The 252,500-nt window shown below is 42.3% G+C and overlaps 7 protein-coding genes across 10 annotated transcripts in view; 5 read left to right on the top strand and 2 right to left on the bottom strand.

The window, feature by feature from the left end:
• The first annotated feature begins 41,622 nt into the window (after window positions 1-41,622).
• On the top strand, window positions 41,623-50,738 carry LOC121875281 (transcription initiation factor IIA subunit 2-like). Of its 2 annotated transcripts, XM_042379744.1 has the most exons (4): window positions 41,623-41,892; window positions 43,865-43,969; window positions 45,471-45,600; window positions 46,766-50,738. In XM_042379744.1, exons 1-4 carry the CDS (start codon window positions 41,821-41,823, stop codon window positions 46,783-46,785), a joined length of 327 nt encoding a protein of 108 aa, XP_042235678.1. In that variant the 5' UTR covers window positions 41,623-41,820; the 3' UTR covers window positions 46,786-50,738. The 2 variants fall into 2 exon arrangements, with proteins under 2 accessions (XP_042235678.1, XP_042235677.1); XM_042379743.1 differs by lacking the exon at window positions 46,766-50,738 and having other exon boundaries at window positions 45,471-46,157.
• Window positions 50,739-56,109: 5,371 nt separating this feature from the next.
• Window positions 56,110-64,036, top strand: LOC121875280 (partitioning defective 6 homolog beta-like). Its single transcript, XM_042379742.1, has 5 exons — window positions 56,110-56,313; window positions 58,951-59,176; window positions 59,478-59,593; window positions 59,934-60,200; window positions 60,962-64,036. The coding sequence occupies exons 1-5, from the start codon at window positions 56,248-56,250 to the stop codon at window positions 61,232-61,234; spliced, it is 948 nt and encodes a 315-aa protein (XP_042235676.1). The 5' UTR covers window positions 56,110-56,247; the 3' UTR covers window positions 61,235-64,036.
• A 5,068-nt stretch (window positions 64,037-69,104) lies between these two features.
• LOC121875279 (integrin alpha-PS1-like) lies at window positions 69,105-185,715 on the top strand. 3 transcript variants are annotated; one of them, XM_042379739.1, is made up of 19 exons: window positions 69,105-69,332; window positions 148,338-148,465; window positions 152,924-152,953; window positions 158,465-158,565; window positions 161,536-161,663; window positions 163,604-163,812; window positions 164,941-165,148; window positions 165,571-165,692; window positions 167,643-167,690; window positions 169,942-170,102; window positions 171,908-172,047; window positions 173,345-173,452; window positions 174,338-174,563; window positions 175,495-175,637; window positions 175,928-176,171; window positions 177,199-177,437; window positions 177,788-178,017; window positions 178,484-180,801; window positions 181,472-185,715. In XM_042379739.1, the coding sequence occupies exons 1-19, from the start codon at window positions 69,151-69,153 to the stop codon at window positions 181,901-181,903; spliced, it is 5,397 nt and encodes a 1,798-aa protein (XP_042235673.1). In that variant the 5' UTR covers window positions 69,105-69,150; the 3' UTR covers window positions 181,904-185,715. The 3 variants fall into 3 exon arrangements, with proteins under 3 accessions (XP_042235673.1, XP_042235674.1, XP_042235675.1); XM_042379740.1 differs by lacking the exon at window positions 152,924-152,953; XM_042379741.1 differs by lacking the exon at window positions 167,643-167,690.
• Window positions 185,716-189,121: 3,406 nt separating this feature from the next.
• On the bottom strand, window positions 189,122-191,385 carry LOC121875230 (monocarboxylate transporter 6-like). The gene is made up of 3 exons (XM_042379688.1): window positions 190,749-191,385; window positions 190,123-190,314; window positions 189,122-189,827 (listed from the first exon to the last, which is right to left on the bottom strand). The coding sequence occupies exons 1-3, from the start codon at window positions 191,371-191,373 to the stop codon at window positions 189,685-189,687; spliced, it is 960 nt and encodes a 319-aa protein (XP_042235622.1). The 5' UTR covers window positions 191,374-191,385; the 3' UTR covers window positions 189,122-189,684.
• A 618-nt stretch (window positions 191,386-192,003) lies between these two features.
• On the top strand, window positions 192,004-222,454 carry LOC121875229 (mucin-5AC-like). The gene is made up of 3 exons (XM_042379687.1): window positions 192,004-192,170; window positions 204,754-205,559; window positions 222,408-222,454. Exons 1-3 carry the CDS (start codon window positions 192,004-192,006, stop codon window positions 222,452-222,454), a joined length of 1,020 nt encoding a protein of 339 aa, XP_042235621.1.
• LOC121875228 lies at window positions 222,421-235,763 on the top strand. The gene is made up of 15 exons (XM_042379686.1): window positions 222,421-222,569; window positions 226,724-226,957; window positions 227,130-227,287; window positions 227,656-227,694; window positions 228,111-228,565; window positions 229,234-229,393; window positions 229,849-230,037; window positions 230,500-230,658; window positions 230,923-231,106; window positions 231,387-231,510; window positions 232,213-232,303; window positions 233,226-233,343; window positions 233,597-233,747; window positions 234,456-234,570; window positions 234,924-235,763. The coding sequence occupies exons 1-15, from the start codon at window positions 222,464-222,466 to the stop codon at window positions 235,095-235,097; spliced, it is 2,457 nt and encodes an 818-aa protein (XP_042235620.1). The 5' UTR covers window positions 222,421-222,463; the 3' UTR covers window positions 235,098-235,763.
• Window positions 235,764-246,076: 10,313 nt separating this feature from the next.
• LOC121875278 (nucleoside diphosphate kinase homolog 5-like) overlaps window positions 246,077-252,500 on the bottom strand; it is a 13,004-nt gene continuing 6,580 nt past the window's right edge. The window contains exons 3-6 of the mRNA XM_042379738.1: window positions 250,880-251,006; window positions 249,639-249,824; window positions 246,393-246,490; window positions 246,077-246,217 (exon numbers count right to left, since the gene is read on the bottom strand). Of these exons, the coding sequence (XP_042235672.1) occupies window positions 246,137-246,217; window positions 246,393-246,490; window positions 249,639-249,824; window positions 250,880-251,006 (492 nt within the window). The 3' untranslated portion in view covers window positions 246,077-246,136. The remainder of the gene's footprint in view (window positions 246,218-246,392; window positions 246,491-249,638; window positions 249,825-250,879; window positions 251,007-252,500) is intronic.

Here is a 252,500-nt window from a genome sequence, read left to right as displayed (position 1 = left end):
TAGGTTGCACTAGGGCTGGGTTTGGTTAAGTTATGTTCCGTTAGGGGTGGGCTAGGTTAGGTTAGTTTAGGTTAGGTAAAGTCAGGTCAGTTCAGTTTAGGTTAAGTCTTGTTAGATTAGGTTAAATTACATCAGATCAGGTTCCGGTTCAGAAGATTTAATAACAGTGAAACACGAACGTGAGCCAACACACACACACACACACACACACACACACACACACACACACACAGGTATATACAGGTGAGGTCACCTGTACTAAATACGCACCTGCCTCCAGAAGTCCGACACTTGTTCACTTACACCGGCATGAGAAACACGATAAAACAGGCAGGAGGAGGAGGAGAGGGGGAGGAGGAAGGGTAGGGGGAAGAAGAGAAGGTGAAGAAGAGGAGGGGGAGGTGGAGGCAGAGAAGGTAGGGCGGAGGAGGAGAGGGGGAGGAGGAAGGGTAGGGGGAAGAAGAGAAGATGGAAAAGAGGGAAGAAGAGAGTAGAGGAGTTGAAGGAGGATGTGGAGGAGGAGTTGAGAGCAAGAGAAGAAAAAGGGGAGAAGAGGAGGGAGAGTAAGAAGACGATAAGGAGAAGGAAGAAGAGGGAATGAGGAATGAGAAGGAGGTAGGAGGGTGGAGACACCGAACAAGAAAGACCTCATCATCAGACAAACAATAACAACAAATCCCAAACACCTTCACATAGTCTAATAAATTCCACAACCACAACCCCCCTCCTCCTCCCCCACCCCTTTACACCCTCCTCCCCACCCCTTTACCCCTCCTCCCCCCACCCCTTTACCCCCCCCTCCTCCCCACCTTTACACCTCCTCCCCTTGCCCCCTCCTCCCCACCCCTTACCCCCCTCCTCCCCCACCCCTTTACCCCCTCCCCCTCTATAACGAGACATGTAGTAAGTTTAAACCCAAGTCAAAATTAAAACGTATTTCAGCATGACGATATCTACACCACACACACACACACACACACACACACACACGGTATTCTCACTGACAGGTACAACAATATCCACAAGATGTATACATACGATATTCTGATAAGTATAAAAACACCTGGATACAAGTTCAGATACTGAGTAATATATTTCACCTGTCCGAAATCACAGGTAAAGTCGCCTGCACCTGTGTTTGTTTATATGCCTGAAGGTGAGGTGATGGTTTGTGTTGTTATCGAGGTCACGGTGTCCAAGTCCAACTATCTGGCTGGTTTAAGAGAGGTGGAAGTCCAATTCGAGGCACTCAGAGTTCCAAATCTATGTCTATGATCCAAGTCCAAACTCAAGTCTTATATAGCTTTCTACTGTAAGTTATAAGACCCGGTACGTGTACATGGAGTCATTATACTTTGATTCCACAACACCTCACTGCCCACACCCACCCATAACACCTCAACACCCACATACACCAACAACGCCCTACCCACCACACCCAATTACCCACCCACAACACCTAATTACCCACCCACCTTCCCACACTTCACTACCACCACCTACCCACCCACCCACCTACCCAGACCCCACACCCCCACCCATTACACCCCACCCACAGTCTGTAAAGTCTCAAGTCTTCTAACAATGTCTTGAACTGGGCCAGAATCACCAATCACTGGACAAAACTCGCCAATATTTCAACCGTGGCGAGTGGGGGTGGGGGAAGAGGGGGAGGTGGGGGAAGAGGGGGAGGAAAGTGAGGGTGAGGGGGAAGAGAAAGGATAGGGTGAGGGGGGGTCGGAGAGGGGAGAGCTTCGAAATATTGGGAACACTGGAGAATGAAAGGGCGTAGGAGGGGGTGAGGCCAGGGAGTGGGTAAGGGGAAGAAACAGGGGGTGGAGTGAGGAGGCAGAGGGGAGTGAGAGGTGGGGTGTTGTGTTAACGAGGACTTTTGTTTCCCGTGTATCCGTCCCAATTCGAGCGGAAAATGACGGGGGTTGAAGGTGTTAAGGTGTTAAGAAGAGAGCTCCACTGCCTGACCCTCTATTCAATAACATTTAGAACCAATAACTTTTGAATACATTATTAGAATCTACGCGTGTGAATATTACATAACAACACAATAAAAACCCGAGTCGATATTACATAAAAATACAGTAAGTCTCAAGTGTCAATATTACATAAGTTTATGGTTAAAAATCTCGGAAAATATTACACAATTTACAGTTACAATCAACGAATTTAGAATCTGTGTTTGTCGTGATACATAAATTATGATCAAACGAATAAAAAATAAAATAGTTTATCAATTTCCACAACTTTTCTTCTCTGACCAATTAATCGGTTCCAGTAATAATGGGTTCCAGTAATAATGGGTTCCAGTAATAATGGGTTCCAGTAATAATGGGTTCCAGTAATAATGGGTTCCAGTAATAATGGGTTCCAGTAATAATGGGTTCCAGTAATAATGGGTTCCAGTAATAATGGGTTCCAGTACCAATGGGTTCCATTCCTAATAAGCCACTAGTCCTATTGGCAAGGTTGGGTTAGGAGCCAATTGTATACACTATTTTCCTTCTTATACTTAAAATGAAAAAAAAAAGTCACAAAAAATCCTTATAGGTATTTTAATTAAATTTTCCTTATTTCATTTATTTCCCCTTCCCCAGACTTACCCGTCCCCAGCCACACGGGGAACTGAGCCTTAAGTACACCCTCTTTTGGGGGGGTTAATTATGATGGCAAGAATAACCCCCCAGCTTATTCCACCTGATGATTAAACACCCTAACGCTATCTAGAGGGGGTTGAGTTAGGTTGGGTTGGGTTGGGTTGGGTTGGGTTGGGTTGGGTTGGGTTGGGTTGGGTTGGGTTAGGTCAGCTTAGGTTATGGTATCTACTCATCAGGTAAAATAACCCTTGGGGTGTTAATCTTCAGGTGATCCCGACTCTCTGCATCGCCCACACCTGGAAGCTAACGAGCCGGGATTTTCACTACAACAATTTCCATCTGAACTAAATCAAACCTTTCTCTCTCTCTCTCTCTCTCTCTCCTCTGACCTTCTAACTAACTGATGACGGCCAGATATGATTATTTTTGTAGTGTTTGTGTGTGTGTGTGTGAGAGAGAGAGAGAGAGAGAGAGAGAGAGAGAGAGAGAGAGAGAAGCTCATTAGGAAGGAATCATGGGAGGGCAGCAAAGGGAAGAAAACCTTTCATCTATCTCCAATCTAAGATCAAATCTCCCCAGGGCGGGCCCCGGTGTAGGCATGACCCCCCGCGGTCTACATAATTATCAGTATTTTCATCCCCGGGATCACAACTGCCCGCACCACTGCCTTAGTCTCACCAGATGAGGAAATAACCCCACCCCACCTCCCGCCATGACAACCACAGCCCCCACCTCCTCCTCCTTGGCGCCCCACCACTCCCACCCCTCACCCCCACCTCCGCCTCTCTGGGTCCGTCTCTGGTAATTGTGGTCTGTGGGTCTAGCTTCACTATAAGACACTCTCGTTTGTCCCACTCTCTCTCTGTGGGGTGTGGGGGTGTGGGGGGTGTGTGGGGGTGTGAGGTGTGGGGTGTGGTGTGTGTGATGTGGGGGTGTGAGTGTGGAGTGGGGATGTGGTATTGAGTGGGGGGTGTGAGTGTGTGTGGGGGGTGTGAGTGTGTGTGGTGTGGGGTGTGGGTGTGGAGTGGGGATGTGGTGTGGGGTGGTGGGTGTGGGGTGTGGGGTGTGGTGTGTATAGGTTTGAGTGTGGTGTGGGAGTGTGGGATGGGAGAATGGTTTAGAACTTGCTGCATGCATTCAGGTATAGGTGCACGCACAGGGAGGGTCAGTTCATGCACTCAAGCAGTTTCAAGTGGTCGGGTTATAAACACACACACACACACACACACACACACACACACCTTCTGGCATATAGACCAACTGTTTAACAAATATAGTTTTCCTCCACAGACCTTTATAGGGAAGGAGTTGAGGCATACAACACATATTTATCTTGCGGTGATAAAACTGACCAATTGGGTTTTTGAGAACGTATCAAACTGGCTCACTTAAGTTACGACACAAAGGAGGATTCTCAAAAGTTCTCAAGTTAATATCTCTCTTTTAACTTTGAGAACGATTCAAGTTTTTTACGACATAAAGATGGATTCTCAGTCTTTCGTGTGTTTAAGAATACCTAAATAACCAGAGAGAGAGAGAGAGAGAGAGAGAACCATATCTAACTACCTAACATCTAACCAACAGCACAACAAATAAATAACCGGTAAAATGGTGTCAAAATAGCACTGTGACTCTACCTTCACCAATGTGTTTCTTATCCGAAGTTAAGGGACACAAAATTAACGTAAGATTATTTGAGAATTTTCAAACTCCCCGGGTCAGTCATTAGTGAGATTCCGTATGTATTCTCCTAATTAGTTCAGGTCGAGTCTTCATTATAAACTAAACACCTTTTTTCTTTTTTAGGGAGGCGGGGGAGAATTATTTTGAGGTTGCAGCTTAAATCAGCCAATTAAATACAGCTTATATCTCTATTACTGAGGACAATCTATCGTAGGACATTTTAAGACGTAAAGCTTTGAGACGCAGCTTAAGTGAAACAATTTTATACGTTCTCTTGTCTTCAACGTTGAGGACAATTAAACGTAATTTTTTTTTTTTTTTAATCGTAAGTCAGCCAGTTAGGTTAGGTGAGTTGCCATAATGTTACGAGAAAAGTGCAAGAATGGTACGACTGTTTGAGAATGAGTCGTAAGTTATGTCAGTCTGGTGTGGTTGGTTTCTATGTCTTGAGTTAGGAAGAGAGTGTGAGTGTTTGAGGATGTTAAGAGTGGGTGGGTGTCTTCACAGGGAGGGGTCGTCCATGGTCGGGTCGTACTAGGTAGAGGGGCTAGTTTATTGGGCACCCTCTTACATCCTGTGCAAGGTGAAGCGCAGAAGCGTTTACAGCGCCCAACAGGGAAGTATGCAAAGTTCATACTTGCCTTTATGACTCGTACATTAAGGGCGTAAAAGCCTGAAGGGTCATAGGTTTTGTCAAGTTACATAAAGTGAGAGAATGATGAGTGTGTGGGGGGAAAGTTCCCGGTACATTTCATCTGTTTATAGCAAAGTGTGGCAGGTCCCTAGTGCCAGGCCTGTCACTAGGAGGAGGGATATCTGGTCTGGGAGGGAAGAGGTGTTGGTAACAGCTGGGGACCTGTAGGAGGAGGTCATAGGGCAAGTGAGGATGTATCGCGGGGTCTTATAAAGAGTCGTATAAGGTGTGGCGGTACAAGACGGAGTCATACAAGACAGGGTCGTACATGACGGGGTCGTAGTGTCGTACCAGACGGAGGTCATACAAGACAGGGTCGTACATGACGGGGTCGTAGTGTCGTACCAGACGGAGGTCATACAAGACAGGGTCGTACAAGTGTGAGCCGTGTGGGATAGGAGAAAAGTTGGGTCAGGCAGCAATTTCCCGGCAAGAAAGACCATTGGACAGCGTCTCAAAAGAAGCATATGAAGAAATCAACTTCAAAGAGTTAGTTCAGTTGTGGGTAAATATACCTTAGCGATGTATACTCCGGCAGCTGCCTTTGTACACCTAAAAATATTAATATATATTTGCATGTATAAATACATATTACACCAGTTATATATATAACGTGTGTGTGTTATATGTGCAATAAGTGGCGACCGGTGGTGTAATGGTAAGCATCCTCGTCTCGCAAGTGAGAGTACCCGGGTTCGATCCCGGGCAGGGTGAAACTATGGGCAAATGGTGTAAAGAAACTACACTATCACTACATACCCTCACTCTACCAATGAGGGGAATAACACAAAAAGAAACACAGCAACAGGCCTCTCTTAATTGCTACAACCCGACCATACAGTAAATTAGCGGCACCACACGGGTCTAGACACTGTCTACAGCCGCCCAGTAATGATGTACAACTACCTGATTAATCGAGCGTGTTGTTATGGTTGCTCTTGATGTTGCTGCTATTATTATTACTATTATTATTTATTGTTTCTATTACTATTATTATTATTATTATTATTATTATTATTATTTTTTATTATTATTATTATTATTATTATTATTATTATTATTATTATTATTATTATTATTATTATTATTATTATTTTTTATCATCATAATCATCATCATCATCATTATTTCCGTCACCACCACAAGAACATAACATATCAGGTGGACAGGTGTATACCGATCCCCGAGACGGTGTGTGTAAGTTAAGCCACAGGTGTTATCAGGTGTTGTTAAAGATCACTGATGCCACCAGAGCTAAGGCCCCTTCAACAACTACAGCTGATAGGGCGATAACGACTGTCCGTATCACAACAATAATTACCTAAAAAATATATATAAAATAAAAAAAAATAAATAAATAAAAATAATACTTCCTCTCGCTAATTCACCCCTTTCATGCTCTCCTTCCCTCCCACTCCCTCCCTCACTCCCCTTCCTCAATCCCTCTTTCATGCACCCACTTACCTCCCTCACTCACTCATTCTAGCACCCCTTCACTAACTAACTCACTTTCTCCCTCACTCACTCACTAAAATCTCCCTTCCTCATCCACTCACGCACTGTATCAATCAACCCCTTCCATCCTCCCACCTTTTTCTCCCACCTCCCCACTCCCCTGCCTCCCACACTCACCTCCTCACTGATTACCAACACACAGACTGGGGAATGGCGACATTTTACCAGAACGATAGTGTTGAAATACATTGCTCAAAGCTGATGAAGGTGACAGCCGGGTAAAAGTGATATGTTGGTGATGGTGACAGGCTGGTGATGGTGATAGATTGGTGATGGTGACAGGTTGGTGATGGTGACAGATTGGTGATGGTGACAGGTTGGTGATGGTGATAGGTTGGTGATGGTGATAGATTGGTGATGGTGACAGGTTTACATTAAGAAGTCTGGTGTTTGAGTTCGTGAGAGGTGAGAGGTAACAAGGTTTGTGTCCCTCCTCCGACAGAAAAGAGAGAGAGAGAGAGAGATGATAAGGTTAGGGTTCCTCCGGCAGGCAATGCCTTTGTGAAAGTGGAGAGAGAAAGGCAGACAGACAGAGACAACATGGTTAGTCCTCCCTCAGCAGGTAGTGATTTTTGTGTGTGTGTGTGTGTGTGTGTGTGTGTGTGTGTGTGTGTGTGTGTGTGAGAAAGAGAGACCAAGCAGAAAATCAGAAAGCAACACAACAGGAGGGAATAATGATGATGATGACGACGACGATGATGAACATGATAATGATAATAATAATGATGATAACATGATAATGATAATAATGACAACGACTATGATAGTAAAAAAAAAGAAAAAATCAAATCAAATTCTTCGTGGACACAAGAAGGAACAAGTTGGTGTTTGAGTTTCCTGAGCGTCGATGTATTAACAAGGTGTTTTGTTCCTCCTTAGAGACCTCTGACTTGACTGAACGATCCACTCCCACATGTCAAAAATTTACGTTTATCATGGTGGAGGAGTGTTAGATGGCCGCCGCCCCTTGATGAAGACAAGACCACCACCCATGACTAACTGAACGATCACTTTGGAGATGTCAAAGATTTACGGTCACAGAGAAGTTGGGGGTAAATCATCTCACTTTACTTTGAGGGAGATTTTTGTGATGTATGATGTGGAGCGACGAGTTGTGAGTGTTTTTTGAGAGTAATGACCTGAACGATTGAATTTGAGAGTTTGGAGTGTGAGAGGGAGGAAAGAGAGAGAGAGAGAGAGAGAGAGAGAGAGAGAGAGAGAGAGAGAGAGAGAGAGAGAGAGAGAGAGAGGAGAGAGAGAGAGAGAGAGAGAGGAGAGAGAGGAGAGAGAGAGCACAGATGAGAACTAATGTTTGAAGTTAACATAGACACCATTAAAACAATTAACGATCGTGTGTCTTCAAGCAGTTTATATCAACAAGAGTTTTGTAAATCTTTCCTCAACGAGTAAAGAGTAATCGATAAGAGTCGAGAGTGTGAATGACAACAAAGAATTGGATCACTTGAAGATTACCTCCACACCCTAGCTTATTTCACTGATGATTAAACACCTCAACACTACCTGGTGGGGTTAGATTAGGAAAGGTTAGGTTGGTGGTGGGTTAGGTTAGGTTGGTGTTGGTTTAGGTTAGGTTAGTGATAGGATAGGTTAGGTTAGGTAGAGACTGATGTTAAGGTGAACTAATGTTCTGATGATCAAAATATTACTATAAGGAGAACACTTATTTCATCAGGTCAATGGTTGTGTTCGTGAAGCATCATATACGAAAAAGGTGATAACATCTCCCGTGTACAGTGACTGAACCAGAAAGTATGAGAGACCGAGTGACTGACTAAGTAAAAACCTCACCTAACCTAACCTAACCATAAAGAGTCAGAGAGAGACCGAGTAAGTAAAAACAACTGTGTGCTGGAAAACGTTCACTAACTAGGAGGCGAAAACGTTTGATAAATCACCACAAATGTTTTCACGTAAACTGTTCTTGAAGTCAAATAATAATGACTAGTGTTTTAAGGTGATGATGATTGAGGTCTCTGTATAAGAAGTGTAGAATCTCTCTCCCCTCTCTCTCTCTCTCTCTCTCTCTCTCTCTCTGGGGATAATAAAGTCAGATCGAGTGTGGAAGATATAGTACAGGTGTGTGTGTGTGTGTGTGTGTGTGTGTGTGTGTGTGTGTGTGTGTGAGTGTGTGTGTGTGTGTGTGTGTGTGTGTGTGTGTGTGTGTGTGTGTGTGTGTGTGTGTGTGTGTGAGTGTGTGTGTGTGTGTGTGGGTACGAGGCAGGTGAGGAAATATATAGGTAATTGGAAATGACTATACCTGTACTTTATATACCTGGCTTACATAAGTTAAGTCACCACCTGGGAATTACTACGATACGTCCATACCTGTACTGTAACACCAATTAAACCCAGTTACAGTCACTATCACACCTGTACTCCCTACCCTCACACGTATTTACAATCACATTCAAGAAAACATTTTAATATGAAACCCGACCCGACACATTACATAAATTCTCCTGGAAAACACCAATACAATACCTCCTCCATTATCAAGATTACCGACACCTCCTACCACACGTTATCAAATACACACAAACACAGGTAAACAAAATATACTTATTCACCTGGTGGGAACTGGGTCAAGGTAGGAAAAGTTCTCTCAGTGTGGAGTTCAGTTAGTAGCTCAAGGTTGGCGTTCATGGTGCTAGCTGACGCAGGTAATTATATAAGTGGTTTTTAAGTAATAGACTCATTGGAACGTTTTTACTCACTCACTCAAGAATAAGTCCGTACCCATCCGCACTCATCCATACACACACAGACATACACACACACACAAAATGTACTCGACTACCCATTCTCCCACCCACATCCCCATCCACACTCTAAGCTTACTCCCCCACCCACCCATTCAAGATCCACCCACAAATCCAAGCTCACTCCCCAACTCACCCACTCACCATCCACTTACGCCCACATCCACAAACCCAAGCTTAATCACTCACTGACCTACTCACCCAGCCACACCCACCCACTCACCCAGCCACATCCAACCATCCACCCACTCACCCGGCGGCGAACTAACGAACCGGGGGCAGAGTTCAACCACCCGTAAGGCTCCCCATGAGAAAGTTTGAGCTGACGTCACAAAGCACAGATGTGAAGGAACATTTCATACATGACGTCACTGTATAATGATATTCACTCACTCTTTGTACCTGAACGAGCACACCTGTCAGATTACCTGCTGGTTGGGTTAGGTTAGGTTAGGATTGGTTATAGTTAGGAAAGGTTATGGGAGGTTAAGTTAGGGTAGGGTAGGGAAAATTAAGGTTAGGTTCTGCCACTTGATCGTAGATTAAGTTAGATGAGGGTAAATTAAGTTAGGTCAGGTTAGATTAGATTAAGGTAGGTTAGGTTAGATTAAGGTAGATAAGGTTAGCCAAGGATTAGGTTAGGTTAAGGTAAAGATAAGGTGGGTGATTTTGTCTTGAGTTAAGTGAGGTGAGGCTATAATATTTTGGGTTAGGTTAGGTTAGGTTAGGTTAGGTTAGGTTAGGTTAGGTTAGGTTAGGTTGGGTTAGGTTAGGTTTACTCAAGTCATATAGATTGGACGAGATTATCTTATTTACATTAAGTTACTCAGTCATATGAATTAAGTTAACATGGGGCTAAGTTAGGTTTTAACACGACACACAAGTTACGTATATATTGTTAACTTACCATATACATAAACATACAAAATGAATATCTTGTATAATCTGATCAATAATTCTTCACACATCACAAGTCACAACATTCAGTGGATTACAGTCACAAATTAATTCTTTTCATATGCACTTGGATCCACTAAAAATTAAAACTCTTTTACCGAATAACATCCAAATTAATACCTTTTCATTTAACCAAGTTATACCTTATAATACAATAATAATTTTAAACAATTTTCAAACGCTCATTCGTAACTGGGTTTACCTCTAATATAAATAATTTAATATAAATAATTTAACCAAAACTAAAAACAATCAAATTTCTAAAATATTTTGATCCAATAAATTCCCCTCTATAAATCTATACCGCTAATATGATGTATCATATATCAAATTATATACATTGCTATACTGAATTCTATAGTTATATTTGTGTGTGTAATGCGGCCAGAATAATACATGGTGGTCAAAAAGTCCCTGTGCACCTGTTCTCTTGTTATACCTACATTGTTACAAGCAAAGACAGTGTAAATAATTATATTGTTAACTGTCTCAAGTGAACAGAGACTTTTCGATCACGATGTCGTTCATTTTCAGTACTTACCTCCCCGGGAACAGGTGACATGCAGGTACACACACACTTACCTGTGGAGATGAGAACAGGTGTTTAGTGGTATACAGGTGTAGTGTTCACAGGAGTTGTATTAACAGGTGTAGTGTTAACAGGTGTGTAGTGGTAACAAGTGTAGTATTAACAGGTGTAACATTCACAGGTTTAGTATTAACAGGTGTAGCATTAACAGGTGTAGCATTAACAGGTGTATTATTGACTCCACCGTTTAATACTATATTACTGAAACTTTTATAGTCACTGTACTTAATTATTACTATACCAGATTACATAAATTACTTCCCTATAATATATACATAACCATATAATTGTCACCACTACGAACATTAACTACCCCTTACAATATATCATAACTCCATATTGTATTCCCATAAACCATCGTTCAGATTTAAAGAATTAATCCATTACGAAAACAAGTGAAAAATAGTGGAACAGGTAGATCATCAAATGGATTCTAGGTGATAAGAAAAGACTCCATCACCTGAGGGTCGGACACTACACAGAGAGGTGAGACTAGACCATAAATGAGTCATAATATCCCTGACCACATAAACAACACGATCCATTCTGGGAACTCACGGTACCAGCTGGGAAGTTTTAATGTCACAAGAGACTCGGGGTCACTGGTGAAAACTCCTTTGTTGTTTAAATGAAAGGAAAGAATTTTTATCATCAATATTGACGATTCACTTTACTGATACAAGAGTTAAGAGTCAATGTTTGTGTGTGTGTGGGTGGGGGGATGTGGGGGGTAGGGGAAATGTGGGGGTAGGGGAATGTGGGGAAGGGGGAGAGGGGTAGGGGAGAAAGGAGGAGAATTATGATTATATGTTTCTTTGTAACCTTCACTAAGATATTCAATATACTAGTTCCTTCACTGTCTCCTCCCCCACCCCCCCGCCGCCTTCAGTCTCGTGCCTCGCTGAAGAAATGGACTAAGTTGTGATTTTTTTAAATATTTTATGATTGTTTTCTTGTTTTATACCTGGAGAATAATGGATTCACACACACACACACACACACACACACACACACACACACACACACACACACACACACACACACACACGTAATTGAAGCACCTAAAACTACAAGACTTACAGTAGTGAACGGTGCCTAATAACCCAGGTAGTTGAAGCTGTCAAGACCAATAACAGGAATACAATGTTTAGACAAAAATTAAATTAAAAAAAAATTCCACTCGCTAAAATTTCATAAACCAATTCAGTACATCACAGTCATACCATTTTCCAAACCTTTCTATTACTGCCTAAATTTTTGGCCTTTCATCAAACTAACAAAAAATATATAAAAAATATAAAAATCCTACTCGTGTACATCAATCAAATTACATTACTTTGCAAACTTTCCAGACATGTGAGATATTTTTATGATATATATATTTTTTTTTCACTTTAAAGATATTATATTACATGGACCTGATGTAGATTAAATTCATGTACCTAATTTGCATACTAGTTTGTATAGCATTTACATGACTTACTCCTCATTGTGTATATTGATAATTTCACACCGTTGAATAACCCATAACAACATCATTGCTCGTACCAAATTATTAAAACTTCATAAAAATTGCTATATTTATTTTAATATTAACAATGCTAAATAGTTAAATGACACTTATCATCAGCGTTATTAACATTACATAATAAACATTTCATAAAACACAATGATATCTGTTTTATTGTGTTTTTTGTGTGTTTTAATTTTACACGATAATGACGCTCCCGTTTATGTTGTTTACATAAAGAGAGTTAATTTATTTGTGTGTTTATTTACCGGGTGAGCAGTGAAGAGTGTGTAGGGTGTGTTATGTAGGGTGGCAGGTGCTGGGTGTGTTATGTAGGGTGGCAGGTGCGAGGTGTGTTATGTTAGGGTGGCAGGTGCTGGGTGTGTTATGTAGGGTGGCAGGTGCTGGGTGTGTTATGTAGGGTGGCAGGTGCTGGGTGTGTTATGTAGGGTGGCAGGTGCAGGGTGTGTTATGTAGGGTGGCAGGTGCTGTGGTGGTGTTAGGTGCTGGGTGTGTTAGGGGTGGCAGGTGCTGGGTGTGTTAGCAGGTTGGGGTGGCAGGTGCTGGGTGTGTTATGTGGGTGGTTAGTGTAGTGGGTGTGTTATGTTAGGGTGGCAGGTGCTGTAGGGTGTGTGTTATGTAGGGGTACAGGTGCTGGGTGTGTTATGTAGGGGTGGCAGGTGCTGGTGTGTGGCAGGTTGGGTGTAGGGTGGCAGGTGCTGGGTGTGTTATGTAGGGTGACAGGTGCTGGGTGTGTTATGTAGGGGTGGCAGGTGCTAGTGTGTGGGGTGGTGGGTGCTGGGAAGTGTGTGGGTGAGGTGCTGGGTGTGTGTATGGTGCAGGTGCTGGGGTGTGTGTAGGGTGGCAGGTGCTGGGTGTGTTATGTAGGGTGACAGGTGCTGGGGTGTGTTATGTTAGGGTGGCAGGTGCTGGGTGTGTTATGTAGGGTGGCAGGTGAGGGTGTGTTGCTGGGGTGGCAGAGTGCTGGGTGTGTTGTAGGGTGGCAGGTGAGGTGTGTTATGTAGGGTGGCAGGTGGGGTTGTAGGTGCTGGGTGGTTATGTGGCAGTGGCAGTGTAGGGTGACAGGAGGGTGTGTTAGTGTAGGTGGCAGGTGAGGGTGTGTTATGTTGGGTGGCAGGTGCTGGGTGTGTTATGTTAGGGTGGCAGGTGCTTGGGTGTGGGTGTGTTATGAGGGGTGACAGGTGAGGTGTGTTATGTTAGGGTGGCAGGTGCTGGTGTGTGTTATGTTAGGGTGCAGGTGCTGGGTGTGTTATGTGGGTGACAGGTGAGGTGTTTATGGGGTGTGCAGGTGCTGGGGTGTGTTATGTAGGGTGACAGGTGCTGGGGTGTAGGGTGACAGTGAGGGTACAGGGGTGACAGGTGCTGGGTGTGTATGTTAGGGTGGCAGTGCTGGGTGTGTTGTGTTAGTGACAGGTGCTGGGTGTGTTATGTAGGGTGGCAGGTGCTGGTGTAAGGTGTTAGGGTGGCAGGTGTGGGTGTGGTTAAGTGTAGGTGGCAGGTGAGGGTGTGTTATGTAGGGTGGCAGGTGCAAGTGTGTTAGTTAGTGGTGGCAGGTGTAGGTGCAGGGCAGGTGTGTTATGTAGGGTGGCAGGTGCTGGGTGTGTTAGTGGCAGGTGCTGGGTGTGTGGCAGGTGCTGGGTGTGTTATACAGTGGCAGGTGAGGGTGTGTGTGGTGGGGTGCGTGGGCTAGGTGAGGGGTGTGTTATATGTGTGCAGGTAGGTGGCAGGTGAGGGTGATAGTGAGTGAGGGTGATAGTGAGCGAGGGTGATAGTGAGTGAGGGTGATGGTTTAGTGTATGGGACAGTCTGAAGGAACAGTGACCAGGTATATGGGGTCAGTGAGAGATGGTTAAGTAACAATAATTAACTTTAAGCTAATTACCCTCAAGTCTAAAGGCGCGTTCAGACATAACGAACGAACGCGAACAAACACGAGCGAACAAGCAAAGGGAAATGTTCGTTCGTGGACAGCGGTTCAGAGACATAGGGATGTGTTGCACTGGTTGTCGGCACATCAGAGTGAGCTAGTGCTCGGCAGATTTGGACGTGGTGTAGCTGTTGGTCTGCGCTTGTGTTGTTGACGAGGTGCGTCCAGACCTAGCGAACGAATTGGAACAAGCGTTAGCGAAAAAGCAAAACGCGACTGTTCGTTCACACTAATTCGCTAGGTCTGGACGCCCCTAAAGACAACATAAAGAGCAAAATCATATAGAAGAGTTACACAGTTAACACATATGGCAGTTCAGAGTAGAGGTTATACAAACGACGTAAATATTCAGAGCCGGGAGTCACCACAGGGAAGAGTATTTACCGCGAGTCTGGCAGGAACATGAGACAATACCCTCACGACTACAACAATGGCTGATGTTATGTGGCCTGATATATAAACAGACAAAGACAGTAAATAAGATCCTGTAGAGAGAGTAGACCCCGGTAACGAGTCTCCAGGTGTGGGAGCCAAAGACATTTTCATATCAGGCAACACAGACTTCTTATTGGCTATGAACTTCCTGGATTTCAAGTGACCTAAGGCTCAGGGAAGAAGATAATTGGTCAACCGAAGTTAATTAGACAGATACGAGACGTTTATTGATCTGACTCAAACATTAACACCTAATAAATAACACTACAAACCTTTACAAATCTTACAAGAAATATATATATATATATATATATATATATATATATATATATATATATATATATATATATATATATATATATATATATATATATATATATATATATATATATATATATAACTTGGAAATAACAACATTTTGAGCTAAAACGAAATATGTTGTTACACTGGCGACACACAAGCACTGCAGTGTATAGATATATCTCAAGGTCCTATCACACACCCGAGAGCTTTACTGCAGCCTGCCGACACAAACGTCAATAGAATAAAAAAAAAAAGTAAATCCTACAGATCACATGAGAGTTAGACACCCCGGCTTATTTCTCCTGATGATTAATTAAATACGTTTATGATGTACCTGAGGGGTGTTAGGTTATGTTAGCCTTACGGAAATTTATCTAAAGGTGAAATAAGTTTGAATGCTAATCTTCATGTGATCCCCGCCGTCTACAACAACACAACCTAACAGAATTTTCAAGACGATGGCGTGAATATTTGTTTATATTACAACTACAACCTTGTCCCCGGTTGTTAAAATACAAACTCTCCCACAACTGAGGAAAATATTGTCATGTGTGTGTGTGTGTGTGTGTGTGTGTGTGTGTGTGTGTGTGTGTCAAGTCTCAGGCCAGGACTCACGAATGGCTCGACTTCCCTGGGTTAAAATGTCAAGGGTCCTAACTCCTAAATTGGGCAGGATGGCGAAATGCCCGGTATAGTGACCCGATATTAAGTGATTAACGTTAATGTTTGTTAGGTTAGGTTAAGACAGTAACTGTTATACTAAACGGACTATGGATACACCACGAGGTAACATAGCCTTGAAAAAATAAGAATAAATACGAACCGTGGGAAGCAGAGGGCAGGCAGGCAGGCAGTCCCTCTCTCAGTCTGGGGCGAGGGAAGGGGAGGTGACACAGCCTCCATGTGAGGAGTGAGCCTCTGCTATCTAGTAAAGATGGTCCGAGATTCTGTAGGAGAAACATGAATCAGTATAGTCTCGTTGATAAAGTCTTATTCTTAGGTAATATGTCAGTTGTAAACGTGATTATACTCCACGTGTCCTGATGGAGATGTGTGGGCATTGTGAATTCCCCTTCCCATCTCCCCTTCCCACGACCCTCCTCCCCTCCCACGACCCCACCCCTCCCACGACCCCCCCTCCCCTCCCACGACCCCCATCCCCTCCCACGACCCAAATATTAGTAATGATAATTTTGTTTTATAAAATATTCCCTATAACTCGGTCGTCCCTTTAACACCCATAAGACACTACCGCTCTGTCCAATATAATAATACGTGTTTAATTGACTCTCAACCATGGAACCATTTCATATGACTTTCAACCTCTCCCCATTATTCTCTCATAGCTTCCCCTGGCGTGTTGCAGGGACCAGGTATTGTAAACGTTAATATATCAAACGGTTATTGTACTGGTGGTTAAATTTATTAGGTTTCGTTAGGTTAGGTTAGGTTAAGTCTAGGTTAGGTTAGGTTAGGTTAAGTCTAGGTTAGGTTAGGTTAAGTCTAGGTTAGGTTAGGTTAGGTTAAGTTAGGTTATATTAAATTTAGGTTCAGTTAGATTACATTTAGGTTAGGTGTGTGTGTGTGTGTGTGTGAAGGTCCCCACATACATCTCCAACACACACAAACAGACAAAGAACCAAACAAACACACAGGTCCACGTCACACAACACCCTGACCTCATACCCTGGTGGCCGTTGTTTGCCGAGAATATTGACTAAAACCTTCCAGAAAAAAAATATATTTGTTGGCGGGGAATTTTTACTAAGACTTCATGTGGGAGAAATATAGGGTGTCCCGGAAGAATAACCCTCCCTTCATGCTCCCTGCTTCCTGTCTCCCTCCGTCCCTCCCTCCCTGCCTGCTGCCTGCCTTCTCTCCCTGCTTCCTGTCTCCCTCCCTCCCTCCCTGCCTGCTCCCTGCCTTCTCTCCCTGCTTGCCCTCCCTGCCTGCTCCCTGCCTTCTCTCCCTGCTTGCCTACTTCCTGTCTCCCTCCCTCCAACTCACAGTGTCTCAGAAAGAAAAGAGAGGGAAGCAGGGAGCAGAGAGGGAAGCAGGGAGCAGACAGGGAGCAGACAGGGGGGAAGGGAGCAGGCAGGGAGGGAGAGAGGCAGGGAGCAAACAGGGAGGGAAGGAAGGAGGGAGGAACATTTTTCTGGGACGTCCTATAAATATATTTTTGGCCTGACTATTGGCTTTACCGACCAGGTACCATTGTAGTCCACTGGATCACCGATGGCGTTCAGGAACCAATGGAAACAACTAAGGTACCAATGTTGTCCACGTATGAGAGACAGAGAGACCTGCCTAAACCACCAGCATCCGTCCATGGCTATACCTGCTTACTGTGTGTGTATATGTGTATGTATCTGTATGTGTGTGTGTGACTGTATATGTATGTATTTGTTCTACCTGGCTCTGTGTATGTGTGCATGTGTGTGTATTTGCCTGAGTGTGTGCACATCATATATCCTCGCCGCTGTTGTGAGAGCAAATACAACCTGAAACATTAAGCGCCATGTTGATACAGGAAGGAAAACAAAAGACTAACCATAATTATACTGTACAACGTGTTGGTCAAAATATGGCACCCCTCCCCTCACACCCTCCCCCATCACGCACCCCTCCCCTCACACCCTCCCCCATCACGCACCCCTCCCCCCCTCACGCACCCCTCACCCTCCCCCCATCACCCACCCTCCCCACACCCCGGCCCCATCACGCACCCTCCCCCCACCCTCCCCCCTCACGCACCCCCCTCACACCTCCATCACGCACCTCCCCACCCCTCACACCTCCCCCCACCCTCCCCCCCCACACCCACCCCTCCCTCACGCACTCCTGACTCTCACCCCCAACCCTCACTCACCCCACACCTCACCACCTCCCTTAACCTCACCCCACCCTCCTTAACCTCACCCTCACCTACCCCCTCCCTCACACCCCACAAATATTCCCCGTAGAGTGAGTGAGACTTGCGAGGGTTGCATGAGGAAAATGTTGAAATGTAGGAAGTTGAATGTTGAGAGGAAAAAATACTAAGAGAAGTAAGTATTATATATGTGTGACTTGCGGGTAAAACTGCCTCAGATATTACGAAGGCCATGTTTGTGTTAAGGAAATGTTGACTAAATTATTATGTATATTTTGGAGGGAAGACTAAGCTTGCTAAAACAATATAATTAAGCTGTTTGTGAAGAAGATATTGAGTGAAATATTATCCATGTATATTTTTTCAAGGAGAATATACTCCCTAAAACGCTTTGGTTACGCCGCTTGTGAAGATAATATGACCTCTAATTAATACATTGTTATGGCGGGGAAAATACTGAACTCAAGCTTCCACTATTTGGGATTAACTGTTGAGTGAGGTGGTATATAATTACGTATGTTGTTTTGACGGGGATTACCGACTCAAAAGTTACTGTACGTTGACTCGGTTTAGAAGGTAACATTGACTAAAACGTTTATTTACATGTTGATATGGCGGGAAATTTTGGCTACAACGTAATGACTTAACTGTTTGTGAATAATGTGTAAACATATGTGTTTTGGCAGGGGAAAATATAAGTGGCATGTATATTTACAATGTCTTGGCGGAGAAATGTAGACTCGAACGTTTATTAACGCTGTTTTGGCGGTAAAATATTACCTAAAACGTTTGTATTCTTTTTGGCGGTAAAATATTGCCTAAAACGTTTGTATTCTTTTTTGGCGGGAAAATATTACCTAAAATGTTTTTTACTCTGGTTTTGGTCGGGAAAATATTAACTGAAGACCTCACGAATACACTGAAAGGAAATCTCGACTCAATACCCCATTCATACATTCAACCCAACAGGAAAAAATAAATAAAACCCGACTCAAATATTACAGGTACATAATTATCCGGTGTTGAAGTATAAGAGGAATGAGTCTCACCAACTGCATAATACTCTACACCTGTAATACACTACACCTGTAATACACTACACCTGTAATACACTACACCTGTAATACTCTACACCTGTAATACTCTACACCTGTAATACCCTACACCTGTATTACTCAATACACCTAACACCTCTACCTGTATTTATACTGGTGAATGAAGTATCTGAATCTGAATATCATAGAGAACGCGGCGTTAAATTGCACGTCAGTCAACCTCTAGACAGGATCTGTGTCCCAATTCTGATTTTGTTGCTGCGGGAATGACGGGTTGGGAATTTGCATACAGAATTAATGGTCGGTTCTGAATGTGGCGAATTTCGTAAACAACAACTATTAGTATGCATACATGAATTCATTTATATGCGTTGCCCACTTTATAGCGAAAACACTCGCAGGCACACACAAAAACACGGATAAACACGTAGAAATCTTACAAACACATACACATAAACATTTACACACACACACACACAAACATTTACACATACATACACACACATTTACACACACACACAAACACACACACACACACACTGTATAATGAGCGTATGAGTGTCACGTTCAATTGGAATATTTGTGAAATAACGATAATTTATAATTCTTTTCAAAAATTCCAAATGGTGTATAGATGAACGATTATATAGAACCATCAGAATACAAACAACAAATGAATAATACCATTACTAACCTAACCAGCCAATTTGACCATAAGTTACACCAAAAACAAGACACTTATCCTTATTTTGCCATAACATCAATTGCGTTTTAGGGCTTAACCGCTCGATTACTGTACCATTATTTACCTACACAAACACCCATACATACATACACACATACATACTGTACATACATACATACATATATACATACCTACATAAATACATACATATATATATATATACATACATATACATACATAACTACTTACATACATATACATATATACACACATACATACATACATACACACACACTACAGCACCAGTATTCAACACACAAGTCATCCGAGCGACTGTTTAAAAGGTCGTATCACAGATCCAGCCATAACAATAATTAATGGTAGCATTTAATTAAAGAGACCAAGTGCTGGTACAGCTAGCGAGAGTAATGAAAGACTTCACACACACACACACACACACACACACACACACACACACACACACACACACGCACACACACACACAACTCGTGCCGTGGTAGTCACCTGTGTAGTGTTTGTGTGTCATCCCATTAAACTGGCCCACCACAACTGTAATGAATGCTACTATACTGTGGCCATCTATGTAACTAGAGTGAAACATAGACGAGAACCACTGCTGGAGATATGTGGTGTTAACAATATGTGAGATGAACCCCCCATTAGCACCACATATGTAACTAAGAGCTATGTGAGAGTGCTGCTGAGTGTGTACCAGCTCCTCTATAGGTAAGAAGCTGTACACTGTATTAAACTCTCCACCAGTATCTCCCACTTGTGTTATGATCTACCCTAGAAGCACTCAGTCATCAGGTAGCAACGCACAATAGTGTTAATAAGGTCATTATGTCACCTGTGAGAATCTCTTTAAGTACTTGTAAGGCTCTAATGAGGGTTTAGGTATACACATAAGACTGAACTATAATTATAAGACTGAACTATAATTATAAGACTGAACTATAATCATAAGACTGAAATATAATCATAAGACTGAACTATAATCATAAGACTGAAATATAATCATAAGACTGAACTATAATTATAAGACTGAACTATAATTATAAGACTGAACTATAATCATAAGACTGAACTATAATTATAAGACTGAACTATAATCATAAGACTGAACTATAATCATAAGACTGAACTATAATCATAAGACTGAACTATAATCATGTTAACAGTGAACAACACACACAATAAACATCATCAAGGTAGTGAGAGAATGAACACCACCAGCACCATAGTCACGTGGCTGGAGTCTTCTAGAGGTAATATTACAGGAAGTACAGTAATGGTACACACACACACGAACCAATATACACGGTGTATGAATATGACCACACTAATCACTCCTCATCAGCCAAATACATCATACCCAGCCCGTCACTTTGTATATATCCCAAGCAGTAGGTCAGCCAGCCAGCCAACCAATCAGCTAGGTAGACAACCAATCAATCACCCAACCAACCAAACACCCAATCAACCAACCAGCCAACCAATCAGCTAGGTAGACAACCAATCAATCACCCAACCAACCAAACACCCAATCAACCAACCAGCCAGCCAGTCAACGAACCAACCAGCCAACCAACCAGCCAATCAGCCAGCCAACCAGCCAACCAACCAACCAATCAGCCAGCTAGCCTCAGTCCCATACCAATATTTTAATAGGCTTTTCGGGTCCAATGCTCAACACAACACCTACGGCACAGGGAGAGAGAGAGAGAGGCTTGTGTTCACCACCGTCACAATAATCCCCACCATGATCGGTAAAGGACAGTTTCACCATCACCATTGTCACTATTACACTTTCACCGGGCCATGAACAGTAACTTGCTCACTATCTTTCTCTCTCTCTCTCACTTTCTCACTCTTTATCTGTCTGTCTGTCGGTCGATATCTCTCACAGCATTTCCAGTCAGTCAAAGTCAATCTACCTCCAACTGACCTTTGGTAACGACTAATAACGATGTTAGCAAAAAAATAGATAAACTAAACCTAATAATTCGCCAGAATATTAAAGTAATGTAAATAAGAACTTAGTATGACCTGAATAAATTTGTTTAACATGTTATTAAAAACGGGTGTAGTACCAGAATCTTGGGGGATAGTGAATGTGATACCGATTTTCAAGAAGGGAGACAGATCACTACGCTCTAACTGCTGTCCATTTAGTTGAACATCAATTGTAGGCAAATTACTGGAAGCAATAATTCAAAACTCAATTCGAAATCACCTCGTGAAACAAAAGTTGATCAATGATTCCCAATATGGCTTCACAAGTGGGCGTTCATGTCTGACAAATCTATTATCATTCTTTTCAACGGTTTTCGAATCAGTGGATGACGGACACACGATTATGGTGTGGTTCAGCAAAGTCTTCGACAGAGTCCCCCACAATAGACTAATACGTAAAGTGGAGGCTCATGGAATTGGAGGAGATATTCTAAAATGGATTAGTGCGAGTAAGCATTAATGGCACTAAATCCGGCTTGGGTAACGTCACTAGTGGAGTGCCCAAAGGCTCAGTACTTGGACCATTACTATTTATTACATACATAAACGACATAGATATAGGCGTAGATAGTAACATAAGTAAATTTGCTGAGGATACTAAAATGAGCCGTGTAAATAAATCTGACGAGGACTCCACGTAACTACAGGAAGGTCTAGAAAAATCACATGGTCTGAAAAATGGCAGATGAAATTTAATGTGGACATATGTAAAGTACTCAGTATAGGAGACGTAAACAGAGAAACCAGATATCATATGAACAGCGATGTTATAGAGAAATCCGACTGTGAAAAATATATAGGAGTAATAATAATAGGAATCTTAAACCAAGACAACAATGTGTATTTGCTCAAAACAAGGCTAACAAAGTACTTGGGTTCATACAAAGGAGTGTTAGTTACAAGACTAGCGAGGTCATCCTAAAACTATATCTTGCGCTTGTGAGACCTCACTTGGATTACGCAGTTTAGTTCTGGTCACCGTATTACAGAATGGATATAGAATCAATAGAAAGAATTCAGAGGAGAATGGCAAGACTAATCCTGGGCATTAGGAACCTTGAGTACAGAGACAGGTTAAAGCATCTTAATCTGCACTCCCTCAAGAGACGTAGAGCGAGGGGCTAAACAAAGGTGATATAACAAAGGTACTCAAACTCTCCCACCAGGAGCGAACTCGTAACAATGGTTTTAAATTTAAAAAAATTAGATTAAGGCGCGAGATAGGTAAACATTGGTTTGGAAATAGAGTAGTGGACGAGTGAAACAGGTTACCAAGTATCATCATTAACTCGAACACGCTGGATAGCTTCAAACATAGGTGGGATGGATATATGAGTGATAGGGGTTGGGTGTAAACAGGACTGCCCACTATGGGCCAATAGGCCCGCTGCAGTTTCCTCCATTCCTGTGTTCTATTGTTAACCTTACCTTGACCTAGTCAGACCCTGATCAGACCTTGACCAAACCTAAACTGTCACTAATCCTGACCTGAATTGAATTAATTTAACTTGACCCGGCATGACCTTAGTAAGTATCTTTAAAACAAAATAAAACAATAAAAAAATAAAAACACGTAACAATGAGTTTCAAGAAAATTACTGCCAGTCTAAAAAAAGTGAACAAGCACTAATGTCATAATAATAAATTGAACAATATAATGCAGTTATTTATGAGTATTATTACACCCAAACTCACTCGGTACAGCATTGAATTCATATATAAAATATTGCACTAATGACCTTGGCTAAGATTCAATTTAGTAATTTTTTGATTTAATTATTTCAGATGTAATTTGGACTAAAAGACTCACAACAAGTACCTGACCTGACTTAACGAGATAATTATAAACCAAACATAAGTTAAAACATTTCTCAGGGTAACTATAAACCACCAAACATAAGTTAAAACATTTCTCAGGGTAACTATAAACCTAACCTACCCACACCCCCGGGCACAGTTAACCCACAAGAGCTGGACACCAACGCTCAAGTCTTTTACTTTCTCATGAACAAAAGACGAAATCCTGAGCCGCCACCATTTAACACTCATTAAAAGGGTCGCCAGTGCACTCAACCTCACACAATGTCGTTCTTGCTTTCACCCCCTGCCACCACTATTACCACCAACCCTCCGCTACTACTACTACTACTACTACCACAATTACCACCACAACCTTCCCAACCAACAATTCTTACACCATTCTTACCATCACCTCCCCAACCACCACTACCATTACTATCATAGCCACGTCGACCACCACTGAGCGCGCTGTACGTGGTTTAATCTAAAAGGTAAACACAACAGACCGCTACTTAGGGTAATTGAAGGAGGGGGTCAATAATTATCACCCCCCCCCTCCCTCCCTCTCGGCTCCTGCTTTTCGCTGCTGTTATAATTAGCAGTGAGTAGAAAATAATGGTGATTTGACTGATAGATGAATTACGTGGCGCAGGTGAGGGCAAACAGGTGGGTGTAGGTGGTAAGGTGAGGTGTTAAAGGTGATAGTGTGAGAGGGTGGTGGTGTTGGGGGTTTTGGTACTTTGAAAAATAGTTTAATAAAAAATGTATATTAAATGTGTATTTCTTTCAGCAATATTAATATGATGTTCGGTGACCAATAATAGGGGTCACGCATCCCAACACTCCCGGGTCATCACAAGTTGCATGTACCATTTTGAAAGTCATGGGACCCATCCTGGCAGATACTGAGACGCTGTACATATACTTAACAGGGAAACAGAGAGAAGTGTGTGTGTGTGTGTGTGTGTGTGATGCAAGGTAAAGAACATCTCCTCGTACAGACAAACACGCACCCAACACACGGCCGGACAAGAACAACCCCCCCCCCCCTTCAACATTCGTGTCGAGACAATGAAAACCAAAAATACACCAAGAAACATAATTCTCCATCCAAGAAGGAAGAAAGAATGTGTGGGATAAATCAACACACCAAGGCAGTAATTCTCCCTCTAGACATTCAAATCATCTCCCCGCTACCCTAATTGTCTCATTCACATACCTGGGGAGACAGTGGGCGTAGAGATAAAGAGAGACAGGGGAGTCACGACATTCCTTTGAGACTGGAAACATTATTATCCTATAAATCTAAAAGGTAAATTCTGGCATTTTTATCCTCGCGTCTGATGGTCAGTGGTAAAGGGCGTTTCTTCTCCGTCACGTGAGTTACGGACATTGTATTTACTTCTCGACTTGTGCACGAAATGGTCGGGATTACGAGTTGTTTAGTGAGGTATTATTCGAAGGGGGGTGAGGGGTGGGAGTGAAGATGGGGTGGGTGAGGGGGCCAGAATTGGGGGGTGTGGTAGGGGTGAGGGGGTGGGGTGGGAGGTAGGGGGTGAAGGAAAGGGTGGGGGTGGGGTAGCAAGGCCTGGTTGGTATTCGTGGTCAAGATCCCCGCCACGCCACAATAAATTTCCCCGCCACGCCACAATAATTCCCACTATACAATAAGTCCCTAGAAGCACCATAATAGTCCCTGCCACGCCACAATAAAAACCTCACCATATACAATAAAATCCCCGCCACGCCACAATAAATTTCCTACACATACAATAAAGTCGGCACACCACAATAAAGTCCCTAGACGTACCATAATAATCCTCACCATGCCCTGTGTCCCTAGAAACGCCATAATAGTCCCCACCACGCCACAATAGTCATCGCCACACCACAATAAATTTCCCCACCACGCCACAATAAATTTCCGCACTACGCCACAATAAAGTCCCCACCACGCCACAATAAAGTTCCCACCACGCCACAATAAAGACCCCACCACGCCACAATAAAATCCCCACCACGCCACAATAAATTTTCCTAGCAGCGCCACAGCAAAGTTTCACACCGACGCACCATACAAAAAAAAAATTCACCCACCTCTCCACAACCAATCCCAAGAGGCCATAACTTTGTACAATATATAGGACCCCGATGCGCCACAACAGAGTTCAGGATGCCATAACTCGGTCAAGCTGCCATAACGCGATAGGATAATGACAAAAAAACGCGTATGACTGAAACACATTTGAGATCTTATGGTAATATATCTACATGGCAAGATTGGCTAAAATACATCACCATTTATCATAGTTATTATAATGCTTCAAGTTACTACAGTCATCTGTAAGTTCCAGGGACTATCATCATCCACCATATTGCTGGCTGGAACATTCACTCTTATTAATCACAGAAAACGGAACATTCATTCTTATTAATCACAGAAAACGGAACATTCACTCTTATTAATCACAGAAAACGGAACATTCATTCTTATTAATCATAGAAAACGGAACATTCACTCTTATTAATCACAGAAAACGGAACATTCATTCTTATTAATCATAGAAAACGGAACATTCATTCTTATTAATCACAGAAAACGGAACATTCATTCTTATTAATCATAGAAAACGGAACATTCACTCTTATTAATCACAGAAAACGGAACATTCACTCTTATTAATCACAGAAAACGGAACATTCACTCTTATTAATCACAGAAAACGGAACATTCACTCTTATTAATCACAGAAAACGGAACATTCACTCTTATAAATCAAAGAAAACGGAACATTCACTCTTATTAATCACAGAAAACGGAACATTCACTCTTATTAATCAAAGAAAACGGAACATTCACTCTTATTAATCACAGAAAACGGAACATTCACTCTTATTAATCACAGAAAACGGAACATTCACTCTTATTAATCACAGAAAACGGAACATTCACTCTTATAAATCACAGAAAACGGAACATTCACTCTTATTAATCACAGAAAACGGAACATTCACTCTTATTAATCACAGAAAACGGAACATTCACTCTTATTAATCACAGAAAACGGAACATTCACTCTTATTAATCACAGAAAACGGAACAATTCAGTCACTCTCGTTAATCAGAGAGAATTAAATGTAAATAAACACTAACCATTGACAGAAACGTTTACAAATCTCTTCTGGTCAGTGTAACAAAGACTCACACACTCTCACTCAAATTAAATAAATAATTGAGTATTTATTCCACAAACACCGACGAACAATTTAGCTATGAAACCTTTATTTTTATTCATTGTAGTGGCCGTGTTGGAGACAGTGTGGTGATAGTGGCCGTGTTGAAGACAGTGTGGTGATAGTGGCCGTGTTGGAGACAGTGTGGTGATAGTGGCCGTGTTGAAGACAGTGTGGTGATGGTGGCCGTGTTGAAGACAGTGTGGTGATAGTGGCCGTGTTGGAACAGTGTGGTGATAGTGGCCGTGTTGGAGACAGTGTGGTGATAGTGGCCGTGTTGAAGACAGTGTGGTGATAGTGGCCGTGTTGAAACAGTGTGGTGATAGTGGCCGTGTTGAAGACAGTGTGGTGTGTGGCCGTTGTTGGAGACAGTGTGATAGTGGCCGTGTTGGAACAGTGTGGTGATAGTGGTGTTGGAGACAGTGTGGTGATAGTGGCCGTGTTGGAACAGTGTGGTGATAGTGGCCGTGTTGGAACAGTGTGGTGATAGTGGCCGTGTTGGAGACAGTGTGGTGATAGTGGCCGTGTTGAAGACAGTGTGGTGATAGTGGCCGTGTTGAAGACAAGTGTGGTGATAGTGGCCGTGTTGAAGACAGTGTGGTGATAGTGGCCGTGTTGAAGACAGTGTGGTGATAGTGGCCGTGTTGGAGACAGTGTGGTGATAGTGGCCGTGTTGGAGATAGTGTGGTGATAGTGGCCGTGATTGAGACAGTGTGGTGATAGTGGCCGTGTTGAAGACAGTGGTGATAGTGGCGTGTTGAAGACAGTGTGGTGATAGTGGCCGTGTTGGAGACAGTGTGGTGATAGTGGCGTGTTGGAGACAGTGTGGTGATAGTGGCCGTGTTGAAGACAGTGTGGTGATAGTGGCCGTGTTGGAGACAGTGTGGTGATAGTGGCCGTGTTGAACAGTGTGGTGATAGTGGCCGTGTTGAACAGTGTGGTGATAGTGGCCGTGTTGAAGACAGTGTGGTGATAGTGGCCGTGTTGGAGATAGTGGTGATGTGGCCGTGTTGGAGATAGTGTGGTGATAGTGGCCGTGTTGAAGACAGTGTGGTGATAGTGGCCGTGTTGAAGACAGTGTGGTGATAGTGGCGTGTTGGAGACAGTGTGGTAATAGTGGCCGTGTTGGAACAGTGTGGTGATGAGTGGCCGTGTTGAAGACAGTGTGGTGATAGTGGCCGTGTGAAGACAGTGTGGTGTATGGTGGCCGTGTTGGAGACAGTGTGGTGATAGTGGCCGTGTTGAAGACAGTGTGGTGATAGTGGCCGTGTTGAAGACAGTGTGGTGATAGTGGCCGTGTTGAGACAGTGTGGTGATAGTGGCCGTGTTGAAGACAGTGTGGTGATAGTGGCCGTGTTGGAACAGTGTTGGTGATAGTGGCCGTGTTGAGACAGTGTGGTGATAGTGGCCGTGTTGAAGACAGTGTGGTGATAGTGGCGTGTTGAAGACAGTGTGGTGATAGTGGCCGTGTTGAAGACAGTGTGGTGATGGTGGCCGTGTTGTTGAAGACAGTGTGGTGATAGTGGCCGTGTTGAAGACAGTGTGGTGATAGTGGCCGTGTTGGAGACAGTGGTGATAGTGGCCGTGTTGAAGACAGTGTGGTGATAGTGGCCGTGTTGAAGACAGTGTGGTGATAGTGGCCGTGTTGGAACAGTGTGGTGATAGTGGCCGTGTTGAAGACAGTGTGGTGATAGTGGCCGTGTTGGAAGACAGTGTGGTGATAGTGGCGTGTTGGAGACAGTGTGGTGATAGTGGCCGTGTTGAAGACAGTGGTGATAGTGGCCGTGTTGAAGACAGTGTGGTGATAGTGGCCGTGTTGAAGACAGTGTGGTAGTGTGGCCGTGTGTTGAGACAGTGTGGTGATAGTGGCCGTGTTGAAGACAGTGTGGTGATAGTGGCCGTGTTGAAGATGGTGTGGTGATAGTGGCCGTGTTGAAGACGGTGTGGTGATAGTGGCCGTGTTGAAGACAGTGTGGTGATAGTGGCCGTGTTGAACAGTGTGGTGATAGTGGCCGTGTTGAAGACAGTGTGGTGATAGTGGCCGTGTTGAAGACAGTGTGGTGATAGTGGCCGTGTTGAGAGACAGTGTGGTGATAGTGGCCGTGTTGAAGACAGTGTGGTGATAGTGGCCTGTGTTGGAACAGTGTGTGATAGTGGCCGTGTTGAAGACAGTGTGGTGATAGTGGCCGTGTTAGACAGTGTGGTGATGGCCGTGTTGGAGACAGTGTGGTGATAGTGGCCGTGTTGAAGACAGTGTGATGAGTGGCCGTGTTGAGACAGTGTGGTGATAGTGGCCGTGTTGAGAGACAGTGTGGTGATAGTGGCCGTGTTGAAGACAGTGTGGTGATAGTGGCCGTGTTGAAGACAGTGTGGTGATAGTGGCCGTGTTGGGACAGTGTGGTGATAGTGGCCGTGTTAGAACAGTGTGGTGATAGTGGCCGTGTTGAAGACAGTGTGGTGATAGTGGCCGTGTTGAAGACAGTGTGGTGATAGTGGCCGTGTTGAAGACAGTGTGGTGATAGTGGCCGTGTTGAAGACAGTTTGGGGTAATGGATAATTATTGAGGGAAAATGTGGAAGTAAAAACACAATTAAAGGAATCTAACTTAATCTAATCAAACATTACCCTAACCTAACATTAACCTTCCCTACCCTAACCTAACATTAACCTACCCTATCCTAACCCAACATTAACCTACCCTATTCTAACCTAACACTAAGTAACATTAACCTACCCTATTCTAACCTAACACTAAGTCACATTAACCTACCCTATCCTAACATTAACCTTCCCTATCCTAACCCAACATTAACCTACCCTATCCTAACTTAACACTAACTAACATTAACCTACCCTAACCTAACCAAACACTAACCTAACCTAACACTAACTAACCTAAAATTAACCTACCCTAAAATTAACCTTCCCTATCATTAACCCTTTGGCTGCGGGAGGTTACCCTAAGCTGAATAAAATCATCTGGTGGGAATAAAAATAAACTGCTAAATGCGGAAATAGCAATTGTAGGGTTAACCTCGCCTAACCTAACACAACCAAACACTAACTTAACCTAACCCGACCTGGCATTTAACCTAACACAGCAGCTGGATTACTTAATATAACTTTTTGTATAAATTACCCCAGTTTATTCTTTTAACAAACTATAATTCTTCCTTACTTGCCCCAGCATAACACTGTGTTGCTCCGAATATAACACCAACACTTTATTCAGTCGTATCTCAAAGGTTAATATACACCTTGGAACACTTGGTCAGGTGCAGTCAGGTGTTTCCCGAAGGTCAGCTTAACACCTTCCAACTTTCAAGACTTGGGCTGTCACATGTACAGATCCCCCCCAAGGTTCTGGTCAAGGAAAAGAAAGAAGAAATGAAAGTATGAACACAGGAATTGGATAAATACATAAATGAATAAGCAGTGGGTGAGGTAGAGCGAACCACCTCACCTCACCTCTCTCACCACCACCACCACCACCATCACCCAGACAGCATCACACATAGACTGGACTGTGACGGCGGCACGGCGGCGTGAAATAGGAAGATCCAACATCCTCTGAGCCTGCCTGGCATCATTTGGCACTTGGTATGTACCTGTCTGTGTGTGTGTGTGTGTGTGTGTGTGTGTGTGTGTATGTGTGTGTGTGTGTGTGTGTGCGCTAGCCATCTGGGTGAGTGGTTTCAGAGCACCTAATACACGATGCAGATAGTGATGAATGCAAACACATCTATCCCCAGATCCCCCTCACTCTACCCCCTCCGCCATTATCCCCATCAATCCCCCCTCACAACACCCACCCCTCACACAACACCCCACAACACCTCACCCTCCACAACACCCCCACCCCCTCCATACCCCCACCCCTCCCAGCTTTTAGCAGAAAGCATTTTTTCGTCCGCCAAAGAGAGAAAAAAAAAACAGACATCAAAAAACTTATGAAAGAGATGAGGCCTTTAAAGTGAGTGAGTGACTGAGTGAGTGACTGAGTGAGTGACTGAGTGAGTGACTGAGTGAGTGACTGAGTGAGTGAGTGACTGAGTGAGTGACTGAGTGAGTGACTGAGTGAGTGACTGAGTGAGTGACTGAGTGAGTGAGTGACTGAGTGAGTGACTGAGTGAGTGACTGATTGACTGGGCAGGTGACTGGTGAGTGAGTGACTGAGTGAGTGACTGAGTGAGTGACTGAGTGAGTGACTGAGTGAGTGACTGAGTGAGTGAGTGACTGAGTGAGTGACTGAGTGAGTGACTGAGTGAGTGACTGAGTGAGTGACTGAGTGAGTGAGTGACTGAGTGAGTGACTGAGTGAGTGACTGAGTGAGTGACTGATTGACTGAGCGAGTGAGTGACTGAGTGAGTGAGTGAAAGGAAAGAGTCAGGAAGGTCTCTCTCTCTCTCTCTCTCTCTCTCTTTGTGCCAACACTGCAGTAGGTCATGAAGCCCTACAGGTCAAGAGGTCAACTTGCCTCTCGCTATTGATAACCAACCAGGGAGAAGTGAGAGGAGGGGAGAGAGAGGAAGTGAGAGAAGGAGGAGGGGAAGAAAGAGAGAGGAGAGAAATGAGAGGGATGGGGGGAAATGAGAGAGGATAGATGGAAGTGAAAGGAAGAGAGGGAACATAGTGGAGAGAGTATAGAGAGAGGGGAGAGAGGAAGTGAGAGAGGGGAGAGAGGAAGTGAGAGGAAGACAGAGAGTGTAGAAGAGAAGACAGGGAGCATAGAGAACACACACACACATGTCTCTCATGCCTTCTATTGATCTATCAGTACATCTGTCTACTCTCTCTCTCTCTCTCTCTCTCTCTTAGTTACAGCAACAGGTTATTAGGTAAAAGAGAGAGAGAGAGAGAGAGAGAGAGAGAGAGAGAGAGAGAGAGAGAGAGATCAAAGATAAGTCAGCCAGCTTCCCCTTCACCATAGAGATTCACAAGTGAGATAATTGGACAGTAGGGGGAGAGACAGACAGACAGCCAGACAGACAGACAGACACACAGTAGACACAGAAAGCAACAGACACACTGCAACAACAAATAGAGAATACAGAATCTCAAACAAACACAAACACAAACACAAACAAACTGAAACACAGACATACATATACAAGCAAATACACACAAACACTACACCCTACACCCTCCCCACACACACCCTACACCCTCCCCACACACACCCTACACCCTCCCCACACACACCTACACCTCCCCACACACACCTACCTCCCCTACACTACACCCTCCCCCACACACACCTACACCTCCCCACACACCCCTACACCCTCCCCACACACACCCCTACCCTCCCCACACACCCCTCCCCACACACACACCCTCCCCACCCCCACCCCACACACACACACACTATATTTACATTCAGTCGAGCACACATGATACAAATTAAACGAAATTCGAAACTAGTTCACACAAAACCCATCTGAAAGTCACTAGTTTATATTCCACAAGTTAACAGTGGCCTGGTGACCGTATGAAGTGTATAGAATAAGAGGAAATAAAAGATGGGCAAGGAAAGAAGGGATAATGGAAGAGAATACGAGAAGTGGGAGATAATTTAGCCGTATACTTAGGAATGAAAGGATAATTGAAGATAATTTAGCCGTATAATTAAGAATGAAAGGAATAAAATGTAACGTCTCATGCCATTTCTTTACCTGGATCCATAGTGTCTCATCTAAGTCTCATGAGATATGACTAACACCCAATATAACGCAACGTAACGTCACCTACCTTAACTTCACTTAACTAATCTAATCTCACTTAAACTAACCTATCCTAACCTAACCTCAATTAACTAACCTGGCTCAAGATAGAGTCAGACCACCCAGTTGTGAATGGCCAATTGAGTTTTAGCTGTATCCACAAGGCCAACGGGATCGACTTCTAAGACTGGGGCCCGTTTGGACTGAGCCCTTAGTCCTTATAGAGGGTCTATTATGACTGGGGTCCATTTAGACTTCACCCAAGTCCTGATGGGCCCATTTAGACTTCACCCAAGTCCTGATGGGCCCATTTAGACTTCACCCAAGTCCTGATGGGCCCATTTAGACTTCACCCAAGTCCTGATGGGTCCATTTAGACTTCATCCAAGTCCTGATGGGCCCATTTAGACTTCATCCAAGTCCTGATGGGCCCATTTAGACTTCATCCAAGTCCTGATGGGTCCATTTAGACTTCACCTAAGTCCTGATGGGCCCATTTAGACTTCACCCAAGTCTTGCTGGGACTATTTAGACTTCCCCCCAAGTCCTGCTCGGAGTCTAATAGGAGAGGAACCCATGTGACCAGTCGTCGGCATGTAAGACCCAAGCGTGTGTCAACAAAGGCCTGAAGCTCCGCCAGGCAAGGATCTCAGTGTGTTGGGTCCGTCAGAGGCAGGCACCGAGGGCGGAGGCAGGCACAGAGGGCGGAGGCAGGCACAGAGGGCGGGGTCAACAATACTTCCCCAGCAGCTATTGATACTCCTGCAGGCCATCACCAGAGCTCATTATTAACTCGCTGTTGCAATATGAAGATCAACACTTTATGAATGTTCGAGATGAGAGCACGACATACATCCATACACTGAAATACAAACACACAGAGCAGATTGGTAAATTACACCCCTATCACGTACACAAAACACCTGTGGAACTACCGGGCATAACATCCACCCAAACTCATTTCCTAAATATTCTCCCCCAATAACCGATGGAATTTTCTATTCAAACTCCATCACTTCACTCAACATACACGTAAAAAAAAAAAAATTGCGTCAAACATTTTCATTACGTTATTTTTTTTATCCCAGTTTTATTTTTTTTATTTAATTTTTGAATGTTCAACTGCAAACCGATGAACCAATCAGATTTCACGGTTCTTTCAAGCCGCAACGTGATTGGTTCGTTAGTCACGTTGCTCGAGGCTATTCCATAAGCTCGAATGTTAATAAAAAATAAATAAAAAATACAGGAAGGGAGAAGAAAATAGTCAGGTAAGTTTTCTCCACCACCCGTGGCATTACAAACCAACCAATCAAAATGAACTGGACAGCGGAACCTGGGCGGTGATTGGTTGAAATTGGCAACTAGGGCGAGAGGGAGTAAAGTTCCGAGGGTATTGATTGGACAGGTTTAAGGTTTCACTAAGGTGGAGCGAATATCCGGGAAATAGGGAGCTAGGAACCTGTTGAGATCCATGAGTACGATGACTTAACGCCCTTGAGTACAATGACTTGACCCCTTAAATACGATGACTTCATCCCTTGAGTACGATGACTTCATCCCTTGAGTACGATGACTTCATCCCTTGAGTAAGATGACTTAATCCCCTGAGTACAATTAATTGACCCCTTAAGTACGATGACCTGACCCCTTGAGTACGAAGACTTGACCCCTTGAGTACGGTGACGACCCCTTGAGTACGGTGACTTGACCCCTTGAGTACGAAGACTTGACCCCTTGAGTACGAAGACTTGACCCCTTGAGTACGGTGACGACCCCTTGAGTACGGTGACTTGACCCCTTGAGTACAAGATCACTAGATTACAAGATGTCATCGCTAGAGTAAGGTTAGGGTATAAGTACCTCTGGCAGTATGGCCCTTAAGCAGATGTGAACATATCTATAATGTAAAGTGTGTGGCCAGACATATGGCCACACACTCCAACACTTCGTTCCTAACCAAGACTATGTGAAGATAGATCCTTTTAGGGACAGGTCCAAGCACACTGTGTGAAACGGCACAGCACTTTGTCCCTGATGGCAAGATACCTGACATATTAAGAGTGTACACAGTTTTTTGAACTTAGTAGCTAAGAAATAAACACAATGTCCTTCATGCAGGTATGAATAACATAGTGTGCTATTAAACATACTGTCTCACACTGCAGTATGCCACTCACGCAGATCTGAATAAGTCAAGCTCTATGTACAGAACTAAACAAACAATGCCTTGAAAATACTTGGTAACAGTCAACATCGCCATATCCTGACCACTGGGGTCTGGTATACACTCCTTTGTGACCTCTACTCTGTAATAATTGTTGCGTTACCCTTCACTTAATGAGTATGGGGTGCACAATAAACTTGCCGCTGTGAGCACCCCCCCCCTCCCCCCCACAGTGTATGACGCGTGTACAGCTGCCAGTACACCAGGGTAGAAATTAACATCAAAATCCTCACAGTTTGACTTACAGGTAAACTCTATTGCCGAGGCCATCAGAAACAGACGAGACAGTACTATAGTTAATGATTGACAACGCATAGTTTAATCCTGTGTATGGTGTGTATACTGCACCTGACTTTCCCTCGATTAAGATTTATGATCTACAACACGAGACAGGGAGGTGGAACAGAACCCCGCGAGAGGTAAGAGTGTTGTGGTGGTCAAGTGTCAGGTGAGCAACATGTAGTGCTGGACTGTTCTGTTTCGGTCCACTGTCGACACATGTAACCTGAGTTGACTTGAACTACACTAAGCGATCTTTTTGCAAGTCGGATCACTGCTGAGCTCTGCAGGTGTGTGTATGATGTTCTGAAAATTTACATTTAAATGCGGTCAGCTTTACTGTGAAGTCTATTACTCATATATTAAGTTTTATACTCTAATGTTCTTGTGTTTTTTACTCTCTAATTTCTTATAACTTTCTATTGTTTGCAAACTTCAATTTTTAAATGTTATGTAAATTCACCTGAGTTCACTTTTGTCACTTAGAACTTGTGTGTTTTAACATTTAACAATTTTATTTGGACAAAATATGAAACTATGTACTGTACATTCTTCCTATTATTATCGTCAAAAACATTCAATAAATTAACTATGTATGTATGTATGTATGTATCACAAAGACGCCTAATGGCACTTACTATCAACTACCTCCTGATTACTACCAAGTTCCTTCATCCCCCTGCCCGTGAGTCCATCCCCCGCCCGTGTGAGTCCATCCCCTCCTGTGAGTCCCCCCCCCCCGTGTGAGTCCAGCCCCCGCCAGTGAGCACTTAATGGAGGTAATATCAGTCACTAACTTTGATCATTCATCCTGTTCGTCGAGCAGGAGACAAAAGTGATCATGGAGGAACAACTCTTTTTAATACTCCTAATATGGCTTCCAAGATCGATTTTTTTTCTTTACATTTCATCTTGTTTCTTTTTCTTTCGTTAGTCATAAAGGTTAATAATGTGAAATGGTCTCTTTGAAAATACATCAACTTAGACCATGTTAAATACTTTTTTAGACACAAACACCAAAATAATAGTTCTGGGAAGTTAAGAACACCCAGAGGTCTCATCCCCAAACACTTGAAACTGAGGCCACGATAAAAAAGGACTTCCAAGGATTTATCTGAAAGTCCTGGACACTTGGAGGACCCCCCTGTAGGACTCGTCTTAAATCTCCTGTTGCCTTAGGATTCACTTGAAGGATTCGCAATATTAGGACCATCACAAACATTTCCAGATAAAGATTCGCCAAAAACTATAAGACCATTTGAAATTAGTCCTTAAGAAAAGACTTGTTTAAAGACCGTAAAAAAACATTTCTGAACCAGCCACTTCACCTGAGATTCTCTGGATTAAGACCACATGGAATGCTTATTGGAGAAAAAGACTCGCCTGGAAACTAAGACCTTAAGACCATATACTAGAAACTAAGAACATATGCTGGAAACAAAGACCCTAAGACCACACACTGGAAACTAAGACCCTAAGAACACACGCTGGAAACGAAGACCCTAAGACCATACGTTGGAAACTAAGACCCTAAGAACACACGCTGAAACGAAGACCCAAAGACCATACGCTGGAAACTAAGACCCTAAGAACACACGCTGGAAACGAAGACCCTAAGACCATACGTTGGAAACTAAGACCTAAGAACACACGCTGAAACAAAGGAAGACCTAACTGAAACTAAGACCCTAAGAACACACGCTGGAAACAAAGACCCTAAGACCAATAACACTGGAAACAAAGACCCTAAGAACACACGCTGGAAACGAAGACCCTAAGACCATACGTTGGAAACTAAGACCCTAAGACCATACACAAGACACTAAGACCTTAACCACACACTACAAATTCATACACTAAGACCACACACTGAAAACTAAGACCTTAAGACCCTATATTGGACACTAAGATCTTAAGACCACACGTTGGAAACTGAGAACCTAAGACTACACAAAGGCAACTAAGTCTTTAACCAAGCGTCCATAGTGATCATTCCTTAACGAAGTACAAGTGCAATTTCAGGAGTCTAGGGCCGTCCCGAGCACTTGCCGACGAAGGAATGACTGGAGGAGACATATACTGTATATATATTAGTGCATCAAGGAGAGTCACAGAGAGGAGGAACACAGCAACACAAGATGTAGTTATATCCTCAACACAAAGAACACAACCAGGTACAGCACTCCTACATAACCAGGTACAACATTCCCACACAACCAGGTACAACACTCCCACACAACCAGGTACAACACTCCCACACAACCAGGTACAACACTCCCACACAACCAGCTACAACACTCCCACACAACCAGCTACAACACTCCCACACAACGAGAGGTACAACACCCCACACAACCAGCTACAAACACCCCACACAACCAGGTACAACACTCCCACACAACCAGGTACAACACCCCACACTACAACACTCCCACACAACCAGGGCATCCCCACACAACCAGGCACCCCACACAAGCAGGGTACAACACTCCCACACAACCAAGTACAACACTCCCTCACAACCAGGTACAACACTCCCACACAACCAGGTACAACACTCCCACACAACCAGGTACAACACTCCCACACAACCAGGTACAACACTCCCACACAACCAGGTACAACACTCCCTCACAACCAGGTACAACACTCCCTCACAACCAGGTACAACACTCCCACACAACCAGGTACAACACTCCCACACAACCAGGTACAACACTCCCACACAACCAGGTACAACACTCCCACACAACCAACATTATTACTAACAGATGCAGCCACTTTGAGCCTTAAATCATTCATAAAATAGTAATATTTTTTGATGTACGAGGAAGCATTTCCGCTACATATTAAAAGTTGTTAATACTACCAGACATGAGGCTGAGTTCAAAGAGAATAGTTTGATGTAGTGAAGCTTTGGAGCACAATTCTAACCTCCAGCTCATCATATTAATGAACATAAAAATCCCCATTTTTTTTCCACTGTTCTCTGTAATGGACTTTTGGTATAAAATTGGCGGAATTTAGCGAATTTATAAAGCAATTTTCAACACATTATGTGCACTACTTACCACATTACCACCTGCTGCACCACATCACCACCTGCTGCACCACATTACAAAGTGCTGCACCACATCACCACCTGCTGCACCACATTACAAAGTGCTGCACCACATCACCACCTGCTGCACCACATCACCACCTGCTGCACCACACCACCACTTGATGCACCACATTACCACCCTACTGCACCACATCACCACCTACTGCACCACATCACCACCTACTGCGCCATTACAGTGCTGCACCACATCACCACCTGCTGCACCACATCACCACCTACTGCACCACATCACCACCTGCTGCGCCACATCACCACCTGCTACACCACATCACCACCTGCTGCACCACATCACCACCTGCTTCACCACATCACCACCTGCTGCACCACATTATCACCGCTGCGCCACATCACCACCTACTGCGCCACATCACCACCTACTGCGCCACATCACCACCTGCTGCACCACATCACCACCTGCTGCACCACATCACCACCTGCTGCACCACATTACCACCTGCTGCACCACACCACCACCTGCTGCACCACACCACCACCTGCTGCACCACACCACCACCTGATGCACCACATCACCACCTGCTGCACCACACCACCACCTGCTGCACCACATCACCACCTGCTGCACCACATCACCACCTGCTGCACCACACCACCACCTGCTGCACCACACCACCACCTGCTGCACCACACCACCACCTGATGCACCACATCACCTGCTGCACCACATCACCACCTGCTGCACCACACCACCACCTGCTGCACCACATCACCACCTGCTGCACCACATCACCATGCTGCACCACATCACCACCTGCTGCACCACATCACTACCTGCTGCGCCACATTACCACCTGCTGCACCACACCACCACTTGATGCACCACATCACCACCTGCTGCACCACATCACCACCTGCTGCACCACACCACCACTTGATGCACCACATTACCACCTGCTGCACCACATCACCACATCACATCACCACCTGCTGCACCACACCACCACCTGCTGCACCACACCACCACCTGATGCACCACATCACCACCTGCTGCACCACACCACCACCTGCTGCACCACATCACCACCTGCTGCACCACATCACCACCTGCTGCACCACACCACCACCTGATGCACCACATCACCACCTGCTGCACCTGCTCACCACACACCATGCTGCACCACACCACCACCTGCTGCACCACATCACCACCTGCTGCACCACATCACCACCTGCTGCACCACATCACCACCTGCTGCACCACATCACCACCTGCTGCACCACACCACCACCTGCTGCACCACATCACCACCTGCTGCACCACATCACCACCTGCTGCACCACATCACTACCTGCTGCGCCACATTACCACCTGCTGCACCACATTACCACCTGCTGCACCACACCACCACTTGATGCACCACATTACCACCTGCTGCACCACATTACCACCTGCTGCACCACATCACCACCTGCTGCACCACATTACCACCTGCTGCACCACATCACCACCTGCTGGATATGAAGTTCTAGCGACCTTCGTCTACAAACAACTTCAGTAAACCTTAGCAAGTCACCCTTCAGGTTAAAGTAATAGTCAGCCCTGTAAAATAAATTTGTCGTTTTTTTTAATAGTCGATTTCAATGTTAGAAACCGAGATATACTCGTAAGTGAGGGGCGACTATGTTACTTTTCCTGTCCAGTTTAATGTCTATCTCACATAATTTTTAATCGCTGATAGAATAGTGTACTGTATTCGTAACATAATTACGCGCTTAAAGACATCCGTTGCTTAAAAGCAGTAATTACATTATAACAACAACTTTTACCCGATTTATTTATTTATAAAACCCCCTTACCAGCTTACAAGACGTTCAGACGGTTTTGTTCCCTTATTTACCAAATGGCCACCCACTAGAGGTGGCCTTGTCGAGGGAAGGGGGCCATATTAAACAGAAAGTATTTATCTTTATATCTGGTACCAATGAAAGCAACTTTGATGAAGTGGCATGATGTAATTTTACGTTTTTTTGTGGACGTGAGAATATGCTGGGACCTAGCAGGTAGGTTGTAAACAGGGCAGACGACAACAGCAGATTTGGGGGGAGGATTATTACGGTACCCCTGTGTACGAACCTGTCCTGCATTGCAGTGAACAGCGACATCAACCCACATGAATCTGACCTATATATACTGTTAATGTTTAAATAATGAATATGATCTAGAACAGGGGTATCAAACTCATTTGCCAAGGCGGGCCAGATTTAATATGAGTACACAGTATGTGGGCCAAGTAACATAATTATGAGCACTTCGCAATCACCTCTTAGGTGAGTAGTACGACAAAATAAGAAAGGTGGATTTAGTCTGCGCTCGTGTGGAACCCTTAAAAACAAACAAATGAAGTGTTTACTTCCCTTGATCAATCTTATTGTTTGCTACTATTACTTCCTGATAATTAGCACCTCTTGGTATGGACCAATACATCAAAGCTTGGCACTAACGACTGAGGTGTAGCAACCTTCAGTATTGAATTAAGGTGCGCATCAGTAAGTTGAGACCGAAGCCGAAACTTGTTCAAGTTCATCACAGAAAAGAGTTGTTCATAGACATATGTACAGTCACCCAATAAAGTCCTGTCGCGAACCATGAACCCCGAGATTCAGACTCGTGAACCCGAAGCAGTAGACACTGATACAATATTCTGTCCATAAATGCTTCGGATTCAAGAGTCTGAATCTCGGGGTTCATGGTTCGCGACAGGACTTTTTTGGGTGATTGTACTTGTTCCTCACGAATCACTCTAGTACTTGAATGACTGGCCAAGCGAGAGTCTGCCGCGTCAGTTTTCATGTCTAATACCTGTACTGTACGGAGTGTATACGTGAACAGTAGTCAGTCTCACAACTCGTATAGTGGCACACTTACAACCACAATTAACCATTAAAATTATCTCGTGGGCAATCTAAGAAAATCTAAAATCGATAAACTGTACTCCAAGCTTTGTCAATAAATTTGTTAAACTAAAAAACTAAAATGTCAGTTTGTGTTCTAACCTTTCCTGGCCACAGATCTTTTAATTTTCATTTAGCCTTTCATCGGCCAATATTTGCCCATCGGCTTAGATACATTTTAAATTAGTGTCACTATATTATTAAATATATTTTTTAAATATTTCTTACTGTCGTCGGTAATTCTAACATTGTGAAACTGTATAATATTGAATTAATAAATCTCCCAAACGGTGTGGGAGACGAGTACCAAGCAGCAAGCATAGTATATATACTTTACTTTTTTTACTTTTATCCTCTTCGCCACTGATCAGCTCGTTAGCCGCCCGGGCGATAGGTCACGTCTCTGTCACGCACTGTTGGCAACTACTGGGCGCTGCATCGGCTCCTGAATGTACCTGTACCCGCTCCAGTGATGATGTTAAAGATATAACATGAACAATGCCAGTAAACTGTTTTGTAGTTTTGAGTTAAACTCGATGTAAACTATAAATATATAATTTTTAAAATCCGTATACCAATTCTAATCGATTATGATACTTTTGGTTTGTTCATGTTGGTTGATAAAAATTAACTGGTCTCGTAGTACTGTTCGTGGAATTCCACTGAACAACAGCCATCTTGTTGCGGTATCAACAACAACACCAAATTTAGCCACACAATTGACCTTCCAGCTACCACCAGTACTATTATAGTAGCCTAGACACAGTGGCGTGTGTCGAGTCTCTTCAGTGTTCTAGGTAGCCTTGCACAGGGTTATTTTAAAACACATCTGCTCTACAGACACCTCCATCATGACGTACCAACTGTACCGTAACACCACGCTGGGCAACACACTCCAGGAGAGCCTCGACGAACTCATACAGGTCAGTCTGTTGGCTAAATGTACGAGTAAGATATCACGGTTATTAGTCTGGGTCCCAACCTTACCGCTAGTAGCACTATGTCCTATACCTAACGAATTCAGGAAAAGGTCACAAGAAAAAAAGGCACGGAAAACCTAACCTGACCTAACCTAACCTAACCTAACCTACGTGCAGTGCCATCATATACTGTATATATTGTGTTGTGTACAAGTCAAGTGACTTTATTTCCGTTCACCATACCTAAGGAGAGCCACGAATTACCCAAAAGTACCCAAATGTACCCAAAAGTATAGCAAATAAGGGTAAAATCTTAACGAATATCTGTTATACATACACAAAACATGTTTAATAATATTTTTAATGTAATTTTGTAAAAATAAATTGAAAGATGAAATAATAAACAGCGAAAAACTTTCAGTATTGGCGAACGCTAAATTCCAAAGAGTTCGTGAACAAGGGAGATAACTCAGATCCATCGTGATGCACTTCGCTAACCTAACCTAACCTAACGAAAAGTAAATCCTACGGCTATGTTAAATACCCCAAAGTAACAGAAACATTGGTAATTATATCTCCATTTTGGATAGGTGACTTTGGAATTTAGCATTTTTCGCTGTTTATTATTTCATTATTTTGACTACATTTCAATGAAAACATTGTTAATCAGGTTTTATTGATGTAAAACATATATTCGTTAAGATTTTACCCTGATTTAATATACTTTTGGGTACATTTGGGTACTTTTGGGTAATTCGTTGGACCGTACCTAAGTGCCAGGTCTTGGGTACATCTCACTAGTCAAGGATAACCTCTAGCTCCTTGGGGTGGTGCGGGTAATTTAGGTAAAGATTCGTTGGTATGCTGGGGGAGATGGCTAACACCAGAACTTAACCTAACTAAGGTAATCCTGGAGCAGATGACTAACACCAGAAGACGTTCGATTTCATTAATTTTTTTCCACATGTTCTGTGGATTGTGGATTATAGTAAGTAATAAAAATTATAATGACAATGCATAGAACCTAATAGAACTTGACCTAACCAACTAAAGAAAGTTACTTAACCTTTCCTAACTTCCTAGCTGGGGGATGGACCCACCGCTATATTAAACAGAAAGTACTTACTTGGATTTCTGGTACCAATAAAATCAAATTTCTTGAGGCAGCATGGTGAAATTTTTTTTTTTTGTTGACGTGAGAATATGCTCGGACTGAGTGTAACTAAACAAAGAGCAGAAGACAAAACGCGCCAATACAGCAAATTTTTCGGCTGAAAATTTATGGTAAATAAATAATTTTCTAGCATACAAAGCATCGAGTAGCATCATTTTAGGTCATACAAATTTTTTTTACCATGTTTTACCCCTCAATAGCCCTCATCACCCACTACAGGTGATTTATAGTTGTAGATAAAGAAAGAAAAAAAATAAAAGTAAATATCTGCCGAATCATTTATATTACTTACAATCATCCAAAAAACATTTGTAGAAAAATTGAACGAAATCGAACAATTCCTTCTGGTGTTAGCCATCTACTCAGTATTAACCTAACCTGACCTAACCAACGAAACCTAACCTAAGTTATCCGAGATCAACACAGAGTACTGTAGTTATTGTCCCTTAAAATATCAAGATATAAATATGATAGATTAAATAGAAAAGAACTGTAGTGACTTTTCCTGTGTCCGTCTGCCAGCCAATCTGCTGCCTCGCTACAAACTGACCCCAGGCCTCATTTGCAACATTCGAGTGCACAGACTATAGGAAGTGCTTGGGTGTTTTATCTTTAGATAAAATAAGCTGGGGGTCTAACCTTCAGATAATCATTGATTCCGTAACTGAGGTATGGTAGGCATAGAGTAAAATTACAGCACCTTACATTAATTCTTGAGCAGTGACAGTCGTAGAGTTACTCTCAAATATGATCTCTGTAGCTCCTGTGAATGATTTGTACTAACAAGTACTTTGTTTGCAGTTCCAGCAAATTTCACCAAACCTCGCTCTTCGTGTGCTCTTGCAGTTTGACCGTGCAATTAACACGGCTCTGGCAAATAAGGTCCGCACTCGCATCAATTTCAAGGTATGTTTCTAATCTGAATTTTAAGCATGATAGTTGACACATCCATAATTTTTACTAAATGTTTAGTTAGGTGATTTAGAGAGAATTAGAAGAGGTTGGTGATGAAAGGCTCCATGGCTTATACAGTATAGTACTGTAAATCATTAAACACACAGGACACACTTCAGTGACTCTTGAGTCATATTTGTTACTGTGTATTTTTGTTCTTGATTAAATACTAGTTTGTACAGTACTGTACAATAATGAATAAAAAACAATAGAATACTGTATTTTAACATAATTTGAGGTGTGTGTGTCGTATTCCCGGCAGCTTTGTTTACATATCAAACAGCTGATTGTAGAGGCAGTCGATGATGACATGCCATATTCTTTACAGAGTGCATTGGTTCTAATGCCTTCTTTGTGTTTCATAATAATTTGTGCACTGTATATTATCAATATGTTAACTAATTTTCAGAATGCCCAATAATTTTAATGTAAAAATGCAAAAATATTCAAGAGACCCAACAAACTCGATGTTCACTCCACTGTAAACAAAGTTAAACTGAGAAGCGTTGTTGGGTGATTCGATCAGCTGATGGGCGCACAAAAACTTTTCCCTGTACTGTCTATATTATCAATATGTTAACTAAATTTCAGAATGACCAATAATTTTAATAAAAAAATACAGAAATATTCAAGAGACCAACTTTCTTGATATTTACTCCACTGGAAACGAATGTAAACATAGAACTGATTACTGTATTGGCGGACTGGCTGATCAGCTGATGCGCACAACAAAACGTGTTTCTCGTAAGGCTTTCGTTAATCGAAGTTTTGTTCGTTAATCGAACTGAAAATCCTTATGGGAGCTAATTCATTAATTGGACCGTTCGTTAATCGAGGGACCACTGTACTGTACTTATTTATACTGTATACAGTATGTTATATTTACACAGTTTTTGGTCCCAAACTTCAATATTTAGGATTTACAGTATAGCATTGCACAGTATTTGACAGACTGCTGATAATTTGGAACATTAACAAATATTAATGGTTCTAACTGTTTTACCATGGCTATTTGATCCAGAATATTAAACCCAACCTAAAATTTTAGAACATTTGAAACCTCGGGGCTAAAATGGTCCTGTTTCCCTCTGAATTTTTTAGTGTCCCAAAAATCCAGTTAATTATTAACCCCTTGTGTACTGTGGTCTCCATGTTGAATAAAATTATCTGACATTAACCAAATAAAATGTTAAAAGTGGCATCCTATTGTGATAGCGTTAAGGGGTCCAACACATTATTACCTTTAAGTCAAATTTAAATTGTAATACTGAACCTGATATTAAAATTAATACAGAAAATTTTGATTTTTCACTTACAGTTTTCAACACTTAGTCAAATGGTTACTTTACTTCATATTTATTCCCTTTAACCAGTGAATTGTTTTACATTTTTCTTTTACAGTTTGTCTCTTTGTACTGTTTTCAAACAGACTTAAAGTGTTGGTGTCTTTCAGGCTAGCAAGTTGAACACTTACCGGTTCTGTGACAATGTATGGACTTTCCTGATGTCAGACGTGGAGTTTAAAGAAGTACAAGATTTTGCCCAAGTGGATAAGTTAAAGATTGTGGCCTGTGATGGACGAGGTAAGGCGGCGGATGCATGTTAATTTAGAACCATCAGGGTTCAAGTGTGTAGGGTTTTGTTTTTAAAAGCATACACAGTACAATACCCTGTTTCTTCAATTATAAAACGGAAATCAATGTATTACTATAGTAATACAGTACGGCATGCCCTGACAATTCGTGGATTTTTAATTTGTGGACCTCGAAAACTTGCGGATGACACCCTGGATGTACCCAAGAAAGTCTAAGGGTAGTTTTAAAGTTGCTGACATTTTCGTGGTTGGGACAGGGAGCCATTCGTTCTGGACAGTAATTTCTTTTACCTGCATTGTATATGTGTGTGTGCTTAGTTATTATAACAAAGCACGGAGATGACTTGAGGGTTGACTCACATTTCTTCTACATTTTGTTGTCTTGTTTCTGATTAGTTGTGAGAGGATTTTCCAATTATTATGTATTTGTACGTGTTTTGTGTGTACAGGGTATCTACACATACTGTATATACAATACAGGTAAAAGAAATAATTGGCCAAAGGAAAAACACATGGAGGAAATATACATTTCTTTGCACATTGATTAAAAATGTATCTCCCAGTCAGGAAATGTTATTCACGGCCATTTTGAGAACCCAACCCCCGCACATTTTAAAGGCATGCTGTTATATATTTATTATATATGTTGGCTTAGCATTTCATGTTCAATTTGTTTCAAATCTCATCTGGTTTCTTGTAAGTACAGGCATAAAATTATTACTGTACAGTACTGAGTATATTTCACTTAATATGTTTATTAATGGCTTATAATCATTGTGTACAATAACAATTTTCATAAAAACATGTTTTGTGGCATTTTAGGTAGCTTTGGGAAAGAATCTCCACTCTTGTACAGTAATTGGAAGTCTCTGGGAACATTTCCTTCAATTTACAAAAAGTCAAGTTCTTAAAGTTTTTGGGGTGACAGAACCTTTCATAAATTGGGGAATGCTTGTACTGCAGGGGGACAAAACAGTTCAACAAATGGATAATAATGATTAGGAGTTAGGAAAAGAAACTGTGACACCTCAGAATTTTTCTTGCCGACTGATGGGACTGTTTGTGTAAATCATGTAAATAACTTGATATTTATTCACAGAAAGGTGACCAGGGTTGTAAGCGAAAATTGGTAAACATAAAAGAATGAATTTCAGAGTTGGATGGCAAGAAGTAGAGAGGAAGATCAAGAAGGAGGTGGAATGGTGAGATGAAGGACAGCCAAGAAACAATGAGGTGTGTGAAAGGAGAGGAGGGGGATTTTGAGAGATGGGTGTGCTGCTGATGGGCAATGCTAAGTTGTGTTGAAGTAACTTGGGTAAACCAGATACTCACATATACTTTGGGGCCTTATTGTAGAAGGGGAATGTCACAGAAGAACACATCATTTATTCTGGTAAAAAGGAATGAGTGATGGTGCAAGAGTCTGTGATATACCCCTGGACTGTGTAGTGAATGGGGCACTCCAGATTTGTTTATTATACCATTATACTTACTTCAAAAACAGCTCAATTTTAACCCCACTGTGTACGATAGTCACCTCCGAGCCAAATAAAATCGTCTGGCATTAACCAAATATAATACTAAAAGTGGAGTCTCGCTAGTGAAGGGGTTAACCTCATATACACTACAGTACTGCAGCTGGTAAAGGTCTCACAAGATAAAACAAAAATAGAATACACTACATTGACAGATCCTGAGGCCATGGGTAATGATGTGGTCATGTGTTCACAGGTCCTGGTCCTGGAGGTGCCACTAATGACTAAGGCCACTCAAGGGAAAATCAAAAGGTCATTTAAAATAAATGCGTGAAGCAGAAACAGCATGCAAATATGTTGGCCATACATTTGTTTTTGTGTTGAAGTGAGAAGGAATATTAAGAACATAATTATTCGTAATATACAGTACGTCATAGAAACGTAATTACATACTGAAACAAATATGAAAAGCTAAACATAATTTTATGGCTCTGTTAATTGCATTACTTTTAGGGCTCTATTGGTGACATTATATTTGTGGTCTTATATAGCTTGTGATTATTTTATGGCCCTAGACAGCTAATAATCATTTTTGTGGTCCTGCATGGCCTATAATTATTTTAGTGGTCCAGAGCAGCTTATACTATTTTCAGGATGATATAACATAGAGTGTATAAATAAGTTAAGGCTCGCTTTAACTATTGAGTTCAGGATGTACACTACTCTATTAGTTTCTATTAGCTACATGCAGTATTTTGTACGGTTATCTTTTTAAATTTGTACTCACTCCAAATTGTGCTGTGTGTTCTTTTTCTGCATCTGATAAAACACTTCATTTAATGTGCCTTTAATGATAAGTTTCTGGCCATACAATAAACCCCCGATATAACGGACACCGTCTATAATGAGCCTCAGCTTTAACGAACCCATTGACCCATTCAGACTACCTGTAGTTTCATATACAGTATTATGAACTTGGGTCTGTTAAAGAAAATATAACAGACTCGGGGTCCATTATGGTAAAAAAAAAACTTACGGACTCAAATACTTGAATTGCCGAAAAATCCAAATTAACAAATTTTATAATATTTTGACATTACAGTATTTGATAATTTTAAAATGTTTGTATTTGATTATTCGTTTGTTTTCTGGTCAGTTTCTTGAGATTGTTCCAACTAATCAACGTACTCTGTTACTATGCCTTGGCTACCACATAAAATAATCTACTTGTAATTACACTATATCCTCGTTAATTCAACAAAAACAGGGTTCTGAGTCACTAGAATTACCCCCAAAAACCCAGTGTTTGAGAGATGGCAAGTGCTGGCAACATTCTTCGGGAGGAACAATCAACAGTGTACCACTATAAACAAGAGACTGGGTATGTACCACAGTGCAACAGCTCATCGGGGATTAAGTGGGATTTGGGGGAAAATTAATAATTTTTTGATTATGTTTTATTAACCAACCACCAAATGAACCCAAATAAAATGGGAATTATAGTGAAATTGCATGATGTCGTTATAAAGGGATCGCCAATGAGGTGAGGTCTAAACAGCATACCCTCCCTCCTCTGCCACCCCTCACCAGCCAGCAGTTACGCACCCTAACGTAGTTTTGTATCTTAATATACAGGTAATTCATATTTCATTCCTATACTGTAATTACAGGTAATTCATCTTAATCTATTTCATAATATATTCCTATAATAATAATAATATAGATTATTGCGTATTGCATGAGTTGACTCGATAAATACCTGTCGTGTTCTCTGATAATATTCCCTTTAGTACATTTTGTATAAAACAAAACATGTTGAACCACTGTGGAAAATGTATGATAATTTAACTCAGTAAATCTATCCATCTAAACTCATATTAGTAAGTTTACAGCATTAAAAGTACTGTACTGTACTGTACTGTATGTTTTTCCAAGATTTGACCTTCAGTTTGTGAGTATGACTACCTTACATTCCATGCACTGCTGTCGCCCTAACAGCCACACGTATCATTTTAATCTATTGAGTTTTTAACCTCACTATTTTATTGAGTTATTTGGTAGATATAAGAACTTTACTATAAAATAACTTAAATAGAATATTATAAAAAAAAATGTGGCAACTCTGCAGTGGGCGGCTGGCCAGCCACATGGACTGTGTGTGATTGGAGAAATTTACTTGGCTTATACATAAATATTTATGGCACTTGATGCAGCTACTGAATTTGGGTATTTTAAAACATACCAAATGTATCAAGTGCCATAAATATTTGTAAGCAGGGTGATTGTGCATACGCAACCCAGCCACACAGCTCATGAACTTAGCCAGGCAAGACCTCTGACAGACAGACATTTATTGAGATATATGCCTGAAGGTGTTATTATCGTTAGCTCGTTATATAAGCAACTGTGCTTAACTGTGCAAGTGAACCTTCCCTCTGTCACGGTAAAATGATCATAGTCACTTCGATCTATGTTGGTATATAACGACCGTGTCCATCATTATTACAGATCCAAATATATAACAAACTTTTGGCTTTAACGGACCAACCTTCTCCCCAATCAGTCTGTTACATCGGGGGTTTACTGTATTACGGTTGGTTAGAGAAATGGGATATTTATTAGGAATGCTGTAACTTTTGGTGAACCTTTTACATACAGGGTAAGAATATTGGTAGATGTTCGATTGAGTTAATGGGTCTAAGTAGACACTCGAATCATCTTGATGGAAGGTAGTTTAAGTCTTAGTAAATGTACAAGGTGACGAGATCATATTGATGGAAAAAATTCAGAGCCGGGTCATACCTACTGTAAGTGTATTGAGAACATAAACTAGTGATTGTAAGATCATCTGGTTAAAGGTTTGACCTGGGAACTATTATGTTGTTTGGATAAGATGTTGCTAACATCATTTATTACATGGTTTCTTGAGCAACTGGTTTTGATATATAAAAAATGTGTAATTTTTTTCAGCTTTTCCAGAATGGTGGTGATATTTGGCACAAATAATCATGTTTTGGCATATCAAGTATGTTAAAAGGTCACAGAAAAATCATTGTAACAATGGTTTGAGCTTAGTGGCCGACATTTGGAGGAAAACATATACAGTGTACTCAACTTGTATATATTATTAATCTTGAACAAGTATGAATGGTCATTTAAGAGAAAAACTGGATCAGCCAAGAGAGTGTTAAAACTGCCTTAAGGACCATATACTCATTGAATTCTAATGTGATTGTTGGAGTGATGCATTTACTGTATATTATGTTGAAGGGACTATGTATTAGTAACCTTAGTAGTACTTTCCATACTTGATGGATTTGAATAGGAAAAACTGACATACAAGTTTTCTCTCAACAGTGGTCTTGAATACTTGTATTTTTTAATGCATCCAAGAAAGTTCCTGTCCACTACAAATTAGATTGGAACAGTTACAAGTTATATATGGACATTAACCTAACCATCTCTAGGATAGGTTAGGTAGGAGCCCAGTTGACTAATTTCTGATTGGAATTATTGTCTGGTGGTAAGGAAACTGCTAGGTAATATTTGTCACATCATAGGAACCACTAAGAATTTCAACCATTGTTTTATATAATAAGTTGACTTGATGTATTTATTGTTTGATAAATGAAAGATCTTCAAGGAAGTCAAATCTTGTATTGTTAAACCTAAACAAATGAGGAGGAGAGGTAAGGGGTGTGTAATGGAGAAGAAGGGAGGGGGTGTGTATGAAGGAAAGGTGAGACTATCTTGTCTTACCTATCTACATTCAGTAAATTGACATCTACTATCTACCAGAGCCCTACATAAGGTCCTCTTGGGAGTCTTAGAATTAGGGAAGAACTCCTCACTGACAACTGAGCCAAGGAGTGGGAAGACAGGCTAAGAATAAGTGGGCACTTGAGCTAAAAAAACACTACTGGGAACTTAGGCTAGAAACAGGGCAATGTAAGGTAAAAGTGAGAACTTTGAAAATACTAAAACTAGTAACTTAAAACAAAATAAGAACTCCAAGAAAAAAAATAAGAGCTTTAATTAACAAATTAATAAAACTGGGAACTGCCTTATACTACAGATGGGCAAGGGGTGACCTAATTGAAGCGTATAAACATCTCAGAGGGCACTACTCAGTTGAGTGTCCATACCTGGAGCTAGCAGATGCCTGCCCCACAAGGGTCTCAGCTCATGGTTGAAGAAACCACAAGTCCAGAGTACTGTGAGGGTAAACTTTTTCAGAGAGAGAATTGTGAACTCTTGGAACAACCTGCCAGTGTGTTGTGGCGGCACCGAGTGTGAGCTGTTTCAAGACCAGACTTGACCAATACTGGAGCAGTGCATGCCCAGTACTTGGTAACAGACGTGACTGACCACCCAAGCAGCTAATGAGCCAATTAGTGGTGTAGAGGATAATAATAATAATAATAATAAAAAAACATACCGGTAGGTACCCAAGTTGGGAATTATTTTTTTACACAGTTGCAGGGGCGAAATCAGGAATATCGGGGGGGGGGGGTCCAAGAAGGTTTAGGTGGGGCAACATGGCGAGCATAGCGAGCCTACCCAGTGGGGGAGGAGCTATAAGTACCCCAGAAATTTTTTTGAAATCTGACAAATATCCTGGGCATTTTGAAGCCATGTGCACTTGATATTATTCAGACTTCAATAGTAATTACTTTTTACTATACAATAATGCCTGAGTACAATACTGCATTAAAGAGAAAGTATTAGGATTTTCTGTTGAAAAGGAGGGTCCGGACTCCCAGGACCCCCACCCCCCTGGATCCGCTCTTGATTTGACAGGTGGAACACGCCGCAGTTTTCTTTCCAAATGTATACAAACAGCCAACCAGCAGCAGAATACTCAGTCGGATCAGTGCAGTGGCGTATATGGGGGGGTACTCGGCCATGCCCCACCCCCCTTCTCACCACTACTCCTGTGACAGCAGTTAAGGTAAATTACCGAAAAAGGTCTGTTGCTATAACTTACATTAACCAAATACAGAGTTGATTTGTTGGTTTTTTATTTGTCTCATTACCTTAACCTTTGGTCAGAGAAAGCAGCAAATGTAAGAGAAATTCAGTTTGCAGTAACTGTCATGAGAGACAATCACATTCTTCAGGGAATCGAACAAGCCTTCAGCTCATTTACAATGTAAGGTAACCGAGAGTTGTCCTTCTGACTCGTAGTAGACTGAAAAAGCAGTGCCCCACAATATGGGTCGAGTCAAATCTTCAAGCATTGTATCCAGCCATTGTAAAAGCACTAAAAGACTTCTCCGCATCAAAGGACTCAACTTTGGTGGGAAAATCTCTAGCTTTCTTAAAGAGTATGACATCAGAATCTTTCCTTGTAAGTACAGTATGGAGGTTCTACCAGCTATTTTGAACGTTACGAGACCTTTATTTCAGAAATTGCAAGGTGTTGAGATGGAGCTGGTACAGCTTTATACAGTGTGAAGAACTGCATGGATGTGTTGCAAATGTACAGAAATGATGATACATTCAGAAGATTATTTGAGAATGCAAAACAAAACTGTGGGAGAGAAATTAAAGCGCCAAGAAGTGTAGGGCGACAACAGACTCGGTCTAATCCCCCAGTTGATGACGCATACCGGTACTCCTATTACAGGCGCACTGGATTTTTGCCTTTCATTGACACGGTTACGCCGCAACTGAAAGAGCGTTTCACTTGTAAGCAAAGTTCCTGGCAGAAGCTCTGCTATCTGATACCTTCTCTTTGTGTTCTCAGAAGTAAGTGAGGCAGTAGTGATTTACAGTAAGTTCCTTGATGGTAGTATGGAGGAGGTACAAACAGAATTTGCAAGATGGCAGAACACTTGCAAAAGACATGAATAAACCAAAAAACGGCTGTTGCCTCACTAAAAGTCTGCGGAGAATTTGGCACATACCAAAACATCCAAACTCTGATACATATTCTTGCAACACCTCCTGTGACAACTGCCTAAAGTATCTCAAGTCTTATCTGCATTCCACTATGTCACAATAAGGACTGAATGCATTAGCTTTACTATTTGTACACAAAGATATGGAGCTGAATTGCGATGGTCATTAGTGAATCTGGTTGTAATAACAGATTACTTGACTTTGGACTTCACAATTAAATAATCTGATACTATGTTCTCTCTCTCCAAAAGTAAGCTAGTTCACTCCACAAATAAGCTAGTAATGTTCTCTCTCTCTCTCCAAAAGTAAGCTAGTTCACTCCACAAATAAGCTAGTAATGTTCTCTCTCTCTCTCCAAAAGTAAGCTAGTTCACTCCACAAATAAGCTAGTAATGTTCTCTCTCTCTCTCCAAAAGTAAGCTAGTACACTCCACAAATAAGCTAGTAATGTTCTCTCTCTCTCTCCAAAAGTAAGCTAGTACACTCCACAAATAAGCTAGTAGTGTTCTCTCTCTCTCTCCAAAAGTAAGCTAGTACACTCCACAAATAAGCTAGTAGTGTTCTCTCTCTATCTATTAATTCCATTATCAAGGTTTTATTTATTTATTTTTTTTTTTTTTTTTACGGGGATTAGCCCACCTGGGCTGGTCACTCATCCACATCGGGGCCTGGGGGGCGAACATGTAGTAATAATAAAAATTATTATTATTATTCATAGTAAATAAAATTTATAATAAAAAATACAAAATTTGAAATAAAATAATAATGATAATAATAACAATTGTAATAATAAAAGAACCATAAAGAAATACGAAAGTGAAAAAGGGTCAAAAGTGAGAAACAGTATATGTACAGTATGTTGTGTTGTCAAAGTAAGAGAAACAATTGAGATCTGCAATTGTGTGTAAGTGAGGCAGAAAGTCAGATCAGCAACCTGGGACTTGGTCACATATGGCAGCAGAGTCTACCATTAGACAATGCATTATGCTTCCAAGATCTTCCCAGACGGTAGTACCTCCCTGTTTGGTAGCTGCCTACTACAGTATCTAGAAGAAAAAATTGTGTTTTCTTTTAAAATGTATGTATATTTTTTGCTAAGGAACTTTTGTGTTGTATGAATACAATTGCCTGTACACTGTAGGCTATAATTTGTGTTTTGTTTCCAAAACTGCAACTGCAAATCAAACCTACTGTATATCCGCCTATTTTACTGTTATGTTAATAAAACGTTTGCTAAAAAAAGTGAATGAAAAATAAAAAGGGTATCCTTTTACATAGCCTTATCTTGACATACTTGCTCGCCCCCCCCCCCCTATCCATGAACATATATGGCACTGGATCAGCGCCATCTACATTTAGTGTGACACTCCAAGGTAATTTACATGATATGCGGGAGTAATAGTTATTTCCTAAAGTGGCAGTGCCGACCACACAGGAAACTGTATATACTCCCAAGACCTACCTACATCATCTATACTCATGCTGTACTGTATAACTGCAGTTTATAAACATGCTTATCTAATTGTTATCTGTATGACAACTTTACTAAAAAAATAATATTATTATCAAAGTATAAATTAAACCACTTGAATAAATCTGAAATACAACATACCTACAGTGAGAAGAACATTGGGTGGGAATGACACCCGGCAGCCGTTCCCTCCAGCCTCCAGGTACGGGAGGTAAGAGTCTCCCTCCCGCCAAAATCCCTGTACGAATTGTACAATTAAAAAAAGTCCAACCTTGATCCTATATACAAATTTTAATAAAAAAATAGGGTAAATTAAATTATCTACTGATAAAAAAAATTAAATGAAGAAAAGTAGCATGAAAAAAAAATATATATATCACGAGAACTGTACTCCAAATTATTCAGCTTTGTCAAAAATAGTGCTGCCAACTTTACTGGCCAAACGTGGTTGCTAACATTTCTGATATAATTATGTGCTCAATTATACAAAAATATTCAAATTTAGTAACAAAACATTTCTATAGAAGAATAATAGAATGATTATCAAGTCAAAGTAAATTTTGTGTATACCTGCACTGTCAATGTACATTGTATATCTGTAACGCCACTATGCACATTGTAGGCTATAACTGTACTGTCTACGTACGATATAGGCTATACCTGCACTATTTATATGCACGATGATTCAATGTAAACTTAAATATAGATTTTACTGGATATATATCTATCAAATTTGAAGATGGGGAAGACTGTGTGAGGGAGACCAAGTACACTTCTTTTTTTTTCTTCTTTTTCTACCCGGGCACAGGTCACTGACCCACCTCGGGGACTGGGGGGCGAAAATGTAATAATAATAATAATAATAATAATAATAATAATAATAATAATAATAATAATAATAATAAAGAAATACAAAAATGATAAAAAAGATCAAGTGAGAAACAATAAATGTACTGTATGTTGTGTTGTCAATAGTAAGAGAAACAATTAAGACCTGCAATTGTGTGTAAATGAAGCAGAAAGTCAGATCACCAACCTGGGACTTGGTCACATATGGCAGCAGGGTCTACCATGGACAATACATTATGCTTCCAATATCTTCCCAGGCGGTAGTACCTCCCTGTCTGGTAGCTGCCTGCTACCTTTATCCTCTTCGCCACTTCTTATCGCCTGATATAATTGTGGAGAAAATAATATATTTTTATTAATAGGCCACAATATGTGTTGCACGTTTACTAATATTTCCTAATGTATAACTATGTTTGAAGCTCCCGCTCACTGTAAGTTCTCCGCCCGTTATCTTAACCCCAAAACTAATTTTCGAAATATAAATATTTTGTCCTATTTATCTATCAATATTTACCTAGTATGACTTCCATGATTATCTTAAAGTTATTTCGACATAATTTTATTAAATATATGTTGACTTACACACTTATCTGTGGATAAAACCAGCATTCGTCTCACAGCAATATTAGAATATCTCTTACTGTGTAATACAAATTAAAATATGGAGTTAAGGACAAATAACCTCTACAACAATGTTCTTTACTTCAAATGATATGTCTCCCAAATGTTAGTTTTGTTGAGAAGGAAAGGTAAGAATGACTTTGGAGCGAGACACAACAACAGGTGCTCGTGACGTCATTGTTCCTACTAGTGTTTGTGAAATCCAAAACAAGAGTCAACCAGCAGCCGAAAATGCGCTTTAAAATGTAAAAATCACCCAATTTACCCATAGTGGCGTTATTTTGACCAACTGGACAATACTACGAGTTAATTGAAGATGTCCAGGAGTTGTAAAGCGCAGACGAGAGCCACTCAGAGTACACTGATAGAAGTTAAGAGTAAGGTAAGTGGCAGCGACACTCTGACTCACCTCACCATAACTTATTACTTATGTTCACTATTTTTTTTTACTTGTTCTCCTCGCCTTTATTACCTATTAAAGAGTAAGGTGGGTGACGACGACACACTATATTCCGGCATTAATATTCTTTACCCCTACTCGTGTTCACATGGTTTATTTGACAAGTGTGTTTGTGTCACTTAACTTTGACACGTTCACGTAACTATTAATTTTATTTTTATGATCTTTACTTTGACTCCCCATAACTGCAGTATTTTATTTATATTGTCTTTCACTAATAACCACTTATTTTATTACCCGGGTGTCTGTCTGTTATCAGCAGGGTGTGGGGTGGACCAGGGGGGTGCCGTAGATAGGAGCCCATACATAAATTGGTATTTGCTCCGTAAAATGGTTATACAAGTTCATGTAACTTTAGCATTACACAGACAGTACAGGTATACAGTGAACACAGACAGTACAGGTATACAGTGAACACAGACAGTACAGGTATACAGTGAACACAGACAGTACAGGTATACAGTGAACACAGACAGTACAGGTATACAGTGAACACAGACAGTACAGGTATACAGTGAACACAGACAGTACAGGTATACAGTGAACACAGACAGTACAAGACAGTACAGGTATACAGTGAACACAGACAGTACAGGTATACAGTGAACACAGACAGTACAGGTATACAGTGAACACAGACAGTACAGGTATACAGTGAACACAGACAGTACAGGTATACAGTGAACACAGACAGTACAGGTATACAGTGAACACAGACAGTACAGGTATACAGTGAACACAGACAGTACAGGTATACAGTGAACACAGACAGTACAGGTATACAGTGAACACAGACAGTACAACTGTACAGTCAACACAGACAGTACAAGTAATAATAAATAAATAATGGTTGCCCCTCGTGTACGGGGATGGCCGGCCCAAGGGCCACCTAGGCGTGAATTTGTTTAAGGTGTAGAAGCTGTCGCCAACACAACAACCACACCCTGAGTTAACGAGCTGCACGACCCAGTGTTTAAGGTGTAGAAGCTGTCGCCAACACAACAACCACACCTTGAGTTAATGAGCTGCACGACCCAGTGTTTAAGGTGTAGAAGCTGTCGCCAACACAACAACCACACCCTGAGTTAATGAGCTGCATGACCCAGTGTTTAAGGTGTAGAAGCTGTCGCCAACACAACAACCACACCCTGAGTTAATGAGCTGCATGACCCAGTGTTTAAGGTGTAGAAGCTGTCGCCAACACAACAACCACACCCTGAGTTAACGAGCTGCATGACCCAGTGTTTAAGGTGTAGAAGCTGTCGCCAACACAACAACCACACCCTGAGTTAATGAGCTGCACGACCCAGTGTTTAAGGTGTAGAAGCTGTCGCCAACACAACAACCACACCTTGAGTTAATGAGCTGCACGACCCAGTGTTTAAGGTGTAGAAGCCGTCACCAACACAACAACCACACCCTGAGTTAATGAGCTGCACGACCCAGTGTTTAAGGTGTAGAAGCTGTCGCCAACACAACAACCACACCCTGAGTTAACGAGCTGCATGATCCAGTGTCAAGGAATAGTCCGAGAAGACCGGACAACTCATCAACTGCACTGGCTAACCTTTACCCCGGAACACCATCAGCAAATCGATTAACATCCAGGTTCCTAATTACTGCTGTGTAGACAGGCAAATGGCATAAAGAAACTTACCAATAGTTTCACCCTGCCCGGGGATCGAACCTGAGTCCCCTCACTTGCGAGGCGAGCATGCTGACCATTAAACCACAGGTCGCCATGACAAGTATACAGTGAACACAGCCGGTATACAGTGAACGGAGGTATGTGCAATCCTCAAAGAATCAAGACATGCTCAAGGGAAAAATGGAATGATTGGGATTACTGTATTTGTTTTTGATAAATTTAATAAAACTTTTATAATGCAACAAGGAACGAGGAATGCTTGTGGGTATAACCAGCAACTGTAGATTATTTTTGTATTGAAGACTACATCTTTCTTACTTCAATAAAATCCCAAACATGATGGAATGTCAACTTTGTCTTGAACACTTCCTTAATCAACATCCACTCTCAACATCCCACATACACCATTTTCACTGTTACACGACAACCATTTCATATACACGAGCACTCGGGGACTGTTACTTAATATGACTTATCAGAGATAAGATGAACCACCCTAACCTACATATCCTAGGATGGAAGTACATTATTTTTGGTTAGGTATACTGTACACATGTTCATATGGAAAGTGCGAAGAAGTGTTCGGTTGCTACCAGATCAAGCACTACAAATATTATTGGCTTTACATGGCAGATAAAAGCCCTTTATTTACAACAAGAAATACAAAAACTGCAAATACAGTAGTAAGTGCAGCAGTAAGTGAAGATCCCCCCGCCCTGCCCAAGCTTATTTCACTTGATATAATGAAATGCCCTAATGCTAACCTTACCTAATTTAACTCTCAAGGTAATGTTAGGATGTTTAATCATAGGTAAAATAAGCTGCAAGGGTGGGGATGAATATTGAGGTGTTTTGGTGATGTTGGGAATATACTGTTCCTCTGGTTTCTTATAAGAATTATTTTTGGACAGTTTGATGCAGAGTTCCGGCGCTTCAGTGTCGAGCGGGACAAGTATGAAAAGCTGGAGGACTTCCGTAGTTTAGTTGAGGAACTACACAGATTAGCCAACATAGCCTTTGTGTTGGCCTACACAGACCCTCGTGATGGTGACCTCCTTCCCATCACCAATGACGACAACTTCAGAAAGGCCCTCCAGTGTGCCCGTCCATTACTCAAGATCATCGTCCAACACAAGGGTGAGTGTGTTTTGGTGTTTCTGTTGCTATTATCAACATGAGGATAAACTGTGATACATTACTATACTGCAATGTTCTGCTTGTATAAATTTACTGGAAATTATATATAATTTATTTGTGTGTAATTTTTTTCTGTTGTGTGGTGTTATGTACAATTTGAGGTGGTGTAACACTTGCCAATTTGACTTTACCCAATTCTCCCATTTTTAAGCATTGTGATTTGTAGCGCAATAAATTTTAATTTTGTCTGTACAGTATTGTATATGTATGGATTAAGAATGTGGATATTTATCATTTGCAGGGAGCTTGGAACACTTACCAAATGGCTCCAACCATAGAATATCCAGCATTCTCTCACCATTTGTAACGCAGCACCGGAACAAGTTATCCATATCCTATCCTCAAGATTTCAGACAGGTATGTTTACCTCATTTGGGATAACCACAGCGGCTTTAAGTGTGTGTGGGTGTATTGCATTTACGTAAAAAAAAATTTAGTGGCTCTTCAAATTACATAAAATGTGAATTATTGTTTTACTGTATCTTGCAAATTGTTTTTGATAACTGGTAATGACTACTAATTACTGTATGGGTATCAGTTATTGCATCATATTGGTTTACAGTACCTGTATTGTGTAATAAGTGTACGACTGACCCACATCTCACTTCATGCGTTAGCCAGCAAAAGTTAATGAAAATTTTCATCACAAAATACCCTCTTGCATGTGCTTAGTTTTTAATTTGAATTATACAAACAGGTGGCGGCCATCATCGACGTGGATGTGGTGCCAGAGGTTTGTAGAAGAGTACGGCTACTGAAGCACGGGTCAGACAAGCCACTTGGGTTTTACATCCGTGATGGTACTAGTGTGAGAGTCACGCCCCATGGCCTGGAGAGAGTCCCAGGTATCTTTATATCCCGTCTGGTGCCTGGAGGGTTGGCCGAGAGCACCGGTCTCTTAGCAGTCAACGATGAGGTTCTGGAGGTGAACGGGATTGAAGTAAATGGTAAAACCCTAGACCAGGTTAGTGATAGTCTGTCTGTTTACTGTTTCTTATTTCTCTGGTTTGTGGGCTGAATCAGGGGAGACAGAAACCTCAAAAAAGGGAGGAAATAGTGAGGAATGAATTGTGCAAAAAGTGAGAAGTACAACAAAAGTGTACTGTAAAGTAAATGTGAATATATATTTGTAGAAATTTTATATTAAATGTGTAGTGAAGGCAAAGGTGATAGAGTATAAGTTGAAGGCGTTGACACTTTCTCCTGTGGGATAAATATATAACAGATAAAAATGACAGTAAGAATCATAGTTTTAGCGAATCTCTTTTGTTATATTTTACTCAATGACCTTCAGTTAATTTATTTACTGCTACAGTGTTTGGAAGTCTTGGGTTACTTAATTTTTGGATCGCATGAAGATGAGACCCCTGACCTTATTTCACCTCCTGGTATCTGTTAAGTTAGGTTAGTACTGTAGTCAATCTTAAGGTGGAATAAGCTGGGGGGATTAATCTTCCTGTAATTCGATTTTTTCTACCTCTGATAATCTCTACTGGGATTTAGGGACACAAACTCCAGAGAAGGAGGGAAAATGGTAAGGAATCAGTATTGTTGCAAGACAAGTACTGGTACAGAAAATGACAAATTACCAAGTAGAAATATTCTGCATTGAGTTGTTCACATTGTCACAACACTCTTAACCATTCCACTGTACATACTAAGTAAATCTTGGGGATTAGGTTAGGTTGGGACCCATTTGACTTGTAACCTCTTATTGTTATTCAGGTGACAGATATGATGGTGGCCAACAGCAGCAACTTGATCATTACGGTAAAACCCGCCAACCAAAGGACACAGTCACACACTCCTCGTCGAGGTTCCTTTTCACGCAATTCAGCCATGTCGTCTGGATCACAACAGTCACACCAGTCAGTCTCAGATGAGGACCGCTATGACCAGGATGAGATACGAGATCTTACCGCTGGCGACTCCCTCACTGACGCCCCACTTACACATGCCACGCAACCCTGTAAAGATGAAGGAGTCTTGCATCTTTAATTTAAATAAACTATATATATTTTTAGATTGATATGTAGATATTCTTCTAAAACTTTCAAATTATCTGTACAAAAATTTTTACTGAAAGTTGTTGATCATTACTGTATTGGAATTAAGATCGATTTGCTGTATAGATTTCGGGGAATTGCAGAGTGACACCTTAAAAAGAAATGTGAAATTCATAAATTTTTTTCACCATTGGAATGAACAAAGGCAACTTTTGTGCGGCCTTTGTTTTGTCATCATCAACGGCGATATGTTTCATCCCCAGCCCACCGTCACTGATTGTTTGTTTTATGAGAGAATAAGCTTCACATAATCCACAAGTATAAGTGCCTATAGATAATCTGTAATGTGTCTTTATTCCATTGCCTTATGGGTTAAGGTAACAATAAATTAGTTATAGTTTACTGTCCAGAAGAGATATTGCTGCAGGTTAAATGATCCTCAGACTAGGTGTTGTGGTATTATAACTGTGCCTTTATGTGCAAAATGTGAATATCAAAAGAGAAGTGACCACCTCCTACTTCACAATGCTGTACATACATTCTCATTGTTTACTCTCAAATTCAAAGTAATTCTCGTGTATAAAAGGTGAGAAGAAAGTCTCGTAATAAGTGAGTGTCGAACCATGGTAAGAGTATATGTCTAGTTGTCCAGATTTAGCAAGTTGCCAAGCATGTTAGGAACACTGGCAGTAGCTGGGGTGTTTCCTCCTGCCACATGCTGTAAAACCTGAGTATGTTAAATTTGGGAGTGAAAATATTGCTTTCTGAAGGGGTTCCAACTTATAGGTGAGATAAAACACAGGAAAATATTCTTGTCAGTCCTAAGAAGCTGAGAAAACTTGATCCATAAAAGGTTAGTTTGGTTGACACTGTACAGTATGCCAAAAGGAAATGCTGGTCATAAAAGTTGTGTCATTTACTGTTCAATAAATAATGTAATTGCTTATCATTAACATTGTTTATTAGTTTTAAAACTTCTTAGAATGTCCGTTTTTATATCTATATCACCTCAGTAATATTTGACTGACATTTACCTACAATTAATTTTATATTAAAATATTTTTCACTTATGGTTCACTAGTACTGTGTTCATGCTTTAACCACAGCTTTTAGATCAATTTTCTGGCAGATTTAAATTAAGTGGTGTTGTCAAATCCCAGAATATTCTGATGAAAATTGTCCCCCCCCGACTGATTTGTGGTCAAATCCACTCTTACTCAGGTACTTACTGTATATTTTGGGAGGAGTCACAGGGAAAGGCTTATGGACAACTTTTGACTATTCTTAGGTGTCCAGTAATGTACAATTTCACTCTTGCTTTGGTGGTAGTGTCCATTTTTTTTAGTTTGTTTTAGGATTGTATTACATTCCAAAATTCTTTCAACTTGCAGTTGTTGTTTTTAAGAAAATGTATAATCAATTCAGATTAGCTTTAACTTGCTGCTAAGATTTACTCCTTCTGTCAATTGTATATACACTTTTGTGCACATGGTACCTTTAATGAGGTAGAGGAGACGTCATTGTATGTCTTCCACATCTTGTAATATCTTTATTGTGTTGCTATGTTCACATATCTAATGGTTGTCACTCATCTTCCTTTTTTTTTATTAAGAGAAGTATTGGAACTATATGTGCACCCTGAAAGCCTCCAGCAGAAGGCTTCATGTGCATCCTGAAAACCTTCAGGAAAATGTTTCGTTTGTGCACCAACTGCTGTGTTGACCACTGCGGTGAATTCTTGTGCATATTTCAAACAATCATGTTCATACATATACTGTAGTACTTATCTTGAATTTTCAGTTTTATAGAATAGTACGGCCAGGATGGATGGAATCATTTTAAGGCAACTAAAGTATGGGAGGAGTCTCACATACCCTGAATCAGATGGTGTTTACATGCCCTACAGTGTACTGTACAGTATACCTGTACACTGCTGGGAGTGTATCTCACACACCCTTTGGTTTCCAGCTCAATAATGGCAGCTGCAACTGGCTTGGATAAAGGAACTTTGAATATTAATTAAAAGACTTTGAAAAATTTAGTGAATGGACCAGGATGAATGTTAAAGAAAGGGGGAAATTTATTCCAAGGTGTTATTGGACTTAAAAGATAAATGCCAAAGAAGCTGAGTTAGTGTTGTGAGTGAGAACATCAGGCCAGGGTTGGAAAGTTGCTATGCTGTGAGATGTTAATTTGAGTTGTTTGGGTAAGTGTGAGAATTTTTAGAACATCAAGAGTAAAGCTGTATTTCTACATTCCGTCCCTAATAAAGTGTATTATCGATGCAATATAGATATATTTTTCTCTCGATTGAACACGTTGATTTGTGGCGTTTAGTTAGCGGCCGGCAGCCTCAGGACTTGTATGCCCTTGATGGGGTCAGTTTGACTTCATTGTTATCTGGTGATTAGTGCTAGTATTGTTAACATTACTAAAGTTGTTGTAGATTATTATCAACTACCATAATGATCTGGTGCGTCATGTGGCGAGCATTCAGCGTGCATGATCAGTGTTGCCATCCATTTATAATGGAGGATTTTACTTCCATAGTGATAAATATATAAGTGAACCTATAAGCTACTCCTTGTTGATTGTACTTAAAAAACAATAATATTTAAGAAAAACTTGGAGTGCTGACAATAGTTCAGAAGCATTCCAAGAGACAAACAATATATTCAGTATATTTTAAAAGTATATTGTGTCATCAGCTCTTCCATACACAGGTATCTCTGTATTGTGATTATGTTGCTGATGTTTTTATTTTATTATTTTACAAAATACACTTCCTCATATACAATGAGTTTGCTTTTATCCTTCGTGAGTTCCAGTTTTGTTGATGCTATAATGTAATTGGATCATATGTTGATTAATATTAATACTACTTTGCTGTCACTTGGATTCGAGTATGACTCCTACAATGATATGAGTTATTTAGGATGTCACCTTCATTGGTGAGCTTTGAGGTGACTCAAGAAGCTGATATGGGACCAGCAGAGTCGTTCACAGATATTGCACATGTAGAAGGCTACATCTATTGCAGGAGGGGTGGTGGCAGTCTTCCCGGAGCTGGCGTTTGTCTGCCCTGGTATGCAGTCGGGTTAACTCAAAAGTATTGACACCTTCTTGTGTGGTGCTCCTCCAAGCATTACGATGTGGAGTAATCGACTCCCAGGTGAGGGGGTCAATTTGGCACTTTTCAGGTTTATCTTTCCTTGTACCTTTTCAGTTGCCCACCAGCATTACGATTACTATTCGTTAGGTGACTGTCCCCGTCACCACCCGTCCGTCGCCATAGGACTTTTGGGGGTATAGGGGTTTTGATGATGAGAAATATGATGAGCTGGATGATGGCTGCACGTGAGTTAATTTATGTGGTAAGGCAGGAGCGCAGACTGCAACCACACATCTTAGCCCTCTTCCTAATTCAGTGGTGCAAGTGTTGCAAAGACTGGGGAGAGGGAGAGTTGCAATGGGCTGCCGATAGCCCAGTTTGGTGGGTTTCGCCTTAGTAGCCTGTCCATCATGCATTGCCTTTGTCCGCCGGTGTAGTTGTTGGGTTCCCATGGTGGTTACCTCTTCTGCCTACACCCCGTTGGGGTCTTGTTGGGGATCTGTAAGCATGTCTGCCTGCTGCGGGGCTCCACCACAGATTTTTCGTTCGGGGTTTACTCCCGTAGTGTCTACCAAGGTTAATCCGTAAGGCAGTGGGCCAGTGGTTGGCAGGCGCCAGGACGTGTCCACATGCCAGTGGGCCTATGCGCGCCGTCCCTCTGGGGCCCATTGCTGCTTTGAGATCCCATGCTGGTCTAGCCTGGGCCCACGAGGCACCCAGTTACCTGTGTTACCACAAGGAGGCCAGCAGGAGTGTTGATGGTGAAGAGGCTGTTTACTGGCAGGGGAAGACTTATGCAAGTTGCGTCCCTGTTCGCCACGAGAGCTAGCCAGTGGCGGTAGCTGAAAGCGAGAGGAAGCAAGCAGTGCTTGCACCTTAACACTAACATAATGCTGTCACACTAGATGCATTACACCACACTACAAGCTGGTGGTGTTATGGTTATACTACTGGTACTGACTCACACCGGATACCAATCACATAATTCCCCTTCATAGATGATGTGAGCCAGGGACCAAATGGACAACAGATCCAGTATGACAACCACTCCACCACCGCACCCTATCATCAGACACCTATGAGTCAACCTCCACCATTGCTATTATAGAATATCCCATCAAGAAAGCGAATTATATTACCTGGGATCATTAGTCCAGCACGATAGCTATTACAGGTAAATTTGGGATCACATGAAAATTAACCACCCCAGCTTATAAACTAGGGTGTCTAATCATCAGGTGAAATAAGCTGGGGTGTCTAATCTTTAGGTGAAATAAGCTGGGGTGTCTAATCTTCAGGTGAAATAAGCTGGGGTGTCTAATCTTCAGGTGAAATAAGCTAGGGTGTCTAATCATCAGGTGAAATAAGCTGGGGTGTCTAATCTTCAGGTCATCCTATATCTGCGCCACAGTCAGACGTAGGCAATCCTTATAAATATCTTCACTACTTGACACAAATATTTACCTTCCTGAACCTTTCCCCTTCCGTGTTCTAGGCTAATATATGTGGATTAAGCTGGGGGTCTATTAAATGTATTAAGCTGGGTGTCTGGGGTCTATTGAATATTTTAAGCTGGGGGTCTGGGGTCCACTGAAACTATAAAGCTGGGGGTCTGGGGTCAAATGAAACTATTAAGCTGGGAGACTGGGTCCACTGAAACTATTAATCTGGGGTCTAGGGTCCACTGAAACTATTAAGCTGGGAGTCTGGGGTCCACTGAAACTAATAAGCTGTGAGTCGGGTCCACTGAAACTATAAAGCTGGGAGTCTGAGGTCCACTGAAACTATTAATCTGGGGTCTGGGGTCCACTGAAACTATTAAGCTGGGAGTCTGGGGTCCACTGAAACTAATAAGCTGTGAGTCGGGTCCACTGAAACTATAAAGCTGTGAGTCGGGTCCACTGAAACTATAAAGCTGGGAGTCTGAGGTCCATTGAAACTATTAAGCTGGGAGTCTGGGGTCGGTCAATATAAGCTAGTCGCAGTGTACAATAATAACAGCATACGACACGGTAACATAGCCAACAAGGTACAGTACACTCGCATAACTAATAAAGAAAAAAGTCATAATTAATTAACTAAAAACACATCTGCCTAATTATTTCACTAAAAAAGTACAACTACATAATTAATGAGCTAAAAAAAGGCTATTGTGTCGAATTAACACAAGGATGTTCGTCAAGTGCAGGAACCAGGCCAATCTACAGTAGAGTGCAGAAGGGCGGATAAAGTGTTCCAGAGTCGGAATGCGAAGGTGGCCAAGTCCAAGGCTTTCTACCGTTAAGCAAAATCGAAGTTAAAGACACGTGTGGGCGTATGAGACCTGAGACTTGAAGACAGTAGTTATACTGGACAAGACGGAGACGTTAAATATTTTTTTCCACCGTGATCACAAGAGAGGATGTAAACAAATTCTCTACGTTTGGGGGTAGACGGTTTGATACAGCGCTAACGCACATTGTGTTCTCAGAAGAGGGTATTTGAAACAAACTGTCAAAGCTATAGGTACATAAAAGCCCCGGCTCTGACAGCGTGCATCCCAGATTGTTAGATAGTTGTGTATCAAGCTTGCTGAGCCCCTTGAAATCCTGTTCTGCAGATGCATGGACGGGCAAAAGATCCCCAAGTGAACAATTGGAAAATGGCATATGTGAGTCGTGTAAGTAAACAAGATCACCACTCCACAAATAGTTATAGACCGATGAGCTTGACCATCAAAGTACTAGAGATGCCAAGATAGAACAGCTACTACGAAACAACCTTGTAAAGGACTGCCAACACGGTTTTATGTCGGGACGCTGGTGCTTGACGCAAATACTTCAGATAGCTGGATTGATGATACGTGCCTAGCGTGGATCATGACCGCAAGCAGTGTGTGGTGATTAATGGCAGCAAATCGTCATGTGTACCCGTTACATGAGGTGTACCATAAGCCAGAGTGCTGGGACCGTTGCTGCCACATAGTATACACTCCTCCAGACAAATGTTTGCGGACGACGCTAAGTTATTAATGGAAATTTAGAACCAAACGGACTGTGAAGCGCTACAGGAAGATCTCTGTCGGCTTCAGGAGTGGTCAAAGGAATGGCTGTGAAGGTTCATCGTCACGTAGTAGGATGCACCTAAGGAGGCGTAACACATGTCCCAACGGCACGAAGAAACATCATTAACTGAGACCAAATGTGTGTGTGTGTTCTCGGACCATTGTGAGGTGAATCAAGTGAATAAGATAATGGGTCACATACTCTAGTAACGCTCTTCAAAGGTGAGATGCGTTCCCGTCTGGAGTACTGTCGCCCCCAACTGGTCCCCGAAATGTGCCAGAGACTACCAATTGATTGAAAATGTCCAAAAGAAAACCACCAGATTGAAACTTGCACTCCCGCACCCCAGGTACCCAGAGAGATTAGAACGCCTAATATAAATCTATAGACACCTCAGAGAACAACACTCAGTCGAGTGGTCATACCTGGAACTAACAGACACCCGCCCACCTAGAGGTTACAGCCACAGGTTGAAGAGGCAATACGCTCAGAAAACTGTCAAGTCGAACTTTTTGAGGGAGAGAAAGTTGTGAACTCTTAAAATAATCTACCAGAGAGTATTGTGGCAGCACTGAGTGTGTGCTCATTCAAGACCAGACTTGACAAACACTGGCGCAGATACGGATACATTCTGGAGCCAGTACGTGCCCTCTATATACTTGCCAACAGTGCGTAACAGAGACGTGACCGATCGCCCAGGTGGCTAACAGGTCCATCAGTGGTGAAAAGGATAAAGTAAGATTACCATCTGCAGAAGCTTAACAAAAATAAACTCTTACGCGTGTTAGAATATTAAGATGGACGAAGGATGCTCCCTCATCTTATAAGTGAGGCAAGACTTATTATACAACCTGACTCTTGGAAGCGTCCCCGCGTCATAGGCTGCCTCAAGGTGGTCAAGGTGTTCCCAGAAGGCGTATGACTCCCCCGGATAAGCAAGATGAGATATACAAGTGGGTTTTTGGTAAACTCTTAATAAATTATCTAGGTTAATGTGCCATAGTTGTAACCATTTAAGTGTTATTCTACCTGTGTTGTACACCTCAATGACCATGTTAAGTGGTTGTTAAGGTAGGTAAGTTAAGGCATAGCCATTATGACGTCATTAGGTGGGGTTATTGTGCCTCTATACTTAAATCTGTGCTGGCAGTCATAAGCTGAACAAAGTTTCTGAATTTGTTAGACATTACTGTAACCACATGGTCATTAATGTCCATGTATTTTGTACCCGATTCGATACAGATACTAACATTTGTGATGAGAGTGACTGCACGGGATTACAGTACCCACACCACATTATATACCTGCATCTGTGCTTGTAGTGGCACAGTTTACCTAAGGATGCTGTCACCACACGAGCATTGAATACAGCGTTTGTACTTCATACTCGAATCTGTTCATGTCCTTATAGTGCATATCTGCTGCTGGGTTGGGACTGTAACCATCACTGTACCTTTGCTGTAAGTTTTGGTCCTCTGGTCTATTCTTAATCCAGCATCAGACCCCGCCTCTGATACAGCCGCCACACCTCACCTCCTCTCCTGACGGTTCTCACCTAATTCTCAACTTACACTCATGTTTCTCTATAAAGTTTCTGAATTCATTTGCTGTGGAATCTTGTAGTTCTGAGAAGTGAACGTGTGTGGGATAGCGTTCACTGGCAACTCATTTGCCCTCAGCTCAGCGCCTCCTCCTCACTCCTCAGTCCTTAGTTACTTTTGAGAGGTGAGGGGTGAGGGACACGCGCTCACCATGGCGGTCCCCGTGCGATTACTCTTATTATCACACTTTCTGTGTTTCCTGAATTTAGTGTTGGCGTTTAACCTGGAGCCAAGGATCCCCATTGTCAAGACGGGTGAGCCCACAACCCACTTCGGGTACACAGTAGCCCAACACCAGAGCATCTTGGACGGAGATTACCGCAGAACGTCTTGGTGAGTGTGTGTGTGAGTGGAGTACAAGTGTGAGAAAGAGAGAAAGTGCGTGCGTGTGTGAGTGTGTGTGTGTGTGTGTGTGTGTGTGTGAATTTTTTTTTAATTTGCCACGTACAGCAGCTAGTTTATTGTGCACCCCATACTCATCCCGTGACCGGTAGCGCAAAAGTATTACAGAGTAGAGTTCACAAAGGGTGTGTATAACAGACCCCCGTGGTCAGGATATTAAGAGTATTTCAAATACATTGTTTAGTTCTGTACAAAGAGGGTGGGTAACTTATTCACAACTGCGTGAGTACAGGCGTGTGAGGCCGCACACTTTGTTATTCACATTTGCGGAGAAGTATTCAAGCACATTGTGTGTCAGGTTCTATACACGGGAAATAATATAGCTACCGAGTGAAAAAAAGTTGATACGATTTTAATATGTCGGCTATCTAGCCATTAGAGATAAAGTGTGGCGCCATTTCACACATAGTGTGCTTGGAGCAGTCTAGGACGTAGTGTTGGAGTGTGTGGCCATATGTCTGGCCACACACTTCACATTTAGTTGAGGGATATACTGCCACAAGTGCTTATATCGAATGTAGGAAAAATGGCACAGGAGAAAAAAAAGGCATAATCATAAGACTAGCAAAAATGGAACATTAAGTTTTATTGACATGTTTTCGCAAAAATTTTATAACCTAATCTAACCTAACCTACCCTACCCTAATCTACCCTAACTTAACCTAACCTATGCACGCCGTAGCTCATTATCTCGTTTGTGATTCGTGAGCTCCAAGTGAAATTTGTTGTGCCATTTTTCCCCGTATGAAAATTATGCCATTTTTTACAGTGCCAATTTTTCCGAGTACCCTTGTATCCTAACCTCAGTCTACCGGTTACAGCATATTGTAATCTAGTGATCTTTGCTCCATATACCTACATGTTTCACTTGATACATCTCATCATGGTAAACAATGGACTGCACTTCTCTACTTGCCTTAAATTCATCAACAAGTTCTCTTTTGATTACAGTTTTAAGGGATCTTTTAGACAGACCCAGATTGTATTCAACAGTGTTAGACGCGAGTTTGGTGAGGGCATCAACTCTGTCATGTTCTGAGGCCTATGTGAGAGGGGATCAACAACAGTTTGATCTTGACAAGGTACCGTAGATCTTGACAAGGTACCGTAGATCTTGACAAGGTACCGTAGATCTTGACAAGGTACCGTAGATCTTGACAAGGTACCGTACGCATATTGTGTCTGGCTTCAGAGACCAGCGCGTGACAACTTAAGCTGAGGGTGTCAAGGGCAAGTAGTGAGGATAGGGAGTCAGTGATGATGAGACTCTCAGTGACAGTAGTTTCAGTAAATTTAATGGTGTGAGTATGGCAGCTAATTCATTTGTAGAGTGGACTACCGGTTGTTAATGAGAGAGAGAGAGAGAGAGAGAGAGAGAGAGAGAGAGAGAGAGAGAGAGAGAGAGAGAGAGTGTGTGTGTGTGTGTGTGTGTGTGTGTGTAATTGTACTTATAAACAGTTGTCAGTGAGGTACAATAATTCTACTTTATAAACAAACATCAAGACGTATAACTTTGCACAGTTAATGAGCAGATCATCACAGGAGCCACCCGGCCTTGCAACCATAACCACACATAAATTAGGTCAGGAAAGGGGGCGAGGTAATTCATGTCAAAATTACGTCATCGTTTCCGCTACAATTACGTCACCGTTCCCACCAAAATTACGTCATATATCCCGTCAAAATTACGTCATCGTTCCCACCAAAATTACATCATATATCCCGCCAAAATTACGTCACCGTTCCCGCCAAAATCACATCCTCATCATCATAATAAACAACAAGACGGGTCCTCCTCCTCAACCCTGACACCATTCACAAACAACTCTGCCTAAACTATGTTGACATCTTTACCATGTAGGTCAAACTCAACACAGTGCTATTAATAACGCTTAAGCTTAGTCTCAACACCATATTGTGATATTAAAACGCTAAGTTTACTCTGAACGCCATACTGTGATATTAAAACATTTAAGCTTAGTCTGAACGTTATACTATGATAATAAACGTTTAAGCTTACTCTGAACGCCATACTGTGATATTAAAACATTTAAGCTTACTCTGAATGTCATATTCTGATATTAAAACGCTTAAACTGAGTCTGAACGCAATACTGTGATATTAAAACATTTAAGCTTAGTCTGAATGTCATACTCTGATATTAAAACGTTTAAGCTGAGTCTGATCGCCATACTGTAATATCTCAACGTTTAAGCTTCATTTTGAACGCTGTACGGTTAAAGTTCCCAAATCGATACCTTAGCATTCTGGTGGTTAAGGTTAGGTTAGGTTAGGTAATTTTCAAGTGGTTAATATCCCAATGTCCAACACCATTAACCACATCGATACCGGAACATTATCCTCTGCTCTCTCTCTCTCTCTTTATCAGTTAATATTACACATTATTCATCTTTCTACGTTACATTGACCAACATTATAACTTTATCCTCTCTCTCTTTCTCTCTCTAACTTTATCCTCTCTCTCTCTAACTTTATCCTCTCTCTCTCTCTAAGTTTATCCTCTCTCTCTAACTTTACCCTCTCTCTGTCTCTCGTCCCCCCCTCTCTCTCTAACTTTACCCTCTCTCTCTCTCTCTCTCTCTCTCTCTCTCTCTCTCTCTAACTTTACCCCTCTCTCTCTCTCTCTCTCTCTCTCTCTCTCTCTCTCTCTCTCTCTCTCTCTCTCTCTAACTTTACCCTCTCTCTCTCTCTCTCTCTAACTTTACCCTCTCTCTTTCTCTCGTCCCCCTTCTCTCTCTCTCTCTAACTTTATCCTCTCTCTCTCTCTCTTACATCATAACTTTCTTTCTCTTTATCAATTCTTTCCTCTCACTATTCGTCTCTCTACTTTAAAGTGACCAACGGCAAGTAACGGAATCCTGGACAATAACGGGTAATAACAGAAACAGTAACGGCTGCGATTAATTAGTTAAGGCAATTAGCTGAGGGGAAAGGCGGTGGGTTGGGCTCCATGTTTCTTCCCCATCAGAGAACACAACTTAACCTAACCTGAGGAGGAGAAGGGAGGAGAAGGGGGAGAAGGAGGGGAGGAAGAGAAGATAGAGGAGAAGGAGAAGAGGAAGAGAAGATGGAGGAGGAGGAGAAGTTAGAAGAAGAGGGGGAGGATAATGAGAAGGAAAAGGTAGTGGAGGCGGAGGATCATAAGAGAAAGGGAGGAAGAGGTAGAGGAAGTAGAGGTATGTAAGCCACGTCCTCTCACCAGACCTTCCTCACAATCGTCATTTTCCAGTGTTCTTGTAGGAGGGGATGAGAGATGCTGACAAGACGTACCTCAAGCCATCAACAATGACCTCAATACAGCTGAGGTCGACCCCTGACATCAGTATCGCTGAGGTCGACTCAACTGCCAGCACTACATCAGCTGTGTCGGACCACAAGTTTACTGTCGCAAAAATTCGTTTCGATTTTTTTTTTTACTCATGTGAAGAGGGACGACTGTGTGTGTGTGTGTGTGTGTGTGTGTGTGTGTGTGTGTGTGTGTGTGTGTGTGTGTAATAAAAATAATAATTAACGGTATATTGAAAGAGCATGGCAGCCAAAATGCTGAAAATATAGTTACATAATGGGGGGATGGGTCTCTTGATTGACAAATTATATACAAGTAACATAAGTGATACAAATATGATATATAATGACTAGGTGGGGAGAAGGTCATACTACAGGGCATTTCAACATAGTGACAGTGCAAAAAGGTCAACCACACTGGTTGACTACAAGTTGTTGATAATTTTTACAATGGTTGGGACTGGGCTGTTCTTATAACGATCAGTACGCGCTAGTATGGGCTGGATGCGGTTGTGGTGTCGAACAGCAATTCTCGGGGAGGGATCTCAGGTGTGTGTGTGGAGAAGGCAGGTGTCTGGCAGGTGGAAACAGAAGGTGTCATCTGGCACCAGCTGGCGTGTACGGTATAGCAAAGATGACGGACCACTGAACACTCCTCCCAACCTTACTACACCCTTAACCACGCTAACCTGCCCCCTACCCACCCAAGGTAACGTTAATCTTCAGGTGATGTGTTGTGATGTGTTGCATATACACCTGTGGCACGTGACCCGATGTATATGAGTACCGGGTATATACATATGTTGAGAGGAATAATAAATGTTTACTGTGTGTAATCTCCAGTGTTTATGTGCCTTGATGTTTACTCTCGCTGCCAATGCCGGACTTTAACACGTCGTACGGCTGGCTAGATCAAAATACGAAGGCAGACGTCATCACCCAGAACCAACCATACGACCAAGCCGCCTCAGCCGTCGGCACGCTCAAACAGCCGCTTCTAATTTATGGATTACCATTAGTGTATGCAAATTTGTTCTTTAAGGCGTTTATAAAAAAAACAGATTTTTTTATTTGGTTGTTCTTTTACACTTGAGATCACCTGGAAATTCACTCCCTAGGTTTATGTCACCTGATCATTAACAGTAAACTACCCTAACCTAACCCTTCAAGTAGCGTTAAGGGCATTAATCGCCAGGTGAAATAAGGGTACTACTATAGCGTGCGGTCTACAAGATATTTAGGTTAGGTTAAATTAGGTGAGGTTAGGTAAGGTTAAGTTAGATAGCTAGAGTAGCACCGAAATAAGCATGTGGGGAGGGTGGCTATTCTTCAGGTGTCCCCAATATCGTCAAGACAGAGGCACAGTGAACCAGGATATTTACACGAGATGTCCACTAACACCCTGACCTTCAGCCTCTGATATAAAGATTTGCAGATAGTGGCAGAGGCTGTGTGTGTGTGTGTGTGTGTGTGTGTGTGTGTGTGTGTGTGTGTGTGTGTGTGTGTGTGTGTGTGTTAAGATAAGTGGCTAAGGCAGAGCTTTGTGTGTGCATGTTAAGTGCTGCAGCAGGGCTGTGTGTGTGTGTGTGTGTGTGTGTGTGTGCGCGCGCGCGTCTGTGTTAAGATAAGTGGTTAAGGCAGAGGCTGTGTGTACGTGTGTGTATGTAGTGAGAATGATGGCGACCTGTGATGTAATGGGTAGCATGCTCGCCTCGCAAGCGAGTGGACCCAGGTTCGATCCCCGGGCAAGGTGAAACTATGGGCAAGTTTCTTTACACCATTTGCCTCTGTCTACCCAGCAGTAATGGGGACTTGGATGTTAGTCGATTTGCGGATCGTGTTCCGGGGTAATGGTTAGCCAGTGCAGTTGGCGAGTTGTCCGGTCTATTCATTGACACTGGGTCATGCAGCTCGTTAACTTAGGTTCTGGAGCAATCGTCTTTAAAGGATGGCCCTAGTGTTATTTCAGACAGTTATCGAGTTTGAAGGATGAACATATTGTATTTCAGAGAGAACAATGAATTAACCCTTTGAGTACAATGAATTACTCCCTTGAGTACAATGAGTTAATTCCCTTGAGTACGATGACTTAATCCCTTTGAGTAAAATTAATTAACCCTTTGAGTACAATGACAACCCTTTGAATACGATGATTTAACCCCAATGAGGGTGATGACAGCCCCTCGAGTACGATGAAGTCAGGGCTGAACAAAGGGGACATTACAAAGGTACTCAAACTATCCAACCAGGAGGGAACTCGTAACAATGGTTTTAAATTAGACAAATTTAGATTTAGGCGCGAAATAGGTAAACATTGGATTGGAAATAGACTAGTGGATGAGTGGAACAAGTTACCAAACATCATCATTAACTCGAATACACTGGATAGCTTCAAACACAGGTTGGATGGATATGTGAGCAATAGGGGTTGGGTGTAAACGGGACTGCCCAGTATGGACCAATAGGCCAGCTGCAGTTTCCTCCATTCTTATGTTCTTATGACTTATTGCGATCTGCAGCCTTAACCTCCTTGAGTACAATGAGTTAACCCCCTCAATTGAGTACGATGACTTAACACACTGCAATACGTAGTACAAGTTGATTACAGTGACACGACTAATTGAACACAGCTGTGAGGTCTAGCGTGGAAGCTAAGACTTATTGAACGCTGCATTAGGACCTCAGCCATTGAAACACTAAAGCTAAGACTTATTGAACGCTGCATTAGGACCTCAGCCATTGAAACACTATAAGCTAAGACTTATTGAACGCTGCATTAGGACCTCAGCCATTGAAACACTAAAGCTAAGACTTATTGAACGCTGCATTAGGACCTCAGCCATTGAAACACTAAAGCTAAGACTTATTGAACGCTGCATTAGGACCTCAGCCATTGAAACACTAAAGCTAAGACTTATTGAACGCTGCATTAGGACCTCAGCCATTGAAACACTAAAGCTAAGACTTATTCAACGCTGCATTAGGACCTCAGCCATTGAAACACTAAAGCTAAGACTTATTCAACGCTGCATTAGGACCTCAGCCATTGAAACACTAAAGCTAAGACTTATTCAACGCTCACTTAAGACTCTGATCAACGAAACACCTAAAAAAAGAAACATAACAAAAAATAACTAAATGAATAAATCAATAAACAAATAAATAAACCAGAACAATAATGAACAGCAAGACTTACTGACACAGCTGATGTAAAATACTGGCAGTAAATGTCCCAGAAGAAATTATAATTGTAATAAGCAAAGTCAACATTACGTGCAGTAGACGGCCCAGACCTTACCAGATGGTCAGTGGTGGTGGCGGGTTGAGGTGGTGGGTTGAGGGCTTGTGGTGGTGGGTTGAGAAGTTGTGGTGGTGGGTTGAGAAGTTGTGGTGGCGGGTTGAGGGCTTGTGGTGGTGGGTTGAGGGCTTGTGGTGGTGGGTTGAGGGCTTGTGGTGGTGGGTTGAGAAGTTGTGGTGGTGGGTTGAAAAAGTTGTGGTGGTGGGTTGAAGTTGTGGTGGTGGGTTGAGGCTTGTGGTGTGAGATGGAGTTGAAGTTGTGGTGGTGGAGTTGAAAAGTTGTGGTGGTGGGTTGAAAAGTTGTGGTGGGTTGAGAAGTTGTGGTGGTGTGTTGAAGTTGTGGTGGTGGGTTGATGACTTGGTGGTGGGTTGAGGGTGTGGTGGTGGGTTGAAAAATTGTGGTGGGTTGAAGTTGTGGTGGGTTGAAGTTGTGGTGGTCTGTTGAAGTTGTGGTGGTGGGTTGATGACTTGTGGTGGTGGGTTGAAGTTGTGGTGTGTGTTGAGAAGTTGTGGTGGTGTTGAAGTTGTGGTGGTGCTGGTTGAAAAGTTGTGGTGGGTTGGTTGTGAGGTGGTGTGTTGAAGTTGTGGTGGTGGGTTGATGAAGCTTGTGGTGGTGGGTTGAGAAGTTGTGGTGGTGGGTTGAAAAGTTGTGGTGGGTTGAGAAGTTGTGGTGGTGGGTTGAGAAGTTGTGGTGGTGGGTTGAGAAGTTGTGGTGGCGGGTTGAGGGCTTGTGGTGGTGGGTTGAGGGCTTGTGGTGGTGGGTTGAGAAGTTGTGGTGGTGGGTTTATAGAGTTGTGTTGGTGGGTTGAGGACTTATTGTGGTGAGATAAGAACTGATTGTGGTAGAACAGAACCGATTGTGGTTGAACAGATGTCGGGTGTGGTGGTAGGAGAGGTGCCGGTGTGGTGGTAGAAGGAACAGCTGTGGGTGAGGCAGGAGGAGAGAGGTAGTGAAAGTACCCACGTGGGCGAGACACCCACACACACACACACACACACACACTCATACATGCACTGTTGCAACACACAATGGCACCTCTCCTATACGACCCCCGAAGCTAAGTGAAGCTACCTTGACCTGACCCTATGTTCCTCTTGACCTGACCCAATGTCCCTGGGGTCAATAATCTATCTGACACGTATTTATGACACTAGTATATGTCCCTGGGGTCAATAATCTACCTGACACTAATTTATGACACGAGTATATGTCCCTGGGGTCAATAATCTACCTGACACTAATTTATGACACGAGTATATGTCCCTGGGGTCAATAATCTACCTGACACTAATTTATGACACGAGTTTATGTCCCTGGGGTCAATAATCTATATGATGCTCAATTAGGACACCAACCCATATCCTAGAGGTCAGTACTGTACCTAACACTTATTTGAAACACTAAAATATGCCCCCGAGGACATTATTTTACCAGGCATGAGTTTGGGACATCGTGAGGAGTTATGCCATAGAGTCATATAGACAATAAGCTGTTTCTTGGGACACCGGTGTGATGTCCTTGGGTCAATCTTCTCCTACATGTGTCCAAATATTTAAGGACACCTCATTGTGGCATGTTCCAAGGGTTAATACAGTAATATTATTTAACATGAAGTGAAGATAGTAAAAGTAAAAGTAGAAAAGGTGAACGTGTGTGTGTGGGTAAAATGTCACCAGTATGAGTCGTTCATAGGTATGTGACTGACCTAATGTCCACAGATACATGACCCTCATAAAAGCTCCGTGTGTGTGAGTGTAAATATGGCGTCTTACAGGTGAAGGTGGGCTGGGTTGTATTATTATTATTATTATTATTATTATTATCATTATTATTATTATTATTATCGCTACTACTACTATTAACATAATATTATTTGTAATAGTAATAGCACTAGCCACTTCCCGTTAAACTTGGTAAAAACAGAACTCACTTTTACACTTCTCACAGTAGCATAAAGACCAACCACACCTGGCTGCACCACTCACTCATATATAAACAACATAACCACTTGGGTGTAGTTAAGAAGAATGGCTCCTATTGTACATGTGTGTTTGTGTGTAATGTGATGATAATAGATACAGGGAAGCGAGAGAGGGGGGAGGGAGGTCAGTGAGTGGGGAGGTCAGTGAGAGGGAGAGAAAGGTTTCCTACGATGATGGTGGGAGTCGTGATGGTGGTGGTGGAGGAGATAGGAGTGGTGGTGCTGGTGGTGGTGGAGGAGATAGGAGTGGTGGTGGTGGTGGTAGTGGACACAGGAGTGGTGGAGGAAGTAGGAGTGACAGGAGTGATGGTGGTAGTGGAGGTAGGAGGTGGGTGTGTGGGCAGAGTCAAGGTTGTGGTCGGTGTGGTGAACGTTCAGTTAGTGAGAGGACCTGGACACACACACACACACACACACACACACACACACACACATACATGGTGGTGTACCCGGCCTTGGTTCCGGGGGTGTCCTTCTGAAACTGTAGCTTATTTCACCTGAAGATTAACCCCCCTAGCTTATTTCACCTGAAGATTAACCCCCCTAGCTTATTTCACCTGAAGATTAACCCTCCTAGCTTATTTCACCTGAATATTAACCCTCCTAGCTTATTTCACCTGGAATATAACTTCCTAGCTTATTTCACCTGAATATTAACCTCCTAGCTTATTTCACCCGAAGATTAAACCCTAGCTTCACCTGAAGATTAACCCTCTAGCTTATTTTTCAATTGAAGATTAACCCCAGCTTATTTCACCTAAGATAACCTCCTATTGGTTTCAATACCTGAAGATTAACCTCCTAGCTTATTTCACCTGAAGATTAACCCTCCTAGCTTATTTTCCTCACCAGAATATTAACCTCCTAGCTTATTTCAATCGGGAAGATTAAACCCCTAGCTTATTTCACCTGAAGATTAACTCAATATTTTTCACCTGAATATTAACCTCCTAGCTTATTTTCCAACCGAAGATTAACCCTCCTAGCTTATTTCACCTGAATATTAACCTCCTAGCTTATTTCACCTGAAGATTAACCCTCCTAGCTTATTTCACCTGAATATTAACCCTCCTAGCTTATTTCACCTGAAGATTAAACCCCCTAGCTTATTTCACCTGGCGATTCGCTCGGTTATCTATATGAACTGGGGCCTACCAGGGTTGGGGGTCCAGGTTTAGATGACCCCTATCAGTCGTCACCGTGAAGAGAGACGATCAGAGACCCAGGTGAGAGAGGCTAGGGGTCGGAGGTCAGCTGTGGTGAGGTCAGGCCAGCGCGTGACCTGACTCACGCCGGGTGGGGGGAGGCGGTCAACACAATGGCTCAGATGAAATAATCGGTTGAAGTCTGTCTCTCTCTTACCTTCTCTCTCTCACACACTCTCTCTCTCTCTCTTTGACACATATGTATGCCTCCACACTCTCACACATACACACAGATACATACACAGTCTCCCTCACCACACATTCTCTCTCTCTTACACACATACACACATTCTCTCTCTCTTACACACAGTCTCTCTCTCTTACACACATACACACAGTCTCTCTCTCTTACACACATACACACAGTCTCTCTTACACACATACACACATTCTCTCTTACACGCATACACACATTCTCTCTCTCTTACACACATACACACATTCTCTCTCTCTACACACACATTCTCTCTCTCATCCCCATCACCCAAGACAGTGTTGATTTTCACAGCTGTTTGGGCTAACTAAACGAGGTGAGGAGGGTAGCTTTGACGTGTCCCTGTAGAGGTGTTTAGGGTGATGGTGCAACAGATGGTGGTGATAGTGTAGATGGTGTAGTGATGCAGGTGGTGGTGGTGGTGGTGTAGATGGTAGTGTGATAAAGGTAGTAGATGGTGTGATGCAGGTGGTGGTGGTGTAGATGGTGTAGTGATGCAGGTGGTGGTAGTGATGGTGTAGTGATGCAGGTGGTGGTAGTGATGGTGTAGTGATGCAGGTGGTGGTGGTGTAGATGGTAGTGTGAAAAAGGTAGTGCTGTAGATGGTGTAGTGATGCAGGTGTGGTAGTGGTGGTGTAGTGATGCAGGTGGTGGTGGTGTAGATGGTAGTGTGATAAAGGTAGTGCTGTAGATATTGTAGTGATGCAGGTGGTGGTGGTGTAAATGGTAGTGGTGCAGATGGTGGTGGTGTAATTCACGTAGTAAACAGGTGGGTTCCTTGCAAGAGTCACACCTGGCGTCATGGCTATATCTGACTGACACACACACACAGGTTCCTAGATCATTAATCATTATAATATACAGAATTCTTTTAATTATTTCTACCTCTTGTTGTTGATCTTATTGTTCTTTTCCTCCTTCCTGTCTTCTTCTCTCCTTCTCCTATCCTGTCTCCCTGAGTTATCTGTTCTCCCTCTCTCCTCCATCCTTCCTCTCGATCTCACTCCCACCCCACCCCCCCTCCTCTATACTTCCCATCAACCCCTTCCTCCTTCCCACCTTCCTTTTCCTGCCTCCCCTTTCTCTCTCTATCTCTCTCTTTTCCCTCTCTTCTCTCCTCCTCACTAACGTTCGTCCACCCAGCACACACATACACACACACACACACACACACACACACACACACACACACACACACACACACACACGGACACAACTTGTTTGCCGGCTGAATCTTTTTTCCGTTAGAATTTATGATGTTTGCTTACTGGCCTCCCTGTGTCCCCCTATCACCTCACACCACAGGACCCCCCCTCTCCCTCACACAGGACCCCCCTCTCTACCTCACACCCCCTCTCTCCTCACCCCAGGACCCCCCTCTCTACCTCACACCCCAGGACCCCCCTCTCTACCTCCACCCAGGACCCCTCTCTACCTCACACCCCAGGACACCCCTCCTCTCCTCCACACCCCAGGACCCCCCTCTCTACCACACCACAGGACCCCCCTCTCTACCCCACACCCCCTCTCTACCTCACCCAGGACCCCCTCTACCACCTCACACCCCAGGACCCCCTCTCTACCTCCCCACCCAGGACCCCCTCTCTACCCTCACACCCCTCTACCTCACACCCCAGGACCCCTCTCTACCTCCCCCAGGACACCCCTCTCTACCCTCACACACCCCAGGACCCCCCTCCTCTCACCTCTCCCCCCCTCTCTCTACATCACTGTGAGAAATATATAGCAATAATGGTATGTTGGAACCTGAAACCTAACGTGTTTATGTATGTAATAAGTTAACACAGTATTAGGTTAGGTTAGGGTTGGCTGATATGGTAGGTGGGTGGTGATGGTCGGTGGGTGGTGGTGATGTCAAAGTGGGTGGTGATGGTGAGTGATGATGGTGGTAGGTGGGTTGTGATGGTAGTAATGAGTGGTAGGTGGGTGATGATGGTGGGTGGGTGATGATGGTGGTAGGTGGTGGTGATGGTAAGTGAGGTAGGTGGTGGTGATGGTAAGTGATGGTAGGTGTGGTGATGGTAAGTGAGTGATGGTGTGGGTGGGTGGTGATGGTAAGTGATGGTGAGGTGGGTGGTGAGTGAAGTGAGTGATGGTGGTAGGTGGGTGGTGATGGTAGTGATGGTGGTAGGTGGGTGATGGTGGGTGGTGATGGTAAATGATGGTGGTAGGTGGGTGGTGATGGTAAGTGATGGTGGTAGGTGGGTGATGATGGTGGGTGGTGGGTGGTGATGGTAAGTGATGGTGGTAGGTGGGTGAAGGTGGTGCAGGTGGGTGGTAGGTGGTGCAGGTGGGTGGTAGGTGGTGCAGGTGGGTGGCAGGTGGTGTGGGCACAAGAAACGCCACACAGTTGACCCGCCTCAGGGGTTCAACCTTTAAGAGCCTTGTGAGTGGATGAGTCAGGTGTTTGTGACTCACCCAGTGCAGTAGCCGTCCCTCTCACTCACTGACTCAAGTGTCACCCGACTCAAACTGACTCAGGTTTCTTCCAGGTGCGATTGGACCAGATTTTTGGAGTCAGAAAGGCACGTAGTTAGAATCAGAATCTTGGAAGTGGAGTAGGGAGGGGGATTCGACATAGGAATCTTTGAGAATCAGAATCGTGTCGTAACTTAAGTATGAGTCAGTGGCATGAAATCGACGTAAGAATCTTTGAGAATCAGTATTGACGTCGTAAAGTGAGTCAGCCATGATTCTCACAGCCACACAAGTACCCGATGAAAAGTCTGTTGTAGGAACCCTTTTAAGACGCCAAGGCTCGCCCCGCCCCCTGATCTTGTTTATATAAATGACGTCACCCTCTCAGATTCTTCACAACACCTCTGGCCGCCTGTCAGCATAATGATCCGCCATGAGCACTCGGCCACAACCACAGCTACCCGAGCTTAGGATAGACAGATAGACATACAGATAGATATATAGATAGATACGTACCGTACTGATAGATAGGAATATAAATTGACCAAACAGAAAGACAGATAGATTTAGCCAGTTCCGATTGGTTCGAGTTTTACTTAGGTTGTTCTAATAGGCTCCAGTCCTAATGGTTCCCAGTCATAATTGGCCCTTCCTAACCTCAGCCATTACATTAGACACGGGATCCTCTTGGCCCACACACACACACACACACACACACACACACACCCTTGAAACGGAGGACCGTCTCGTGTGTGTGTGGTGAACTCTTCCAGTGAGGCTATGGCATTGTTGAGTTACGACTGCCCACGTCTTTACCCTCATACTTCCTCCACACACTTCCCTCCACCCTTCCCTCCACCCCCTTCCTCCCACCCTTCCTCACCCCACTTCTCCATCCACTTCCTCCACCACACTTCCTCCACCCCACACACTTCCCTCCACCACACACTTCCTCCAATCACTCTTGCCACCCAATCAATCACAATCAACCACCAGGAAACAAGTGTGTGTGTGTGTGTGTGTGTGTGTGTGTGTGGTGGCTGTGACCACGTGGCACATTCAGTATTTCCCCACTGCTTACCCCTCTCCCCCCTTTCTTCCTCTTCCCTCTCCCCTTCTTCCTCTTCCTTCCCCCTTCTTCCTCCATCCTTCTTCCTTCACATCCCACACTCTCTCTCTCTCTCTCTCTCTCTCTCTCTCTCTCTCTCTCTCTCTCTCTCTCTCTCTCTCTTTCCCCTCCTTTCCCTGTTCCCCATCCCACCAGTCCTTCCCCTCTCCTTTCTTTCCCTCTTCCATCCCATCCGCCCTCCTTCCCTTCAATCAGCTCTCACGATACAAGGAAAAGACTCTGATGGATAAATGGATAGACGGATGAATGGATGAGGCTGACGGATAGTGATGGCTGAACACACAAGATTAATGTCAGTATTGGTGGTTGTTGTGGTGGTGATGGTAGTGATCAATGGCAGATAGTTGTAGTCATAGTAACAATAATCCAGGTGTGTTTTATTCTTACTACTACTGCTATTACTATTACTACTATTATTATTATCAGTAGTAGTCAGGCCAGGTGTATTATTATCATTATCATCATTAGTGTCAGGTGTGTCAAAGTACCGGGGTGGTCATGAACCATCGTCCACAGGTGTGTCAATGGGCGTTGTTGTACTACATTACTTAGTCTCCCCTTCACTCTACACTCATCCACCGCACACTCATTCATCCAACACACACACACTCATCCACCCCACACTCATCCCACCCACACACTCATTCATCCAACACCACACTCATCCACCGCACACTCATTCACCCCACACACTCATTCATCCAACACACACACACTCATCCACCCCACACACTCATCCACCACACACTCATTCATCCAACACACACACACTCATCCACCCCCACTCCATCCACCCCACACACTCATCCACCCCACACTCATCCACCCACACTCATCCCTCCATACACTCATCCACCCCACACACTCATCCACCCCATACACTCATCCACCCCACACTCTATCCTCCATACACTCATCCACCCACTTATTATGATGATAGTGGTGTCAACGATACTTGTGGTGGTGGTAGTTAATCAGTAGGATGCTGGTGATTGGTAGTGGTGTCAACGTACTTGTGGTGGTAGTGGTGTCAATAAGGATGCTGGTAGTTGTTGGTAATGGGTATCAACGAGTACTTGTGGTGGTAGTGGTGTCAGTAAGGATGCTGGTAGTCGGTGGTAGTGGTGTCACAAGTACTGTGGTGGTAGTGGTGTCCAGTAGGATGCTTAGTCGGTGGTAGTGGTGTCAACGAGTACTTGTGGTGGTAGTGGTGTCAATGGATGCTGGTAGTCGGTGGTAGTGGTGTCAACAGTACTTGTGTGGTGGTGTGTCAATAGGATGCTGGTAGTCGGTGGTAGTGGTGTCAACGAGTACTTGTAGTGGTAGTGGTGTCAGTAAGGATGCTGGTAGTCGGTGGTAGTGGTGTCAACGAGTACTTGTGGTGGTAGTTGTGTCAGTAAGGATGCTGGTAGTCGGTGGTAGTGGTGTCAACGAGTACTTGTAGTGGTAGTGGTGTCAGTAAGGATGCTGGTAGTCGGTGGTAGTGGTGTCAACGAGTACTTGTGGTGGAAGTTGTGTCAGTAAGGATGCTGGTAGTCGGTGGTAGTGGTGTCAACGAGTACTTGTAGTGGTAGTGGTGTCAGTAAGGATGCTGGTAGTCGGTGGTAGTGGTGTCAACGAGTACTTGTGGTGGTAGTTGTGTCAGGACGCTGGTAGTTAAGTGGTTGGGGCAAAAAGTTTTCTCTTCACAATGTTACTTATGAACGGTGATTATAATGTTGTGTACATTACCCTCCTTCCTCCTCCTCCTACCTCCTTTTTCTTCCTTCTTCCTGCTCCCTCCATCATCCTATTTCACATCCTGCCCTCACCCTCCTTTCTTCCTCTTTATCCTCTCCCTTCCCTCCTTCTTCCTCCCTCTCCCCCTCCTTCATTCCGCCGATCTTTCACTAATGACCTTATCTCTCTTCCTCCCCTCCCTCTCTTCTTCCTCTTCATCCCCTCCCTCTCCTCTTCTCCCTCTTCCTCCCTCCTCCTCCACCACCCCCCCCCCTCCTCCTGATTTGGTGATAGGGCCTCCTTAGCGTCAGTAGTCTCCAGTCATTGTTATCTCTGGATGGTCACTACACCGTTTATCCTCCATTAGTCACCACCACCACTGTTACTATACTGCCATCACTACTACCACCACCACCACTGTTACTACTCTTCCCCACACCCACCCACCCTGTTACACTATACTGCCACCCTCCTACCCCACCCCCCCTGTGTTACTGCTGCCACCATCACCACTGTTACTACTCTGCCACCATCACCACTGTTACTGCTGCCACCACCACCACTGTTACTGCTGCCACCATCACCATTGTTACTATACTGCCACCACCACCACTGTTACTATACTGCCACCGCCACCACTGTTACTATACTGCCATCACCACCACTGTTACTGCTGCCACCACCACCACAACTGCTATTACTGCCATCACCACTACCATCACCCCTACTACAGAGTCCTCACAAACCTACACTGCACATAGTCCCCACACTGGCACTAAGCATCCTGTATAATAATAATAATGATAATAATAATAATAATAATAATAATAATAATAATAATAATAAAAATAATAAAATAATAATAATAATAATAATAATAATAATAATAATAATAATAATAATAAAAATAATAAAATAATAATAATAATAATAAAAAGATAATAATAATAATAATAACTAATGACAAACACACAGTTAAATAATAAATACCTGTCATAATAATAATAATAATAATTTTGTTCTTTATTACAGGTAAGTTGCAGAGGCGAGGTAAACTCAGGTAAGGGGAGGTGTGTGTGGTCACTCTCCTGGTTACCCTGTGGCAGATGTGACGCAAGTGTGTGTGTGTGTGTGTGTGTGTGTGTGTGTGTGTGTGTGTGTGTGTGGTAATGGCTATAGGGGTCGTGTAGGTACAGCTGTTTTCTTTCCTCTCTCCAGGTAGGGACATTTCCACAGTACACCCTGTCAACCCCCCCCCCTTTCTCTCTCTCTCTCTCCCCCCCCCTCTCTCTCTCTCTCTGACTTTTTATGGTAGAGAAAGAAAGGGATGAAAGGAGATTAGAGGAGGGAGGAAGTTAAAGTTGTGTCTTGGGTTATTGTATTTTTTGTGCTTTTTTTAAGAGCTGGTTTACTGGTTGGTTGACCGCTCTGTTGGCCCAGGCACTAGACACACACACTCACATACACATTCATACATACATACATACATACATACATACATACATACATACATACATACACACAAACAAACACACACATACATACGTTATCCCATACATGAGTGTTTTGAGGGTCATATTTCATATTCCGCCGACCCTACTGGCGGATGCTGGTCTAGGGAGGTTGTCTATTGCCTGGCCGTATAGATCAGGGGTGGTAATGGACTTGTTGAGGTTAGGTTAGGTAAGGTTTTCCTACTGTGTTTTCCAGCACAGTAGGAAAACACAGCCCAGACAACACCTTTGTTCGTTTAAAGGAAATTAGTGACAAGAAGTTTGAGCAGGAAGCTAGACGATTATTGGGTAAATCTGTACCTACCTGAGTCATAGATAGATAGATAGACTGACTGACTGACTGATAGATAGATAGATATATAGATAGATAGATAGATAGATTATTTCTTCATAAAATTGTCGTAAAGTTAACATTAATCCAACCCGGTTATAGACACAATAGGCACATGATGTATACTTGACAGATACAGACAGTGTACATAGACAGTGTAGGTACACAAACAATGTATCACCTCAAGGTTAGACAATCCAGTTTATTTCACCTGAAGATTAACCACCCTAACGCTACCTAGGGGTTAGATTAAGGTACAGGCGGCGGAAATGATAAGTACAGAGGGAGGGAAAAGGATTGGTGCAGAGAGTAACCTTAGAGGAGGAACGCCCTCTTCTAGTGCTCGTGCAATACGACACCGTACATCCTCAGAAACTCCTCATGCTAGGTTCATCACCTTCACCAAGGAGGAGGGAGGAGATGGATGAGATAAATCAGAGTAGGTGAGGGAGAGGGAGTGCGGGGAGGGAGGGAGGGAGGAGGTTAGTGAGGAGGGAGGTAGGCTCAGAGGTGGGTAAAGGCAGAGAGGGAGGGAAGATGGGAGATGGAGGAGGAGGTTTAGGGCCTGAGGTTAGGGAAAGAGGCGGGAGGAGGGTAGGGAGGTAGGGGGGGAGGAGGGGGGTAGGAGGTTGGTAGAGGATGGAGGAGACTCAGTGCTCACCTCAACTGGGTGTTAGGTGGTAGTGGTCGAGGTGGGTGGTGGTGGTGGTTGACGTGGGTGGTGATGGTTGAGGTGGGTGGTGATAGTCCAGGTGGGCGGTAATGGTCAAGGGTAGTGGTGGTTGACGTGGGCGGTGGTGAGAGAGAGAGAGAGAGCGTGGGAGTGAGTGTACGTATACGTGTTCACCTAAAACGGACTGAACACAACGCCCGCCCGCCCGCCCGCCCGCCCGCCCGCCCTGCCTCCTGAGATGACCCACTCACACCTGCTACCCTCCTCCTTCCTCCCTCCCTCCTCCTTCCTCCTCCCTCATCAGGACGGAGCCTCACCAAGGTGTCACGGTCACAAGGAACAGATTACACCCTCACAAGCGGATACATCAACCACAGGAGTCATTACAAGTTGTTGAAAGAGTTGAGGAATGCAGGAAGAGCAGGAGGGTACTATTGGGCGTCACCCCGATGGCCATCTTTGTTGATCAGCGAGGACTCCGCCCTCCTGCCTCCACTAGTTCTGGGGCCCCTCCCTCCTCCTACCTAGGGGCGTCTCCTCCCTCACCTAAGGGGCCGGCTTCTTCTTCTCCTCCTCCCAACTCACCTGTACAACCAGGAACTGACGACCACATATTATTTTGGGTCAATGTTGGGAGTCAAGTTCAGTGTCTCGCCACCTTAACTACTTGTGTGTGTGTGCAGATAATGGACCCCCACGTATGTAATTGACACATCTCATTCCATTTTCTACATCCATTATGCCTTTACCTGACGATGACGTGAAAACAACCTGAGTAAACAATAAAGATCCTGGAAAAGATTATAGTCTATCACAGCTTTCAGGAGGACACACCGTAGATGGAGTCAAACGGGTATTAAATTGTTGTGTTGAGAATTAGAAGATGTAAATAAACACTTAATTGAGTTCAAAATTATAAGTGTGGTGATAGTGGTGGTGTGGTGATGTGGTGGTAGTGGTGGTAGTGGTGGTGTGGTGGTGTGGTGGTACTATGGTGGTAGTGGTGGTACTATGGTGGTAGTGTGTACTATAATTGGTAGTGGTACTATGGTGGTAGTACTGTGGTGTGAAGTTAGGGATGTAGGTAGTGGTTGTGCAGAGGTGGTAATGGTGGCGCTGTGGTGTACTGTGGTGGTACTGCCTCCAGCGGGCGTCCTACCATCTTGGTCTTAAACCCCACCCCATCCTCCCACCCTCATACCATCTACCCCCAGAACTACAACTGCTACCCACCTACCACTACCCATACCACCCACCTACAATCACCACTACCACCCACAACTACCATTCTCACCCCACTACCCCAGGCTCATTTTCAGATGCTTAACACCACCATTCTCACCCGACCAATTAGGAGGTGATAAATTAACTTCCCAACCTTTAGTATTCTTGTTTCTGGACCAACTTTCGGCTGGGTGGTGATGGACGTGTTTAGAAAGAAAGTTAAGAAAGTTAGAGAAGCTATCTCTGATGGCCTGTGTGTGTGTGTGTGTGTGTGTTGTTGAAGTCACTACAATTGGCCTTACGTCGCCTCTTCATTAATCTTCAGCTCAGGTGATGAAAAAAATATTAATCAGGTGGAAGTGACACGGTGGTCAACCTGTCCTGTGAGTTGTCTCCTCCTTCCTTCCTCCTCTCTCTCTCTCTCTCTCTCTCTCTCTCTCTCTCTCTCTCTCTCTCTCTCTCTCTCTTCCTCCCATCCCTATTTCTCCCTTACCTTCCTTCCTCCTTCCTACCTCCTTCATCTTCTTCCCTCCCTCTCACCTTCTCTCCTTCCTCCATCTTTTCCCTTCCGCCCTCCTCACACTTTCTCTTTCCTCCCCTCTATCTCTCTCTCCCTCCCCTTACCCCCCACCTTCCTCCCTCCCCTTACCCCCCCCTACCTTCCTCCCTCCCCCCTTACCCCCCACCCCTCCTTATTACCTGAAAAAAAAAACAAGACAAAATACATTCCTGGTCAAGATATGGTTGTCCCCTAACTGTGTGACGGTGTGTTGTGTGACGGTGTGTTGTGTGACATTGTGTAGTGTGACGGTGTGTAGTGTGACGGTGTGTTGTGTGACGGTGTGTAGTGTGACGGTGTGTTGTGTGACGGTGTGTAGTGTGACGGTGTGTAGTGTGACGGTGTGTTGTGTGACGGTGTGTAGTGTGACGGTGTGTAGTGTGACGGTGTGTAGTGTGACGGTGTGTTGTGTGACAGTGTGTAGTGTGACGGTGTGTTGCGTGACGGCAATGGTGGTAAGCAACAACTTTGTAGTAAGTGCTGGAACTCTGGAAAGTTTCAAAAAGGAGGCTAGATAGATTCATGGATGATAGAGTGGTAGTAACTCTCGACAGGAGCTGCCATGCACAGGCCAACCGGCCAATTGCAGACTCCTTATTTTCTTATGTGTGTAATGTGACGGTGTGAGGTGTGACGGTGTGTTGTGTCGCGGTGTGTTGTGTGACGGTGTGTAGTGTGACGGTGTGTTTGTGTGACGTTGTTTTGTGTGACAGTGTATTTGTGTGACGGTGTGTTGTGTGACAGTGTGTTGTGTGACGGTGTGTTGTGTGACGTTGTTTGTCGGCTGTTTTGTGTGACGGTGTGTTGTGTGACAGTGTGTAGTGTGACGGTGTGTAGTGTGACGGTGTGTTGTGTGACGGTGTGTAGTGTGACGGTGTGTTGTGTGACGGTGTGTTGTGTGACGGTGTGTGTGACTGTGTATTATGCTGTGTTATGTGACGATGTATTATGCTGTGTTATGTGATGGTGTGTTACGGTGTGTTGTGTGTTGTGAGTGTATGATAGTCAATTGTGTGATGGTGCATTGTGTGTGTGTGACGGTGCATTGTATGTGACGTGTTACGGTGTTTACCTGTAATCTGCATGTAACAACATCCGGACTAACACCGTGTAAAACTCCCCCCGTCACTCTGCTTTCCTATATAACACTGAATCTACCTGCCAGTGTTATTATTATTATTATTATTATTATTATGATGATGATGATGATGATGATGATGATGATGATGATGATGATGATGATGATGATGTAGTAGTAGTAGTAGTAGTACAATTATTAGTATTGTTATTATTATTAGTACTACCGATTTTGTGATTACTACAACTCTTAAATATTTACCTAACAGTGTGTGTGTGTGTGTGTGTGTGTGTGTGTGTGTGTGTGTGTGTGTGGAGGTGAGAGTTAGGTGTCTTACAGGTAGAAGAACAATCATTTTGGGTTACCTGTGACAGTGGTAGGTGTAAGAGAGTGTTACTGACCAGGTGGGGGGGTGGGTGTGTCTCTACCTGGGAGAACAAGTGACCATTTACCTGGTAGGAGAGAGGTTGTACCAGACCGCCTTCTACCACGACCACCGCCTTCTACACGACCACACACGCCTTCACCACACGACCACACACGCCTTCTACCACGACCACACACGCCTCCTCACGACCACACACGCCTTCTACAACCACACACACGCCTTCTACCACACGACCACACACACGCCTCCGACCTCTTGCCTACCTGTAACACCATCCTCCCTCACCTCACCTGCTTGTTTTTTATTATATATCTACCTGTACCTCACTTGTATCTATAGACTCCTGAACACACACACACACACACACACACACACACACACACATCCATTTAAGGAAGGATCAGTGAGTGTTTAGCAAATCAATGGGACACAACCATTACTTAATGGTCCGTAGAATGTAGTAACTCAATGACCATTAGTGGAGTCTCTCTCTCCTCTCTCTCTCTCTCTCTCTCTCTCTCTCTCTCTCTCTCTCTCTCTCTCTCTCTCTCTCTCTCTCTCTCTCTCTGTTGTTACTTATTAAGACCAAATTGTGTTAGCGTACCTGTGTTGGATCACCTGAAGGAATTAGACACCTAGGGGGCTGAGTTAGAGTACTAAGGTAGATTAGGTTTGGTTGGGTTTGGTTAGGTTGGTTAGGTTATTCTTCAGGTCCTTCATCAAGAGGCCATAATAACACACTACATAAACGGCACAAAATGTTGATTATTAAACACCGACTGAGATCATGTTGTTATATATCCCCGTACCGAGTGTTTACATCTACCTGACGGACGCACAGACGGACACCTGGTGGACCAAAGGGGTGAAGACAGGAGAAGAAGAATTTAAATCTATCGCTAATTGTTTTCGTTAATCACGTTTATAATTACCCCAAAGGACACACACACACACACACACACACACACACACACACACACACACGCACACGCGCGCAGGTGAGAACAGGGGGGTCTCTATGAATCGTGGTGGCGAGGCAGGTGGAGAGTCTTTGCTGCATACTGATTGCGTCTTAATATGAAGGTGATGGGTGATGATGGTGTGGTGATGATGTGGTGGTGATGATGGTGGTGGTGATGATGATGGTGGTGGTGATGATGGTGGTGGTGGTGGTGGTGTGGTGGTGGTGATGGTGGTGGTGATGATGGTGGTGATGGTGGGTTGGTGGTGGTGGTGATGGGGGTGGTGATGATGGTGGTGGTGATGATGGTGGTGGTGATGATGGTAGGGTGGTGGTGATGGTGGTGGTGATGATGGTGGGGGTGGTGGTGATGTTGGTGGTGATGGTAGCAATGGTGGTGATGGTGGTAAGTTACTGATGGTAGTGATGGTAGGGTAATACTGATGGTGATGATGGTGGGTGATGATGACAGACGTGATGATAAAGTCAGTCACCACCAGAGATAACTGTAGCGGATGACTGGGTGGCGATGGTGACTGTGTGGGTGTAGGGGGAAGGGGGAGGGGAGGGGGGGAGGTGGATGTCGTTTGGAAGGTCGCACAGGATATTCACCCATGATGTCACCATCTGCCGTGGGTACATATGGTCGGTACACAGCTGGGCGTAGGTAAGGTGTGGGTGAGACAGCCGCGGGAGGCGTGGGTAAGACAGCCGCGGGGGCGGCCAGGTGAGACAGCCGCGGAGGCGTGGGTGAGACAGCCGCAGAGGCGTGGGTGAGACAGCCGGCGGGCGTGGTGAGACAATGGCGTGGTGAGGCGCGGGAGACGTGGGTGAGACATTCGCGGGAGGCGTTGGTGAGACAGCCGCGGGAGGCGTGGGTGAGACAGCCGCGAGAGGCGTGGGTGAGGACAGCCGCGGAGACGTGGGTGGTTGTTGCGGGAGGCGTGGGTGAGACAGCCGCGGGAGGCGTGGGTGAGACAGCCGCAGGAGGCGTGGGTGGAGACAGCCGCAGGAGGCGTGGGTGAGACAGCCGCGGGAGGCGTGGGTGAGACAGCCGCAGGAGGCGTGGGTGAGACAGCCGCGGGAGGCGTGGGTGAGACAGCCGCGAGATGGGTGAGACAGCGGGAGGCGTGGATAAGGCCGGGGCGCAGCACATAGCGGTTGAGCTTCTTAATTAGGTGAATACGTTTAGACGCCCACACCCCGTGTGTGTGTGTCTGCCCCCACCCTGTGTGTGTGTGTCTGTCTGCTGCCCTACCCTGTGTGTCTGCTGCACACCCCGTGTGTGTATCTGCTGCCCACCCTGTGTGTGTGTGTGTGTGTCCTGTGCCCATACCCTGTGTGTCTGCTGCCCACACCCTGTGTGTGGCGTCTGGCCCACACCTGTGTGTGTGTGTGTCTCCTGTGTGTGCTGCTGCCCACACCCTGTGTCTGCTGCTGCCCACACCCTGTGTGTCTGCTGCTGCCCACACCCTGTGTCTGCTGCTGCCCACACCCTGTGTGTCTGCTGCCCCACACCCTGTGTGTCTGCTGCTGCCCACACCACCCTGTCTGCTGCCCACCCTGTGTGTCTGCTGCTGCCCACCTGTGTCTGCTGCCCACACCCTGTGTGTCTGCTGCTGCCCACACCCTGTGTCTGCTGCTGCCCACACCTGTGTGTCTGCTGCTGCCCACACCCTGTGTGTCTGCTGCTGCCCACACACCCCTGTGTCTGCTGCTGCCCACACCCCTGTGTCTGCTGCCCCACACCCTGTGTGTCTGCTGCTGCCCACACCCTGTGTGTCTGCTGCCCACACCTGTGTGTCTGCCCACCCCTGTCTGCCCACACACCCTGTGTGTCTGCGCTGCCCACACCCTGTGTCTGCTGCTGCCCACACCCTGTGTGTCTGCTGCCCACTGTGTGTGCCCTCACACCCTGTGTGTCTGCTGCCCCACACCTGTGTCTGCTGCCCACACCTGTGTGTCTGTGCTGCCCCACCCCTGTGTGCTGCCCACACCCTGTGTGTCTGCACACCCTGTGTGTGCCCACACCCTGTGTGTCTGCTGCCACACCCTGTGTCTCTGCTGCTGCTGCCCACACCCTGTGTGTCTGCTGCTGCCCCACACCTGTGTGTCTGCTGCTGCCCACACCCTGTGTGTCTGCTGCCCACCTGTGTCTGCTGTTGCTGCCCCACACCCTGTGTGTCTGCTGCTGCCCACACACACACACAGTTGTAACTTGTTTGTCCATCTCTGGATTTTGGCCGCACGCGCGCGGTCGTGTGTAACCAATGAGAAAGGTGGGATAGTGACCATGTACACACAGTGAACGTGGGATAGTGACCATGTACACACTGATGAACGTGGGATAGTGACCATGTACACACTGATGAACGTGGGATAGTGACCATGTACACACCACACTGATGAACGTGGGATAGTGACCATGTACACACTGATGAACGTGGGATAGTGACCATGTACACTGATGAACGTGGGATAGTGACCCTTTTACACACTGATAAACGTGGGATAGTGACCACACACTGATGAACGTGGGATAGTGACCATGTGCACACTGATGAACGTGGGATAGTGACCATGTACACATTAACGTGGGATAGTGACCATATACACTGATGAACGTGGGATAGTGACCATGCACACACTGATGAACGTGGGATAGTGACCATGTACACACACTGGATGAACGTGGGATAGTGACCGACACATGATGAACGTGGGATGAGTGACCATGTACACACTGATGAACGTGGGATAGTGACCATGTACACACGCAGTGGACGATGGGATAGTGACCATGTACACGTGGAACGTGGGATAGTGACCATGTACACTGATGAACGTGGGATAGTGACCATGCATCACACTGATGAACGTGGGATAGTGACCATGTGTACACCACTGATGAACGTGGATAGTGACCATGCACACTGATGAACGTGGGATAGTGACCATGTGACACACTGATGAACGTGGGATAGTGACCATGTACACACTGATGAACGTGGGATAGTGACCAGCTTACTGATGAACGTGGGATAGTGCCATTTTTGACATGGGATAGTGACCATGTACACACTGATGAACGTGGGATAGTGACATGTACACACTGATGAACGTGGGATAGTGACCTTGCACACACACTGAACGTGGGATAGTGACCATGTACACACTTTAAGTTCCTCTATAAACACGTCGTACATTAAGCGATACCGCCCATACACCCTTAAGTGTATTGGGTGTGTACCTGTCTCATTCTTGTGTACTGTGTTTACCTCTCTCTCTCTCTCTCTCTCTCTCTCTCTCTCTCTCTCTCTCTCTCTCTCTCTCTCTCTCTCTCTCCTCATCGCTTCCATCATTCTTCCTCCTTCACCCTCCTTTATAAGTCATTCCTTCTACTCCTTCCTTCTCTCCCACAAATTATACTTACCTAGAAATGTGATTATGGCACAGAGAGAGAGAGAGAGAGAGAGAGCAACTTATTCAATCTAAAATACTCTATATACACCCATACATATTTTTTCTATGTCAAAATCTAAGTAATTCAGTGTAAATTATCAAAATTCAAGATACATGTACAGTACCGGTATATATATTTTTTGTTCATTACACGAATAGAACTGAATTAATGTTTTTTTTTTTTACAGGTGAGTTGGACAATGTTCTGTAGTGACGGCAGTGGTGTGTATTATTATTATTGTTATTATTATTATTTTATTAGTATTGTTATAATTATTATTATTTATATTATTATTATTAGTATTGTTGTTATTATTATTATTATTATTATTTATTATTATTATTATTATTATTATTATTGTTATTTGATTATTATTATTATTATTATTATTACGATTATTATTATTATTATTATTATTATTATTATTATTATTATTATTATTATGATTATTATTACAATAATTATCAGTACCATTATCGTTACTATTTCTACAATAACAAACCACAACCCCCAAAATAAAACCAGTGATGCAGCTCGGAAAAAACCCCTTAATACCTTATAAGTTAACAGACGGTATTAGTGAAAAACCTGGTTTTAAAGACCGCCCAAAAAGAGGCGCCAGACACAATGTTTATATAAGCGGCAGTGTTGAGGTCCGGCCAGAGTGTGTCGAGTTGTGGCCAGGTTTTGTATGATGAAATGTGGCCAGATTTTGTCCATGTGTTGTGATGGACCACAAATATGGACCGAGTATGGTATCGGTCCACTAATATACCCCATGTGTGGTGATGGACCATGTGTGGTAGCGGTCCACTAATATGGCCCCATGTGTGGTGATGGACCATGTGTGTGTGATCCAATATGGCCCCATGTTGATGGACCATGTGTGTGGTAGCGGTCCACTAATATGTACACAGTGCAGTGTATTAATGGGGTCCACTAAAGACAGACACGTGTGTGTGGACCACCAACATGAACCATATATGGACCGCATGTGGGCGGGTGAACATGATACAGAGGGCGTGCGGACCAGATTCTTGTCAGCGTGGGCGCGGATGGGCGTAGTCACCTGAGAGAGAGTGTGAGGGAGAGAGAGAATCACCTCCACAGCGCCCCGCCTCTCTCACACCTGGTCTATTTTATCTATCTGTCTCTCACTCTCTCACATCTCTCTATCTCGTCTTTCGTTCATACACACAGAGTGAAATATAAGTCTGGTGTGTGTGTGTGTGTGTGTGTGTGTGTGTGTGTGTGTGTGTGTGTGTGTGTGTGTGTGTGTGTGTGTGGAGGAGGTCAATATTTGTTTTATACAGAATGTATTGTCTATTTGGGCTCCACCTCATCCACGTGGGTTTTAGCAGGTGAGTTGGGGGAGGGAGGATGGTGTGTTAAGGGTTAGGTTAGGTTAGAAAATTAGTGTGTGTGTGTGTGTGTGTGCGTTGGCGGGGGTTGGTCTGGGGGCTGCAACTGAAGATGTTAATTTGCTGTTTTAATCAAGGGCAGTGAGCTGTAAGGTGTGGCAGGGCAAGACAGACACAGCAACAGCCATTTACAGCCATGGTATGTAGCACCTCGCTCTAATGAAAAAAAGAGAGAGATTAGGTTGGGTAGGGATACATGATTACATTAGGAGTTTAGTTATGTTAGGTTAAATTAGGTTAGTTTAGCTTTGATTAGGTTAGGTTAAATTTAGTTTAGGTTAATATTGGTTAAATTTGGTTAGGTTAGGTTAAGGTGGACACAAATAAGTTAGATTAGGTTAAGGTGGATTGTATTAAGTCAGATTAGATTAAGGTGGACTTAACCAGGTTAGGTTAGATTAGGTTAGGTTAGGTTAGGTTAGATTAGGTTAGGTTAGGTTAGGTTAGGTTAGGTTAGGTACCAAATTCCGAGGAACAGGAAACATACAGGTGAGAGCCTCAGTGGTCACCTCACACAGGGCCGAGGAAAAAGGGCGTTGGTGAACTTGTTGGTCATAAAAGGGTTGTGGTGTCTGTATGCATGGGCGGGGGTCATAGGTCACCAGAGGAGGGGTGGGGGGGTCAGGGGAGGTCAGGGTTGGGGGATGGTTTGTGGGGTAGTGGGGGGTGGGGTTCAGTGGACTATGGAGGTCAGGGTTAGTGGTAGAGGGTGGAGGTCAAGGTGATGGGTCAGGGGAGAGAGAGAGAGAGAGCCCTGACTCTTCAGGCTTCTACGCCCTAACTTATGAGACAAAAGGAAGCATGAACTCAGCATGCTTCCCTGTTGGGCTAAACGCTTCTGCGCTTCACCTTACACAATGATGTAGAGAGTGCCCAATAAAAAAAAAAAGAGAGAGAGAGATTTTAGGGTATTAGAGGTGAAGGAAGGGGGGGGGGTGCCTCAACTGTACCTGGCCTCACCTGAGGCAGAGCGACCAACACCCGGTACCTGTCCTGCCGCCCTTACTTGTCCTGCCGCCCTCACCCGTCCTGGTGCCCTGTCACCCTCACCTTATACTTGGTGAGGGTGATAGACATGCAACTCACTTAAACCTAACCTAACCTAACCTCACTGTACATATTATAACACATTTAACTGGCTGACACAAGACAATATTGAAAGTCCAAACTAATATATCTGTAATGCATACACAGAGTCCATACTAAAGACTCAGTGTAATTTTGACACCAATTAGGTATGGTTAGGTTAAGCTAAAATAGGTTAGGTTAGCGTTTGATTCGGTAGGGTTAGGATCAGTTAAGAGGTTAGGTTAGGTTAGTATTAGCGTTAGGTTAGGTAAGATTTTATGTTAATGTCTCAGCTTAAATAAGACAACAAGATGCGTTGTTAAGTTTGCGGTTAGTTTATTTTATGTAGTCGAGACTGTTGAGAGAGAGATGCTTGCGTGAGGAGGTTTAAGTAAACAAGTGGACTTGCATGATCGAGCAAGCAACCAGTCAAGACAAACCTCCCCCCTCCCCCCTCCCCCTCCCTCACCCACTAGACCACCTTCCCCTTCCTTCCCCCACTAGATCCACCCTTTCCCTCACCTCCGTCACCACCTTCTCCCTCACCCCCTTCCCCCACAAGACCACCCCCTCTCCCCCTCCCCTTCCTCCAAACCACCACCCACACCCCTTCCCCTCCCTCTCCCCCAACTGCTTTCGCTGCCTCAAGCAGACGGAGCTTTTAATATTATCTTAATGTGGCGGTTTAATTAGTTTTTGTTTCGATTTTTTTTCATCTGCAACTGAAGTTATTTAAGTGTGTGTGTGTGTGTGTGTGTGTGTGTGTGTGTGTGTGTGTGTGTGTGTGTGTGTGTGTGTGTGTGTGTGTGTGTGTGTGTGTGTGTGTGTGCAACTCGAGGAGCAGATTCGTTATGAAATCGACCCACCAGTAGTCAGATACAAGATACATTTATAGAGTGTGAAGTGGACTCCCTCCCCTCCTGCAACATGCAACACGACGCAAGAATGTTAATGTTGCAGATATACAGAATGTGTATAATAGCTACAGTTATAAGTGAAGGGCACGATACTCCCTGACACACGACCAGGGTAACATCCGGGGCCTGAGGCTGACTGGGCACCGCTCTCCAGATTAGCCCACCCCACTCCAGCTTATTCGACCTAAGATACACCACCCTAACCTAACCTAACCTAATGCTAACCTAACCTAACGCTAATATTAACCTAACCTAACGCTAACACTAACCTAACCTAACCTAACGCTTACATTAACCTAACCGAATGCCAACTTAACCCAAACTTAACCTGACGCTAACATTAACCTAACTTAACCTGACGCTAACATTAACCTAACTTAACCTGACGCTAACATTAACCTAACTTAACCTGACGCTAACATTAACCTAACTTAACCTGACGCTAACATTAACCTAACTTAACCCACTCCAGATAGCGTTTGGGTGTTTAATCATCGGTTGAAATGAGTTAGTCTAGTGTCTAATCTTCAGCTGATCGCAGACGTCATGGCTAGACCAATTTAGTTTGAAGATAACCGGACGAGTTCTATTCACAAAACACCTGATCAAACCAGACTGTAATTACCTCTGGGCTACAAGCAGTAACAGGTTGGTTGATCAAGAGGTGACCCTGGATATTCCTGGATACAAGCCAAGGCACCAGACATGTCCCTACACAAACAACAACAACCTTTCTGGGATGGTTGTGTTTTCTCCTGTAAGGTACACGTATTAATCAGGTACTTGGTCAGGCGAACGGTACAGGTAGGAAGATAAGACCCTCCCACCCCCCACCCTCCCCCCCCCACCACCCCCCTCCCTCCCCCACCCACCCCCACCCCCCACCTCCCCCCACCACCTCCCCCCCCTCCTCCTCCCTGGAATCAACTCAAGGTAATGTATCAGGGATTAGACTCAGTGTGTGGTGGCCATGATGCCTCAGGTGTGTACCCCCGGCAGTGCCCACACCACACACACACACACCTGCTAGTTTTTGCCCAGTAGCCCGCGGCCACTGTGATGACCAACACGTACAACCCCGCCCCCACTCTGTATTGTTCCCCTGCCGTCCTGAAGGGGGGGAACTCAGACTTTCCCTGCGGGCGGTTCAACCATGCGTGGGCTGCCTGAGGTCCACCAACACCACAACTCCTACAGTACACACATGAGTTTAAACCTAATTTTATAGGAGAATATAACCAGGGACCACCATCACCTACCACCATCCACCTGCCACCATCCACCTACCACCACTACCACCACCCACAATGACCACCACACGCCTCAAGCCCAACCCACCAACCACCACCACCACCACACCTCAAGCCCTACCCTACCACCACCACACACTTCAAATCCAACCCACCTACCACCATCACCTACCACCACCACCACCAGAGACAGTATATCTACACTGCCTCCAGGTGACCACATGACCCACCAGATTGTTACTGCCTGGAGACTAGATATTATTATCGCTGGCTGGTCGAGTGAGCTTTACGTTGTACATGTTTCCGTCCGTCCGTCCGTTCATCCGTTCATCCGTTCACATTTCAGTCCGTATATGAAGTAGCGACCTCCATCCACTTCAACCTCAACCACTATTAACCTACCACACACCACCACCACCACTACCACCTACCTATCACACACTTCCTACCACTACCCACCTTGATCATCACCCACGTAAACCACCAATTCCCCTCACCACCAACCACTCATCACCACCCACCTACCTACCTACCTACCTACCTATGAATCACCAACCACCCACTACCACCCACCCACTCACCATCACCACCTACCACTCATACCCACCTACCTACCTACCTACCTACCTATGAATCACCAACCACCCACTACCACCCACCCACTCACCATCACCACCTACCACTCTCGGCTGCCTCACCATCAAAGAGGACCCGCCATCAAAGGTCAATAAACCTCTCAAATAACTAACTTTTTATTTGTTATTTTTCCCCCATTAATTTGAACAAGAACGAGCGTCATCTTCAGTCGAGTCTTGGTACAATTTGGCTGCCATATTTTTTGATCATTGGTTAAGTGATTCAGTTAGATATGTTTTATTATCTCCTGTTAGGGGAGGGGATGAAATGGGAGGTAGGAGGAAGGATACGATAAAGGGAAGGGGTAAGGGGAAAGAGTGAGGGGGTGAGGGAAAAAGGAGGGGGGAGGGAGGGAGGAAGGTGTCTGAACGTAAAGAAACATCTCTCAAACGGGGTCATAATTACGTTCCGTTGCAGCCCCGCTTAAGGAGAACGCCTGGGGAAGGGGAGGGGTAGGAGGGGGGTAGGGGGAGGGCGTTCGTCACCCTACCTGCTGACAAGGGGTCATTTTGTGCATTCCACTGAGCGCCGCGATGGAAATGAATGCCTGGAGGAGGGGGGGATTCAGGGACGTTCTTCAATGACTTCAAATATCAAGAGGTTATTTGTACATTTAACTGAACGTGTCGATGAAAATGAACGCCTGGTGGGGAGATGAACGCCTGATGGGGAGATGAACGCCTGATGGGGAGATGAACGCCTGATGGGGAGATGAACGCCTGATGGGAAGATGATGAACGCCTGGTGAAGCGGCGGCGTTCATCATCCAGAGGCCAGTTCACGAGAGGTCAGCGGTCCGTTCCTCTCCACGCCCGACTGACGATGACCAAGTTTCTCTCGCGCAGGATGAACTAAGTTTCTCCTCCTCAAGATCACAAGATTAAACTGTGAAAAAAAAAAATGAAATGTTGGACACGGCTGAAATTTTCTCATCAGATCAGAACAATGGTTGAAGTTCTGGCCACGACGACCAGGGGGATTCTCTGAGGTTCATTAGTTAAAATATTCTCCTAACTGGTGATGTGAGAACGTATCTAACTGTCTCACTTAAGTTAAATTGTCCTCCTAACTGGTGATGTGAAAACGTATCTAACTGTCTCACTTAACTAACTCACTTAAGTTAAATTGTCCTCCTAACTGGTGATGTGAGAACGTATCTAACTGTCTCACTTAAGTTAAATTGTCCTCCTAACTGGTGATGTGAAAACGTATCTAACTGTCTCACTTAACTAACTCACTTAAGTTAAATTGTCCTCCTAACTGGTGATGTGAGAACGTATCTAACTGTCTCACTTAAGTTACGACACAAAGCTGGATTCTCAAAGGTTCGTAAGATAATTTTTTCTCTTAACTGGAGATACAAAAAGGAAATGAATTGTCTGATTACTGACACAAACACAAAAATGGAATCAAAATTACAATCAGACTCTTTCCTCTTCTGTCTGTCTCTGCCTCTCAGTTTGTTTGTCTGTGTCTGTTTTTGTTTATTTGTTTGACTGTGTCTTTGTCTATCTGTTTGACTGTCTGTTTGGCTCTGTCTACCGGTGTCTGATTCTCTGTGTTTGGCTCTGTGTTTGTCTATGTCTGTCTGTCTGTCTGTGTGTGGCTCTCTGTCTCCCGGTGTCTGGCTCTGTCTGTCTCTCTGTGTCACTAAGACAAAGAGGACCCGACAATTACCACCTTCAACTCTACACCTCCCCACACCATTGACCTCTCTCTCTCTCTCTCTCTCTCTCTCTCTCTCTCTCTCTCTCTCTCGGTGAAAGTCTCTCTATTATGTGATGAGTCTTTTAGTTTTCTTGTTTCGTCGATTTTGGTGAAAGTCTCTTATCTTTCTTTCTTTTTTCTTTCTTTCTTTTGATGAATCTCTCTCTTTTGTTTTATTTATTTTTGTGAAGTCTCTCTGTGGTGAAAGTCACAAGACAGTTGCCTCAGCTTGGACCTCCAGGCGAAGACTTCAATTCTGTTAACGAAGCCCTGAGGGAATGTCTGGGAGGGTGTAATGTAGGTGAAATGGGAGTGTGGGGGAGTTGAGGGTAGGGGGTGTAATGGGGGGTAAGGGGTGTAGAGGGGTGTTTAGTGATTGTAGCTGTAGGGTGTGAGAGTTTGAGGGGTGTAGGTTGTATAAGTGTAGAGTGAGGGTGTGGAGAGGGGTGAGGGAGAGGTGTAGGGGAGGGGGTGTAGGGGTGAGGTAGTGAGGGTTTAGTGCAGGTGTGAGGGTGTAGCGAGTGAAACAGGTCTACACCCCTTCATCTCAATAACAGGAAAAAACAACAATTGGCAACCATACGTGAAATGTTGCCACGAAGACTATTATTATTATTATTATTATTATTATTATTATTATTATTATTATTATTATTATTATTATTAACAGTCTACACACCTGGGGTTAAAATCTCAGAAGGAAGTTAATTATTCCTTTTTTTAACATTTAATTTTGCGTTAATTGGGTGAGTGGAGAATTCTTCCCAATTAGTCAGACCATTTATAGTACCGCTTGATACTGCGTGGGGAGCTCGACTCATTATTCTCAAAGGTTCCTACGTTAAATTTTCCTCCTAACTGATGATGTGAGAACGTGCCTTAACTGATTCTATTAAACTACGAGGCAAAAAATGGATTCTCAAATGTTCGTAAGTTGAATTATTCTCGTATTTTTCACGGTTTTATCATTGCTGCGCCTCAAATATATCCAAAATGGCGGCCAAAACACCTTGAGACTCTTCAGTAAGAAATTATGTGTTCACTGTGATAAACTTTGACGACAAAATTTTTCCCTACGAACATTTCAGGATCTGGGAGTAAAAATAGCTGGGAATATTTGATCATTAATTGAGTGCAATAAAAACAACTTTCAAGATGGCGTCGGAACTACACAAAGACTCTTTTTATTTCCGTACAGTCGTGGATGAAAATAAATTAGCCTACGATCGATTCAGACTGTGGTTGTCGGGTTGTCGGGATGGTTGGAATAATTTGTTACTAATTGGGTGAAACTGGATCACCTGGGCGTGAGGTGCCGTGGGTGTTGGGTGTAGTGTGTGTGTGTGTGTGTTTGTGTGTGTGTCAGAGGCTCGGGGTGAAGGACATGTGCACAACCACAGTGGTAATCATCATCACTACCATTACCACCACAATTATCTCTCTGAGTCACACCACTGTTGGGTATTACTGAACCCCGGAACTTGCCCTAACCTAACCTAACCTAATCTAACCTATCCTAACCGGCATGTAATGGGTACCTGAGTGTACAGTTGAGGAGGTGAAGAAGGTCGAGTACAGTGTCGGTCATGCTCCACCCTCCTGTACACACACAAAGTTAACGTCACTATAAATAACAAACTAAGCGGGGAAAATACCCGTCAGTACACCCGTCAAGTCTTCCTCCTCTCGTCTCAAGTCCCTCGGAGTCCCCGGGTCTGAGCTCATGAATGTTTACACAACATTCATGCGTCCTAACCTCCCCTGTGCTTTCTCTGCTGGTCTTCTTCCTTAACTGCTACACAGTGTAGTAGAGGGCGTGTCAAACTATTCTCTCCCTCTCCTACACCACATATCAAGAGGCGCTCACTCCACTAACACTCTTAACTCTCTTTGATCATCACCATGACCTCATCTGTCCGTTTGGGGAGAAGCTACAACACCATCCTTGCCTCCGTCGCCTGCTATTATCTGAGTTCCTCCCTCTGCGATAACACCAGGTACTGATCGCTACAAAAGGAACCTCATCCCAACCATTGTAAAACTGATCAACTCCTCCCTCTATCTGCCACACACACACACACACACACACACACACACACACACACAAAACAGGCCGTCTGACAGGATAATTGACTGACTCAATAACTGACTCATTAACTTCTTAACTCAATAACTGTTTTGGTTGTTGGAAGAGAAACATTAGAGGCGGCGGCGGTTAATAGTTGGGAAATTAACAAGCGGATTATTATTATTTGTAGTAGTTGTAGTAGTAGTAGTAGGCAGCTACCAAACAGGGAGGTACTACCGCCTGGGAAGATATTGGAAGCATAATGTGTTGTATAATGGTAGACCCTGCTGCCATATGTGACCAAGTCCCAGGTTGATGATCTGACTTTCTGCCTCACTTACACAGAATTGCAGGTCTCAATTGTTTCTCTTACTTTGACAACACAACATACATATATTGTTTCTCACTCTTGATTAGTTAAATGTTTTCTATTTCTCCCCACCCCCCCTACCCCAGGCCCCGATGTGGGTCGGTGACCTGTGCTTGGGTGGGCTAATCCCCGTATAAAAAGTAGGTGAAGGTGTGGTTATTGGGGGAGGCTGGAGGCCACTTTAAAAATAAGGAAAATATAAAATAGTAGTAGTAGTGGTTCGCGGGCCGACCATAACTACCTTAGGTAATAGTCTGTTGTGGTTGGCTGTCCGCATAGTCGGTACTGGCACTATAGACAACGTGCCATACCCTATATTTAGTGGTTAGGTTAGGCGTTTTTTGTGTAGAGAAAGAAGATTAGAGAAAGAGGAAGGAAGTTATTGTTCGGGAATTGAAGAAATTTAGGAGGAGGTAAGAGAGGGCGGGCTGACCGCCTTGCTACAAGTTAGCTGAGCTAATAGTGTGTTAGAGTTGTGTCACGGGTTAGTTATTGTCCGTCGGTACAGGCACTAGACAGCCTACCCTATCCTATATATGGGTGTTTTGAGGGCCTTATTTCATATTCCGCCGACCCAACTGGCGGATGCTGGTCTAGGGAGGTTGTCTATTACCTGGCCGTATAGATCGTGAATGGTAATGGACTTGTTGAGGTTAGGTTAGGTTACTGGTGTAGGAGGGTTATTTGGCCGTGAGTGTCGTGGTTGGTGGAGGTTTGGTTGTGTTGTGGGAACCATCTATTGTGGTTGTCAGTGTCTGGTGGGATTCTTTGTGGGTGTAGACGGGTGGGTGGATGGGTGGGTTGATGGGAGGGTGGCTGGGTGGCTTGTTGGGCTGGTGGGAAAGAGGGAGTGTTGAAGGGTAGGTGGGCGGTTTGTTGAACTAGTGGGGGAGGAGGGAGGAGTGGGTGGGATAGTAGGTGGGTGGGTAGCTCGTTGGACTGGTGGGGGTGAGGGTGGATGAGTGGGGGGAGATAGATAGGTGAATTGATGAGTTGGAAGGAGGATGGATGGATAGTTGGGTCAGTGGGAAGGTGGAAGATTGAATGGGTGGATGGCTGGGAGGATAGATGAGTGAGTGGGTGAGTGGGTGGGTGGCGGGGTGGGTGGATGGGTGGCGTGGCGCGTGAGGTAGACCACATCCTGGCCACTGATAAGACAAGCACTAATGGCCCACCTGGCAGTAGCTCGGGGCCAACCATCAGGGGAGTGGCCCGGGCGTGGTCACTGCCGGTCACTCTTTATCATACTCGCCAATAATGACCTCATACTGGGCAGTGCTTCCTTATCATACTGGGCAGCTTCTTCACCGTTACATCACAGTGGTGTAGGGTTAATGGTGGTTAAGTTGGATCACCTGAAGATTAGCCCCCCTACCACCCTAGTACTAACCGAACCGAACTTGAGCTAACCTGATCTAACCTAACCTAACTTGACCTAACTTAACCTAACCTAACTTGACCTAACCTAATTTAACTACCCAAGGTTGACGGTAGGATGGTTAATCTTCAAGTGAATTAAGCTGAGGTGTCTAATCTTCAAGTGAATTAAGCTGAGGTGTCTAATCTTCAAGTGAATTAAGCTGAGGTGTCTAATCTTCAAGTGAATTAAGCTGAGGTGTCTAATCTTCAAGTGAATTAAGCTGAGGTGTCTAATCTTCAAGTGAATTAAGCTGAGGTGTCTAATCTTCAAGTGAATTAAGCTGAGGTGTCTAATCTTCAAACCCAGATTAAGAAGCTGAGTTGTCCTAATCTTCAAGTGAAGATTAAGCTGAGGTGTCTAATCTTCAAGTGAATTAAGCTGAGGTGTCTAATCTTTAAAGTGAATTAAGCTGAGGTGTCTAATCTTCAAGTGAATTAAGCTGAGGTGTCTAATCTTCAAGTGAATTAAGCTGAGGTGTCTAATCTTCAAGTGAATTAAGCTGAGGTGTCTAATCTTCAAGTGAATTAAGCTGAGGTGTCTAATCTTCAAGTGAATTAAGCTGAGGTGTCTAATCTTCAAGTGAATTAAGCTGAGGTGTCTAATCTTCAAGTGAATTAAGCTGAGGTGTCTAATCTTCAAGTGAATTAAGCTGAGGTGTCTAATCTTCAAGTGAATTAAGCTGAGGTGTCTAATCTTCAAGTGACCGCTGTTTTTGTACATACACACAGGCTGTACAGTGAGTGTATACTCTTGTTTGGGTAGTATTTACGGCGGCCCTGTACGTGATTATATTTTTTGTGGATCCTGCGACAGTGTGTGTGTGTGTGTGTGTGTGTGTGTGTGTGTGTGTGTGTGTGTGTGTGGTAGTAGTAGTGAAGTGGCAGCCAGGACATGTCGGCTTTTGCAGCTAGTCAATCTCAGTCCTAACCTGCGGACGAAATATACAGTATGTCTACCCCATTGTATATCTCTCTCTCTCTCTCTCCTCTCTCTCTCTCTCTATGACTGATCCTGCTTTCTCTCTCTCTCTGTCTATCTCTCTCTCTCTTTCTTTATTTCTATCTCTCTCTGACGGTACTGGCTATCTGTTTATGTATCTATCTCGACAGAAAAAGGATTCTATTATCTATCTATCCTTTAATTTTTGAGCAGGCTTAAGTTCAGTAGTTCAAATTGATACAACACTTGATATTTTTAGGCTAGGGACACACAGACGTCTACTGTACACACACACACACACACACACACACACACACACACACACACACACACACACACACACACATGACGATCCTGGCTTGTGGTCATGTGAGGAAGGACACGTTGAGAGAGAGAGAGAGAGAGAGAGAGAGAGAGAGAGAGGGCCAGGGTAAGTTTCTGAGGGAGGGAGAGGGAGGGAGGGGAGGGAGGGGGTAGAAGCATCACGTACATCTAACAAAAAATTGCTGTGTACAGTATGTGTCGGGTGTTGAGATGAGTACACCCTCCCTCACCTCTCACTATGCCCCTTCCTCACCTCTCACTATGCCCCTTCCTCACCTCTCACTATGCCCCTTCCTCACCTCTCACTATGCCCCTTCCTCACCTCTCCCTATGCCCCTCCCTCACCTCTCACTATGCCCCTCCCTCATCCCTCATCTATACACAGTAAGAGGTGATGGAGGGAAGTGAGAGGTGAGGAAAGAAGACTACTGGCCTCAACACAGCAATTTTTTGTTAGATGTAACGTGATGCTTCTACCCCTCCCCTCTCCTCCCTCCCCTCACTTCCCCTCCCCCTCCTCCTCCTTCTCCTCCTCTCTCTCTCACAAAAAACAGGCCCTGCCTCTCTCTCTCTCTCTCCGCTAGACTATCACACTATTAACCTAACCTAACCTAAGCTAAGCTAACTTAACCTAACATCAGCTACACCATCACACGATTAACTTGACCTAACCTCTAGTCAGTAGTCCATCAGGTGTTCCAGATAGCGCTCTGATGGGCCGACATCCCCACACTAACCCCCATTCTGAGTAATAGGCATCTGAGTGGGCCATTCAGGGTGTCTCACGGTCGCCACACAGATGATGGTTCAGTTTTTAATAGTGACCCCTGAAGGTTTGGAAATAGAGTAGTGGACGAGTGGAACAAGTTACCAAACGTCATCATTAACTGGAACACGCTGGGTAGCTTCAAACACAGGTTGGGTGCGGAGAGGGAGGTGAGTTTACAAGCTTTCCAATCGGTGTTATTAGGGATTGGAAAGGAGGAGGTTCAGGAAGGGATTAGCATTTCAGTAATATACGAGAAAGGGACGATTGGTGAATTTCCAATCCCTCCAATCGTTCTTATTTACCCAGCGGATGATTCAAAGGATATGAGGTCAGGAATTTCCCAAGGGATTAGGGATTAGGGGGGTGTTAGGGAGGGGATTAGTACCTTGGTAAAAGGCAAGGAACTTAATGGTGATATTTGGAGCACAAAAAAGGGGATTTTTTTATGGGTCGTCGGTATAAAAAAAGAGGCTAAGGCAGATTAATCTTTATGTAAGAGTATCATTAGGCTGTTGTTATACAGGTGTGTGACAGAGAGAGAGAGAGAGAGAGAGAGAGAGAGAGAGAGAGAGAGAGAGAGAGCAAATGTTTGTGTATTTGTGTGACAACAAGGATTTGTTTTGATGTCCCAGGTGGCCTTTCAACAACGTACCCCACCCACACACCCACCCACCTCACCCACACAACACCCACACAATCATATTACCCAATAAAATAAAAAAATTGTCAACCCACGTTCATCATGTCAGTAGAGTCAGCCGGCCAGATGTTGCTCCATGACCCCTCGCCGTGTGTGTCTCGTTACAACACAAAAGATTCATTCACAAATAACAACACGTGAAGATTAGACACCCCAGATTATTTCACGTGAAGATTAACTACCCTAATGATAACCTTAACCTAACCTATACCAGTAACCTAACCTAATCCAACTTAATCTAACCCAAATTAACCAAACTAAACTCAACCAAACCAAACCTAACTTAACCTAACTCCTCTCGTGAATGAACTTAGGGTGTCTAATCTTCAGGTAATCTTTACATACACAGGTACAACAATTCCCAGGTAGTGACAGTAGTTAACTAAACACACACACACTGTTACGTAACCCATATATACCTGTAACAATGATGCCTCTCTACCCAAGGTATAAATAGATATTATGTATGTACTCACGAGTTGGTTAAACCTATTGTCACACACACACCCACCCACACACCCACACACACACACACACACACACACCCACACATACACACACACACACACACACACATAGGGGCAGCTATATCGTTGTAACTTTATTTGGGTTATAAAGAGTGTGTTGTTCATCTCTAATAGGTAGAGATGAGGAGGAGGGTAGGAGGGGGGAGGGAGGAGGAAAGGAAGAAAGAAAGGAAAAATTTAATAGAAGAAGGAGAAGGAGGAGGAGGAGGGAGAGGGGGGGGGGTTGAGTCAGGGTGTGTTGACTATTCGTTTGCTGTCAACTGTTATTTTTCTTGTGTGTTTTTGCTAGAGGTACTTCACACACTGTACTAATTTGTCTATACATGTACTGAGTGTGTCTATACATGTACTGAGTGTGTCTATACATGTACTGAGTGTGTCTATACATGTACTGAGTGTGTCTATACATGTACTGAGTGTGTCTATACATGTACTGAGTGTGCCTATACATGTACTGAGTGTGTCTATACATGTACCGAGTGTGTCTATACATGTACTGAGTGTGTCTATACATGTACTGAGTGTCTTTGCAACTACTGCATAAAAGAGGTGTGTCATGGGAGGGTTTATTACTAGGGGGTGTCACAAGGAGGTGTCATGGGAGTCTTATTAATAGGGGTGTCAGGAGGTGGGTGTCACAAGGAGGTGTCATGTGAATCTTATTAATAGGGGTGTCAGGAGGCGGGTGTCACAAGGTGTCATGGGAGTCTTATTAATAGGGGTGTCAGGAGGCTGGTGTGATGGAAGAGGTGTCATGGGAGTCTTATTAATAGGGGTGTCATATGGGAGTGTCACGGGAGAGTGTGTCATGGGAGTGTTATTAATAGGGGTGTCATATGGGAGAGTCACGGGAGAGTGTGTCATGCTCATCGACATCTCATGGTTACAAAGTTACACGTGGACAAACCAAATCCTCCACTTTAACGACCGTGTGTTTGTCCGTCCGTCAACTGCCAACACGATAACCAAAACAACCAACCTAACCTAACCAAACTTAACCTAACCTACCCAAACAAGATCCCACATCAGCTCGATCAACAGTATTTTGTTTCATTACCGTGTGAGATTATGGCCTCTTGGACTATGTTGTGGCGCAGGAGAGGCTACTGTATACTCGGTAATCTGTGCCATTATGATACGGAGAGAGTTACGGCCCCTTGAGTTTAGTTCTGGTGCAGGAGGGGGAGGAGGGAGGGGGAGGTGGGAGGGGGAGGTGGGGAGGGGTGGGATGGGAGGTGGGCGGGGAGGTGGGAGGGGAGAGGCTACTTAAAACACCTTTCCTGATGATCCGTTCCTCTCAAAATTCCTACCTTCCCTCTCACCCTCTACCCACACAAAATAAAACCCGTTTCCTCATTATCCACACACACCTTAATCCCCTTCCCACACACCATAATCCCCTCCCACACACTACCCACGCACCATAACCCCCTCCCACACACTACCCCTCCCACTACCCACACACCATAACCCCCTCCCCACTACCCACGCACCATAACCCCTCCCCTCACTACCCCACACACCATCCCCCTCCCACACACCACCCCACACACCATAACCCCTCCTCCCCACCCCACACGCACCATAAAGCCTTTCCCATTACCCACGCACCATTATTGCACCATCAATAGAGGCAGACCACTATGTAATCAGCTCACTGGACTCACCATAATAGAGGCCCCATGACACCGGAGGAAACAAAAGAGGTGTATTATTAGCTCTGAAAGGCATGGTAACTGCCTTTAAAGATGTGTGTGTGTGTGTGTGTGTGTGTGTGTGTGTGTGTGTGTGTGTGTGTGTGTGTGTGTGTGTGAATAGGAGGATTTTCCTTGTGTGAAGTGAGGTTAGAGAGCACCATCTGTGTGAATATGCGTGAAGTGTTTATTTACCATATGCGTGTGTGTGTGTGTGTGTGTGTGTGTGTGTGTGTGTGTGTGTGTGTGTGTGTGTGTGTCTGAGAATAGGGAGACTTTTCTTTTGTATTGTAGGAGAGAGAGAGTCATTCGTGTGTGTGTATGTATGTGAAGTGTTTATTTACCATATATGTGTGTGTAGGTGTGTGTGTGTGGTGTATGTGTGTAAACAGTAGGAGTAGGGAAGGGAAGGAGAGTGGGGGGGAGGAGAGGGAGAGAGGGGGAACAAGTAGGTACCCCTGAGAGCAGAAGATAGGAACACGGCAGCCTCACCTCTCATCTATAAGTGGGAGTGAGAGGGATGTGAGGAGGGCTAATGGAGTGGGAGCAATGTGAGTGGGGCTGGTGGAGTGGGACGGGTGTGGTGGGGCTGGTGGAGTGGGAGGGGTGTGAGTGGGGCTGGTGGGTGGGAGGGGTGTGGTGGGGCTGGTGGAGGGTGTGGTGGGGCTGGTGGAGTGGGGCTGGTGGAGTGGGAGGGGTGTGAATGGGGCTGGTGGAGTGGGAGGAACTTGAGTGGGGCTGGTTGAATGGGAGGAGCTAGTCGGCGTGGGTGGAGCTTCGCAGTGTGGGTAAAGCTTCTCGGCAGGGGCGGAGCGTGTCGGCATGGGCGGAGCTTGTCAGCGTGGAGGAGCTTGTCAGAGTGGGCGTATATGAACTCGTTGATGATGTCCAAGAAAAAGACGTGGGACTGATGTCATTCTGTTGATATCGGTTTGTTGACGTTAATTGTGATGTCACTGTTGATATCCGATACATCATTGTTTACGTGAATTATGACATCACGGATGACATCAACAACAGGGTGTTGGTGGATCAATAATGGGATCAGGTTCCGGGGTCATTGATAGCGGGCGTTGATGACTAAGGCTGTAACCTGACGCTGTGGTGTAAGAGGAGGTGCTGTTGGGGGTGTAACCACGCCAGCTGTGCCACCCTCCACCCCGCCCTGCCCCCTCCCACCCCGCCCTGCTGTGTCACACCTCCACCCCCGCCCTGCTGTGTCACCTCCCACCCCCGCCCTGCTGTGTCACCCTCCCACCCCGCCCTGCTGTGTCACCCTCCACCCCCCGCCCTGCTGTGTCACCCCCCACCCCCCCCCCTGCCCTGCTGTGTCACCCTCCCACCCCCCCCTGCCCTGCTGTGCCCCTCCCACCCCCCGCCCTGCTGTGTCCCTCCCACCCCCCCGCCCTGCTGTGTCCACCCTCCCACCCCCCACCCTGCTGTGTCACCCTCCCACCCCCCCCCTGCTGTGTCACCCTCCCACCCTGCTGTGCCCACCCTCCCGCCCTGCTGCCACCCTCCCCCCCCGCCCTGCTGTGTCACCCTCCCCACCCCCCGCCCTGCTGTGCCACCCTCCACCCCCCGCCCTGCTGTGTCACACCCCCCCGCCCTGCTGTGTCCACCCTGTGTCACCCTCCACCCCCGCCCTGCTGTGTCACCCCTCCACCCACGCCCTGCTGTGTCACCCCTCCCACCCCGCCCTGCTGTGTCACCTGCTGTGTCACCCCTCCCCACACCCCCACCCCGCCCTGCTGTGTCCCACCCTCCGCCCTGCTGTGTCACCCTCCCCCCCTGCTGTCACCTCCCACCCCCGCCCTGCTGTGTCACCCTCCCACCCCCGCGCTGTGTGCTGCTGTGTCACCCTCCCCCCCCCCTGCTGTGCCACCCCCCCACCCCCGCCCTGCTGTGCCACCCTCCCACCCCGCCCTGCTGTGTCACCTCTCCCCACCCCCCCTGCTGTGCCACCTCCCACCCCCGCCCTGTGTCACCTCCCACCCCCCCTGCTGTGTCACCCCTCCCACCCCCCCCTGCTGTGCCACCCTCCCACCCCGCCCTACCACCCCCGCCCTGCCCTCCCACCCTGCTGTGTCACACCTCCACCCCCGCCCTGTACCACCGCCCTGCTGTGTCACCTCCCACCCCGCCCTGCTGTGTCACCTCCCACCCCCCCCCACTGCTGCTGTGCCCTCCCACCCCCGCCCTGCTGTGCCACCTCCCACCCCCCGCCCTGCTGTGCCAGGCCCTGCTGTGCTGCATCGTGTACACTGTCTCTACACAATAAGTACACCTTGGCACTAGTGAGTCAACCTTCATGTACACTCTCCGATGTACACACTGATTCTAGTTATGTACACACCAGGTATTGGCAGGTGAAGGTGTATCTTGTGGTGTTACAACTGTGTACTCACCTGCCCCCTACCCCTACCCCTCCCCTCCCCCTCTTAACTGGACATATGAGAACCCATCCAACTAACCATCTTTAAGCTACGAGGTGATAAGAACATAAGGAGTCTCCAATAGGCCGGTTGACCTGTGCATGGCAGCTCCTGTCGAGAGTTACTACCACTCTCTATCATCCATGAATCTATCCAGCCTCCTTTTGAAACTTTCCAGAGTTCCAGCACTTACTACAAAGTTGCTAAGCTTGTTCCACTCGTCCACCACCCTATTTGTGAACCAGTTCCTTCCTATTTCCCACCTAAACCTAAACTTATCCAACTTAAATCCGTTGCTACGAGTCCTATCCTGCTCGGATATTATAAGAACTTTATCTATATCCTCTTTATTGATTCCTTTCACCCACTTAAATACTTCTATCATATCTCCCCGCACTCTTCGTCTTTCTAGGGAATGCAAGTTAAGTTTCTTTAACCTATCCTGATATGGAAGGTTTCTAAGTCCCGGAGGAGGTGATGGCTATAATGGCTTCTAGACTGTGGTGAGACTTTACCGAGAAGATAAAGTAAACGTGATGATTTTTGTCTATTTTTCAGGAATTTTTACCATGAATTTGTGGCCAGTGTGGGCATGTCCGGAGAGAGAGAGAGAGTATTTCCCCCTAACACCGGACCTGACACCAGCTAAGCCTCAATAGACCAGCCAGGGGACAATTAATAACGGTGTGTGTGTCGTGTCGGTAGTAACGCTGAGCCCCAGGTAAGCTGGTAACACCTGGCGTTACTAAATCCACGGGTACAGGTAAGATGGAAGGGGAGAGACGGTGAGGGGGAAGGTGAGAGGGGACATGAGGGAGAGACGGTGAGGGGGAAGGTGTGGAGGGTAGTGAGGGGGAAGACAGGGGGGGAGGTTGGTTGGTTTGTTGGCAGTGGCATGTGGTGGTTGATGTTGGTTACATCACCACACTCACTGTAACACTATCACCACACACACATTGTAACATCAACACCATGCTCACTGTATCACTATCACCACACACACTGTAACACCACCACCACCACCATCATCACACCTGGCGAGAGCAGCATTGGTCTCACACACCTGAAATAGAGCTGTGTATTTGGACGGTAAATACAACTGAGTCTCTCTATAGGAGCCTTACGTGGCGGAGTCTCTCTCTCTCTCTCTCTCTCTCTCTCTCTCTCTCTCTCTCTCTCTCTCTCTCTCTCTCTCTCTCTCTTATGTATAGTGTCTTTTTTCTGCCTTATATTCATACTCATATACACGGTGTATATATTTGTTCTCTTATACTCATGCATTCTGTGTGTGTGTGTGTGTGTGTGTGTGTGTGTGTTCGTTCATAAATTACCATATAATTTAGTGTAAAGTATTGTAACAGCCATGACTCACGACGCAGGGAATGAAATACCCATGAATGAGTCATTATGAAACTTACGAATGACCCCAAAAAACCCCAAATCATGACTCATGTTTTTTTTTTAGTCACGACTCATGGGTTTTTTTAGTTATGACTCAAGATCCGTGAGTCAAGCCCCGCGAGTCATGAGTCAAGGAGGATGAGTCATGGGTGAGGGGCAGTAACACAGGTATATTGTCGACCAACTGGACTACTGCCAAGTTTGGGGCCGCGACTAACTTGAGTATTTCCTGTGTGCATGACGGCCCGTGTCTCTATGCAATAACCTGCTTCTCTTCCTTCTCCTCCTCCTCTCATGATCCAGCCTGCTTCTCTTCCTCCTCCTCCTCTCATGATCCAGCCTGCTTCTCTTCCTTCTCCTCCTCTCATGATCCCTTCTTCTCTTCCCTCCTCCTCCTCCTCTCGCAGTCCAGCCTGCTTCTCCTCCTCCTCTCATGATCCCAGCCTGTTTCTCCCTCCCTCCTCCTCCTCTCAGCAATCAACCTGCTTCCTCTTCCTCCTCCTCCTCTCCTTGATCCAGCCTCTTCTTCCTCCTCCTCTCCTTGATCCAGCCTGCTTCTCCTCCTCCTCCTCCTCCTCTCATGATCCAGCCTGCTTCCTCCTCCTCCTCCTCCTCCTCTCACTTGATCGCCTGCTTCTCTTCCTCCTACTCTCCTTGATCAGCCTGCTTCTCTTCCTCCTTTCCTCTTCTCATGATCCCAGCCTGCTTCTCCTCCTCCTCCTCCCTCCTCTCATGATCCCAGCCTGCTTCTCCTCCTCTCCTCTCCTCTCATGATCCCAGCCTGCTTCTCCTCCTCCTCCTCCTCCTCTCATGATCCAGCCTGTTTCTCTCTTCCTCCTCCTCCTCTCGCGAAAAGTCCCAGCCTCTTCTCCTCCTCCTCCTCCTCCTCTCATGATCCAGCCTGCTTCTCCTCCCTCCTCCTCCTCCTCTCACTTGATCCAGCCTGCTTCTCTTCCTCCTCCTCCTCTCATGATCCAACTGCTTCTCCTCCTCCTCCTCCTCCTCTCATGATCCAGCCTGCTTCTCTTCCTTCTCCTCCTCCTCTCATGATCCAGCCTGCTTCTCTTCCTCCTCCTCCTCTCATGATCCAGCCTGCTTCTCCTCCTCCTCCTCCTCTCATGATCCAGCCTGTTTCTCCTCCTCTCCTCTTCTGTCATGCCACAAACTTTTCCTCCTCGTCTTCCTGTCTCGTGCAACAATATCCTGGCCGCAGTTGCAACATGATCAACATGAATCAATCAGATATGACCTTAACACGACCTCTGATGACGACACACAAACGACCTAAGGTGACGTCATAGGTTGGGTTAGATTAGGTTAGGTTAAGAAACAAGAATAATGTTTTCCTATGACTGAACCCCCCCCCTACCAGAGAGAGAGAGAGAGAGAGAGAGAGAGAGATACCCGGAACACCGTGTTATGAAGAAGGTTGAACCGCCTCACTGTTTCATCACTTGACGCCCCCAGACACACCTGTGATTCACACACACACACACACCAACCACAAAAACACCTTTATATTCACTTCCAGGATATAAAAGTTGTAACTGTCAATGAATGTAAGTCTATCTATCTATCTATCTATCTATCTATCTATCTATCTGTTTTATCTCTATATATCTGTCTAACCGTACGTACGTATGTATGTATGTATGACTGATTTATTTGCGGCTGAGTAGATCAAGGAAAAGAGAAATTCGTCGAACGGAAGGATATGTGCAACACACACACACACACACACACACACAAAGCGATTTCTTAATCTTACCATTAATGATAATAGTTTTGTGTACACTGTACCTTACTGTACCACCGACCACAAAGAATTTAACTTTTCCTACATGCGTCAGTCAGTGTTAAATGATGATATTCTATACCTGTAGTGTGTGTGTGTTTTACTACTACTGCTACTGCTAATAATAATAATAATAATAATAGTAATAATAATAATAATAACTTACGGTATATTGAACAAGGTGTCACAGTTAGGTGAGAAGTACAACAATAGTGGTGACCCAGGTGTGTGTTCACTTCACACCTGTTGCCACGGTCTTAGTTCTCACGGGGGCGTTAGATCTGGCCTCCTAGGACCTCTTCTGTTACGGTCAACACAAGCCACGTCCCTCCGCTGTTGCTCTCAGACACAGATTCCTCAAAGGTGTTTAGCAATGTCACTTCTGTATCAGTTGTAGATTAGGTATCAATTTTTGCGCTGGTTTCTTGGTGGGAGATTCTTGGTCAGTCTTGAGGGGAGAGGAGGAAGGACATGTGACTCTGACTTCTTACACAAGGAGGGGGAGGAGGGGGGGTTGCGTCCAAATGGGTCAATACGTGTTCACAACATGTTGGACAGATACCCAAGTGTGCGTGTTTACCTTTACCCCTCCCGTCTACTGACTGTCAATACGGTAAGGCCAACAAATGACAAGAATAAAACAAAAATAAATTATATATCACTAAAAGGTCTCGAGCCAGTGCTATACTCAACACTCTATTAATACCATAGAGAGAGAGAGAGAGTTCTTGGCATTATTCAAAGGTATTATTCCTAGCCAGCCTAACACACCACCCTAGTCCGCCACTCTCTATACCTGGCCAACGACTCAATGATGATGATGATGATGATGATGACGATGATGATGATGATCTGGTGTATGTCTCTTACCTTGTGGCTTGATATCGTGTTCATCATGTTACGGTGTGTGTGTGTGTGTGTGTGTGTGTGAGGAGGATGAGAGGAAGGTAGGAGGGAAGGGAGGGAGGTGGAGTGTGTGGAGAAGAGGAAAGGGTGCGTAGAGGTGACACACACACACACACACACCGCGTACACACACACACACACACCCTCTTAGCAATGTCGGGTCGGATTCCACTTCTTTATCTGTCTCTCTTCTCGTTGGCATCGTCATCATTATCATCGTCATCAGTCATTATCGTCATTATCGTCATCGTCATCATTATCGTCATTTACGTCACCAGTCATTACCATCGTCATCACCATTATCGTCATTATCATCGTCATTATTGTCATCACCATCATAAACAAGTCATTTTCTTTACTGTAGACTTGTTGAATTTTAATTATTATTTCTTTTTTTACAGGTGAGTGTAGAGGCGAGGTACTGTACTTCCCCACCAGAGGAAGTAAGTGAGGTACTGTACTTCCCCACCAGAGGAAGTAAGTGAGGTACTGTACTTCCCCACCAGAGGAAGTAAGCGAGGGCACTGTACTTCCCCACCAGAGGAAGTAAGTGAGGTACTGTACTTCCCACCAGAGGAAGTAAGAGGTACTGTACTCCCACCAGAGGAAGTAAGTGAGGTACTGTGCTTCCCCACCAGAGGAAGTAAGTGAGGTGCATGTACTTCCCCACCAGAGGAAGTAAGTGAGGTGCTGTCTTTCCCCACCAGAGGAAGTAAGGAGGTACTGTACTTCCCCACCAGAGAGGAAGTAAGTGAGGTACTTACTTCCCCACCAGAGGAAGTAAGTGAGGTACTGTACTTCCCCACCAGAGGAAGTAAGTGAAGAGGTGTTTGAATCTGCCCAGTGCTTCCCCAATATCCCAGTCGTCTCATCAAGTATTACACACACACACACACACACACACACACACACACACACACACAGCTGAGCAGGATGTATGAGCACCGTTTGCCCCTTGTTAAAAAGCGATAGATTCTAAGTGTATTTCTGATGTTGTATACCATGTGTGTATGTGTGTGTGTGTGTGTGTGTGTGTGTGTGTGTTTATTTTGTTTTATCTTAATTCTGATTTTTTTAAGTAGTTTGTTTTTAATTCCCCAAATAAGGACATTAAAAATTATTTTCACGCACGGACGCAACAACGGACTGACGCATAGACGCAAGCACGGACGAGAAAACATTGGAGGGAGGGGAAGGAGGAGGTGTGAAGTGGAGGGAAGACACTGGAGGAGGAGGGCTGTGAGGTGGAGGGAGCATTTGGTGAGACGTCACTGCCTCACTTGGACAAGGAGGAGGAGGAGGAGGAGGTAACAGGTGAGGGGGAGGGAGGGGGGGAGGGGTGACGGCCGGTGAAGTCATTACAACTGCCTCATCACCCCCCATTGTTACATCAGTGCTATACCCCCCTGTCTGTCCGTACGAGCCGTTTGTCCGATCATGTGTGTGTGTGTGTGTGTGTGTGTGTGTGTGTGTGTGTGCGCGTGTGTGTGTGAGCAATCTCCCATCCGTTCCTCAGTCCGACGTTCGTTTGTCCATCCGTCCATGAATTTTTTTATTTTTTTTTCACCATAATGATCCAATGGTTTGTGTCTGTCTCAGGCTCTGGCCAGTGTCTGAGAAGGGAGGTAGGGGGGTGGGGTAGGGGTGGGGGGTGGGGGGGGTAGGAGGGGGTAGAGGAGTGGGGGTGGGGTGGTAGAGGAGGGGTGGGGTGGGGTGGTAGAGGGGTGGGGGAGGGGTGGGGTGTAGGGGAGGGGTGGGGGTGGGTAGAGGGGTGAGGGGTGGGTAGAGAGGGGGGTGGGGGGGTGGGGTAGAGGGTGGGGGTGGTAGAGGGGTGGGGTGGTAGAGGAGGGGGGGTGGGGGTGGGTAGAGGGGTGGGGGTGGTAGAGGGTGGGGGTGGGTAGAGGAGGGGGGTGGGGGGGGGGGGTGGTAGAGGGGTGTGTAGGAGGGTGGGGTGGTAGAGGGTGGGGTGGTAGGAGGAGTGGGGGTGGGGATGGTAGGGTGGGGGTGGTAGAGGGGTGGGGGTGGTAGAGGGGTGGGGTAGGTGAGGTAGGGGGTGGGGGTGGGGGTGGGGGTAGAGGTGGGGTGGTAGAGGGGTGGGGGTGGGGTGGTAGGGGTGTGGGGTAGAGCTGAGTAACCACCTGAAGAATAGCCTCTCCTCTCCCCAAGGTTAATTATGATGATTAAACACTACTGCCGCCTGAGGTAAAGTGAGGTTAGGTTAGGTTACGTTAGCTTTTGGTTAGGTTACGTTAGCTTTTGGTTAGGTTACGTTAGCTTTAGTTTGCGTTAGATTAAGTTAACTAATTTAGTTTGGGTTGGGTTATATCAGGTTAGGTTAGCGTTACATGATATTAGGTTAGATTAGGTTAGCGTTACATGATATTAGGTTAGGTTATTAAATCATGACGTGAAATTATCTGCGGGTGTGTAATGATTCAGGTGATGAGATTTAAGAGTACTGTAGTGGAGTAAATAACAGCGAAGACAGACACACGCTGACCTTGTCCATCACTATTACGTAATGTGAGGGCGGGGGTCGTCTAACTGCTGGTTCTTCACTACCACAGTAATTTCATTTTTGAGGTGGGGGGGGTGGATCACATGAAGATTAGGCACCAATCACACTTTAAGATCAACCTAACCTAGCAACCTAACCTAACCTAATGCTAAACTAACCTAACGTAACTCTAGCTTAGCTAACACCCTCTTGATTACGTTAGCGTGTTTAATCATAAGGTGAAATAAATAAGGGGGGTTAATGTACATGTGATCACCTTACACATATATATTTTGTCATAGTATACAGGGACTTGAGGTGGCTGAGTACAGATCAATACAACACTCACTTCCTGTCCTGAGTGTCGCTAGTTCGATCCCAGGGACTACCAGGTCATCCAGCTGTAAATAGGTGCACCTCTATTTACCGGACGATGTGGAGAGGTTAGATTTGGTTAGGTTAAGTTTAGTTTAGGTTAAGTTAGATTAGGTTAGTCAGTTAGGGCACGTTCTCACACCACCATTGACAAGACTCAGAATCAACACATGAATTTCCGTCACCAAAATCATCAACAAGTTTGTTAGTGTAACCAGAGGCGTCACCAGTACTGCACCAGCTGTCACCACTTACCAACACAGTCCACCTCCCCCCTCTCACCAGCAGCTGTGTGTGTGTGTGTGTGTGTGTGTGTGTGTGTGTGTGTGTGTGTGTGTGTGCAGAGGTGGTGTAAACATGGGTTCACCTGCTCTGTTCCCTTTGAAGCTAATAATAATAATAATAATGATGATGATAATGATGATAATAGTAATGATCGTATGAGGTAGACTGTAGTGGTGGTGGTGATGGTGGTGGTGGTGGTGGTAGTTGGTGGTGGAGGTGGGTAGTGGTGGTGGTGGTGGTGGTGGTGGTGGTAGTGGTGGTAGTGGTGGTGGTGGTGGTAGTGGTGGTAGTGGTGGTGGTGGTGGTGGGTGTAGTGTGGTAGTGGTGGTGGTGGTGGTAGTGGTGGTGGAGGTGGTGGTGGTGGTGGTGGTAGTGGTGGTGGTAGTGGTGGTAGGTGGTAGTGGTGGTGGTAGTGATGGTGGTAGTGGTGTGGTGGTAGTGGTGTAGTGGTGGAAGCGTGTCTATGATGTTATCTCAGTGAGCCTCCTCAACAACTAAGGTCTTTAACCACGTAATAAAGGTCAAATATTACTCCAGTCCGTCAACAAGAAAGGAGAAAAAGCTAGTTGGTGTCAATAGGTGTGGTGGACTGTGGTAGTGGTGTGGTAGATTGTGGTAGTGGTGTGGTAGACTGTCGTAGTGGTAGTAGAATCGCCAGCTGCTGTGGTAGACTGTGGTAGATCAACATTTATGGCCATCGGTTGACTCTTATGGTCAGGAGCGCCAGATGTTGACCTACACACACACACACACACACACACAGGTTGTAGGTGAACGCACCCCCCGCCCTTAACCTTGTGCACCTTACATACATGGGCACTATCCGTCCATTTCTCTATTCCCGTCCGTTTCTTTCTTTCCGTCCATTTCTTCCTAATACACACAATGCGATAACTTTACCAAAGGCCTCTGTCTGGTTCGTCTGTCTGTCTTCTATCTGTCCATTCGTTCATCCCCCCAAGAGAGTCGTAACAACACGCCCTAATATCCAGTTCACCATCAGAAGGGCGACACAAAGCTATCAAAGGTGTTGACACAAGGTCGAGAACTGACCCATAAGAATATTGTGAAAACAGTGTGTGTGTGTGTGTGTGTGTGGATGGTGTGGCTGAGTAAGAGTGGGTTTGGGTGCGATATGGGGAGAGAGAGAGACTGACTCACCCATCTAAGTCACAACCACAAGAAATAACAACCAATATGGTACCCAAACGACGCTGAGACTCTACCCTAACTATATACGCTCTCTCATATCCCAAGTTAGGATATTAGATGAAAAAAATCGTACGAATATTTTTGAATCACGACCCAAGTTGGAATGGTAAATAGAGATGACGTAGTGGATTGTTAAGTCTCTCTCTCCACTCCTTCCCTCATCGACTCTCTCCCCTCTCATCGCTCTCTCTCCTAACTCGTCCAGGTCACTCACCCACTTGAAGACTGAAATATCCGGGATTACTCTTGAATCACACACACACACACACGTTAACTCCGCATTACATAAATATATTTCAAGAATGAGAACGTAAGTGAAGTTCCTTTCCGTCCGTCCGTCCAATTGTCAATACGATAACAAATAACAAATAAAACCGTACATTAACAAAACTGGCTGTGGGTATGTCAATAGAACATCTCACACCATTTCAATAATCAATAACCTAACCTAACCTTACGAAACCCACCACCTAACCCACCCAACCTACCTTACCCAACCTACCTCACCTAACCTTACCCAACCTTACCACCTAACCTAACTCACCTAACCTTACCCCACCTAACCTTACCCAACCTTACCTCACCCAACCTACCCAACCCTTACCTCATTCCACCATTCCTAACCTACTCCAACTCATTCTCACCTAACTAACCTTACCCAACCTTACCTCACCCAACCTACCACCTAACCATTCTCACACCTAACCCACACTACTCCAACCCCATTTCAACCTCACCCAACCCAACCTAACCTAACCAAACGTAATGTAATAGTTGTGTTGATACAGTACAGAGTTATGGCCTTGCACACTGTTATGGTAAGAGAAGGAAGGACTTGACAACACTGCGGTAATTTCTTGCTCAAACACACCTGTGGGCAGTGGTTGATGTCTAGTGCTACGATGCAAAAGGGTAGGGTAGGGTAGGAGGTAAGGAGTAGGGAGTGAGGTGTAGGAGTAGGGAGTAGGAGTAGGGTAGGTAGAGAGTAGAGGTAGTGTAGAATCAAATTAGCCTTAAGTTAGGGTAGATTAGTTCAGCGTTAGGATAGGTTAGAGACTGGAATTATGATAAGTTAGGATAGGTTAGGATAGGATAGGTTAGGTTAGGTTAGGTGGAATGAATGACGTCTGGGTTAAATAAAGAGAGAGAAAAAACACTTATGAGATGTGTCAAGTCACACCCTAGGTCATATATATGGTGAGGCTGGGAGACACTTGTGTTTACAGGCATGTCTACCATCTGTGTGTGTGTACCTACAATATCCAGGTAACAAACACACACACAGATATAGTAAACACACACACACACAGATATGGTAAACACACACACACAGATATGGTAAACACACACACACACAGATATGGTAAAACACACACACACAGATATGGTAAACACACACACATCAATACATCTCTTCCTCAGTGTTAATTCTCTCTCTCTCTCTCTCTGCTATGATCTCTTAAAATTACTGAGAAATAATCTGGTTATTTATAGGCCTTAACCTTGAAAGCACCCCCCCCTTTGAGAGTACAATGCCATCGTACTCAAGGGGTTAAGTCATCGTATTCGAGGGTTAAGTCATCGTACTCAAGGGTTAAGTCATCGTACTCAAGGGGTTAAGTCATCGTACTCCAGGGTTAGTCATCGTACTCCAAGGGGTTAAGTCATCGTACTCAAGGGGTTAAGTCATCGTACTCGAGGGGTTAAGTCATCGTACTCAAGGGGTTAAGTCATCGTACTCAAGGGGTTAAGTCATCGTACTCAAGGGGTTAAGTCATCGTACTCAAGGGGTTAAGTCATCGTACTCAAGGGGTTAAGTCATCGTACTCAAGGAGTTAAGTCTACCCAACCACCCTCAACACTACCATATTACGCCAATTTCTGTATCATCGAGTTACCTAACCTAACCTTACCTATCCTAACTTAGCCTAACCCAACCTATCCTAGCCTAACCTATCTTAACATAACCTATCCTAACCTGAACTATGACCTCAACGACTTTTAAGTAAAGAGGAAAAAAGCCCAAACCAATCTGACTCACTTAAGATACGACAAGAAGAATTCCCAAAGTTCGTAAGTTAAATTTTCCTCCTGATTCGGGATGTTAGAATCTGACTCACTGACGAGACACATGGACTAATAACATCTATAAAAGTCAAATATTAAACATCTTAAACATTGCTAAACATCAGGTAACATCTGCCACTACAGTAAACGTAACTAGACATTATATATTAAACATAGGGAGGGAGGGAGGGAAGGAAGGAAGGAGAGAGCGAAGGAAATAGAGTTGGAAGGAGTTCGGGAGGGAAGGAGGGAAGGAGTGAATGAGTGAGTGAGGGAAGGAGTGAGGGGAAATAATGAGTGAGTGAGTGAGAGAAAGAGGGAGAGAGAGAGAGAAGGAGGGAATAACTGAGTGAGTGAGTGAGTGAGAGAAGGAGGGAGAGAAGGAGGGAGGGAGGGAGGATAAGCGTGCCAGGTAACATTGGCAGAGCGTCTGTAGATGTTTCTTGATGGATAAAACGCGACCCTAATTTATGGCTTGGTGCGGGTCGTGAGAGAGAGAGAGAGAGAGAGAGAGAGAGAGAGAGAGAGAGAGAGAGAGAGAGAGAGAGAGATTGTGGTAATGATAGTTGAGGTGAATTAATTGTGGTGGTTGTGGTAGTTGTGGTTGGTTGTGGTGGTTATGGTGTTTGTGGTAAAGTTTGGTAGTTGTGGTAGTTGTGGTTGGTGGTGGTAGTTGTGGTAGCTGTCTGGTATCTGCTACCTACATTACTACCTAGATATTGCGTACCTCCCCCTCGCGACCACCACTTTCCTATCTTTCTCTCTTCCGCTGTTTGTTCCTGTCATTTTCTCTGTCTGTCTGTCTGTCTCCTTCTGTCACTCTATTTCTTTGCCTCTGTCTGTCTGTCTGCCCTTTTTCTATTATACTATTATAGGTATTGCAATAGCCTTCTCATCTAACCACCACTTGCTTCGTCAATTCTTCAGTGCAGCAACCACACTCTTCCCCAACACCCCTCCTTCTGACAACTCTCCCAACACCCTCCTTTCAATAACTCTTCCACCAACATCCTCTTTCCTAATAGCCTCTTCACCCCACTAACCACTCTGTCACCCTCCTCCCTTGTACTTCTGCAGTTTGTCTAGGGCTATTATGATTATTATTATTATTATTATTATGCACCTTATCTAGCTAAGTGGCAAGAACAATATACGTGCTATAGTATGGTAAAGATAACTAGACCTAACCTAACCAAACATAACGTAATCAAACCAAACCAAATCTAACCCTAGGTGAGGTGAGGTGAGGTTAGATTAGGTTAGGTTAGGATGAGTTGGGTTCGGGTAGATCAGGTAATCTCAGGTCAGGTCAGGTCAGGTTTGGTGATCGGGAGTCAAGGAATAAAACGTAAAATAGTAAACCTAAAGGAACTCCGACTAGCACAGGGACGGTACCAGGGCTTCAAGGACAAACCTGGTTGACAGAGCAGTGAGGAGGCTTGGAAGACGGAGGAGGCATGGAGGAGGCCTCAAAGACGGAGGAGGGGAGGGAGGAGGTCTCTGAAGACGGAGGAGGAGGCCTTTAAAGACGGAGGGAGGTCTTAAAGACGGAGGGAGGAGGGAGGGAGGCCTTTGAAGACGGAGGAGGAGGGGGAGGGGAGGCCCTTAAAGACGGAGGGGGAGGGGAGAGGGAGGGGCCCCTAAAGACGGAGGGAGGGAGGGAGGGATACTTTGAAGACGGAGGAGGAGGGGAGGGAGGTCTCTTAAAGACGGAGGAGGAGGGGAGGGAGGGAGGGAGGCCCTTAAAGACGGAGGGAGGGAGGAGCACCTCTGGAGATGGACCACAACAAAGTCGTGAGATGAGTCATAGGAATAAGACCCATCCTCATGTTAGAGCTACACACAGACCAGGGACCCATCACCTACACACCCTGCTGATAGATAGATAGATAGATAGATAGATAGATAGATAGATAGATAGATAGATAGATAGATAGATAGATAGGTAGATAGATGGATAGATGAAATAAATAAATAAATGAATAAATAAATAAATAAATACAAATAATAATAATAATAATAAATAAATAAATATATAAAATAAAATAATAACCAAATGGAACAACAACTCCTACCGAGATTCAGTGACTGACAAACACTGTAGATGGCTACCACAACACTACCAGACAGACGTACAGGAACCACTCACCACCCACGTCATTCACTTCTTTCACCATCTCTCCCTTCATCAAATAACTTCTTCACAATCAATTCAATTTCAATAGTGTATTCCTTGATAGAGGAAGCGGGATCCTAGATTCTTTCTACTCCTACTGTATTTCAGTTTCACCACTTTTCCTTCAACCCCTAATAATCTTCTTTCACCTCATAACTAAAGACTGCGTACCGTACCTAGTGCTGTCACTAGGTACCCTGTACAATAACACCAGAAGCATCTGGCAAGTGTGACAAGTATATACAGTATAAATATTATAAAGGGGCTTACTAAAGCCTAAGGAAGGAAGGATATTCCTTTAACACATAATCAATATTATTTACATAGTATCTGGCCAGTATGGGGAGGATCATCGTGTCCGTCAGGGGGTCGTGGAGTGGTGGTCCAGCAGGCGTTGTGTGTGGGGACATCTTAGGAGGTAGTGGATAAGGGTGCTGCTGTCGGGTCTTCTGCATAATGCACAAGAGCGTTGCTCAGGGGATGCGGGGATACTAATCTCCCAAGCAAAGTCATACCCAATGATGATACGGGCAGCAATCGCGTCCCCTTTCCGCGACCCTTTCCCGTAGACATACGAGAGGTCAGGAAGTTTACGGAGGACATCGTATCAGGTGGGCGGGGAGTCCAGGGGGATGGCTGCTTCCCGAGCTTCTCTCTGTTTGCGGCGAATTTGGGCCCTAAGCATCTACTTATTTTCCTCACAAACAAGAGGGAGGGAGGGGGGGGGGGGCTGTAGGTCCTTCAAGACATATGGGGAGAGGACTATCAGGATACAAGATAACTAACAAAAATATAATTCACAAAACAGGTAATTACCGGAAGAGTTAATTACCAAACAAAAGGTAATTAACAAACAAAAAGGTAACTCAGATGGACATACCTGAAGGTGTAGTAGATGAGGATCCCTGGAGGAGTTGTTAAAGACTCACTTACCTGTAGAAGGAAAGAGAAGCATTTAGTAAACTATACCTGAGCTGAACAAGATGATGGACTCAAGGGTTCACACATTTTGAGTCAATCTGCTCGAGAAACAAAACGAAGCAGAGTCGAGACACATTAAGATAGACAATGCGAATTAACACAACCTTTGACGTGGGTATTACTCAATTGTAGTTCGTGTATTGCTGTAGTTTTTTCTTCTCATAGATTAATAAAAATAAATGTTATACTGAAGAGAATATTTTCTTTTATGTAAGTTTATTTTTGTGTTATTTCATACGATGCTTCGAACACCAAGTCCAACCTGGCCATGAACCTTTTCCAAGTAGTGACACACACACACACACACACACACACACACACACACTGTGCTTCGACACCTAATTAGAGAGAGAGAGAGACAGATAGACAGACAGACAGAGAGAGATAAAGCCTCGAACCAATTTTCTCTCGACATCCATTAAGCTTCGAATCGCTAGAAACGAATCCCTGAACTGTTTGTTGTGGTAAGATTGCTGTGGGGGGGCCAGTGTGTGTGTGTACAAGAAGACAGGCAAACTTTTGGTGGCTTGGTCCAGCATTGTGAGGAAGCCTTTGTTCCGACCTGCGTGTGTGTGTGTATGTCAACTGTCAGCAACTGTGTGTCATTCTGCTTCTGATTGTCTTCCGGTTAGGTTAGGTTAGGTTAGGTTAGGTTAGGTTAGAGTCCATGTTATGATTCACTAAATGATTTATTGGTGTGTGTGAAGAAACATATATTGAGTGTTTTACAAAGTCCCTCGGTGTTTGTTATTTACATGGTCTCTGTAAACACAAACACCAAAGGACCGTTAACATTAATTATTATTATTATTATTATTATTATTGTTATTATTATTATTATTATTATTATTATTATTATTATTCCTATGAGTCGGTGAGAGAGAGAGAGAGAGAGAGAGAGAGAGAGAGAGAGAGAGAGAGAGAGAGAGAGAGAGAGAGAGAGAGAGAGAGATAATATCCACAAATACGTTTCTCTTAACATGTCGCTCACAATTAGTCGGTTAGTCGGTTGGTAGGTCGGTTAGTTGGTCGGTTGGTGGTCAGTCGGTTGGGCGGGTTTCAAAAGCGCCTTCCGTTCAGATTCCTAAAATAGTTCTGACTAACCACCATCCTATCTGCATGGCGTCATTTCCGCTATGCATTCTAATTATTTTTTCACAGCACTTTTTTATTTTCCAGTAAACTTATTTTAGGGCAGGTTTTTTCCTAGTACTTTCTAGTAAACGTTTTATAGGGCACGTTTTTTTCCTAGCTTAAGGTTTTCAGGATAATGAACGTGTGCTAACTTGCTAACACCGAGAAGGTTAGGTTGGGTTGGCTAAATTAGGTTAGGTTAGTAAGTCATGTCAGGTTAGGTTAGGTTTAGGTAAGTAGGTCATTTCAGATCAGGTCAGATTGGGTTAGACTAGGTTAGGTTAGGTTAGGTCAGGTAGGTTGGGTTAGGTTAGACCAGTGTCTTACCTACCACACGGAATATTTTGTCAAAGGGAGAGAAAAATAGAAGAAAATGAGAGACGAAGATGAAATCATAACACAACAGCACAACACAACAGCACAACACAACAGCACAACACAACACAACAGCACAACACAACACAACAACGTACAGGCAGTGTTAATTATGTTACTTATGCGTTATTTATGGTATTTATATGTTACTTACGGTACTTGTGTTACTTATGTGTTACTTATATTAACGATGGTATTAATTTGATACTTAAATGTTACGTATGATACATATTTAGTGATTGAGAGGGAGGTGAGGTGGGGTGGGGGTCTGGCCACTTAATGTTTTATATTGTAAGTATAGATGATGGTTACAGGTACAGACACTAGTACAGTACAGTTACAGGTAAAGATAGTTACAGATAGATACATGTACAGTACAGTTACAGGTAAAGATAGTTACAGATAGATACATGTACAGTACAGTTACAGGTAAAGATAGTTAGATACAGGTAGAGGAGACACTAGGGGTCGTCTACTACAGCCTCTTCTAACACATCTGGTCGTTCTTGTACCCATTACTCTTCATGATCTTAATTACTTGTTGGCACCTCCAACCTTGCCGCTCTCCCAAAGTCTGTCCGCTCTGTCCCTCTCCAGCAGCCTGTCACAGCCTGCTCTTCCTCCCAGAGCCTGTCCCCATTCTCTCCTAGCCTACCCACCTCCCACAACCTGCTGACGTAGAGAAGCTTCTTACACTCAGTTACGAGAAAATCTTTGACGTTACTGACCTTTGAGTGATCCGGTCTCTCACATACACACAAAATCAGAATCTTCAGTATCAAGTGTCGGGGTGGCTGAGGACAATACTTACGAAGATTACGGCGACAAAAGGTTTTTTAAATTGGTAGTGTTGTGTGTTGGGCGTCAAGTGGCCACCACCCTCCCTGGCACGTGTGTACGACTGACCCACCACCCTCCCAGGCACGTGTGTACGACTGACCCACCACCCTCCCTTGCACGTGTGTACGACTGACCCGCCACCCTCCCTGGCACATGTGTACGACTGACCCGCCACCCTCCCTGGCACGTGTGTACGACTGACCCGCCACCTTCCCAGGCACGTAATGGTAATGGTAGGTACATCATGGTAGTGGTACATTGGTGACATGGTAGTATGGTAGTGACATCATCGTGGTGACGTCATGCTCGTCTTTCCTTAAGAGGTGGAAAAGGGTTAAAATACCTCCCTTACCAGTGACCCTTATTGACTACCACCACTACTACCACCACTCACACTACAACTACTGCTATTACTATTTCTACCAAAACTATTACTACCACTGCTACAACCACTACCATACAACTAATAACAATACCACTACTTCTGCTTCACCTTCTACAACCACCACCACTTACCACTACCTCCATCACCACTACTAACACCACCAACATTATCATCATCACTACCGCCACCACCTACCACCACCCTTACCACCCTCAACCCCCAAAAGACACCCCCTCACCACTATCTACCAACCCCTACCACCACCACCACCACCACCATCACCACCACCTAACATTACCACTATTACCACTACCACAAAAAACACCACTCCCTACCACCACTACCAACCCCTACCACTACCTACCACCATCGAGGGGTTATAACCATCTATCATTAGTAATCATATTTTCTGACCTCGGCTTCACCTGACGGATTCTCAAAGACATATTACATCACATCATCCTCTTGAGGTTCGGACTATAGGAACGCCTCTCTCTCTCTCTCTCTCTCTCTCTCTCTCTCTCTCTCTCTCTCTTTAAGTTTCGAACGCTAAATGACTGCTGACTGTACTCTCTCTGTATCCTGACTGTAACCTGACATAACACAGGGTAAGGTCAGGGGAGGAAGACCCGAAGAAGGTGATAGAGAGAAGAAGGTGATAGAGAGAGTGAGGAGGGCAATACAAGGCTGATGATGACGAGGAGGAGCCAACAACCGCTTCATATTACTCGAGTGGTCCACCTCCAACAAGGGCCTCCTTCAAGTGCCACCCTCCCTACCTCCCTGCCATGCCCCGACCCTAGCTACCCTCCCTGCCCTACTCCAGGTTCTTCCCCGGGTCACCCCAGATTCCTCCCTGCCACGCCTCAGGTATATCTCCCTCCATCTCTGCCTCACCCTAGGTATATCTTCCTCCCTCCCTCTCTGCCTCACCCAGGTAAATTCCCCCCGCCTCACTTCAGGCTCACACCCTTCTCAGCCTCGCCCCCATCCCAGCCACCACCTCATACAGGCACCACCCTGCCCCACCCCAGGCACCACCCTGCCCCACCCCAGGCACCACCCCGCCCCACCCAGGTAACCTCCTCTTTGCTCGGAGGATGCCCCACTTAATTCTCTCCCGCCCTAATGAATGACCGAGGTCACCCAACTAGCACATGGTTAGGTTAGGTGCCTGGCATTTAATGTTATCATGCAAAGACTAAAAACCTGTTTGACCTTTTTCCAAAAAAAGTCATCACACACACACACACACACACACCAGTACCATTAGTTAACTCCTGCTTCATATTTCTCTCGAATACACACAACACGTCTCCAAGGAACCTCTGTGTGTGTGTGTGTGTGTGTGTGTGTGTGTGTGAGAGTAAGAGTGCATGTGAAAGTAAGAGTGTGTGTGTGTGTGTGTATGACAACAATACCCTAGGTGTCATCATGAATATCTGACACAGTTCTCCTAAGACAGACAGACAGACAGACAGTATTCTACGCGCCTCCCCACCACACTGAATGTCAAGTAACAGTTTTATTATGCCTCGCCACACACCTACTTGACCAAAACGGGAGTGACAGTAACTCAGGGAGCCAGACGGGACCTCACCCAACTAGGTTCTTCAGAGGACGTATGGTAATGTGTTCCCCTCTTACTGGTGCACATAGATAGGCTCGTAAAGTAGTTCCCAGATGGTGATTCGACTTCCAGGTATAAATTACAGGTACACAAATTCCCAGGTGGTGACAGCATCAAACAGATGGTGACGTAACCTAGATATGAGCTTAGTGTGTAGGTTAGGTGGAGTTAAATTAGGTGAGGTTAATTTAGGTAAAGGTAGATTAGGTAAGGTTAAGTTAGATTAAGGTAGGTTATGTGAGGTTAATTTAGTTTAATTAAGTTATGGTAGGTAAAGACATGTTAGGTAAATTAGGTTAACTTAAAATAGGTTTGGTTAAGTTAATTTACGTTAAGTAAGGTTAAACTAGATACTAGGTTAAATTAGGTTATGCTAGGTTAAATTAAGAATAATTAGGTTAAATGTGGTAAAGTTAGATTATAATTGGTTTTTTAACTTATTTTTTATTAAGTTAGGTTAAATTATTATAAGTTAGGCTAAATTTCGTTGTCAGATTAAATTAGATTAAACTGGATTGAAATAGATTGTTAGATTAAATTTGGCTAAGTTAGGTTAAGTTAGGTTTAAGTAGGTTAGGTTAAGGTAGCAGGAGAGACCGCCAGTGTTTATATGACATAAGTGAGGGTTGTTGACCATAACAGTACAGTACAACAACAAGGTTAAGGAGAGTCGTGTTGCAGGGCGGCTGTCACCACACACACACACACACACACACACACACACACACACACACACACACACAGACACACACACACACAGACACACACACACACAGACACACACACACACAGACACACACACACACACACACACACACACACACACACACACACACACACACACACACACACACACACACACACACACACACACACACACACACACACACACGACGCTTGCCAAATGATTTGAATATGCTTAATCATCCAAGGCATATTATTATTATTATTATTATTACTGTTGTTGTTATTTTTGTTAATAAAGCAATGTCAAGATCATGCGGGTTAAGAGCGCGTGCGTGTGTGTGTGTGTGTGTGTGTGTGTGTGTGTGTGTGTGTGTGACAGACACAGACAGCAGTGTGTGTGTATACATGTGTGTGGAGGGAGAGGTTGGTGACTGTCTACATCTGTGTAGCAGACGACGTGTGGTATTGGGTAGCCCTTAGTGGGCGGTGTGTAGTGGGTGTGGGTGGTGGTGTGGGCGGTTGGTAGTGGGTGTGGGTGGCGGTGTGGGCGGTTGGTAGTGGTTAGTGGTGTGGATGGTGGTGTGGTGTAAGGGGCAGGGAGGTGGCAGGATGCTTGGGGATAGATGACGGAACGACCACCTACATCACCCCAACCACCAACGTCCCTCACCTGGCGCGTGTCCCCCCCTCCACCTGGCGTCCCCCTCCCACCCACCACAACAACGTCCCCTCCACCACCACAACAACGTCCCCCCTCACGTCCCCCTCCATGTCTTCCCTCCACCACCGCCACAGCGTCCCCCCCTCCCACCCACAACGTCCCCCCACCACCACAGCATTACACTCCACCACAACGTCCTACCACCACCACAACGTCCCTACCACCACCCTGCCCCATCAAAAGCTTTTCTGCCTCCCCCAACCACAGCGACCCCACTAAGCTGAGTGAACTTACATCCTGGTAGTGAGATGGGGAGGGAGGGAGGGGGTGTTAGCTCCCACGTGCTGCCAGTGATCAACTTGGCTGTGCTGACACTCCTCATGTTAGCTGGTATTGAGGGTACTATTCCTGGTGTCAGTCAGCTCTATATACGTTGACGCAGACTGACAGCCTGACTGAGTCTTAATAACCGCCATCCTAACCTAACCTAATACACACTAGCCATTAAGATTCGACCCAGTGTGTGTGTGTGTGTGGAGAGGTGAGCATGTTGAGGGCGTGTTGAAGGGGTAGACGTGTTGGGGGCGTGTTGGAGAGGTAGACGTGGTGGGGGCATGTTGGAGGTAGACATGTTGGGGGCGTGTTGGAGGGTAGACATGTTGGGGGCGTGTTGGAGGGGTGGGCGTGTTGGGGGCGTGGAGGGTAGACGTGTTGGCGGCCGTGGTGGAGGGGTGGTGGGGGCAGTAGTCAACCATATCTCTTGGGATCATTGAATCGGAAAGAGCCATAAAAGGGGAGACCTACTACCCCATCGCCTCCTCCCTCCCCTCTTATTTCCCCTCCGCCCATCATTTCCCATCCCCTCCCTCCCCCTATTACTTCCCTTCAGCCTCTACACCTTCCTCTGTCTCCACTCTCCTCATCCCCCAGCCCCACCACCTTCCTCTCATCACCCTCTCCTCATCCCCCCAGCCCCACCCTTCCCTCTCATCCCCCTCCTCATCCCCCCAGCCCCCACCACCTTCCCTCTCATCACCTCTCCTCCCCCAACCCCACCCACCTTCCCTCATCACCCTCTCCTCATCCCTCAGCCCCACCACCTTCCCTCTCATCACCCTCTCCCTCATCCCCCCCCAGCCCCACCCACCTTCCCTCTCATCACCCTCTCCCTCATCCCCCAACCCCACCCACCTTCCCTCTCATCACCCTCTCCCCTCATCCCTCCAGCCCCACCCACCTTCCCTCTCATCTCCCTCTCCCTCATCTCTCCCTTCCTCTCACACCGTCAATCCTATCCCACCTGCCCACAGCCCTCCCTACCCCTCTCCTTCCACTCCCTCACCCCTCCCACCCACACTCGCGACATCACCACAAATTGCTTTGGGTAAATGGGCGGGTGGGCGGGTGGGCGGGGTTGTTTGTTTGTTGTGTCTATTAGGCCATGCTAAAAGTCTGGGCTCCATCCCCTTATTGTAGTCTAGATATTACACATCTTAAGGTTAGGTCAGGTTAGGTTGATTTGGTTTGGTTTGGTTTGGTTAGGTTAGGTTAGGTTGATTTGGTTTGGTTAGAATAAGGTTTGGTTAGGTTAGGTTGATTTGGTTTGGTTAGAATAAGGTTTGGTTAGGTTAGGTTTGGTTAGTCTTAGGTTAAGTTTGATTAAGGTTGATTTGGATTAAGATCAGCTTAATTTAGCATTTTGATTAGGTTAGGTTAGATTAGGTTAAATTAAGTTTGGTAACGTAAACTTGGTTGATATTTGGTAAGATTATGTTTGGTTGAGGCTTGGTTAATGTTGAGAGAGAGAGAGAGAGAGAGAGAGAGAGAGAGAGAGAGAGAGAGAGAGAGAGAGAGATATGGTCACAGAAGTCATACAGAATTCTTTCTGCCCATTACCGTTCATCACAGCTGATCACTTGGTAGCCGTAACACCACCCTCCACCACCACCCCTCCACCACCACCACCATCACCACCTACCACCACCCCTCCACCACCTCCACCACCACTGCCACCACCATCACCACCACTACCCACCACCATCACCACCACCACCACCACCATCTACCACACCACACACCACCACAACCACCACCATCCACCACTACCACCCCTCACCCACCCTCCACCACCACTACCACCACCATTACCACCACTACTACCACCACCACAACTACCACCACCACCATCACCACCATCACCACCACTACCACCACCACCACAACCACCACCACCACCACCACCACCACCACTACCATTACACCTTCCTTACGACCACCATATCTCTCACACAACCGCTACCCCCACAGCTTCTACCACCACCACCACCACCACCCCTACCAAGTCAACCACCACCCCTCCCCCTACCCATACCACGCCAACCACCATCATTCTCCCTACTTCCACGCCCTCCCACGCCTCGTTAACACAACCACGCCTTATTATCTTATGTTAGACCGTGTGACTGTCATGGTATGTGTGTGTAAGGGTGTGGAGGTGGTAGTTGTGGTGGTGGTTGTGGTGGTGGTGGTAATGGTGGTGGTGTAAGGGTGTGGTGGTGGTGGTAATGGTGGTGGTGGTAGTAATGGTGGTAGTGGTGGTGGTGGTTGTGGTGGTGGTGGTAGTTGTGGTGGTGGTAGTAGTGGTGGTAATGGTGGTGGTAGTGGTGGTGGTGGAGAGCGATACCCGGCAGGCAATCGTTTACTATATCAACTTTATTCAACACCAAGATATTATAATATTTACTGTATTAAAGTCATTTACCACATGAATAAAAATATATGTTATGTAATGTTTATGATCAATAACCCCAGAAATATAATCCCACATTCCCCCGAAATACACTGAAACCTCCACCCCGCCCCGCCCCCGCCCCCGACAACCTCCACCCCGCCCCACCCCCGCCCCCGACAACCTGACACCCCGCCCCATCGTCGAGTTCAAATGAGCTTCAATAATTTCACGCGTTGTTGATGTCTATTTATGGTGTTTTAAAGTGTCGGTGCTTGTTGTCAATCCGCCGCCCGTGACTCGACCTATCACCGACTTCCTTTGATTTGGCTCAGTTGCAAGTTTGGAGTGAGTAGTGTACTGTATGGTGTATTTACTAATATATAATACCTGCTTAAATACCTTAGTTGTTGAATCGTAGTAATACATCATAATATCAACATCCAGTCAAGTGATTTGCTGACTCAGGGATAAAAATGATAAATGGAGCTTAAAGCTAAATACAGTAAACAACTTAACCTGACACGACTGTCAAGTTTACCTCAACTATTGTAACTTTCCGGGTTACGGCTGAACTGGGAAATACTCGATGGGTGTGTAAGGGTATTTACACGTAACTTTCCGGGTTACGGCTGAACTGGGAAATACTCGATGGGTGTGTAAGGGTATTTACACGTAGTAGTGTTACACCACATTCCGGTACAGTAGTGGGGAACACTGAGAGGCGTGAAGAGAATTTAGTAGTAACACCAGGCTAGGAGGCTCCGTTGGGCACCAGGCGGAAACAGCTGTCCCGTTTTAAGAATTTGTTTGTCTTGGATTACCCTAAAGCGCAATTTCTCTTAATGTTTTTTTACTTACAATTATAACAAACAATCAGCTGCACTATGTTACCATTTATAAAACAGAAATGTTGGAAACTATATAAGAAATTCTTAGAAAATCGGCAAGAATGTACCTCCCCCGCAATGACTACCACGCTGTCACCATTATTTACGCCCTCTCTTTATCTGAATTTGATATACGCGCGGTGAGCTTGTGTCAAATGTCAAACGGGTGTGTCACAGTCTACAGGATGTCAGGAGTGTAGGTACCCAGTAAAACAAGTCCCCGCGCTGTGGTATAAATCTGAAATCTGAATCTGTAGCGCGTGTTGGTACGTCTGTTGGCACGGAGAGCGAGCGAGAGCCAAGATTACTGGGAAAATCTAGAGGGCTGTGGTGTGGATGTTGTTGTCATTATGTATTGAAAGCCTTCGATAACTAAGTTCTTAAAACTCACCTGCTGGGTCAGATAACACCTGCTGAGATACACCTTTATCGTCGGTTTATTTAACAAAGGAAGTGAGGATTTTGGACCCGGTGGTGAGACACAACCTTGGGAAACTTGGAGTGGTGAAAAAAAAAGAGTTTGGCGGGAATGTTGGAGGGGTAAATAAATAACTCAGGAATTTAGCGGGAATCTTGGAGAGAGAGAGAGAGAGAGAGAGAGAGAGAGGAGAGAGAGAGAGAAGGAGGGTGGGCGCTGACGCAAGAACCACAACATCAAATAAACACACGACCTTTCAGGTGACTATGGCCGCCCACCACCTAAACACTGGCAAAAAAGTTTTCTCCCCAAAGCCTGTGAAGTCTGTGCTGTTCTATTACATGGTTTTAACTCTCTCTCTCTCTCTCGGTGTAATCAATCCATTTCACTCGTTCTCAAATCTAAGAAGACAAGTTTAGATAATATTAATACCCACTCTGAGATGAACTAAAACTTTGATTCACTATACATTCTCTATTGTCTTAACTGTCCTTGGTAAGTCAGCAGAGATTACATATTCTTAATGTTTTCCTGCGATACAAAAAGCGAATAAAATCAGTACCGTAAAACCTAGTCGGAGAACAACGCAACATTACTCTGTCCCGTTGGATTTGTGTATATAAAAGAGGAACTTAGTGCTACATAACCTTACTGTACCGATCTGTTATGCTGTGTAAGTTGATTCCCTACAGTGCTATACATGAATTACAATACTGTAGTTACTAAGAGCCAAGAGTTACACAAGCGTACACTTTTGATTCAATTAATGTCAACACAAAGTATATATTGCATTACGTCTATAAACTTTCTCCTACTTTGTATTAGCTCTACTTAATGACTCTTAAACAGACGATCCATTAAAGGTTATCCTAGACAGCATGGAAGAATCATCAACAAATATTATCCATTGTGAAAAGCTTATTGATGTGTATACCTTCTCTACCGACCCGTGAGAGCCTGGTCTATAAATATCCGAATCCTAACCAAAATAAAACACCGAATCCTAACCAAAATAAAACACCGAATCCTAACCAAAATAAAACACCGAATCCTAATCAAAATAAAACACCGAAGCCTAACCAAAATAAAACACCGAATCCAAACCAAAATAAAACACCGAATCCTAACCAAAATAAAACACCGAATCCTAACCAAAATAAAACACCGAATCCTAACCAAAATAAAACACCGAATCCTAATCAAAATAAAACACCGAATCCTAACCAAAATAAAACACCGAATCCTAACCACAATAAAACACCGAATCCTAACCCAACAAAACACCGAATCCAACCAAAATAAAACACCGAATCTCAACCAAAACAAAACACCGAATCCCAACCAAAATAAAAACACCGAATCCTAACCAAAATAAAACACCGAATCCAAAACCAAAATAAAAATACCGAATCCTAACCCAAATAAAACACCGAATCCTAACCAAAATAAAAACACCGAATCCTAACCAAAATAAAAATTCCAACTCAAACCAAAAAAACACCGAATCCTAACCAAAATAAAACACCGAATCCTAACCAAAATAAAACACCGAATCCTAACCAAAATAAAACACCGAATCCTAATCAAAATAAAACACCGAAGCCTAACCAAAATAAAACACCGAATCCAAACCAAAATAAAACACCGAATCCTAACCAAAATAAAACACCGAATCCTAACCAAAATAAAACACCGAATCCTAACCAAAATAAAACACCGAATCCTAATCAAAATAAAACACCGAATCCTAACCAAAATAAAACACCGAATCCTAACCACAATAAAACACCGAATCCTAATCAAAACAACATAAATTTACCATGCTTTTTTCTTATTAATATTGTATAAGTTTTCTTTATGGTAACTTTAACTCCATAAAAATTGAGATATTATTTAGATATATATTACATCAAACTACCCCAGACAAATTTAATAGGCCTATGTAAGATGTAATAAGATATGGCCTCGTACTATATATTTGGTATTGGGTTTCCTTAGTACATGTAAATATTTGTATTTTTTTTTTTAATTCCATATAAGATTATAAGTTCATGATTTTCCCTTATTAAACATTTTTCACAATTATTATCGCTATTATCATCACAAACATCAACACCAGCAGTCATCATCGTCGTCACTATCTGCTCTCATCACCACCATCACTCATCACCTGCTCTCATCACTACCATCACTCATCACCTGCTCTCATCACCACCATCACTACCATCACTCACCACCTGCTCTCATCACCACCATCATCACCACCATCACTACCATCACTCATCACCTGCTCTCATCACCATCATCACCACCATCACTCATCACCTCATCACTACCATCACTCACCACCTGCTCTCATCACCACCATCATCACCACCATCACTACCATCACTCATCACCTGCTCTCATCACCATCATCACCACCATCACTCATCACCTGCTCTCATCATCATCATCAAGGTGGGGAAGTAGGAAGAGCTCTTTGAAAACATGTATAAACAACGTGTATAAACATTAGCTTCCGCCATTAAACACTTCACTAGTGAGGCGTGGGGGAGTTAAAGGCTCTCTTGGACGTGACGCGACTTCCTCCCTCTGTTGTTTCTGTTTGTTATTGATAGAGAGAGAGAGAGAGAGAGAGAGAGAGAGAGAGAGAGAGAGAGAGAGATTGATGTGAATATTCTTAAGTTAGTTAGTTACCATGAACCAATCGTCTTTATATTTTACACGTTGTTGTCTGATGTAAAGTATCGTTGTTTAGGTGCGTAAAGACCTTAGTTGCAGTTAATACGATAGATGTGTACTGTGACCAGACCGCCTCGTGGGTTATTGCAAATTTCTAAACTACAAATAAATAAATTATTAATGAAAAAATCGTGATTGTAAACAAACGATTAATGTAACAACACTAAACAGATACAGTACAACGCCATTTCCTGCATCTCATTATTTTATTTACCTCTTAGAATGTAAACAAAGATGGAGGACATCGCAGAAAAGCAGTAATATTTCTCACTCAACAGTCAACACCCTTCACTACACGTGCTGAATATATTATAGTTACTTAGGGTGAAACTCGCTGATTGTGACGTGTCAACCTGTACTGAGTGGTAATATTTGTCCGGGCATGATGTTGTCACGTACTGTAGGTGGAGAAATGTACTGTACATACAAGTCAAGGAATAACCCCAGTCATGTATGTTATCTTGCTAGTTACCTTGCATTCAAAGTTTCATGACAATCTTAATGACACATTCAAGTGACGTAGGACTAAATTTACACCCATAACTCCGCTGACTGTCACTGTCAACACAGCGCAGGGCAAAGGCAAAGTGACTACAGTATATGGTGCTAGAGAAATACAGGCGTGGAGAGGACAGATTAATTATTTACTTATTTGTTTATTTATTATTTATTTACTGAAGGCAGTAACACAAACCTAACCCAAGGCTACCGTTAGATCTTAGGGTAGTGTGGAGTGTGGATGTGTCGACATAAATACATATTTTAGTGATCATGCTCGTGGTATTCTTCCAATATTATATACTCCAGCAGTTATTGGGAATAGAATGTCAACATTTAATATTATGACTGCTTCAACAACTAAGGCGTTTTAAGCGCGTAACAAGGTTAGTAATTACTCCGGTGCTCCATCAGCAATTAAATATTTTGAGAAATAGAGATAAACTGTATAAACAAACACATCTCGGCGAAATAATAATAATAATAATAATAATAATAATAATAATAATAATAATAATAATAATAATAATAATAATAATAATAATAATAATGTTGAAAGTAAGGAGAATCACTTTGAATTTTATAATCTTCCCCGATAAATTCGTTTAGTGCATAAAACACAAATCCGGATTCCGCTGAGCACTTGAGAAAATTATGTTAATGACCACCAAAAAGACTGTGGTCTTTGTCTCGCGCGAGGGACTTTACGAGACAATACTTACTGTTAACAGACTAAACGAACCATCCAATCCCAAACATTCCAACTCAAGGTAATTTTACTTCCAAGTTACGTTTAATTGGGTCAAGTTTATAAATGTTAACTTTTTGGTTGGTTCGTTTCGTTCTATTTGAAATTATTCAGGCTTTTAATCTCTGATGGAATCGTAAACAAAAAAAAATGACGTTTCCATGGAGATTTTAAGCATTTTTTCATAAATACTCAGTTAATTTCTTCTTTTCTTCTACACGGAATATACTGTACCTTCAAGTCATTAAACTAAATATTTCTATATACAGTTCTGTAGATCTGGTTAAAGACTACAATAAGGCCGCCTTTCTTCACATTTAAAATATAAATAATAAAAAAAGAACCACATAAGGTAGATGAGTCTGAGTTTGTCTGCCTGTCTCTCCGTGCAAACTTAGCTTGTTAAGGCGACCACAGAACCCACACTGTTTCGGTCACTGGTTAGAAAAGAGTGACAAAAATTGGCCTTAATCTAAATGAACGCGGGTGAAGAATTCTCGGGGTGGGTGGGTGGGTCAGGAAATGTCAGTGAGTGAGTGGGTAGGTCAGTGAGTAAATGAGTGGGTAGATCAGGGGGTGTCAGTGAGTGAGTGGGTAGGTCAGTGAGTAAATGAGTGGGTAGATCAGGGGGTGTCAGTGAGTGAGTGGGTAGGTCAGTGAGTAAATGAGTGGGTAGATCAGGGGGTGTCAGTGAGTGAGTGGGTAGGTCAGTGAGTAAATGAGTGGGTAGATCAGGGGGTGTCAGTGAGTGAGTGGGTAGGTCAGTGAGTAAATGAGTGGGTAGATCAGGGGGTGTCAGTGAGTGAATGAGTGATTGACTGACTGCCTGACTGAGTAAAAAGACTAGGTTAGCTTAGTTCATGTTAGGTTAAGTTAGGTTAAGTTAGGTTAGGTTAGGTTTAGACCAGGCCGACTTCTATCCAAACTAAACCTCAATATTATTAACGATGATTTATTAGAACCGGACCTCATTAGGATTGAAGCCCACGCGACCAGTAACAGTGAAGCACTTAAGACTGTAAGTTTTTTGAGGAGTTCCCCCTTAAGACGGCGACACACCATCACGACCCTTGTGGTGGTGTGTGGTAGTGAGGCCGCACCAACTGAAGACGACCCCGGCTGTTGATCTTCTGAAGGACGAGGAGAGGAGATGGAGGAGGAAGGAGGTATGGGGGGGGAAGGGAGGGGGAGGATGATGGTGAGGAAGGGGTTGGGTGGAGGAAGGGAGGTGATTTGTGGGGATGAGAATAATAGAGGAGGGGAAGAGAGGAAGAGAGGAGGAGGAGGAGGAGGAGGAAAGGTGACGGAAATACTCACTTCAGTCTGCCTCCTTTTCACCCTGTCTCTCATCCTCCTCTCACATCTCTCCTCCCGTCTCACACCCCTCCCTCCCACACTCCACCTCCGTCCCTCCCTCACTCCCCCTACCTCCGTCTGTCCACCCCCCTCCTCCACTTCCCCCTGACACAGAAATATTAAGATGAAATAAGATCAGAGGCAAGATGATCCCTTCTGGTGCTGTTGAACCCGAGAGAGAGAGAGAGAGAGAGAGAGAGAGAGAGAGAGAGAGAGAGAGAGAGAGAGAGAGAGAGAGAGAGAGTTGGGAGGGGGATGAAGGGAGGCAAAGAGTAAGGGAGGGAAGGAGTGTAACATGGAGGGAGGTAGGGAGAGTGGCATGGAGGGGTGAGGGAGACAAAGAGAGACAAGGAGGGAGAGGGAGAGACAGGGAGAGACAAGGAGGGAGAGGGAGAGACAGGGAGGGAGAGGGAGAGGGAGAGACAGGGAGAGACAGGGAAGGAGAGGGAGAGACAGGGAGGGAGAGTAGTTTTTATACTTAGCCACAAAAAAGGGCAGTAAGTAGTCTTGAGGCAAATTAATTTTATTCTAGATTAATGGTCTTAACCCCACAAAAAATACTCAATCCCACAAAAATATTTAAATTCCCACTAAAATGTTCTTAATTCCACAGAAAAAAATATATAATCCCCAAAATTAGTTAATAGACATATGGACAGACAGACAGACAGACAGACAGATAGACAGACAGACAGACAGACAGACAGACAGATAGATAGATAGATAGATAGTCACAATTTACAGACACGTATTCGCTTTTGCTTTTAAGGAAATGATTTTAACTTTCACTCCGCCTGGAAATGTTTTTGTTTGTGTGTTTTTGTTTACCTGTTTTTGTTTACCTGTTTTTGTTTGATATGTTATTGCTTGTTTTTCGTTGTTTGTTTATGTGGTCGTCCAGTCAATGAAATTACCGAAAATCAATCTCTATATCTCTCTCCCTTCTTATCTAATTCTTTCTCACACACACACACACACACACACACACACACACACACACAGAGGTAAGTGAAAGAGTGGCGGAAGGCGACCGGCGTTGAGTAAGTCAGGGAATCTCTCTCTCTGTCTGTCACTGTCTGTCTGTTTTTCTCTGTCACTATCTTTCTGTCTATCTGTCTGTATCTGTCTCTCTTTGTCTGTCTGTATTTCTCTCTCTGTCTCTCTTTGTCTATCTGTTTGTATCTGTCTCTCTCTGTCTCTCTTTGTCTGTCTGTTTGTATCTGTCTCTCTGTAGGTTTATAATATCTATTGTGTATGCGAGTGAGTATTTGTATATTTAATCGATGTTTATGTGTGCCAGTACTCTTGAGTGTGTGTGTGTGTGTGTGTGTGTGTGTGTGTGTGTGTGTGTGTGTGTGTGTGTATGCACGACGTAACCTATGTACACGTAATGACTGCACAGTGTGTCCTTGTGCACCACCTGTGAGCACTCGGGGCGCCTTAATGATCACGACTACTACTACTACTACTACTACTACTACTACTACTACTACTACTACTACTACTACTACTACTACTACTACTGCTATTACTAACGACAACAACAACAACAACAATAATAACAATAACAATAATAATAATAATAATAATAATAATAATAATAATAATAATAATAATAATAATAATAATAATAATAATAATAATAATAACAGCTAAAGGTTTATTGAAAGGACATGGCAGATAAAAGGCTGAAAATATACACGAAACACAGATGATAAAAGGTTACATAATTAGGGAATGACTCACTTGATTGATAAAAACTTTCACTACGAAAACATAAGTAGCAGTAAGTGATCTTGGAGTGAGTGAGTGAATGAACGAGTCTCCTTAACTCTTTATAGATCAGCCTCAGAGCCTAATGAGTCACTATTACCGATTTATTTATCATCTTTCTTTGTTTTCTGTTCGTTTATATGGTCGTCCAGTCAGTGAAATTTCCTTAAATCAATCTTTGTCTTTCCTTCCTCTCTCTACACACACACACACACACACACACACACACACACACACACACACACACACACACACACGGTCCCATAATCAGACTGTAATACTGAATGAATAAGTGAGATCAATAGGGGTTTCTCATCTCACAGTAGGTCATCCCTAGGGCCTCATGAGTCACCTTTACCCACTTACTCACCGTCAGGAGGGAGGGCAGGGGGAGGGGCAGGGGAGGGGGAGTATCAACAGTATGGTCCTGTTGAGTATAGCCAGGATTACGGCTTATAGAAAGTCACACACACACACACACACACACACACACACACACACACACACACACACACACACACACACACACACACACACACACACACACACACACGTACTCTCTCTCTCTTTCTTTGTGCCATAACTTACTCCTGAGTGAGCCAGTCAGTCAGTCAGATACATCTTCACATCACCGGATAGGAAGAATATTAATCATTATATGGAAGTTTGTTTGTATCATCATCATCATCATCATCATCATCATCATTATTAGTAGTAGTAGTAACGCCAGACTCCTACTGATGACGTCACCCGGGCGACCTTGCAATTGCATACTTTGATAATGAGGTCATTTAGTACGCTACCACCCTGCAGATTCTCAAAGGTTCCTACGTTAAATATCCCTCCTAACTGATGATGGGACAAGGTATCGCCCTTGAATTTGGCTCAACTGCAATAAAAACAGACGAGAAAAAACGTGGAAATTGCAACGGGATGGTAGAGGAAGTGTAGAGAGGGAAGAAGAAAGGGAGGAATGGAGAGGGGAGGGAAGGCATAGATGAGGAAGGGATGGGAGGAAGGAGGGAGGGATGAAAGATGAAGGGGGAGGAGGGCAGTAGGGAGGGAATAGATGAAGGTGGGAAGGAGGGTATAGGAGAGGGAGGAAGGGATGGAAGAAGAAGAGGAAAGAAGAAACGAATGGAAGTAGGGAGGGAAGGAAGAAGAGGAGGAAGGGATGGAAGAGGGGGAGGGATGGATGGAAGGAAGGGATGGAAGGAAGGGAGGAAAGAAGGAGGGAAGAAGAGAAAGAAGGAAGGAATGGGGGGAGTTTCTGGACAGCGGGTTACCGCTATCAATGGTCTCTAATGAAAATTACACTTTACCGCCAATGGTGAACCCGGGTGATGGTAGTGGTGGTGGTGGTGGTGGTGGAAGCAGTAGTAGTGGTGGTAGTGGTTGTAGTGATGGTGGTAATAGTGATGGTATAGCAAGTGGTGGCGGCGGCGACATTGACAACATAGATAGATAGATAGATAGACAGTATTTACCCTGGACAGACTGATCTACAAGGCACACAGTGTAGTGGCCTCCTCAGATGGTTACTGTCAACAAATACTCAAGTTTACCAGCCACCTCACACAACACCAACCAGACACTCCAACGAGCCTCAGTCGTAATGTTTCCCTGTAACTTAAGATGTGAGAACGGATTCACTAAAGTTACGACATAAATTTGGATTCGCAAACACTTGAACAAACAACTTGCACATGTCTACACCCACACACTCATGATAACGTACACGTGTCAGTGCGCACATACTTACCCATGCTGTCACACACACACACACACACACACACACACACACACACATCCTGGAGATTATCGCAATCTTCACCACTAAGGGCAGGTGTGAGGGGATCTGGTTATTTTGAGAGAGAGAGAGAGAGAGAGAGAGAGAGAGAGAGAGAGAGAGAGAGAGAGAGAGAGAGAGAGAGACCTTCCATTGTTCTTTTTCGATGCCAATTATACACAGTAAAGGTCCCAGATCCATTAATGTCACGCACTCATATGACAGTCACGATGTATGTATATGTATTATCATGTGCGTTATGGGTGTAGTCATGTTTGGGTAGGTAGTAGGCAGCTACCAAACAGGGAGGTACTACTGCCTGGGAAGATATTGGAAGCACAATGTGTTGTCTAATGGTAGACCCAGCTGCCATATGACCAAGTCCCAGGTTGGTGATCTGACTTTCTGCTTCATTTACACACAACTGCAGGTCTCAATTGTTTCTCTTACCATTGACAACGCAACATACATACTGTATATCGTTTCTCACTTTTGATCTTTTTTTCATTTTTGTATTTATAGTTCTTTATTATTATTATTATTATTATTATTATTATTATTATTATTATTATTATTATTATTACAGTTACTGTATTATTATCATCATTATTTTATTATTTTATTTTTGTTTGTTTTATAATAAATTTTATTTATTATGAATTATTATGACTATTATTTATTAATATTATTATTACATTTTCGCTCCCCCCAGGCCCCGATGTAGGTCAGTGACCTGTGCCCGGTGGGCTAAACCCCGTAAAAAAAAAAATGTACGTTGTAGATGTGGCCAGACTTTACACATAACATCAAGTACTGTACGTTGTGGTCATACTGTGTGTACAAAACATCATGTATGTTGTGGGTGTAGCCAGACTGTGTGTACACGTGACATCATAAAGTTTCCTTGTTAGAACCACAAACACAAAACCAAGTTCAGTTTCCAGCATTTTTTTTATTGTTTTTGTTGAGGTTTGTTTGTGTGTCACGGGAGGGAGAGTCAGACCTCAGTGCCTCTCATAGTTAACTCGTGAGAGATAATGATGGTTAAGAAGTTGACTGTCGAATGAGCATCGTCCGCTTCTTAACAAACTCCACCCATTTCTAACATGTTTTTTTTGGATGTAAATTTTTACCCCTTTTACTAATCAACCAATCAGGCGGATTCGTATATCTCAGGAAGATTTATTCATCGTGCGAACCTTTGTGAATCCGGATAAGACGTAGAAAAACCCCTGGGTGTTGACGTGGTGCAAGTTGTGTTGCTGTGATTATGTTTTTATCGTGACCTTTTAGAGCCATTATGAACGCTCTACCTCACATATCTGTCCGAAGTTATTAACCTCTATAATACTTCATTACTTCTGAGGCCATTTGGTAAAGATTACTATCGTGTGATGGGCGTGGCGAAGAACCCTGTCAGTCACACTTAACCACACCCTACGCCCGTGGACCACCTCGTCACTCTCAACCAGGAACTTTATCGTTATGGGTCGCCTCAGCCAGTTGTGATTGAGTGATTGATGGAATAATGGATTGATTGATGACGCATAGTTGGTTGATTTTATTATGAATACACTAAGTACGGGGTATAATCCGGCATAGGTGTTATTAAGTAATTATACCATAAGCATTTAGGTTAGGTTAGGTTAGCAGTTTTCTAGCTTAATAAATGTTGCTCTTTCCAATAAATACAATCTAGGGGTTATACAGTAGTCCTTCAGTAGAAAATTATAGAATGAGTTTGATCAAGGTTGAGGGTTAATTTAAAACACATGATCTAACGGCTCACGTCAACTAACTCACTACTCATGGCGCCTGTGAGGGACCGGGGAGCTATTTAATGGACGTCAGCGAATAGGAGGTATTTGATTTATGCGCTGGAGTTACCCAATGCTATTTACACACGTCAGAATATAAACAGAACTGGTCCCAGGATGAAGCCTTGTGGGATATCGTACAAGAAGCAGTATACGGAGAGTCACTCATGTAAACTAAAGTGTTTGGAAAATAAAAGTTACTTGAATAAAGTCACAATTTGGGGAAGGAAAAAGATCCTAGGATATATAGACACATCTTTTGAGTAGTCTAAGTTAAGTTATATTAGGTTAAGATTAAGGTTAGGTTAAGGTTAAGATTTAGGTTACGTTAGGTTAATGTTACGTTAGGTTAGTTTATGTTAAGTTATATTAGGTTAAGATTAAGGTTAGGTTAAGGTTACGTTAGGTTAGTTTATGTCACGTTAGGTTAGGATAATGTGGTCCGTTTGTGACTTCTTTCCTCTATTTAAGTAAACAGCAGACTCTTACATGTTGAGTAAGATGTGGACCACTTGTTAATTAAACCACTAACTAATACCCTGATGGTCTAGATTTGGTAATAGGATTGTGGTCCACGGAGGCCAATGCCTTACAGACGTTGATATACTTAGGAACACTCCCACTGTGTTTAGGTTAACTTTAAGAATTTAAAATCTCACCAAAAGTGGTAAGGTAGATGCAGTGGGCCTTCATTACTGTACTCTACAACCACCCGAGGGGGAAGTATCTGTGTAGGAACGTTGACCTCAGTGTCTATGTCTTTGTGTGTTGTGATGACTGCCATGCAAATCTCTCATGAAAAGAATGACCCAAAACAGCATAAGATTATTGTGTACATTAAGTATATTAATAAGATACTGTACGTAATAAGATGCCGTACGTAATTATCTGCGTACGAAAAAAGCTCATATCCTGACGTCAGATTAGTGTCCAAATAAAAACAAATGGTATAAAATTTATCTTTACAGTGACATTCTGGTGACCCCCAATACTGAGAGTCAGATATAAACATTTGACAATAACCCTTTATCTCCTTGCAGGATACTGGTAGGAGCACCCAAGGGCGACAACCTACAGCCGGGCACCAACAGGTCAGGGGCACTGTGGAAATGTCCTCTCACCACCCGCACCGACGACTGTCTACAAGTGCACACGGACGGCTTCAAGAGTGAGTAGTGGTGGACGCCCCGCCACACCACCACCCACCCTCCTGTATTTCCGCTCTTCATCATCTTTAATTCAAACAGACAAATTGCTATGATAGACTTTAAACAATAGACTGTAAGCTATAGAAATCGGATAATTAGACAGTTGTGTGTTAGTTGTACTGTACGAAGCAAAAGTTGACATTTAAGAAAGTGTGAATGTGACATCACGAACCTTTGAACAACAAGAAGGTTGACAATTCGCTTTGGTTAACTTGTGCATTTGGTTGTAATTTTTGGTCTGTAGTTCAGAACATATATTAATTTAACTGAATTCCAAAGAAATGTTTTGGGTTTAAAAGTAAGACCAGAGTTAACGATGCTTTCATTGATAATACTGATGACAATTATTTGCTTCTCGGACGCGACAAAGCCACATACAGTACTCACACACCTTTGTCTTTACGCAAGATGATCAATGTTATGAAAACCAAATAACTACGAATACAATACGACCACTGAATGATTTATTTTTAGAGGACACAAACCCATCACAACTAATCTAACCAAACCAAAAATATTCTAACAACATTGATTTGGGTTAGGGTATAATTGGGTCATCAACTTTCAAAACAGATTTAGTAGGTAAACAGTTCAGTGGTTTGTTCGTGGTGTTTTTCTAACTATGGTCATCTCACTGTCTGTATGGTAGAAGTATTGACGCCGGGCCAACAAAATACAACTGGGAGACACTGTGTCACTGTAACTATTACAGTGCCAGTGATACAGTTTACTTTACTAGTTGTATATCAATTGAGACGACAAGTACCTGTTCAACAGAGCACAGTTCAGTACAGTACAACAGTCATTTGAATACGCCTGTGAGGGGGATGTACTGTAGTTTCATTCCACAAATTGTATATTAAGATATCAAGTTCAGTAAGGAAAACACTTGTGGAGTACATAGCGGTGTACACAGTAGTCTCACAGTACATAGTGGTGTACACACTAATTCCACAGTAGGCCTACATGTCAGCTAAATACTGTAGTCATTGCACAAACTTGGTACTGATACAAGTTTCATTAGTAAATTCGTCAATTTTTCTCATTTATATTAATAGGTTAAGAACGTAGATAGTTAATGACTGTTCAAGGTAAAATATAACCCCCTAGTAAGTGGTCAGTCGCGTCCTCGTTAAGTGGTAATAGAAATTTTAAGTGATTCAACCCGCCCGTATATTAAATAGTTCGTTTAATTTACCTCCACACAGATCTAATGTTCATTTCCATATATCAAGCTTGGGAGAGAATCTTAGAAATTGTCAACTTTTTTTATAAGTTAGATTATTAGATTTATTTGTAGTTCTAATGTATATATTTATTTGAAATTTGATTAAGTGTCGATAGGCATCCTATAGTTGTCATGTCTTGGTGTAATTTCAATTAGCAATAGGCTGTGTAGTTTCATCACTGTATTTTTATATTTCAAGCATGAGTACTCAGTAGGTCTCTTAGAAGTTGCCATCTTTCAGTGTAAGTTTGCTATAGAAATAGATACGTGGATTAAATACTTTATATTGCAAAGGTGATAAGGCCATTTTAGAAGATGTTCATTATTTAACGTAAGTTTGATTTTGAAATTTTCACCTGGTGTTCTGATCATTTGTGTTAATTAGTCAAATTATTTTATTTATCTTAATATAAGCGTGGATCCTCAAAGGTTCTTAAGTTATTTTTTCCTACGTATCTTGGGAACACACTCATCGGACTGGCTGTCATGTCGCACCAGTGATAATAACGGGTAAGTTATTCTCGGAAATATCTTAAGACCAATGAAAAATTAATTTTCTCCCCTCCCACTTAGAAAAAAAAGACGTACGAACCTTTGAGAATCAGAACGAGGATTAAATATATGATAATCAACAATCATTTAGGAACTAGTTTTTCAAAAGGTTTTGCAAGATAATTTTCCTCCCCTCCAGGCATTCAGGTTAATTATAAATCAACGACTAGTATAAGGTGTGAGACACGTACTGTTTTGTTTACCGTCAAGAGACAGTAAGGTTTTTTGCGACATTTCCCGTTGAAATACTACAAGAGACAGTGAAGTGGTCAGGACAAGAGCTCGACGACCTCTGCCAACGCCTCGACTTCTCTGGCTGCAAACTGTACAGTGTTGGGAAAGAGCCAAGAGCAGGCCCGCTGAACAATTTTTTTTTCTGCTAGATGCCGTGATCCAACTAAACCTTATCTAATCTAGCTAAAACTATCTTGTAGTTAGGTTAAGGTTAGTAAAGGCTGGTTTGGTTGAGTCGTGTTTTTTAAAGGAGATAACACGAACCAATCAAAACTACTGTAGGATCGCCGATACATTAAGTCTGGCAGTTTTATTCAGTCCAGTTTGGTTTATCTTTACCAAAACTAGAATCGCTCAGTTAGGGTCAATTAGATAAGGTTTAGTTCGCCTTTACTGAAAAAAATTAACGGTCCTGTTTGTGGTATTTTAATTCAGACGACAATGACTAACCAAACATAAAATAACTCAAACTGCCTTCAGGATCGTTAGTTTACGTTGTGATTGGTTGGTTCGTGAAGAAAAAATAAATAGTTTAGCGGTTTTATTCACCATGGTACTTTTCCAACACGGTACATCTTGCCTTCGGGGGCCCCACATGACGGCCTGCTGCGGTCCACCATTTGTATACATAATGACGTGCATGCTGCTGTACAAATACTGCCAAAATGTGGCTGAGACGGCTAATTTGCTGTAGGAGGCGCCGAATGTAGCCATATAAGACTGCTACTACTACTAGGCTACCATATACGGCTCCACCTCCTCATGTTTTTTCCCGCTCGCACAGACGTGACCTGTACCGCACTCTTGACATCTTCTGCTCCCGACTGTAATTGATGTTTCTCTGGCTGTATGTCTCTTCACTCCTGCCTCCAGGGCCTAACTCATTCTTCTATTAATATTTTACCCATTAAAAATTGAATCGGGAAATCTTAGTCAATATTACCATATTTATTGTCCTCAAGAGCCGGGGTGAGGAACCATTAGCACCTTCTATCTGTGTAGTATTGATATATTCAACTATTTAATTTCTTCTTCTCACTGTAGACATTTTTTAACAATATTTTAAAATTGTACAGAACTACAGTTGAGTGTGTCCAGTTACAAGTGACACCATTAAATATCACAAAACAGTCTAACTAAAAGTTCTACAATACATTATTTCTTCATTTGCTCAGTTTCTCTCTGTGCATGAATCGGGAAATGATGTTTGTGTCTCCTTGTCATTATGTTTACGTTTCTCCTGACAGTTGTATGGCACGTTATTCAACATTATTGTTAGTTGTAGTAGTATGTTGTAGGTGAAAATAAACCGTGCTCCCTTAACACGGTGATATATATTGTCGGCTGATAAACTTAAATTAGTAGTGTCTATAGGGTGGTGTATCACTCGCTTTTTCACCTAGAGGTCTCTGGATCGAGTCCCGCAGAGTGGGAGCGCCCCGAGTCCACTCAGCTGCAGATTGGGTACCTAACATTACAATTAAGGAAATAAGGTGGTAGAGTGTGTTGCCGGCCGGTCACTCTGTGTATCGAAGGATTAGTATTCAGTATGCTGTAGTGGATAATGCCGGTAATGGCCCGTTAGGTTTGTGATTAAATATGTCCGTCTGTCTGTCTGTCTCCATTTAACATGTATAGACTGTGAGCAGTTGGAGTAGAATGTTTGCTTCACAGTTAATAAACACAGGGACAACATTCTGTTAACAAGAGAACAGGTGACAGTTCAAGTTCATGCCAGAAAGCTCTAGTGGTGATCGTTCAGCCTTGTCTACGAGTTGTAAATTATATTTCCCTCGCGACTCTTGGCTTATTAGGATTATATGCAGGACTAATATGTGAAGACAGGGAAGCACCCAGTGGAGAAGAGTTATTAGGTAGTATGATGTAAGTAGAACAATTATGCAACGGGCGAGGAAGGTGAAGATAGAGGGAGGTCTTCACCCACCACTGATGATGATGCAAAATTTAGGGAAGTGATATTTTTAGCAGTGGATTAATGTAAGTTGAGGATGATGATGCTCCCTGCAGTTTAGAGTTACTTATCCAGCAGTGGTTGTATCTTGATGACGAAACTGGGGATTTAATTCTATGTAACAGCTGTTAATGTTAATGACTAATATCTGGATATACAATACAGTACTCTTAATGTACATTCGATTGTATTTAGGGCTGTTAATTTTTTTTTACAAAAACCTTATCAGCTGCCAAGTGAATATATAAATAATATACTATTGTAAAAAAAGCTGTGCCATTAGGCTGTCAGGACAAGCTCAAGAGAAGACAGTGGACGCGGATGTCGTTTCCCATTGATGTTCGCTTTTAAATGTTTTTTTTTTATAAAATTCATTCTTCAAAGAAAGATATATGTTTGTCTTACGTTATGTGTGTTGCTTATTTCCAACAGATCCGGAAACAGGGCTCTACAACTTTGACTGTAAGTTTAACCCCCACCCCCATCACCACCTACCACCACTACCACACCACCACTACTACCACTATCGCCGCCGAGTCCCGTGGCATCGCAATCGAGCATGAGGCTTCACCATATTTGGATTGACTAACAAAATCATTGGCTTCACACATATAGCACCTTATACTCATCTCCTCCACCTACAGCACCCTGTCGCACCTCCTCCCTCTTGGCAAGCACTTTGAAAAAAAAAGCTTTCCTCTGCTTGTATCGGTGTTGCCTTAAATCACGGCTATGTCCCTCAAACACTTACTTAAATCTTGCTTGTTGGGGCGGGCGTGATATGGCACGAAATAATAATTCTCATATATTCCCTCACCTGTCATATGCGCCATCCTGTCAAGTGCTCCTTCACCTGTCATACACTCCATCCTGTCATGTGTTCCTTCACCTGTCATACACTCCATCCTGTCATGTGCTCCTTCACCTGCCAATCCTGTCATATGCTCCATCCTGCCACTCCATATATCATACGTTTTTCATTGTCATATTCTGCTTCAACTGTCATACTGGCAACTGTCACTATGTCAGTTAAGAGTGACAACCACGCCTTAATATCGCATTGTTATGACTCAGGAGTGTGGTGTCTCTTAGCTCAAATGAACTCATATGGATCCAAGTAATCCTAGATGAACCCAAATGGATTCAAACAGCCCAAGTGAACCAACAATGAAGCCTTATTGAACTCCTTTGAACCAGAAATTGAACCCTGTTTGATCCAAATGAACCATAAATGGATCATAATTGGACTGAAACCAAAATGAACCCAACCCAACCAAACCAAACCCATTTGAGTCATTTAAATGAACCATTCACTAGGTCATCCCTGTCTTGGCCATCACCACCACACACTCACTGTCACAACACATCACCATTGCCCTCCTTACCATTAACTTAACAGCATCCTCCATTGTTTTTTTTTATTTACCAGCATCACAAAGAATTGGAGTTTGAAATAATATAACGACTAATTGTGTGTGATTTTTTGGAATGCCTTGTTTGGTTTAATTCCTCAATCCACGTCTTCCTAGATACTGCACTAACAAATCATAGCTATAATTACTAGCAAGCAATCATGCCGTTCGACCATGGCTCTATATTCTGTAACGCCATTATCCTCCCCATCACCACAGTTTTGGTTATTGCAATGCACATAAATAATGAATATGCTAGCTTCCACTTACTCAACAAGCATAATTTATTTCCATGATGCTAGCAAGGAGAATTTAATGGTGTTCCTTATGTCCACCAGGGAAGGCTTCTGCTGCTCCTGGTGAAGAACACACTAAAGTGACTATGCTGTATCTTTTAGCGCAACTTAGCTCACATCCATGGAATAATACGCTTAAGATGAGTTATTACGAAAAATATAAATAAAAAATGACTGTACTAGAAGATTATCATTTGATATGCTCTTCACTGTAGGTAGAATATGTGATGAGAGAACAGAGGGAAACTAAAGAATGTTTAATCCTATAATGAATAAAAATTAACTGAGCTCTAACCTTCAGTAAGATAATGGTGCCTTAGAAATATTCCTACGCCCGAGATAGTGATCCAGTACAGTGAACATGCTAATGAAACAGTTTATCAATAGCTTTTGTCATTTATAATACAGTATATGTAATGTACTGTACATTTATCCAAACTTCGTGAGATAGAAGTTTGCAAAATTTCTGGCGATAAACCCAAAATAAAAAAATTGTATTGAATGTTAATGTACAAAGACAAGTCTTGTTAAGAGATACAGATTTTAAATTCCTAACAGTACAGACGTAATTGAAGTACATGAAGGGGGGGTAAAGTAAGTGACATAAGTACTGTATACAAATAATAGCACAAGACCTATTACGTTAATTACTGTATATTTTTAATCCTTTCACTACAGGGATGCCACTTTTAATATTTTATTTAGCTACAGCAAGACAATTTGATTCAGCTCAGAGGGGGACCCCATACACAAGGGGCTAGTAGACTATCTCCCATAACTTCCACTAGAAAAAATTTATACTGTTCATGTGAATAATTTTGTGTGAGCCATTTATATACACTGTATGAAATTACTATGTTTAAAAATCCCACAGAGTTTATAAAATATCCAATATAAAGAAGGGTTTAAGGTATTTACAGTTCTCATTATTCCCACATCTGAAGAAGCTTTATATAATTTCTCCTACAAAATTAGATGTAGGGACCAATTACTGCTTAACTGTTTGGTAGGCAGGAACAAAATGCACTGAACAAATTACTGACACAGTTTTGGTGCTTATTACTAATAGCCAAAAGGTATAATTTGAAATACCTGTACTCAAAATATCCGCTTTAAAAAATCATCTTTATGAAGTTTGAACTAACACTGGAAATAATTATTAATATGTTCTCTAACAAATTCAGAATCTTTATTGCTAGTGAATGTGCTTCTGAATGGCCAATATTGCAAGAAGTGAGTGTGAATATGCATGAATTTTGTTTATGCATTTTTTGGTTTCAATTTGCATGATTTCTGCATCAATTCCTCTCCCATTTCCTCCTCACCTCTCTCTTTTCCTCCCTCACCTCTCCATATTCCTCCCTCTCCTCTCCACATTCCTTCCTCTCCCCTCCCATTTCTTCCCTCTCCTCTGAAGTCTCTCCCATTTTCTCCCTCTCCTCTCCATAGTCCTCCCTCTCCTCTCCAATCCATATCACTTCCTCTCCTCTCCCTTTTCTTCCTCACCCCTCCCATTTCCTCCTCACCTCTCCCATTTTCCTTTTCTTCCTTACCTCTCCCTTTTCCTCCTCCTCCTCTCCCATTTCCTCCTTATCCTCTCCCATTTCTTCCGCACCCTTTCCCATTACTTCCTCACCTCACCCATTTCCTCCTCCTCCTCCTCTCCCATTTCTTCCTCCTCCTCCTCTCCCATTTCTTCCTCACCTCTCCCATTTCCTCCAACTCCTTTCCCTCTTTCTCTTCTCCCTCTCCTCTCTCATTTCCCCCCTCACCTCTCCATTATCCTTCACAAATCCTAGTTACACCTCAGTTTGTACATCCATATTTATTTATTGTTTACCATTTACTTTGAGTTCTTAATATTTTCATAATTTTCTTAGATTTTTTACCATTTTCTTTTAACATTATTTCTTTACACACATCCTAACCTAACTTAACCTAATCTAACTATATTTAACCTATTTCTTAATAATTTACTTTTTTATCCTCTATCATTTCGCAAGTGAACACAAGAGGTGAAAGTTTGACTGTTGACTTGTGTATAAATTTTCAAGGGAGAAAATTTACACTTAAAATTTTACAGTTGTCAGTAGCCAAATTCTCACTTTCTTGTGCTCCTACACCCAATTTTTTCATCGTTTTTTTCTTTAAGTTCTGTATTTCTTTTCGTTTTTATTTCTTAATTTTTCCTTGACACTTCATGACTGTCCTTCCATTCTTTTTAATTTTCCTTTTTCATATTATTTCTCATATTTCATATTATTTGGTACTAAAGTTTCCTCATATATATATTTTATTTTCCACACTTCCATGTCTGTCCCTTTCAAGCAGGACTTTGGTATTTTTCACCTTTTTATTTTGGTACGACTCCCCTTTTTTATTATATTTTCAGTTGCATCACCTTTTTCCAGAGTAGGTTACTGTGAGCTGCTGTTTCATAAGTGGTTGATTTTAGCTTAAGGTTGTCTTTATGTTTATTTCAGTTGCATTTTGAGTTATTTAAGCATGATGGAACCCAAATAGTGAGTTGCTTCTCTCATTTCTTAACATTACTTGGGGATGTAGAGTAAATACAGTCTTAAGATTGACTGAATATTAAACTACAGTAAAATTGGAATAGGAGATGTCAAAGGAAAAAAATAAAGGTCAGTGAGATAACTTTTGGAATTATTCTGTATTTTACTCAAGTACAATACAGTACAGTATTGTATGTTTAGATCACAGTACTGTACTGTACAGTACAACAGTTTAGTGATTGTCTGTGATTTTAAGAAGTGACAGAAGCACAAGAGGATATATATATATATATATATATATATATATATATATATATATATATATATATATATATATATATATATATATATATATATATATATATATATATATATATATATATATATATATATATATATATATATATTTTTTTTTTTTTTTTTTTTTTTTTTGCATTTTTTTGTATCTTTTATTTTATTGCCTGACATAATTAGGTTTGTTAGTATTTCGTGCTTTATATTTTTTAGGTGCTGTCATGGTTTTCCTAAGTTCCATATGCAACAAATTTTATTCGTGGCAATGAGGAAACTGCTTTGTTTTTCCCATGTATGATGAAACTGGAACATTAAAGGGATTGTATTTTTTTCTGACTGAGAATAAAAAAATGTAGGCGTGTCAAAAAGTTCTCTCAGTCAGTCAGCCAGTTAGGTGTTCTTAGAAATGACTAGCTGGACTTAAAACTGCAACAATCCCTCTACATAAGTTCCAGTTTGGTCTATGAGTGGCATGTACGGTAATGAAATTGTATCTAGGAAATATAAATCTTGACCTGATTGACACACTGAACTTGAACAAAAATACAAGAAATAAGTTTGCTGAATATTGTATGTTAAAAGTATATGTTGCATTCAGTACACGCCTCCTACCTCCTCGACCACTGAAATATTGGACAGTACAGTACTATAATTATCTTCTTAAAACAGATCTCAAGCCTCCCCCCCCCACACACACACAAAATAATAATAATAATTAAATAAATAAGAACCACTTACTGTTATAAATATAAATTTGCAAATGAGTTTTTTATATTTTTATTTTAATGTTTTTTTCTTCTGTATTACTGTAGTAATAATTTTTGTTAATGAATCATCAGTCAGTCATGTACTGTACCTGTATTGTGCTCATTTTTATATGAATGTGAGATGCTGATACAGGTACATACCTGAGGTGGGACATTAATTTCAAAGGCTATTTCTGTAGTTCTTGATCAAGTGAAAAGTGTGTCATCAGATTTAGATCATCAGTTTCCTGGACACATTCTGGGCTGTGATATGATATGATATGATATGCTTGAATGATATGCTTGGTTATGACTTTTGGTTATGGCAGCTATAATGTTGTCGTTTTGGTTTGTCACAATGAATTTTATTCTTGCATCGTTTATCAGTATTTTTAATAGTTAAGGCTTAGCTTGTAACTGTACTACAGTATATATAGAGAACGAGCTTTTTTAAATGATTTTGGAAAATGTCTTGTAAATTTATTGCTTATTGTGATTGGTATGTATACAGTTTGTATATATTGTAAAATGTATAATTCAGTCATGATATGACTAGTTTTCTTGTAAGCTTTCACTGTGCTTTGTAAATACAGTAAATAAATCAGATGTGAGATGTGTTTAATATCATAAGGTAGGTCAAGCAGGCCAAGTATGTTACCATCATTTTAACATTCCATTGTAACATTGTAACGCACTCCACTTCTTTCAGATGAAAATGATGTATTGTCAGAACCCACGGAGGATGAAATTAAAGATGACCAGTGGCTCGGGGTCACCCTCAAGAGCCAGGGACCTGGTGGCAAAGTTTTGGTAAGAACTTCTCGTCTATTGGTCACTTAACCTTCTCATACAGTATTGTGTAATGTTGCAGTACTGTAATTATGTACTCGAAGTCAGGTGGGGGGGGAGGGTCCCTCTCCAATAGAGAAGTAGAGACAAAAGTAATGATTAAAGTTTTAGAGGGCAGCAGATTATATGTCAGTCAATTTAAGCTGAGAAATTTTCTTGTAATAACTAAGTTGGTTGTATTCACATGCCAATATTTTATTCAGGACTATAAGTATAAATGTTTATTTACGTATTTGGATTTACAGTAGTGGTTCAATAATTTCCATATAGCAACATTATGGTACAGGATAAGAATGATAATGCCTGAACCTAGATATGAATAAGAATGAATTGAAAGGTACTGAATCTCGTAATTTACACCCAATAAAGTAGCCAGCCTGGTTCACGATAATCATCCTCTCCTAAACCCCCTGGGACACTCCAGGGAGGGGAGGAGGTAACACATGTACACACTGTATAGAGTACTACTGTACATTAATCCCCACAACAGTATGAAAACCTAAATTTTCATCATTTGGTAGAGAGACTTAACTTCAGTACATTACTGGATACCTGAGCCATGTCACAACTTTTGGGTCATTGAATTTGAACACATTCAGATTAACTGGGTGAAGGGGAGGGGGTAATCACTATGGGGGCTACATTCTTTTAGCCCCCTGTAGTACTGTAATGTCTTATTTTGTAGAATCTTGATACTGTATTGCCTAAATTTGGTTTAGAAAAAAATTCCCACTAAACAAGGGCAGATCCAGTAGTGTACTCAGGCATTTTTGTACAGTAAAAAGTACAGTCTCTCCTCGACTTACGTCGGGGTTCTGTACCGACGACCAGGTCGTAAATCGATTTGGTCGTAAGTCGAAAAGGCGTAAATAATACATAGAAATTCTAAAATGGGTGTCTCTTTATCTTCTCAGCACCACGAGAACTCTCACTTTTACGCTTGCCAGCCATTTTAAAGGGAATTACAAACAAAAATTTTGTCAGTACACAGCGCGATCACTAACATCGGGACTCGAAAATACGTAATGTGAAAAATATTTTATACGACCATGGCCGTCGTATGTCCGGGTTGTCGTAAGTCGAGGAGAGATTGTAATTACTATTGACCTCGGAATATCTCCTAATATCAGGTGTGTACATAACTTCAAAATGGCTTCAAATTGCCCAGGATATTGGTCAGATTTCAAAAAAAATTCTTGGGGGCTTACAGCACCCCACCCCAAAACCCCCCAGCTGGGTGGGCTCGCTTTGCTTGCCATGTTACCCCACCCAAAACTTCTTGGACCCCCCCTTTTCATATTCCTGGAACTGCCCCTGCTATAATACCACTATCTAGCCAAATTTAAGCCAAAATGCAGTGTGCTCTAGGCACAGAGAGTGCCTCCATTGTGTTGGTGACCAGTGACAGAGGCCTATACTATGGCATTACTGTACTGATCATTGCTATGTGATTGGGTGAGAACCATGGCATCACCCAAGGATGTCAGTTCATGTTTTATAATTGTCAATTAAGGTTGCAAAATGTCATTTATTGGCCTTCACAAAGTCACCGCCAATTAAAAAACTGTCCTTTTGGACCGAAAATGCTGTAGTACAGTACAGTATAACATAAAGAGTACTGAACATTATATAAAATGCTTCCTATAGAATACATCATATAAACCACATTATTAGAATAATAAACTGTTGTGGACAATGCCAAGTTATTTAGGGAAATTAAGAACCAAACAGTCTGTGAAGAGCTGCAGAATGATCTCTATGAGCTTCAAGAATGGTCAAGGAAATGGCTGCTAAGATTCAATGTCACAAAGTGCAAAAGGATGCACCCGGGTCACACCAATAGTAAGGAGGTGTATCATATGTCCCAACAGGGCAAAGAGACTGCATGAATTGAGACCTGGGCGTGTAAGTCGACAATGAACTTAAGTTCTCGGGCCATTGTGAGAAGAAGGTGAATCAGGCAATGAAACTAGTAGGTCTTATAAGAAGGTCGTTTAGATATCTGGATGGTCCGTCGCTCGTCACAATCTTCAAGAGTGAGGTGCTTCCCCGTCTGGTCCCCGAGGGATGCTAGACTGTCAATTGATTGAAAATGTCCAAAGGAGGGCCACCAGACTGGTGCCAGAGAGATTGGAGCGCCTGCAACTACCTAGCTTATACTACAGACGGGCGAGAAGTGACCTAATCAAAGTGTATAAACATGTCAGAGGACAATATTCAGTCGAGTATCCATACCTGGAACTGGCGGACGTCCACCCCACAAGGGGTCACAGCTCATGGTTGAAAAAGCCACAAGTCCAGAAAATTGCGAAAGCAAATTTTTCGGAGTGAGAGTTGTGAACTCTTGGAACAATCTGCCAGTGTTGTGACGGCACTGAGTGTGAGGTCATTCAAGGCCAGACTTGACCAACACTGGAGACGGTTCCGATATGTTTAGGAGCCGGTGCATTCATGCCCAGTATTTGCCAACAGTGTCTATCAGAGACATGACTGACCCCCCAAGCAGCTAACGAGCCAATCAGTGGCAAAGAGGATAAAAGTAAAAGTAAAAGTATACAGTACAGTACTACTGTATATCTAATGTAAAATGAAAATAATTATAATTATTGTATCTCTTTACTGTCCTATAATACAAGTAACAAAAAAAAATACAAATAATTATAATAATACCCTGTACAAAAACAGAATACAGTACAGTACTGTAATAATAACAACTAGTTCAGCTACCTGGCTTAACTTGGGTGGAGGGACAGGAGACAGTGCACAACCAACCCCTAGGCCATCCGCACCTTCCTACCACATTTCACTTCTCTCTCTTCAAACCTGCGGAAATGCATAAGGAACACACACACACACTTTATATTGTGTATGTAATACAGTAATAATAATAATAAACCTATTTATTATAATAATAATGTTTGTACCTGACAGGTGTGTGCCCATCGCTACATGCACAAGGGCAAGGGATTCCAGTGGGGCTTTGGTCTATGTTATATTCTTACCCAATTCCTTGATGTTGCCGACTACCTGGAGCCCTGTAGAGGAAAGCCTGTTAACGAGTAAGCTTTACTTTACTTTATTGTATTTGTTTTTGTGTGTAAGTTTTATTTAATTTTGTTTGTAAGTTTGGATTAATTTTAACCTAATTAATGGCTCTTTAATCTGTTATGAGTTTTAACTTGCTTAAACCTGTTAATACTGTAAGTAAGTTTGTATCTAATTTTACCCGTGGATCAGTAAGTTTGGATTTATTTTGACTCATCTACAGGTATGAGTAATATTTAATGGATTTGAACTTAATAATTAGTAAGTTTTAATTTATTTGAACATATTAATGAGAAATTTGTATTTTGTTTTAATATATTATCTGTTAAGTATTAATTTGTTCTAACCAGTTATGGAGGTTAGATTTGTTTCATGTTTGTTGTTTAATTTGTTTTCACTTCTTAACAAGAGGGAGAGGCAGAGAGACTATGCCCACTTAACCTTTGTCAAATATTAAACTACTAAAGAACATAGGGAGGGCAAGGCAAAAGTCTCTACAGTATACTGTCTCATTTTACACACCTTTTGGAAATTGTTGTGAGAGTATCATAGTTTTTCATATTGTTCTAGAGTTAATGAGAAAGAGATATCACTATACAAGGGGCCCTCCCAAGTTCGCGGATTTTTACTTCATGGTTCTCGGTTATTCGCGGATGACACCCTGGATGTACCCAAGAATGTCTGTGGGTAGTTTTAAAGTTGTCGGCATTTTCGCGGCTGGGAGAGGGAGTCATTCGTTCTAGAGACAGTAATTTCCTTTACCTGTATTGTAAATATGTGTGTGTGTGTAGACACACACACACACAAAACACATACAAATAAATAATAATTGGAAAATCCTCTCACAAATAATCAGAAACAAATTTATTAAAAATGTGACAGTCTACCCTCAAGTCCATGGTGTATTAATAAAGTACTGTAATAGAGAAAAACTTGAGGGTAGACTGTCACATTTTTTAATAAATTTGTTTCTGATTATTTGTGAGAGGATTCTCCAATTATTATTTATTTGAATGTGTTTTGTGTGTGTACTGTATGTGTCTACACACACACACACACATATATACAATACTACAGGTAAAAGAAATAATTATCCTAAGGGCAAACACAAAAAGGGAATATACATTTATTTGTACACAAGCAAAAATGTACCCCCCCCCCCCCTCGGTCCGCCAGTGTTATTCGCGGATTTGGATACTCACTGCCATTTTGAGAACTTAACCCCACGAATTTGGGGGGGTGGGGGGCTCCCTGTACAGTCTCAATTTACACACCTTTTGGAAATTGTTGTGAGAGTATCACAGTTTTTCATATTGATCTAGAGTTAGTGAGATAGAGATATCATGCCACGAGAGATGAATAAACATGAGGGGGTATTTTAATTATGGCATAATATTAGGAAACTGGAAATGGGGAAGGCAGTGAGTCGAAGTTAGTGCTGTAGTGATAATGTATATACAGTAGCGAGTTTTTGGTTTGCCGTATTCTGGTTCATGCAATTTTGTGGCCATACTGTACATTTATGACTCATGTCTTCAGCAGTTATCACTTTATGTTCCAATACTGTATATACTTTATAAGTCCAGGATGAGAGATCACCTGAAGATTGTCCCTTTCTAGTTTATTTCCCTGAAGAATATTTGCCATATAGCTTACCCTACCCTATCTTACCATTTCCTACCTTACCCCACCCTTCTCTACACCACCAAACTTAACTTACTCTACACTAATATAACCTAACTTAAACTATCTTGGTTAGTATTATATTGGTTAATCTTCAGTTGAAATAAGTTGGAGGAGCAAATCTCCAAGTGATATATTTATGCTCTCACATCATAAATTCTTGTTTTTTTAGGGTCATATATATCTAGACTTTCCATGATGTATTAACTAATATATTATTTTCAGGGGGATATCATCTAGATTCTAACTCTTATTTCTTCATCTTGATCAGGGGTCACCTGCAGTATGGGTTCTGTCAGGCGGGCACTAGTGGCTTGCTGTTGGACGATGAAGCTGTTATTGGTGTCCCAGGACCATACACGTGGAGAGGGACCGTACACACCTCCAACATCTCCGACAACTTCTTGCTCAAGGACAAGACACAGTACTTTGGTCCGGTCATAGAGAATGAATCTCCCGTGGATAAATACAGTTATTTAGGTACAGTATGTGGGTGACAGTTATTGTACCATACTTGATGATTAAGTTAGCTACAATGCTTAACAGGTATTGTAACCGCCCAATGAGCGACTGTGGGATAATGAGACCCTTGCACGTAGGACTCGATTGTTCTTTATTCGGTCAAAACCTGCAGAGTACAAATTACATGTTACGTATGAGATAATTAATTCAATCGTACGTTCCTTCACTATTAACGACTACATATATTATATTTGAGTAGAGTGGGGTGTTAAACCATATAAAAACTTACGCATTTTGGGTCGAATGTAGGACTTATTAGCTCCCTGACTTGATAGCTCGCTGGACGGCTAGAGACTAGTAGCCCGAGGCGAGGGCTATCTGTTTCACATTTAACACCTCAGCAAAGCTCGCTGTCAACACTCCCTCTGTCTCTCTCTCTCTCTCTCTCCCTTCTAGTTTATCCTACTGTGGCGGTAACAGGTATTTAGGTGTTGGTTGACATTTACAATATTTACCAAGGGGTATAAAACTTTTTTTTACCCATATGCATAGTTGAAAGGGTAAGGAACTTAGGATAATGACTTTGAATTTAAGACAGTACTGTATATACTGTATACTGTACAGTATTAGATTAAACCAAAAAGATGTTCACATGACATTATCATATCTGTAAATAGTTATAGCTTAGCTTGTTTGATGTAACAATTCTATTATCTTAAGAGAACCAGATAAACAGCTTGTGACTTCGCCAGATGTGTGACATAAGGAATGAAGTTCACTGGTTAGCAATGATGAGCTTAGGCAGCACAACTTAATTACCTGTACTGTAGTATGTCATTATGAGTTGACAGGAAATATTAAATCCCCGTCACGTTGGATTTGGGCATCGTAATGGACTGAGGTGACCATTGTCTAAACATCATTCCACCAAGAAGTTCTTCACTTACTACATAATACAGTACAGTATTTGATATTTAAAGATACTGTATTCATTTATTCAGAAATAATAACAAGGATTTTATCTTTACATGTCAGTACAGATTCTGGTACAGTATGATCCACCCATCCCCAGCTGTGGTGTTTACTGAGTAACATAGTGTTACTCTTTGCTTCAAGTTTCTAAATACTGTAAACTTATATTTGCAGGTTATTCTGTAGCAGCCGGCCACTTCTTTGGTAACTACATGTCATATGTAGGTGGGGCTCCGAGGTCTAACGAAACTGGTCAGGTGGTCTTTTTCTCTCGTGAAAGAATTGGTGTAAGTCAGCTACGTGTAGACTTGACACTCAATGGAGAAATGTTTGCATCGAGCTTTGGATTTGAAGTTCTTGCTGTGGACATCAATGGAGACAGGTGTGTGATTATGTAACTGCAGTACCTGTAGTGTACATGTTTTGGTCTGTCTTGGACATCCTACTCATATTCCCTGACTTTAATTTGTTTTCTTCATTTTTTTGCAAAAAAATCTTGTTCATTTAGGCAACTATATGTAAATGTTAAATCTTATTGACCAATGGTATACATTGGTATTTTAAATTGGTTAATATTTAAACAAGTAATGAAAATTACTACTCATAGACCAGGGACAATGATCCTGATTCTCTTCTATGAGATGAAAAGTTTCTTAAACAAGAGCAACCAAAGGTTATGGTAAATATGAACTTTATCCTGCAGTGGACAGATACAGGCTAATGATGATGATATAAAAGCATGAGTACTGTACAGTGCTGTATATGTGTACCTGGTACAGGACCCTGTAATTATTGTTATTTCAGGCATGATGACCTTATCGTTAGTGCTCCCTTCTACCACACAAGCCAGGCCAGTGGAGCCGTGTATGTGTACATGAACAATGATGGAGGCTTCACCCAAAATCATCCTTACACAAAGATTGAAGGTTTGTCTCCTCCAGAATTGTGTTTTTTTTCTGATGCTTTGTTATTGTTGCTTAGGCCTTAGGAAACAGTTTGAATGATATAGGAAAAGATCTTTACTTTATTCCCAACAGCAATATGTCTGAGTAGTTTGGATATCATCAGGAGTCCTGATGATATAATATACAGTTATTTTTTTTTTATAGTTTGGACAGAAATTAAATACAAGTATTAGAAATGCACACAAGAAAATAAGGATATTCTTGAGAGGACAGTCTCTCCTCCCAAAAAGAGTTTATTTATTAATATTTAGTCTGTATTTCTACTCAACAGACTTGCCTCACTCTTTTATTCTGTGCTGTCAATCAGGTGTCTTAAATGTTTCTTTTTCAGTCATTTTACTCCTCCATATTCTCCATCTTAATTCACTCGTCTTGATAAGATGTTATATGGAGGTGTTGTCTGTACTTAAGTCTGTCATTATTTTATTCCTACTTCATAACACCTGACTTGTTCAATATTATCTAAACAAATTTTAAACAACTACTTTATGTACCATTACTAGATACTGTACAGTATATTGTATTGTAATGTTACATAAAATGGAATATTTCTGCACCAGAAGTCCAGGTCACAGATGTAGCATTGCAAGAGGCCCATAAATATATTCTCAAAATAGCTTGTGAGATACAGTGGAGTTGGGTACTGTATTCAGATGCTTCCAATGAATCCACGTCTGTGTCTGTAGGATTGTACTTTTTTTTTCTAATTTGGCAAAAAGACTGATCCTCCTAAGAGCCTAAATGAGTTTGATCTGCTTAATTCAACTAAGTGATTAAGGGTGTTCAGAGATGTATCATGTGCTTGACTTTAGGTGAAGGATTTTATATGAGGGTTCTAGTTAATGTAGGGATGCATGTGTGTATTGCTTCCACTGTTATAGTAATGTTATGATGTGCTTATTATGTGCTGTTTGTGGTGATGTTGCTGCTGCAGTTCTTTACATCCCCCCTGTTCTAGTTTTCCTCTCAAAGTCATATTTTCTTCCTTGTATCCTTCTTTCCTCACAACATTCTTTCTTGCCCATGTCTCGTTTTCCAACCATGTCCATATTTCTATATTTCTTCTTTATGTTCATTTTAATTCCTTCTCTCCCCCTTGACTGAATTAATTGCCTGCTGCAAAGCAATGTTAATTTCTCATAGTGATATACAAAGTGACTTCTTTATGAGCACTACACCACTGTGACCATAGAATATCTGCCTTCACAATAGGCTGGGCATTTTGCTACTGTTGAACTCCCAAACTCTAGTGAATATTTGTAAATACTGTATATTGTTATTTGTATGTGACTAAGAATTGTTCAAGTTGATTAATTACCATAAAGTATCAAAAAATTCTGATTTTGTTATTTTTAGATAATTTGGTTACAGTAATTCTATAAGGTGTTTGGGGGCTCCACTTGGGGGGTTTAACTGTAGTACCAGAGCCATCCAATTCTGAATCCTGAATATCTGTTACCTGTATTTTCATCAGCTTAGTAGATTGATGTCGACTGTAGTTACCTAATTGATATTTAAATGGTGCTTTATAAATCTCTTAATGTATTCAATGTCTGAAGTCTCTATAGATATTCTTTATTTTTATTTAAGGAGAATAAAATCATTGATTCCTGAGTACAGTAATATGTTTCAGGTGTTGAGACACAGTATTATAAATTTACACATGCAAATTCTTAATTTTTACTTAGACATAGCTTTAAAAGCATTAAGTGACACATTTAAATTAGAATTTTTCTTAACATTATTCTCAAATGTAATGTGTTAATTAATTTTCAAAATACACGGCATATCAAAATTTCAGTATAATTATTTGCAAGAAATTTGTGAGAAAAAATATGAGGAATAATGTTTATACAATTAAACATAGTTAATACACATAAGTACAGTACTACTTTCTTATCCAATATTTAGGTCTTGCACAAGACAAGTTTATGCAGATACTTCCACCAGGTACTGAAGGTGAAGTGTGAGAGGACAAAATAGTTTTGTTTAGAATTTTGTTTTACCTGTACAGTACAGTACTTGATTTTCAGCTTCTGATAAAATAGTTCCTTGTTTAAAAGTTTGTTTTATGTACAGTTCATCAGAGGATAAAATAGTTTTCTTTGTAGTACAGTATTTTGTTTTATATACAGTTCATCTAACAACACACTAGTTACTTGTTTAGAAGCCTGTCTTAGATACATCCCATCTGATGACACATAACACAGCCCAGGATGAGCAAATATGTAATGTGTACTGTACAATATATAGTAGTTATAACTAAAATAAGACTACCATGTATAATATTATGATTCATTTGATCTTTCTTTATTTTGCAACGATAGAAAGACTTCCTTTTCTGACAGCGGCCACATGAATGCAACCAAGGTCATGTGTTAATTAAAACATCCAGTAACCCAGAAAACCTCCTGTCCCTACCATGTTCTATACCAGTAGAACCTTGCTATATTGGACTAAATGTGAGATGGGGGGGGGGGAGGAGGGGCTAATATAACGAGGTTTTACTGTACTACTTATTATTCCTGTGTTTGTTGAGGGTTTAAGTGGTTGAGCTTCCCTCTACATAGTCATCAGTTACTGAAGCTCATGTCATTGTCTTCTCCTTCAGGACTTTCTTACGGGGTTTTCATACTTGCTGTGGGATCGGTCGGGTCTCCTCTGCCCATAGTTAGCAATGGTTGAGGCTTGTATTGTCTTCATCAGTGCTTTATTGGTCTCATATTTGTTGTGGGGTTGGTGGCTGAGTTTTTCATTTATCTTAAATGTTTGTGTTGGTTCTGTACTTCCTCTCTCGTTATTGCCAATTCTCTCATATTCTGTTTGGTTTAAAATTTCTGAATTGAAAAAAAAAAGATCTTAGTCATGCCAGTAATTCACAACACCAGCTACCGTAAAGTTGTTTAAGAAGAGTGAGGTAGAAGACACGAGTGAAATAATTTGTTGCCATCTTGTTTTTGGGTGTTTACTAGAAGAGGAAGTCTTATCACATTAACATTAATGATCTTTAGTTGTACTGTAGAGAGGCTGTTTCAGTGAAGGTTCTTTCCTAAATTTAAAGACAGATCTTTGTTATGTGCTCTTGTAGTGTAGCCAGTAGGAATAATAGTGCATAAATCATCTCTTGTATAAGCTTGAAATATTGCATACTTAAATATGTAGTTACTTATATGAGAAGCATTAAGTAGTGAAGGGTTTATTATTTAGATGAATTTTTTCATGGTTATTTAAAAGATCTGCATGTGTAGCAAGAATTAAAGTTCATATACTTGTGATGTTATGATGTATGTTTGATTTGCATTCATTCATACAGGGAGTAATGTAGAATGAGGCCAATATTCTATGATGGTGTAAGACAACCCAGTGCATAAGCTGGGGAAGGTGCTGGATGAAAGCCACCCCACCCTTCCCTCCCCCCAGTGTGGCAGAAAAATGACATTAAGTTACCATAGTTTAATGGTCAATGAAAAACAGATAACTGAATTGTTCATTGGCATAGAGATTTAAGATAGTATTTGTACTCAGCATCAAACCATAACAACTGAGGCAATTTAATGATCACAAACATTAGCTTCAGTGGATCTTGTTTAGTGTCTTAAGTGCAATTACTGTATATCATCTTACATATATTATAGTACTGAGGAAACTTTAAGCTCACCCTATCTAAAAATTTTCCCATTGATCTTTAACTAAGCTTATTGTAAACAGGACTCATCAGGTTTCTAGATTACTCCCTGTACTTGTGAACATGTTGGTCAACACTGTATCTCCACATGATCTTGAATTTACATTAGTTTAGTGGTCTGTGATGTAAGTTTACTCTTGGCAGTAAATATTCTCAAAACCATAAAATATCCAAGTGATGAATTATCTTACATTTTTGGAACTAATGTAAAGATTGTAGGTCAAATAGTCCCTAGTCCTAAGAGCTTCCAACCTAACCCATCCATTCTAATCTAACCTAGCCTAACCTAACCTTGCCTTTGGGATTGGAGCCTTTCAGGATTTATAGTAATACTGAGGTTCATTAGGATAGATCAGATATGAAAGCAGAAGCCAACTTTAAATTAGTTTCTGTTAAAAGTTTTGTATTACTGTTCTGAAAAGAAATTGTCTTGTTTTAATAAACCATAGTAATGTATTTTATCAAGTTGCCCTGACAGTGTTATCTGTCTTTAATTAATCTCATCTACTGCCTTCCCTTCACAAGGTGTTGCAGGAGAAACCCGTTTTGGCTTTTCTCTGACATCTCTCGGTGACCTGAATAAAGATGGCTACATAGATGTTGCAGTTGGAGCTCCATATGAGGGTCGAGGAGCCATTTACATATACCTGGGAACTAGCAATGGCCTACTCACAGATCCTGCACAGGTATGATTTTATATGTGATGTTTACTGATGTGTAATTCAAATACATTTTATGATCGAGGTTAAGCGTATGGACAAATCTCGTCACGGTGTCTCATGTGATGGCCGAGAATTATTTGAGTCTCAAGAAACTTAACCTAACCAGACCTAATCTTGGGCGAGAGATGTGATTAGCACAATTTCTTGGACACTGCAAAAGACAGTGTCGTGAGGTTTGTCTGTATGATTGGCCTTGGCGATATTTTATTCCTTTTCTCTGGTCTTGAAGGGTAGGGATGCATAGCAGTCACATTGTTTGTGTGTATCTTCATAGACATATTTAAGCTAAATCTTCTCCATAACTTATTTTTTTTATGTAGAGTCATCCCTTGGTTATCACGCCTAATTGGAACCACGCCGAGTGCGTGATAACGAAAAACGCGATAACGAAAGTACAGAACCTATGGGATTTATTCAAATTGCTTCCAGGCGCCCAAGACCCAACTCCAACGTTCCCATTTTACGACCATTTAGACCCACTAAATATATATATAATGTTATGGTAAATATCAGAAACACACATAGCATGGCTAGGTTTATTACAAAGTGATGAAAAGGGTACGCTCAATACTGTAATCCACAAATCATGTAGCTATGCTTTCTTTATTTGAGTCCCCCATCATAGGAGTCTGTTTTCTCTCGTTTCAGGACGCCTGAGTCCTCTGTTTTCTCTCAATCTTAGAGTGCACCAGAGACTTCGTTATTCCTTAGTAATGACACAGAATTTGAAATTGCAACCCCAATAGATGTAGGTTAATATTACACCTGGAGGCAAATGCGTGATAACCAAATTCTCGGCCTGAAAAATGCGCTATAACGGCAGGTGTGCAGAGTTTGATGGTGGCGTGATAACGAAAATCGCTATAACCAAGGGATGACTATAAAGTCACATTATTGAGATTTATAAGAGAAAATCTTAAAACTTCTCTACATGGCAAATAAATAAATACCACTAGGTAACCGTGTCTGCGCTCCGGCCCAGCTGTCATAATAAATCAACTCCCCTCCGACTTAGGGTGACGTGGTTTTTTCGGCTTAAAGTTTTTATCTCATAAAATGGCACAGACTAAAGTTAGCAGAATATAAATTGCATTGTTGGAATCCTTGCAAGACAGCGAATATTATGAATATAGCCATCACATATTGTGCATAAGATGTAAAAAATTAAGTTCCTTAATTAGATTAAGTGCTGTACAGGTTTTTCAACTTATTTTTCGGTAGATATAGTAACTTTCTTCATTTATTTTTACTCATTTACATGCACACACCATCCTAAATACATATTGTGAAAAAGGTAAATGAAATATTTGTCCTAAGGGTGAGGGTGATGTGCTGTAAAAAGTAGTCTGTGACGACTCAAACGACTTTGCACCGAGTCACCGGGACGTTAAATTAATTTTTGGTGCAATGTAGTACCGAAACAACGTTAAGCGAGGATTTACTGTACACTGTAAATAAGTATTGTTAACTTTAATTTTGTTTTGGATGTGATTTTTCAACAAAATGGTGGGCGAAATTATGGGCGGGAGGGGGGGGGGTTCACATAGGTTGGACTAGCTTGAGCCCCATATAATCCAACTTAAGGGGGAGAGTTTCTTACTATGGAGATGTTGCAGACAGTCCATAGTACATGAACCATTGATGGTCTGAAAAAAAGTACAGGACAAGTCTTTTGCATTGTATTTAACATGGAGGACAAAGAATTTGTTAAGGTAAGATTTTTGAGGCAAATCTTGTTATTAAAGTTTTCTATATCGTATCTCTTACAGATTATCCATGCCGAGGACATGCCCGGAAAGCCATACAATGCATTTGGTTATTCTCTGAGTGGTGGTATGGACCTGGATCAAAATGGCTACCCCGATCTACTCACGTCCTCATTCTGTAGCGACCGAGTCCTCCTAATCAGGTAACTACACACTTCTCTTCAATGTTTTCCTTAATCTCATACTTGATAAAGATGTAAAATAATTGAGTTTTTAGTGAAAGAAAAAAATTCAACCAAACTCAATATATATTATGATCATGTCCAATGTTCAAATCAACTGAGTCATATTCATGTGCCTGTACTGTATATGATTGGCTCAAATACCACTCTTATGAATCCAATCCTGTATGTTATTGATTCTTTAAATGAACAGAGAATTTTAGTATGTTGATCCTAATGATAAAGATTTTTTCAGCTATGATCACCAGCCATTTTTCAACTTTTTTTTATGCAGTAGAACGTCAATTTAAAGCGATTCAATTTAAGATTATTGATTTATAGCGACACCCACAATAAAGACAATGTTTTAATTTAAAGCGAATCTTTCCTATTTTGCGTGAGTCAATCTGGCGCATCATATTTTAAAATTTGTGCCTAATGTATCTCTGGGCACGCTGCACTGTCCTAAGGGCAAAGCTCTACTGTACATGTACTCAAAATAATGTACTAAATGATCATTAAATTTTTGTCCAGTGCAAACTAGAGCATGTTTATATTCAAATTAATCATTATCTTATAAGAATTCCAGCAATGTTAATTATATTCTCCCATGTCAGTTCAGTGACATTTTATAAGAGAAAAACTTAGTCACTCTTAAGGACAGATAAATAAATAAGCACTAGACCTTGGCATCAACTGTCAAACATACCACCTCACCTCTCCCCCTCTCCCCTCCCCCCCCATCTTCCCAGTCAGTAAACAGACCATTTCTCATCCCTTAATTTTAGCTGTGTTGATTTATGAGTGTTTCTTTTAACATAATACTACAAAAAACAATGTTTTGTTTGTTCTAGGAGAAGGGCTGAGGTGCATCTGGGTAGACTCTCAGTCTTTTTAGTATTTCGTGTTTCTCTCAAGTAGCAAACTAAATTATTCCATTGAAACAACACTCATGACTCCACAAATTTCTTTTCAAAATTAAAATTTCTCCCACCAAAAATGATTCTATATTTACTCATCTGCACCTAAGGGCATCTTTATACTGTACCCCTCATGGTGTCTCCCTTACCTCTGCCATAATTTAATAACTAGGGCTTTTCCCCCCTTCCTGTGATCCTGGGACCACCTGCACTGGTAAATGGTGTTCAGTAGTGTGTGTACTGAATAAATATGTAAGGCATATAAATATGTTGGCCACATAACCACTAAAGGTCAAGGGTCAGTGATGGCAGAGGTACTAAAGTGAAGAATAACCTCATCTCTTCTTTTATTTTTTTAGAGCTCGGCCAATTATTGATATACAGACTGAAGTAAATTCTAAAAACCTGGAAAACATTGACCCAACCAAGAAGGGTTGTACAGAAGACATTGGATCAACAGAAACATGGTAAGTATAATAAACCTCAAAATAGTACAGGTACAGTAATGTATTTCTTAACTCATTTACCTTGATTCTAACCACATGAGTACAGGATCCCCTCTGTGTTAAATAAAATAGTCTTCACATAAAATATTAAAAGTTGCGTCCCCGTAGGGAAGGGGTAAAAGAAAATTCATCTTGGGTAATCTCAATCAGTAAACTAAGGTGTGTCTCAAGAAGTTTCCAAGGATCACATGAAAATTTGGTGCCCCAGCTTATTTCACCCAATGATGACTAAACACCCCAATGCTGTATGGGAGGATTTGGTGAAATAAAATAAGATGGGGTGCTTAATCTTCCTGCAATTCTCTTTCAATACCAGTCTATTTTTTTTTTACGGGGAATAGCCCACCCGGGCACAGGTCATTGACCTGATTCGGTTTAACCTTTGTTGAGTACAGTACAGTACAGTATAGGTATGTTTGATTAACTTCTCAAATCACTGTTCTTTTTTAGCAATAATTGTTTATGTTGTTATAATGTTATTACTGCACTTCAACAACTAAGGTCTTTCAGTGTGTAACACGGTTTATAATTACACCAGTCTAATAACATTTAAAAAAAGTAATTATGAGAGATAGAACTCTATGCGATTATTAAACTTGAGTATATGTTATGATGCTTATCACTGAAGACTCTTAGGGATGAACTATGAAACAGGAAATCTTTGAAAGGGATTCATAGTTAATTCAACTGTATACTGAAGATTAAGAAAGTATTAGTGGAAACGAAAAGTTCACATAACTGGTTAACAAACAAATTATTAATGAAGCACATAAGTTTGTAATACTCAGACAGCTTTGTCCCCCTCCCAAAGGAAAGGTAAATTACTGAAGATTTTTAAAATTACAGTTTCTCGTTTGGTGCATGTTTCAAGATGACCAATAATGCAAATACAAGAACAGGTCTGCGACTCAAATATACAATTGAAGAACGGGTCTATAAGAACCAACCTATTGCAAGAGTTCGCTTTGGAAACAGCTTTGAGCGTCGGCCTAACATGGTGCAGCGGGACATTGATCTACGTCCTGAAGACATGGGGAGGTTCCAGTGCTCCCGTGAAATTGTTTATCTTTTGGTATGTCTTAGATAAATTATCTGTGTTGTAGTTGATGATTATTAACTTGTAATGTTATTTTAATGAATTTAATGATGTTTAGAAGAAGTTTTGTTGAAGTCAATTTCAGGTTGTATGTAGAATAGTTCTGAACCATTGAAGCTGCCAAACTAAAGGATCCTGAACTACAGTACTGAGGTTCAACCTGTACAGAACTGTAGTTCTATTATGGCTAAGGTGATGAGGTCCTTTGTACCTGTATTTTCTATAATGTCGTTCTTTTTTACATTAATATGTATCTGTGTAGTGTATTCTGGCGTGGTGAAGAAGGTAGTGATGACCCCCAACTTGCCTCTACTCTCAGGGTCAGGGAGGATGGGAGGGAGGCCAACAGGAAGGAGGTACCTCACTTCAAAAAGTATCTTTATGATTTTCTGAGACAATATGACACAACGTAAGAAGAATTTTGACAACCCTATTGAGACAAAAGGAGTCATAGGTTCATTTTGAAACTCATCGGACCCCTCTGTAAAGATATTTTTAGGAGTGAGTGTACCTCACTGTACTCCCAGGGTAGTAACCTACTGAAGTGTCATATTTTCAATTTTCAAATTATTAATTACTGTTTATACAGTACTGTACAGTCAAAGACAAAAGTTGTGTCGCGGTTTTGACCGAAGATTGACTATAACTCATGAAACATTATTAGAGCCCTACCACAAGACATAGTGCACCAAAAGTTTTAGCCCTTCGGCATATGTTTTCACCAAATTTCACAACACGACTTTTGTCTTTGACCGTACATATCCATCTATGTTGGTTGGTTAACATTACAGTCACATTTAGTACTACAGTATTCACAGATTATTGTTATCCAAAAAAACTCACTTGGTTCTTAGGTGTTTTGAACTTGAGGGATTTCTCTCTACTAACCAGAGATATTTCCACACAGGATGGGCCAAGAGACATACTACGTTCCATCAGATTTAAACTGTCATACGAGATCATCCAGAGGGAGCCACGGCCTGTCCCTGAGGGGGCTCCTCTGCCGGATATTGATGACTATCCCATCCTCAACCAGCGGGAGGCAGTTAAGTGAGTGTCTTAAGCTGAGGCTGATTTCTTACTTTATTTATTTATGCATTTATTTATCATTTCATTTCAATAATTTGAATTTAAAACCTTAACTAGTAATTTGAACACAACCTGAACCAATGATTCGTGGTGTAGATTAATATAATCTTTTTATTTTTTATTTATTTTTACTCTTATTTTTTCACCCCCCTAGGCCCCGTTGTGGGTCGATGACCTGTGCCCAGATGGGCTATTCCCCATAAAAAAAAGCATTATCATACATCACTTGTGATTCTTCTTTAATGTTTCAGGGAATTTGAAGCAACATTCGCTAAAGATTGTGGCGATGACGACATCTGTGTCAGCGACCTCAACGTGGGAGGAAGACTCGATTTAGAGCATCACGAAACACAAGACTCCTATCTCTTAAGACTCGGGGAACAAGACAGCGTCCCACTGCACGTTGAGGTGAACAACACCGGTGAACCAGCTTACCAGTCCACACTACGAATCACTCATCACAAGGCTCTTATTCTTAACCTTAAAGAGTCTCAGGTATGTTGCTCCATTCAGTTTATGTTCGGTAGATTCCCATTACACAACGTTGTGATAAATTGTCAAGTTCTGACTTTGACAAAACTTTTGACTGAAGATGAAATATTCTGATAGACAGTTAGTGGTCAAGCAAAAATTATTTGTGTGATATTTCCACTTACTAAGGAAGCATTTGGGGAATATGTTTAATGATATAGTGGTTGCTTACATTGGATATTACAGTACATTCATATTACAAATAAATAAACCACTGAATAAGACAGGGTGTTTTGTTTAACTGAACACCCTATCTTGGTGAAACTCTATGCTGTACAACGCTATCAAATTGAAGACAATATTTGAAAACTTATGTCACATACTTGGACTGTCAAAAATACTTTCTACCAAAGAAGAATTCAAATTTAAGATAAAAGTTTAGTTTTGTTTGTTGTAGACTTCTAATAATAATAAAAAGAACATGTATAGTATAATTAATAAAGGTAATGTTGTACAGTATAGTTTATAATAATAATGATGAAGATAACAAGTCTTTCACCAACTACCTTGTCACTATGGAACCTAAACATTGCCTTACTTTTATCAGGCAGCCAACCAGGGAGACTGCCTCTACTTTGCTCTATATATAGCACCTATACAGTACTGTATATCTCAATCTAATGTGACAGTGGTAATGCATTATTATGTCACATCATCTTTTACAGGGAAATTAGGGTGTAGGTATGTAGACAGAAGATTCAATGTACAATACTGTACAGTATATGTATATTTAATGTATAGTATAATATGTACTGTATATGTATACAGGGGCACATTAAGGAATATCAAAATGGGGGGTCCAAGAAGTTGTGGGTGGGGGAACATGGCGAGTGCGGCGAGCCCACCCAGCTGGGGGGTTTTGAAATCTGACCAATATCCTGGATATTTTGAGGCCATTTTGAAGCCCTCGGTATATTCAGTGTATATCAATATGAATATTGAAATGTACGGGTATTGGCAAAGTTAACCTAAGTTTATATTTGTATTTCAGGTTGGGAAATATGTTTGCTCATCAACGTCTGCCACAGTTGTTCAGTGTGGCATAGGGAACCCTCTCACTGACTCCACGGGACCTTTAATACTAAATTTCAGAGAGTCCGGACAACCATTTGATAAAAGATTCATCGTCTTTACGGTGATGGCAAATTCTTCCTCCACAGAAAAGACTCCACAAGATCCTCTACATTTTAAAGTTGAGGTCATCAAAAAATCTGAAATATCAATAATTGGGTATGTTCTATTTTCCAATTACCTTATTTTCTTAAACTAACTCATTCATCCTTTTGTCCAGCTTCCTAAAAAGAGGAGAAATTGCATTCATGTTTTGTGTGTGTGTGTGTGTGTGTGTGTGTGTGTGTGTGTGCGTGCGTGCGTGCGTGCGTGCGTGCGTGCGTGTGCGTGTGAAGTTAGAAGTTTGTTGTTTGGTTATTAATTTTAAAACAGATGTTTCCCATTTGCATGTGGTTATAATAAAATTGAAATCATACTGTACTCTGATGAAACTAGTATTATATATTATTATTGAAAGATGACTTGAAATTAACTTATTCAACATTACTACACTAAGAACATCGTTTCAGATCTGTGACTCCCGAACAAGCATTTTACGGTGGTGAAGTAGTCGGCGAATCTGCTATTGTGAAAGTGGAACAAATAGGCCAGGAGGTAATACATAAGTATGTAATTGATAACCGTGGACCGTGGAGAGTAAACGAGCTGCAGGTGGAGATCCTTTGGCCATATCAGGTGGAGAACAACAAGGAAAAGGGCAAGTGGCTCCTCTATATGACTGATGTGCCAGTTGTTGATGGTGAGTTGTATTTTTATGCTGAATTTATTTAATACTGTATATATAATTATACCTCCTACGATCAACATACAGTAGGTTCTCAAATTTCGCGAGTTTTTAATTCAAAGTTTTTTATTTGGGCACAAAAAAAACACTACACAATTTCAAATTTCGACGGCGGAAACTCAAATTTCGACGGGTTTGAGCGGCAAAATTTAGCCAAACATCGAAAGTACCAGATTCAAATTAATTTTCTCCACAGGGTGTTGTATTTAAATTTGGACGAATATGTTACCATCCCATTTTCAGTGTTGGCAGCTGTGTTGATGTTGTTTGTGCTTAAATTTGTACAGTATGTTTCTTGTGTGAATCAGTGACTAGTGTTGTTCTCCAACTGTACTCTACAGTATTAGCTTTATGTGTGATGCTGTGAACCAAATAAAGTAGAATGACCAAGTACTTCATTTATTTATTTTATTTTTTTCAGGTAATGGTGAATGTAACATTGATCCAAGTTTCATAAACCCCCTGGGTAGCCAACAGCCATATATAGGCGTAGATGTGAAAGGTGAAGAAGAAACACCAATCCACCTGGGACCAGATAATGAACAACCTAGTGAAGGAGGACCAACGGAAGATGTTGTCACAGATGGTAATGTAATGATCACTAAGAAAAAAACCAAGAAAGTGACAAGCATCACAACGATTAGTAAGAAGACTTCTAAAACATCTGACACAAAAGTTTTTGAGACTACTGATAGAACCTCAACTTCTGATGGACACTCTAGTTCATTTTCATCATCCAGCTCTTCATCCTCATCTGGTTTTAGCACTTCTGATAGGGATGCTTCTATTGATCAGGAAGGAAGTGGCTTTAGTGAAAGCGGTGTTCGAGAACACGGGAGAACGCATTCACGAGTCAGTCGAAGGGTTATCTCATCATCGGATAGATCTAAATATGGTGAAGATGACAGTAGAATTAATAATGTAGACACATATGGAGATGGTGATGTTGTTAGTCATCATGAGGATACTCGTACTTCATCTAGAACTTCACCCGATGGAAAAACAAAATACCACGAAACACACCACGAAAGCCGGAAAGTGACAGTAAAGGAAGAAGTCTCAAATGAGGATATACCACACGGGCGGTGGAGTGACGGAGGTGGATACAGACAGACAAACACAGAAACAGACTCTTCCGGTTTCAGAACTTCTGATGATATTCCTGACGATGGTCACCGCCAGTTGGAAAACCGCAGGTCAGGTCACGGTCAACGTTTTGATGAAAACCGCAGGACATCTCAGTCAGGTGAAAGTGCACATTATGATGCAAATGTTGGAGTTACTGGTGATGAATTGGAGGAATCTGGGTCATCAAATGTATACAACAGAGGAGAACATGGTTGGAGTCACCACAGTGGTACTCATCGGGTTGAATCTGTCAACAGAGGTGAGACCGTCAGGAGGACTCATTCTAGGGGACAAGATGGTGGAAGTGATGGCAATTACAGAAGTATTTACAGTGAAGAAAAGAGGATAACTGATGGTGGTGACACTAGAACAGAAGGTACGAGAACACATGATGGTGAAGGGAGGAGGACAGTACATGATTATGGAGGAAGCAGAGGAACCACCGATGATAGATCTGGCTTGTCATATGAGTCAGGTAGAGGAGAGCAAAACTGGAATGTAGATGATGGTGCTGACAGAGTGGACAATGTCAACAGGGGTCATCATAGGGTGGAGAGTGTAGATGCTGGAACACCTACACGAAGAACTGGTGGTTCCTCGACAACCACCTATACCTATGAATCAAGAGGAGGATTTGATAATGATGATTATGATAAGATCAGAAGGACTGGAATTAGTAGAGATGATAGAAGAAAAAATTCTGGCATTGAAAGAGATTACACGGATGATTATGACGGACATCACGGATCAGGGAGGACGTATGACAGAACTGATTCTGATGGTTCTGGCAGCTTCACCAGGGGCCATTATGGTGGATATGACAGAACAACAGTTGAAGGAAGAAGAACTCATCACGAATCTAATAGAAATCTTGAAAATGATGATCGCAAAGTTCCCTTTGACTGGAATGAAGGAAGAACTGGAACTGAAGGTCGCCGTGAATACGCCACTGGTCGTGAAAGAACTGAAGTTAGAAGGACATGGGGTTCTGATAGTTCTAGAACTGACCAAGATGAAAATGTTCAGCAGGGTCATACTGATGGCCATGCAAGAACTTCTGGAGATGGTGCCTACAGAAGAACTTATGGCCAAGACTCAAGAGCTGATGGATATGGAAGATCCAGCTCTTTCTCTTCTAGGCACGGGAGTGATGTAGGTTCAGGAACAGATTCATCCAACTTGAGGACCACCACATGGGAATTAAGTTCAGGTTCAGGAGGACAAAACAGAGCGAGATGGAACGATCATTCTTCTCATCACCAAGGAAGTTCTGATAATTGGGACAACTCACAAACTCATACAGGCAAAAGAATTAGTCACTTTGAGTCACCAGGTCCAGATAAGAATGGTACATACACACGTGTGGAAGTAGATCCTGAAACTGGGACAACCACAGTATATACACGAAAAGTATACACCGGTACTTTGCCGGAAAATTGGGATCATAGAATATTGAGGGAAGAAGTTTCGTCAACATCCCCACACAATGATGATGAGCATATTAGAAACAAGAGAGAGTTGAGGCGCATCAAGCGTGAGAAGGAGCTCATCATCAAACCACAGGCCGTGACAGATGCTCAGACGGGCAAGACGATGCAAGTTGTGAATTTGGTATGTACAACTTAGATATTTATTGTCATTCACAAAGCTTTGCTAGGTTATTTCATGAGTGATTATTTTAACTTAAATATTGGTGTTATTACTTTTGTCTTTATTAAGTTACTCAATGACCTATTTGGTCTGATATCCATTGTATGTGAATATTCAGTTATATTAAACTGTAAAGCTGCTAAAGTCGTGACAGGAATATTCTCTGTTTGTATAACCAGATTAGAAGATAACCAGTTTGAACTGCAGGTATTTAGTGAAATTTAGATTATCATCCTGGTATGGTGCAGGCACTTGACTCAGCAGTAAATCCTATGTACAGTAGCTAAAACAACTATCTGTGCAGGTGGGGGTCGATATGCTCCGAAATTTTACGTGCGACTGGTGACAGCCCTCGTATACCAATATTAATGATCCATGGTCTCATATTATTTCCCACAAAGTATGCACAGAGAGTTGTTTTAGCTACTGTACATATATACAATTTAGTTGCATCAGTCAGTCTTTGCTCAGCGATTAATTTATTGATCTGCCAATATATACAGTGACAGTTCTTGGTGGTCTTGCTTCTGTAATTACATAACCTATAGATGTATGGAAAGTTTCTCTATATTTTTGTAAAATTTAAGTTGTATGTAGTACTACTTTCTTTAATACATATTATTACTTTTAGAAATGTGATGGTGATATTCCAACCGCAAAATGTTACATTTTCCGTTGCAACATTCGCAACTTGGGGGCCAAGCAGTCAAGAAGTATCCGCATCAAGTCTCGACTATGGAACTCTACTCTGGTTGAAGACTACCCTCGCGTCAGTTACGTGAGTATTAAATCCAAAGGCTCATTAATTCTTCCAGAGGACATTCGTAAAGATCAAGATGAATCTGATGATACAGCGTCTGCTGAGACCCTGGCATATCCAGACTTGCTCGATCAACTTCCACCCGAAGAAGTACCTCTCTGGGTAATATTAGTTTCAATTTTTGCCGGGCTATTAGTTCTTATAATTATTGTTTTAATTTTATGGAAATTAGGCTTTTTTGAAAGAAAGAGGCCAGATCCAACCTTGTCTGGAAATCTGGATAAAGATGCCAATGGGTATTAGAGATTATTTATAATATACAGTGTATAAATATTTGTGTTCATTTACTTGGTCAAATAAAATCCCAGTCCTGACAGGCTCCTCCCGATCACTGGGATTGGGGACCAGTCCTAATGGGCCTCATTCCCAGTGGGTTACAGTCCTAGTGGGCCCCAATCCTAATGGGCTTCAATTCTAATGACCCCATTCCTAGATTTTAGGTTAGACTAGGAGGACTTATTAAGCCTGGGGCCTATTTGAGCAGCAATCCAATTACCAGTGCCAATTTATATTAAGGTTTTCATAAATGAAAATGTGGCAGATAAACTTTACAGAAATATTTACAATTCCTATCAGTGGAAATTCCTATAAAAATTAATATTTGTACATGTCTGTTTGTGAGTGTTTTATACAGCATCTCTGTACATGAACTTGGAAGAGCAGTTCACTCACAAGAATGCTAGATCTAACTTTTACAGAAGATACTTTTAGAAAATCTTGCGAATGAAACTTTTCAGTGTGGAGTTGTAAGCTAGTAACTTGCTAGCAATTGTATAACTTCTATTGAAACACCTGACCCTGGAGTTACTACTTAGGGCTTAACTTCTTCTACAAGTGTGTTTGCTGCTGCTGTGTCATAACTGTGATGTTCTCCGTGCCTTCACCTCTCGCACTATCGGAAGGCTAATAACTTATAGCTTTTTAAGACTAAAGAATCTATGTTTTCTGAAGAATATAATGTTAAGTCTGCTGGATCTATTGCTTTTCTGGATTGTTCACTTCACATGTCAACTAAAAATTGTCTTTGTGGGGAGAAAAATGTTAATCAAGATGTTATTTTCATACAAAAGAAATGTACTACAAGATGTGTGTAAGTGTGTATTGAATATTTTCCTTTAGATGTACTCATGATTCTGCCGATTGATTTAGTAACGAGCTGTGTACAGTATGTGAGAGGTGCAGATGGTCGTTGTATGTGCATGTTACACAACTATACACTCCTGCTAGTTTCTGTTTGATAATTATTTGCAACATCAAGTATAGGATTGAATCATAGAGCTTGGAATATATTTTAGGGCTTTTCTTGGTTGGTGTTCTCTGTGATGTTCTTGGCTCGCCAGAACTGTGAGAGGATCAGTTGCTTCTTCACCTTACTACTGGATTTAAGGTGTTCTTGTTACTGAGCTCAATTGTGGCATCAACTTGTATTGAGTTACCCTCCAGAATTACATTTAGTAAGAGATGAAACACACTTGGATATCCCATTTTTTAATCATTATGCTTGTCTTAGAGTTCAGAAAATTTTATTCTTCTCAGCTGATGAAGTACTGTATTGACTGATTTACCGAGGAACCAGAGATTTTTGTTCAAAGTAACTTTAAAAGCATTTTTGTTTGGTTATAAAAAGCGGAATAATGATTTTAAGGAAGTTCAATGAAATATAGCAAAATTTATCTTGGATTATTTTAACAAGTGAGAAAGTGTAGAAAGCTCAACTAATAATTTGTTTTGCTCATACCTTACTTGTTAAATCAGGACATAGGCAATTGTTAGTCTACTGAGCATTAGAAACTTCAAGCAAAATTAACATGTACATGTGAGTTGCTCCAGGGGGGATGAGCTAAGCCACAAAGCAGCTCGAGATGTGTCACTAGACTGTCTTCATATTTTCCTCTTTTGAACAGAATACTGAGACACCTAGTTTTTCTTTTGTCGCTTGTCTACTTCTCACCTAGAGTGCCTCAGTTGTGTACATGAGAAGTCGGTGGTGTTGCAGAGTACTGTATGTATGTATAGGGTCATGTCATGCACTATAGGAAAATTATGTTCCTCTCTTTTTGTTTTATTTTAGATCAACAAAGATGGGAGATAAATTAACACTAGATGAATCGGTTTATTATCAATGTAAGGAACATCCATATACAGTGCTGTACCTAGGTGTTAGGTGTTGTAAATTAAATCCTTTTTGAACTACAGAACAGTACAGTACAGTATATACCATTCATGTACAATATATTAAACTGACTCTTTCCTCTATATTGTAGTAATTTTTTTTTTGTCGATGGTACTAGGCTAAGACCCCCCCCCCCACCATCTCCTCCGAATGCGTGAATTTGTTTGTGACTTTGACAGTTAATATTCTTAATTTCAAACTTTTTTTCCCACTCCTATCTTGAAAGTTAATGTTTTGAAGCCATTATATCTTTACATACATTAAATTAGGCATTAAAATGAGCCAGAACTTGGTATCCTTAACAGTTGTATATGAATATATTTGTAATAAATCAATATTAATCGAACATTATGAATGAGCCAATGAGCTGCAAGTGGAGGTGAGATTTGTACTGTAAAAAGAAAGAAAAAAAAGTGTTAATTCCTCTGCCAACTTCATAGATTTTTAAGATTCCATCATATGAAAAAGATTAAAAAGAGGACCATTAATTTTGCTATGTTACTGGTACAGTACTTGTAATACTACTGCCTCATATGATCAAAAAATATTCTGATATCACAATTTTTTACTTCACAACTATTTTGCTAATACTGTACAGGGTAGCAATATGAATTTTGCTTATCTTATATATATATCTGTAAAGTGATATTAGAGTGGATTTTGAATGTACGAGCTTGTAGCAATGTGCTGTAAATGTACGTTCAGTTGATTGCAGTTGGTTGGTGCATTGATGTACTGTATTCAGTTAGCGATTGTACAATGAAATAATGGAAAACATCAAAAGTTGAACTGAACAAACATTACTGTATATGTAACTGTTATTGTACAGTATCTCAAAAAAGGTATCTGCCAGGATGGGTCCGATGACTTCCCAAATGCTATATGTAACTCACGATGACCCGGGAGGGTTGGTGTGCGTGGCTCTGTGGCTTACTGATCCTACTACATCTGGTAACTGAACATCATATTAATTACACCAAAATAAATACACATTGTGTTACTTATGTTAAACTATACAGGGCGTATCCCAATATCCGTATCCGTCAACCGTGGTCTCATAATGTTTCACACAGTGTGGATGGATACTTTTTTTAGATACTGTACAATAAGAGTTCAGTACACTTGTATGTACAGTACATTATGAGTTGATTATGTTGAATTCAATGTAACTGGATGTACAAAAGTTGACTGTATTTGAATGTACTGTACATTGTGCTTACAGAATATACATACAGGTAGTTGTGGTTGTCAACTGTACTGTACTAGTAAATGAATGAATGAGTGCTTGTTGTACTTGGTTGTTCTGCTTCTCTTTACCTGTAAATACCTGTATATATACTGTATTTGGTGACATTTTTGTCAGTTTTTTGTAAACTATTGTCATGATTTTTTTTTGTACAAAGTGTATTTTTGTCAAGGGTTCATAATCTTTTGCCATTTATTCTTTTTTGTACAAAGCATAATTTTTTTAAGAGCCACTTAGCTATTGTCATAATGAATATTTCTTGTACAAAAAAGGTTTTTGTCAAGAGTTTGTAAACTGTTGTCATTAAGAATTCTATTTTGTATGAAGTGTATTTTTGTCAAGAGTTAATGAAGTTTTGTTGTGAAGAATTTCTTTCTTTATGATCTGTTGTAGTTAATGATTCTCACACCTGCATATTCTTTAGGATCTCACTGTATATATGGTAAGATTTACCTGTGTGATAAACCTTTCACTGAGTTCAACTCTTTTTTTTTACAGAGGTAATCAGTGTACTTATAAAGTTTATATTTGTTGAAAATCAAAGGATTTTCTTTCTAATTGTGCAAGATGTAATGTATAAATGTTCAGATGCATTGAGTGTTATATTTGTATAATAAAACAAAGTCTAACAATTAATTAACTTTATATTTGTCCTTATACTCTATTATGTACAGTATACTGTACTGTATTTGCTTCCATCATTTGAGTCAGAGTTTCAGATATGCAGTACAGTACATACAGTGCAGTATGTAGGTAAACATGCACTTTTGGGTCAGAAAAATTGCGAAAAAAATCAGCCTGTGTCTTATACAGTAAATGAAGTTGCAGTCTCCCGTAAGCTAATGAACCCCTAAATTCTACTTAGCCCAACTCCAGAATTAAAAACATGTTATTGCTTACTTAAACACATTTTATTACTTTTAATTAATAAAAAAAATGATTTATTGTAAATATAAAAGCTGGATCTATAATTACAGTCTCTCCTCGACTTATGACGGGGTTCCGTCCCGACGACCAGATCGTAAGTTGAATTGGTCGTAAGTCGAAAATATGAAAATAATACGTAGAAAATCTAAAATGGGTGTCTCTTTTTCTTCTCAGCATCACGAGAACTCTCACTTTTGTGCTTGCCAGCCATTTTAAAGGGAATTACAAACAAAAATTTTGTCAGTACAGTGCGATCACTAACGTCGGGACTCGAAAATACGTACCCTGTAATTTGAAAAATATCTTATACGACTGCGGTGGTCGTATGTACGGGTGGTCGTAAGTCGAGTAGGTCGTAAGTCGAGGAGAGAATGTATTATGAAATTGCTGAAGATGAATGAATTAAAGACGCAGTAATCGGCACGACGGACTTCAAGACCAAGTATGTTACGGGAAAGGTGAATGAGTGGGTTTGGGAAATCCAAGCTCTGTCTGAGACTGCTAACACAGAGCCACATGCAGCTTTTGCGGCATTCACCCATGGAGTCAAGCATCGCTGGAACTACCTGATGCACACTATCCCTGATATCGGACCTCTCCTCCACCCTCTGGAAGAAGCTATCAACGTTAATTTCATTCCCAAAGTAGTGAAACACCCTCATTTAACCCCAGCAGAAAGATCACTCCTTGCACTACCACTGAGACTGGGAGGAATGGGAATGACCAATCCTGAGGAGATTGCTGCCACCGAACATCAAAACTCAGTTAAGCTCAGGGCAGCCATCACTGACCATATAATAGCTCAGAATGCAACAGGTGAGGTGGAAAACAGTGAAGTAAACAAGATTTGAAGGTGCATTACGACAGAACGACAGCACGGCCAAAGTGATAAGTTGCAGCAACTGATGCAGCAAGTACCAGAGAATTTGAAAAAAAAGTAGCTATAGCTCAGGAGGTAGGCGCCTCGAACTGGTTAAGTACGTTACTGATAAGGGCAAATGGTTTCAGTGTCAATAAACAAGAATTTACAGATGCCATTGCTCTAAAGTACAGTAGGCCAGTAGAAAGTTTGCCCTCCCACTGCGTGTGTGGTTCTTCCTATGACGTCGATTACGCCATGGTGTGCAAGAAAGGGGGCTTCATATGCATGAGGCATGACGAAGTAAGGGATCTCACAGCAAATATTTTGAAGAAAATCTGTTGTGATGTTAGGGTAGAACCGACCCTCCTTCCATTGGACGGTGAGAATTTCCAACTTAAGACTTCAAACACATCCAACGAAGCCCGTGTTGACGTCAGTGCTCGAGGATTCTGGACGCGGGGACAGCGAGTCTTCTTCGACATCAGGATATTTGATCCCGTGGCCGCATGTCACCATAACTTAGCTCTCGATGCTGCACACAGGAGGAACGAGAACGACAAGATAAGGGCATACGGGGAGAGAATTCAGAACGTTGATCAAGGCAGCTTCATTCCTCTGGTGTTCACAACCTCTGGTGGGATGGGACCAAGTGCAAGATGCTTCTACGCCAGACTCGCAGAGGTGATCTCCGAACAGAAGCAGCAGCCCAGAAGTTATGTTACAGCCTGGATGAGATGTCGACTGTCCTTCTCTCTCCTTAGGTCTGCTTTATTGTACTCTGCCTCAGGGGAATGAGAGCATTGGCCCCAAAGCCGACAACAGTTTCAGATATTGACTATGAGGCATCAGTCACCAAATGCCACATAGATCTGCGGCTCAACTAACTTAACACAGCTAGGATAGCTACTTATGTATTAGGATATGTAATTTTAATGTAATAAAATGGCGGCGAAGGTGTGGCTATTGATGGAGGCTGGAGGCCACATTGGAATGAGCTGCAGCTATACCACTAGTGGTAAGATACCCTGTAAAGCCATCACTTTAGATGTTAAGCTCAAGGAGACAAGGTACTGACTGTGGACACTAACAAATTACTGTCTAGTTTTAGATTTCATTTAATTGTTTTCTATTTATCCTGCAATCTCAGTTTTACCGATACAAATGTTTAAATTGTGTTGCAAAGTGTCATTCTATTAAGTGTTGATTTATTCATATGTTTGAGAAACCTCTTCACACTTATGCTGTACAGTAACCACTGAGTACAGTACAGTACAGTATATACAATTCAATTTAAGATTATCCGGTTTACAAAATGGTTTTCATGAATGCAACCCAATAATAAATTGAAGTAGGCACTACAGAGTACAGAACTAATGTTATTATTATTGTAATCATAATTATTATTATTATTGTGAACGATGCCAAGTTATTCAGTTATTAAGGGAAATTAAGAGCTAAACAGACTGTGAAGAGTCACAGAAAGATCTCTGTCAGCTACAAATATGATCGAAGAAATGGCTGCTAAGATTCAATGTTACGAAGTGTAAGAGGATGTCTAATGACATACCAACAGTAAGGAGTTGTATCACATGTCCCAATGGGACAAAGAAATTGCATTAACAGACTGAATGTGAAAAGGACCTGGGTGTGTATGTTGAAAATGAATTGAAATTCTTGGGCCACTGTGAGAAGGTGAATCAAGCACATCATCTAACATTGGTGATTTCCAAATGCCAGGAATAACGATGTTGAATTTCCTTCTTACACTTTTCAAATTCTTGAAAGCAGAGTATTCCTTATTCTTCATGGCTTCAATAAGCTTCATCAATATCACTGGACTAAATTCATTAAACGGATGGTCATTCAACCTTGTGAGGGGAACTGGTATAAGTGATTTGAGTAATACCTGTTCACTTAAACACTTTTGCAATAATTTTTGGCAAATACAAATGTGTGTGCCTTCACCAATAATGTAGAGAAGCTGGAGACGTACTTAGCAAACAGAGGAAACAGGATAGGTGAGAAATAAGTCTTGTTAATGTTAGCATCTTGAATGTTAATTTATATCTTTGGGATGCTAACAAAGGAAGTTACTAAAAGTAAGTTTATGAGAGAAGACAAAACAAAACAAAATGAACCAAAATTTGATCTAATGTTAATATTAAGAAAAAATAAATAAATGAAAAAGGTAAGCATGTCTTTTTCAGAATAAAAAACTCATAAAAAGTCAATTCTAGTGAAAGCAAACCATCTCCAAATGTACTACTGTATATACCGGTACTTACAATGCAAAAGACTTACTGTTGGCGCATCACTACGAATTTAAAACTATATGGATTGGTTGAGACTCATAGTTACTCAATAAATTCTGTGTCCTAAACTACATGTATTTCACACATACGTATATACAGTATTATTATTGGCATTTAATCATTACGTTCACCAACAATTTTTATTATAAATATTTCTAAATGCATTTTAAGATGGTTTGGGGAAGGTTTCTATTTCATAGGAATGTACTGTATCTCCCCTTTGTATCAGGAAAATGTGATGCAATTCATGAAAAAAACATTTCCAAAGGTTTTAGGAACCATTTTGTAAAGTGGGGTCAGGAAAGCTTATACTATATACAGAAGGTGAAGATAGGTAGGGTTTTGGGGAGACTTCAGTAACTGCACTGAAAGCCTTATTGTTACCTGATGTGGATGTACTGAGAGGAGCCATGAACAAAATGTCTGATAATTACTTGGTAGAAGCAAAGAATGGGGGAGAAGAATGTGTTATTCTGAATGTAAGGAACATACAGGTGTGAGATGTCAGGTGATGGGAGAGAGTGGTGTAGTGTGGCTGTGTTGGGTGGTGTTTGGCATAAAGATCCAGAGTATGAAGCTGCAAGCAGCCAGTCCGGCCAAGACCCAAATGCTGAAGGTGTAGCTGTCACTGGCGTCCCGGATCACACCTGGGGAGAAACACCTCACTCACAATCTGGGTAAAGTACTTATATAAGTTGTACCATCTATGGTTAGTTTAGTTCAGGACACCTTTAATTACAGTATATGGAAATAGGAATAATTGTTTTTCCCATCTTCTCTCGCCCTACACACAATCATGCTAAAACCCCACATGAAAGGTTAGAAGGAAAACAATATTAAACAATGCCCTTTTCAGGATGAGGATGTTAGAGACCTTCAAGTTCAGTCACCTGCTTTTGTTTACCTCACTGACACTTGCTTCATCACTGCCCTCCACCTTACCTATGATAGGTCCGATGGTGATGAACCCAAGGCCTATCAACAGCTGCGTCACCCCTAGTGTTGCATCCAAGCTGTGGACGCCCATGTAGTAAGCGATGGTAAGGCCGTAGATTCCCATGTAGCTGCCCACGCCGCACCCCCACATGCCCATGATAATCTTCTGCCACCATATGTCAGTAACCACACTGAACGCTGCACACATAAAAGCTCTATGTTGGAAAATATTCTTACTTATATACAGAGAGTGTACAGGATCATGAGTCCTAGTGCACAGAATATTTGGAACATTTAAAGATTAGCCTTCCAGCTTATTTCACCTTAATTGTAACCTAACTTTACTGACCCAGACAACATTAAGGTGTTTATTCATCAGGTGATCCTATAAGTTTATTTGTTTTCTTGACAAAGTCCGCTATCTTCCATGTGTCAACTACAGAACAGTACAGTACAGAGCCTCTTTTGAAGGCCTGGTCTAGATATGTACAAAAATCGTTACCTGTATTTAGTTTTTGTAGATCAAACATAAAATATCCACAGTTTATGTCCTTAACCTTATTTCAGTACGATTATACTATATTTGTGTGTGTGTGTGTGTGATACTCGGAGGTGTGAGTGGGTCTACTAACCAAAGGTGGAGGCAGCAATAACAGCAGTGCTGGTCATACAGGCGCCCTTCATACTAAACTTGGACCAGTCTGACAGCATAGATACAGCCAGACACGTCACCAGGTTACACACGGCCGACACGATCACACATGTACTAGCTGCCTGGAGGGGGTGACCTGCTGCCTGCACTGCGAACGGTATCAAAGCTATGAAATTAAGCCAACTGTTGAAGGTGAGCAGACCTCCTATAGCAATAATGACAGCACGCCGGGATTTTAAGACGGAGAAGTTGGTCACAATGTTGCGACATACACATAGGAATATACGGATGGCGACAGTGGTCCATTTCTTCTCTGCAGTGACAACACCAGAGGTTCTTGACTCTGGCTCTACAAGTTGCACCGAGGTGTTTGTTATGGTCTGATTCTGGATGGGACGAAGAAGGGAGGCCCCGATGCAGGCGTGAAAAAGGACAGCGCCCATGAGTAAAGTGCCGCCGACATAGCCATACTCCTTCTGTAAGAATTCTACCAGAATCGGCCCTATCATTTGCCCAATGCCTATACCAGCCACGACACAGGCATTGGCTACACCCCTCCAGCGCGTGAAGTAATGAGGGATGATGAGGTAGCTGAGGCTTGTCATTAAGCCGTAACAAAATCCTGAAAATATTTATAATTACTAAAATGTATTTATTAACAAAATGATTTATACACAATATACATAAAGCAGCTTCCCCATGTCTACATGTAAGAACCACTAATTACAGCGTTGTGTTGGTAGCTCTAACTATGTAATCCTTCGATGTGGTAACTTACCACTTATGTTGTCAGGTTACAAGCTGACCTTGGCCTGAACTTTTTCCCCATTTACTCATTTCTGGAATTTGTCAATGTTTATCTACCCATGTATGATCTCTGTCGCCTCCCTCCCCATTCTTGAACCGAGAAGTGAAGAAATTCCATAAAATTATCGGCTAGTTTACATGTTCAAGCATCTCGGAAGGAAGGAGCATTTGAAGGTTCAGTATCATGTTTCATTTAAGTATCATAGCTAGGGGCTTGTTGACCATTGCATGATGTCATCTATCAGCAAAAATATATGTTATGTTCTTTACAATATATTATCAACAACCACTGTGGGTACTGTACAGTATTTGAGTCTATAATACTTGCTGCCAACAACTTCAACGTTCACTGTGTTCATGGCATAATGCTGGGATTAAAAATTTTCTTAAATAAGTTAATGATAACCACATGAGCCTTACCGCCCAAGATGGAGAACGATAAGAGGAGCTGCCAGGGAGAGGTGGCGAAGGCAGAAAGGATGAATGAGCATGAGGACAGGAAGGAGGAGACCATGGCCACCTTCCTCCAGTTGAACTCCTCCACCAGCGGACCAACAAAAAGTCCAGAACTGTTCCACATAAATTGCAAGACACTGTAGATGATTGTGATGGTGGTGGATGACGTATGCAGCTGCAGGAGGAAGGGGGAGAAGATGATACCGAAGCAGCTGCTTATGATGTTTGTCAACAGCTGAAGGAGAAGAAGGAACCCCGTCATGTCAGGGTCACAATTGCACGGCTAGTATATTAATCTGCACACATTCATATTATGCTCTGGCGTCCACAAAACATGTGTGTAACTCATGAGCTACCCCCACAATATCCTGACCATGGGGGTTAGTCATACAGACCCTTTGTGAACTGTATTCTGTAATCCTTTTGTGCTACTGCTCAGTGGATGATTATGGGGGTGCACAATAAACTACCCACTGTATGTGGCAAAATATAAACAAAATAAATAAAAAAATCACAGAATAGCGGTTAGGCTATGTTCGTGTTCTGGGTAATAAGTTCAATATACAGGAGCGAACACAAACACCTGTATAATTTTGTAGGTTCAATTTACTGGATAAGAGATATGTACACAAGGGGAGTAGTGCTCCTCAACCTGTCTGCTGGTCAACTGCTCTATAGGCGACGTATGGCAAGTGATACATTAACAGCTTCCATATGTCGCCAGGCACATTAATTAAGCATGTGGGACATGGTAATTACATTGCCACACGCTGCTAGCTAGGCTGAATAAATAATATATATAAATGGAGCACATACATAATATACATACATAATATATAATACAGCATACATAATATACATACAGGCTATACTTTCCTCTGGAAGAGTAAGCTTGCTAAGGAGAGGAACTGCATTTACGGAGTTGGCTCTGACATTCTCCAATCTATCCTACATAGGCGAAATGAAATGCCTGTTGGGATCAAAAAGAGCCTGATGAAGTTCCGAGTCCCACTGAATCACCCACGCCATACCTTCTTAATCAGTGCATAAGCCCCAACATTAGATGCAGAGGATGACATCAAGGAGGCCTTTTATGCCGACCTTGACAAAGTGCTAACCTCTATTCCCAGAGAAGATAAGGTTGTGCTTCTATGTGACTTCAATGCCAGAGTTGGCAGAGATGCTGACATATGGCAGGGAACCATAGGGAGAAATGGACTAGGCAAGTGTAATCCCAACAGCTTACTCCTCCTCAGCAAGTGTGCTGCACACAACCTTGTTTAGGCAGGCCGACAAGTTTAAGGGTTCGTGGCAACACCCACAATCCAAACACTGGCATCTCAGTGACATCATTGTCAGAAAAAGAAATCGCCGAGATGTCCTCATCACACGAGCCATGCGTGGCACTGATCATTGGCTCGTCAGAGCCAAACTCTCGCTTCACGTCGCCCCAAAATGGTGAAGGCAATAAGACTCCAGAAGAGGTTTTAACACCAAGTTTCTGGAGGATCCAGCATTAGTGAATGGTTTCAGAATGCAGCTCAAACATGGGCTGATAAACAACCCGACAACAAAAAACCCAAATCTCAGTGTTGAATGGGATATTCTCGACACTGTCATGACAAAAACATGCAGAGAGACCCTCTGCCAGATCGAAAGAATACACCAGGACTGGTTTGATGAAAATGACATGGATATCAATGTACTAGTCGATGATAAACGTGCTGCTTTAACTGACTGGCAGAACAACCCTCAGTCTCGGGTCGAAGGTGATACCTTCCACAAGAAGAAAGTGGCAGACAAGCACAAACTTCACAATCTAAAGAACAAATGGTTGAAAAACAAAGCGTGTGAAATGCAAAACCTTGCAGAGCAACACAATATGTGTGAATTTTTCAATTCCCCTGAAACATTTTATGAGCCAATCACTCGTCATGGCCCCCTCCCCTCATCCGACGGTAACTCACTAATTAAAGACGAAGAAGGAATCCTTCAGCACTGGAAAGAACACTACCATTCACTGCTCAACCGAACTGTTGCCGGCATCAATAATTAATATAATCAATGATTTAGTTGATGAAGAATCTGTGTAGCGATTTTTAGAGAGGGCAGTTTAAGACTTTGATCAGTACGTGATTGATTATGAAGAGGCTATTAAAGTTATACGCACTCCTCAGGATTTACGTAACTTCAAGTTGCTACAATCTTCAGGGATAATAAAACGAAGGAACTAAACAAAGTAAGATTGTAATACTATCATCATAATACTGTTTTTACCAAAGATTATGCAAACTTTCTCCACCTTTGTATTTTTTTTTTATTGGGCACCCCCCCCTCCCCCACCCCTACATCCTTGTGTAAGGGGAAGCGCAGAAGCGTTTACAGCGCACAACAGGGAAACATGCCGTCTTTGTATTTGTATGTTAATTACGTTGGGGGCGGGGGAGAGGTTATTGGTGGGAGGGAAGAGTGTAGTGGTTTCCTTATTATTACACACTATTATACTTAACAAATATTATAAATCTCTGGCTAATAATAGGGACGGAAAGATAAATATTGATAGGCAAATGAGTTTTTTTATTATTATTTCATTTTTTAGGGGTTTGGGGTAGTTTATGGGGGTAGGGTGGGTGTAAGACGAGTGCTGTTTTTGGTGATCATTAACTTGTTTTACAGTATTGTCCCACACTAATAAGAAAATTTTGCATAAAAACGCGATTATTGTTGGTTTGAAGATCAAACAACTGTTCATCACGGGTATTTATTCTCATTCAACTCACGATAAAATAAGAACAATTCACAGTACATGTACTAACTCTAGTTTTCACTCTTCGCTAGGAGAGGGATTGAGCTGCACGATAAAAAAAATGAACCCTCTAGCTTAAAAAACAAAAGAGTTATGGTTGTTTGAACTTCGAAAAACTTTAAACGCATTTTTCTCAACTTTTTGAATTTGGCTCTTCACCCCCCTTCAGACGCGGCGCACCCAGGGGGGTTTCCTGGTTGCCCGGAAACCCCCCCTCCAGGTACTGCATGGTGCGGCCAACCCATACCTGACCTGGCGACACCTTAGTAACACGAAGGTTGGGTCAACCTCACCCCACGCCACGGTAACTTCCACCACCTCTGCCATTCCCATGCACCTGAATGCACTTAATATACAGCACTGCCAGACAGTGTGAAATATTGAGATATACCAGTGGATATATAAACCAAGTAATTGACACATTTGCACAGAGAAATCCCAGGAAGGTGAAATTTGTCAATGTACTTGCAGAAAAATAAAGGCAATGTATTTTACGGGTGTTCAAAAACTGTTAAGCATAATTTTATGAGCTCTGTTAGTGATCAATGTTAGTTAGTCATTATATACAAGTATTAAAATGCTTAATGATTGTTACACATTCAGTACAGTAATAACCATATTATATACTCTATATTTAGTGCAGTAAATTCATGTAGTATTTTAAAATTGTGTAAATAAAATATTAAAAAAAAATTTATGACTTCTATTATCCTGTAATATAAGTCTATATACAAAGATTAGGATGCTAAATTATACCAACTTCAACCTCAGATTATTTCCTAAGATTCAGTGCAAATGGCGTTAAATATTGGTCAGATTTAAAAAAAATTTCCGAACCCCCCAGCTGAAGGGGCTTGCTACACTTGCCAGACTTCTCAGTAATTTGGAAACCCCCCTACTCAATTTCTGGGTGCGCCCCTCATATAATGTTACCAGTCCCTTTTCAACTGAAAATTGGTCCTGTTAAAGGTGAATATTTGTTTTGCTGACGTTGAACTAAGGCCAAGTGCTCCTTATAATTTGTATCAGTGTTAACATAATTTTGGTCATGTCTTGAGTGAACCCCAAGGACTGGTTCATGTGTTTATGTTCTGTTAAAGTGTTCAGATACTCAACCTCATTTTTAATTAATCATCTTTATTGTATGTTTCTTCCCCTATCTTGGTACAGTTGCGGAAATGTGTTCCTACACCCCTTGTGGTAACCCATGTCTCCAAACGTCACCCAGGCAGTAGTAGTAGTATCACTATTTTTAAATGAATGGTATTGGTCATGTAACGACGGACGTGATTGGTAGGGATGCCATAGGTCATATAGGTTGGCCATTCCTAACCACCTTGGTCTGCCACTCTTCACCCTGGCCTGTTCCTCATCACTCCCCTCCATCCTGGCCTATTCCTCCTTACCACCCATCCTGGCCTGCTCTTCTTCATCACCCCCCACTCTGGTCTGCTCCTCCTTACCACCTTAACCTGCTCCTATCCGTCACCCTCCACCCTGGTCTCTCCCTAGCCACCTTCGACTCACCATCAATAAAGTAGCTCCAAGGACGACCATCCAGGACCAGTTACAGCAGGGAGAGACTCCACCACCCGCCTCCCCCTCATTCCGGTTGTCCTCCGTCAACGTGTTGGGTAAGTGTGAGTCATCACCTCCATTACTTGCTGCCTCTCCTGCGCTCTTTGTCATCTCTATAGGAGATTGAGCTTCACGTCCCAGATGCCCTGTTAGTGTGACCTCCGATAGTTGTGTACTCTGATCGTGGTGGCCATCACTGTGTGTGTAGCTCTCGTTCACAACACCCTCAGTTCTCTTCCACCTCTTCAGGACAATGTTAGACATGTTTGTCAAAAGTTCTCACCTTACGGTCTTCTTCTTCAGCAGTCTTACTGAAAGGAAAACGACATCACGCAATTCCAATAAAAGAGATACATGGATACAGTACAGCTTTGAAATTATCTCCTTATAATACAGGTAAGTTAGGTGTTTCTGAGGTTTTAATGACACCCAGACACTCACCAAGACACGAATGTGAACTCTGTGCTAACTAGGTTAAGTGGTCACAACTAGGGGTTCAAAACTGCCACAATGCTGACGGAAGCTTGTATGAATGAGTGAGCGAGTAAGAGTGATTGAGGTAATGAGTGGATGAGTAAGATTAAACATCTCAGCGGGCACTACTCAGTCAAGGGCTCATACCTGGAGCTGGCAGACGCTCACACCACAAAGGGTCACATCTCAAGGTTGAAGAAGCCACATGACCAGAAAACTGTGAAGGCAGACTTATTCAAAGTGAGAATTGTGAACTCTTGGAACAATCTACCAGAGAGTATTGTGACGGCACCGAGTGTGAGCTTTTTCAAGACCAGACTTGACCAACACTGGAGCAGGTTCAAGTACATTCAGGAGCCAGGTCATGCCGATCAGTGGCGAAGAGGATTAAAGTAAAATAAAAAAAGAGGTTATGAGTGAATGAGTAAGAGTGACTGAGATAATGAGTAAGATTGACTGACTAAATGAGTGAGTGAGACTAAGCTCATAAGAGAAACTGAGTTAATGAGTGAGTGAGTCGATGAACCTAAACGCCACTGTCATGAAAATTTTGAACCTCTTGCTGGGATAACTCAGACCTCAAGTGTCACATAGGGGCCAGAGTAACACCAGCATCACATAGGGGGCACAGTAACACCAGCAACACAGAGGCCACAGTAACACCAGCATCACATAGAGGCCACAGTAACACCAGCATCACATAGAGGCCACAGTAACACCAGCATCACATAGAGGCCACAGTAGTAACACCAGCATCACATAGAAGCCACAGTAACACCAGCATCACATAGAAGCCACAGTAACACCAGCATCACATAGAGGCCACAGTAACACCAGCATCACATAGAGGCCACAGTAACACCAGCATCACATAGAGGCCACAGTAGTAACACCAGCATCACATAGAAGCCACAGTAACACCAGTAACACCAGCATCACAGAGGGCCACAGTAGTAACACCAGCATCACATAGAGGCCACAGTAACACCAGCATCACATAGAGGCCACAGTAACACCAGCATCACATAGAGGCCACAGTAGTAACACCCAGCATCACATAGAAGCCACAGTACATAACCAGCATCACATAGAAGCCAGCAGCCACAGTAACACCAGCATCACATAGAAGCCACATTAACACCAGCATCACATAGAGGCCACAGTAACACCAGCATCACATAGAGGCCACAGTAACACCAGCATCACATAGAGGCCACAGTAACACCAGCATCACATAGAGGCCACAGTAGTAACACCAGCATCACATAGAAGCCACAGTAACACCAGCATCACATAGAGGCCACAGTAGTAACACCAGCATCACATAGAGGCCACAGTAACACCAGCATCACATAGAGGCCACAGTAGTAACACCAGCATCACATAGAAGCCACAGTAACACAATAAATTCTTAAGGTATACAACACAAGGTGAGACTGGGGACACACACGGGTATTGCCGGTATGACAAACGAGAGAGTACTGGTGAAAGTTGGTGATTAGGGTGAGGCTCAGAGGCTAGACTGTTGAAATATATGTGGGAGGAGCATGTGAAGGGAAGTGTTGTTATGTTGTTCTTGTACACACTGTATAAACAGTCATAAATTCACAGCGCCTCATGACAGTGTTTCTTGATAACTGAACATCCTTAATAGAAGACAGTATTTCAGACTTATTTTTGACATTTTCAAACAACGAATATGCTGCTTCTAAAAAGGCCCGTATGAACGCGAACACTTCCTATCAGGTTCCGCCACACACAGCATGGCACAGTCCAGTCGAAGTTTTTTTTGTATGTATCGCTCTGATGTGTCCATAATGATAATCTATTCCCAGAAAAAAATCTAAACAAATATAATATCCCAATGATTACACTGGTGAACATAAAAAAAAAATTCTCATGGTTCTGGATCAAAACAGTCTGATTCTAGTGTAATTGTATGTGTTGAACTCAATTATGACATTCGTATAGCTGTATCAGGCTCAGTTTTCCAGAACCAGCATATCTATATATTTAGTGTACCATGCTATTCATTCAGTAATTTATATGCTCATTGGCTCCACTTATGCAATTATTTTGTCCTGATTTGTGCTTTTTTGTTTGTTTCAGTTTGCTGATTCATGATATTGCATATCTACACCTGCATGATTTGTAATTACTCTGAAATTAACAAAACATGGAACGTCGCAAGTGTGTGAACGGTGCTGACAGTTTTTGCTACATATGTGGTGCCTTCACTCCTGGTAGCCTCAAGAAACCAATCACAAAAGCTGTTCGACTGAACTACAAAAGTTACTTCAAATGTCATTTGGGTGACCAAGACAAGAAATGGGCACCTCATGTAGCCTGTAAGTCTTGTGTTAACCACCTGAGCGAGTGGATGTGTGGTAAACGAAGTTCAGGAATGCCGTTTGCTGTACCAATGATATGGCGTGAACCTAAAGACCACAGTAGTGACTGCTACTTCTGTCTCACAAATATTAAGGGAATAAAAATCAAGACACGAGGCAAGGTACAGTACCCCAATATTGCTTCTGCAATCCGACCAGTACCGCACAGTGCTGAACTTCCAGTCCCAAATCCACCGACTGAACAAGAATTGAGTGATTCCGATTCTACCTCTACCTCAATGGAAAACGACTACCAGGATGACTCTGAAAATACCAGGCCTAAACTATTTACTCAAGAAGCGCTTCATGATCTCATCAGGGACCTAAACTTGTCAAAAGAAAAGGCTGAAGTTTTGGGATCCAGACTAAAGCAGCATAACCTGCTAGAAGATGGAGTGCATATCACTACAGCGCGTTACCGACATAGACAGCTGTCTGCATTTTTCAAGATGGCAAAGAACCTTTGTTATTGCGAGGACGCAGTATCTCTCATGCAACAATTCTGCAAGTCTGAAACATACAAGACAGAGGATTGGAGGCTGTTTATAGACTCAGGAAAAGACTCTCTGAAAGCTGTTCTTTTACACAATGGCAATCGGCTTCCATCTGTCCCAATAGCACACGCAACAAAAATGACTGAGAGCTATGAAACAATGGGCCTTCAGAGTGGCTACACAAAGCACATGTGCTTTTTGTGCTTGTGGAACAGCAGAGCTGATGCAGAGCACTATGTGAGAAAGGATTGGCCGACAAGACCAAGAGATGCGCCTGGAAGGTTTAACTGTGCTCACAATCCGCTTGTAGATCCAGAAAAGATATTTTTGCCTCCACTGCATCTAAAGCTCGGTTTGGCTAAAAATTTCATCAAAGCTATGGATCAATTCGGTGCTGGGACTCTATACTTATCTCAGAAACTAGGTGGTGTGGTTTCCGAAGCCAAGTTGAAAGCAGGTGTCTTGAATGGACCACAAATTCGTATACTAGTTAATGATAGCGAATTCACCAAAACATTGAACCCACTGGAGAAAAAAGCATGGGAATCATTTGTCAATGTGTCAAAGAATTTTCTTGGAAACTATCGTGCTGACAACTACAAAGAAATCGTAACAACCATGCTTCAGAATTATCATGCATTGGGAGCAAGGATGTCCTTGAAATTGCATTTTTTCCACTCTCATATTGAATTTTTCCCAGGTAACCTTGGAGACGTTAGTGATGAACACGGCGAAAGATTTCATCAAGATATCGCCATAATGGAGAGCAGATATCAGGGACAATTCAGTCCTAACATGATGGGCGACTATTGCTGGACACTGCAACGAGAAGAGAGCAAGCTGTACAAGAGAAAGAGTAAAGTTCAGAAGCACTTTTAGAACTTCATATTTTGTCATTATAAAGGATTTGAACTTATGTTTTTTGGTACAATTTTTTATGAGCTTATCTGTGATAGGTTTAAAATTGTATCTTGCATGACGCGATAATGTTACTATATTTACTATTTTTTTTATTTTTTAAGAAAGTAGGTCTGATGGTAGAATGAAGCATCCAATTAATATTCATGAATATGAAATTAGTCATGAAAGCACAGTCACATGAGATAATCTCATCTTTTGCACGACACGTGATGGAATATTAAATATTTGTACCTATTGATTTTTTTATAAAACCTGGTCTGATAGAACAAAACAAATATCAGATTCGAATTCAGCAATATGAAAATAGTTGTGTGAGCATGATCTCATATGTGAACCATTTTGGCTGTTGGCCAGTGTTAAGAGTCAAATTTGAAGAGGATTTTTGTATGGCAGCGTAAGAAGGATGGATCATTAAGTTCAACTTTGCCATGCGATCGACTAGAGAAGATCTTGCGATCGACCAGTCGATTGCGATCGACAGGCTGGTCATCCCTGGTGTACAGCATAAATGTCTAGTCACGAACAATCAACTCTGCAATGCCTTACGACACGCGCGTGTACACAAAGGATTGCGTGATACGGCAGTGTGACAGCATAATGTTATAGTGTTTAGGTGCAAGCACTGCTTGTTTCTTCTCGCTTTCAGATACCGCCGCTGGCTCACCCTCGTGGCGAACAGGGAAGCAACTTGCATAAGTCTTCCCCTGCCAGTACACAGCCTCTTCACCATCAAGACTCCTGCTGTGTCTCCTCGTGTCAACACACGGTAACTAGGTGCCTCGTGGGCCCAAGCTAGACCAGCTTAAAGAGCTCCAGTAAGACTCCAACGGTGGAATAGGTGACCAACATGAGAACCCAACGATTACACCGGCGGATGAAGGCAATGCATGATGGACAGGCTACTAAGTTGAAACCCAACAAACTGGGCTATCGGCAGTCCACTGCAACTCTCCCTCTCCCTAGTCGTTGCAACACTTGCATCACTGGATCAGGAAAAGGGAGAGCCAAGATGTGTGGTTGCAGCCTGCTCTATTGCCTCACCATATAAATCAACTCACGCACAGCCATAATGCAGCTCATCATACTTTCATCACGACGGGGACAGGCAGAGATGACTATTGGGAATCTCAATCACAAGTCTGCACATGGGCAGCACAGATAAGATGGTCGTTTATGCACCGGGATCTAAGCAGCAGTGCAATTCGGGTCTCGTTTGTGAGACTGAGCAGCCCTTTCGAGGGGGCACTCTGCTCACCCCACATAAGGAGGGGGTTTGAAAAGGTGCCCTAAACATAGCCTGCCTAAAGAACAAACCTGACTGAGCAACCGCACCCAGAAAGGTCATCCTTATACGGTCGAAAACACAATCATAATTACAGTTCAAAACAAAAACAAACTACTGTATACAACCTCTTATAATCACTGCATGGAATGTCAGGACCCTTCTAGATCCTGACACAAATGAGCTTCCAGAAAGAAAAACTGCCCTTGTGGTAAAAGAGCTGTCTAGGTATAACATCGACATCACAGCAATTAGTGAGTCCCGGCACCCAGACGAGGGTTGACTAGCATAACGAGGGTTCGGGTATACTTTCTTCTGGAAGGATAAGCCTGCTGCGAAGAGGAACTACATTTACGGAGTTGGCTCTGCCATTTGCCACTCCATCTTATATAGGGAAACTGAAATGCCTGTTGGGATCAATGAGCACCTCATGACGCTCCGAGTCCTACTGAATCACTCACATCATGCCTTCGTCATCAGTGCATATGCCCCAACACTGGATGCATACAATGACATCAAGGAGGTCTTTTATGCCGACCTTGAGAGTGCCAACCTGTATCCCCAGAGAAGATAAGGCTGTGTTCCTAGGTGACTTCAATGCCAGAGTTGGCAGAGATGCTGATATATGGCAGGGAGCCATAGAAAGAAACAGAGTAGGCAAATGTAATCCCAATGGCCTACTCCCCCTCAGCAACTGTGATGAACACAACCTCACTACCGCCAATACTTTATTTAGGCAAACCAACAAATTCAAGGGTTCTTGTCAACACCCTTAATCTAAACATCGGCATCTAAGTGACATCATTGTCAGAGAAAGAGATCACCGAGATGTCCGCATCACCACAGCCATGTATGGCTCAGACCACTGAGACACTGATCATCGGCTCGTCAGAGCCAAACTCTCACTTCGTCGCCCCAAAACGACGAAGGCAATAAGACTCCAGAAGAGGTTTTAACATTAAGCGTCTGGAGGATCCAGCAGTAGCCCATGGTTTCAGAGAGCAACTAGAACATGGGCTGATAAACAACCTGACAACAAACAATCCAAATCCCAATACTGAAACACCGATGTGGAAGTTCTGACTACCCAGCAGGTCCTTCAGTACCCAGAGCTGACCCACCTTAGCTATCCTCCATCCCTGGATGAGGTAGCTACTGCAATCAAACAGATGAAAAATAACAAAGCCGCAGGGCCTGATGGAATCCCAGCCGAGGTGTATAAAGCAGGAGAACCTCTGCTTACCAGCCGTCTCCACTCATCCTGGAGAATATATGGGAAAAGGAGGAAATCCCCCAACCTCTTAAAGACGCCTCCATCGTCATTATTGTTAAGACAAAGGTAGACCGGTCAGACTGTAGCAACTACCGCAGGATCTCGCTGCTATCCGTAGCTAACAAGATTATCGCCCGAGTCCTCCTAAAAAGACTTCTTCCAGAGGCGGAAAACATCCTCCCAGAATTTCAATGTGGCTTTATACCATCACGAAGCACCACTGATATTCTCCCCAACTCACCATAACCACCATACTCTCCCTCACCCACCATAACCACCATACTCTCCCTCACCCACCATAACCACCATACTCTCCCTCACCCACCATAACCACCATATTCTCCCTCACCCACCATACTCTCCCTCACCCACCATAACCACCATATTCTCCCTCACCCACCATACTCTCCCTCACCCACCATAACCACCATACCTTCCCTCACCTTCGCTGTTCACCATATACAAAGCGCCTTAGTAGTCAGTAATATTCCTTTTGTTGCTTTGGTTGAGAATAAACATTGCATCAATCATCAGAACTCTCAATTATTATCGGACCTGTCAGTTATCGCCGACCTGTCAATTAAATAAACAGTCAATGGACCGAATTCTCCTTTTACCTGAACTTAAAAAGCTTCTCTAATGTATCCGACGTGCCAATTATACAAATTCCCAATTATCCGAACTCTGAATTATCCGTCCCTCTCAATAACAGTAATGATAAGGGAATACTTAAGCTAACCTAACTAAGCTTACACTATCCTGACTTAAGCTAACCTAACTAAGCTTACACTATCCTGACTTAAGCTAATCTAACTAAGCTTACACTATCCTGACTTAAGCTAACCTAACTAAGCTTACACTAACCTGACTTAACCTAACCTAACTAAGCTTACACTATCCTGACTTAACCTAACCTAACTAAGCTTACACTATCCTGATTTAACCTAACTAAGCTTACACTATCCTGACTTAACCTAACACTATCCTGACTTAACCTAACCTACCTAAGTTGTAACTTAACCAACCCAAATCTAATCTTACCTAACTTAACCTAACCTACTTTAATCTAACCTAACCTAACCAAATGTAGCCTAACATAGGTTCAATGGTACTAGCCTTTACAATGCTCTACTGGGGCCAGTATTGTCTGCTGTTAATTAGATAAATACACCACCAGATCACCACACTTTCATATCACCATACCACCAGTTCACTAAACCAACAGATCACCACACCACCAGATCACCACACCACCAGATCACTGCACCAACAGATAACCGTGGTAACATTATGAGATGTTCTTATTACTACCATGCTATTGTACTATTCCAGATGATACTAAATGTTACATAATACTTCCTTGAGATAAATGTATAGTATATATCAGGTGCCTCAAAGAGAGCTCAGGCTCTCAACTGGCTCAGCCATGTTAATATTGTTATTATTATCCACTCTGTATCTGTGTTTTTCTGGCTAAATAAATTGTTTCAATTCAATTCAACAGCTCACTACAGCAACAGCTCACTACAATACCAGCTCACCACAGCAACAGCTCACTACAATACCAGCTCACTACAGCAACAGCTCACTACAGCAACAGCTCACTACAATACCAGCTCACCACAGCAACAGCTCACTACAATACCAGCTCACCACAGCAACAGCTCACTACAATACCAGCTCACCACAGCAACAGCTCACCACAGCAACAGCTCACTACAATACCAGCTCACCACAGCAACAGCTCACTACAATACCAGCTCACCACAGCAACAGCTCACTACAGCAACAGCTCACTACAATACCAGCTCACCACAGCAACAGCTCACTACAATACCAGCTCACCACAGCAACAGCTCACTACAATACCAGCTCACCACAGCAACAGCTCACCCACAGCAACAGCTCACCACAGCAACAGCTCACCAAACAGCTCACTACAATACCAGCTCACCACAGCAACAGCTCACCACAGCAACAGCTCACCACAGCAACAGCTCACCAATACCAGCTCACCACAGCAACAGCTCACTACAATACCAGCTCACCACAGCAACAGCTCACTACAATACCAGCTCACCACAGCAACAGCTCACTACAATACCAGCTCACCACAGCAACAGCTCACCACAGCAACAGCTCACTACAATACCAGCTCACCACAGCAACAGCTCACCACAGCAACAGCTCACTACAATACCAGCTCACCACAGCAACAGCTCACTACAATACCAGCTCACCACAGCAACAGCTCACCACAGCAACAGTTCACTACAATACTAGCTCACCATGTCACTACACCACTTGATGGTGAGCTTTGCCCTTTCTGATTTGTTTACAATAGATGCTGTATATGTGACGCCCATTCATCACACATCTCACACAGTGACTTTAAATCACCCTTTTGGGCTTAATTAAAAAAGAAAAAAAACCTGTTTCAGACTTTTTTGTACTAATTCTAACCTTGAAAATTATTAAAGGATAAAAAAATTCTTGGGAAAGACGGAGGGGGGGGGATTCTTTTTTTGTACAGAAAGTGAATCCTAATTGTACTATACACCAAAAGAACTCCTACTCGGATTCTCTGTATATTTTCTTACTTAAGACTTTATCCAGTTGTAAAAAACATGTATTATGTTGCACCGAAACAATTATGTGTACAGCACAGACACTCACCTTGTTCCTGGAAACAACTTGACTTTTCTGTTGGACTGAAATAAATACATCACCCTTACCTTCATTAAAAAAAAATAATATATATATATATATATATATATATATATATATATATATATATATATATATATATATATATATATATATATAAGATAAAAATTACATATGTACAGTAGCTAAAACAAAGTATCTGTGCATACTGTGTGTGAAACAATATGAGACTAGGGACGTGACTGGTCTTGAAAAGACAAAAAGAGCAGGGGGGGGGTCCGGGAACCATCTACCCAGGAAGTTTTTACCATATTTAACTTAATTTCTCACAATGTTACTCATTTCGTGAGCGCCTAACAGGTAAAATACACAGTACCCAAAATTAAATATGTACGTATGTTTATTGCAACAATATTTTTCATGCATATATACTGTCGGGACACACACATGCCCTACGCCCTGACCTCATGGGGGACACATACACACATGTCCTACGCCCCACGCCCTGACCTCATGGGAGACACACACACACACATGCCCTACGCCCTGACCTCACGGGGACACACACACACACACATGCCCTACGCCCTGACCTCATGGGAGACACATACACACACACATGCCCTACGCCCTGACCTCGTGGGAGACACATACACACACACACATGCCCTACGCCGTGACCTCATGGGGGACACACACACACATGCCCTACGCCCTGACCTCATGGGGGACACACACACACAGATGGCCTATAACCCTGACCTCCTGGGGTAAACAAACATGCCCTACTGAGTTGCCTATAAATTGTGATCATCAGAAAGTGTAAAATGATATAGAAACATAGTTACGTTGAAAAATGCTTAGCTCCTCCAGTAGGGTGGATCAAGTACCTAGGGTGGAGGGGTCTCTTATAATGCTTCTAATAGTGGCGTTGTATGACGTCATTGATCTTTGGTCTATGGAATGCAAAACAAGCAATACTTGTCCAATGAGAAGTAGAGTATATGATGTAATGTGTAGAGTGCGGCCACTATATGCAGTATACTGGCGCATCGTCTTTATGGCAGACCCATCGACCCTTGAGCCACCACCCCCCCCCCCACCACCCAAAAAAAAAATCTCAATGTATCCATGCGATTCACGTGGGTTGCCTAATACGATGGAAAAACCCAGACAAAATGGAGAAACCACACCCCTGATGGACGATAGTTTTTGGGATATGCACGTTGTCTCCTTATACTATATGATAGTAATCACTTAACCGTTTATTTTATTTATATATGCCAAGTCCTCCCAGTGTTGGACACTGAATGACCGTGGGTGAAGGAACGCATACAAACCCTACCGAGACATCACGAGTTGTAGTACATATAATTTCGGAAGTCATCCACCCTGTCAGCTACTTTTTTTTAGCTACTGTACATTATCTACATCTGAAAATAAAGTGTACATGTGTTGTAGTGAAATAAAGTACTGTACATTTGTATTTTATCTGCACCTGAATAAAAAACTTTTCATTTGTGTTGTATTGAAAAGATAATAAAATGAATAAAGATTTTTAACTTTATCTTAAATAAACTTTGCATATTATGTGGTGAACAACAATGAATACATACAGTATGTACTGTACTTCATCTACACCTAAAAAAACCCAGTCTATTATTATACTAAATACATGAACCTTACCTTCATCTGAAAAACAAACACTACAGTACTTCTACACTACAAATGACATTCTAAGTGTTATTTACACTTTCAATTAAGCTTATATACTGTGACCTAATTTAACCTAACTGCTAAAACTAACAATAATACAAGCCTTGATTTACCTCAGTACCTGACGTTATCACCGCAAGGTTCCCAGTACTGAACGGCACATTGTTAATAAATTACATGCATTAAAAAAATAAAAGATAAAGTATGCTCCTAGCAAAGCAAGGCTCAGGGTTCAAATATCATCCCTAGTTTATAATATTGTGAATGACAAATTTAACTCGCATCCTAATTATCATTAATTTCATGTCCATTTCAAAGTAATTTTAAATATGGTTTAGTGTTTTTTTTTAATTTTCAACTCGTGTCAAATCATAAAATGTGGATGTGCATATTTAAAGCTGTATAACCCAGCCAGGTACACTCGTCCAACGAAGTGATGTCACAGTTTTCAGTATGATTCGTTTAAACAGAGGTACCTGGCAGTGTGGAACGAGTCGAGCGAGTGACTGATCAGTTGGTTGGACGCCGCTGTAGTAAGTTGGTACTGTATTAACAAACTCATCAGACAACTTTCTCGCAATTTAAATTTTTTCTGGCATAACTTCATATTTTTGCAGGTAAAGGTTTCAATATGGGAAGCAAAGGTAAAAGAACTATATCACAAACCCATGCTTGAAAGACGAAGATGGTGCAGCATAAAATAAACACACAGCAAGTCCAAGATGATACAGGAACACAAACTGATAACTGTTAATGCTAGTGTAGAATATTCTGCATATGGCCGATTTTCTTTCTTAGAAGTTGTTTTATCTTTTAGAACACTATGAAAGCTTTTGTTACTATTAAAATAATTATTAGTTGAATAAGGTTTCATAGAAGTTAGCAATTTCACCAAGTTTTACCTTTTCATCTGTAATGAATGAACGTTGAACGGGGGTCTTTAATGTTTTATATTTTATATGGGTGATAAATGATACAATCCCTTCCAAGTATAAATGACAACATAATTAATTTTCTTATAATTACTAAGGGAAAAGGTATAAAAGGGAAAGCTCAAAATTTTGTTTTGAGAATGTTGTTCACCTTACATCATCGACACAGGTGGTGAATATGGAAAATATTTGTTAACAAGCTTATTAAAGACATGATATGAATGTGTAAGAATATTATCTCAATTCATACTTTTTCTTTATTAAATATTAATTTTATCCTAACAATATGAATTATACCTTTTCATTTGACATCCGAATCTATTCCCGCAAATTACTCCTGAATGTACCTGAACGATAATCTCGTAAACCATATTATTTTGTTTCAAAATACAATATACTAACATTTTAACCACATGATTTGTTCTTACAATAATCTTATGAAAAACTGGTTTAGCATATATTAATTAATTTCAGCTACTATTTCACAAAATTGTTCCACCTCGAAAAAATAAAAATGAAAACAAAACGAGTTTGGTTGCTGTCAGATATCACCTTCTGATGTGAAGTTTCTGGAAATCGTGACATCATTTCATTGGACAATCGTACAACTATTACAAAATATGTTTTGTACTTACCATAGATGCTTCTGTCTCTCTGTGTGTCTTCATCACTTGTATCACTTGTCTTGCACTAAGTTTTCACCTGCAACAACATAAAGAAGGATTTACTACAGTATGCTCATTGAATCACATCTTGTTATAAATATAACATGACAATACAGTACTTCTTTAACACTACTGCTATCGAAGATTAAGGTCATTAACCACTATCTCAGGCATATTTCACCTACCAGTGACTTTCGTCCCCGATATTTTCTGAAAGTTATTAATCAGTTATGACTCACCAACAATTCTAACTGACAGTAATGCTCAAACTCCAACACTGCAATAATTAAAGCAACTGTTCCTTTTATGTCCACACTTGAGGCACCAACAGTTTTCTCTGGACGTGAGTCAGGAGGCGTGAGGCAGGAGGCGTGAGGCAGCCGGCGTGAGGCAGGAGGCGTGAGGCAGCCGGCGTGAGGCAGGAGGCGTGAGGCAGCATCAGAGGCTAGGTAACCCGGGCGGCGGAGTGAGTTGTAGTGTGGAGGGCGGGAAACAGCGAGCCATGGCACTGAGGAAGTGATCTCCAATTAAAAACCGACTTGGCACACAAACCCAGTTCTGTTTCACAGTATTGCTGTGAAAAATATTTTCTATTTGAAGGAACGATGTCGTGGTCTTTGACAAACTGAAGGGTCTCGTTGTATTTATCCCTAAATTCGCAATTACATCCATGTAAGACAACTGCTCTCCTTGCCGCGCGGTCTCATTACCGCCGGGAAGACAAACTAGTAACCGCCTAGGCGCCTAATTATCTACAAAACGAAGTATTTGTACAATAAATTATTATCATATCAAAACTTACTGATGCAAATAAAAAGTAAGATAATAAATAGTAAAACAAATAACTGGTCCGCGGGTTAGTCGTCAACAGCTATCTTCTGAACCCTATACAGTACTTTTACTTGTTGCAATAGAATAAAAAACGATATATGGGTCAACTCAAGAACCCTATTGGATGAAAATGTATTAATACCCAAGTAACTCTAAAGAAGTGGGTTGTTAAAGAACTAATAAGGAACGGAGTCAACACTGACGGAAGTAGGCCTACAACTCACCTCACTCAATCCTTTGGGAAGTTGATTAAAAGACAGGTTCTTCTTCTATTTGGTTTACTGGAACTCTTGAGAGCTGACTAATAATTAATTCCCATTGCGTAATAACTAATAAGTCTTGAGCTGTCTTAAAAAACGCTGCATAGTAATTTAAAATTTCATAGATTCTACTGCTCCAAAGTCAAGCTACGCCAGTCACGCCTAACGCCAGCGTAGGCAGGCAGCAATTTCGTTTAAATTTACCCTAATACAGGTTTCTCCGACATATTTTCATATAGACATGCAGGATGATAGAGTGTACAAACTTTCGAGTTGTAATTCATTCAGTGGAAGGATCAGAAAGCTATTTCAACAGATAATGGAGTGTTAAATTACTAAAAGTTGAAAAGATTGTGTTGTCTACATGACTGAAGGCAACAACTCCACTCTGGTGAGTACTCAACCTTTTCGGAAGCAACATACTTTGACAAACTTGTTTTTTATATTTTAATAATTTTCAATGGTAATTATGTATTTTCAAGAAAGCTAAGCGTTATGATAATTTCAGAGGTGATTATTTATACCAAAGTTATCTTTTATTGTTTGCTGCAGACATGGTCGTTGTATTAAAGTAACCTCAACGGACTCTCTTTGCGCGGAAAACGTTTTAGAAGAAAAGTGTCTTAGAAATATCTAAAGTTTAGACTACTAGTTTAGACTGAACTATTGTTTGCAAAGATGAAATTCCCGAGATTCGGCTGGTGGCAACAAATGCATTAATAAAGTTTCTAGTAACTTTCTGATTTTCAACTCACGACATCTAGGTTATGGGAAAAATGCGCCAAAAGTGTCATAGAAGAAAATCGTCTTGTTTTTGTCTGACATTATCATTAGACACAACAAAACCCCGTATCTAATTATTTCCTCTAAATTTACCCCTTTGTCGGTAATATTTGATGATAGTCATCCAGCCAAATATCAACTGTATAATAGAAGAAAAGTTGCTCTTCACCTCAAGACTAGAGCCAATCTGGTGGAAGAATGGCACGTTCTTGTAAATAATAACGACACCTTATACGATCAAACACACTGACTGTATAGTAAATAAGAAAGATAGCGTTTCTTGTGATTCCCAGAGCGATTATTTCCCAATGGCACTGTCATTTCTGTAGTCCGCTTGTTTATACACTGGAATTCAGCGGGAAACTTTAGTGTTAAACTTGGTATAGTCAGTTTCCGCAAAACAGTGTGAGGTATTGTGATATTCATTTGTAATATTTGCTATATATAAGCCTCTCAAATTCATTGCGAGTGTCGTAACATTTTAATGGTTTTATAATGGTTATGAAATTCTTTTAAGGTCATTACACCTTTAAGACTAGTCACAAGTTGCGTCTGTGAGCGAGTAAAGATGTAGCAAGTCTTCAACTAGTTCACCGGACATGCTGTATGTTGTTATTTGGTCAATCAGATCGCCAACACCAGATGTTACTCGTCGAGGTGCATCTGCAAAAATGAAATATTCCTCACTTTTTGTATAATTACCTCTTTCCTTTTCATTTCCACCTGTTTCAACGAAGTGCATTCCTTGATACATGACGAGTCAGAATAGGCTTTCTTTGCCTGAGTTAATTTCCAGGTGACCTTGATCGATGCCATGAGGGTATTCTTATCTTTTTAAGGTGCAGTGTACTGTAAGGACATTGTTGGTTTCTGGCCAGTTTGCTTCGACGTTTACTTTCGGAACTTTTCATGACAGTATAAACGGCATGTTTCCCCTGGAAATGTTTACTCAGATTGCTTATATTAAACACTTTTATGACTATTTCACAGATTAAGCAATTGCAGTTCTAATCTGTTTAATATAAAAGAGAATCCCTCCTTCCAAAGAGGGTAAAATTTCGATTTTCTTCTGCAATGGTAATTTTTTTTTTGCTGGAGGCGTTATGTTTCCTTTCAGATCTGAAATAAAAATACTTCCTCTGACACTCTGAAGTCCTCAGAATCACTAACAACTGATAAGAATATCTTTCATTATCCTGTGAACTTCTTATACGGTGAGATTAGAAAATGTTGCCTATTAATTGAAGTAAATATAAATTTGAAATATATCGGCCAATGAAAAATGTGGACCTGTTTTCTAGATATCTTTTAAAAATGATTCGCCCTCTTCTCGAGTATTTCCTTTATCCTCTGTTTTTGTTCTTCACCCAAAATACACGTCACTATAACAATCTTACCGGCCGCATAGCCCGAGTTTTGAATGTCGTTCAGCCGACCGCGCACATATTAAAACTAATGGATCGGCAACATTGACACAGGTTGGTTTACGACTCACCTCTTGGGATCTTTTGGAAAACTGAAGGAAGTCAAGCTTCTGTTCATTTTGGTGTTATTGGGACAATTTATAGCTGCGCAGTGATTGTATCCCATTGTAGATGGTAAAATAATGTGTACAAAACAATACAAAAACAATTCATTAATCAAATTGTGCGTCTCCCTCCCTTTAATCTTTGCCTGCCAACTAGTATTGTTTATACTTAGCAACCGCTTTGCAGAGCCACAGCCGGGGGTGACCGCGTTCGCCCATTGGAGTGAGTCATTTACAAACATGCTTAGATCCTGTTGTGAAGGGAGATAATTACACTTACAGTAATGTTTCCTTTGAGGTTCAGTTCGCCGTCGCATTCTTCCGCCCTGAGCGTGTCATGCAACTATCAGAGGTCATCTTCAAATCAATGAATGAACTCTCCACTCTATAATCGAACCTCATAATGTATACTTTAGTCAGGGTACAGTGCAGTACCAACCAGTAGTCTACATGAACCTTATCTGAGGTTATTGCCTGTTTTCCATTCCACCGAACTCTGGGGTCCTGATACTTTTTCCATTGGCTGTACATTATAAAATTTTAGCTACAATATTCCTTGTTATCTTTCTTCTTCATTTATGTTTTATTCTCAACTATAAAAAGTAAAAAAAAAAATCACCTTTTTCTTGACATTTATCAATATTTTTGTGATAATGTTTTTGTTCTCGTGTTTGTCTACAAAACCAGGCGTGTAAGGTTCTTACAAGGACACACTACTACTACTTTGCTGTCACTCGGAATCGAGTATGACGATCATCCAGCTATGATACAATGATATGAGTTATTAAGGATGTCACCTTCGTTGGTGAGCTGAGGTGACTAGAGAGGCCGATACGGGACCGGCAGGTCCGTCCACATTCGTTGCACATGTGGAGGGCTCCATCTACTGTGGGAGGGGCGGCGGCAGCGTCTTTCCAACGTTGGCGCTTATCTGCCTCGATTTACAGTCGGGCTAACTCGAAAGTATTGACACCTTCTCGTGTGGTGCTCCTCCAAGCGTTACGGTGTGGAGTAATCGTCTCCCAGGTGAGGGGGTCGATTTGGCACTTTTTCAGGTTTCTCTTAAGACTATCCTTATACCTTTTCAATTGCCTGCCAGCGTTACGTTTACTATTCGTTAGGTGACTGTAAAATAGCTGGTTAGGCAGTCTACTGTCGTCCTGCGGGTAACAGGGCCAGTCTAACGTAGTTGTTCATGGATAATGGTAGCCTCGATGCTCCTACAGTTGGTGTCAGCGAGATTAGTGGCATTTGTTCTCTTGTCTTCCCAGCGAACTCGGAGGATGGAACGTAGATTACGTTGGTGAAAGTTTCAAGTGCCTTGAGGTGCCTCCTGTATGTAACTCATGTCTCACTGCCATATAGCAGGGTGGGGAGGACCACTGCTCGATATACGTGCATCTTTGTAGATAATTTCAGCTCCCTACAGCTGAAGATACGATTTCGGAGTCCGCCCAAGGCTTGAGATGCACATCTGATCCGATGTTGAATCTCTTTATTGATGTCCGCGGTGGTGGACAGGTGGGAGCCGAGATAAGTGGGTAACATTAGAGAGGGTAGTACCGTTAAGATGGCTGGATGGCGGAGGTGTGTCTGAGCCAGGGGCAGGCTGAAATCTGAGTCTTACGTACATTCACCTCAAGGCCGAAGGTTTTCTGCATACACAGGTGTTCTACACAAAACTGGGTGTATACACACAGGTGGTCTTCACACACAGGTGGTCTTCACACACAGGTGGTCTACACACACAGGTGGTTTTCACACACAGGTGGTCTACACAACACCTTAAGACTGACGTGATACAGTATTCCTTGTGTGACGTCACATTGACTTCATCATAAATTTAGCTCTTTAAATATCTTATGATTCTCCTTTTTTTCTCATGTTCTCTCTCTCTCTCTCTCTCCTGTCCTCCCTCCCTCTTCCCCTTGCTCCTTCCCTCTTGGCCTCCCTCCCTCCTTCATGGCTTCCCGTCCCCCTGCCCCTCTCTCCTTTCCGGCCTCTCTCCCTCACCGACCTCCCTCCCTCACCGGCCTCCCTCCCTTACCGGCCTACCTCCCTCACCGGCCTCCCTCCCTCACCGACCTACCTCCCTCGCCGGCCTCCCTGCCCCTCCCTCCCTCCATCTGACAATAAAAGATCTTCACAGTTTCAATGTTGGATCGTTATTGTCCCCCTGGCTTAGGTCAAGGTTAGGTTAGGTTAGGTTTAAGGTTGAGTTATGGTTAAATTTGGTTAAGGTTAAATTAGGTTAAGATTAAGTTAGGTTAGGTTAAATTTGTGTTAGGTTGTGTTTAAAGTTAGTTAAGTTTAGGTAACGTCTGGATAGGGTTAGTGTTAAGTTAGGGTTGTTTAAGGTTTAGTTAAGTTAGGTTATCCTCCAAGATGTTCATACCCCAATATCATAACATCATCTCCAAAGTTAACCTAACCTAACGTAATGTGATCTAACTTAACCTAACTTAACCTTAAACTAACCTATACTAACTTGATCTAACCTAACCTATCCTAACCCAACCTAACCTGACCAAACCTAATCTTAACACTAACCTAACCTAACCTAACCAAACCTAAGCTAACCTTAACCTAACCTCACTGCAATACACAAATACACAGTATACACCACATCTACATTACCACACACACACACACACACACACAGGGCATACATTTGTGTTTCCTTCATTACCACACACACACACACACAGGGCATACATTTGTGTTTCCTTCATTACCACACACACACACAGGGCATACATTTGGGTTTCCTTCATTACCACACACACACACACACAGGGCATACATTTGTGTTTCCTTCATTACCACACACACACAGGGCATACATTTGTGTTTCCTTCATTACCACACACACACACACACACAGGGCATACATTTGTGTTTCCTTCATTACCACACACACACACACACACACACAGGGCATACATTTGTGTTTCCTTCATTACCACACACACACACACACACACACACAGACACACACAGGGCATACATTTGTGTTTCCTTCATCACCACACAGTCATAGTTATATATATATATATATATATAGATAGATAGAGAGAGATACTGTTGATAGACAGACAGACAGACAGACAGATATTCAATAAAATCGTCAAACAAGTCCACATTGATTCAGCAGTTATGTTCAAAAGTATTTTTACGATTTTGCGTGAGACAATATGACACAACGGACGAAGGATTTTGACAACCCTACCGAGACAACAGGAGTCACAGTGTTCATTAAGAAATTCGTCAAATCCTCCGTGGAAATACCTTTTGGATGGGAGATAATATATAAACTGTACAGGTATACAAACAATGTACATAACAGTACAGGTATACAAACAATATACATAACAGTACAGGTATACAAACAATAATTACACCTACAGTCGGCAGATGTCATCACACCTCGGCCACCTGAGTTCGTCTTCACACATATAAAACACTTGTGTCGATAGTCCTTCACACGTACAAGTTGGTTTAGCGTCCGAGCTTGGTGAGTCAGCCTCCTGCCTCTCACTGTCCCAGCTTGGTGAGTCAGCCTCCTGTCTCTCACTGTCCCAGCTTGGTGAGTCAGCCTCCTGCCTCTCACTGTCCCAGCTTGGTGAGTCAGCCTCCTGCCTCTCACTGTCCCAGCTTGGTGAGTCACCCTCCTGTCTCTCACTGTCCCAGCTTGGTGAGTCAGCCTCCTGTCTCTCACTGTCACAGCTTGGTGAGTCAGCCTCCTGCCTCTCACTGTCCCAGCTTGGTGAGTCAGCCTCCTGCCTCTCACTGTCCCAGCTTGGTGAGTCAGCCTCCTGCCTCTCACTGTCCCAGCTTGGTGAGTCAGCCTCCTGCCTCTCACTGTCCCAGCTTGGTGAGTCAGCCTCCTGTCTCTCACTGTCCCAGCTTGGTGAGTCAGCCTCCTGCCTCTCACTGTCCCAGCTTGGTGAGTTAGCCTCCTGCCTCTCACTGTCCGAGCTTGGTGAGTCAGCCTCCTGCCTCTCACTGTCCCACTGTCCCAGCTTGGTGAGTCAGCCTCCTGCCTCTCACTGTCCCAGCTTGGTGAGTCAGCCTCCTGCCTCTGTCCCAGCTTGGTGAGTCAGCCTCCTGCCTCTCACTGTCCCAGCTTGGTGAGTCAGCCTCCTGCCTCTCACTGTCCCAGCTTGTGAGTCAGACTCCTGTCTCTCACTGTCCCAGCTTGGTGAGTCAGCCTCCTGCCTCTCACTGTCCCAGCTTGGTGAGTCACCCTCTGTCTCGCACTGTCCCAGCTTGGTGAGTCACCCTCCTGTCTCTCACTGTCCCAGCTTGGTGAGTCACCCTCCTGTCTCTCACTGTCCCAGCTTGGTGAGTCAGCCTCCTGCCTCTCACTGTCCCAGCTTGGTGAGTCACCCTCCTGTCTCTCACTGTCCCAGCTTGGTGAGTTAGCCTCCTGCCTCTCACTGTCCGGCTTGGTGAGTCAGCCTCCTGCCTCAGCCTCCTGCCTCTCACTGTCCCAGCAGCCTTGGTCCCAGCTTGGTGAGTCAGCCTCCTGCCTCTCACTGTCCCAGCTTGGTGAGTCAGCCTCCTGTCTCTCACTGTCCCAGCTTCACTGTCCCAGCTTGGTGAGTCAGCCTCCTGCCTCTCACTGTCCCAGCTTGGTGAGTCACCCTCTGTCTCTCACTGTCCCAGCTTGGTGAGTCACCCTCCTGTCTCTCACTGTCCCAGCTTGGTGAGTCACCCTCCTGTCTCTCACTGTCCCAGCTTGGTGAGTCAGCCTCCTGTTTCTCACTTAACCTTAACCATCCCTAGTACACATACCTTCCAGTGTGGTCATGTGAGAGTCATTGTAAGGGTAAATAAGAACATAAGGAGTCTGCAATAGGCCTGTGCTTGGCAGCTCCTGTCGAGAGTTACTACCACCCTCTATCATCCATGAATCTGTCTAGCCTCCTTTTGAAACTTTCCAGAGTTCCAGCACTTACTACAAAGTTGCTAAACTTGTTCCACTCATCTACCACCCTATTTGTGTACCAGTTTCTTCCTATCTCCCTCCTAAACCTAAACTTATCCAACTTAAATCCGTTGCTACGAGTCCTATCCTGCTCGGATATTATAAGAACTTTATCTATATCCCCTTTATTGATTCCTTTCACCCACTTAAATACTTCTATCATATCTCCCCGCACTCTTCGTCTTTCTAGGGAATACAAGTTTAGTTTCTTTAACCTATCCTGATATGGAAGGTTTCTAAGTCCCGGAATCATTTTCGTCATTCTTCGCTGCACCGACTCCAGTGAATTGATATCCATTCTATAATAAGGGCACCAGAACTGAACAGCATAATCGAGGTGCGGCCTGACTAACGCAAGATATAGTTGCAATAAGACCTATGCACTCTTATTACTTACACTTCTAGATATAAAACCCAATACTCTGTTTGCCTTATTTCAAACATTAACACACTGTTTTCTAGGCCGTAGGTCCGGGATTACAAGTACCCCTAAGTCTCTTTCACAAGGCGACTTCTCTAGGTTGATGTTTTTAAGGCTGTATACATTGACAGTATTTGTTCTTCCAATATTAAGTACGCTGCACTTGCTGGTGTTGAATTTCATTTGCCATTTTTCAGACCACCCCTGCAGTTTATTTAGATCCTCCTGTAATGCATTTGCATCCTGCCCTGAATTAATCTGCCGCCCTATTTTGGTGTCATCCTCAAACTTGCTAATGTCACTGCTGATCCCAGTATCTAGATCGTTTATGCAGATTATAAACAAGAGTGGGCTTAGTACTGACCCCTGGGGAACCCCACTGGTTACAAGACCCCACTCAGATTTAACACCATCTACGCTGACCCTCTGCGTTCTATCGGTGAGCCATGATTTTATCCAATTTAAAACTTTCCCGTCGATACCATGAGCTTTAATTTTTCTCAGAAGCCTCTGATACGGTACTCTGTCAAATGCTTTGCTAAAGTCTAAGTAAATAACATCGTAATTTTCGTCATTATCTACTACCTCGAAGACTTTCCTAAAAAACGTCAGCAGGTTTGTTAGACAAGATTTTCCCTTTGTAAACCCATGTTGAGAGTCGTAGATTAATTTGCTTTTTTCTAAATGCGATCCGATGTTATCTGCTAAAATTGATTCAAGAAATTTCCCCACTAATGACACCAAACTGATCGGCCGGTAATTTGACACTGATGCTCTGTCTCCCTTTTTGAATATGGGTACTACATTTGCCTGTTTCCACAAGTCTGGCACAACTCCGGTGTCTAATGATTTTGTAAATAAGTTTACGAGGGGTCCGCTAATCTGTTCCCTACACTCTTTCAAGACTCGAGGGAAAATTTCATCCGGCCCTGGGGATTTTGTCTTCTTTAGTTTATTTATCTTCTTAAGAACACCCTCTTTTCTGATAGTGATATTCTTTAATTTCTCTTCTTCCTTTCCCTTAAATATCAGTTCCACCTCTGGAATTTCATCTCGAATTTCTCCTGTGAAAACTGATATGAAGTAGCTGTTCAATGCTTTGCTTATTTCTTCACTGCCATTTATCACTTCCCCCCTCCCTGACTTTAAAGGCCCAACTTTGCCCTTGACCTTTGTTCTATATACCTGGAAAAATCCCTTGGGATTCGCCTTGGATTCTCTTGCTATTTTGATTTCATAGTCTCTCTTTGCTTTCCTTACATTTTTCTTAACATTCCTAGATAGTTCATTATACCTATTTCTGAGCTGCTCCTCCCCTCCCTTTAATTTCTTATATATTCCTTTCTTTATTCCTATGTTAAGTTTTCTGGTCATCCACCTTGGCTCATTCGTATTTGACCAAATTTTTCTGTATGGTATATTTTGTTCTTGTGCTTTATGTAGTATACTAGTGAATATATTATAGTCATGATCAATTGTTGTGTCATCTATGACCTCACCCCTTCCTACTGGTGACTGACGTGACTGTTCCCAGGTGACAAATTTAGATTTAGGCGTGAAATAGGTAAACACTGGTTTGGAAGCCGAGTAGTGGATGAATGGAACACGTTACCAAATATCATCATTAAATCGAATACGCTGAATAGCTTCAAACATAGGTTGGATGCTTATATGAGCAATGGGGGTTGGGCGTAAACGGGACTGCCCAGTATGGGCCAATAGGCCCACTGCAGTTTCCTCCATTCTTATGTTCTTATGTTCTTAGGTACCTTCTTAACCCCTGATAATCCGCCAACCGAAAGTCTGGGGCTCTGACCATATTGTCATTGTTTTTCGTTTCCCAATTTAGGGTGAACCTGATTTCTCTGATCACGGTTCCCTAGTTCTTCCCCTACTGTGATATCTCTGATAATATTTTCTTTATTTGTTAATACTAGGTCTAATATATTGTCACCTCTCGTAGGTTCTGTAATTAGTTGTTTAAAAATTTTTTCCTGTACTGCGTCTAGGAAGTCTTCAGATTCATAGTCACCTACAATGTTGTCCCAGTCAATATTTCTGAAGTTGAAATCCCCCATAATGCACAGGTTGTTATATTTTGCTGCCCTACTCATTTCCTGCCATATGGGCTGAGCTGCTTCTTTGCCCAGACTTGGGGGCCTGTAAATCACTCCCATAATTAGTTTTTCTCTTCCTTCCGTGATTTCTACCCATACAGACTCAGTTCCTATTTCACCCTTTATTGAATTATTAATACAACATTTTAATGTATCCTTGACGAAGAGTGCGACCCCTCCCCCCTTCCTACCTTCCCTGTCCTTGTGAAAAAGGTTGTACCTTACTATGTGGTACTCTGATAAAAAAATTTTGCTCGCCAGATTCATCCAAGTTTCGGTGATTGCTATGACGTCTACATTCTCGGTACATACAACCGCTCTCAGCAAGTCTATTTTATTTCTAACGCTCCTACTGTTTGTATAGTATACATTTAAGCCTACCCTTCCCTGGTCCTGTTTTACCCCTTGTCCTGAGTAACTAATTTTACTTCCCAGGACCTGCTTGTTTTTTGACTCCCACTTTCCCCGACCTCTCTCTACTGGCGAAACCCCCCCTTTGGAGTGACAATTTCACGCTCCAGGGATGCAGACAACGTCTTTACCCCCGCACGAGACAAGTGTACTCCGTCACGACTGTACAGGTAGTCGTTGCCATAGAATCGTCGCCAGTTATCAATGAATGCCCAACCATTGTTTGCACAATGTTTTTCCATTGGGCAATTTATAGCAATTGCCCTGGACAGCCATTCACCACCAACCCCTCTTCTAGGCAAGACACCACATACTATCGGGATCCCTCCCCTATCTCTAACCTTCCCCAGCGCCTCCCTATACCTCTTGAAAACTTCCTCACTCCTAACCTTTCCTATGTCGTTTCCTCCCACACTAAGACTCACTTCTGGATTGGTTCCCTCCCCTGACAAAACCCTGCCTAACCTCTCAGCTACACGCCCTATCCCAGCCCCAGAAAAACACACCCTAGTCCTACGTTTCCTGTCTCTTACACAAAAAGTCCTATCTAAAAACCTCACCTGGCTGTCCCCAACTACCACGACCTTACCTGTGGGCAGGGTTTGTACAACTGCCCTTTCCTCTCCTGGCACCACACCGTCCTGCCTCTTCTCTTCCTCGCCAGCTTCCTCCAACACCTGGTAGGGGTTCCTACACTCCACACCCTGGTCAGCTTTCCTGAGCCTGACCCTAGTCCCCTTGGAGACAACCACTCTCCACGCCTGCTCCTCCTTCGCAGGTGTCCTGCTAGGCAGGACACCTACCTGAAGGAGTTCAGTCCTGAGGGCTTCATTTTTCCCATTTAGAGCGTCAAGCTCACTCCTCAACTGCCCCAGCTGCCTTAACAGAGTGGCCAGTAGGTCGTCTTTCCCTACACTCCCCTCCTCTTCCCCCAAGACACAACGATCCAAGGCGGCCATTTTCCCTGGTCACTAACGGGAGCACTTGGAGGCTCGACCTTCTCCAAGTTGGGTCAGATACACACACACACACACACACCCACACACACACACACACACACACACACACACACACACACACTCACGTGACCACCGAAGGGTCAAGACGTACCTGGCGCTCCTCTCGGAGCAGCCAGGTCAACTGTTAAGTTGGCCCATACCAACCCCCTCCCCTGAACCCTCCTCCCCACCGGAATATCAACAAGTTCTCGCCAGAAGTTACAATTTCATTTAGGAAAGGAACGGAACCAGTGTTAAACAGAGGTGAACAGTGCTTAAGTCAGTGAGAACAACTCAACAGTAACAGTTGTACCCAAGTTAACCTTCACACAGTGAGGTCCCAGGTACCCAGTGATAACGGCCCATGACAACCAGCGATGTGTTAATCCGTCTACGATAGGAAGGCCTGGGGCCACACCTCACTCATATAACACCGTCTGTGAGGGAATTACTACACCACGTGTGGCCCCGCATAACACCATCTATGAGGGAATTACTACACCACGTGAGGCCCCTCATAACACCATCTGGGAGGGAGTTACTACACTACGTGTTTGCTGTTCAACACCTACAATAATCTGTATGTTCACTGTATGTTCCTTCACCTTTCTCTAATGAAGGCTTCTGTTAAACCACCAATGTATGTAATAAGTCATTTATGTCCAATGTATATTTTCAGCCTTCGGGCTGCAGAACTTTTCCAATAAACCGTTAATTATTATTATTAATTATTATTATTACACACACACACACACACACACACACACACACACACACACACATCTTTGTTTTCGTTGGGATGAGCAAAATCAACGGTGTTATTTTTTCCCCTTTTTCAGGTTACTTTTCAGATCACACCATTGAGGACACGGAAATCAAGTGGTGACGAGGTGTCATGATGGCTCGGGGGGTCAGGTCATCGTCAGGTCAGAGGTCACTAATGGTGGTAGTGACTCTGGGCCTCCTCCACCTATTGAGGACGGTGATGAGCTACTCTTCAGGTGAGTCAGGTTACCTGCACTACCAGGTAACATGAGATAAAGGTTTAGGGAACACCTGAGAGCGGGTGCTTAGGTTATGTATACAAAGAGTGTACGTATACATAGACGATGTAAATATACAAATGATATACATGAATAATACAAGTCTACAAAAAAATTGCATAAACAGATCAGGCATATAAGTTAACAGTATAAGTTATCAGTATAAGTTAACAGTATAAGTTATCAGTATAAGTTAACAGTATAAGTTATCAGTATAAGTTAACAGTATAAGTTATCAGTATAAGTTATCAGTATAAACTTACCAGACTAGTTTGTACCTGGTGCTCGCCTCTAAAGTTATCTCTGGTCTTTTTATTGCTTCTTTTTTCATTATAGGTCAATGTTACGTGTTTTCATCATTTGTCTTAAGTTGGTTGACTATGGTCGAATTTATTGTATCGTTTGAAAATATGTTACCACTTGTTGTGAGAAGAAATATTTCCTCGTATTTTGTTTGTGTTTTGTTTCTTATATTTTCTATCGTTGCTCCTTAACCTGTTGAGATTTTCTTCATGGATCTGTGTGCAATTATTATTGATATCTTCAACTTCAACTCCGTTCATTATTTTATGTTCCTGTCAGTTCGCCTCTCTTTCTTCTCTCTTCCAGTGTACAATAGCTGGTGTAGTCTTTCTTCGTAGGGTAGATTTCTGAATTCAAGAATAATTTTGGTGGCTCTTCTTTGTATTTTTTCTATAGTATCTATATATTTTATAAGGTCTGGGGACCATCCTTATACAGCATATTCTAAGTGCGGCCTCACGTAAGTATTAAGAATGATTCCAGGCACATGTAGTCAAAGGAAGGTTTAATCAGGCCCAACATTCACTAAGTCTTTCTTTTTATTACATACGAACATAAGAAAATAAGGAGTCTCCAATAGGCCGGTTGGTCTGTGCATGGCAGCTCCTGTCGAGAGTTACTACCACTCTCTATCATCCATGAATCTATCTAGCCTCCTTATTTCTGAGATGTGGTCACTAAATTATGGATTACTTGTCATTAATACTTATAGATCATCTTCTTTATTAACTGTTTCCAAATAAATTCCAGTGAATTGATATCCATTCTATAGTAAGGGCACCAGAACTGAACCGCATAATCGAGGTGCGGCCTGACTAGTGCAAGATATAGTTGCAATAAGACCTCTGCACTCTTATTACTTACACTTCTAGATATAAAACCTAATACTCTGTTTGCCTTATTTCGAACATTAACGCACTGTTTTCTAGGCCGTAGGTCCGGGCTTACAAGTACCCCTAAGTCTCTTTCACAATTCGACTTCTCTAGGTTGATGTTGTTAAGGCTGTATACATTGACAGTATTTGTTCTTCCAATATTAAGTATGCTGCACTTGCTGGTGTTGCATTTCACTTGCCATTTTTCTGAACACTCCTGCAGTTTATTTAAATCATCCTGTAGTGCATTTTTTAAAGCTTCCTGTAATGCCAGTATTCTTGCTGACACCAACTGTAGGAGCATCGAGGCTACCATTATCCATGAACAACTACGTTCGACTGGCCATGTTACCCTCATGGACGACAGTAGACTGCCAAAGCGGCTACTTTACAGTCACCTAACGAATAGTAAACGTAACGCCGGCGGGCAACTGAATATGTATGAGGATAGTCTTAAGACAAACCTGAAAAAGTGCAAATCGACCCCCTCACCTGGGAGACGATTACTCCACACCGTAACGCTTGGAGGAGCACCACACGAGAAGGTGTCAATACTTTCGAGTTAGCTCGACTGCATACCGAGGCAGACAAGCGCCAACGCCGGAAAGACGCTGCCGTCGCCCCTCCCGCACTAGATGTAGCCCTCCACACGTGCAACATCTATGGACGGCCCTGCCGTATCGGTCTCTTTAGTCACCTCAAAACTCACCAACCTGCTGAAGGTGACATCCTTAATAACTCATATCATTGTATCATAGCTGGATGATCGTCATACTCGATTCCAAGTGACAGCGAAGTAGTAGGAGTAGTGTGTGTGTGTGTGTGTGTGTGTGTGTGTTTAAAGTATGACAACACTGAAAGAAATAAGACAAATATTACCTCATAGTTCAATGATGGTTCAGTCGTTACAACACCTGCATTAGAACTTCTTGGTTGGTTGTAATGGACTTGAGAGATCGAATTCCCAATGATGATCGCGTTAGTGTGTGATAGACAGTACAGTAAAAAAAAACCAACACCTATTCACTCATATCTTACCCATTAAACTCATAAAATAATATATATTTACCTCCCTACAGATACCCATTGATCCTCACCACACCCAATATCACCTACACACCTGTACTGTACTCTTCTGCCACACTATAATTACCTCCACACCTGCATTAAGGTAAAAGCTCTCACTGTGGCCCAAATGACGAAAACAATCAATAAACATCTCGCCAATAACGATGCGCCTTTCTTACTATCTGACAAACTTTTATTTTATATTTTTAGTTTTACTTTTTTTCATTTATTTTGTTTACTTTTTACGATTTTTTTTTATTTTTACTTTTATATTTACTATTTTATTTTTTTTTACTTTTCTATTTTGTAACTTTTTTATTTTGACTTTTATTTATTTACTATTTTATTTTTTTACTTTTCTATTTTTTAACTTTTTATTATTATTTTTTTTTTTACTTACCGTTGCTAATGTGTCCGGAAGGGTTTAATTTCGTTGCCAGATTGATTAAACACAGTATCTTGCCCCCACCAGACACCACTCTAGTGTTAAGGACGATAATTAAGAATCATTAAAGTCGTATTTGGCTCAGTTATCCCCCTTCATTGTCTTAAGTTCAATACGTTTTCTATGATGTGTCAATGGTTCTGTTTTGTGTTGAGAGAGAGACAGAGAAACAGACAGACAGATAGACAAACAGACAGACAGATAAACAGACAGACAGACAGAGAAACAGACAGACAGACAGAGAAACAGACAGAGAATTATTGACGTGTGTTTTCCGTGTTCACCCCCAAAATTAATATACATCTCTACGTGTTTCATGATAGATAGATAGAGTACTTACAGCATACTGAGCTAACATACTAAAATATTCAAAGCAAAGTGAATCTGTCCTGATAGATGGTTGTATTGTCTATTGATATATTTGGGATAGATAATTGACGTAGTTATGATAGATATAATTGACGTAGTTACGATATGTAATTAACGTAGTTATGATAGATAATTGACGTAGTTACGATATGTAATTGACGTAGTTATGATAGATAATTTGATGCTTTAGGGTCGTTAAACAACTCCTTTTAACGACTTTCTGGGAGGTTGTTTGGTCAGTGGAGGGTGAAGGAGGAGAAGGGTGGAGGAAGAGAAGATGGGTGTAGGAGGACGTGGGTGAAGGAGGACGTGGGTGAAGGAGGACGTGGGTGAAGGAGGACGTGGGTGAAGGAGGACGCGGGTGAAGGAGGACGCGGGTGCAGGAGGACGTGGGTGAAGGGAGGACGTGTAGGAGGACGTGGGGTGGTGGGAGGACGTGGGGAAGGAGGACGTGGGGTGAAGGAGGATGTGGGGTGTAGGAGGACGTGTAGGAGGCGTGACGCGGGGTGAAGGGGAGGGGGGGGTGTAGGAGGACGTGGGGTGTAGGAGGACGTGTGAAGGAGGACGTGGGGTGAAGGGGAGGGGGGGTGTAGGAGGACGTGGGGTGAAGGAGGACGTGGGGTGTAGGAGGACGGGGTGAAGGGGAGGGGGTGTAGGAGGACGTGGATGAAGGGGGAGGGGGGTGAGGGTGAAAGAGAACAATGGTTTTGTATTAGACAAATTTAGATTTAGGCGTGAAATAGGTAAACATTGGTTTGGTAACGGAGTAGTGGATGAATGGAACAAGTTACGAAACATCATCATTAACTCGAACACGCTGGATAGCTTCAATCATAGGTTGGATGGATATGTGAGCGATAGGGGTTGGGTGTAAACAGGACTGCCCAGTGTGGGTCAATAGGCCCGCTGCAGTTTGCTCCATTCTTATGTTCTTATGTTAACCTAACCTAACCTAACCTAAAGCTAATCTAATCTAACCTAAGCTAACCTCATCCCCTCATATAGTGGTCAATCTTATGTTCCAAACTATATATTTCATTATATATTTACAGGTGTTGGAGCGGCCACAGGACCACTCCAGGATTCTGACGTCTTCTCGCAGTCACAGTTCTCCACAAGACCTCTAGGTTTCCTGCGGTCTCAAGCTGTGCGGGCCAATAAGCTGGTTGGGTCTTCAGGAGGAGGGATGAGGTGTGAGATAGGGTCAGACCTGGTGGCCGCCGTGATTGACATGATAAATACTATCACACCTACACACCTACACCTTGTAACCCAGCATGACCCAGGTAAATTGTGTGTGTGTACAGGAGACGTTAATAAAATGTATGTAGAAGACGTTAATTATATATATGTATGTACAGGAAACATTAATCGTATATAATATAAATTCACATAGAGCTGACTAACGCAGATAAGAACGTTATATATTAGTAATAAGTAACATTGATCACTGGACAGAGAGCTGCCTGGTGGAGGGGCTGTGGGAGAAGGGTGTCGGGGTGGCGGTGATGGGGTACACACACTGGTGGGGCCTCCTGCAGCAGTCGTCTTACCTCTTACCCTCCCAACACATCCTGGTGGGCGACATTTACTGGATCTCAACTATTATGGTGCAGGTATAGTGGTGCAGGTATTGTGGTATAGTGGCGCAGGTATTGATATAGTGGTGCAGGTATTGTGGTATAGTGGCGCAGGTATTGATATAGTGGTGCAGGTATTGTGGTATAGTGGCGCAGGTATTGATATAGTGGTGCAGGTATTGTGGTATAGTGGCACAGGTATTGATATAGTGGTGCAGGTATTGTGGTATAGTGGCGCAGGTATTGATATAGTGGTGCAGGTATTGTGGTATAGTGGCCCAGGTAAGGTTATGTTGACGGTGATGCGTGTGTGTGTGTGTGTGTGTGTGTGTGTGTGTGTGTGTGTGGACGAAGGCAGTCTCACACAACACACGTCACTGACACCTGGTAATTAATGCCCACAGGTGAAGCCGCTCTACAACTCGGGAAAAATTAATTCTATGGTGAGTTTGGAATCTTTGATTACTTTAGGTTAGGTTAGGTTAGGTTAGGGATTCAGTCATTATATTCAAGGGGTTAAGTAATAGTTTTCAAGGGGTTAAGTCATCGTACTCAGGGGGTTAAGTTATCGTACTCAAGGGGTTAAGTCATCGTACTCAAGGGGTTAAGTTATCGTACTCAAGGGGTTAAGTTATCGTACTCAAGGGGTTAAGTCATCGTACTCAAGGGGTTAAGTTATCGTACTCAGATATTTCACGCAACATGGAGTCAGGAAGGTCACATAGGTTACTCTCTCTCTCTCTCTCTCTCTCTCTCTCTCTCTCTCTCTCTCTCAATAAATCACAACTTTACAACAGTTCCTTCTCACTACAACATACAACGCCCAGATTTGTATTTTCTTCACCTTCTTTTCCTCCAGAGAACTCGTTGGATGTGGGTGTCAACCAGCCTCCCGACGACCCCAGAATCATTACCTGCTGCCTCCTCCTTCCCCGTGATCACCGCCCCCTTAAACCTGGCCTCAGATATCCCCGACAGGCATAGCATCAGGGTAGTTCCTTCTTCTTCTTCTTCTTCCTCTCCTTCATCTCCTCCTGCTGGTGCTGCCTTCATCTCTAGCAGAACCAAAACATCAGAGTCACAACCCTTCAACGCTGAGAAAATTATCACGAGGCACCATAACTCCATCTTGTCTAGCACCGCCCCCATGTCCCAGTCCTTCCTTCACGCCCTCGATGTGGTGTCAGACGCGCTGCAGGAGGGTATGAGGGGAGTCCTGCTGGCTGACCTACACCAACAGTCAACATCCTCAGCTGGTAATGTTTCCCTGTCAGCTCATGTTGGACGTAAACAACGAACAACAACAATAACCCCGTGAGTATTACCATCGTTCACTCGGACTACACGAAAATTAGACACCCCAGCTTATTTAACCTGAATATTAGACACCCCAGCTTATTTAACCTGAATATTAGACACCCCAGCTTATTTAACCTGAATATTAGACACCCCAGCTTATTTAACCTGAATATTAGACACCCCAGCTTATTTAACCTGATATTAGACACCCCAGCTTTTAACCTGAATATTAGACACCCCCTTTAACCTGAATATTAGACACCCCACTTATTTAACCTGAATATTAGACACCCCAGCTTATTTAACCTGAATATTAGACACCCCAGCTTATTTAACCTGAATATTAGACACCCCAGCTTATTTAACCTGAATATTAGACACCCCAGCTTATTTAACCTGAATATTAGACACCCCAGCTTATTTAACCTGAATATTAGACACCCTAACGCTAATCTAACTTAATCTAAGCTAACTTAACCTAAACTCATGTGATATATAATCTACATAATGCAAGTTAAACTAACCCAACTTAAAGTAACCTAACCTAACCTAACCATAAGAACTGGGGTCCATCGTAGGTGAAAATGGCCCCGCCTTAACAAGCCTTAACCTTACCTAACCCACTTGTGGATAAAGGATCTTAATAGGTGGGTGGAGGCTGTAACAGGTGTCCCTCTCTACAGGTGGGTGGCGGTGGGCGGGGTGGAGGCTCCAGGAGACGGATCGTGGCGGCTGGTAGTGGCGGCCTCGTGGACTAACCAACACCTAGACACCTACAGACCACTGTGGCCGCCCCTCTCCTACAACCTGCACCAGAGGGTCGTTCGGCTCACCTGTACTCAGGTAGTCCGCCTGTCTGTCTGTTTGTCTGTCTGTCTGTCTGTCTGTCTGTCTGTCTGTCTGGTGATCACTGAGGAACTGTACTGTGAGGGAGAGCAAGTGTATTGTACCTCTTGTTGTAGTAATGATGATAATAGTGATAACTACTACTACTACTACTACTACTATTCTTTACAATGGCCTCCATCCTCCCTTTATAGCCATACCTTCCACAGAGACACTTTTCCCACACGCATTTTGTTTCCAAACTTTCTTGCAACGTCATCGGTGTTTTGCTTCCCGTCTTGCTCTACTACTACTACTACTACTACTACTACTACTACTACTACTACTACTACTACTACTAATAATAATAATAATAATAATAATAATAATAACCCTTAACAGCAGTATGGTATCAGCTCATTACAAGTCATAGTAACCAGTGTATCTCTCCCTCCTGACACTCGCTGACACAGAAACCGACGGTGTTTGAGTTCGCTGACAATGCAACTAGGCTGGCTGACGCTCGTGGGTACGCTGCTGACCTCCTTCGGCTGATCCAGAAGCGGCTGAATTTCTCTGATGTCATCCTGCCTGTCGTCGGCTTCGGCTCTATCATCGAGAACGGCTCCTGGAATGGAATGATCGGCGTCCTGTCTAGACAAGTTAGTCCTCCAAGAAAACGGGATTTATAGAGCCTTGATAATACTTAGTCGTTGGGATTACTGACTGACCTAACATTAAATTTTTTCTCTTATCATTTCTAACATTTATTATCTTACTAGCGGTTCGGGTGATTGATCTTTTTTCTTTTGTTTTTGTTACTTTATTATGAACTTTAATATCCAGTGTTGGTACAAGAGGAAACTGATGTACCCTGAGAAAACCTTACTGGATAATGACACCTTTCTCATATCTGACTCAAAACCGGGGACTGAACCCAGGATGTGGTGGTAAGAGGCAAGGGCATTTTAATACAGAAATCGATGAGGAGTAGCGACCATAAAGACCCTCCTCCCATAACGTCTCCCTCACACTCCCATCCCTCCCTCACCCTTCCTCTCTCTCCCTCACACTCCCATCCCTCCCTCACCAGCCCATCAATCCCCCTCACCTCGTCGTTACAGGAGGCGGACATGGGCCCTCTGGACTTCAGCCCGGATGCCCAGAGGTCGCAGGTGGTGGAGTTCGGTGAGCCCTACAGCATGGACGGCGTGGTGATCCTGTGTGAGGCGCCCTCCATCCTCGTCAGGCCCTTCCTCCTCCTCAACATCTTCTCCCCGCTGGTAAGGCTCTTCCTGACGTGGTGATGACCTTCCTGACGTGGTGATGACCTTCCTGACGTGGTGATGACCTTCTTGGCGTGGTGATGACCTTCCTGACGTGGTGATGACCTTCCTGACGTGGTGATGACCTTCCTGACGTGGTGATGACCTTCCTGACGTGGTGATGACCTTCCTGACGTGGTGATGACCTTCCTGACGTGGTGATGACCTTCCTGACGAAACTGATCCAAGCTGAATATCTATAGTGACTTGTGTGTGTTGCAGGTGTGGGCGTGTCTGGTGGGTGTGGCGATGGCTGCGGGTGTGTTCGTGGGCGGTGTAGTGGTGGCTGAGGCTCGGTTGTTGGGCAGTTGGGCGGGAGGAGGCAGGAGTGTGGGTGGCGACCGTGTGGGCGGCCCCCAACCAGTCAAATGTTTCACCTCCGTCTTCAAAATTTTCCTCTACCAAAGTAAGACCTGTGTGTGTGTGTGTGTGCAACTGTGTGTCTGTATTTATAACCTTTTCTTCTTCTATTTTTAATTTATTTTTACTCTTACCCACCCCCCCCCCCTCGGCCCCTGTACCCGGGTGGGCTATTCCCCGTAAAAAAATATGTTTGTGTTAGTAGTATACATACGACATTAAATAATATTGTCACAAGTAAAAACAATTTAGTATTAACAGGGCTATCACAGGTGTTAAAATACATTATTAACTTTAATAACACGACACCTGTTTTATCGCCTCAGGTAGCAGGTGTTGGCCACGTAACCCCAGTGGGCGGGTGGTGAGCGCTGTGGTCATGTTGGTGGCACTGGTGGTGGGGTCATTGTACAGTGGCTTCATCACTGCCTTCCTCGCTATCCCCTTCAGGTAGGTCTTGGGTGCTGGTGCTGGTGGTGGTGTAACTGCTGTAATGGTTTGGTGGTGTAGTGGTGCTGTTGGTGATAGTAGTATAGTGGTGATGGTGGCATAGTGGTGTTAGTGATGGTGGCGTATAATATTTCACCACGTCGTAATTACCAAAGACGAGCTAACAAAATCCCAAATCACCAACAAACAAAAGAAAACCAACAACTTATAACAAAAACAAACAAACAAACAATTAAATAACCTAACAACCACATGATTAATAATTCCGACATCATTCAGTACATAATTACTAAACTACTCAAATTACACTCATTAGATCAAATTAAAATATTCTAATAATCCTCCTTGACATAATCTGTACAATAATTTACGTAAGGTCACTTAACTCTGAGCACCTTGTATAATTTGGTCCACCAGGCAGATTATTATCATTATTGTTAATTATTACAGTGATTAGCATAAGAGTATGAGGCTGTCTTGTCGTTCTCTGTTGTTATGTTTTGTGTGTGACTAGTTAATCACCCAAAGAGGTCAGGTTAATTTATTATATGACCTGACTTATGTAACTACCATTAGGTCAGTTTTATCATGTGACCTGACCTATTTAACTACCATTAGGTTAGTTTTATCATGTGACCTGACCTATGTAACTACCAATAGGTCAATTGTATCATGTGACCTGACCTATGTAACTACCAACAGGTCAGTTCCAGTCAACTCAGCAGAAGACCTGGTACAGAGGGACATGACTCCAGTCTTCAGGGCCAAAACCACCGTCTATAACTTCATTTTAGTGAGTCCCTATAATATATGAGTCGTTATACTTAATTATTGAGTTGCTATAATTACTCTTTTATAGTGAGTTGCTCTAATAATTACTGAGTCAATTAATCTATTAGTGTGTGTCACCCTAATATATCAAAGTTAGTCAGTATAATTAAAGGAAATCACTATAATTAATCACAGCTAAACATTATAATTAGTCAAAGCAAATCACTATAATTAATCACAGGTAATCACTATAATTACTCACATCTAATCACTATAATTAATCACAGCAAATCACTAATTAATCACATCTAATCACTATAATTAATAGTAATTACCATAATTAAGCACAGTTAATCACTATAATTAATCACAGGTAATCAATATAATTAATCACATCTAATCACCATATTAGTCACAGCTAATCACTATAATCACAGCTAAACACTATAATTGATCACATCTAATCATTATAATTAATCACATCTAATAACCATAATTAATCACAGCTAATCACTATAATCACAGCTAAACACTATAATTAATCACATCTAATCACCATAATTAATCACAGCTAATCACTATAATCACAGCTAAACACTATAATTAATCACAGCTAATCACAATAATTATTCACAGCTAATTACTATAATTAATCCCACCTACTCACTATACGTTCACTTTGCTTCACTCGCTTTGTTACGTCGATATAATTATTATGTATTATATAATTACTCTATCATAAATTATCCTCAAGTCACACCATTGTAATTATGACCATGCAGTCCAATTATTGTCATACCTGTCCACTTACCTATGTCTTAATACCTGTCCACTTACCTATGTCTTAATACCTGTCCACTTACCTATGTCTTAATACCTGTCACTTTACCTATGTCTTAATACCTGTCTCCCTTACCTATGTCTCTTGTTACCTCCTCCCTCAGAAGCAGAAGGGAGGTGTCCTTGGCCAACTGAAGGCGAGGATGAAGACGGTGGAATCAGAAGTCCTCACCACCTGGCAGTTCCTGAGTAAGGTGGCTGATGGTACCTACGCTCTCCTAGGTGAGTCATGGAGGTGTATTAGGTGAATATACAGGTGACTCAGGTAAGTGATTAAACTGGGTGAGTATCTGAGGTATACATGAGTCTACAGGTAAGTGAGTATGTATTCCGCGTACTATACATACCTGTAGGGAGATTTTACCGAATATCTATGTATGCATGTATTATATTATTGTATATACCTAACCTTACTGAAATCCAACCTAACCTAACCTAAATTCAACGTAATCTAACCTAATCACACCACACTCAGATACGTACAGCTCAGCGGTGGGTCGGGCACAGAAGTATGAGAGGCGTGGCGAGCAGTGTAAGTACCACCTTGCTCGCCACTTGGTCAGGGTCGACTTTGACACCTTCGCCTTCGCCCGCAACAGTTTCCTTATACACCAGTTCGACGAGATGTGAGTAAGCTTGTTCACCATGGTCAGCTTAAAGGGGTTATGTTGAGGTTATGTTGGTTTTATGTTGGGGTTATGTTGAGGTTGGTGTTGGTTTTATGTTAGTTATGTTGAGGTTATGTTGGGGTTATTTGGGGGTTGTATTTACGTTATGTTGGGGTTATGTTGGTTCCTGAAGTATGTGTTTGTTTATGTGTCTAGTGTTGTATAGGGCGTGTTCAGGTGTGTGCAGGAGTGTGTATAGGGTTGTGTACAGGTGTGTGTGTTTAGAGTTTTCTGTGTGTTCAGATATGTGTATAGGTACAGATGTGTACAATAATAATAATAATAATTAACGGTTTATTGAAAGAGCTTGGCAGCCAGAAGGCTGAAAATATACAGTTACATATTTGGGGAATGGGTTACGAATTACAAATAATATACAAGTGACATAAGTGATGAGGTGTGGTGAGGTGTGTGTGTGTGGCCAGGGGTGTGGTGAGTGTGTGTGTACAGTGTGGTGAGGTGTGTGTGTACAGGTGTGGTGAGGTGTGTGTGTGTGTGTGTGTGTACAGGTGAGGTGTGTGTGAGTGTACAGGGGTGTGTGTGAGATGTGTGTGTACAGGTGTGGTGAGGTGTGTGTGTGTGTGTGTACAGGGGTGTGGTGAGGTGTGTGTATGGGTGGTTATCCTTCAGGTAAAATAAAGACATGATGGCTCTTGTCTCCTGCAGCATGCGTCGTCTACGTCACGGTGGTATTATCGGTCACATGCAGAAACAGTATTACCAGCTGCCCTGTGAGAGCGTCCAGCGACAAGTGGGACCCGAACCTATGTCCCTGGCTCAGGTAAGTCCTCACTCACACCCATCCTGGTTTATTTCATCCGGTGATCTGGCAACTCACATTAATTCAGGTTTACCTCGTTTAGCGTCCAAATATTCTGATACTCACATATATATACTTCACTTAGCACCTGAATATACCTCACTTAGCGCTCCAGCACCTGAATATACCTCACTTAGCGCTCCAGCACCTGAATATACCTCACTTAACGCCTTAAGATACCTCACTTAGCACCCATATATACCTCAATTAGTACCGAAACGTGCCTCACTTAGCGCCCCCACAGTGCCCGCAGCCTCACTCTTCAGACGATGGTGTGGGTGGTAAGTCCTGATAAACAGTGAGGTCTTCTGCAGGTCCAGGGAGCATTCTACGTGTTGGGTACCGGCGTTATCTTGGCCACCTCCACCCTACTGACGGAGATAGTGGTGCACGCTTGCTGCAGGAAGTCCACCGCCCATCACTTGTCTGGTCTCCTCCCCGGGTCGTCTCCCTGGGTACCGAGTTTTGGTCACCTCGACGAGAATTAAAGAAAACGGTTTACTCGTTTCACCTGGATACCTATTTTCTATCTTTAATTAATTTACCTTCGACAAGGGAAGGAAACCGGTGGCTGGTTTATTCCTCTCATTTGTACTGATGAGTTGTTTCCTTGTCCAGTGTTAGTACAGGAGGAAACTACAGTACCTGGAGGAAACCTGCCATGTTTGTGGTAATGTCACACTGGGTATCGGAGCGGGAATCGAACCCTGGACATACTGTTAAGAAATACGCATGTTATCACTGTACAGTACCACTAACAACTATGTATGAATGTACGCGTATGTATGTATAATTTTCCTCAATTGAAAACGTTATCAGATTAAAAGTGACTGGAGTCATGACCTTCCTCAAGCTCCTCTGGATACTGTTATAGTGATCATATATCACCGTCGATACAATAACAGTGTATAGTGTTATTTTATATATTATCAATACACTTAAAACGTTCCTTATATGTCCGTATAAATGGAGTACAAGAACTAAGTGGTGGCTAGTCCCAGACCTCCTCACTTGGGTGCACAATAACAACATTCACAGGAAAACAAACTTTAAAATACGTTGGATTATCATTTGCAACATTGATGAACACACACACACACACACACACACGCACACACGTTTTTTCTGGTGAATAAATATCTTTCAAAATTACATCATATATGTTTCGAATGTCCTACGTTTTTTTTCGAATTTCAAATAGTTGCGGCGAAGATGGAGATATAATTGTCCTGAAAACTGGGCATTCTGAGAGAAATATCCCGCTTATGTTTTTATGGCTGCCCGAGTCATCCAAGAGAAGCAATTCTGACTAAAGATCTTATCGCGAAAATTGATCTCCTCAAAGTCCAAGCTCAATCGTCCCTTGATTTATGCTCAGGTGTACGCACAGTCCATCAGAAGCCTGTTCAGTACTTGACTAATTCTAACCAACAGATGCTGAGACAGGCAAACCTCTCTACCTTCAAATTATCTTGGATACTATATCTCTCTTTAAGAACAATAGAGAGTTCTTAACACTCCAAGGATCTCTTTACAAGCGACGAGGCCACCACAGACCAGTACAAGGTGTGATGGTCAGTGATAAGCAGAAGGCGACAGAACACTTCATAATAAAATAGTGATCCTTAAAATACTCCATTTTCTTATATAAGAATTATGGAGTAAGTGAGAGGGGATACTAACTTAAAACCTACATTAACTCCCTCAATAAACATAGTTATTAAATAATTTACACTTTTATATTATTCAAGGTATGGTCAGTATTATGTATAGTTACATGAATGTATCCTGGAAGGTTAAAGACGTACTGTACTGTATATTAGAAACATGGCCTCACTACATACTGTATACTCAGGGCTAGTGGAAAAAGATCTGGGCGTTGTCCTGGGCTGCGCAACAAGTGGGAGCACAGTGAAAAGAAGCCAACCGAGATTTAGGAATAACAAAGCGTGCATTCGAATACAACGATAGGAAAATGCTCCTTCAGCTGTACAATTCACATGTACGGTACGTCCCAGTCTGGATTACTATATAGAGACATGGACACCCTACCTCCAGAACGACCGAACATCCCTGGAAAAGACGGAACATAGAGCGATCAAGATAATTCCGGAACTGTGTCATCTAGATTATCCAAGTAGACAAGGGGCCTTAGGACTAACAACCCTTCAGATAAGACACAATGGGGCAGATTTCTTAGGCATTCAAAATCTTGAAAGGGAACGAACATACGGAAATACTTCTTTATACAGAGGCTGGTAGACCTATGGAACGGTCCACCAGCCCAAACTATGGAATCAAGAACAATACTGTGCTTCAAAATAGTCCTTGACAAAGACTATCAAGAATAATGGAGGAATCCTACACGGCCCACTGACCTTCCCTCAGCATGGCCACCTCTAGTTTGGGAGGCTTGTACGTAAATCTACTCAGGGCTAGTGGTACTACTACACATACTGAGGGCTAGTGGTACTACTACACATACTGAGGGCTAGTGGTACTACTACACATACTGAGGGCTAGTGGTACTACTACACATACTGAGGGCTAGTGGTACTACTACACATATTCAGGCCAGTGGCACTAGTGGTACTACTACACATACTGAGGGCTAGTGGTACTACTACACATACTGAGGGCTAGTGGTACTACTACACATACTGAGGGCTAGTGGTACTACTACACATACTGAGGGCTAGTGGTACTACTACACATACTGAGGGCTAGTGGTACTACTACACATACTGAGGGCTAGTGGTACTACTACACATACTGAGGGCTAGTGGTACTACTACACATACTCAGGGCTAGTGGTACTACTACACATACTGAGGGCTAGTGGTACTACTACACATACTGACTACTACACATACTGAGGCTAGTGGTACTAGTGGTACTACTACACATACTGAGGGCTAGTGGTACTACTACACATACTGAGGGCTAGTGGTACTACTACACATACTGAGGGCTAGTGGTACTACTACACATACTGAGGGCTAGTGGTACTACTACACATATTCATAAACACCTCTCATATCACCCCATCATTCACCTGTGTCACATGCATCAAGTTTGAGTCATTTATTCCTATACATATAACCAGTATCCTCAGGGACGAGTTAATGTATGGTACTGTGTCTTGCTTATCTTATTCAGGAGTTGATTTGAAGTTTCTTATTTATACAGTACATTCATTTTTTTTTATATATAAGTATAGAATTAGTTTCCAGGTCAATTTTTTTTTAATTTATAATATTTTTTTTCACTTCATTCCTTCCTAAATTTCTTTCCTCCACCAAAATCTTGTAAAATAATGATGATAAAATAAATGATTTTGATGAGGAGTTGAAGAGGACATATATTGAACACCTCTTCCTCTATGAAGGCTAAAAGATATATAAAATAACATTATTACTTTAAAACTATAACACCATAACTATGACAACATAACCATAACAGTGATGATAACATTTGAAGTCATCCAGGGAGAAATTTCAAAGTAAAATTCAAAGTTAAATTCAAAGTAAAATAAAAAGTCAAATTCGCCGCCAAATGCAAAGTGCATAGTGACGATGTTGTATTGATGTCGTGTTTTGTGTGTTGTGTTGATGTTGTGTTGTATAGATGTTGTGTTGTGTGCAGGTGTATGTATGTATGTATGTATATCTCATTAATACTACACATTAAACACACTGATGAAAGGATAATAATAAACACAGAAAAAGAGTTAAACATCTAGTATTATAAGACATTCGGATACAAGATTATCGTCCAAAATATTACACTATATGACGTCATAAACACCTGGTCATTAGTACCTGGCGAGGAGGTTATACAAGGTGGTGCAGAAGTCACTCAGGAGATGCAGTTCACGTAGTATTTATTATTGACTATTGTTTGTTGATGACTATTGTATTATTATTTACTGTAATGCTTATTGTATTAATTAAAATAGAATACATTAATATGATAACGTGTCTTATGTACCATCTTGTATTATTATTATTATTACTATTATTATTTACAGATTCATTAAAAGAGATCTATTACGTTATTATAGAGAGCTGTATTACTGTTATTAGTTAGTTATTATTTGTCGGTAATAGAGTGTGTTAGGTTATAAAAAACTAGTATGGCAATTTACATAAGCTAGATTAACTTAATGCTAATGTACGGTTGTTTTATCGTATACATGTTCCAATCAATTTAATATAATGTTTACACACACACACACACACACACAGAGATGGAAGAATACCTTATACAATAAATCTTGATCATTTCATTAATTACATCATTATCTTATCTTTCTTGGCTATCTCCTTCCTTTATTAATACCACTTTATTTCTAGCTTTATTGTCTATCTTAAACATATTTGCCCTCCAGTCTTCATATCAGTTCAGATAATAACTAAGTATATTTTTTCATTAATTTGTAACATAATCTTTACTAATTATTTAATTTACATAATTTTTTCACTAACATATAATTTCTTCACGACTTTCACTCAATTTTGCAATAACTCGTATTTTATTTTTACTTACATTACTTTATTTCCCCACCGTATAGTAATAATTGACCCAGGGAGTTAATTATAAAGTCACTTGTGAATAAGTTAAAATTGATGAATATAACACTAAGGATATATTAAAGTTGTTAAATACATCATAAGAGATATTACGCCAACGTTATCATCGAGTACACAGTTAAAACTAAACTAAAAATAAACCAAAACAAAATAAAAGACCAATTGACTCTCTCTCTCTCTCTCTCTCTCTCTCTTACTTTATGCAGAGATTGATCATTATACCACTATTGGGGAGGATGTGGTTTGGTTAGGTTAGGTTAGAATAGGTAAGGTTAGTGGAGGGTAAGTTTGGTTAGAATAGGTAATTATGGTTAGAGTTAGCGTTAGGTTAGGTTGGAATAGGATAGGTTAGGGAGGGTAAGTTAGGTTCGAATAGGTAAGGTTAGGGAAGGGTCAGTTTGGTTAGAATAGGTTAGGATATAATAGGGTAGGTTGCGTTAGAATGGGTTAGGTTAGGTTAGCGTTAGGTTTGGTTTGGTTAAGTTACAATAGGTTAGGTTAGGATAGGTCAGGTTAGCGTTAGGTTAGGATAGGATAGGTCAGGTTAGCGTTAGGTTAGGATAGGATAGGTCAGGTTAGCGTTAGGTTAGGATAGGTCAGTTTAGCGTTAGGTTAGGATAGGATAGGCTCAGGTTAGCGTTAGGTTAGGATAGGATAAGTCAGGTTAGCGTTAGGTTAGGATAGGATAGGCTCAGGTTAGCGTTAGGTTAGGATAGGATAAGTCAGGTTAGCGTTAGGTTAGGATAGGATAGGTCAGGTTAGCGTTAGGTTGGGATAGGATAGGTCAGTTTAGCGTTAGGTTAGGATAGGTCAGGTTAGCGTTAGGTTAGGATAGGTCTGGTTAGCGTTAGGATAGGATAGGTCAGGTTAGCGTTAGGTTGGGATAGGATAGGTCAGGTTAGCGTTAGGTTAGGATAGGATAGGTCAGATTAGCGTTAGGTTGGGATAGGATAAGTCAGGTTAGCGTTAGGTTAGGATAGGATAGGTCAGATTAGCGTTAGGTTGGGATAGGATAGGTCAGGTTAGCGTTAGGTTAGGATAGGATAGGTCAGGTTAGCGTTAGGTTAGGATAGGATAAGTCAGGTTAGCGTTAGGTTAGGATAGGATAGGTCAGATTAGCGTTAGGTTGGAATAGGATAGGTCAGGTTAGCGTTAGGTTAGGATAGGATAGTTAACCTTTAGGTGAAATAAGCTGGAGGAGGATAATCTTCAAGTGATCCTATAAAAACAACATTAATTACAGTAAATATTATTGATCATTGTCTAATACTAAGAGGTGGTTTACGTAGATACAGTGTATAAGAATCTTTGTGACAGAAGCAGGTAGATGGTTTCATAAGCTAACACGTCCAAACTTAAACAACAAAAATCAATTAATATTTTTGTTTATTTGTAGGTATAGGAAACAATGCTTATATGTTATTGTTTTTGTTTCACTACAGAACAACAACATATACATCTTGGTCTTTCGTGGTGCTGAGAGGTTGTTTGTCTCAACTCGAATATATAAACAGTGTAAACAAACAATAAACAGCGGTGAAAGACCTTAGGTGTTGAAGCATCTTAATACAGTAATATTACATCAATGTGAAGAGAAAATATATCTATTCATCTTTGTATTTATATATGTAGGCTATAGTTATTCTACTACATTACCAACCAAAGGGGTGAATAGTAGACTCGTTTATTATACTGCAGATAACCTTTACTTGTTTATTTGTTTAGAGAAAACAAAATGGATGAAGATTTCCACAATGCTTCAGACTGTTTCACTTTATTCACCAAGTTGATTCGTCAGTATTAACATTCATCTTCATTCACCCTCGGAGTTTACATCCCCCCATATAATTCTTCACGAACCGGACAGACCTCCCGTGTTAATTAATGTGTTTTGGTTGACTCCAGTTAATTTTTTTTCTAATTTAACCGACCTAATGTTTTTGTCGTTGTGTGTATACTTGCACTGTGTTCGTCTGTTAAACTAATTTGACCTTCTATGACGAATTTACAGACGATTTTATAGGGTAAATCTCCCTCTCCTAACATCACACATCAGCTGGCAAAACGAATCAATATATTGGAGGAATGTTTGACGTTCGTTTGAAATCGTGAAAAAAAATCAGGTAATTCTCGCTGTGAAAAACAAAACACAATTCTCGACCGAGTTCATTTATTCACGGAATTTTTTGTAGAGAAGTTAGCAAAATTTAGTTTATAATTATCTGTTTTTTCCTATTGCCAACCATTAAATCGGGCATCCGTGAACGCTTCATATGTAAACAATAACAGAGCGTTCGCGTAAGATGATCAACTTACAATCCGATGATAGATGAAAATACCTCACTTACGATAATGTAATGCTAGTGTGTATTATCTGAACACATATATACTTACAAGTTTAATGAAAATACAAGAATTTACCCCTAAAAACGACCCGTGAATGGGTTACAGCTTAGTGTGTCATGAGAGCATTTTATAAGCTCGTAATTCTGTGGAGGATAAAGTGGTCTCTTTGTTCTAAAAGCAAATATATACATGAAAATTTAAAAAAAGAAATGCCATAACGAATTTTGCATGCCTGTCTTTCGTATACTACTACTACTACTACTACTACTACTACTACTACTACTACTAATAATAATAATAATAAAGTACTGCGCTTATCACAACGAGCTTTAATTTTTACGTGGTATGTAATAATAATAATAATAATAATAATAATAATTATAATAATAATAATAATAATAATAATAACGTGTTTTCATGTCTATATATATATTTGAATAAAAATTGGAAAAGGACGGATTGAGAAGGAAATTTTCACTTGAGTGCTAACCTCACCGGGCGAGTCACAATATAGGAACTCATACCAAGCGTTACTGAACCATAGTATAGTTTGTGCCGTTATATCATCTTCCATAATATACAGTACAGCATACATGTAATATAGTAATTACGACTATAACACAATAAGCAGACATAAAGACTTATTTAAATAGGGATGTATATATAATGGGGCTGTGTGTGTGCGTGAACTATTAGTCTACATTACTCTTTATAAATATACTCACATCTTTATCAATATATTTATTAACATTTGTATCCAAGTCACAAAGAGGTGATAAAGCGACCATCACGGCACACACACACACACACTTAAAACTTCCATTGCATGTTATTTCTTGTCCAATGTAAACAATACAACTCGTATATAGTGTGGTTCGTGACGTCATCTTCACCAACATACATTATAACAACAACAACAACTACTTGGAAATTTATGAACATCAAAAGTAATTTATTATGAAGTTGTTGAATAGAAGCGAAAACTTAGTGAATGGTGAATGGTGTGCCTTGTGAATAGGGTTGCTTCAGGATCCTAGTCATTGAATCCCCCAGTATACTGTATATCCAACACAAGAACAGATTCATACAACTCACACAAGCCTCTTATAAAGTTCCTTCTATACATGTTGCTATATACTCCTATACATCTATACACCCCTGTTATAGTTCGCGAGGCTATGTATTATTAACCTAAGACTGGTATACGTGTATGTACAAGGCGAGAAGATTTAAAGGGTATTTTCAACTTGTCTGTTTCCCCGTGGCTCTTAAGGACAGATGCCGACCTCCTATAACTTGTCTGTTTCCCCGTGGCGCTAAGGACAGATGCCGACCTCCTATAACTTGTCTGTTTCCCGGTGGCGCTAAGGACAGATGCCGACCTCCTATAACTTGTCTGTTTCCCGGTGGCGCTAAGGACAGATGCCGACCTCCTATAACTTGTCTTTCGTTTCCTGTGGCTCTTAAGGACAGATGCCGACCCTCCTATAACTTGTCTGTTTCCTGCGGCGCTTGCGACAGATGCCGACCTCCTATAACTTGTCTGTTTCCTGGTGGTTGGCGACAGATGCCGACCCCTATAACTTGTTTGTTTCCCGTGGCGCTGGCGAGATGCCGACCTCTATAACTTGTCTGTTTCCCGGTGGCGCTAAGGACAGATGCCGACCTCTCCTATAACTTGTCTGTTTCCCCGGTGGCGCTATGACAGATGCCACCCTCCTATAACTTGTCTGTTTCCCGGTGGTTTTAAGGACAGATGCCGACCTCTCTATAACTTGTCTGTTTCGTGGCGCTAAGGACAGATGCCGACCTCCTATAACTTGTCTGTTTCGGTGGCACTAAGGACAGATGCCGACCTCCTATAACTTGTCTGTTTCCCCGTGGCGCTATGCTGGATGATGCCGAATTCTCCTATAACCCTGTCTGTTTCGGTGGCGCTGGGCGACAGATGCCGACCTCTCTATAACTTGTCTGTTTCCCCGTGGCGCCACACAGATGTGCCGACCTCCTATAACTTGTCTGTTTCGTGGCTCTTAAGGACAGATGCCGACCTCCTATAACTTGTCTATTTCCCGGTGGCGCTGGCGACAGATGCCGACCTCCTATAACTTGTCTGTTTCGTGGCGCTAAGGACAGATGCTGACCTCCTATAACTTGTCTGTTTCCCTGTAGCGCAGAGAAATAGATGCCGACCTCCTATAACTTGGCCTGTTTCCCCGTGGCGCCGCCATGATGCCGACCTCTATAACTTGTCTGTTTCCGGTGGCTCTTATGACAGATGCCGACCTCCTGCACGTCTGTTTCGGTGGCTCTTAAGGACAGATGCCGACCTCCTCATAACGTGTCTGTTTCCCCGTGGCGCTGGCGACAGATGCCGACCTCCTATAACTTGTCTGTTTCCCGGTGGCGCTAAGGACAGATGCCGACCTCCTATAACTTGTCTGTTTCCCCGTGGCGCTAAGGACAGATGCCGACCTCCTATAACTTGTCTTCGTTGTTTCGTGGCGCTAAGGGACAGATGCCGACTATAACTTGTCTGCTTCCCCGTGGCTCTTAAGCGACAGATGCCGACCTCCTATAACTTTGGTCTGGTTTCCTGGTGGTTTAAGGACAGATGCCGACCTCCTATAACTTGTCTGTTTCCCCGTAGCGCAGAGAATAGATGCCGACCTCCTCCTCCTGCTATCACGTAATTTCCCCGTCTCTCTGGGTACTTTTGTTATTATGCCTTAGAAACAACAACAAAATAATGAAGCCATCAGAATCTCTAAGGTTCCTACGATGAATATTTACTCGTAGTTGATGACGTAACAGTTCACTTAAATGGATGACAACGTAGTAAATAGTCTTAAAAGTACACTTATTTGTAGAGGTTCACTTAACACCAAACAATATTAAGTACAGTAGAGTCTTAGTGTTATTCTTAATTGGTGTTAAGTGAACGAATCCGGTTAAGGTAGAGTCTCAGTGTTAATTTTGTCTCCTAATTGGTGTTAAGTGAACGAATCCGGTTAAGGTAGAGTCTCAGTGTTAATTTTGTCTCCTAATTGGTGTTAAGTGAACGAATCCGGTTAAGGTAGAGTCTCAGTGTTAATTTTGTTTCCTAAATAAGTTAAAATCACGAAATACAAAATTAACATCTTCATAATGCACATTTTAAATGACCTACAGGAATTAATTTTTGTAATATATCAAACTGTAAAAAAATAATAATAACAGTTGCTACAGCTAATCATATTTTAACTTAAATTTAACATGTTTATTTGTTCTATAAATTACAGAAAACTTATTTGGGGTTTTTATTTAAATATTAGTTAACGATAAAAGGAAGAATTAAAATGTTACATCCAGCTCAGTAAACAGAAGTTCACTCATCACCTACAGTATATAGTTCTCTCTCTTATATATGAATTCTTACTTAAACTAAACATACATACATACATACATACAATCATACATACATACATACATACATCAGGTATTTACTTTCGATTGATTCCCTTGTTTTAAAAATTATACTTACAAATATTTTTTTTAATCAAGAAAATAATGTTTTTTTCCATAACTAGTTTTTCAACATTAAAGAGTTAAATAAAATTAATTCCATATTGGACGGCAGTAGATATAAATAATTAAAACATCCAAATATAACTCTTTAAAACTCAATTTATATTTAATTTACCAATTGAATAACAATAGGAATAATATTTAATCTACTTAATTTATCATCAGGTCAACATTTCCCAAACGCTGGTAAATCGTAGTCAAGGTTTATAAAGTCTCGTACGATTTAAAATTACTCGTAAGTGAAGATAAAAATAACTTAACACGTTCACTTCAGTTTAAACTAAAAACATGTACAAAAAATAACTTAAAAAAATTAACACTAAGATTCAACCTTTTCTAGACACATTAACTTAACCTCAATTTAGAGACAAAATTAACCTACACAACACAGATCTTGTATGTTAAATTTATGGTGTTAAATAAAAGTATTGGATTAACGTTGAGTCTTAGTGTAATTAAGTCTTTTTATACGCAATCTTAAAATTTATTCTGGAGAGTCAAGAGAAGTTTCTTTACACTCCTGTTCGAAACTGGTACTAAACCTAATGAGCTGTTACAACGCTATATGTGGGTAGATAAGTAGTTCGGGTTGTTTGGAGTCTCAGGTGTGAAACTGAATCACAGGAATGAGTCTCCCAACTGACTTACCATTGACTGTTTCATCTCATTTGGGGTCGATGCTGCTTCATTTTGGGCGGGAGTAAACTTTTGACCCCGACTGTACATCCAAATATCTTCACTTATGACGATTTTTTCTGTCGTACGAGCCATTATGAATCTGGACTTTGGACGGTTCATTTTGACACACCAGGACATCTCAGTTCTTTCCCCGTTTTCTATGATACTTCTCGTTTTTCTATAATTTTCCATTTTCTATAACACTTCCCATTTTCTATAACACTTCCCATTTTCTACTACACTCCTCATTTTCTACTACACTTCCCATTTTCTATAACAAATCCCATTTTCTACTACACTTCCCATTTTCTTTAATACTTCACCTTTTCTCTTGGTTGAATGGTTCAGTTGTCCATAAGTGGCTTGTTAGGGTTGTTAACGAGCAGCCAATCAGCCAACCACACAATTGGGTCTTCCGGACGAACCTGTAAGAAGCAGAGGAATTAGACTGATTTGTACTGGTATATCCGGTTATGGTTAGGTTAAATCAGGTTAGGTTAGGCATGGTTAGGTTAGGTTAGGGATTTAAACACCTATGAATATGACCTAACACTTAACCAACACCGAATCTTATGAACCTGAACCCAAGCTGTTGTATACCTTGCAGAGTTCCGTGAGGGCTCGAACCAGTGTCGGGGAGACGGCGTGACTGAGGTACTCCTTGGCTCCCTCACCTGTCAACACCGGCTCCAGCGTCACTGTAGAAGAAGACACAGGTGAGGTTAAGAGTCACATGAAGGTTAACACAATTTTATTTTTACCTTAATATTAATCACCCTAACCTAACCTAACTTAACCGAACTAACGCTGACTTCTGGGAGGCCTGACGGCTGACGATTAGTCATCAGTAAGTCATGGGGTGGGGGGGGGGTCCTCTCTGTTTCTTACTACAGTATTTTATTAACTATGATCAACTATGTTGCTGAGTAACGATTATTACAGGACAAGTCTATACACCTGTACATGTTACAGTGGTGGCTTAGTGATGGGCTGAAGTATACGTCTTAAAGACAGTATAGTGTACTGTACTGTACCTTACTGTACTGGTCTTATTGTCCCCAGTACCTCATCTTCCCAATTGTTAAGGATATTTCGCCGTAATTATCGGTCTATCTTACGTAGTACCGAAGGTGTACTGTGTATGGTCTGTGTAGTGTATTGTAGGAACAAATATTTACAATTACTGAACTGTACAATATTTTATACCGTCTGCTGGCCCGTGAAGCTGTAGAGTTTGGCAAACACAACCAAACACAACCAAACACAACCAAACACAACCTAACACAACCTAACACAACTAAAAACACAACCAAACACAACCAAACACAAAAAAACACAACCAAACACAACCAAACACAACCTCAGCTAACCTTACCTACCCTAACCTAACCCCTAACTTCTAACCCTAACTAACCTAACCTAACCCTAACCCTAACCCTAAACCTCACACACACACACACACACACACACACACACACACACACACACACACACACACACACAGATCAAGTCATAACACCCTCCCCTCTCTTTTCCTGAGTAAGGCTGCCCCTCAGGGGGTGGGGAAGGAGGGCATAGGAGCGGGGAGTAGGTAACAGGAAGAGGTGAGAGGCTTGAGGAGGGAGTGAGGTAATACACGCCTAAAAAGCGAATAGAAAACGTGAATTAACAGTCGTGTATATTTAGTGGTTTTGCATTAATTATTATTACGCGAATTTAAAGCCAGACGAAATATATATTTTTTAACGATATGACGTTATAATCCTCCTAAAATAGTAAATATTACGTCACTGTCGATAATTACAGGTCACTGTCGATAATTATAGGTCACTGTCGATAATTACAGGTCACTGTCGATAATTACAGGTCACTGTCGATAATTATAGGTCACTGTCGATAATTATAGGTCACTGTCGATAAGTATAGGTCACTGTCGATAATTATAGGTCACTGTCGATAATTATAGGTCACTGTCGATAACTTTCTCTGTTTTATTCCCATTAATTTGACCTACAAGTTAATTTACGTGTGTGTGTGTGTGTGTGTGTGTGTGTGTGTGTGTGTGTGTATTATCATTGTTGTTGTTATTGTCGTTGTGTTGATGTATTTGTTAGTATTCTTATTGATGTTTACTTTTCCATCTGAATTATCAAAGAAATTATCATCCAAATAATCCCCAAAATATTATATAAAAAGTATCACCCAAGTTATCATAATAATTTAGCATGTAATCTGTTATTTGGTTTTATTATTATTATTATTATTATTATTATTATTATTATTATTATTATTATTATTATTATTATTATTATCATCATTATAGATTATCATTATTCCCACCATTCCAATAATCACAAAGACTTATACAGATTATCGACTTACAAGACCAATTATACAAATCGGTGTAAATTATTGAAGAACGATTATATTAATTAAGAGGCGAATTACTAACCCAATTATTACCCATAAATTATTCTTGTAGGGGAGTAAATTATCACTTATATTATATGATATTGATGGGTAGAAGAGGTTGTAGGAATGGGGAGGTGAGGTTGGAATGGGGAGGAGGTTGTGGGGCCGGGAGATGATGCTCAAGGAATGGGGGGAGAATGAATAGGGAATGGGGGAGGAGACGTCGATGTTGTCCAGTAAAGTCGCTCTCATCATGAATTGATTTTGCCTTGATTTTCGATCTTCCGTGACAGGCTTACCTACCACCCCTCCTTCCCCCACCGCAGAGAGGAATGTGGGTTGGCACCTTTACCCTCCTTCACAGGCTTAGGATAGGAGGAGGAGGAGGAGGAGGAGGAGGAGGAGGAGGAGGAGGAGGAGGAGGAGGAAGAAGAGAACTGTCTACATAAGGAGGTAAATTACTCACAGTGAACTAAAGACTGTACAGAATAATTTTACGTACATGAAATTAAGGATGTTTGCATAGAACACTTTTATGTACACTAATGAGAGTTTATGTACGTAAGGTAATTTTACGCCGGAGAGTCTTTGCTTTGGGTAGTTTCACGTACATGCCAGTCAAGGATTGTGTACGTGGGGATATGTACTGTACGTAAAAATAAATCACGAATAAGCAACAAGGAATGTGTGTGTGTGTGTGTGTATTTCAGTACAGAATAAATACACACACACACACACACACACACACACACACACACACACACACACACACACATGCCTTTAATTAAAACACGTACACACAATGAATTATGCAAAGTTATTGGCCACTTACATGAGTCTGGTTGTATACCTCTCTCTCTCTCTCTCTCTCTCTCTCTCTCTCTCTCTGTCTATCTCTTTCTTTCTCTCTGTCTATCTGTTTTTCTGCCTGTTTGTCTTTTTGTTTGTTTGTTTGTTTCTCTGTCTGTCTGTCTGTCTGTCTGTCTGTCTGTCTCTCTTCTTGGTGTCTTGTTCATTTTCTCTCACTTCTTTGTCTCTTTCTTTCTTTCAATTATTTTTACTCTCCTCTTTCACTTCCCACCCTCCTTCATTCTCTCTCTCTCTCTTTCTTTCTTCATTCTTCAACCTCTCTCTCTCTCTCTCTCTCTCTTCTCCTTCTCTCCCCCTCAGTCTCCCTCTTCCGTTATTCTCCTCCCCTCCTCTCTCTTTCCACCCTTCCTCCCTCCTCTTCCACACCCTTCCCTCCTATTTACTTCCCCCTTCTCCCTCTCTCTCTTTCTCTCTTTTTCTCTCTCTCTCTTTCTCTCCATCTGTTCTCTCCTCCCATCACACTCCTTCCTTGCTTTCGTCTTTTTCTGTTTTTCTTTTTGTTTAATCTCTCTCTCTCTCTCTCTCTCTCTCTCTCTCTCTCTCTCTCTCTCACTAGTTACTCACAGTCGGGGAAGAAGAACTTGATCTCTCGTTGGGCTGAAGTGACTGAGTCTGAGCCATGAACTGCGTTGTTTGAATCATTGTCAGGGTCACCGAATCGGGCCCTAATGCTCTCAGGGGCCTCCTCGCGGGCCCTAGAGACCTGCGTGGGCCCCAAGACCTTCCTCCAGTGGGTGATGGCGTCGTCTCCTGTAGGGGGAATTGACACCGTGAGGGATTGTTTGAGTGGTGATTAGATATGCTTCCAATCAGCCATATGTTGATGAGATGCAGACTTCCAATCAGCCATAACATTCAGTGATTGGTAAACGACTCACAATCAGCTATAGCATTCAGTGATTGGTAAACGACTCACAATCAGCCATAACATTAAGTGATTGGTAAACGACTCACAATCAACCATAACATTCAGTGATTGGTAAACGACTCACAATCAGCCATAACATTCAGTGATTGGTAAACGACTCACAATCAACCATAACATTCAGTGATTGGTAAACGACTCACAATCAGCCATAAGGTTATTAGATGCAGACTTCCAATCAGTCATTTCGCTTAATAACTAAGGAAAAACTCCCAAATCACCAAGGGTTTTAATCGTGATTGGAGGAATATTTTCAATCAGTCAATAATTATTAATGAAAGAATTCCAATCACCCATATTGTCTAATTATTAAAGAAAGACATCCAGTCAATTAACCAATCACAAAACAATAATTAAATCACCATATTTAGTTGTCAACATTGTTTCACTTATTTTCTTCTTCACTAAACGTAGAGTATTCCCTGATGTATATAGTCCGTCATTCGTTGTTTACCTCTTTTATCGCTTATTTGTCTTATGTTCCTATTTTTATCACTTTAAATTATTATTTCAACTTCGTAACATAACTCAATCAAGTTATGGTTAAAACAGTGTAAGTCCGTCAAGATCTACCAAGGGGCCGAAGCTCTCTTAACACCCTATATTTGTTGACATATCCGACTCCACCGTCCACGAACGCTCGAGGCGGGGAAACACCTTTCAATAAGCCGATACAAAACTCAGATTCTTTTGTTTTTAAAGTCAAAATTTCGATATTTTTTTTAATATTGACGTTATGTTTACATGTAGCCTATTATTATTATTATTATTATTATTATTATTATTATTATGCATTAAAACTTGACGATACCAAATGACCTCAAAGACCTAACGTGACCCTGACTGTTCATCTTAGTCTGACCTTTGACCTCTGACTTACCTGCGAGGATGAGAGCAAGGACCTCCCCTGACGTCATGTATTCGATCAGTGAGGAGTAGAAGGACTTTCCTCGGTGCTCCCCATAGAACTCCTCCGCCTCTGGTCTGGTCAGCCTCACCCTCCTCCGCTAAGAAGGTGTAAGGGGGGAGGGGGAACACGCGAGATCATTACAGGTCACAGGTTAATTAGTTACGTCACGCAGGTGTGTTAATTAGGGGATTGTTATGGGAAGGTGTGGTGTGGTAGGGTGATGGTGGGTATGGGTAGAAGGATATGGTGTGGTGTGGTGTGGTGTGGTGTGGTGTGGTGTGGTAAGGTAGGGTAATGGTGAATATAGATAGAGATTAGAATTAAGGATAAATAAAATTAGAATAACATTAAAAAGGACCCATTAGAATTAGCGGGTCCCCATTAGGAATTAGAGACAATCTTAATGATTAGTTCTGATTGAGGGTCTATTAGGACAAGGGCCGATTAGGACAGGTACCCTTTAAATACAGTTACCATTAGGACATCAACGTATATAATCAAGGTAAAATCTCAGTGTAATTGTGTGATTTTTTTGTTATTTATCTTAAGTCAAACTGATAGATACATCTTTACAGCGCTATTTACGACAACAATATTTACCATGAGACTGTCTATAGTGACCCACGACCTTCATACACAAAGTCGATTCGAGCGTGATTAGGCAGACCAGCAGACTGAGGATTATATGTTAATCAGCTAACAGGCCCGCAGGTGGTGATTAGAAAATTAGAGTTGTTAGGCGAGGGATTGGTGGTTGGGGAATTGGTGTGCGTGTGTGTGTGTGTGTGTAATCTGAGACTTAAGGGGAACGGAAAGCTATTTTTACTGTTATTTATTATTGTGTGTGTGTGTGTGTGTGTGTGTGTGTGTGGCTGTGTCATTAATAATAATATGTATGTGTGTATGTGTGTGTGTGTGTGTGTGTGTGTGTGTGTGTGTGTGAAATCTGAACCAGTGGCAGAATAAGCGTTGAAGCTTTAACTACAGGCAACATATGCCCAAGCTTAAACTAACGACCAGCAACAGAAGTAAAACTTAAATTAACAACAGAAATAAAGCTTAAACTAACAACAAACAGAAGTAAAAGTTAAATTAACAACAGACAACAAAAGTAAAGCTTAAATTAACAACCTTGAACAGCAGAAGTGAAGCTTAAACTACAATTAAAAAGTTAAGCTTATCCAAATAATGAAAAAAAACTGAAGCTTGAATTCTTAAACAAACAGACAAAACAAACAAACAAAGAGAAGTTAACAAAGAAATAAAAAGTAGTTTATGAAGAAAGTTAACCAAACAAACAAATATAAACTGACTAGGAAGGTTAAACAAACAAACAAACAAAAAAGGGTAGTTGATGAGGAAAGTTAAACAAACAAACAAAGAGAAGCTAACAAACAGAAGCTACTAGGAAGATTAAACAAACAAATAAACAGAAGCTACTAGGAAGGTTAAACAAACAAACAAACAGAAGCTACTAGGAAGATTAAACAAAGAAACAAACAGAAGCTACTAGGAAGGTTAAACAAACACACAAACAGAAGCTACTAGGAAGGTTAAACAAAGAAACAAAACTAAGAGAAGAGGTTTAAAA

The sequence above is a fragment of the Homarus americanus genome, unplaced genomic scaffold (assembly GCF_018991925.1).
Source record: "Homarus americanus isolate GMGI-L3 unplaced genomic scaffold, GMGI_Hamer_2.0 scaffold56241, whole genome shotgun sequence".
In the NCBI taxonomy this organism is placed as follows: Eukaryota; Metazoa; Arthropoda; class Malacostraca; order Decapoda; family Nephropidae; genus Homarus; species Homarus americanus.
This window is presented reverse-complemented; position numbering and strand designations above follow the sequence as displayed.

Coding starts and splice junctions, on each gene's coding strand:
- LOC121875280 (XM_042379742.1), top strand. CDS start 56,248: ATGTCCAGGAGTTGTAAAGCGCAGACGAGAGCCACTCAGAGTACACTG. Junction 59,177..59,477: donor GATCATCGTCCAACACAAGG/GTGAGTGTGTTT, acceptor TATCATTTGCAG/GGAGCTTGGAACACTTACCA. Junction 59,594..59,933: donor ATCCTCAAGATTTCAGACAG/GTATGTTTACCT, acceptor TTATACAAACAG/GTGGCGGCCATCATCGACGT.
- LOC121875228 (XM_042379686.1), top strand. CDS start 222,464: ATGATGGCTCGGGGGGTCAGGTCATCGTCAGGTCAGAGGTCACTAATG. Junction 227,695..228,110: donor CGGGAAAAATTAATTCTATG/GTGAGTTTGGAA, acceptor CTTTTCCTCCAG/AGAACTCGTTGGATGTGGGT. Junction 228,566..229,233: donor CGAACAACAACAATAACCCC/GTGAGTATTACC, acceptor CCCTCTCTACAG/GTGGGTGGCGGTGGGCGGGG.
- LOC121875281 (XM_042379743.1), top strand. CDS start 41,821: ATGACGTACCAACTGTACCGTAACACCACGCTGGGCAACACACTCCAG. Junction 41,893..43,864: donor GCCTCGACGAACTCATACAG/GTCAGTCTGTTG, acceptor CTTTGTTTGCAG/TTCCAGCAAATTTCACCAAA. Junction 43,970..45,470: donor GCACTCGCATCAATTTCAAG/GTATGTTTCTAA, acceptor GGTGTCTTTCAG/GCTAGCAAGTTGAACACTTA.
- LOC121875279 (XM_042379739.1), top strand. CDS start 69,151: ATGGCGGTCCCCGTGCGATTACTCTTATTATCACACTTTCTGTGTTTC. Junction 152,954..158,464: donor AGGGCTCTACAACTTTGACT/GTAAGTTTAACC, acceptor CACTTCTTTCAG/ATGAAAATGATGTATTGTCA. Junction 178,018..178,483: donor TGATGTGCCAGTTGTTGATG/GTGAGTTGTATT, acceptor TATTTTTTTCAG/GTAATGGTGAATGTAACATT.
- LOC121875230 (XM_042379688.1), bottom strand. CDS start 191,373: ATGACAAGCCTCAGCTACCTCATCATCCCTCATTACTTCACGCGCTGG. Junction 190,315..190,748: donor TATTGCTGCCTCCACCTTTG/GTTAGTAGACCC, acceptor TTATGTGTGCAG/CGTTCAGTGTGGTTACTGAC. Junction 189,828..190,122: donor CACCATCGGACCTATCATAG/GTAAGGTGGAGG, acceptor GTTTCTCCCCAG/GTGTGATCCGGGACGCCAGT.
- LOC121875229 (XM_042379687.1), top strand. CDS start 192,004: ATGGAGAACGATAAGAGGAGCTGCCAGGGAGAGGTGGCGAAGGCAGAA. Junction 192,171..204,753: donor CACATAAATTGCAAGACACT/GTAGATGATTGT, acceptor TCAATTCAACAG/CTCACTACAGCAACAGCTCA. Junction 205,560..222,407: donor TGTCACTACACCACTTGATG/GTGAGCTTTGCC, acceptor CCCCTTTTTCAG/GTTACTTTTCAGATCACACC.